The following is a 250,701-nucleotide window of genomic DNA, read 5'->3' on the forward strand; positions in this document are numbered from 1 at the left end:
GTGGGACTGCAGATGACTATTGATGATGCTTTTTTGTTGTTCCTTGGGGCGCTAGCCCCCTTCTGCATGTTGGGGGGGTGCTGTGTGGTGTAAATGGATTAGAGGATTCTCACATTCGAAGGGGTGGGGTTTAGTGACATGGGTAGGTGTGGTGCACTGACAGAGGGGTTTATAAAGGCGGAGGTAACCTGTCAGACCGGGCTTCCTGGGATGACAGCTGTCGCTGGCATGTATGAAGAATAAACTCCTCTTGCACCAAATCCTTCGTCTGTCTCCTCTTTCTGTGACCGCCACAATGTTGTTCAATTTTTATAGCCTAGTTTATATTATAGTAAACATCTTCAGCTAACAATATCAGAGGAGCCCTGAATCATGGAAACAATGTCAGCAACTGTGTAGACGTTTCTTCTTCTTGAATCAGCCATCATCTTGAAACATCTTAAAATTGCCTAAGTCACATTGTCTTTTGACTTAGGCAAAATAAAACTGCCTAAGTCACGCTCTTGACATAGGCAATTATACTAAAGGGGTAGAATGGCATGATCTGTTTAACTGAGGATGTAGGCATTTTTACCAGAGGTGGCCAGCATCATGAGGAGATGATTTAGGAAAAAAAAAAAAAAATCATTTTCGGAAAAAAATGACTTAGGCAATTATTTTAAGAGGGTAAAAAGTGAAACTGAAACTGACTCAAGCTTTTATTTTCAAACAATTTTCCAATTTCAGAATACAACTTTGGCATTTTTATGTAAATTTTGTCATGGAGGTTTCTTTGTGATCACTTGGTTCTAGAGAATAGAATAGAATAGAATAGAATAGAATAGAATAGAATAGAAATGCTTTATTAATCCTAGAGGGATATCATTTACAACACTGCTGCAGAGAAGAATACTCTTTTTTGTCATTATATGATTTGCAAAGAAACTACAAAGAGCTGCTCACAAGAGCAAATGAAAATGATGTAACCAAAAATACAGCAATATAAAAGAAATACTAGAAATATAAGACAGTGGGATGCCGTAATAAGTTCACAGTTGTTTCACAGTAGATGGGCTGCATTATTTGTGGTGTGCAGAATATGTGTGAATAAATGACTTTAGGGTTGATGCCAATGAAGTTTCAGGTTATGTTTATCTTTACTTTGATACGCTTAGAGCTTGGGGGGGCAACAGGTGTGAACCAGGGGGGTAAATGTCCACCAGGGAGTGGATAGGAGATAATAAAAATATTTGAAGATGAAAGTTTACAAATAGAGGCAAAAATTATTAAAATATAGTGTAATTCAATTAAAATAAATGACTAATTATGAATTTATTTTATATAGTCATCCATTTTGTCTTTAATTTCCATTTAATGTCAAGGTGTTTAAGATGCAAATTTATAACTAGACAGCTCCCTTTGCATTTCAAGAGCAGCACAAATTAAAAAATTGTGGATCCCGATTTTATTTTTGAGCACAAATTGGGCTTCTGCAGTGTTTTAAAGGAAAAGAAGCCAGCAGAGAGCCACACTGTCCCGTGACTGTCTGTCAGCTCGGTTTATTTCCTCTCTCCGGGAGGGTGGGGCGTCCACAGACGTCTCTTCACAACAGCAACTTCTCTCGGCTATAACGCTGCAGCCATCTTGCACAGCGGATCGAGCGTGAATAAACTCTAAAATTCGGCGTGTTCGCTTGTCGCAAACCACGATATCGTTCCACCAAAAGTCACAAAGTTGGACCGCGAAACGGAATCTGTATCGTGCGAGCGTGAGGACGCCGGCAGAGAAGTAGAATTTGATGAGAACATTCGGTCTCCCGGACAGTGTTGTTCCGTCTAGTGCATCCCGGGGAATGACAGCTGAAGCCATTGGTACCGCCTTTTAGGATGCCGATCAGCCAATCACAGCGCGCAGAAGCCCGGGCTCGCGGACGTTAGGCCGCTGTGCGCATGCGCACGTCAGTCGGTAAGTACAGAACTCCTCAGAAGCTCGCAGGAGTGTGAAGATGGCGGTTGTCTCCGGTCCGCTGGAAGAGCGCTTTTCACACACAAGGCTGAATAAAGCGGTAGATTGTCATCCTGCACGGTCTGTAGAGTCACAACTGTCGCTCTTGTGTCACAACAACCACTGGGGTAGGCGCCAGGCAGCCGGTAATTACATGCTTATAGTTCCGGGACAAGGGGGTAGCTCGAGCTAATGTCCAGCTGGGACTTGGTCAAGGCGATTGCTAAAGCAGGTACGCTGTAACTACTAATGTTGTTTTCCTCTTTGTCTCTCCGAGTTTACACGAAAAGCAGGCGTCGGAGGTGACAGAGAAAGGCAGTAGAGGTGCCACAGTGTTGCCCCCTTCACATTCAGGATTGTTTGTGCTCCTTGTTAAACAAGTTGAAGTGCAGGGGGTCTCTCCATAACGAGCTCCCTATGGTTCGGCTATGGACGCACCGACAGCCAGCACGGACTCCGCCGCGGGACACGACCCTGGCAAAACACTTGTTGTTAGCGGCGGTGTAACTTTTCTCCCCAACCACCAAGGGAAAGTAGGTTCACACTCAGCGCAGGCTTTCAATGGGAGCCAAACTATGAACTCTCAGAGTTCAGGAAGCGCTGCCCCTCACGGGGGGACGGCGGTGACGAGCGGGGCTGCTAACAGCGGCAGCCCGGCTGTCAGCAGCGGAGCGGGGCTGTCTAAAGGGACGAGCCCCTCGAACACTGTCATCCACACCAGTGTGGTGGCTTCGACTCAGCCTGCGAACCAAGCAACGGGACCCACGGTGACACTCGTCAGGCCGCCTATGCAAACTGCGGGGTCTCTTGCAACTTTGAATGGGAACAATGCTGCGAGCCCCGCGGTGGCCGGCACCCAGGCAGGTGTCGGGGTGAACAACGGCCAGTCGTCCGGCTCCACGGCTGTCAGCGCGGGCTCGCACATCATCAAGGCAGAGCCGCCACCAACAGCAACAACAATAATACAGTCGACACCGCAGCCTGTTGGCAACCCCGCAGCCGTGAGCTCTCCCCGGCCTCCTGCGGCGATCGCTGTCGGTGCCGGTGCCGGTGCGGTCCGATCCCTCACGCCCCAGATGCTCGCTCCGAGGCTCCCGCAGACCGCTCCGGGACAGCCCGGGGTGCATAACATCCAGCTACCGCCGGGTGAGTGGATTCACAACTTCTCAGTCTGGTTCATGTGATAGGCTATGTAATGTATTAATCCCCTGCTGATTCTGAGAACCGACAATGTAAACACCACTAAACTACTTATTTGTAATTGTTTGTGGTTTATGTATAAATCACAAATTGATAATCTTTACTCTCTGAATAGATATGCACAGAAATGTGATAATGCTGCTTTTTTTTATTGGATGATCAAATCAGCTCATCCATCAATCTTCTATGCTCATCCATCAATCTTCTATACTGCTTAATCCTTTGCAAGGTTGCAGGGCCTGCAGGCAATCCCAGGGGCAGGGTGCCCTGGACAGGTCACCAGTCCATCACAGGGCAAATACACAGAAACAGACAACCACACACACCTATGAGCAGTTTAGGAACACCAATTAACTTTACATGGATGGTTCTAGACTGTTGGAGGAAACAGGAGTCAATGTAGAAACCCCCCCACACACACAAAGGAAGAACATGCAAACTCCACACAGAAATGCTAACCAGATCATATAAATATATTGAAGTAGTTTTTATTATATTAATATTTTCTCACACTTCCTCACCCGTTTCAGGAATGGTGCTGGTGCGCAGTGAGAGCGGACAGCTCCTGATGATTCCTCAGCAGGCTCTGGTCCAGATGCAGGCACAGGCGCAGGCACAGGCACAGGGGAACCTCACACCTCGGACCCCTGCGCCAACTACTGTACCTCCAGGGCAGGTAAGTTGTTTTTTTTAAGTTAAGTTTACTCTGAGGTTTATTTGAAATTGCTCTCTTTTATATCAGCAATAGTTTGCTCAAATTTTCACACTGTATAAGGCTTTTTAAATTTCTAGAATGATTTTACTTTTGTGATTTGACGTGGAAAGGTCTGCATGTTGCTCACTCCTTAGATGTTTTGCTTTGTGCCATATATCAGGCTTCTGGAAATGCCATAATCAGCAGACAAGTGGCTCCCAGCACCATCATCAGACAGGGCTGTCCAACGCCGACAACCCTCACTGCAACCACCACTCTCCACAGACCTCCCATTCTTCAGGTGTGTTGGCGTCAAAGCATTGTTGTGGTTATTTGTAGGTTTATTGTTCATTATTTTACTGCGTTTTCACATAAGCTGCTACTTACTGAAGCTTATTCTTGCCAAAGACTTTGGCTCACAATTGTAATATCTTCAGTTTACTTTGTGACTCTAATAGCCTGTATGTCATATTTACTGCTTGATTTTGACATTGTTTTAATGAAATTCACCAAAAAAAAATGACTGGATTGTGTGTGTTCAAGATTCATTAGAAGTGATTAGAGTCCATTTTAGAGTCTCACTATTTGGCACATGGATTGTTAGCTGCATAATATGAACACACTGGATTTGTATATTTGTAATTCTGCAGTATTTCTTGGACTCACTGAATATGCATGGATTGAAAAGAATAATGCATGGTTAATGGCTTTAAGGGCAAAACCCCTGAGAATATTGTGGACCTTCAAGAAAATATTGAATGTTGTCTGTTAGGTGAAAATAGATTCTAATACAAACATTAAAAAATGTGGTTCCTGTGAGTCTCTTCCAATGGGAAGTGTTTCATTGTGAGTGAAAATCAGACCTACTTGATCACAGACAAATACTAAACTGAGCACAACACCCATTTCCAACAGTGAAGTAACACAGTATGATTATTTTTCATGGAATATTGATTCTCCTCAGTTTCTTCAAACCATGAATATGGCTGTGTTGGACTTGTGCCTGAATTGGATTATATGCAGCTAAGTGATGCTGTGGATGATAGCAGAGGGGCTGACGAGGATGAGTTTTGAAACAACTGCACATCATAAATACGGTGTGTTGATATTTCTTTTCCCCAGAGCTCAGTCGGGGCCACAGTACCAGGAATGACCTCTTGGCCAGTCAGCCAAACAGCTGGGAACACCGTTGCCTCAGTAACAGTGAGCAAAGTGGGTGGTGCTAATCCTCACTGATCAAATGGATCTTGGCATCTGCACTGCACTGTATTTTGGAGTGTTTGACACTCCCAGTAATAGATTTGAAAATGCTGTATCATGAAAGCTCGTTACTGTGTCTTATAGAAGAGGATAGAAACACTTTAGATGTTTCCAAACCAGATGATTTGTCTTTCTGGCAGGAAACGATGGAGAATGTGAAGAAATGTAAGAACTTCCTGTCTACACTGATTAAGCTGGCATCCAGTGAGAAGCAGTCCTCTGAGACTGCAGCCAGTGTGAGAGAGCTGATCAAGGACCTGCTGGTGAGTGGGGAGCCTTACAAACAGGAGGCACGCTGTTGATGACAGGAAATTAAAATGCCAAGTTTGTAACATCTTCCCGAAACACTGCAAACCCCTTTAGCCAGGAGAGCGTCTGTAAAACTGCGCCTGTGAGGCTGACGGCTTTCACCTCTCTTATTAGGAGGGCAAACTGGAAGCTGAAGAATTCACCAGCAGATTGTACAAAGAACTGAACTCCTCACCCCAACCATATCTCGTGCCTTTCCTCAAGGTAGGAACATACTTAGTCTGTTCTAATTTCACGGTTTTTTTTCCAAGAAAAGACCATTTAATTACCTGCCTCTGTGAGTACAAAGACTCGGCTTCCAGTTCATTAATGTAACGACCGTCTCTCGTTGTATTCTGTAGAGAAGCCTCCCAGCTTTAAGGCAGCAAACCCCAGATTCAGCAGCTTTCATCCAGCAGAGCCAGCTCCCGCAGCCCGCCTCAGGTCCAGCCTCTTCCAGCTCGCCCGCCTCCACCACTGTGGTCCTCGACGGCACTCGCCTCGCTGCCCCCGTCACCAGACCCCAGCTCCAGCCAGGCGTCAGCAGACCGGGACAGACGCCCTCGCTGGTAACCAACCTTTATTCACATGCCAACGCAGCCTGGACCTGAAAGCAGAAGAACGGAGAACTTCTATGTCATGAATGTTTTAATGAACTGTCCAGGGTGTATCCTGCCCTGAGTGAGCTGGATGCGAATTTGAATGAATTGATCACAGAGTGGGGAAAAAAAAAAAAAAGCACAACAGTTTTGTAATCTGCAAAAACTTTCTGAAATACATAACACCAGATTTAAATGACCGTAACAGTAACGGAGTAATGAGGTGATTTTAACGAGCAGATCTTCAGAAATGCAATCATCACGTCTCAGTCCATTGTCTGACTTCCTTTAGAATATGTTCATGTAAAGTGACTTAAGATTGATAACTTCCCGTTATTTTCAACACTTCTAGTCCTATCTTGCACACATGGTTCTGATCTTCGCTATGCTGAGTGTTTTCATTCCATTTAAGATGAAATCTGTCGTCTTTGCTCCGGAAGTGGCTCTTCGTTACTCTCCGCTGCTGCTCATCTTGTTTGTTATCTTCTGTCCTCCGCTCAGGTTCTGACTGTGGCTTCTGTTTTCTACCTTTTTTGAACACCTACACAGATGTAAAAGAAACAGATTGGAAAAGATTGGGTAATACAGATGTTACAGACACATCTGTGCTTATCAGATTTGTTATAAATTAACCAGATAACTGCTGTTATGATCATTTTACATTATGCCGTTTAAATAGTAACTTGGATAATCTCATGAATCCTCTGAAAATGATCTCATTTTTAGTATGCATGGAAATAGACTGTTAGTTCATCACACTGTTCATGGAGAACTTTTCAGAAAAGAGAGCTGTTTGAGGACATTAAACATTTTGAAGCATGATTGAGACAAAAAAACAAAACAAAAAAATCTTTTTTTTGTAAGATTTAAGAACACCTGGACCAGAAGATATTTAAAAAAAAAAGGAAAAAAAAAATCTAAAGTGCCTAAAAATACCTCAAAGAAAGTTCAAAATGTTTAATTAAACCAGACGTCAGTTCCTGAATGAAAGTTGACCTCTTGGAAGCAGATTTAAAAATAACCCACTCATGAATACAAAAGTCAGAAATTTGCTGAGAAAGAAGATAATCGCTGCAAGGTCACACTGAAATATCTGAGAAGTTTAACAATTTGATCGACCTCAAACTTCTAATAGGGAAACGCACACACACACACACACACACACACACACACACACACACACACACACACACACACACACACACACACACACACACACACACACACACACACACACACAATCTTCAACTTGATGTTCTGATATTTTTGTCGTAGCAATTTTCTTTTTAGGGGTCTGTTTAAAATACAGTGGTAAAAAAAGCTTCATAAGGATTGAATAGAAAATAGAACACGCCAAATGTATGAAGTGTGCTTCATGTTTTAAATATAAGTTATGTAACACTTTATTTAATGTTTGACTCGATTCAAGTCCGGTTTCATTAACTGAGATTTCCATTAAGACTTTGTTTTCATGCAATAATAATGGATTATGTAAATTAAGTCATTTTTTTAAAGAGAAACCCTGAGCTCCACGTCTCATCTTTACAGGTTTTCCAGACTCCGACACAAAGAGCAATCTTGAGACCTCAGGTAACGCTGCCGACGACCCCCATGGTGACGCTCAGGAATCAGGCCCCGGGTCGCATCATGCTGGGACAGCAGCAGGTCCAGCTGAAGGAGCTGCAGCCAGGTGAGGATGTGGATCCCACAGCCCAGCAGAACCTGTGTGTGTGTGTGTGTGTGTGTGTGTGTGTAGGTAATGAGATGAGCTGTTATGAGACTGTTTTTGTGAATTAAAAATGCGGTCTGTTTCCATCAGTCCCGCTGAGGCCGGAGGTGGGTTCAGTTTCTAAACAAGTGTCTGCCGCAGGCCTGACCCCAGCTCAGAGGAACAAGCTGAAGGAAGCAGGCGGCACTTTCAGGTAGGCTGCTGCCTCGGATCACGTTCATATAGAGTTGACATCCAGATAACAACACAGAACGGCTTACACTTCTTTCCTGTGTGGAACAGAGACGACGAGGACATCAACGACGTGGCGTCCATGGCAGGTGTGAACCTGTCTGAGGAGAGCGCCAACATCCTGGCCACCAACTCGGGGCTGGTGGGAGCAGTGACACATTCCTGTAAAGACGAGGTCTTCCTCTCCTGCGCCGTGCTGCAGAGGAGAATGCTGGAGATTGGTGAGAAGACCTCTCGAGTCCCTGCCTTCCTCTCATTTGTCGGCCTGCTCCAGCCCTGACGTGGTGTTTCTGCTGCAGGTAGGAAGTACGGCGTAACAGACCTGGGTGCCGAAGTGGTGAACTATGTCTCCCACGCCACCCAGCAGCGACTGCAGCACCTCCTTGAAAAAGTCTCCCAAGTAGCACAGCAGAAAAACATCAATTTCAAGGTTTGTTTATCAACACTGTGAACAGAGGCACCGCGGCGTTTTCCCCCAGAGGGTTCGATTCAGCTCCACCGGATCCTTGGAGACAAATAGAAATGTTCTGTCACTGCAAAACACATATTTTATTGTGCAATGACAGAATTATCCTACAACATTTAGACTCCCTCCACCCACTGCCGGCTCCGTTTTTCTGTCTCTCGATGTTTTGTTTTTTGTTTTTCTCTCGGGTAGTCTTGTAACGCTGCTGTTCTTCTGGCAGGAGGACGACAACTACGAGCACAGCGGCGACGTTCGCACTCAGCTGAAGTTCTTTGAGCAACTGGACCAGTTAGAGAAGCAGCGGAAGGAAGAGCAGGAGCGAGAAATCCTTCTGAAGGCAGCTAAGGTGATGCTTCCCTGTCAGACATCAGCAGCATTTGTCCGCAGGCTACGGAGGAAATTACCTGAAACTTTTAATTGCATTACTAATTTATGCAGTGTTTTATTCTTAGGTGAGTGAGGACCCGTTCTCAGCTTTCGGGTTGGCCCAGTTACGAGAAATTGTGTAATTTTTATTGATTTATTCCTGTTTATGTGGTTCGTTTGTGAAAGTGAAAGCACTGCCATTAGTGTGAGTCCACGTCCAAGCAAACTCTGCTGTGACGAAACAGAATCTCACAAGAAAGAAACTACCGTCTGGAGGATTCGGATGTTTTACTTGTGTGAGGATGAGTAACCTGCTGGTGAGGTCTCAGCTGCCACGTGCTTTCACCTGAAAGTTTATCGCTTTACAGAGCTTCTCGTTTGTCTTTGAATGCAGTGCAGAGAGCGTAGATCTTACAGATTCAATCTGAATTAGGAAGCTGCACCCAAGTGTGTGTGTGCAGTTTCATAGTTGTGGTCTGTCAGTCTGTATCGTCAACATTACTCATACATTTTGATATTATGATAAAAGCTGTATATTTGATATATGCGTTCAGCTGAACACCTTTATATTGTATGCCTTCAACTAACTCAACAGTGGATATTAATCCTGTCAAAATGAAATGAATATGGTCGTGCACTGCAGCTCCTGTGGCCATCAGACGGTGCAAACAGTTTCAAAGTACCTATTTTTGATCATGCATGGATTAGTTTTGTCTTTTAGATTACTTCAGTTATGACGATTGAAACAGCTGCAAAGTGTCATTTATTCATTGTTCTGCGACTTTTCTCTTTTAAAAGGTCAAAAGCAATTCATTTTTATCAGCCATCAGCAGACCTTGAGCTGAGGCAGATTCATCAAATTCCATCTTTAGCTGTTTGACACCAAGAGAAATGATTTTAAAATAAAACATAATGTATTCATGACATGAATTCAACAAATAATATCCAAAGATGAACCTTTTAGTTCTATTAGTATACAAGAGACTGTACAGAAGATGAACAAATTCCCATAGGAAGGCTTTTTTTGTGATCTTAAGACATTTATAGAAACTGGAGCCGTGGATCCGAGGCTCTGGTTTTGTATTTTCTTCTGCCAGCATTAATTAATTGTGTTTTGCTTTTGGCTCTGCAGTCTCGAGCTCGGCAAGAGGACCCAGAGCAGCTGCGTCTGAAGCAGAAGGCAAAAGAGGTACGATGGGAGGAGGAGGAGGAGGAGGAGGAGGAGGAGGAGGAGGAGGAGGAGGAGACTGAGCAGAGCCCACAGGTCTCTGTCTGTACATTCAAACACTGCGTGCTTCATTTCCAGATGCAACAGCAGGAGCTGGCTCAGATGAGACAGAGGGAGGCCAACCTGACGGCTCTGGCGGCCATCGGTCCCAGGAAGAAGAGGAAGAATCTGGACTCTCCGTCTTCCTCCGCTTCAGCCGAGGTAACGTTCAAGGCACTTTCTGTGGAAGGTGTACATATTGGGCTTTGAGTGAACAGAGAAAACAAATGTTGAAATAAAACAAACTATCAGACAGAAATCCCACTGTCCAGTGGTACCAACGTTGGACACGTCATAACTTAGCATAACTGGATCGGGAAGTCAGCTGGTGCTGAACCGGGGATGTGTTTCTGTGTGTTGGAGTGAATGTCACTGTCAGCGGTAATAGCATCAGGTGGGGAAAAAAAAAAAAACCCTCTTTTCTCTGCCACTGAAGATACGGTTAGCGGTAACAGGCAGGTCCCCGGTGGCCGTGTCAGCCGCACAAAGTTGATTTGGTGACGAGCTGTCACGGGCGGCCCACACTGTGGGTTATCTCTGCTGTCCTCGGGAAATAATGGGAGGAGGCCTCCAGTTCAGGCAGAGCCCGGCGCTGCCGAGCGCCGGCTGACTTCTGTAACCACAGGTTAAATAACAGACACGCTCATTTCATACAGTCTCGTCGGGTCTACGCCGTTTCCTCTCTGAAATACCGTCTGAAGCCTGAGCTTATGAAGGTGAGAATGATGATCTTTTATTAAAAAGCAGTAATCTACTCATCTCAAATCCAGCCTCTAATTTCACCTGCTTTTAATATGATTACCGTAAACGGGCCGTGAAGTTCGATACCAGTTCATAAATGTTAAATAGACATTACTTCCATAGATCAGTTCACATTCAGTTTACTGTTTTTTCTTTATGTGTTTCTTGAATCGTAACATTAAAAAGGGACTCTGTAGAAAATTTGCAATTACAAAAACCAATCTTCCATATGACGACAGCACAGTGTTAAAACACACTACGTCTTGAGAAGACAATACGACACCCAAGGTGTGTGTTCAGTCATCCACACGTTCACACGGATGGCTGCCGGGCACATCATCAACGCGCACACACACACACACACACACACACACACACACACACACCCTCAGGTGAAACTAGAGGATCTTCAGACACATGGATAGTGTCAGATGGGGGATCGAACTGCCAACCTCAGGAACTGAGTCACAGCTTATTTAAAATTAAATGAGACTCTCTGTCACTTGATATTAAGCGGGTCGCTCGTACGTGTCTTCTCCTGCCGCGGTGTCTCACGTCTGGCCGATCTCCTGCAGGGATCGGGATCAGGCTCGTCTCTGTCCGGCGGGCCTGGCTCGGCGGGATCCAGACCCACACGGCAGCGGATCACGCGCGTCAATCTCAGGGACCTGCTCTTCTGTCTGGAAAACGAGAGGTCGACCAGTCGCTCCCATTTCCTCTACAAGGGCTTTCTCAAATAGGCGTGATGGCCGAGGAGGAGGAGGAGGAGGAGGAGACGGAGGTGTGTGGAGAGACTGCTGCTCCCACCACAGAGGGAGCAGAAGAGACTCCTGTAGAGGAAGAGGAGGAGGAAGAGGACGGCGACTTGGCACATCCGACGGTTCATCAGACGTCCCTGATGATCTGGAATCCACTAGTGGCCATTCAAGATGGTCTCTCTACCTCCTTCCTCAAATAGCGCCTGAAATCTTTTAGAGCAGTTGTTAACAGACATTGGTTCAGTTCCCCTTGTTTGTTTTGTTTTGTTTTTTTCCAAGATGGTGCAAAAGTGGAGCGTGTGTCTTGTGAGGAAGATTTTTCTTTTCTTTTCTTTGAATGAACAAACATGTAAAAGATATGCACTGTAACATAGTACAGTTTATTTTATAAATATTTGTGTGCACATTAGGCTTCAGAGCAATGCAAATCATTTGTTTTACTAGACCCCCAGTTAATTTTTCTCAGTTTTAATTTGTCGTCAGCAGAATTAGTTCAAACTTCAAACTGCGTAACCTACTGAGTTGCCTTGGTAAATAAGCCATAAAGTCATCAGTAAGCAATTAATACTTCCATAGCTAACCAAGGTGTAGGTCACCTTCTATTCATCAACATTTTACTTGATTTTTTTTTCTCTTTACCATATTTATTCACTAAACTGAATCAGTGTGTAGTTATTTATTGAATTCCATGTGACACCTCAACTGTTTCATGTAGCTTCAATTCAAAACAACATCATGCATCAACGTGCATAGGACATGTTTGAGATTAGTGTGTAGATTTCAGTGTGTGAAGACAGGCGTGTCTGTTTTTTTAAAAATTTTTTTTGTTTTTCAATTTGTTGGGTTGCAACTTTTAAAACATATTTTGATTTATTTTTGAAGTTTTAACAAGTTTCAGACTGATCATAGCCTGAATTGCTACACCAAACTTGCATCTACCTGAGACTGTATTTTTGTAGTTGACTGCTAACCCACATTTTTACTCTTCTAATGACGAACTGACTCTGTCCTCCAGTCATTTCTGTACCTGCTTCTGTACTAGTGTGCTACTGGTCAGCCCTCGGTTTTGTAGTGTCCGACGTGAGAAACTGGAGTTTCTTCCTGTACATTTGTAAATGTTACACTTAAAATTTTACACGCTGTTTTGTATAGAATTAAGAATTTACGCATACAGAAAAGAAAAATCACATTTTCTCTATAAAAACTTTGAATAAATATTGATTTTGCAGTACCGGATTTTGCTTGATGTTGAAAGTTTTCATCTTTTGGGAAAAATGCTGAATGACAGTTAGAAGCTGTGCAAGCTGCAGATGTGTGTAAATCAGCTTTCTTGTGTTTTTTGTTTTTTTTGGGGGGGGGGGCTCGCCACCACATCCTGTACAATACTGAGAAAGTTGTTCATGCATGTATTTTTAGCAGGCTGGATTATTGGAGTGGAGTGTTTACAGGTGTCACACAGCTGCAGCTAAATCCAGAGGAAACGCAAAGAGGGCGAAACGGATCACACCTGAGCTTCAGGAAGAGGGTTATTTAGAGCCAGAAGAAACATGAAGCAGCTTTTAAAACTTTAATTGAATTGAAAAAATTGTATTCCATAGTCCTAATCGCTTAAGATTAACATTCTTAATTTTCTTGCTCTAATTTATTTTTTATTTCTTTGTAAAGCACAGTGAATAGTGCTCTGGGATGAAAAGACCTCTGGGAAACGCTCACCAATGGGACAATGGGTCATAAATCTTAGTTTGTGTGCTCCTGTCCTCCACCAGGGGGCAGCATTGCACCGTTCAAACATCTGGACGCGTGCCGCACGTGGGAGCGAGACTTTTTTTTTGTCCGTGAATGAGCTGAACGCCTTTTAAAACCATCTTATTCTACCTGTTCCCAGATAATTCGCTCTAATCCTTTAGCATCTGTAACGCTACATGTAGTACACAGTGTGTGTGTGCGCGTGTGTCCCACTGGGTCCATACACGCATCCATCCACTGAGCTCAGCTCCCTTGAGCACCTCCTCTGCTCTGAACCCAAAATGAAATCCGGCTCACAGTCTGTCCCCTGCTTTTGTCCGCCTGTCTTGTTGGAGTCCGTCTCCATTATCAGCCCACACACACACACACACACACACACGCGCGCGCGCACACACAGCACAGGCAACAGCTGCCACATCAGCTGCTAGCATTCACCAAAAGCACAGGCTGGAAATAATTAGGCCATTCTGCCAGTGGGACAGTAGCCTGATGTTGTAATGATTGGAAGCAGCTTTCCTCTCTGCACCGACCAAAGAGGAACAATAATATTTGGAGCTCATCAGTGAGGACGAGCCACATTCTCATCCTCTCAAATGAAAGTACACAGGGGAGCCACCAGGGGGCAATAGCTCATTTTCACCCAATGTGAGGATATTGGTTCAATCTGCATCAGGGTTCTTCTTCATGTCACCTGGCTGCTTTTAGCATTAATACTTTCTCCACAGCAGAGACTCCCGGGTCAGGCTGTTAACCGCTTCAACTTTTGTGATAAAACGGAGAAGCAGTCGGCGTCACCTGTGAGGTGAGAGCCGGGGTGAGGCCCGCAGCGTGGCCACGGCGACTCCGACTAGTGGTGGAGGTGGGGACTCAGGTAAGGCCTCACCCCTCGTGCCTCGGCCCAATCCAATATTTTCACTGGTAATCCCCCTTCCACTCCTCAACACTGCTGCTCTTTCAGAGTTAAGTCCACATAAGCTCCCACTTGAGTGCCAGAGGCAGAGCAACAACGGGGATGGTGCGGTTGCCTAGCGACGTCCCAGTCACTGCACCTGAGGGTGTTGGGTAAACACCCGGAGCCTGCCAGAGGGAAGAGCAGAGGAGTCGCGTCACTGTTTCCCTCCTTGACATTTATCAAAAGCGGCTGTTATTAATTTCATACATTCAGAGCTATTGTTTCTGCTCTCACCCCGGGATGAGATTATATAATAAATCTTAAGCGAGGTATATACGAGTGTGTGTGTGTGTGTGTGTGTGTGTGTGTGTGCACATGCCTGCGAGTATTGTTCAGAACTCAGCAGTGGGGGCTTTTGTCATATTCCAAGATGGGTTTTGACTGATGTGATAGTGCTGCACAGCGGGGGGTTCCTCTTGCACTTGTCTGGCTCTCCATCCTATAAAGTCTGCTTGTTTACGCTCACAGAGGGATCCAGTTATAATGATGGTTAGAGGCTGATGAAACGTCCCCCAGCTTCCTTCACTTACATGAACTGCAAGGTTATGAAATTCTTTATTAAAGCAAGACCCCTATAGCTGTATAAATAAAAGGGTTGTGATATTTCTTGTTTTGACATTACGCTGCAATCTGGTGAATTCAAAGCTCCTTTCGTAATCCTCCCCGTGCTTCATGCTGTGAGACAAATGCAACGGTAAAAAGTCAGTTAATCAATTTTATTCTTTTCAACGCCTCCTTGCGTAGCGTTGATTAATCTCTGAGCTTATGAATAAAAGTCCCTCCTCGGAGGGACACGAGAGTGAGATTCGGATGAACCGATGTGGCACGGTGTGATTCAGCCGCTGCTCTTCATCATCCATTAAAATGCGCAAATTCTGTAGCCCAGAACCACTTTTGCTCTTAAATGAAATAGAATGATGTTAGTCCCCCCCCCCTGCCACCCCACCCTGTGAGGAATGAAACGCCCTGACATGTAACAAGCAGCAACAGCTCATTAGTCTGCGCCGGGACGCGACACGCCGTCTCCTGCATGGCCGTGCCCCCCGCCTCACCCGGGGTTAATGCTGACTTCCGGACTCTTTTGTTATGGGGTCGAGCGGGGCGGTTTGCTTTGGCCCGCGGATCCTATAATAAGGCCAGTGTTTATGACCGCTGCTGAAATGGGTTTGTAAGCGCGGCTGAACCTGTGAGGTATTGACGCAGGGGTTAATAGCCTGTTGGCCTCTTTAATGGAGCCGAATCAGGCCGAGCAGCAGGCGGCGGCGGCGGCGGCGGCCCACAGGAGCAGAACATCTCCGCTCACAAAAGTCATCTCCTTGCATGGAAGGGGGGACACACGCCACAACGCGCTGGGGGGGTGTGACACAGACAGAGACCCAGTCTCGGTTCTAGACCGAGCCCGTTTGGTTGAGTGTGAGGAAGGAAGCTGTGGCTGACGGAACATTTTGAAAAGCAAACACCAAACTGAGAGTTTGTATTTACGCTCGCTGCTTCATCAGACACAGTAATGATTTGGACTGAATGTGAACACTGCGAGACGTCAAACTCATAACGGCGAAATGCGCTTCCTAATGTTCACGAATAAGTGCATTAGACAGGTCAACACAGTGAGAGGTATCATCCATTAATATCTACTAAAAATAAATAGGCGTGCCAGTAAAAATTAATGAAGAACCAGAACTACGGCTCATGTTTTTATATTTCAGCCAACTCATGTAAATACCGTAATTATTTCTATATTGTTATGATGGTTTTCTGTAAAAACATTTTTTTTTTCTCCTGTTACTGAAGAGAACAAAGGCCTGATGGAGAGATTCGTGAAATTAATTACAGTCATCGGGTTATTTTCACTTTACAGACGATCAGTGATGTGCTTGATGTGAATCTTTTGTTATCGACTATTGTGATAGTGACAGATTGTTTTTTATTTAAGTTCCGATAAATTATTTGTTTCAGCTGCAGTCATGTCAAAGTCACACTATCATTTGACACCCCACACTCAGCTGTTGTGAAGCTGTTGGATCGTGACTGTTCTCTTTCACGGTTCATCAATAACTTATAATCAAAGCACTTTGGCTGCGACACTGTGAGCAGTCGCCCCGACTGTTTTGGCATGTTTAGAAAAACAGGAACTCTGCGTAGTGACGGGTCTTGTGGCAGTCTAAACCATTATTTATGAAAATTACAACCATCTCAACATAAATCCATCTCTTTGATACCTTCTGGTGCAAAATACAGTGAAATGCCAACAAAAATTCTCCTATAGTTGTTGCTCTTTACTTGTTAGGATATTCATTCTCAGACGAGGTAGTGACGAGTCGCAGTTCTTTCAAATCCAGGCGCTGCTGTTGCTGATGAAGAAACTCATTTTATTTCCACGCAACAGGTGAAACCACAATTCCAGAAATGTCAAAAACCAAAATCTTCTGGTTCACAGGAGTCAGGCAGTGTGATCCGACAGAAGACTCTGACGTACAGGAGAACAGCCAAACTGAGGCGCATTCACACAGAAGGACCGACAAACTGATCAGATGAGAAAAGCCCAGTTTATACCGCAGGCACCAGGGGACGACGATCACACAATCAGGGACGGGCGAAAGACATCAGGACAGGGAAGAGCAATCAGACATGAGGAAGCGAAGCCAAGGAGCCTGGAACGAGAGACATGAATCCTGACACGTCGACTCCTGATGTAGATAGTTACTGTTTACAAGGCGAGTGGCAAACGTATGTCCAAGTAACATCAAATGAAAATAAAACTAATTTGATAAATTGCAACAGTTATTTTAATCACAAGGAAGAAGGCGCTGTCGCTCGTCTCTTTCTCTGTCCTGCCTGGTGACTGACTTTCAGCTTCAAATCTTAATCAAAGGTGCTGTTGCTCACATTGTCCCATTAGTGAGAAAACATCACTAAATCTCCTCAATGTAGAAGGCACTGTTGCTGTTTGATGAGAATACTGCTATTTACCACCTCGATCTAATCAGTCTGTTCTTGAGTCTGGGTAAACGTTTACAGGCAGTATTACTTTAAAAGTGCATGTGAAAACAAACCTAAAGCTTCCACTACAGTATGTACTCTAGACAGCAGAGGGAAGAGTGTGTTCATTAGTTCCACACTGTCAAGGATCTGCAAAATATCCACACAACTGTGAACCACAAATATTCTCAGAACGTTGTTCAAACGCCGACTTCAAGTTCAAAACGTTTTCGGTAAGAGAAGAAATGACTGTGCATAAGCTGTTTTATTTACCATGTATAATTCTTGCTCTTTATGGCACGGGGGATATATCAACATAAAATAAGCATAAGAGCATAAACATTCAGCTGTGACTAATCAGCTTACGCCGTGCGCACGTGGCCAGATCGGCTGCTCCTCCTGCTGCGAGGACTGTAATATCATCATCGCATTTACAAGACTAATTTTGTCACACACGTGTGGTGATCAATTATTTATTTATACTAATGACAGTGCTGTGCATCCATTATTCATGCTAAGCACCGGTCTTTCTGGAGTGATGCTGACAGGGGGAAATGGCCGAGCAGATCGGAATGGAAGCTTGATTGTATCCTAAAGGACACCAGAGACCAACTTGGCTGCAAAGGAATCCTCCTCTAGCATTTAGAGAGGCAGCGGGTGTCCCGGGGAAGGCACTTAACCTGTGGCTGAGGTGAAGAATTACATGTAGTTGATTAGAACAGCTGCTCTGCTTGAGGATGCAGCTCAGATTTCCCACTGCACTCCAGCATGTAATCACACGGAGAAGTCGGTCTCTGCAGAGCCGCTCGGCATCGACGGCAGCATAAAATCCTCGTACTTATATAGAGGATGGCAACATGTAACACAAAGGCAATCCCATGATGCATCATTCACCGTGATCATAGTGTCTGATAGGTGAAATGAGATCAGCATGTTGAGGTATTTCCAGTATTGGCTTTAGATCTTTTGACTTAATTATTCTATTGGTCTATATTATTTTCTTTTTTTTGTTTTGTTTAAAAAAAAAACAAAACATGTTTACACCATGGGAGGGTGAGAGAGACAGTATCTTAATTCTACTTAGAGTCTTGCATTTGCAGTAGAAATTGTCATTAATGCTCACACTGGGTTTGATAAAACATTTTGACACTCAGAAACCTAACACATTCTCCTCGGGGAAAACAGGAATTCCACAGGGAGAGGCCGAGATGAAATCAAACCTGGAATTTCCAGCAGCTAAGAGAGAAGGACGAGCGCTGCAGCTGATGGACGGCGCAACATTTTAGAAATGTTACGCCGCGTGAGATGACTTGTCGACATGCTGTCTAAACAAGTCAAGAGCCTGATTCACAATCCAACACCAGGCATCCCACAATGCAACTCACCTGTATGCCTTGTCAACAGCTGTATTTGACACATGTTTGGAGGCAGAGTGAAGCTGGCTCTTGAGCACAGTCTCACCTGGAGTGACCCACAAGTTGTCCACTCGCCACAGGTTTGATTGCCCTCCGAGCGTTGTGTTGCAAAACCGCATATTAAATAAAAAACCTAATTCTGGCTCTCCGAGTGACGTGAATTGTTGATACATTAACCGGTAAGCAGCTCAGTTGTTTGTGCAAATAAACAGAAATAAACCCACTCACCTGCGCAGTAATAGCAGCTCCTGACACCACGCCACTTCACGTTAGCGAAAACACGGTGAATTCATTGAATGAAATATATTCAGGAATATGCAACGCCAGAAAGTGCAGCCGAATCGGTGGCTGCATGTGAAGCACGGCCTCAGCACAATAAAGATGCTAATCTGCTGATGTTAAGCACACTCAGTGTTTGTCCTGTCCTTTATCTTAATTTAATGTGCTAGCGCCGAGCATAAAACGGAAATGAGGGTAAATGAATGAGACTTTTAGAGCTCATCATAGGTTTTTACAGTTCATCCTGAGGGGAACACACTGTTATGGCAAAATGCACGACAATCGCTTCCAGAAATGTCAAGAAACATTTAAATCAAAACTAAAACTGTCAACCGTTCGACAGTAATGTAATGAAAAATTGAGTGATCGCCAGAGTTTTAAGATACATCTAGTGGAAACTGTGAAAACCAGATCCTGCTGGTGCCCTGTTGTGCAGAACATTGTGATCAGTGTCACCCATTCGTTTCACGTCTTCAACTGAAGACGTGAAAATGATCTATTCTAAAAATGTTTTCTGGCCTTATGTGCTGCACATAGACAGGAAACTGATTGGTTTTGCAGGGCTGCTAAATATCTGCAAACCATGTTTCAGGTTAATGAGTGACCCTAAATTTCCCATTAGTCTCTGTGTGTTTGCCCAGTGAAGAACTGGAAAGCGTCCTCAGTTAGCTGGAATCACCTCCACATCGCCCTGAACGGAGTGAAGCAGTTCAGAAGATGGAGAGATGGCGGCAGCTGATGGCTAAATGAGGCATTGAGGCTGTCAGGATATTAAGTCTTCTCAGCAGAAATGCTTCACCTTTAAAGCATCATCAAGTCTTCACTGCAAACTGCTCAACCTAAAAGGTCCGACGTGTGCATTTATCAGTTTATAGCATTTTTTACGTTACAACAAGATGAAAGCCTTTTGCCTTTTTTCAAACTGAACAAAACGACCTTTACTTTTAATCCCAAACTCTTGTTCTCACCTCTCACATGGTGGTGTGGACTGACGTCTGGTTTCTTCTCACACATTTCAGATGAATATTGGTGACTGAATTATCTGAGGCTGTGAGTGTCAGAGTGTCTTTTTGTGTTTTCCCTGCGATGGACTGGTGACCGGTCCAGGGTGGACCCTGCCCTCGCCCACAGTCTCCTGGGATTCACTCGCGCACCCTGCAACCCTATTCGTTCATGCATCTACTTTACATACCGCCTGATCCGTTCTGGGTTCGTGGTTTGCTGGAGTGGATCCCAGCTAACTGAATCAGACCATCACAAGGCAAACACACACAGACTTCCATACCAAATGAATTTGTTTGCTAAAACGCACCTTTTGTTTCATGGTTCGGAGTGACCTGGAATAGCAATCAAACTACACTAATGCCCCATTACTCGTTGTTGCTTGTGTTTGTTCTCTACATGCATGTGTGTGTGGTTTTCTTTCATTACAGAAACGAACAGCACCCACTAGTGGCTCCACATGACACCCTCACAGTATTTATGCTGTTTCCGTGTAAATGAACCTTGTTTTCAAAACATTGCGGTGTAAATGTGAAATTTTCCTGAAACGAAAACGAAAAAACGATGAGTTGTCACTTGAAACATCCTTGAAATGGGGCGTTTAACAGTAAAATGTACTGAAGCAATAATGTCACCATCACAGGATTTGCTCCTTTCAATTTTGCTTTGCTCATACTTGAAGGTTTCGCAGTCGGGCTGCTTGGAAAATCCTATCTTTGCAGTAGTTAATTGTCTCCAGCAGATCAGTCATCCACATCATGAATGGCTGGTCGTTAAAACTCTGATATTTTTCTCCTCCACTTACGGCAGGAACATTAAATTCATTCTGCTGCTTTGATCTCATTTTAGACCGAGTCCTGAAATAGCAGGAGGCTGCGAGTGGTGTCAGCAGAACCGCAGCCAGCAGCGCCTGTGCTCCCGCTGCTGAATAACAACATCCACATTAAAGTGTGAACAGTTGATCGCACAGTCAGCATCAGAACCAACATCCGGTGGTGTTTTTCAGATTGGACTGTTCCCAGCCGCAGCCCCAGAGACTCACTAGCTATATAGAGAGGAAATGAAAAGAGCCAGGCTTGGACATGTTTGAAGAAGAGAACTTTATTTACAACACACAAGGCACTGGCTGCAAGCCAGCAGCAAAGCTCTCAGTCTATATACGCCATTTATCAAGGGGGCAACTCCAGTTTGCTTTCTTCTTCCACTCCGCCTATCTGCCACGGGGAAACCAAGTGAACTTCAAGCTAAGCCCATCAAAGAGCCCCTTCCTTGAAGTTAATCTGCTTATCTGCCGACTGGCTATGACCAAGAAGACTTTTTTTTTACCAATCTGATTATTATTTCAGGGCAAGCGAGCCCGCCACAGATGGCTCCCGCATTAAAACAGGTCCGCCGTTCTGCCGGGCCCGCCGAAAAATTCATTATTGTACCAGGGAAAGGTTAACTTGGGTTTATTACTGGATGTTCTCATTACTGGGATACTCAGGGAATCAAAGCACCTCTCATTACCTAGATCAGCCTGTTCCATCAGCCCTGCTCACCTCGGCCTGTCTTCTTTGCCTCTTCATTGCCCGCTCCTCTCATTTCTGCCCACACGGGGCATTAAAAGTACGACTCGGCTTCAGTCTCTCATATTCCCCCCCCCCCCCCCCCCCCCTCAAACCATTTTCTAAATGTTATGCATTGTTCACGCTGGGTTCCAATCTCGCTTTTTTGCAGCCCCCTCCCTCCGCTGACCCTCTCCTCCATCCTACTAATCACCTCTCCACACGGCCTACCTGCATTTTGCCACTGCCTCATTTTTCTCCCTCTTGCCTTCTGCCTGCCTCTCTGCCTTCTCTCCGGGTGTCTCATTAAAGGCGCTCTATCTAATGAGATTACGCCGTGGGGATTAATGGTGTGGTTAATTGATAGACACACAGCCGGAGAGGATTAAATCCCGTTAAGTCCCCAGCGGGATTTTTTTTTTTTTTTTTTTGGGGGGGGGGCGCTGCTTCAGCTGACTAATTGAAATCACAGGAACGGACACAAATATACTTCCTGACCCCACAAACTGCTCTAACAATTATTCGTCTGTTACGCAATGAAATAACCAGTACTGGTTGTTTCATTAGAAAATGAGGCCGCAGCTAAAAAATAGGGTCAAAGATTTAACTGCACGATTCCCCTGGGGAGGCTGTTCCACTTTACAACCATTTTCTAAAACACAAAAAAAAAATCCCAACATAATTCCACATTTGAAAACAAAAAAGAAAAAAGAAAAAGGAAATAAAGTGCAACCATTCAGTGTGCATATTACAAACCAGTCACTTCCTGAACAAGAAAGAAATATTTAATTTAAAGCCACTATGTAGAGGTCTTTTCTTTGTTTTTGTTTCTTTGAGCCTACTCAAAGTCAGTTTTCACTCTAAATGAATCTGATTGTTTTTTTGATCCTACTATTGAGGCTGTCAGTATCAGAAACATTCATATCCAACACATAGCGGCTTTAGTCCGATGGTATATTAGATGATAAAGCTCCGCCAATCAGGATTTTGAAAACAAGATTCCGGAGGCCCATTCTCGTGATTATTTAAAGCTTTGTAACAGTACATCTGAAATGACCAGCATTATTCAGGCCGTGACACATGACTCAGCAGACTGAGCGCACCTTGGCAAGAAAATGATGCAAAGAAAAAAAAAAAAAAAAAAAAGGAGGAAAAAAAAAGATGGCACATTTTCAAAACGTGTTGTTTTATTTTCTAAAGCACACATCCAGTATCGAGGTGATTGAATAAAAGAAATTCCAGTACACGGATTACTAGAACGACTATCAGCAGGCATGGCGAGTGAACCTTCAGCCAGCGAGGGGAGGGGGGGAGGAGGAGGGGAGGGGCGTTTAGAAAAGGAGTATAACAAAGCACTTCTTGAAATTAAAAAGAAATGTAAACAAACAAAAAAAATGTCTAAGCAGGCATCTTAAAAATGGAAATATACGTGTCAACGAAAGACAAACATAAATATCTACATATTAAAAATGAATGGGCCAAAAATCCCTCAAAGCCCGAAGTAGAGCCAAAGAGAGAGAGAGCAGCAACTTTTATCATCAATACTTCAAAAATATGTATCTTACAGTATTTTTATTTTCTCAGTGTCTTTATACAGAGTATATTCATATAGTTTCTTCTGACTATTTTCACATTCTCACCACATAGTAACAAGTGCTTCGAGTAAAACATTTGGAGGAGAAAAAAAAAAATCATGCACTTTTTAATACTTTTGTTGGCCTTATAAAAAACGGGAATGTTCAAGGCGACAAAAAAACAAACAAACAGAAAAACCTTCCCAGACGTCTTTTCAACGAAGTCATTTCAAGTTCCACTTTCTCGCCCCTCTCGCCTGACGGGTCAGATCACGCCTACATGAGCTTTACACGGTGGAGAGAGCAACACAAGACCGTACAGGGCAGGCAAGCGTCTCAACATAAAGGCTCTGAAACTCATGGGTCCACAGAGGAAAGGCAGGCATTCTCCACTAAATTAGAAAACCCCCACATATATAAAAATGCTCGCACGGTCGCGTTGACAGGTGATGCTCGCGAGAGTCAAACTGAGCAGGTCCTTTGAGAAGAAGCGCCGTCTTCTGACTCGCGTTGGCTTCGTTCGGGCCGTAATTTGCTTGTGGTTCGATGTCCAATAGTCCGCCCTGGTTTGTTTGTCCTTCCCTCCCGGGGCTGGCTGCTGGGGTTGTTCATGTGCACCAATGTGAACGGGGAGGAGGAGGAGGAGGAGGAGGAGAGCGACAGGCGGGGCGAGTTCCAGGACTGCAGGAGGGGGGGGGAAGGAGGAGGAGGAGGAGGAGGAGGAGGGCGACAAGAGGACGCGCCTCCGCTGTACTGCACGAATGGCAACCGATCCTGAGATAGCAGGAGTCTGATACAAAAACACACCACAAAAGGCACTTTATAAAATGACAGTGCTTCTGTTCTAAGGAAATTCAAGTTGACAGCGTTAAAGAGACAGAGTCAGAGAGCGTCTTCCCGGAAACATTCTCTTCAGTGTGAGACTAAAGCAAGAGATGGTTCTGTTGTAACAATCAATTAAAGCACAAATTCACTATTTGTGTCTCTCACCAGCGGCTTGACTCGTCCCCAGAGACATCCAGGTCCAGCACGGTGAGAGAGCGACAAAATTTAAAAAAATAAAATCAAAAAAAGAAAAACAGAAAAAGAAAAATAAACAAAACAAAAAACATCACACTACAAACTCGCCACTAAAAAATATAAAGCCAGAATACAGTTGCATTGCAGTGGACTTCATGATTGTGGGCTTGGTCGCAGTGAACAAGCGGCTGTGGCCCGTCTGAGGGTCCGTTCCTGACAGAGTCTGCCGAGGAGCCTGCGTCGTGTTGGTTGGCCCCCGCCTGCGGTTTAAAGGAGCGTCCGTCCAACCTGTCCAGCCTCTCCCGACCCCTGCCGAAGCCCCGCCCAGCCCCCCGCCCCGCTCTCAGTCGTCGTCCCCTCCGCCGTAGAGGTCGGCTAGCTTCTTGAAGCGGGGGCCCCAGTCGTTGAGGTAGTCATAGTCCTGGTCCCCCGAGCTGGTGGAGTTCAGCGAGCTGACGGAGCCGGCGGTCGAGCCGCTGCCTTCGTAGTCGAAGACCAGCAGGGAGTCGTACGGAGGGGCGGTGGGGTCGTTGTCTGCCGCCCTCAGACCCTGCAGCCAAGAAGACAAGGAGGGCAGACATTAAAAAAAAAAAAAGAAGCTTCCTAACCTCTCCGAGCGACCGAGGTCTCATTAGGAATCAGTACAATCATTATTCATGTCTAGAAATACAGAAGAATTTGGGAATTTCGGCTGAAAAAGATTCAGGTCATGAACATACATCATTGATGAAGTCTCCTATGTCTCCGGGGTGGGGCAGGCTGGGCCTCACTGGGTACTGTGACTCAGCAATCACTGGCCTCTCGTCCACCCGGCGCACCCCCGATGGCTTATTGATGATGTGGTCCAGAGACTCCGGCTGCTGCAGCTGGCTCAAGTCGTAGTCCTGGATGAAGGCCACGGAGGGAGAGTCCCGGGTTAAAATCATCCTCATCTAATCACTCACTGCTTCTAAGCTTTTTTTTTTTTTTTTTCCGTCGCTGCAGAAGAGTTTGTGTTTCAAAGCGGGCTCGGTTTACAACTCCATTCAGCCTTTGTTTCGGTCTCATTGTTCGCCGTCAAAGACTGTCAGCCTTTGAAGTGTGCTCGTGTTCAGTCTGAGAGCGCTGAGGGGTTTCCAAACCATGCCTGTTTTTTTTTTTGTTGTAATTCTCCAGACTTTATCTGTACCAGATCCAAACAGCGTCCTGTAATGTTTGTGCTGCTACTTATTGAATCATAGTACGCAGCATCAGCAGGTGGCAAACAAGAGTTAATTCTCTTGAAATCTGAAAAGTGGACCACGAGAGGACCATTTTGTGAGAAGCTTGCACTGAGCATGCAGGGGTCTTCTTCACTTCCTGTAACAGAACTGAAACACATGCAGGTAAACTGGCGATCCTGTACATGACTGTGATTTTTAGTGGCTCTGTTTCACACGGAGATGGCATCGCTTTGCCAAGTTTGCGCTCTTGTTTGTTAATAGAGTGAAGCCACACATACGTGAGCACTACAGAACAATACGCTATAAACATTAACAGCAGCGGATTGCTGCTCCGGGTGACGCTCGACTGTAAAACTACTAAAAGTTTAAAGTTCCAGGAGAATCCGGACTGGCAGTCACGACACTCTGGAGGCAAACTCTATTGTTACTGCCCATCTAGTCCTCATGCATGCAAAGAGAAACAGTAGCAATGTTTCAGAAAGGTTGATGCATCACATTTACAAGAGGAAAACTCCCCGTCGCCTTCAGCTCATCGGATAATATGAGCTAAACTCCAAGTTGTTTGCTTCGATAAAGGGTTCGATATCAGAAATCTGCAGGATGCTACTTGCCAGGAGCAATATAAGGAATGCTTTTTAAAATGTAATTTCAGCAGGGTGCCTGATTTCTAGACGTCTAGAGGAGGCCACGCATGGATTGTCTCATTGAGTATTTTTGGGAGTTTTATGGCAGATTTCAAAATGCCATTGTAACTTTTCAGTTTTTATGATCCATGGGTGAAGTGTCTGTTGACTTTTAAAGCTTACGGTCAATCTTTACATCGAGACCACCTCTGCTGCAGGCTTTTACATTTCTGATGAAATCAACTTCTACAACGTGGAAACAGTTAAATTTGGTGTTTGGGATTTTACCTTGGGCTTATTGTTTTTTCATCATGGTTGCCTATCAGAAAAAGAAGATCACAACTAATGAGGCAAACAATTCAAGTCCAGAGGACACGGAGGCAGAAAAACTAGCCAAGAATCAGAAATTTGAAATATTCAGCCATGATTCACACTGAACACCACAGAAAGCATTAAAGCAGAGAACAGAGCCACTCTGTCCTCACATCCCTGGTTTCAGTGTGAGAAAGTCTGTTATGTATCATGGAAAAATATATATATATGATTAAAACAAGAAACATTTCATGAAACTTCATGTGAACAGTTTGTCTGTGTTCTTATAAAACACGCAGATCTGTCACATTTGCGCCTCAGTGATTGAGGTAATATTAGAGATAAAATGCGGCACTTGCTACTGAAGTGGAAAAAAACCCCAACAAAACAGACAGCTTCAGTTTGTTGATATTTATGCACTAATTACTGTGATACGCTCATTGTTTGATTTATATTTATTGCCGATTTCTGTGAATCTAAAGGAATCGGGACAGCAGATGAATGGTAGTTTATGACTGCTGATTATGCTTTCTGGAAAAAAAAAAAAAGCTTGAGCTATAAATGTAAATGGAACAGGTTATTGGGTTTTCTTTACTGCGCTCGTGCAGACGATGAATAAATACTCCCACTAAATCTTCAGACAGGTGTTTCTGAGTGGAAAACATGTCCATATATAGCACAGCCATCTGACACCGGTGTGTTTGTGGTCTGGATGTCTGCTGAGTGTGTGGGGGTGTTGGAACAGAACAAATATAAAAAAACAGCATATTTACTTCTGAATTAATCAAAGCTCATTATTGTTGGAGAGTTTGGTTTCTTTAGAAAAATTTAAAAGGTGACTGACAAGAGGCGCTTGTCTGGGTGGAAAAGTAAAAAAACCAAAAAAAAAAAGTGTGAGTGATGGTGTGAGGAGAGCTGCACGGTGGAGTGTGAGGGGAATCCAAACCAAGCTGCATTTTCAGCAGCAGCTCCTATTTCACAGCAGTCTGAACTCAGGCAGTGGGTTTATAACGTCTCAGTTAGATTTAGTTAATTGTGCATATTTGTGGTTGATGAAATAATCCCTCACTTTCACTGATTTTTAGTTTAGACAAGATTAGCAGCTGATTTCTTCAACTTTGTGGAAAGAAATTAGGCTGGATCGCATTTTCTGACGCGAGGCTGAACGTGGTGAAATATATCACTGTGTTAAAAATGCACACGGAAGACTCATTCTCTTTTGTACGTCGAGCGTGAGCGGGACTGCAACGTTTCTGAAAGGAAGAGGCTACAGTTAGTTTGACATGTGACTTATGAGAAGCTCGAACTGCGCTTCAGCCTGAAGCAGGCGAGCCGGGAGTGGGCTGGGTGAGAGAGATCACTGCGTAATAATCAATGAATAGGCTGTGGCTCAGCTGATCAGGTGGGGTCGACTACTTCTTTGAAATGGTGAAGGTGACGCTGATGTAAAGCACTGCAGAGGAAGCAGAAAAATCCACCTACCATCATGAAAATGCTTCCTCTTTAGTCGTCTTAAGAAGCTTAAAGAATTTAAAATTGAACTTTTTTTTTTACAAAACCATTTACAATTTCAACTTAATAAGAAAAGCCTCAAAGCTGATTTTAGACTGTGGGGAAAAAAAGGGAGTTTTTGGAGAAAAGTCTGTCACACACAGGGAGAACATGGAGATCAAAATGGCCTCCAGGTTCAACCTGCATGCAAACTGGAGGATTTCCCACATCTCTGTTGCTTCAAAAGTGACACCCCCACTTAATCGACCGGAAATGGCAGCTAATGAGTGTTTTTTAAAAGTAATTTTCACACTTTACAAGGTCATCCTGCGAGCTGAACGGACCCTCCGGCTCTGTTTGGCGTCTCCGGTCCGGAGGTTTCAGTCATGTTGATTGATTTTGAGTGACGGAAGCAAAGATTATCCACAGAAACTGCTTAAAAAGTCTTTTGTGCTCACTGACCTATAAACTGACAGCGTGAAGAATAAAGTCTGAGAAGCATGTCAACTTGCCTAAAGAGGAAAAGGAAAGCTGTATTTCTATTTATTTCCCTGTGGGGACAGTAAAGTGCGTTGCAGTGTTCACAAGTGAACGCAATTTCAGAATCTGTCTCGCGCAGATGCTGCACCCACTTCACCTCAAAATAGTATTTTAAGTTTGAGTTGTCCCACTAACGGGGAATTATGTTTGTGGATGGATGATAATTATGTGATTTTACTTTAAAAGCAATAGGAGGTCACCGCGAGCGGCACACCTGTAACATCTTACTGTGTGAGTGGAAGTGGTGGGGGCCGGATGAGGAAATGCCCCTCAGCACAACAACAGCAGCAGCAGCAGCAGCAGCCTCCCGCGCTAAAGGCTGAGCTGATTAGTGCCTCCTTTTCAAACACTTTAAATACAGAGGCAATCAGAAGCAATGCAACTGCACTTAGGCATTGTAGGCACTTGTGTCAGTATTTGCATGTTCTGGTAAACACACCTGAAATTGCATATTTAATAAAGTAAACATGCAAAAGAGGTAGCGTGTGTTATTTTGCTCATTTGTTAAATGCAAGTAGCGAGTAGCTTCCGTGTTAAGTTTAAATGTGTTTTTACAAATGCAAAAAAATTCAGCGAATGAAGACATGCGTGCGTTTCCATTACCTGGTCCTCCTCTCCGCCTCCCTCCTCGTCATACTTGAGGATGTTGTCTCTGACATCGTCCTCGGGGTCGATCAATAACGGCTTCGCCTGCCGCTCCTTCTCCCTGCGCTTCATCCACACAACAAACAGCAGCACCATGCCTGCCAGAGCCGACAGCAGAAACAAGGCGGCAGAGGAAACGCGGTGAGCGGCGGTGAAGCCTCACACGGACGAAGGCGGCCGATAGCGTCGGCCTCCGATCCCCCGCGCTTTGTTGTACTCACTGAGCAGGATGATTATGCAGATGAGGATGGCGATGATGGCCCCCGTGCCGAGGCCCGCGGCGGCGACGGCCCCCGTGGCGCTGCAGTCCCCGTTATCATCACAGGGACACACTTTGACCCTGATGAGGGAGCGATTGGACAGGGGAGGGTTCCCCGAGTCCGACACGATGATGGGGATCTCGTATACGCCGGCCTCCAGATAAGGGATCCTGAGCCGCAGCTGAGCATAGTCACCTGCGGAGCGGGAGTTAAACGGTGTCAAAGACGTTTTGGGGGGTGAACGATCAGGAGAAGGAAGGTAGCGAGTGGGAGGGGAGAGGAGCGAGAGGGAAATGAGATTAGACAGCGCACTGTGGAGAAATTACATTTTATTTACTGCAGAATATCATGTCATCGTGCGCCTAGGTATGAGTGAAAGACGCCGCAAATCAAAGCTGCTACCAAACAAACCCGCACGGCAATCCGTCTGACATGAACGTATGCGAGGAGGCATTAAAGATATATATATATAAAAACACTGCGATGTATAACCTTCAGCATCTATCACTCAGTCAGGCTCAGACAAGAGGCTCAGCGGGAGAAGAATCCAGGTATGTGATCAGATTTGTCCTCAAGACAGCTGCCGAGAGACATCCATCTGGGTGGATTAGGTGACAGATCGGCGGCTTGGGGGACACGGAGATGAATGGCTCTCATTTGTCACAAACGATGGATCGTACGTCAATGCTGGATGGCACCGGCGCCTCTCACTGTGAGCTTTGTGAGACATTTTGTTAAACTTGGACTCCTCTCTTCCCCATCCACTTTACAGCCGAATTCGGTCGTGGACATTTTTCACCGCTGCACACATCCTAAATTTTACATCACGGTTCGTCCATTTGCCGCGAAGACACAATGCCGGGCGTTGAAAATTACCGCTCAGTCTGGAAATGGTCCAGTTTCGCCGGACGGTGACGGGAAAAGAAGGCAGCTCGAAGACGAACGGCCCGACGTTGGGGTCGGCGTCGGCGTCCGACGCCGTGATGTTGATCCTGGAGTTGGGGCGCGCGCGCTCGCACACCTGCGCCTCCCGGGGTATCAGCACCGGCGCGTTGTCGTTCACGTCGATCAGGTAGATCTGGAGGGTTCCCGTCCCGCTGGCTTGAGGCGAGCCTGAGGGCAAGGCGGGAGAGACGAGAGCAGATGAAGGGATCGAGAGGAGCCGACACACGGCGGCGAGGCAGGGGAGGAAAGATGAAATGAATGGAGATGTAGTTTAGAATCTGCGCGATAAAAAAGCCACAGAAGTTAACGGGATAAAAAAAAACCCCAAAAAACAATCCCTCCATTCCAGCTACATTGTTGGAGCTGATTCATGTGTGGAAGTGAGAAAATGAGAAGCAGAGGCAAAGAAACAATTGATAAGAAAAAGGTTTTGTTTACTGAAAGGCTGCGAGCGGAGGGACAATACTGTATACATTTGGAGCGGCGCGCCCACGCTACGGCAGACACAGCGAATGAAAGGACACATAAATTTTTCAGTTCTTGTGTTTAGAACGGCGAGCTTTCTGAAAAGGCTGAGCCCAGACTCGTATTGGAGGGGACAATGTTCCCATAAAGATTGCTGTTATCTGCACTCTGCAAAGCCCACTGGGAAATGACTCAAATGCTATCCCTTTACTACATCCCACAGCTAAAGCTCATCATAACTTATTCTCTTCTTCTTTTTTTTCTTCTTCTTCTTCTTCTTCCCGCCACTGATTGTAGGACCAGAACAAAACCCAATCAGGTTGGAAAAGAAACTTTTTGATGTTTCATCCTCCGTCCACAACACGAAAGCTGCCATGTGATTTGATTAAAGTTCACACAATGATTCAATTACACTTTAACTGACAGAGAAATATTGTTTTTCTGCCACAGTTTTTTTTTTTTTTTTTTGCTGAGTCTTTGAAACAGTGCGGTAAATCAGCAGCTCCCTGTTTTTCAAGAGCACTGCTTATTTTGAACTGATACTGTGCTTCTGCTCTTTCTTCAGCGGCACAAACTTCAAACCAAAGAGACCGTGTGCCACGAGGACGACCATCATTCTTTTCAGAATTAATTTGAGAGTTGAATTAATCAAAAAAAAAAAAAAAAGAAAAAAAAAAGAAATGAAAATGACAAGGAACATTCAGCAGGCGACGTTCTAAGCTGCTGACAGAACTGTGGGCACAGTGAGCATTGTACACAGCTGATAAGCAAAAAGCTCACAAATGATAATCTCGCTCATTTCGGAGTGTTTGTTTTCACTGGGATGTGGTTCAAACGACTGACAAAGACATATGGGCAGAGTTAAAATGATGAATCGAATCCAGCACCAAACAACAAACAGAGGAACTGATTGTATTTTCCCGGAAAAATCTGTAAAATTATTTTAATCCAGTCCCAGGATACGGACACGTGATCATCTCTTTGTTTGAAGCTAAGATAAAGAACTTATACTAAACTTCATCATCTCATTTTACGTTATGTCTCCACTGCAATATATGAGAAAGACATGATTGCACCGTGCACTTACAGCCATGCTCTTCATGGAGGCACATTACACACAGGGCATGTAGGAGAACTTCAGAAATCACAAACGTGTATTGATCTGGATCTGGATATTCTATTATTATTATGCTCTTATTACATCTTTTATATTTTCTTTAATGATAGTAAATACAGCAATAACTTCTATTGCTACAGAAAGTTGTATGCTCGCTGGATTATTTCTGTTGTCTATGCTCCTGCAACAAAAGGTCTCACAAAGAATCGATAAAAAGATGCAATTTCACCAGGAGGATCACAAGATTCTTTCTTTCTTGCATCAAATGTGTGTACATAGCAGAATCGACACTCATTTTCACCTGATGACTCCAGTGTTGCTTAACCTCATTAGGTCTATATTAAATGCCATTTTCATGCCTATAATCGTGATAATAATAATTGCATTAAGCTAATTATACCATTTACAGGTAAGCTTTTGTGACCCGACTCCGAATGATGGATGGATAATTTGCAGGTATTTTTTTTTTCTTTTTCTTCCAGATATGCTTTGGATTTGCTCGTTCTTGGTATTAAGCGGTATAACAATAACGCACTGCAGGGGGAGAATCACAGCCCTACACAGAGCTTAGGCCACAACGAGGAAAATAAACTAATACAACTTTTCCAAACTGCCACGGATATCATTCAGTGATCGTGACACCAGAGCGGTGTGTTACAGATGCTAAAAGTAAAGCATACACTCTGCTGTGTTGAACGCAGAGTGATTTATTGTGGCCTTCAGCAGACAACTCCCAGAACAAACACTGTCAGCAGGAGCAGCTAAATTACTGATGCGGTGCAGCAGAGAAAGATTTTCACCCCAGGAGCTCATCAGTGTTGTATTTTAACTTTTTTCCCCCCAGTAACTTGGTGCATCAACTATGTAAAGGTCCGTTGCCCCGGGCCTCGAGGCCCATCGACCGTCTTGTCGGTTATGATTGGCCGGGTGCTTTGTTGCTTCTCACGCCTCGGTTGAGTAGAATAAGTAAAGAGAATTTCAATCAAAGTGGGATATATCCCCTTGTTGACACTGGGCCGTGGAATCAATAGGCAGTCAACACTTTGAGCTTAAGTTGGTGTGCTTCAGGGCAACCGATCCCTCATTTCTCACCGGAGTAAAAACACCTGGGTCCCTCCTACTTAAACACACAGCGAGCGTCTCTATTTGTATTGCGTCGCTTCTTTATCGTTGAACATGGTTGTAGCGGCTCAGGTTGATACTCACAGCCTCCACTGTCCGATTGCCCCTCAGGGCCCGGAGGCTTTGACCAGTTTGATATAAATATAGGAAATAGACATTTCCAAGATGAATTTGAAGTCACTTTGTCTTTACAATAGTCTTTACTGAAGTATTTTTAAAAAAGAGGAGGAAAAAGATTGGCATCCAACACTGAGCTTGTTTCTTCAACACTGAGATTGATGTGGATTCTCATTAGAATCTGATCATATGTTCTGTAGACTGATGCAGCTTCAAAGTATTCGATAAATGACACTGAGGATGATTTTCCGAAAGATTGGTTGCAGTTTTTAGACATTTTTCTGCAGACAGGTGATCGTCCGGTCCTCGTTCCTCTGGAGAATTTGCCTCTTTATTAAATCAATGTCATGTTATTGACCAGTTGCTTAATTGCCTAAATGTTCGCAAAGTCCTTCTCCAGCTGTTTTCCATTAGTTCCACTTACTTTTTCAACCTTTTCTTGGCCCTCTTCCAACGTAGTGAAGCAGTGTAGCTGCCATAACGCCGAAAACAAGCCAATATTTTCCATTAAATGAAATTCTCTTCCCCTTTAGGTGATGGAGTAGGTCTTTGCACCACATTAATTCTGTGAGAGCATCAAAACACTCCTCACAGAAATGCAAAGAGCCCGTATTCAGCCACTGTGACTGGAAGCAAAGTGTTTCAGAATTTCTAACTTTGGGACGATCTTGTTATACGTCTGAAAAAAAAAAAAAATCTGCTCTCATGCTGGAGATGAGGGAATAACGTTCCTGCTCTGAGATGCAAACGTAAAGAAAATATCCCTATAAACAGCAGTGAACAATAAACAGAAGTACATCTGCTGAGCCAGTGTCTATTGTAGGTAAATCCTGCCGAAAGCTCCTAAAATATCTGGAATAATGTTTGTGGTTGACTCAGCTGACCTGATCTGAGTTGGTCAACTTTCCCCCCCTCCAGATAACAATGTGCAGATAACACGCCTGACCACATGTCTTTTTGAGACCAGCACGCCCACGGGCGCACAGATGGGCACACGCGGATGTGCGATTCGTGTGGGTGTCAGATGGGAAATTTACCAGAACTACAACCGAGTAAGTTTGTGTAGCTTAATGCATTGAGTAAAAATACTCAATTGTCCAAAGTCAGAATAACAAGTCGTCATTCTGTGGTCACTTCACTACGCGTTCCTCAAATAAACACATAACGTGTCCATTAAAATCTTTTTTGTGTGTGTGTGTGCGAAAACAACACCATATGGTGATACAGAAGAGATACAAGGTTTTTTTTTTTTATTAAATATACAGTGAGAATTTTAGCCTATTCAGAATTTTTTTTTTTTTGTAGCTGTAAATATGAATATTTCAAATTTTGCAATAGATTTTATATTACATATAAACTTTTCAAAGAAACATCTTTCAACAACATCTCCAAATATCCCAGCGACTGGCTGCCCTCCCTCCAAATTGTTTACACAGCATACATAATTCCTTAAAGGGACTCATGTTCATCAGGATAAATGTGGTTATTTTTCATCGGACGCGTCGGGCTGTTCAGAGACGTCGGTCTGCACTGACCCTGCTGTGAATCAGATCACCACGACACACACAGTCATCCAGACTTACCGGACTTACCGTTGTCGAATGCCAGGAAAGTGGCCTCATACATGTTGTTTTTCACATGCTCGGACTCTCGATCCAGCAGCGCCGTGGTGGTGATCTGACCGTTGGTTCTATTGATCCTGAGCCAGTTAGCTGGGTCAGATAACTTAGAGTACCTGCACACACACACACACACGGAGAGAGAAGAGACAAGAAGAAAGACAGACCATTAAATCCAAAGACAAATAATATATACGCACATACTCCACCTAATGATTTCCGTAGCCTGCAGTTACTCCGGATTCCAGCAACTCTGAATCTTTTGTTGATCCAAAACAGCCATTATCAGGTTGGATGTTCATTACCATAATAAGCAACACCAGCCAAGCACCTTTGAAATATTACAGCGACATGGAGAGCGGAACATATGTTCACCAAGCTTATCATAACAGCAGCTCATTAGCATGAAGACCGATGAAAACCTGAACCCATAAGCGGAGCAGCCAAGCAACGCTCTTAACTACTCCACCGCTCTTTGTACCCACACAGCCGCCACAGCAACTCTCACAGGTTGACGCGTTCGCAGAGTTTAAAGTGACAGCTGCAATTAAAGTCTATAAATTCCATTACTAACAATGGAAGTTTAACAGCCGACTGAGTGGAAGTTGTGCCGCGGGGTTTAATGAGGAACGCCTAATTGCGGACAAGAGGAGGAATCACGCGCAGGTAGATGGTCAGCGTGTTATTGTAATGACAGCAGATGTGGCGAGAGATGCTGGAGTGAAAAAAGAAAAAAAAAAAAAAAAAAAAAGAGGAGGGAGGGAGAAGAGAGCGAGAGTGAGGAAGATCAGAGACAAGCGTCTGTACGAGCAAGCTGGGTAAAAACGTGATGAGAGTGAAAGGGAGCTTAATTAGAGAAATGCGTTGGAGGCTGCCACCAGTTAGCCAGAGGCTTTCAGGCTCTCAGAAAAAAGAAAAAAGAAGAAGAAAAAAAAAAAAAAAAAAAAACCATTCCACCTCCAGCGAGAGACACAAAACCACCGGACTGGTGCACACAAGCAAACGGCTGAATTCCAAACACCCGTCATTATCATGTGTTTTAACAGTTTATTTCTTGGGAGAACAGAACAAGCGGGATTTCTCCTGAAAGAACCTGTCACGCTGTGTTAGTCACAGTCTCACGTTACCCTGCGAGTGCGAGTCTGCTACCCTCGTCTCCTTCCTATGCCAACAAGATGTCACCTCCTGCTGCATGCGTTCGCAGCTGGCAGATGGGAAATGTCTCTCTACACTTCTGCTAATCTATTTCTCCTGACAGGAATCGTATCATAAACTTTAGGACTGGCATTAAGTTTAGATTCCTCGTTAAGTAAGATAAATATGTTTACTTCTGTTTAAGAAGCTGCTGCAGAGGTTAAGGAAGCCTCTTCACCAGAACTTTGTTTGATCAGGTATTAACCGAAGCGAACAGGCATGTCTTTGGACTGTGGAAGATATCTGGAGCCAGAAGAAGAACCTTGTGTCAATAATGTAACTGCCAGAAATGTAGCAATTTAAATGCACTGAAGCCAATAATGTAATAAAATAGTGAAGACGTCTTTTACAACTATAATTGAGATAAAGTGAAGCACAGTGCGCATCATGAAATAATGAACAGACGACTGTGTCGAACGCAAACTGCAAACACCTGCAAAGTAACCTTTCTTTTCAAGATGTATTAAATAAAATGTGCACTCATTACATTTTGAAAGGATTCTTTTTAAACACGACTCCATGAATTAACCAATTAGATTATGGTCAAAAGGTTATTGCAGTTAATGAATCAAACATCCTACGGTATCGCTGCATTGAAAATGGGCAAAAATAATTACGCTATTTGTTGCTACAAGGGTTCACAAAGGGGACCAGAGAGATAACAGGCTGCTGCTTTGAGGTTGTTTTGGTAGTGTGTGTTGGCTTCACCAGAGTGTTGATTGGAGGAGGAATTCACAGATTTCCTCAGAGGTAATCTGAGGGGCCTCCAAGGGGAAAAAAAGGCTGTGAACTGTTCTAAAGCACCCAAACTCCCAAATGCAGCCTTCAGGATTTTTCCTCATTGAAGAATTTGTCCAAAAACAGCCCAACAAGAGCTGATGTTTAAGAGGCACAGAGTGTCTGGTGGAAGACATCACTAAGTTGCAGCTGGGAAATTGAAGGATTCGGGGCGTTTGGAGTTGTGCAAGAGACTGAAAATCAGCATATCTTTGCTTCCACTGCTTAAATTTTTGAACATTTTCTTTTAAATGTGTTTCTGGCGAGCCTCTGAACTTAAAAGAAGTGCAACTCTAACATGCTGGAGGACACCTTTAAATCCTCCACCCAAGCTCTATAACCTCAGACCTTCATAAATGAGGACCCACCACCAGTGTGTCCTCATATAAAAATGTCCTGGCCGTGCACGGCTGTTACTCAAACCTTTACTGCGACGACGAGAGCGCGCAAACACGCATTCATTCTGTCTTTGCTGCCACTTAAATCACATCAAACAGTACAATCTGCTGGCAAATAGGCTTGGCTTCACATCCTCTGCTCTGTCTTTTCCTCCAGAGAGAGAAAAAGAAAAAACAAAAAAAAAAAACAAAAAGAGAAGGAAACATAAAACACACATGCACACAGAAACTGGCTATTTTCCCATCCACTGCTCATGCACAGGCCTTTCAGTCATGCTCCGCGGGTACTCGTGCGCCTGTCCGCGTGCATCTGTGAGCCTGCGTTTGAGCATTTCTGTGTCTTTTGTGTGTATATTGTGCAGCAGTTCAAGCGAGGTCATTGAAAGGGAATCCAGCAGCAGCAGCAGCAAGAGGCAGAAACGAGCCTGACGTGAGCTCAGAGTCTGCTGGCAAGCTGCTTTGGGGAAGACGGCAGCTTTGAGCTCCCATCAATAACAGACATGCGGACTGACAGGGAAGAAAGTGACAGGGTCAGTGGGAGCGAGCGCGAGGCAGAGATGAAGGGAAGAGGGAGTAAAAGACGAGCCGCTTCTCTCAAAGGGCAGAGGAGCTCAGGCCCACTTGGTTTGCATGTCATGTCATTTTTTTTTTTTTGGAGACCTGAGTTGGGGCTGCGGCTCGTGCTTCTCTACAGTGTATATATACATATATGAGTACATCTCCCGCCAGGCCCCTGTTCTATCAATTCAGTAACATTTCCACTGGGTTTCTCAGTGGAAGTAGCCGTCTCACTGACATTAAGAAAAATCAATCTCTCTGGTTGGAGCCGGCGACGGAGCGGAACGGTGTCGCTGGACCTCGGTGGGCAAGTGGGAGTTTCTGTCACGCAGGGTCGATGCCTGGATGGCACAATGCCCGCTGTGTGTCATCCCAGTTAGGGAAGGATGGAGGGAGGGATCAATGAGGAGGAAGATAGGGATCTAAAGAGGGCAGACAAACAGTGTCCAACTCATTACGGAGCGACCTCTTCACACCAGTCGCCTGGCAACGGGGGAGGAAGCTGCGAGGTGGGCGGGCGGTCAGTGGAGAATGTCACCGAGGAGGAATAAACTGTGGAGGAAACGCCGGGCTCTGATCAAACACCGGTGACACTCAACACTCAGAGAGGTGGAGGACAAAATGTTTGAAATATCAAACTGTGCATGAGCATCGAGTACAGCCCAGTCTTCAAAGGAAGACATGTTTTCACTCTCACTGACATAAATTACAGATATTACAGTTACAATTCAAACTTTGTGGATAGAAAGTCTCCTGAACTGTTACTATCTGTTGGACACACTGTTGGAGCATCAAGGCACATTGAGACAGGTACGACTCTCTTATTATCCACCTAGGATAACTCTAAAGAACTTCTAGACTGTTCCAGATCAAGAAGCCTGACTTAAACGTTCACGTCCCGAACGTGACCCTGCAAAAAGAGGCCACAAGACAGCGCAACGTCCTGAGAGGGTCACTCCGATGTCTGAAGAGGCTAATCCCACTTGTACCCTGGATGAAGTCCTGTTGCAGTCAGTGATGGACTCTCTCAGGGATGACATTTTCAGTAAAACTGATGTCTTGTTCATGAGCGTACGTGCTGAGGTCTCTGAAAAACTCAACTGAACCTCTCCAGTGTGCAGCGGACGCTCACGACGTGTCCGTTCAGCGACATGTGGACGTGAAAGTAGTTTCCCACCGACAGTGGGATGGATAGTCGCTTTTCTTGTGATCCTGAATATGATATTCAGGGTAAAGTGTGGATGTGTGCGTTGCGTCTTAAAGTTCGCTACCTGACAATCTGATGGATGAAGTGGTCCGGGTCCTGGGCGGCGAACACGGTGAGAGTGGTCCCCGCCGGCACGCCCTCCTCAAATCGGATCATCTTGGGGTTGACGGGGAAGATGGGGGGCTCGTTCACGTCCTGAACCGAGATGGTGACTCCAGCTGTGGACTGAAGCGACGACTGGATTCCGCTGGCCAGGTGGGCCTGGTTGGAAACCACCACTGTGAGCATGAAGGCCCGATTCATCTCAAAATCCACCGGCTGGGAACCCCACCAGGACAGGGAGAGGGGGAGAGAGAGAGAGAGAGAGAGAGAGAGAGAGAGAGAGAGAGAGAGAGAGGGAGAGAGAGACACAGAGAAGAAAGTGATGAGAGACTGAAAGGAAAACGAGCAGAGCTGATTGCAAAATTAGCTCTAACTGTGTTCCAATTTGAGAAATGACATATAATTCACTAAAAACAATGTGAGACCAAAGTACTCAGTCATCAACATCTGGCACTTCACAGCAGGTGGAAATATACAAGACGCAGAGCGGAATATTAATGCAAGAACGACTGCATGCAGTCTTCCTCAAAGATATTCTGGGCACGTAATGGGCCGGCGGGAAGAGGAAAAGCTCCCCCTTTTTCTACCTTGACCACGGTCAGCATGCCCTCGTTGGTGATGGGGTTGGTGCGGATGGTGAAGTGTCCGGAGGGGTCTCCGCTGACGATGCGATAAACGGCGTTCCAGTTGGGGCTGTGGGGCTGATCCCTGTCCACCACCGTCAGGTTGGTCACCACCACGTTCACCTTGTTCTCTGGCACCTCGCCAGAAAACTGCAGCCGGCAGGAAGGAAGGAAGGAAGGAAGGAAGGAAGGGGACGGGAGGTGGAGGGGGGGGGGGGGACGATAACAGGCGGGGGAGGATGCGAGGAGATAACATTATGCTGATGTTGCTTGAGCAGCCTGCTAATGCATGTTAATAACGTGATTTATTGAGATTTTTAACATTTGCTCGTGCCGTCATCCATCTTTCAGCATTTTACGTAATTGTTATTATGAAAACAAAGTGCTTTCAGAGTCGCGCCAATAAGGCTCATTACATTAAAACATGAACCGAAAGTGGAAGCAAAAACAAACGGGGGGGGAAGAATTAGAAAAACAAGAGAGTAGGAGGAAGAAAAAAAAAGACAAGAGGACATGATTGTTTAAATGTGGATAATAGAGAATCATATCTTTCATTATGGTAATACACTCCCTTACTCCACGCCATGTCTGCTCCTATGAAACTCTTTATTTGAACTAATGGATTTCTTCAATTAAGTGTTTATGCATTTAATTTAGTTTCTGTGCATTCACCAAATCGAGGTCTTAATAAGCAATTAGATAAGTACTGTAATTAAGGCAGCGGTAGGAATAATCTTTGGCTAATGATCTTCATTATATTGCAATCTGAAATAACTCCCCCCTGAACTTCCTCTGGAGGCAAGTGTGTGGCAGCTGAAGAGCCCCGAGAAGAATTTACTGTGCAATAGGATACATGTCTCCCACTCTGTGGGGATTTATCTGGCTACTGAGGGATGGCCACTCAATAGTAGACACACACACACACACACACAAACACACACACGCACTACAAAGCTCTCATTGTCACATGATAATCTGCGTTTCCTCTGTTGAACCGTTGACTTGTTTATGGTGTGTGTCTGCCAGCTGCTGTTCACTTTAATGGCTTCATCATCGTGGGATTGAAGCGGCGTCCGCACCGTCACATTCCTCCCCTCCCTGCCCCCCCCCCCCCCCCCCACACTCTTCCTCCTCCTCTTCTTCTTCTTCTGTCCCCCTGCCGGGCTGATAAGCGCACAACAAATTAAATATGCACTCTCAGTCCCCGGCGTACGGGCTCCTCCATTTCATTTTCACCCCCAGCTTTTGCATAAACACCACCACAAACCTTCCAAGAAGCTTGTTTGGCCGCGCTGTCAGGCGGCCAAAGGGAGAGCGCTCGCTCCGAGGCCACACAATGGAGCCGACTGTAGAGGCGGGCCGCTCCAAAATGGCCACTCTCTCTAAAACGCAATGTGGACCCATTGATAAGCCGCTAGAGACACACGCTCCAGAGTTTATGGAGGATTTTATGCTTCTAAAGAAAGAAGTTAGGGTACTTTAATTTGAATCGTGTCAGAAAAAAGACTGTCCTATTGCTCCTGATTTTGGCCTCACAGGGATTTATATGAAAACTTGATATGTTTTTTTTTTTTTTCCATTTTTAAACATTAATGATCATTTAGAGGCAATTCTCAGAAACAGTGTGAGCTTGTTTAGCAGCACCTGATGGGAACAAGCTTAACAACCCGATAAATAAATTGTTTCATTAAAAAAATACCCGTATTTTAAAAAATAAATATCATATATTCAAAATTTATGTTCAAGAAGAAGAACATCTTGACTGAATGCAAAAAATCTCCACAATCATAATTACAAGGCATATTATTGATTTACACAGTTTTATTCAGTTTGGATAAATATTTCTAGAGGATTCAGTTCAGTCACTGTTTTATAAGCTAAATATTTGAATCCCTTTTTTTTTAAAATGGCTTAGATGACACACAAAGACAAGTTACACTTTCCACATTCAACACTTTATGACCGACTTCACTGAAGTTTCGAGCATCTCTGCTGTTTCTAATAAACAAGTTAACCTGATGGAGGTTGGGTGTGTTGGTCCTCTGGTGAAAGCATGTTAAGTTTTCTGAATTAACCAACCCAGGTGATCCTGGGAACAAATACTGTCAGCTTAAGGATGAACTGGGTTCATTAAGCCACCAGCAACATCAGCTGAGAAGATGTCACTTAAACACCATCAGCTGGCGTTTCTGATGAAGATGGAAACATGCCGTCCAAAAATGTCAAGAGATACTTAGAAATTTGAAAATACGAAAGTAAAATACAGATGTAGTTAATGAGGTCTATTTCTCCAACAGTGCAGACAACTGGCTCTTCATGTATCTGATGCTCAAAGTCCAAGAACTCTTAATGCTTGGTAAGGCCAGGTAGTTTCTCATGTTCTTGGTGCTAAATTTAGTCCAAATTTAATAAAACAAGGACAGATTTTTATCATATATGACAAATGTTACCATTCATAACTTGATACTTTTCTCTCTTTTCTCAAATATCACTGAATATGGATTTCTCAGCCTCTCAGTTTTGCACATCATGAAAGGAAAGCTTTTTTAAAAGTATTTATTTTATTTGTCTTTTAAAGTTTTTACTGTGTTATTTACTTTGTGTATAGCACTTTGGCTCCCTGTGGTGTTTTAAAGTGCATTATAAATAAAGATGGATTGGATAATAAAGTTTTAGGGCTAAACTGCATTCTCAACCCAAACTTAACTGATAGAACAGACTTTCTGCTGCATTTTGTGACAATAACTACAACATACTGAGTGAGGCCCTGCTACACCGTATCAGATCCACTTACAATTCACACGAGCTACCATTCAGAGAATAACTTCTGATCAAGAAGTTTAAAAAAGTTTTTTTTTTTTTTTTTTTTTTTGTTAAACTCAGCATTGTGATAAAAGTCAGTTGCAGCTCACAGTTCTCATTTTCCATGTTCAGGTTTGTCACCATTTAGAGACAAGTGAAGCCAAAGCCGGGCTGATCGGGGTAAAGTGAGAGCAGATAATCACTGGCACTTCACATCTTTGAAAAGATCACAAGGCAGCAGCTCCACAGCTGCAACACAAACGACGTTTTATTCAAATCCTTCATCTGGCGCGTCTCAAGTTCTCAATGAGTTCTCCTCAGCCAAGCAGCGCCTCTCCTCCTCATTCCTGTGTCGTCAGAGACAAAGCACGGTACACTTGGGAGGCCGAGATGCACTTGATTAAATGGTTTGATTAGACAGACTGTTGCAGTACCATTGTCTTTTCGTTTATCACATAATGGCCAACATAGCATAGCCCATTCAGGCCCATGTGGCATAATGAATAAAACATTTGGCTTATTTTTTTCAAATTAGATGCAATATATCAGCTTGGTTTACACCCCCGCAAGCAATTTCACTTAATTAACGTGCTTATGTTTTCTCTATGCCTCCTGCAAAGAGCAATGAATTCTTCTCGCGTCTGTCATACACAAATAATTACTGAGCTGCTCCAAGTCTCGTTGCTTGTGTGGGAGGAAAAACAAGTGGTAGAGATTGACAAAACAGAGGCAGCAGCATCTGGGCCGAAAACAAATTCTTTGCAGTGGATTATAATGTGGCTGTTTGAGTCTAAATGAAGGATAAACAACAAGAAACATATTTCAATTCATTTTCAGTCATCCCCACGCTGGAGCCATACACTAAAACAGGGTGAACCGCTCTCTCACTGATAAGCTTAGACATAATTTCATCAGTCATCCATGAAGAGGGGTGAGTGAAGGCTACAAAGAGAATTTGGGAGAATAAGAAGTTCAAATTCAAATTAACATCAACTCTGAGGAAACTTATCTTGCATAGCTGTCTATCATTTCTGGCCCCGCCTACACTTGAAATATTTTTCCTTCCTTCATTCCAGGCAGCTTAAGCAGATGACATTCCTGTGAAGTCCTGTCCAAACGTTAAAAACAAAACAAAACAAAGGAGACTTGCTGAGATTTGTTTATCACGCAATACATAAAACTGTATGAGATGGAAAAGTTTGTGTCCTCTGGAGTTTTGACATCTTAAAATCTTTTACATTAAAGGTAAAAGCTGGAGAGAGAGTGATGAAGTTTATCCATTTTTTCATCAAGCAGCCAAAATGTAAAGCTTGCCTTCGAATCCTGGAACAGATTTGAATCAGTCTCCCAGCAGAGGCACAGTGTGACCCCAATATGGCCCCCAATAGTCCATGTGTTGCTTCTTCAAGCTCTCTGTCTGCTGCTAACTTTCGCACATGACTGTATCTGCTTGCACATGTCTGTTTTTGCATGTCCACTGAAGCGAGACATGACAGTTCCTGCACATGAGGGGACTTTGATCCAGAACTGCCTCTGAGTGTAAAACCTGCCAGCAGCAGGGACGGGGACACGGAGGTCGGGGACCGGTTCTGAGCGGAGTGGCAGCTTCGCTGGATGAGCTCTACCTCTGACAGCTGGGGAGCTCTTTCCAGAGCAAGAGGCTCGAACTGTACTGGCACGGCCCACCGAGGAAAAGCCAATCACAGCGTGTGACACTGACACGCTGGGTCCCGGCTTCGTTGAGAGCAGCATCTGTCTCTCTTTGGAGTCCCAGGAATAAAAAAAACGCTCATGTCAAGAGCAGCCGTGACTCTGTAGGTCCATGAGACCACGGTCGACATTCACTCTATTCTACAACCGGGCTGCAAACAGCAAAATAGGTTTGCAAACATGTATATTCTCTGTCTGAGCGCTGTTTACCCAATTTAGATTTAGTCATCCTAACTTTTAAATCAGAGGAATCTCCCACCTTAGCTATGCACTCTTTCACACATGCGTGCACATCCACACAAACGCAGGCATACAGCTCTGGGAGAGTGGGCCAGCTGTAGCGTCGCTTCCTGACAGACCACTGCTGAAGAATCAGAGACTGAGGCCAGATGCCTGCAGACAAATGCTGGCCACCAGAGTCCCTGTGAGCAGGGGGAGCATCGGGAAGGGCGGAAGAGGAAAACTGATCCTGATCAGAAGCTTTTCTCTTTCTCCATATGGGGTGTTTCATACAGAGCCTTTAAATCTGTTACTAAGAAAGATTCTAATATGATTTTCCCTTCCACATCTATCATCATCCAACAGTGTTTTCATCCCTCTTTATATAGGAAGAACAACAGCGATAATACAGATCTTACTGCATGATTGACTCAGGACTGTATATCTGTCAGCATGGATTCAGAGTGAAGCAGTGATGTTCAGTTCTGGTTCCAGAGGGGAAGAATCCTGCAGGTTTTCAGCATCTCACTGCACATGTGACTGTAATGAGTGGCCCGTTCTCAGACTCTCTACAGAGATTGATAGTGTCACATTGAATTCCACATGAGATATTGAAAGCAGGCAGCACTGTGAACCTTCAGGATGAGGAATGTAAATCACTGACGTAGAGGTCTGTGTGATCTGAAGTGTGTAAGGTATGGAATAACTACCTCCACCCCGCTAGGTGAAGCCTGCTCTTTCACAGCTTGTTGTTGAAGAAGGGAAGAGAAGCTGATGAAAAATCTTTATCTTGATGACTCCATCATTTATTCATGTGCGTCCTCATTAGAACATATAGCACAGAAGCTTCAGAAAGCATTCCGTTTATTATGAACTGCGGTGCTAAATTTAAAATAGAACTTCATGAGCAGAAAACAAAGTTCATGCCTTCAGAAAAGTTAGGTGATATTTGCACTAATTTCACAACTGATGATATTTCAGGTGGTTCCATTATAAATGTTCCTGAGTTCTGGAATGATTCGGAAAGAAAAAAAAAAGGTTATACTCTCTGCCTTCACTGTGGAGTTAAAGAATCAATAAAAGAGATCTCAAAATTCACGGGTATCATTAGTAATCTGCTGAAGATGGAATGTTGCTGATTCTTGGCTTCTATTGTAATATTTTTCATGGAGATGCTTGTTTTGTGAGTTCTGCTTTGTTTGTTTGTTTGCATAGGCCACTACCTTTGCTTGGTCTCATTTGCAAAAGAAACATGAATACCAACTAAACTTCCTGGCAAAAGTAAGATGGAAAAAACAAAAAGTAAAATAAAATCAAAACATCTTCTTTTTTTACTTTGATAAAGCCACTAAACAAATAACTTTCCCATCATATTTTCAAATGAGAAATCTTCTAAAAAGGTTTGAGTTGAGGAATAATATCGATGTCAAAAACATGTCACTGTGATTTCTGATGACCATTATCTCACATTTCATATTGATCTGAGGGTGTATGTGTCACTCACCGTCCGGACTGTCAGTTCTGGGGGATTGTCATTGATGTCAGTGATGGAGATGAGGGCTGTGGCTGTGTTGGAGAGTCCAAAGTTCAGATTCCCCTCCATGTCGGTGGCCTGGACGATAATGGTGTACTGGGACACTTTCTGTAAAGAAGAGCAGAAAAAAAAAATCCTACAATAAATACTGGCTGATATTTGAAATCCTACAACAAATCAACACAGAACCTAACAACTGCCTGTGTTCCCATGTGGCAGGGATACAGTGCGATATACAAAGTGATAAATAAGTTAGTGCATGAGCATGACTGTCAATTTCACAAGCTCTCAGCATGCTTATTTCCTTTTTACATTGCTAAGCTCCCACTGGAGCAACCAAGGTGTGAGAGCACCTTATTCACTCAGTAACAGTCACACAAACGCAACAACATATGCACAAAATAGCAGGCATCTATACAAAAATACACCAAGTTGCAGTGAGGGAGCAATGCATCGGTAAAAGGCCCATCCATTATTACCTAGGAGTCTAGGCTTTCTGCTGTGGGCACAGATTTAGATCATCACTCATTTTAATGGAGGTGCTGCCACTTTAAGATGCGCCATGGTGCCTCAGATAATACCAGGAGGTGAACGGGCCTTATTTAGTCCGGTTACAGTGAGAGAGACTTACCTCGGAGAGTACTGCAGCACTGACTGCAGTATTACAGTGCTGCGACCAGGAAAAGAACATCAAACATGAAGCTTTGTGTGGACACAAGCGAATGAAAAAACAAAACACACACTCCACAAAAAAAAAAAAAAAAAAAAAAAAAACCCATGTGAAACAAAAAGGCAGACATGGTGCAGCCACGTTCCAGTGGCGCTGTCCATGGTGCTGAAAGTTCAATCTGTCCCCAGACCCTCTGCTGCTAATATAAGAGGGCTGTGCGTGTGAGTGTGTGTGTGTAAGCTGCTCTGCTTTCTGCTTTGTGGTTGCTTCCTCCTCCTAATAATCCATTTGGCTCGGGCCTCCATTGAGAAAAGAAATGAAACACGAGGAAATGGACATCAAGGACAGGCGACTGTTTGGAGGACTGGGCCTGCTGCTGTGTTGAACATCCACATTGCTTCCTGCTGATGGTCTAATGTTCATTGCTTGCTCTGCTACTTTTGTTATATTCACTTGAGGCCATATCTTCCAGAGACTTGATTACCGGTGCCTCTGAAGACAGGGACTGCTTGGAGGAACCAGAACAAACCCGGCGAGAGGCTCTGTAGCTGTACACGAGGTAGTTAATGGTTCCTCCTTTGATTTTTCTCCTCTTTGAGTCATGTACAAATATCGTCGGACAAAAAACACATAAGGGAAGCGGAAGACGGGGGTTAAATCCCCCGTCCAGTTCATGATGAGTCAGTTTATGAGGCATACGGAGCAACTTTTGATGTCTTGCTGCTTTTTTGCTTTGCATCTTGGTTGCTTTCTGTTCTCTGCTTGTCTATTCTATGTCTATCTCCATCCCAGCTCATAGAATCTCTTTGTCTCTTCCTCTCCCTCCCTCTTTTTGTTCAGTCTAGGAGGATGCAACTGATTGTTAGATCAGTCAAAGCTTTGAGGCCAGTTAAAATACCCAGCTGAAGTCATTTAGCATCTCTCCAAGTCATTATGAAGTGCACAGACATGTTAATCTGCACCAAACCAACCCTATTAATGAAAACTCAATACTGGCTGCCCTTTATTAGACTCATAATGAAATATCAATACCATCTCCCCTCATAGAGCTTCAGTAAATAGAGCCTCCGATGAATGTGTCTCTCTGCAGTCTCATTTAGATCCAGCCACATACATCAATCTGGAAACTGCACCAGATGGCCGTAGGAAGCTAATAGGCTCACAAGCTTTGATGGACGCCTCTTCCCCCGGTCAGGTGAAGGGAAGTGACTGGAGCCGGGCCAGCAGGTGGAGCTCTTGCACAGTGGGGGGGACATGGCTAATGCCTCCCATCCTGCAGGGTTATATCACTCACCCAACAGTAGCTGCGAGTTTATGGTGCTTCCAGCGTGCAAACACACACACGCACACACACACACACGCGCATGCACATGCACACACCCGCTAAGATTCCAGTGACTGGAAACAGGTTGGATACTCCGATGGTCACACACATTTGTATATACGTGCATGTGCACAGGAGCGCGCACACACACACACGACTGTCCAAGACTGGCTGCCCGAACAAGCCTGTAAAAGGCTCTCTAATGAGTCCTATGGAAGTGCTGAGCAGAAAATCTCTCTCTTAGATTAGAGTCCAGCACTGGCAGGAAACAAGGCTTCTTGTTGTTTCAGAAACAACACCGACAGTGCCACACACACACGGCCTGGAGTGTCGCAGAGTTAATCTGTAGAAGCTGAAAGTCATCGGAGGCCACGATAACACCTGTGCAAACAGCTCTGCCAACAATAAAAGCCAATCCCTTTGTCACGGGGACCAAATTAGGGAGTTTACCATGCTGGAGACAGAGGAAAGAAAATAGGGAAATGGCTTTAGGCTATCAATGTTCACTGCTTAGCATGTGAAGCCAAGCAGCCATCAGGACAGGTGGGAAAAGCCCCACGGAAAGCAAACGGCCCTGTGCACTGCCGAGACTCTGTTCGCAAGAGCAAGTAGAAGAAATAAAGCTTCAAACTGTTAAGGCAGCGCAGAACAACCGAACGGACAGGAGTGCTGTTCTGGTGTCTTAAATCCGGCGGGGATTTAATTGTTCCTGACTCGTGCATTTTGGCTCAACCGGCTGAAAAGGGCCACTCAGCGCGGGTAAAAGGGGGGAGAGCAGATGAGTGAAAGACGTGCTCTTTACTTGTGTCGTTTGTTGATTGTGTCCCGGCTTGCCGAGCTCCTGCAGACCGTGGTCATTAGCCTGTCACTTACAATGTGCGTCAAGTAGCCCAGTGCTGGCCGAAGACTGTTACAGGCTCCTTTCTTCCACTGTTGAGCTCATTGACAATCAGCAACCCCCCCCCCCCCCCCCCCCCCCCCACACACACACACACACACACACACATTGCTTTACAGTTTCAATTCAGTTAAGCTTTGATCCCTTAAATAAATCCACTCAATTCAATTTGCTGTTGTTTTATTCTATTGTTACAGGACTGCTTTAGCTCAGATTAAGTTTAGCTCTGTTACACATCCATGCTGTTAATCCTGTTCAGGTCCTCCTTATAAACACATCTTCTGAAGTTTTTTTTTCTCATTTTCTTTCTTCTTTTTCTATATATTATTTCTGATGTATAAATATTTCATCTCGTTTTTTCGGCTTTACTGTTTTTGCCAGTTGTTTTACAGTTGTGGTCACTGATGTTGTTTAATATTGTCCATAAAACAATCTTCACTTGACCACCAACGAAAATCACAGTAAGCTATCCTATATTTTCAAACCTGTGGAAACAATGCAGAAACATCCCTTTGGTTTCTTTCTTCATCAGGCTACCCTCCTCATCCCCTCACAGGAAGTCTCTCAGCTTGGGTTAAGGACAGAAAGAGCTCAGCGCTGTTCCGAAGCGACCTCAACCCAGCGGAGGCTCGTCAGCGGCACGCCGTGTGCTCCGAGGGCTCTCCGGTTCCCATCATAAACTGACTCAGATACGTCGGTAAATCTGAGATACAAAGTTGGAATCCACTTGATTAGATACGCCTCCACATTTACGCAGACAGCTCACAGTCACATGCAGGGTAAACAGGAGCCGTGAGTCACTGCTTGTAGAGTGGAAGCTGGAGTTTAGGCAAGAAGTTCCATTAATCATTAAGTCATTAAAACAAAAATAAAAACCCAGAGGAAACGATAAGCAAACAGGAGGATGATGAACATGGTGATAATAAAAGAGCGTGCTCCAAAATGTGAGAAACACGCGGAAACAGCTAAACCAGATCGTAGGCAGATGCTTGTTGCTCTGCAGCAGCGGATTGAATCAATGTTACTGAATGGTCCTGAAAATAATGTGACGATTGCTTGAATTTACATTGATATATATGAATGAGATTTTAAGGTTTAGGGAGGGAGCTTCATGACAAATAAAGTATAAATACTTCAAGAGAAACTGAAAAAAAAAGATGCAAGTGTATTAGATTATATCATCTGATCTGTCAAACTAATGCAGGCTATAGATATAATAATTATCTTTATAGTGTCACTGGGGAGCTTCACAACTTACACAATGAATACAACAATTAAAACAATAAATATACATAAATACGATTTCTAATAAAATTAAAATAGATAAAAAGGGGACACTAGTTGAAAGTCCTATTAAAAGAATAGTCTTGGTCTGTTTTTTAAACATGAATGTTCTCTGCAGCCTCAGGTTCTTCGACAGGTTGCGAAGTACTGGAAAGCAGCTTCACCACAGGTTTGTGTCGGCGGTGAGGATGATTAAAAGAGGCACCGGAGGACATGAGGGTCCGGGATGGTTCATAAGATAAAAATAAATGAGTAAGAGAAGAAGGTATAAAATCATTAAGACTTTTAAAAAATAATAAAAGAACCTTAAAACCAATCCTAAGAGACTTTAAAATGGGTGTAATCCCCTTTCTGGTCCTCGATGACACAAATTCCGAGTTCTGGAGAAGCTGAAGGTATAAGAAGTTTTTTTTTTTTTTTTTTAATGGTCGTCAATGTGGCTTGAGACAAAGGCATGAGAGAGCGTGTTGGCCTGAGACAGAAATGTTCAGATGATTATAGTCACCTTGCACTTAGTACTTAGAATATTTATTTCAATAACTTTATACTTTCACCTCACAGCAAAAATACACCTTCTCTTTGTGGAGTTTGCAGGCATTAGCTTCTCGCTTCCTTTAACTATCCAAACATGCATTTAAGGTGAAGTGGTGAAATTTTGTCTCTCACATCTGAATAACATCTTAATTTGCCCAAAACCTTGAGGTAAGCGGCAAATCTCTACGTCTAAACACCAAGCGATTCGACTGACACACACTGACTCTCCACACAGCTGCTTTCAGATGCTAGACAGGATTATGCTCCAAAGATTTTATAGAAAAAGATTTTATTACTTCGATAAAGAACAAAACACACAAATGAACCTGGAACTATGCAGGGCATGAATGAAACGACCCAGGCTGATCTAAAGAGAAGACAGAACACTCCAATAGTGAGCAGAAAATAAAGCAAAGTCTGAGTCAAGACTTTTTTGATTTAATGTTGGCTACAAGCAGTCGACACCCACCTACGTGCATCAATACTCTTCATTCAGCAACCAGCTCACAATCCTCAGATGGCTCTGCTGTCTGGCTGCAGGAGCTCCGGCGCAACAAGGTGAATTAACATAACTCAGCATCTCTGAGACAATAAAGCCCCGAGCCCATTTAGGATGCCGGCTCCCGGCCCGCATCCCCACTCGGGCTCCGCACATCCTAATGGAGCCAGGCCGTGGGCACTCATGTCCTTGAGGCGGTCCAGCCGATGTCCTAATCGACAGCGAGGCAGTCCAACCGAGAGCTGGCATCAGCCCTGGGGACGGGCTGGCACCGGGCAGCGCCGCGCCGCGCCGCACCGCACCGGCCTCTTCCAAGCAGGGGCTCAAGGGAGCCCGAGACAGCCTGGGGTAATGAAAGACAACAGCGCTGCCTGCCAGCGGAACGGCTGCCACGGAAAGAGGGCACAAAGGGAGAGCGGCCGTGCCAGCTGTGGCACTCCAACATGCGCCGCTCTGCTACCTGCTGCATCTGAGTTGTACTTTATTAGGAGTGTGTTTCTCACCTCAGCACCTCACAGCAGCAACAGGTAGGAATATCTATCAAACCTGCAATTAAAAAGGTAAAAAAAAAACCTCATCATTTATAAGTGAGGAAGGCATTATTGGGGTTCTTTAGAGCTTTCTGACATGTTGGCGTTGATTTTGTGCCTATTATTTTGATCACTGTCTCGCGTCTGCGTCAGGAACTAGACTTAACGCAGAGTCGAAGCCCACACATCACTGAGCTTTATTCAGTTTTAGCCAGCGATTACATTTTGAAAAGGAAGTCCTGGTTCGGGCTGAGGCATCACTGATACATTCAGAAAACCCGCATTCAAAAAACAAATATAGAAATCAGAGAGAATGAACAGTATATATATTTATGAAAAATGATATAAAAATCGATTAGAGTAAGTTGTTGAAACGTGTATTTCATTGTGTTTTCAGTCCTCCAGAATCACACAGAAAATAGCTGCAAATTCTAACTTTGTGTTTGATTTGAATCGGCGTCACACTTCATCTTTAGCACGTTTGTTGATCCGAAGGATGCACACGAGGTGTGTTTCCAAGATCACTCAAAATACAGGGAGGAGTTCATGAATAATGCAGAGTACATTTACTACATGTAAAACCACTTGCCCTGTTTATGATTTCACCTGTTTTTAATCTTCCATGATGCACTTAGCTTTCTTTCATTTTCTCCAAATTCAGATTTATTGAATTTACTACTCTGATATATTTGATCACTTCTCGCAGCAACGCTTCCCGCTCCAGCTTGTGCGGGCTCAGCGCTCCATCCAATCGATCTACGGCAAACACACACAAACAAACACGGCTGCAATATTGTTTTCAGTGTAAACAAGGGCTAATGCAAGAAAACCCTCATCTGAATACTCATGTTTGATGCCACTCGGGTTGTTATTCTGAGTTAATCAACTGCCAAATGCACACGATCTGAAAGCTCAAACTAATTGTGCAGGTGTGCAAGTCAACGTGCCAGACGTTTGGAAATGACGCCCATGCATGTAGTGGAGCAAAACAAGGTTCTGGCCCAGAGGTGAACCGGGGGTCTCCTCTCTGTGAGATGTCCAGGATGAACAATAACGGAGACAAGAAGACAGATGACGTGAAAAATGACTTCTGGTGTATTCAAACCTGAATATTTACTTTGAGGAAACACACCCATCATGCAATGATGCAAAAAAAAAAAAAAGAAAAAAAGGAAAACCATCTGGAACCAAGATACTGCTTTAATTTGACACACTGAAACCCTTTTAGCTGATTTTTCCCAAAGTGAACTGCTTTACCATTATGATCCTGAAAGTCCTGAAAGTGTTCCTGACCTTTTCCCATCTTGAAGAAACATACGCCCATTAACAGGTGAGTCAACCTTTGTTTTTGGTAGTTTCATACACCTTATTTGCAAATTAAAGAATTGTTTTGAAGAGCAACGGTTGCCTCGAGGCAACAATGTACCATTATGGAAAATTCTGTATGTTGCCTTGAGGCAACTGCAGAATCAGTGAGGCAACCTGGGATCCTGGAAGCATGTGTTTGTATATATATTTTAAACACAAAGGCAGATCTTTGGTTTCAGAGGAAAAATCAGCACAGATTGCTTGAATTCAAAGCAGGAAGAAAGGAAATCCTCACTGAAAAGAGGCAAAGGGCCCAGATGTAACCTTTTTTCAAAAAACTATTTCACTGAGTTCATGGTTAGAATCTCTGCTTTGGTTTCATAGTTTCTTTAACTAATTGTCTTAAATGCCTTGCTTTAATGAATTTCTGTTATTTCCTTGTAGAGTGCTGTGAATTTTCTTGAGTCTGAAAGGTTCTGAGAGTATATAAATAAATTTGCCTTGCCTGAAGTTCAAAGAATTACTCGTAGATTCTCCTGAATATTCCAGGCTGTTCCACAGTGGTACAATATATTCTCTTTATATACAATTTATTCATTTATTTTGTATCTGAAATGTCATGTTGAAGACACTAAATATCTAATATATGTTTAGAAATAATGTTCAAATTGGAAAAAAAAAACCCTCAACACAATTTTATCTTCACTCAAACTATAAAACCTTCCAGAAAATCAAACTGAACAAAGTGTGGGTCAGTTTATTTAGTACATTTTATCAACAAAAGACAATTTTTTTCTCATATTGGCATCATATAGCGTATATAAGGGTTAAATGATTCCAGTTCTAATATTCTTCTATCTTAAATCTTCTTTTGTAAAGATTTCTTAGTATAGAAGAGCTCAAGATCATATAGCTTGAACACTCAACTAATGAGGAGCACTGACTAAAGTAGTAGTATTCATTAAGATTCCAAACAAAAGCCATCCAGACAAAGACGTTCCTCTTCATTAAAACATGCTCGTTACCAAAACCAGAAAAATTAATTTAACTGTGATATCAATTGTAATTTTAATCTACCAACCTCTGGAACGCAGAAACACAAATCAAAAACCCGCCGCCACGCAGGAGTCGCCGGGTCGTGCTTTAAACTTTGAGATGTAAGGAACACGTGTTGGTAGGTTAGCCTGTTAGCCCGAGTGCCGGAACACGTGGAAGGTGAAGGGCTGGGCAGAGAGGGGGAATAACTGCTATTCAGCGGTGTCAGAGGTAAATGATACCAGGCTAACCTCCGTGTTCCCCCCGTCCCCCTCTACATGAGGAAACCCGCCTCACCCCTTAATTAGCACATGGATATTGTAATTAGACGCCAGCATGAGGGCAAGGATGGAGCGAGGAGAACCAGCATGGCTGCTCCGCTCTGCTCTTCGCCAGTACAGTGAGAGTGACGGTTCATGTTTTTGCATGGAGCTCTTATCCAGGTTGACACCTGGAATCTTCTTTATTTCTCCTCCTCCTCCTCCTCCTCCTCCCTCTCCGCCGAGCGTGCCGGCACACGTGCAGCTGGGTGCCTGTGCTTGTTTGTGTTGATGACCTTGACAGCAGGTGGGTGAACTCCCAGGTGTGTCCCAGTTTTAGTGGGAGGATCACAGGCAGGTGGGACCGCTCCTGGCTCGATGTGTCCAGATTAATGAGCTTTCCCTCACTCACATCAGCTGCTGCTGCCGCCGCACGCGGGCCAAGCCGGGAACAGGGACACAGACCTGGCCCGCATTCACCGCGCTCATTTATATTGTTCCACAAATGTGTCACGCCATCATGCTACGCCAGCACCATACAAAATTTGGATAAGGAAGGGCCATTGATGCATTGTCTCTTCCGGTTTTGTTCTTGAGATTTTACCCGTAATTATTCTCACCTTACTGTTGGTAAAACCCCATTTTAATTTCCACTGTGTTGCCTGGCCAGGTTTAGTGCTGATAGGGACCGCTGGGACTTCTCAGAATATAAACATTATGAGACACACTCAATGGTGCTTTTATGTGCGCAGTAAAACCAGCCAGCTAAGTTACGAGAGTGAGATTATCGTCATAATGACGGCGTGTGAATGTGAGCGTTTCTCTGATTTTCCCCAGCCGTATCAATACATGTAAGCTATTTTTTCCACTGTAACGCAATAAGGACGGGTTTCTCTGTGTGTGTTTGAGAGGAAGGCTGCAGCGGTCCGCCGTGAAAGCGCCGTTGTTCACAGTCACCTGCACAGGATAAACAAAAGTTGACCCTCTGTGACCTTCCTCATTAGGAGAATAAGATGTGGATTGGAGCTGTGGTGGTGTGTGTTGGTGGTGTGTGTGGGCTGGCAAACAGCAAATGCAAGCAGCAGTAGCGGCGGCGGCGGATGAGACAAAAGAAGAGGGGAAAAAAGCACACTCGTATGAACTCATAAGCCGAGCGGCGCTGCATTCACATGGCCATTATTTCACTGCTGCACTGAGGTAAAGCATCAATATTAGTCTGTTTGTCACAAGGATTTAACTCAATGAGGGAATTTCTGCTTGGTTTGATTAAAAAAGGGTAAATTCAGGTGAAAATGATCCAGATTTTTAAATTTCAGTAAACATTATTGTGTTTTTTTCAGACAGAGAAACTAGAACTGGATCTGTTAACTGTGACTTAGATGATCTCAAAACTCACTTAAACAAAACTGAGCAAAAAGCTAAAACGGATGACTGTAAATAGAAATCGATCAAATTGATTTAGACTCCAGTTAAACTTTATTTGGACTTATTTTCAGAGTGGATTCAGGATTCAACAGCCAAAGTTCTCTCGCTGGTCAGGGCATTATGCTTTTTCAGGGTTACTAAAATAAGTAAAACAAGCACACACTGGCACACACTGCAGTGCTATATTGTAATGAGTCTGCGGCTTTAGTCTTACTGGAGCCGGATCCAAAGGCTCAAACACAATTTGTCTCAGTTTGAAGAACCTTCAGCAGTCTGCACTGCTCTCCATGCCAGCAGGATGGAGTGTGTGTTGTCTGCGGCTCAGTGACACAAATCAATCTGCTCATATACGACTTGCAGCTCCGTGATTCCTGAATTCAGGACAGCAAGCGCCCAGACATGTTTTACCTGAAATCTGATCTTACCTTCTGTGAATGATCCAAACCACGCACTCTTCAGTTCTATTGACATGTCATGAGCGTTAAAAACCCTGCTCAATAACCTTCAGTCAGCTCCCTGGTGGCCGGCTGGATCAGATTCAGAGCTTGTGATTGTCGCTGCCTCGTCAGATACTTTTTTTTTTTTTTTTCTGTGGGATCAATTTCCTTCAGCTCAGTAATGTGTTCTATCGTCCTCTCATCCATCCATCTGATATTTATGCTTCCAACTCATGTGGTTGAGGCGTTTCCAGCAGACACAGGACAGGCCGCCACAGGTCAAACACAGAGACCAGGAACCACATACACACACACACACTCACGCTCAGAACCACAGGCAGCTGCGACACACCGATTAACCTCTAATGCATGTTTGCGTTTGGACTGCAGGAGAAATCCTGCAAACTGCACATAGAAAGAAAGCCACTGGCTTGAAACTGGTACCTTCTCTTTATGAGGTGAAAGTGCTAACTCACAACTGTGCAGCTTTTTGTTAATAGAAGATATTCAGAATTTAATGATCAAAGCTTAAGAACATTTTTTAGTTGAAGATCATAATAGCGCAACCTGCGGCTGCTTTTTCTTTTTGATAGTAAGTATGATTCATGTTGCCTCTAAAATGTCTTTAATGTCAATAAATGGCATGAAAGATTTGATTAACAAAGCCACCGAGGACAAACTGAATGTGACATGAAAATCTGTAAAAGGACCAAACTCAACATGATTATAACCTCACAGTTTCCTCACAGCAGCACTTCTTTATTCAGCTTCTGCTTTGACATTGTGGACTGAAATCTTTGCATTGGTAAGTGTTTTTGGTTTAAATTACAGCAGGACTTCCTGCATGTATCTGAGGATGTGAAGTTAAAACCTTTGCACCACTTTCATAACCGTCCACAGTTCTTCTCTTTCATATTTATTTTTCTGACCCCGGCCGGTCGAGTCAGATAAACCTGGTTCTCCTGCAGGTTTCTCTTGGTGCTTCTGTTCTAAACCGTCACCTCTGCTTCGCTGAGTGGGAGGGTCGGACGTGTTTCCTCCGCTGTGTGAGAACATTCAGTGGCGACTGTGTTCTAAATAAAGCGGTACTGTCCTCAGAGGCGTGCTGAGGGTCGACCCCTTCTTCTATGGATGATATATAAACCATCTCTCTACGCATTAAATGGGTGGAACAGGTTTGAAAACATCTGTGTCAGTTCAAGTTTGGATACGGAGATGTTTCATTACTCACACAGTGTGTGTGTGAAAGTTCTTCTATTATACTTGGAATAGACACACAATAAGTGGATAATTACAGAACACAAAGACTGTCGTAAATGACATGCTTCCAGTGGAGTAATGACATGTTATGTACCTCAGTTCAGCTCGCCTGTGCAACGCTGATGAACCATCCTCATGCTGGTTGTGCTGCTGCTCGTTTTTGTAACGAAATCACACACGACGGGATTTCTGCTGGGATCGCGAGACCACACTGACCTCTCTGTCCAGCCCGGCCGCCATGGTCACGATGTCCCCGGTCTCGCTGTTGATGGTGAACATGGTGGGGATGGGGCTGTGCGGCGACTGGGACAGGATGCGGTAGCGCACCATGCCGTTGGCCGTGGTGGAGTCGTCCGAGTCGGTGGCCGTCACCTTCATCACGGACGAGCCTGCGGAGAGAAAGACGGTGAGGCTGTGACGACATGTCAGGAAGAATAATACCGACGTGCACATGAGCGCATACAGCAAGAAGAAGAGGTCAGATCTGGAAAAAAAAAGGAGAAGTCGAAAAGAAAAGTCTTTGTAACACAAAGACCTGCTTCTCAAGGCCCTTCTGCACACACGTTCTGAAAGCACACACAGCAAAATGAAAGGTTCTGGTAATGAAATTGAGGGAAATATCAAAGAGAAGGAAGGGGCCTTTGAGAAGACTCGGAAGACAACAAACTCATTTATGAACTTGAAACAAGTCAATCATACTTTCTAAATTGCCGTGACATTTTTTTTTTCTCTGTTCTTCAGCAAAAGAACTTTTGGGAGAGCGAGAGCCATTACAGGCGCCCGGCGCAAAACACAAACAAAATCTGTTAAATAAGCCGCTATTTTAAGCTGCGCCGCTTTGTCCTCTGTACATTTGGTGCTCGTGGGGCAAAGTTTCCACCTCTGCAGAGTCCATTTAGTAATGAGCTGCACTGAGTCTTCTGCTATTTCCACCATCCATTATTTCAGCCTTCAGCGGCATCGTGGCTCCCCTTAATGCTCGGATACTCTCTCCCTATTTGTCTTGGAATCACAGATATATACTGCCATTTAAAGCAGGCAGCGGCATCGACGAGGTGAGACAAAGGGAGCCTTCGCAAGTGTGTGTATGTAGGGGGAGAAAGGATTCATGTCTGCATTTACTTCCAGCCACATATGAGCACATCTGTACGCATGCACGTGTGTGTGCGCGTGTGTGTGTGTGTGTGTGAGGCCCCGCGTCTTCCCCAAGCAGGAATATTGATTTGCACGAGTTTGTCAGCTGGGCTCACAAATGCGACCGGGCAATTAGGAGCACTTTGTGCTGGAAAGAGGAGGGATCACCTCGGCTCTCGCTCGGGCTTCTGTGAAAATGTCACTTCCCATCAGGCAGCCATTTACAGGCGACTGCTGTGGCCGCCGCCGCCGCCGCCGCCGAGAGACACGGGGACTGTCAGCTCGCAGGAGAAGTGACGACCGAGGCACAAACATGCACGAATGTAAAGCTTTCTGAGAAGATCTCAGGAGGAAGATGACAAGAACAAGGAAAGCCGGGGTGTGTGGTGAAGGAAAAATGGCGAGGCATAACAACACAGTGGCTTTATGCGTCATAAGTTTGATAATGTTTCCAAAGGTTAAAAACGCCACTATTTTCCTGTAAGTGGGAATCGAAAAGTAACTCAGCAGCTAATGCATAAGCACTCTGTTTACCTCAGTGGGAATGATGGTGGGTGGCAGATGCCATGCTGCGCAGGCACTAAATCAGTAGTGTTCAATTATCACATCAAAAGCCATCGGAATAATCCAACATTAAAAAAAAAAAAAAAAAAAGAAACATGTCGTGTTTGTTTTCGAAAAGAGCAGAAGGAGGAAAGTCAAGTTTTGCTTCACGTCCTCCCAAAATCATAAATGGGGGAGTCGTGACCGAAGCCACGGAGCTGTGGATTTATGTGGATTTGCCGGTCCCGCCCCCCTCCGGCTCGGAGCAGTTACAGGTGTCTCCATTCCTATAATTGCGTCTAGATGGCACCATCATTCCTGTGACAGCCTGCATGGACAGGATAATTGTAGCCTCAAATTCTATTTCAAACTTCATTAAGTTTCTAAGCAGGATTTGTCACTTTGACCAGAAAGGAAAAGAAGACACTCCAAGGAAAGACGGGGAAAAGAAAAACAATTACTGCTATTCCACTGGGGACAGCGTCAACACATAATCAGCCTTCCAGTTCCTGCAGGGAGGGAAGGGCAGTGATGAGTTGCAGGGTGATGCTGCGATCTTTCATTCCACTGCGGAAGATTGAGTAATGTGATGATGGTGTGATTTCAGATCCAACGAGTGAAAGCTAAGCCTAAAAGGGTTAAACCCTGAGCCCGCTTAATTCCTATTTAATTTGAACACTAATTCCAAATCCTAATTGCTTTTCCGCCCAAAGTCACTGGGCCTGAAAATTTGGTGGCAGGGGCATATACTGTTGGCTGTTTGGCTCACGTGACACCAGAGATCACCGGTGAGCTCTATCTGCTGCCTAAACATTAATCAGGCGGAGTCAACATCTGCCTCCCAATTAGAAAGAGATGGAGCAAAAATAGAGCAAGATGGATACGCACAGAACAAGCCAGAGGAGCCAGATAGGCACACACAGATTCACAGATAAGAGGCAGGGGAGGAAACTGCAGAGCGGAGGAATAAAGAGGAGACGGGAGCAGCGGTGAGAGTTCATAAAAACTACAGAAAGCGCACGAGGAAGTCAAAGAGCGCGAGGGCAAAGGATGGACGGTGTAAGAGGATAATAATTCTCATCAGTGGAGGGAAGATAGAGGTTAGCTTTGAGGAGGGAAGAGCGGTGGCGGCGCAGCAGATAGAGAAGGAGAAGCAGGGGGTGAGATGTGAGAAGGTTGAAATGTGGCGAGTCTGGGCGGAAGTCATGAGGAGGGGAAGAAGAGTTTCTGAGAGAGTCCACTAAACCGTGAGGACCACGAGGACACAGGCAGGCCGTCTGAACCCTTTTCATGACAGCTTCAACACTTTGATGTGAAGGACAAACCAAAGGTAGACTTTTAGAGTCTTACTTCATATGTTGGACCACGGAAGGCAGACCTCTGTGCTAATGTGAAGGACAGAAAACTGGGTTTATTATACAAAGAAGAAGGTACAGAGGAGCTGAGCTGTCTGGGATAGTTTTAGGTATCTATAGTTGCAGCTGGACGGAAAGTCTGAGGTGACTGGAGATGGACTACTTGGTGTTACATGGACGTATAAAGTCATCAGTACAAAAAAACCAAAATGAGATTATTTTGAGATAAAATTCAGATTTTTCTTTATTGATCACTGAGGCAGAGCTGGTAGATTACATTTTGCTCAAACAGATATTTAGTTGTTCCATTGGCATTAGGAAACACATGTACTTTACAGAGTCTACAGCACTCAAAAAGCTAATGTATCACTAAAGCAGGGGTAAAATAGTTTAAAATTTAAACTTTAAATGTATTATTTGTCATAACATAGAGTACGTGCTTTGAAAAAATCTTTTTTCCAAATCTGAAAAAGCAGCAATTACTGCAATCAGAACATATAGCAAAACTCTAATGATGCAAAATGCAGTGAAATGTCCAGAAAACTGTTGCATTTTCGGCCTTTTGCATACATGTTTTCACAATCTTTAACACTCCCTCAATCTTGTTTTACCTTTTTTTTTTAAAGGTTGATTTGTGTTGGTAGCTTATTTTAGAAATTTAACTGAAGGACAAATTTACATAAAACCCAACATTTGTGGTAACAGCAGTGACAAGAGGATGTTCAAATTCAAACCAAACAGTACCTCCATTAGTTAGCAGAAGCAATACTCAAGAAGAAAACAAAATAAAACTTGGTGGTTCCGTCTTCGATGGCCATGAAACTAACATGAGTCTATTTTTAATTACCACCTGATTTTGCTAAAGGTCAAAAGGTGCGATTGTCCAGTGCCTATAAAAAGCATTGCATAAAAACACACGCTATCGGAACCACAAATTGGGAAAATTACAACTGTGTGGGTCTAAAACCAGCAGAGATCCTTGCACTGCGTCGAACACTGGGCCTGAGAAATGACCCTGTGTGTCTAATAGTAAAACGGAGATATAACCACCAGCCTGGGACAGGTAGTCTGGAACATGTGGGTGTTTGAACTACTGGACGCTTGTAATGAAAGATCCGGCTGTGGGAATTGTAGGATTCAGCGCTCTGTGAACCCGATCCATAATGACTGAGAGTCAGGCGGGATTTGGCCGATCCTTATTGGATCTGTCACTCACAAGTCCGCAAACTTCACACCGCTCGGATTTGTTGGAATACCTTCTGTAAATGGTACGAATAGAGTAAAGGAAAATGAAGAGAGGTTATGTAATTTAGAAGAACAAAACACATTTCCAGACTTGACATGGTGGTACAATGGCATCCCAACAACACACACACACACACACACACACACACACATACGCCAAAGAAAAGGCTTGCAGATGTGTATACCTCCTGAATCTCAACAAAATGTTTTCAGACTGTTTGATCCAGCTCCTGTTGGGAGTCTGGCAGGGAAAAAAAAAGAGAGAAAGCAGTAAACATCATAGCTGGAATCTGTTGGAGGCTCAGGGGCAACACACTCCGTCTAACGACCCGCCGTCCCGGCTGCCAGCGGAACATGACAGCTGACATCCAGAAGACCTGCAATTTCTCCAATTATCCACAAGTATCAATCATACTGAAAGACGATATGGATTTCAAAAGAACATTTTTCTGAAGTGTGTGTGTGCGTGTGTGTGCAAGGAGTTTTAAAGAAGAAAGCTGAATATTTCAGAGGTTAAATAAGAGATTAAATTATCAGTTGTGTGAACAAACAACACATCCCTGATGAAACTAATAGAACACATGATTTGAGAAAAGTCCATGATTGTGCTGATGAATAAGTCGTCTCTTTAAGGCCCTGCACACAGGTGAAACTGACTTCGTCTAAGATGGCAGGTTAACCGTGGCCCCCGCTGAGACGATACACTGACTGCCAATGAGGACCGGAGTGTGAAACACCTCCGAAGCTTCCCCGAGCATCCACCTCCTCTGTTTGCTTCCATCGCTCCACGTCCCTGCTGCAGTGCCAATCTCTAATTACTCACCCGCACCCCCCCACCACCACCACCGCCCCCTCAGGCAAGTCAGGAACGGAAAGTCTCTTAAATCTCTCTGCAACTGTTAGGAGAGAGAGCGAGAGGGAGGAAAACGCAGTCCCCCCCTGTCCCCCCTTGGGAGGGTAAATCGACTGTGAGAGAAGGCACTCAGCTGCTGGTTTTGATCTTGCACTCTCATTTCAGAAGGCCTTTTTGAGAGAGACGGTCCATAAAAGGGAACAACTTGCTGTCAGGATGGGGGAGAAGGTGGGTGGGGGCGCAGCATCACTAGGCAGATGTTCTGAGTACACTTGCTGCCTCTGAAGAAGTCACGCCATCTCCACCAATCTTTATCTGGAGCCACTTAGAGACATGTAAGGACTGTTTGATGTCCCAATCTTGAGGCCTTTCTGGACTTTCGGATCATTTTTCTGACCTTATTGACACCAGTCTCACATGCGCGATGGTTTGTTTCGCACGAGTTCCACTCCAGGTGACTTCTGGCCACCTGATCCTCAGGTGGCCAAAACCTCCGAGCATCTTTTGACTCACATTTGACAGATCTAGCGTTATTACAGTAATACCTTTTATTTCCTGCCTGTGACATTCTGCTCCGCATTCTCTGCATAAAATCACATTATTAGTGACAGATTTAGTGTGCACGGAGCAGAGGCCTGGTGGCGGAGAGTGACAAATGCAGCAGTTTCCAACTGGTCCCGCTCGACGGTTTGATCACATCTTTCCCGACGTGGCATCTGCCGATGGCGATAAGGGCCGTTCCCGGCAGGTCCTCCTCTTTGAAGGCTTTCACACGGCGCTAGATGTGAAGATGAGTTGTAATGCTTCACAGAACCTTTGATATCAGGGTCTGTAGATACTGAAAGTGATGCCACTGTAGCTTATTGCAGACTGCTTCTATAGCGTCGGGGGGAAAAGGGATTCTACGGAGTTTTTTTTATTTTTTTTTTATTTTAGCGAGATATCAAAAAGAAAGCTTTTCTTTTGCTGCTACTTGTTTCTTTTGCAAATATACATACCAGAGTTCACAGAGACAGTACTTTGGACGCCTTGCCTTCTGGGCTTTGTCCCTAAAGATCCTTTCGTTTTAGTCAAACAGCGTTGTCAAAAGTACATTCCAACTACGTGTGACCAACAGTTTTATGTTTTTGAAGATGTAAACAGTGTATTAAAAATCTACTATGTTTTAAGTTGTGAAGCACATGATGAACTGAGACATAACATTGTTGAAATTTCAGGTTCACCATGTATCAAAATGATTCTCCTTGAGTAGAAGCTTATTTAGGAATTAATATTTTCCAGATTTAAAATATAAACCCTATTGGTGTACAAGAAAACTCACCTGCTGTATGTGAGAAAATTCATTTTTCGAGTTTTTAAGGGTTTTGATCTCAGTAGAAAACCTTTAATTTTTTACATTTCATGGAAAAAATTGTGAGGTGTTTGGTTTTTCTGTCTTTTGTAAAGAGCTACAATAGAGTTTTGGGAAACGCATGATTACAGTTATACATGTGTATGAAAACTCATGTACATCGCAGACTGTTTGAACCTGCCGAGGCAGCCGAGCAAGACAACTGAAACCTACTGGGAGGTCTGATCGCCCGGAGCAGCACCTGTCAGCTGGAGAGCCGAGGACGGTTTCAACAGCCCACCTGTTGCAGGGATGCAGAGAGTGGCGTCATCTGAGGTAACACCTGAGAGATTTCATGCTCTCCCCAGCCCGGAGAACACACACTAATCCAGTTTGGCTCTGCGCAGCCCAGCAGCTCAGCAGTGGGTCTTCTGTTAATCACTGAGAAGGTCAGTTTGTCACAGCGTTCATGTTGCACATATTCACAAAGCGGCTACACGGCGCACGGACTGTGAATAAGTGTCAAAAACAAAAACATAAAGCAGCTTTTGTGTTCACAAGGAATGAGGAATAAAAGAGAGAGAAGGTGAAAATGGGGATTTAAGGCACTCCCAAACACCCAATAATGTATAATTTGAGCTTCAAAGAACATCAATTTCCCTTTGTCTCATCACTGGTTGTTCTTTTATTGAACGTTTGTCTTTTTGGTTGTTGCCCTAGGTTTCTGAATTCAAAGTAGTAGAGATTTAGGCATGTTAGGGAAGGTGATGCAAAGAGGGTTTAATTGAAGTCAGAGTTTACATTAATAATGCACCTCATCCTCGCTGCATATCTCACGTTTGGCCGAGCTCTGTGGCTGCGGGGAGGAAGGCAGCGCTGGCGAGGAGGAAAAAAAAAACCCCATCATCAGCAAAGCCAGGCGGCTCTTTACTCCAGGTCTAAACACAAGTTCAATAACAGCAAGTAAAAGATTAAACTGGCAGAGGATGTATTAAAAGGCTTGAATACGCCAAAAACAGTATAAAGGTGCGTCTCCTTGAACCTCCATTGAAGATGAATGCTGTTCATTCCCTTATTCTTTGACTAAACAGGCAATTAAAGCCAACATGCTTTCTTCTAATTAGAATTCAACCATTCAGAGACCAATGATGGAGGACAGGAAGAAGAAAAGGGACGCCTCAGACAATATGCTTTTTTTGACACCTCACTCTCGACACCCAGCCACGTGCGCTCCACAAACAAATGCTCCACAGCAGCGACTGCTTAATGAAGAGCAGAGCAATTATGCTGTACACATTGTAATGTGTGTGTGTGTGTGTGTGTGTGTGTGTGCGCCTCCTCGACACGCCATCCCTTCATTCTGCTCCATACAAATTTGAATCCAAACACTCGTGTCGCTCCGTGCTCTCATTTTAACCTACGCAGAGAGAATCAGAGGGAAAAAACAAAGAAAGTAGCTTTTGGATCGTCTGGTTGCCCTCACTAATTAGGAGCTCTGTATACAGACCCACGCTCCACTGAGGAGTAACCAGTGCCCATGTACACACACACACACACACACACACACACACACACACACACACACACACACACACACACACACACACACACACACACACACACACACACACACACACACACACACACACACACACACACACACACACACACACACACACACACACACACACACACACACACACACACACACACACACAAAACATACTTTCCTATATTGTTTACAAATCCCCCAGTGATTAAACTTTGCAGCAGAACAATATCTGAACGCTGTGAAGACAAACACGGGTCCTCGGGGTCTGATTGTTAGAACAAGAGTTCTTCCAGTCGAGACATGAGAGCTGCTTGCACATTCTGCTCCCGTCTCCGGCTCGACGCTGACCACAACTCCTGTTTCTCCATTCCGAGGGAAGGTCTACAACGCTCCATGCTCTGCAGAGTCTGATAATGATGCATCCAGCCAAGACTCAACTAACACGGGCGTCTCAAGAACTGAACCCAAACCTAAAGCTCCACATGTTAATTCACACCTCAAAGCTCCGGCTGGCCAAAATGAGGCAAAGCAATCGAAAGGAAAAGTGACACGTCAAGGTTTTTAAGCGAGGCGAGTGTTTGATTCATGCAATTAAAACCAAACAGGATCCTTCAGTATTAAGATACTGAGCTTTGCAATCACGAGCAACACTTTTTTTCTTGCAAGTTTTAAAGTTAGTTAAATTATATAGAAAAAATCTATAAAAAGCAGTTAGACGTTTATAAAATGGACTAAAGTAATAAGAGGATATTTTCATCAGTAATCATCATCTGAGAAAAATATGAAGATAAAAAAGTGTTAATTTTACATGGTAAAACATGAGTGTGAGCTTGTTTTAACAGGCATCCTGAGACGAACTCCATCAAAAGACCTTTTATAGCAGAAGACTGAAGTCTCTCAGAGAACAAGAACGTACCAAAGTGTGACGAGCCAGAAAACGGGACGCGACATCCGCTGGTGAACCGCGGCACGGGCGGCGTGGCTTCAGATTCAGTGTCATTTCAATTAAAAATAAAAGAAACAAAAACACATTTTCTGCTTACATTGTGTTGCGTCATGTTCGCTTTGCCCATCGGCAGTGCAAATGCAGATGACAGAACTTCAATCCAACGTCTCGTATTTTAAACCAAATTTCCAAAAAGAGGCTGGAACGATGAGCAAAATGTAAATAAAACGGGCCGTGGTCTTCTGAAATTCAGACAAACGCATGTTTTACTTACAATAGAACTTAACAAATGGTGAATCTAATACATTTTCATGAGTTCATGTTTCCTTCCTTCTCAGCTTCTTGTGACGAGTCTAACCATCAGTGAGGAGACGACTTGCTGGAGTTACTGCAGGGAAGAAACTGTCTCATTCTGGTCTGATGCAGGATTCTAGCTGTTTCAGAGCCTTCTTTTCAGTTTTCTTTTCTTTTTATGATAAAGCGAGTGTTTTAGTGGATCAAAGATCTGGGGAGCAGACTAGCCGAGTCAGCACACGAACTGTGAACCGCTGCTGTTGTGGTGAAAGCAGAATGCGGTTTAACTTTGTTCTGAGTGAAAAAACAAGCTTTGCCTAAAGGTGACCTTCTCTGGATGGGAGCAGATGTTCCAAGAACCTGCATCTTTTTTTCAGCATGGATGGATTAATGCAACCCCAACCCATCATAGACTGTCTGAGCCGATAAGAAGCCCGTCCACTGTTTTAAAACCACGCCTGTCCTGAACGCAGGGCTGCTGCAGGGCTTGAAGATCAGGTCTGACCTGTGGGTCTGGAGTCCTGCACACAGCGATGCATCCAGAGTCCAGAATCATCAGCAACATGTTAGTAGTTGTCAGAATCAACAAACCTCTTCAGTGGTACTTTACTGGCATCACTTCATTTCTTTAGAGTGCCATCTTTCCCCGTGATCGTGAACATAAAAACTCTGGCAATGAGGATGAAATCTGCTGCAACCATTCAGTCGACAACAGAAAAAAAGCAAAAGAGAAACCTTCCAATACGTCATCTGAACCCTGAGTGAAATAAAGCAGTTTAACATAATGCAATAATAACTGCTGACAGCTTCTAGGTTTTGGGTTTAAAATAGATTTGGGAAGACCTCGTCTGAAGGAGGTTATTTAAAGTTCAGTCTGTCTCTTTCAGTGTGTCTCAGAAGCAGTTTTTTTTTTTTTCTCAGAGCGATACTGTCTGCTCAAACAGGTAAATATATCTCTATTTTGTTTATAGTGTAGGCGTCATGAATGTAATTGCAAGTCAGCCAGTAATTTGGCGTAAAAACCGACATTAATTAGCTTATTACAACTATTGTATACGTTCTATCAACCATTACTCACCGCAAAGGAAGAGGACTGAAACACAGCCGGTTCAAACCAAAGTCATCTTTCATGGATGAAGACTAAAAACCAAAACTTCTCGACAATACGAGGAACAAGAAACAAGTTGCTTTTTAATTAAAGCAAGGAATCAAACCGAGGAGCTCACAAAGAGAATCTGGCAGAGCAACACGCACAATCTCACTGGATTAGAAACAGACAAAGCCAGAATAAAGTCTCATTCAGGCTTTAAACCCGTCAACAGAGAGACGGAAATGTTCCGGTTTACAAAAAAAGAAAACACGTCAAGAAATGTGTCTGTCCAAACAAAGCCAGAGAAAACGCTGCAGTGTTTACACCAGGCCTGCAGTGGCGCTGTAACGCAGGCAAAGGAAGAGGTGGTGCCGAGATGAAGACGAAAAACAAAACAAAAAAGTGGTTTTGCTCTGTATGGCTGGCTTGATGTGGATGGGATATCAATCTGGTGAGAGGTTTTGGCAGACGGACTTAAACCCATTTCCGTGTGGATGGGACCTTATTTACGACACCGGTGTAACAATTGTTGTCGATCAATTGACGCAAGGCCACCGGCAACAAGAGCGGGACGGCCTGACACAAAAAGAGATGAGGAAGTAAAGTTTACAGAAGCATGGTCACACAGAATGAAACGGTAAACATGAAGGCACTGACAGTATATCAGACAACACCGGCGCCGCTAAAAATAGACGGTGGGGAGACGAAAGTCAAAGAAAAACATGAAAACAATTACAAAGACATGTACGCTATGGCTTCTTGTGAACTCATAATGAGCCTTTTCTTATTAAACTATGATCTCTCAGAAAAATCATGGAAACCAAACAGCCATGAAGACAACTATTACTATACTGTGCATGGAGCGTGACATCTAAATATAGACTTATTTATATCATAGCTGGGAGTTCAGAAATGACTGCGGCTGCAGCAGCGTCAACAAACTGACCATGTTGTCAAATACAGGTTCAATTTGACTTGTACTCACTTTACACGGTCTTTAAAACTGCACTGTTTTCAGAACATTGCTGTGCTAAAGTGATCTAAAGTCATGTTACCAGATCCTTCCATTTCCAGTGATCAGTAAATAGACGTCATTACTTATGTATGTTAACCAGGTACTAATAGTAACACACACAACAAAGGGGACTTTACCTGGTTTGGAGCCTTCGGCCACAGAACCGTTGTAGACTTGGTTCTGAAACTCCGGCCTGTTGTCGTTCATGTCGATCACGTAGATGTAGAGGTCGATGGGATTCTCCACCTGGTTGCCGTTCATGTCCACTGCGTGGGCCCGCAGCTGTTGGACGGGAAAAAAAAAAAAGAAGCATCATTCACAGTCGGCGCCACACACGAGTTTGAATAAATATTCTAAATGTAGCCGAGATAACGTTCGACACAGGCCGCTGGCTTGATTGATGGGAAGCCGCGCAGAGCGTCAGGACCGGAACAAACTCAGCACAACCTTGACTTTGTTAATTGGCAACTTCATTTATCTGGCAAATATTGTGTTTCTTGTCTGCCGACGGGGCACGAGCATCCTGTTGGTGTCTTGGCACGGACCAAAACCCCACAGAGAGGGGCAAAGTAGTGAAATGTTCCAGACACACAAACAACACCTATTTTGTTGTTAGCACAGCCAGAGGCCTAAAAAATATCTGAGAGGTGTTGCTGCTCAAGCTGTGGCTTCTTCTGCTGTTTTTATCATTTTTTTTCCAGGGTTCGGGGGAGAATGTTTGTCTCGGTTTGTTTTGACAAAGCCAACCATTTGGATGGATGTCTGGGGTCTGATGAGCCGTTCCTTGACAATGCGCAGTGTGAGAATAGAGCGAGCAAAGAGGACGGGAACGGAGCGAGAGGAGGGAAAAAAAAAAAGAAAAAGGCGGCTACGATAGAAAAGAGAGCGGGAGAGTGACTGAGTCTTGTGCAAGTAAATGAGAGATGAAAATACAAAGAGGCAGTGTGGGGGTGTGGGGGCTTGAACAGGGAGAGCTGACAAAAGCAATCATCATCTACACTGGGATGTCTTAATCTCCACCACTGCTGTTACACACCCTCCACTCCGCACCAATCCCTACTAATGATATCTAACACAACGCAAAGCTTTGTAATAGCCCTGGAACCAAACCGGCGCTGTTCACCAGGACTTACATTACTCTCATTCAATTGCCTAGAATTTCATATTCTCTGCAGGAATGTTATTCAATCACAGCTTGGCTTGGGAAGTGGAGAAGGCTCCCTCATTCTGGCTGAAACAGACACACTGGCAGCAAAATATTTTGTGTGCAGGCAGAAGAGGAGGGTCGGCCTGTCGGCTCGTTTACAGGAAGTCGTGATGTACTGCGGGGTGACGTGAAAGATTGAATGGCAACACCTGCCTTCACCGAAACGCAACTCATCATGTCGGCTTTTGTGGCCGCCTGTCAGGGATGTGTCACGCCGCACGCAAACACGCGGCCGCCGGAGCGTCCAAACCCCCAATTCAGACACGTGTTTGTGCACATTAACACGGACGGCGACAAGCGCGGCGACACACGCCGGGGGAGGCGCACTCAGCCAATCACGAGAGCCCTCTTTAGCCACTTAATGATCCTCAAGATGCTCGTTTTCCATTGGCTGGAGCACAGCAAACAAACATGGAGAGGAGGCCCAACAAACAAACAGGCCCAATCTGTTTTCTCAGCTGTGAACGCTGCGCACTGAGGTTGTGTGACTGCGATATGTGTAACCGCGTCAGCGCACGAGCGTGTGTGTGTGTGTGTGTGTGTGAACGTGTGATAATGAGTGTGCCTATTCGTCTCTTTGTAAAAGTGTGTGTTTTGCGCCTGTGTTTTCCCTCTCTGTTTATACAGGGATTTATATGAGTTTTTTCTTTGCTTGTAGCCAGAAGCATTTCCGTATATTCTTGGGAGTGTGTTTATATGTTTGTGGTCGTGATGGCATAATTGGAAATGTGATCTGAGGGCCTGCAGGAGGATGTGTGGTACAGGTTGTGAATATATGTGTGTGTGTGTGTGTGTGTGTGTGAAGCATCATTAGTATTCTGCATGGTAAGCTTTACTGTGACTTGCTCAACGACGGAGGAGAAATACAGCTTACACCTGCTCCACCCAACGCCGTCTCCGCTATCTAACATGAAGACGCTCGGTGTGCAGATGAGAGTTCTGGTTTTGAACACAATGCCTTTTTGAGTGGTTTCTTAATTTGTGACAGTGACCAAAAATATTACCTCCGGTGTTAACGTAACCGTCATAATGTTCAGTTTATAGCCTGCAGTGTCGTCCATATCAGTGGCTCAAAGCCCACACTGCATCAGTACGAAGCTCTGATTTAAACGAGGAGTCAGGTGGACACATCCAATCTCCCAATAAGTGATGAGCAGTTTCCCCGCAGTGCTAAAGATTAATTAAAGTATCTAACTTAACCAACCTAAGACAGGGAAAACACTGTGCAATCAGTCGAATTATAATTGGCGCTCCAGCAAACGCTTGTAATTATTTTTAATGGCTGTTTCGAGAGCGTATGCTTGAATATAAGAAAAATATTGGAACAGAGAGTGTCACTGTCAGCTTCACAGCTCCACAACTATGGCTCTGGGCCTGCTTGATACCAATATAAATAATTCACATCGTACTTTCCTGAGGTATTTATGGATTTTGTTCATCATACTCCTGCAGCTATCTTATACATACTGTATGTACACTGTATTTCAGATGACTGTCACCGGTGTGTTCAAGTACAACAGAAACTTCCCCGTCCACAACAGCAGATGCAGCCATGCAAACCAGAACGCCAGAGAGGGAGAGAAGAAAATCCCAGACATCCAGACTTGCTCGTATTTGCTCAGTTCTCCCCGTGCCCTGCTGCCTCACAGTCGCTCTGTCAGACAAAAGTGAAGCTCAGGCTAACACCCACTCTCCTCACCTCACAGATCACTTCCCCCTGGTGCTAGTCTGACAAAAACAGCAGCCTCATCTCTCTTTTCTCTTGAACCCAAAACTAACAAGCAAAGTTTGGCCTACGAGAACACAGCAGTGCTGGGAACTTCCTGTCAAGTTGAAAGAAAGTGAGCCATTGACTAAATTTCCCTTGGGTCAAACGCCAGCTCCATTCCCTGGCACTAAATCATACATCACATCACAAGCAGCGAGGGTCCACGGAGTCTAAATAGGAGGTGAAATCAACTTGAAGTGCCCTCAACCTAACATGCTGTTTTCACTCTGGCTGTGTCAAATAAGAACTGTTTACTGAGAGGCTGTCCTTTCCCAGGGACCAATAACCTGCCTGTTTTATTGATCCCAATTTGCCGGTTGAGTGTAAGAGTAGGTGTGGAGAGACAACAAACACGCACTTAAGACAGTGTCAAGAGTCTTAACACAGCCAGGAGTGGAACAAGAGGAAGGCTTGAAACCCAAGGATCTAGCCACACACTCACAGGCAGAAAAAAAAAATAATCAAGAGACAATAATGCAGACATTTGTGATTAAAGGAAGATGTGCCGGTGGTTGTAGGGTGTGCACGCCGGTGAGCGTGTGCACAGAGAGTCTCAGAGCCCGCCCCCCTCCCCGACCTTCCTCTTTCCTTCCTCCTAAGACAGGAGCAAGCTCTTAAATTAGCTCTATCAGCAGCACGGCCATCTATCATGATGACAGGCACGCGGGCGTGGAGAGCCTGACACCAGTGCTCACCTCAAGAGGAGGTGTTAGTCCACGCTGATATGAACCAAAACCAGCAGAGTGTGTGTGTGTGTGTGTGTGTGTGTGTGTGTGTGTGTGTGTGTGTGTGTGTGTGTGTGTGTGTGTGTGTGTGTGTGTGTGTGTGTGTGTGTGTGTGTGTGTGTGTATGAACCGGTGGCCCAGCTATAAGTCAGGTCTCATGCGGTTTGCATATTTAATTCACACATCCACAAAGCTGTTTAACCTGAGGTTCCTGAGAGAGCTGGGATGAGATCAACCCTCAGCTTAGTGTGTGTGTGTGTGTGTGTGAGTTTTTCTCTTTGCAGGGAGCACAGCCCGAAAGAATATGAAACACAGGTCGAATGTGAAACTTAAGATTATGATCGGGACGTGTAAAACGTATCATGATCTGACAATGAAAGATCCTTGGAACCTTGGAAAAGACACATTGTGATTTTTCTTTGGATATTCAATAACAGCACTGTGACGGTCGAGGTTTTCGGTGCAAAGGAGTTTATTATGTCCATGAGAACTTTTCAATTTAAACTTTATCTATATAGCACCAAACACAACTCAGGCATTTCAAGGTACTTTTACAGAAAAAAGTCCAACTATTACAAGTTTGCATGTGTTATTTTGTGCCACCTGTGTTTTACTCTTTTTGTGAGGTCTGAAAAATCAACATTCTACTCCCTGTTTCAGGCCTTGTACCAAGAAAAATGCTTTTCCTTCAATGTTTTCTATACATGCAAGACTGAGGTGTGGTTTTAGGTCAGAGGTCACACTGGGACCAGTGAAGGTCAGGGCGAAGGGGCGGGGAAAGCGTGCGAGTGCGTGTGTGTGTGTGTGTGTGTGTGTGTGTGTTAAGGGGAAACCTACGGGCCGCACGCAGGCTAACCGTACAGCTGTCAGCGCAGCTGCTCAGAGTGCACGAGGTGAGAGCAACAACGAGCACAAAGCAAAACAAGTAGATGCAAAGCAGAAAGTGTGAGATGGGAAAGAAAAAAAAAAAGATTCTTCTCAGGGAATGAACAAATCCATTACCTATCAGCATGCCGCACAGAAACACGTGAACACTTTAGCAGAAACCCGAGCTGCACCTGCTCATTAGCTCCGATGATGGAGACGGAAACAACGGCTTACCTTGGCTCTCCCTCCCTCCCTCTGTTCTGTCCATCCCGTGCCGCTCTGCGCCGCTAAACCTCGCTCTAAACTGCAGCTTAAGTGGCAGTGTGTTTTGTCAAGGCATTCTTCATTTCATTGCTGGCTTGAGCATCAATCAAGCCCCGGAGAGGCGGGCGTGAAGGCAGAGTAACATCAGAGCGCGGCTCTGAATGGGCTCCGACTTGTGTTTTTGTTTTGGCAGATGAACATTACACCCAAAGGTAGATGAGAAGGAGAAACGCCAAGGCACATTTCCACCAGGATGAATGCGAGATAATGAGACAGATGTAACTGGAGCTGCCGGAGACGCAGGGACAAACCAGGCAGACGGGAGCGATTTGGTCCTTACGTGGAAGGAGGCTCTCTCCTCTCTGTCCAGCGGCTGGGTGACGAACATGTTGCCGCTGATGGGATCTATGTTGTAGATTCCACTCGGGGGCTGGTCGGCGCCGGCTCCAGTGATGCTGTAGCGGATGCCGACATCCTTATCCTGATCAGAGCGGATCTGAGGACACAACCGGAGGAAAAAAAAAAGTTTAGCAGAGCAAGACAGAGAGAGAGAGAGAGAGAGAGAGAGAGAGAGAGAGAGAAATAGTATTTTTTTTCCCCCAGTCTGCTTTTCAGGCTTTGTGCGAACTTGCAATAAAAAGCACAAAATGTTCAGAGCACAGTATGTGGCATAAATTGTCAAAAGCACATTTTGACGCAAAACCAAAGGCACGAGTAAAAAACTGAGCACACCGGAGCTGTTTGATGGATAAATTGATGATAACGCTTCTGCAGAGAGTCTTCTTTTGTGTTCACACTTTGAACCTACAGCCTGAAGGTGGGAATGGAAAATTGAACTCTGTGCAGGGAGGGGAAAAGATCTAATGCCAGAGCATTCGACCTGTTGAGCTTTTGGTTTTCTGTGTCTTTAAAACTGGCATCCTAAGAGGCTTTTCTCTGTGTGTAAAACCCTTTAGTCCAGATAAAACATGCATGGCTGATGGCTATCTTCCTCCATTATGTAAAATTCTCTCTGTTCTCAGCTGCATGTGAATGGCTGTTATTTCAAACAACTCCAGCTGTGAGTGATATATTTTACTTTGGGCAGGTTTCAGCGTTAATGGATCCAGTGTCCTTGCAATGAAAATATCAATATTTTTGCTCAATGCCTTGCAGCCTTTAAAGAAGACAAGAGGAGATGAGACCGCAGCGTTTCTTCCTGTGCGATTGATTTTCTATAGGCTTCAACACTTATCCAGTTCCTCTTAAATTTTGCCGCAACATTATTGTTGCGCTGAATAATTTGGTAGGTCTGAATGTCTTACCATCACTTCCACCTTTTCACATTTAAAATCCTCCCCCTGAAATGCACGGCAAAAACATTTCATTTATTGGACTTTTATGGCTAAAAACAACATGTGGCACATAGTAATTCAAGCCGTATTACTGCTTTTGTAAATGACAGACAGGGTGAAAACAGATGTTTTGCTGCAGCGAAATGTGGGGAGAGAGAGCGTATTCTGACAGTTAGAGGGGTTAAAGGAGTAGTTTGACAGTTTAAGAAAAGCTTTCCTTGCTATTGATATCACTCTCGTGTCCATCAACACAAACATGAAGCTCAGGGCTGCCAACTGTCAGGCTTTTGACTCAAAACTCTCACTTTCTCACATTTTCTCACAATGAATATCGAGCCTCTACTGCTGGAAATCACAACAAAACAAACGATGAAAACGATGCTCGTTTTGTACGGAATACTATCTATTCCACAGTCAATTTGTTCTCATTTTGATTTTGGTTAAAGTTGAAACACAAGTATAGTTTATTAAAAACAAAAAACTTTATTCCACCACCCTGTCCCACCTCCACCAAAGGCAAATTCACATTAACCAAGTTCAGCGCAGCTCCAGAAGTTTTCTCCACATATCGATCGGCGTTTGTTTGAAATATTGACTCCAGATAATAAAACCAGTTGGTTTTTGGCAGAGGTGAAAGAATCCACTGCAAAGTACCGTTAAAACTAAAAATTAGACAGCATTCAACCCCACAATAAAACTGAAGTGATCACGCAGCAATCAAACAAACAAAATACAGTGTGTTATATTTAGTGAGCTGTGAATTTTTTTCATTGAACAAATCGTCGTTTCTCCCGGTTCTGATTTCACATACGTGGACAAAAATCAACATATAACCCACTGAGAAATGTTCAGCCATTTTCCCTTTCAGCCACATTGCGTGTTATTGTGTTTTCCACACTGTTTAAAGGAGACCGGCGCTCCACAAGGTTGTCAGTCTGAGGACAAACCGTAATTACAGAAATGCTTTTCATGTAATTACGACCCTCCGTGAACCTGAAGTGTGGAGATCAGTGAGATCTCATCCGTATCATCTGAAGGATGCTATTTTCATCATCGACGGCGTTACAAGAGCGCGGCACGCACGAGCCAAGTGCACGTGTGGTATCAAGGTGAATTAAAGCCCCATTAGAACCCACTTCTGCAAGTTCTCACCAATAAATTCAGCCAGTGATCACATGGAGCCCTCAGTCATTACAGCCTATTCTTAGAAACAGAGCACTCAATGTACAATAAACGTCGACCTGCAGCTGCTCTTCAAAATGTGCACAGTTTGAGTGGTTTTGTGCTTCATTTCAGGAGTGATTTTTCGTTTTGCTTTTGTTGTTTTGAGGTGAAAAACTAAGAGAAAGCTTTAATCTATAAAGTTTATACCTACAGGTATTCAGATAACATGAAGAACATGTAAACTCCACACATAAAGATACTCAATGAAAGCTCTTGCCATTCCTGGATGACTTCTCCTGCCTCAGAAACTGTATGTTTAGGGTTATCATTGCACCACAAAGTGTTTTTTTAATGATCAGAAAGCTCCTAAACTATTATGTGTAAAGAGTAATTAGGAAACTGAACTCGAGAAAGCATAAAACCACTCTGATTACACACCGATTACATTAGCAACACTTCTCATACTATTTTTACAGTAATAATTAGCACCAGTCTTGCATGCTGCATGACTGCAGCCGCAATTACATGCATTGTTAATTTATCTGCAAAATACATTCAAATTTTAACATTTCATGAATTAAACTAAAAATAAAGACTGCTAAAATTTACTGAAATGCTGCAGACTTGCACTTTCTTATCATATAGAAAAGTATGAACGTTAAGAAGCGTCAATCATCAAAACAGCTGCCAGTTATGTTGTTTGTCTTTTTCAGTCCGACTCGTCGCTACTTTTAAAAAAGAAATACCTTCCGCATATAATTATAACACAATTTTGTCTGACCTCAAGCTCTGCTTTTGAACACATCACTGAGGTTTTTTTTTTTCTTCTTCTTTCTTTTAGGGGGAGTGAACTATCACTATGGTTACAAGTCAGGGGGAATAATCACAGAGTCAAATGGAGGAAAAAGAAAGAAGAAAAAAAGAAAAGAAAGCTTGACTCTTTATTTTCTCTCTATCTTTCTCTTTCCCTCCTATGCAATTTTCCTGGTCTGTGGGGCTGCAGATCATGCATGAAAATGAAATTACTTCATCCGTTCAGCAGTGACGGCGGCTGCTGCATAAAACATTTCTCTGTTTGAACATGATACCCTCTCTCTTAATTCCGACGCGGCGCTCCCACACCCACAGTGCAACACTCCGCTGCATCTTTCAGCACCGCAATTTTCATTTCCTGTGCTCGCATCCGACGCGAGCCACTCGTGGACCCTGCAGGTTCTGTTTAGTGGAACTTCTATCAATCAGTGAAGAGGTCGCACTCGGTCTTCATGTAATCACTGTAGCATAATGAGGATGATAGTGTAAGAGTAATTACATTTCTTATTCACTACGCCCACCACCTGTCAATCAAAGCCGGACGAAAATATGGAATAAATAACATAATTCGATCATTCGCCCTCGTCGTCAGTGTCGACTGGTTGGATAACACGGAGATAATGTGGAGCAGAACGGACAGATTATGCATTTCAGTGATGGCAGCGCGCTGCGAAATTTCCCCCGTCTCATCCGTGAGGAGAAAAACATGTTCGGGACTCAATATTTGAAACCGGGAGGAAAGAACTGAGGCGAGCCACAAAGTATCCCATATGCTCAAGCTGCAGGGACAAGGGGGAAAGGGAATGAAGAATGAAGAAGACGAAGAAACAGGAGGGGAAACAGAATGTTTCACCGCCGCGCGGCAGCTATATTTTTGCATGAGCGTTTCCTGGGTGCATGAGAGGCGGCTTGTATCCATGTATGTGTGTTTAGTGGAGTGTTTGACAGGCGGGAGATTCTCTGTGTGCGCGCCGATGCCTGGATCAAAAGGACCTGCTCAATTCAATAATTCAGAAGGCCGTCATGTGGGAAACACACTTATGAAATTTTCACCTGCCACGGGCCTGTGATTCCGCGCGCGGGTGTGTGCGCGGCTGCTCGCCGAGTGCGTGTTTGGGCGCAATCTGTCTTTTCATTGGAACTTCAAAGCTGACCGTGTGCGGTCGGCACGTCGGCATAATAGGCCCAAGTGGAGACAAAGAAGCTCCCGCGCATCATGTGGCCTCTGCCTCCGTGTCTGCTCAAAATCAAGGCCACCTGAGACGACGTGTCACATTTGCTGGTGTGTCTTAATGAAGAGTCTTTATATCAATAAATTGAATAAATGAAGAAGCATGGCTTCTCCGAGTCCTGGGAATCCCATGAGTGACAACTGCTCAATTGAGCCATTTGAATAGAATACTAATGATGAAAGCCGGGCTTTCTGCTGTCCTCCCTCTCCCCAGTAATTCTCCTTACTTCAGCAGCTTCCTTGCAGAAATAACGGCTACTAATAACACTAAAAATAGCAGGGAGAAGCAGATGCAAGGGACCTAACCGGCTGTCTGTCTCCGTCAGATCAGACCAGACATCAGATAAGTGACCTATTTGTAGCTCTTTGAGAGTGATTTCCTTGATTACTGACAACTGCCGGGACCCTCTGGGACAAGCTATCAGCGTGAGGAGAGGAGACGGAGGGAGAGGGATGGAGGCTGGAAGACACAGGGAGGAAAGCAATGGGGAAAATTAGATGAGGAATTAGTGTTCTTTTGGAGCTCCTTGGGGTGACACGAGGCACACAAACAGATAGAGGGAACCAAATGGAAAACGAATACATTTCCATTTATTGAGCATAACGGCTGGTTGCCTAATTAGCGCACTGTGAAGTTTCGGTCTGTCCAAATCTCCTTTAATTGATCCAACCCTGTATGATCATCCTATCTGCATAAGTAGCTTGATGCCCACATAAACAGGCACTAATTTGGTGTTTATTTGATGATACTTTGCGTTTCATCCGCTCGCTCCATGTCCGACTCGTTTCGAACGATGCCGCAAATAGAACAAAGTGCTCCTCCGCTACTCGCGGGATACGTGTTCAGCTGCACTTCTCATTCCCCGGCAGTATTTTCCTTCCAGGAAACAACTCTCCTTCAAATAGGAAGTCATTAAAGGATTGTGTGCTGGAGGCACCCATGGGATCATTAAGGGGTTACTGTGTGCTGTGGGCTAATGTCACACAATAATGGGAATCTGTGGTTTACACTCTTTGATAGTCTTTTTATGTCTCATCTACACTTGGTGTTTGGAGCCTGTGTCGGAGGCTTCTGACTCCTCGCTCTCCCTTTATTTTATAGCACTTTATGGCCACGGTCACCTCACGTTGCCTCGAGGCCACGTCAGATGCCCCCCTGCAGGTTAGGCTGGACTGACAACACTCGCCCACACCGTGGCGAGGAGGACGACTCAAAGGTTGTGAAAATGCCTTAAAATGACTCTTCCGATGTTTCATCAGAGCAGCTCAGAAGCCGGTCCAACGTCACTCAACACTGCAGCGGTTTTAAGAAAATAAAAGCGTCGACGTTTCCCCATTTCCCTCGCCCCTCAGCGTTGCTCCAGTCATATTTCCGACGGCCACTCCAAGTCACTGTCGATCTAGCAGAGCTTGTTTTTCAGCTCCAGTTTGTGTGTCCTCTTAAATCATCCGTGGGAAGTTAAAAAAAAAAAAAAAAAAAGGCCGTTCATTTAGCTTGACAACATGTCATGCTTCATTTTCTGCCTCATTTTCTGCCACCTGGCGAGAATTAGTTTGAAATGGCTTCAGTGTGAAAATACCAATAATCCACTCATCACCATAAAAACTCAAGTTTTGGGAAAAAAAAAAAAAAAATCTGCAATCTATGAGTATTCATGCAGCTTCGGTCTACCTTTTCTGAGCTTCCCTAAAGAGAACAAATAAATCCAGACTGGAAGAAATATTTGTTTTGAACAAATATGAGCAGAAATCATTCACATTTATGGTTGGCGAGCAGCTAAAGCTTCCCTCCTAAAAGCACGACTCGTGGCTCAATCTGCCTTTGATTTTCACTACTTTGCCACATGTATATCTGCGGCGTGTATTTTAATGAATGTTTGAACAAAACCGGCAGAGCGCAGATAAAGTGGACACCTTGTTTGGTCAGCTGGAGAGCTGCCTGCGACTCTGTGTGCACAAAGCGACAACAGCACAGATAATCTGATGACTGGGTTTGTGTCGAATGTCCATCAGACTGGGAGACAAGCGACATAATTTATTTGCGGACCATAGTTTGAGCACGGAGACAGATATAGATATTAAAAAAAAAAAAAAAGTGTTTGGTAATGAGGCCTATAAGTCTGAAGCGTCGTTTATATGCAGAAGGTAAATGCACTGAAGCAAACGTAAAGCTTTTTCCACGCTGAGAAGCATTAAGGGAGGAAAAGATGCCAAGCAGTCAATGCACAGACATGCTATGACTGAGCTGTCAACCGTAATTAAGACAGCATCTGCCAAATCTCTGGATGCCTGCAATAGAGCCGACTTTCAGAGTGGATTGCTCTTCCACTGAGGAGCCCACAGTGCTGTTAGGGTTTATCTCCCCCTCCGAGGTACCAGTTCACAGAAGACATGTGGTTGTTTTAGTCCTGATGAAAGCCTGACTCGGAATTTTTACTGTCCAGGCTGAAATAATGAGACGCCGAGCATCCCATGGCCGATTCATCTTGTAGATTTAGTGTAAGTAGAAAACAATCACAAGATTTCTGATGTTCTTTATTTTTTTTTTTAAAAAAAAGGGAAGGCTCAAATCAAATTTGCTCTCTGATGCTTATAGTTTTGCAGCTTTGCAGAAATTTCCCTCAAGTCAAGCGAATTTCAAATGATTCCTGCAGCAAGCCCACACCTCTAATTTCTGTTTGCTTTATAGCTCATTTTATTCCGCTGCCTGTAGACTTAGGGGGAATTACTGGCCAGCCATATTTTAGAAGTCCTGCTTTCTCATTTTTTTTTTTCTCAGCACTGCACTGGATTCCTGGCAGGCCGGGCACTTTGGTGAGCAGTTTTAAGGAAAGCCAATGGCAATGTCACGCAGAACTAGAAGAATGAGTTTCTTATCCGGAGCTGTTTGACTTTGGTCACACCACTGGGGCGACAGTCTTGCGGGACGACAAAAAAAAAAAAAAAAAACCCTTTACACTCGCGGTATTGCCGGAACGGCTGCTAACATGAATTACTGCGAATGGGTGAAACTCTGTGTTAACAGCATTATCAAAAGCATCTGTGCATCTGCGAACTACACAGGCACTGTGAAAATCGCTGTTTGATAATGTCTCATCTTTCGCTGCTGTAATACAGTATCTGTTTTCTCTTTGTTGAACATGAGGGAAATGGCAAAACTACATGCTTTTTAACTTCCTCTTAAATTTCAGTTTTGCATCGCTTTGATCCCTCCTGCTGCGTGCTTGTCACTCTTCAAAGCTGATGTGCCCTGCTTTTGATGGAGGATGAGGAATTCAAATAGTCTGATAGGCCATCCGCACAAACATCCAACGAAATGACACTGGAGGAAATAAGAAAGCAGGAGGATGAAAGAAATGGAAAGATGGGCTGACAAAATGGAGACAAAATTTCCAATTAGGGAAAACGTGGGACCTCAAGTTTTCCTTTTTTTTTTCCCCTCTCCTTTGCCAGCCTTCAAAACTTCCTGCAAATAATACAATAACAAGCTCACACGCAAGAGTGTGGCAATAAATGGGGGTAAAACCTGTCAGTTTAGCGGAGTCATGCGAAGGGAAGGGAGCGGACGGTTTTAAAAATAGTCATATAGGAGGTGTGTGAGGCCGCCGCCACCGCACAGAGCTCAGGTTTAATATCTCTCAAGTGAAAGCCACTGACAGCCACCATCGCACACAGTTATCCTTGATACTCATAAAGAACGGCACGCAGGCAGGCGAGTCCATTATGGATCGGAAACCGAATGGGAAATGAAGCGAGCCTCGCTCAGCTCTGGAATATGTTTTTTTTTTTTTTTCTTTTTTAGTTTGTATGCCCTCCTTTTCATTTTGCCTGCTCTTCCACTCAGTCCCTATTTGCACTGCCACATCAGTGTGTCTGCCGCTCCCTGTCTTTCCCTCTCCTCCCGTTTCTCCCGGTGGGACGGAGGTGGCGAGGATCCCATCAATACCGAGGAGCAAAGTGTCGCCACCTGAGGACGGTTTGCTGCTCCGCCACTGACACCGTTACCCACCGACTCCTCTCCACTTTTCAACACGGTCAATTGAAAGCAATCCTCTGAGTTTCTAAGGTTTCCTGAGGTAATCTCTATGATGTGGATTTGGATTTAAAGATAATAGAGTGAGACTTTTCTTTTTTTTTTTTTTTTTTTCCACAGCAATACGAAGAAACAAAGCTGAAGCCTTTTGGAGACGATGTTTTTCCCAGTGGCGAACCTTTTTTTAATGTGATGTTTAAGAGGAAAAGACAATCCGTATATGTGAGTGTGAACAGAGGAGCGAGGCAGGATGAGAAACGCAGCGGCGTTGTCAAGTAATATGTATCCTAATGAAGAGCCCGAGTGTTGTGATTGTTCGCAGCATGCCCAATAAATAACTCTATAATGAAACAGTTTGGTGGTCTTTTGAAAGGACAGCTTGGGCGTCGCTGTAGGAGAGATTCTTTTAATATTCTTATCACGGATGTTCAAGCAGTGACTTAAAATGTGAGCGTGAACTTCTCTGATGCATCCCTCTGATATTAACCCTGCCGTCTCCATACAGAACGTCATGCATCGAGAAAGAAGTCCCACGACTTTAACATTTTGTGCCTGCAAAAAAAAAAAAAAAAGGGAAAAAAAGAGAAAGAAAAAGAAGATTAGAGGCTTTCTGGTGTGTGTGTGTGTGTGCGCACACACGTCACTACCTCCACGTCAGACCATTAGCCAGACGGAGGAATGAAATGTAGGGTTGGAAAAAGGGGGCAATTATAGGGAGAACAAATATTAATGGAAGTTAAGAAGTGACTCACAAACCCAATTACGGCATTAGCCAGGCAATTTAGATGAGCTCTGCAAGGGACGAGGATCCCGTTGAAATGTACCGGCGGTCTCTCTGCATTAACAATGGCATTAATTTCCTGATGCGCAGTGAGAGAGAAGAATAGGGCAAATGCAGCCATTCTGAGTCCCGGATAAAGACGGCCGCATTCCCCAATACTGCGGCGGGAATGGAGGGGGCGGAGGCAGACGTACTTGTCTTACCGGTGTGAATACACTGCAGACCCCTGGAGAGATTCAACTCATTAAATAGTTCCCCTTTCCCATTCCACGCAAGGCTTCCTAAAACGGCGCCGATCGCTAAACCGCAGAGAGGAATATTCCACCTGATAATTACCAGTGAAGACCTGGTTTACAGCTGGAAGGCTGACTGAAGGGGAAGAACAGAGCGTGAAGGGAAACAGGCGCGGGGTGAAGTCTCAGATAAATGAGAGGTGGAACAGTGAGACGGATTCTCCTGCTCTTGCACTTTTCTTATCTACTTGCCTCCATTGTGAGCGTCTCCTTCGACCCACACCGCTCCCGCGGGAGACGCGCGGCCATGACAGCCCGGCCAATCAGCACCGCCCTGAGGCCAGTTGAAAGCCCTTCTGGCACGCCTAAGGCTAGCGGAGTCCAACCAATCGGTTCGGGGGGCAGGCTTGAAAGAAGGGCCCCGCTTTGGCTCGGGGAGCTGCCGAGGCTGCCAGCGAGCGTCCGGAGTGGGGGGGGGGGGGCCGGAGTGGCTCAGGGGGAGGCTGCCAGCGGGGTCAGGGTGGACGGGGGCAGACTGACAGTTATTTAGTGAGAGGCTGAGCTCCGTGTCACTCACGGCAGCACTCAGCCTTTGTACCGGCGGCCCGGCTCTAATGGGACTGTCACCTTCTAATTGTCCGACTGGGGACGCCGCGAATGACGAACACGCTCCGGCCCAAACGCAGCGACAGACACACAATCCCAACAGACACGGGCAACAAAGCCCCCGTGCACACGCATGTTTACAATCTTTTTTTTTTTTTTAATGCTGGAGGAGATTTGTGAGGGTGAATTTCTCACATCAAAAAAAAAAAACAACTAAACACTACCCGAAGAGAAAACCTGGGGCTAATTTCGATATTTCACCTGGTGCTTTTCAGTTTGTTGAAAAGGATAAAAAAAAAAGCATGTCATGTTGCGCTCGTGAGATTATCCCATCTTGTAGTAATTGACTTTTTGGCAACAAGCTGTAAACACAGCACTGATATACTGACAGCGGACACGAAGCCCCATCAGCATCAATATGAAGTCCTTCCTCGCCTCTTAGAGCTTTGGTATAAACCAGTAAACCCGAGCCTGTCTGCAGCTCATACAGTTTGTTAAATGTGGATAACTTGCCAATACCGCACTGTATTATAAAGCTTCATTCATCAATGACTAATCACTGCAGTTATTTGACATAATAATGTAATACGACAAAGTCTATCTCATCCATCTTACCTAAAAACAGTATAAATATAAGACATGAATATTTTCCGTGTCCACATCACTTTGAGAACCGAATGATAAAAAGCTGCAGGAATCTTAAATCCACTTACAGGCTCCTGACGAAGCTGCAGTGACAGTAACCGTTTGTTCTCAACACATGTAAACCAGCTGTTCCCAGTGCAGGAGGAGGACCCGCGCTCTCCAAGAAGATGGAGACGACTGAAGTGTTTTGGCAGCTCCTCTCACAGACGGCGGGTTAAACAATGGAAATAGAGCATGTGGAACGAGATTAAAGGGAAGTTTGCAGGTGAAGACCTGTGTTGTTTCTTGAGGATGATTCAGCACTAAGAAGCCGGGCTATTCTGGGACGCTGGGGATGGTGTCAAGGGAAAAGGTAGTGGGGGGTGTCCTGATTTAAACCAAAGAGACATGTCAACAAACTCTATTTGCACCTTGAAGCTAAAAACAAAAGTGGCTTTCTTTCATAGACAGATGCTGCGCGCAGACCTGAGACGGAAACCCGCGACTTTAACTCTGCATTTTTAGTTTACTGCTGTTAGAAGCCAGACAACAGTTACTGACTCGATAAAAACAGCAGCACCTGAATATTTTACTTTCTTAATCAACATTACTGAGAATTAACTGGGACTGATCTCACTTCTCTTTATTCATTATTCACATGGATTTCAACAGCATTTTCCTAATTTGAATAAGTCCCTGTTTGTATCATTATAAAATAGTTGTTTTAGTGAAGCGATCCAAACCAGTGTTTTACTTTTCCAACACTCTTTGATGCTGCTGAACGCAGGTTTTTTTTCACATTCGAGTTACTTATGTCATTTTCAAATTCTAAATCATACAAACTGCACACGGCCCCTGAACGGACCAAAGGTTTCACAGGTTTCCCGCTCGGGGTGAGAAGTGTTTCTCCCTGCTTGTCGCAGTGGGAGGTGAGCGTCTGTGTGGGTAAAAAGCTTCGGTGCAGCACTCTGACATGATTTAATGCTGTCAGCCCTGATTAAAATTTTCTCCAGAAAGGGGAGAAGGTAAACTCTTAGACTATAATTTTGTTCTCATTTGAAAACTTGTCGAAGTCAACAAGCACTGCAGGACCGCACTCACGAAACCAAATTAAAGGGAGAAAAACGCAGCTCAATTGCTGTTGGACTAATTTAAACTATATATTTTTCAGTAAGTTTGATTAATGTGAATGTAGTCATTACATTTGTGCTCTGGTAGGTGAATGAACTTTTTCTACAGAACAGAATAAAAATACTTTATTAATCTCGGGAAAAAATTCCTTCCAACTAACCGATGTATTTGTAAAAAAAAAAAGCGGTTTGAAAACTCTCATTTTCCTGGCAAACTATGTTTTTCTTTTTGGTTAAGATTCATACTTTGTCCCACTGACCTATTTACTTGAGGCTCGACGTATTCACAGAAATTTCCAATCGCAAACACTCAAGCTCGACAAATTGCTCCCCAGTGCACACGGAATGCAATAAAACTGCAGACAAAAGAAGCAAATACAAAATATATCACATTACCGACTCATTATGAGTTGTAATGAAATGCATTGTGCGATATGAGGTTGTGAATAAGTTAACTTCCTCCCTGAGCAAACAGCAGCACCGGCCTGGCACCGTCGTTAAAGCCGAGTTAACTATTTAACTGCTCAGCCTGTGACGATCTTCACCAAAAAGCAACGAGTTCGTCTTATTTAGCAAAAGCAGAGGTCAAGTTTTACTCTGTCAGAAAGTTAACTTGTTGTTGTTGGCACAATTAAAACATTTGTTTCTTTCTGTGTTTCTGTTTATTTTGGACAAGAAACCAGTGAAAGAGGAGCCAGCGGACTCTGACTGCGACACATTCAACATCACATCCTCTTTTAGCCACTGGCGATATCATAATGGGCTTCAATCGTCTGGTTCACCAAAGACTTTCCTTTTCCTGGACGCACGGTACGGGCAGGACGTGCCACAGCTTCATGAGGAGGGCACCGGATCACACACAACGAGGGGGACGAAGAACAGTGAATACAAATGCGTCTTTCTGGCCTTTCTCCTGGCTTGTACCATCACAAAATATTAAAATAGCCATCCACAATGTTCTCAATTAATTCCGGTTCATTGTTCATCTTTCCTGCTCTAACCGTGGGTCAGTGAAGAAGCCGGCGTTTGTGGCCTGGTTAAATGAAAGGAGGATCTATTCTCTCCTACATTCAGACTGCTTTCCATCAGTTGTGCCTCATTGGCCCCAGTGTAGGTGCTGCAGGAGACGGTTGAGATGAGAATGCCACAAATGGCCTGAAACTAATGTTGGCCTCTTTCACCCTGCAGATTTACAGCACTCTCCAAAGACGCTCTATTTTATTTTTTATTTTTTTGCACTTTTCTTTCCCGTTTCTTGCCGTCTCAGCCCGTCCCCTCCCTCCCTCCTCCTCCAGCCGCCACCGGGATTGCCGCTCAGTTCCTCAGAGTAAGGAGTTCTCCTTGTCGTCTGCCTTCGCACCCATTTAACTCTTGCTGTTTTTCAACCTCTCCATTTCCACTGCACTTACATCTGTCATGTCAAATAATTTCACAGGGGGAGCCGGGGAGCGCATTCCATTTGAGCACAATGGTAAATCAATGCCATCAAAGACGCTCCATTTGTGGTTCTTCATGGCTGAACCGCACATGTCAAGGTAAATACGGCCCGCAGTGGATGGAGCTGCGGCACGCCATTGGCGGGTGGGAGCGAGAGAGGGCGGGAGCAGCTCGCTCTTTGTTTCTCTGAAGACGAGGCGGCTTCACAGGGAAGTGAAATCGAAGCTTGAAGACGGCGATGGTGATGATAACAGAAGCCAGCGTGAAAACAAAAAGAACCAAGAAGACAATAGAAATGCAGGAACTGAATGACGCCGCTGTAAAGGGGGGGAGCGGGGATGACGAGCTTATTGAAGCAAGAGCTTTTTCCTTATAGGTGTAATTGGATCCATCAGTGTTACTCAGAATAATTCAGTATCCTGCTGCAGCAGAGCTACATTAGTATGTCACTGCAGTCCATGTCGTGCTGCCAATTCTTTCTCTCTCTGAATCAAAGTGGAAGCCACCCCGCACCTCTTCGGGCATGTTACTTGTATCATTTGATGGCTACAAAGAGGTAATTACACTCTAAGGGTTAATTGGTCTTTTTAAACTCGCTCATGAGAACCCCCGACTGTAGAAACACAACAAAAAGAAACTCAAAAGAGTTTTCAGCACAGGAGGGCTCGGAGTGTGTCCTGAAAATCAAGTGTGTAAGCTTTAAAGGTTGTTCTTGGCCACTTCTGAGACCGGCGAGATAAAGCATGGAATCCCCACTGCTCCTTTCCTCGGCTGCCTGTCAGAATCGAGAGCCGTGTTGCAGAGAGGAGAGCGGCGGACAGACAAACACACAGAGCAGAGCAGTCACATCCTCCATGGTGCATCGCTTTCTGCTTTCAACAGTGCCGTGGCTGAGGGCCAGCACACAGCACATTTCTTCCCTTTGTTTTTCCAGGGTGCAGGGCGTACAGCACCGCTCTGGTCTCCGTCTGGCCCCTTACTCCTGCTGCAGGGGAGATAAAATGCATCACCCCTGCATAGTGATTAAAGTCACTTCTCCACGAGACAAAAACGCACGAGATTAATGAATTTTTAAAGCGAACAGAGAGTGATACCACTAAGCTGCCTCACACCGAGTTGTAATTGTGGATGAATTTGAGATTTCTCGTATTTTCAAAGCAGAACATGTTGTCAGCAGCAGGTCTGTAGTGAACACATACATTTGATGAAGAGTGCTTAAAGGCTTCCATTTCAACGTCAAAGCCGCGGCAAGTCTTTGTAACTGACGCGTCTGAGACGGTTCAGTTAAGAGTAAAAGTTACAGTTTGCCATGGAAAATATATATTTTTGTCTGTCTGTGTGTTTCTGTGCATGTAATCTGGACACGCACTCACACCCCCGTGCATTCAAATAACCCCACCTCAACAGTGACAGGGCCACACACACACAAAGCAAGGCTCTCACGGTTTAATCAAACCATCCAAAACTCCACATGGAAAAGGATAAAAGAGGCTGCGTCTCTCCAGCCGGGCAGCACAATCTGGTGCCTCCCATGACACTAAATGGACCTTGCGTGTGTGTGTGTGTGTGTATGTGCGTGTGTGTGTGTGTGTGTGTGTCGTTGGGAGGATGAGTGTTTCCATGCTTTGGTGGAAAATCTGCCGTCTTGCCGACACATTGGTGAAAGGCGATTTCCGTAATCCGGGAGTGTAAGCCGTGCTGTACAAATGGGCGTATGGGACTTTCTCTGTGTATGTTCGAGTGTGTCAGAGTGTGTATGCACGTGTGTGTGAGTGTGTGTGCGTGTGCGAGTGAAATGCCAGCAAAAAGCTGCATGACTGTGCGAGTGACTGATAAGGGAGGCAGTGAGTGAGGAGAGATTATAGTAGCAACAAACAGTGAGGAGAGGGTGACACCTCCATGAGAAACTCACTTTGGATTTTACTCATTTATGACTGGCGGTAATGAGGAAATGGTTCAATACATGTTGAGCTGAACTACCAGTTTAGCAGCGCTTTCAGGATCACTGGATGAGAATGACACCACTTCAAATAAATATGGCCATCTAATAGAAAAAAAACATCTCAATGAACCAAGCTGGTGCGGATAGAACAAATACACAAATCGTTATTTTTCTACAAAAAAAAAAATACACCTTCTACATACATTGTATATCATTTTTTCCTGGTATCTTTGAGTTTTGTTGAGCCACAAATTCTGCAGAGGTAGTCTGAAGCACAAAACATGAGACTTTCTTCTCCACTAAGCCGCCCCACCACTGCTTGGATTCAATTTTTAGAGCTACCGGAGTAATTTATGAATTGCTCAACAATTCGACTGAAGGACCCCGGGCCTCCTTAAACATAACAGAGAACAGACGAAGAAAGAACAAAATTCAGAACAAATCTTGGAGGAAAATAATGAAGGAAATTTCCTCCTCTGCATGTTGCAGGAACATTGTTCCTCTGAAGTCCTGTTGGCTGGAGCTGTGTGGAGTTTGCATGGTGTCCCAAGGAGTGAGTGTGTGTATCTGTGTGTCTTTTTGGATCCATAAAACATAGTACTGACTGAGAGAATGCAATTAAAAAAGTAGGACTAGTTTAACAATTTCCAAAAATGTTGGGACACTAAGTTAAATGTAAATAAAAACAGATTGCAATGATTGGTAAACACGGCTTCAAATGTTTTCCAATGATCAAGGGGCCTTCATCACCAACTAAAGCACTGGTGCATATGATTCAAAGCATCCATCTGGGCAATATGACATTCTGGGAAGACCTTTCTATGCGCCTGCAAGGAACAATACATGTGCTTGTCTCCAGTCCAGGTCTTTCACTAACAGAAAACATTTAGCGCAACATAAAAATAGAAATCCAGCAACAACAATCCAGGACAGCTGAGCAGCCGTCTGATGGTGCATCGGAGTGATCTCGCCTCCAAAACTTTCACAAACTGTTGTCAAAAGAATAAATAATACATAACAGTAGCTGTGGCACTGTCCCAACATTTTTTTTTTTTAGATCTATCGAACCTTCAGATTCTGAATGAGCAAATATCATCCATGAATGAACTAATAAAATGCCTAATTTTCAATATCCAATATGTTTATGGTTTATTATAAAACTATGGGCAATGTGAGTGCATGAGACTGCCAGTAATTCAGCACAGAAGGCCAACTTTTGGGGGAATTAGGGTTGCACATATGCGGTGCAATAAATAAAAATGGAAGCACTTGAAAATTTAAGGCATATTTTTATTTGCCACTGTTCACAGACAGGCTGTTAATTGCAGCTAAATGTGGGAGGAAATCCTTTATTTTGTCTTTATTCAAATTTTACAATCAGTCATATTTAATGAAACCCAGGTTTAATTAGCCTGAGTCATGAATCTGCAGACCTGATGTGGCTTAGTGCTTAAAAAAAAAAAAATAAAACCATGCAGTTTCAGCATTATTGGTTTGCTCCGTCCGACTCCATTCTCCATGTGCTTTTATCCCTGTTTCTATAAATTTAAAAGTACAAGAAAGAAGCAAACAGGTCATCTATACCTTTCTAACAAGCGACTGCAGGTACGTGTCTGTGAGGTTTGTTTTCCCAACAGAACAACAGAAAAGTGCAAATTACTTTTGAATAATTAAAGTGGTTCTCTGCTTTGTTTTGCTGCAAACTTAACTGAAGCCCACACTTTTAAAAAGCATTTCTTTTATTGAACGCTCATCAGAAGTGTTCTTGGATTCCACAGCTCTGAACAATACGGACGTCAAGACCGTCGATTTAAGTAAACTGTAATCTACAAAGCGATTTACCATGATGTGAAAACGAGACCCCCCCGGCTACATTAACAGGTGCAGAAATCCCAGAGGGCCCGGCTGCTCCTGAGTAATCCTTACAGCTATTCTTCTGAGACGGAGCATGAAGTGCATATTTGTGCGCTTTCCAAGCACGGATTATTTTTCGTCTGTCTGTCTGCTGCACCCACAGGCATGGCAGACAAATCACCTGGCATCATGACTTAAATCAGAAACAAGAGCAGCGCTTTTCGCCTGCTGGGCGCGCTTGATAGAAAATACCAGAACGTGGAGACTCCTGGTCTCACAGTGATTGTAGGAGATATTACAGTATATTCCCCTCTCCTCTGTCTTCCTCCACCTGGATCAGTACTTTGAAACTATACATGGGTTCTACCTTCTGGATCTTAGCATTTCTCCGCAAAGAGAAGTTATATAAAAGTTTTTGCTTGTGACGTTCCACATCAGGAAAAAAAAAGGGTAGCATTTGTCGAAATAATACGGGCTGTCACTCACTCTGACAAGCATGTGAGGAAAGGGTCCTCGGGAGTTTTCAGGCACATTGATAGGCGGGATGACCCAGTCTCTCTTCTGACGCCTGAGCCCGTTGGAAGAAGAGCCTCTCTGATGTCTTCGCGAAAACTTGATCACTCTGGGCTGGGAGTCCCACACTCTTGACAGCATTTCTTCAATGCCAATCTGGAAAGGAAAAAAAAAAAAAAGGCAAACATATCATCATTTCACATCTCGCCTTGATGGTTTGGATGCCATCATTTCGGGAGTGGTATTTTTTTTGCCCCAACAGGTATTGAGATGAATCTATAAGTTGCAGCAAAATGACAAGTTTTGCCCCTTGCTGGAATTGAAAGTGAAAATCTGTTTTTCAGGCTAACAATAAAGCCAATAAACAATTTGGAGAGAGTGACACGGGTAAACACGAGCGAACATAAACAGAGGTTTATGAATGCGGCCGCATCAAACTGCAATAGGCAGGACCTGCAGAGCCTGCTGAAGGATACCGACACACCCAACACATGGCTGCAGTTCATGTGACAGAAGTCTATCACCTGTAAAATATCAGCATAATGAGAGAAGTGCACGACTTGTTCTGGTTTGTACACAGCAAGACGAAATGTTTCTCTTTGTGCTCGCTGAAAATCGTGGAGACATGATTCATTTATATCCTGTTATCAGTCATACTTAAAGAGAATTGGACTAATGCAGGACTTTACAAATCTGAATCTGTAGCTTCTTTTTAGATAAACCGGTTAAAGAACATGCCTTGCAGTGAGGCAACAGCAATAATATTTTATTTCTCAGTTTTGAAGACACGGTACTTCTCAGCGCTGTATATGACCACGGTGTTTTGAGCGAGCTTCATTTTGGAAAAGGTTGTTTTGTACAGTGTATATATAGCCCTTCCCATCCCGCGCTCCGCTCCAACCCCCCAAAGCTACAGCTGCAGAAATAAGATTGTGTTTTCACTCATCTTGCCTGGTGAAATAGGGGTGAGAGGGGTGTGTAAGAGACTGAGTGTTTCCCCCCAATCCTCCACGGTGTCCTCCTGTGTAAGATGGTTGTATTGCTGTAATCCACCTAATCCTATTGTTGTCACTGCGCCCCTCGTACACACACACACACTAACACAGTAACACACACACACACACACACACACTGGCAGCACGCCGTTGTCACCTGAAGCGCGGTGGAAATCCTTCCCCTCTTCCCACCTGGAACACACACGGCGCGGCCATACAGGCACGCGCCCGCGCACGAGCGAGCGCAGACCCGCTACCTTTTGCCAAACGCAGGCCGCCGTTTCAGCCTATCAACACACACCTGCTCCGCTCGCGAGAGGGGCCGACTGTAAGCTACACCTGAGCAAACGCTCTGAATATTTTTCATCTTTTGTTTTCAACCTGCCTCGCTCGTTCGCAGGCGCACGGAGTTGGCCCGCGGTCCCGGCGCACGTCTCTGGACAGACGCGGCCCGGGGTTTAGCCGGGCAGGAGCCCGGCGTGAAGGGACCGGGGGGGGGGGGGGGGGGGGGGGGGGGGCGGCCGTGTGGACGGGCGGAGGACAGAGGGAGGAACGGAGGGGACCAGATGTGCTTCTCAGATAAGACAGCTCCACTCATCCAAAACACTCACAGGTACCAACTGGCGCCGGGGAGGCGGGGCGTGCCAGCGGCCTCCATGGGCGGCGGGTGGAATTAGTCTCTGTCTGTGAATTTGTGTTTGCTTCCGCGGCGATGCATGCAACGCATCCACCGCTGCTCATTTGAGACAAACACAGGAAAAACCAACAAAAGCCTCTGAAGCTCACAAACAAGCAATTGAGGAAGAGCGGCCGATCTGGCCAGCGACGATGAATCATCACGACAGTTTATGTGCACATGGACGGTTTTGACATATATGATGTCAAAGCGCTGTTTCCCTTCATTCGTGTTGAGTCCGGCGCACTGCTCCAATGATAAACGTCCTTATCTGAATTCGCAGCAGGAAAACACGGTGAATGAACGGATGCTCCACACACCGATCTGAATGCTGACGAAGGTCACACGATAACGAGCGTGAAGTATCCCATTGGTCAGGCCGCAACATTCCTCTGGAAGAACTGAAGACGGTCAAGCGGCATGAGGAAGTGGACAACGGAACGGAGATGCCCTTTATTGTGAGTCTGCAAGCGGATGAATACGAGCGCGGCGGCTGGATGTCACTTTCAAACAGCATGGCAGATGACAGGCTGATGGCGCTGTGACAGGAGCAGCATCACAAAGAAAAGAAAGGGAAACTGGAACAAGCTCTCAGTGGGCTCCCAGGAAACTAGGTGCTTATTAGGGTTTGAGAGGATTTTTTTTTTTTTTTTTTTTTTTGTCTGTTTGAAAGCGTGCGTGCACAGTGTGTGCACGCACGCTGAGTTCAGTCATGCCTGCGCTCACATATGGGAAATCATGTGTGCTGGCCTTGATGCAAGCGTGTATGCACATGTACAAGTGTGTAAAAAAATAATGCGGGAACATATGTGCAGGCACATTCGTCTGTGGGTGTGTGTGCTTGTGTGTGCGTGTGTGTGTGTGTGTGTTCGACTACATGACAAGGAGTGAGTTGGTGTGTCCCTGATGTGCCGGGGGCTCCTGGACCCCAAAGGCAGGAAGGGCCAGCTGGCAGCTCTCTGCTTCCAGCCATCCCGCGCATTTCCGGAGCATTCTTCGGGCCTGAGGTCCCCAAGCCCTGAAGCTGACATCTGGAGGTTATCAGGCCGACAAACAGGCAGAATAATACAATAAGCATGTGTGCTCATTGCCCAATCTCTGTTCAGTGAGGGTCTGAAAACGTCTGATACAGGTTCTTTGATTTTTATTTTCATGTCTTTACTGATGCAGTTTCCTTTGGAACAATTAAAAAAGATCAGAGTACTACATTTCACAAAGAAAAAAATCTTATCCCATGAGATACGGGCCCAAAAAGTGCAAAAAAATTGAATAATAATAAAAAAAAAAGCTCTTAATCACATAAATCAACATTCTCTGGAAATCACTGCTTCCTTTATTTGCCTGTTGAGACTTTCCAGCTTCACCGTGCGGTCTGTCAACACAATCAGGCTATAATCACAAAGTTAAAGCCCACAGCTAAAAGGCAACCATCTAACCTTGCCTGTAGTGCTTTACAATGACCGGCGGACCCTGGGGTACTCCGTTCCGACCCGGTGCCGGCCTTTGCTCTAATCTACCTTGAACAGGTGAGGCTGTCTGGGGAGAGCGGCGGTAAAAATGCAAATGAAATAAGCACTAAAACCCGTTCCGGCAACCAGTCGACTACAGATCCAGCGGTGCATAACTGATGGGCTGTAAGCTGGTGGAGAAGGCAAACCAACGTGCCACGAAATCAGTACGAGTTGGAGAGCACTCATCGAGGGGCTCTACCTGTGTGAGCCGCGATAGCCTGAGTACATAAACACAGCCGAAAGGGCTTTCGGGCCAAAGATGCTCTACTCTTCAACCGCTGTGATGTTGTACGACGGAAAATTTAATACTGAAATAAGCTAGTGGGGCACATTCCAAGTATGCTAATGTCTGCTTCTGAAACAGAGCATTGAGATAGTGAGCCAGTTATTAAAAGCAAATCAGTTCACTCTCACTGGTGCTGTACAACAAAGCAAAGCATAGCATGAGAAGAAAGCCGCAGAATGTTCTGCGCTGGAGCCAGTGCAGCCAGCGCAGACGAACCCACGGCACAATTTGCTACAGTGCAGCACCTCCCTCTCCCCGTTATTCATGTCTTCACAGAGCACTAGTGAACAAATGGAGCCGCTATTTGAGGTGTCTGTCTTTTAATCACCACTGGGAAAAGGGAGATACCCTCAGCTGTTTATGTTCTCTGCCATGTTTGTTAGACGGAGACGCGTTGCGGTTAGGCGGCGACCATTATGATATCCTCTTTTTCTAAAATAACTATTGACTTTGAGAACAAAGCGATGGACTCGGATAACAGCTACTTGCCTCGCTGTGTGTTTAGTGAGCTGGAAACGGGAAAATGGGCCACGCAGTTCAAAAACACTGCAGTGATAACTCAGATAAGTTTTGACTTGGAGCCCTTTGAAGTCATGGCACTAAACTGTATGCAACTGTAGTGTTTGTGTTTCCACTGGTTTGTGGTCCTATTCACCAAAGGGGGGAAACCAATCCATGAAAATAAGAATGGGAATTATTTTATTAGGAAAAAAAAAAAACAAAAACTGACAGAAGCATTGCAAAAGGAAGAGAAGTAAAGATGTTTCAGCAAAAGCTCTTTTAATGGTGGCACACAGCAGGGCCGACACTGCATTTAGTGGTCAGAGTAAATACTTATTCTGCACATGATCGACAGTAACAACGACGGCGGCCTCCAGAGTGCCGTGACTCTCAGTCCATATCCTCCTGGGACTTTGTGGGTTTATAGTTGAGAGTCATTCGGAATAGTAAGTAACCATCGTCTGTCCATATACAGTAAAAGTGTGTGTGTTCGCCATCATTAATGTTGATTGCTTAAGTGTGCCAACAACAGCACCCACTAGTGGCCTTTCCTGTTAACCACATCCATTTCAGCATTTCTGTCATTTCAGTGAAAACTGGAAACTTTTCTGTGATGAAAACACAAAAAAAATATTTGTTTCCCTTGAAATAGAACCTAAGATATGGAGGTCACCTAGGCTATGCATAAAACATTTTTTTTTTTTTCTAATTGATGCTTTTCTGTCTTGTTGCTGGGAAGCAATAAAAAAAAGCATTTCAGCCAAAACTGCCTGGAACCTTAAGTTCAATAGTTCACAAACTTTTACCAACAAGCCCTTTTGAGCACTGACGTTCCAAATATGTTTCGAAGAAATAAATCTCAGAATCCTGAAGCGCTACATGAAGGTGCTTCTGGTAGTAATTATGCTGTAATTATGATTCCATGTTAAACATCCGAGTGTTTCTCCATTTGTTCAGTAGAGCAGACTTTCTGCCTGGAGGAGTTTCGGTGCTGGGCTGGTCATCCCGACCTCGCCCACGGGGCTCGCTGCAGTGCCGTTTAACACTGCAACGGGTCCCTCTCTCACCAAACCCTGGCTCTGCCGACTCACTCTCTGCCAGCCAAACGGCGATTGTTGCACTTTTAAATGAGCGCTCACGTCAGGCGAGGACACAATGCTAAAAGTCAAGAGGACTGAGGAATCCAACACTTCAACGGGTGTCACCAAGGACAGGCTAATAGTCAGGGTGATTTTTCAGCTGAGCAGTTTGTCACTCAATAGTTCGACTGAGTTTACACAGTTCCAATGAATATGAGTCCATAGTATCACAAAAGTCACAAAAATTAATTTAAAACTACCAAAATCTAAAAAGCACCAGTGAAAATGTTCTATTACACATAACAGTATTTAAAAATGATGTTTCTGTCCGTTGTTGAGGCAGTCGTCAACTTTAATTTCTCTTCAGGGAACACCAGCTATTTCCCACCGGAGAGACTGGAAATAAATCCTACTGTAGCTGCACGTGCATTTATTCAGACTGATGGCAACACATGTAAACACTGCAATGCAAACTGTACTGCGACGCTGATTTTCACAACTCAATGTCATTAAAGGAAACACATTTATCTTTTGTTCAATTATTGAATCTTTCTTCAGTTCGACGGTGTGGGGAACATGATTATACACCGAAACTACATCACCTGGTCTTTTGCAGACTCCACCAGAGTGGAACATTAGCTCAATCAATGTCAATTATTTCCCAGTCTCCATTATTGCACTGCCAGGAGTGGGCAGAATTTTAATCCCCACTCTGCAATTGCTTTTGCTACATGAATCTTGGGCTTTTTGTCATGATTAGAAACATGACTGAACATTAAGTCCAACAAGGTTCAACAAGTAGCGTAGGAAAAAGAAGAAGAAGGGGAAAAAAAAAAAAAAAAAAAAAAAAAGATAATGGCCCGGCAGTGGAAAGCTGTAATAGTGGTTATACATTCTGCCTGTGTAGCTTTATAGCATTAGTCTGTGTGGCAAATAGAGGGCCATGTTTCCACTGGAGAAAGATTTTTTACTACAATGTGTGAAATCGTAGCATGGAGAAGGCAGGGAGCGCCGTGCACATGGAGAGAAGGACATTAAAGTTCTGTTTTGATCATCAACACAAGGACTTCTCAGCATTTCGTCTGGCTCGTCGTTTGTTTTTGTGAAAGTGACTGATGCCTTGTGACTGAACCGACTGAAACGGAGAACATTTATCAGAGACATGTTTTGACAGTCGCTGCACCCAAGTAAATGAAGCCCGTCTCACCCCCCCCCCCCACCCCAAAAAAGAAAAAGAGAGAAAAAAAATCTCATTCCGAGGTTTGATAGCATTTCACAGGACCCAAATCCACACTGTAATCGGCTTATCAAATGTAAATCCTTGCAGAATATGTTTCATCAAATATAATTAGGTGCAGCTTTCAACACATGCAAGTCACTAAAGTTGAAAACTAAAACGAGCATCTGTTATCGCCATTTGTCGGCTGATTAGACAGAAGGAGCTTTGAGTGGCAGCTGCCTTCATTTTCACAACCTGTTGCTGCAGTTGAAGGGAGGGATAGACGGAAAATGCAGAAGACACTGCACGAGATTCAGAATGAAACAATGAAGACTGGAGTTATATAACTCGTAAAATTTTCCTTTTTTTTCTCACATCCCATTACAGAGGTAATAAAGTGATGAGGATAAAAATAAGGATATGACAGACATTAACCTGAATGACTTTGTGTAATTAGCTGCTAAAACTGAGCCACTATTACCGAAGTCAAAAGAAATGTGTACATTTCAAATACATCCCCCTAGATACCAGGTCCCCACATCAAAGTGTCTTTTATCATGTATTTATTTTTTTGTGTTTTTTTTTTTTCTTCTTTTGATTAAATCTGAATTCCATTAGTACCTCCTTATAGTGATCTTGTGCTTTTATTCAAATCATGTTGTAGACATCCTGCATGTCTTTCTGGACATTTTGTGCCCCTTCAATCTATTTCCACTTCTTGACCTCCGCAGCAGGCCTGGTAATCATTTTATGCCTCAAAAAGCAAAGGTTATTTTCTGGCATCACAGCTCAGTATGTAATTAAAATCAGCAGTGTAATCCATAGACCAACTGTAGTGAAAAGTTAAACTGGGGTTAGATGTGAAAATGATCCAGCAGTGTCTCACAGGCAGGAAGCTCATGCATTGACTGACAGCTGGAGAGAACATAATAGAAAAACTGCTTTTTTTCACCTTGTAACATCAATTTCTTCACTATTTGACACTTCGATTACTTGAATTTGCTTCTTCTTTTTTTTTTGTATCTTTATTATTCAGTGTCGTCTGTGTGTGGACCAGGTGCCAAACACATTTCACCGCATGTCACACTCTTGAACAGGCAGCTTATTGACATGGAAGTGATAGTAGTTTAATGGTACCTTGGTGAGCAGCAGAGGGTGAGGATGTCCGGCGAGGGCCAGCTTGACGGTGGTCTCCCAGATGTGGGGGTCGTGGAGCCCTCGGGCTGTCACCATGAACTGAACGGGCTCGGACAGGTTAGCCACCTCCTGCTCTGCGTACACCGACCCGTCGGGCCTCACGCTGAAGTTGGGGTCGCTGCTGATGAAGCCCACCTCCCTGCTGCGCTGGCAGTCCTCGAACTTCACTGCAGAAACAGAGCAGGAGACGGGAAGGGGGGGGGGGGGGACAGAATTAAAGACTGGCACAGTGAGATTTACTCCATAAGGTGTTTGGAAATCCCTGACACATCTGGCAGGCTTAAGATTAACCTGCATCCATCAAGACATATCTTGAAATATCTCATCCCTTCTGCTGTCACTTCTGATTCTTTGCTTTGACGTCTTTGGCAAAACAAACTGCTTATCTGTTCCTGAACCGGGATACACGGGAGAGCGCGGGACCTAATTCTTTTTCGTATCATCCTTTCCTCAAACTAGATGGATAGCAATGTCAAAACAGTATTTCCCCTCAGCTTCTACAGGGGGAGCATGAAGGGAAAGTCCAAAGCATACTAAGCTGACAGAACTGACTGAACACAATGCTCATTGGGGACGAGAGTCTTGAGTGACATTTAGAGGGTTTAAGGCACAGACAGACAGACAGAGAGGTGTGAGGAGTTGCATGTTCACTCACACAGACTGTCATGATGCCAGAGGAACGCACCATATGTGTCTGTATGAGCAGAATAAGAGCCTGGTGTGGAGGCAGAGGTGTTTATAGACATTTCCCTCAACATGTGAGTAAACAAGTGAAACGGATCACACTGGGCCAGACACACTGAGATGGCGTCGGCTGTTGGATGCATGTGCACACTTCCTTGGGGCAGCTGGTGAGAATATGTCGTTATAGCGCACAAGACAGAAGAGAAACCGGCAGTCTCACACACAACTGTTTGGAAAAGCCTTTCATTCCTCTGCCAAATTTAATCAACACTCGGTGCGTCATTAACGCATGATGCAATGGCACGAATGCTGAGAATGACTGACTGTTATTTTCAGTATGTCTGTTACGTGTACACACACACACACACACACACACACACACACACACATGGGCACATGCACGCATCACCCCTTGTCTCCGTCTACCCCCAAGTTGAAATGCGCGCGCTGCGATGTTATCTCGCAAAGTCTGGCTGCTGATAACAAGACAAATTGATTTCATAAATCACCCAGGGAACAGATCATCTGTTATGACTTATGGCAGCGTGATTTCTCAAAAATCCAGCGTGAAGAATTCTGCGCAGCAAGCTTTTTATCAAACCATCTATTTAATTTATCGCCCAGCTTCCTGTCAAAAGCAGCTTCCAAACAACAGGCTAATAAAGCATGAGATCTCCTCAGCCTCTGCAGCTTAGCGTCACACAAATGAGGCTGCTTGTTTCCAGCCTCTGAGTAATTGCATGCGTAATGGGACGGATGGTAAACACAGTTTTGACAATGTGTGCATCTGTCTATGTTGGCAAATGTGATCCTGATTTTCATTAAACACACACGCACACGTACACAGACACACACACACCCCAGTGGAGCACGTCTCGGTGTGAGTGATAAGCTTTGTTTGAAATCACTGCCTTGCTCTGGGGTTCATTTATCAAGGTGGCGGTTGTGGTTGTGGTTGGGGAGGCTGGATGGGTGCGCTTTAACATCGCGTTGTGGCAACATGACAAAGACCTGCTTGAATTGTCCACAGATGAATTGTGATGGCACACATGTATTATGTAAATGACTTCAATTAGCTTGAACTGAGCAGGCTAATTGTTGTCACTTAGACAGGTCTCTCGAGGTGCAGCTGGAGGAGCGCGGCTTAAGGCTTGCGCTGTGAGCACAGGCACGCGTGTGTGCGTGCGTGTGTGTGTGTGCGGGCATGTGTACAAAACGTGTGGGAGTGAGTTCAGGCCACAGCCAGTGTAAAAATGTATGTTCCCCATTTGTGCATGCATTAATTTTGATGTTAATTCTACAATAAAAGCGGCGGGGTCTCTGAGGGTTTGCATGAACCTGCTGCTTTGTGTGCAGCCGCGGTGCCAGTTGGCATGGGAACACAAACGCAGTCTGTGAGGCATTGCCATTGTGCAACACTGTTCGAGCTGTACCTTTGATTCTTTATGAGGCCATCGGGCCAGCTCCCAGTTTGCCACTCACCGCCTGCTGGTGCGCGCCCGCTTGGGGCCGAGACCGTGACCCTGATTCCTGACACATCTGCTTAGTGTGGAGATATTCATGAACGCCGTTCTATTCATTAAAAATCCTGTTCACAAAGCACATTCAAATCAGGTGGTGGGATCTGATCTGCCATGCTGTTAAATAGAGATGAAAGCGGCAGAAAAGAGCCAATGGTGAGAGAGAGAGAGAGAGAGAGAGAGAGAGAGAGAGAGAGAGAGAGAGAGAGAGAGAGAGAGAGAGAGAGAGAGAGAGAGAGAGAGAGAGAGAGAGAGATGATCGTAAGATTGTAGGATAAAAGCAAAATGGGCCAGAGGCACATACTGTAGCAGTAAGAGGAAAAAAAAATAAATAAAAAGGAGCAATATTTAATTAAGTATATAAAATAAACCCACAATTTAATCTTTTTCACAGCTTTCAAACAAAATATTGCATTTTTAAAACAGGAAATGTTAATGTTAAAAATAGCAGGGTGGTTAAATCACTGATGTCAAATCATAACAGGAAATAAAAAAAGCTGTGTTGATACCCAATTCATACTTATTAACTGTTAGTGTTCTTCAGTGCATGTAATTTATTTTTTCATCTTCCGCTTGACAGACTTCAGCCTTTCTTTGCGTGAAAAAAAAAAAAAAAACAAGTTTGAAATGAATAAATGAAGAGGAAGCTGCAGGCTGTTCTCTCAGCTGACGACCCTGAAGGTCAGTAAACCCACGCATACATATTTACAGTGGCTTCAGTCAGAGCCGACTGCGGGCTTCATCACCTGGTCACCTTATTATCCGGTGCACCAAGAATCAATTAAAGTGACAAAGCACTGTGCCGGCAGCAGATTGTGTTTTCTGTCCTTGTCTATAACTGCTCAAATCAGATGATAAAACTTACACAAGGACATTGTGCTTTACTGCCAGACATCTATAGTCCAATGAGCTCCCACCACCAGCTGCCTCAAACGTTAGAGCTCCGTGACGGTTTGTCACTGCAGTCTTCAAATTTTCAAGTATTTTCGCAGTTAGAACAATTTTGGTGCTTCTCCCAGCATGAAACCCAAATAATGACAGATCGACTTCACCTATATTTTAGCAGTCTTAACATGATCAGTGGGATTCGCCCTCTCAATCCCACAATCAGACGCCACTGTGTGACGGCTGCTATGCAGCATGCTCGCACACCATTGGAAGCTAATTGGGGTTCAATGTCTTGCCAAAGAGCACTTTGACACATGGGCAGAGTGAAATGGGGCATCAACACGGCAACCTTGGGGTTAGAATTCAATCCCCTCTCTCCACTGTGGTCCATGACAATATGCGAGATCGAAATGATTTAACAACAGAATAAGTGCAAGACCATAAGTAAAAAAAATAAGGAAATCCTTCAATGCATATCTGCATCATCAATAAATGAATCTGTGTATATTGTTTGTTTTGATGAGAAATGGGGCAGAGCACAGGAGCTGACTTTGCACCCTTAACTTCAACTATGAAGAGTCATAAAACTCTGAAACCACCACAAAACTGCAGGATATCAACATTATTTCAATACACTGAATACTGGGGGTCTCTAGTTCAGCTAACCAAACTAGCTCACTCTGGTTTAATGGACTAACCCTAACCTTAACCCTAACAGCCGTTACCAGCGAACACCAAGCCGAATGCTTACTCTTTATTAAAGTAAACGTCTTCGGGTGATTTTCATGTGATGTGAAAATTCACTGTGTCTCACCAGGTTTCCCTGAATCTCTACAAAGGATGTCTTTACAGACCTGATCCGATCAGAGAAATCTGTCCTCTCTCCAGAGAAACCACTGATGTTCTGCTCTCTGAACCCTGGTTTGTCATTGGTCAGAAATACAAAAGCACCACTGATGTTCAGTCTGTTTTTCCGACTCTTCCTGAGGCCTTTACTGCGAAACGTGCTTGGCAGAACTGACTTTGGTCTTGTTATTGTCACCTCAAGAAAAACTTATTTCATACACTTTACATTGAACCTCAGGAAAAAAAAACAAACAATAAAAAGAATCTACAGCAGCTTGATGTAAAACATAGATTCCCTTTAAATGTTCAACACAGATGGGAAAATCGGAAACTGGATGCAGTGAAATTACACGTCAGGAAAAAAGTTGGCTGAGACGGCTTCAAACCAAACAGCTCAGAATCACCAAGTGGAGGAAACTATGGAAAATGGACCATTTTTGTCCCTTGTTGCTTGACGGTAACAGCTCTGTGATTCTCAGGGTGATTGTATCAAACGCTTTCCTTCTCTGCATTGTGTTTGTATTACAGGGCCGTGCTTTGGTCGAAGTGGAAAACATGAATGGTGTGTGTGTGTGTGTGTTGGGGGGTTGTTAAGCCAGCAGCTCAAGTGTGTGCTGCGGGTCGTCTGTATTTGTTTTAACAGTGTGAAACTGTGTGCAGTCATATTCGCCTCTCTTGCGCTCCTCTCGCACGCCTCTTTGGGCTCCTGTGAGTGTGCATACATTGAGCCAGTGTGTGTCCTGTATATTTTATTTTAGTGCATCCTTCGCTCCACTCGGGTGTTTGGCAGGCTGCTGAGGCCGGTGTCATTCTGCCCGGCTGCTCCTCTCTGGACTCGGTACACGCTGTCCAACAGAGCGGCTGGTGCAGCACAGACACGGCTAAAACAGAGCGGCCAAGCAGCCGTGACCGCCGACCACTAAGTCCTCCGTGCACACACTCAAACACACACACTCACGCACACTCACACACAGGCACTTATGTTCTCTGCCTCTCCCTGCTTGTAGATCCGAGACAATACCCCAGAGGGGGGTCAAAACAGCTCTTGTGCGGAAACATTACATGTGCATAAAGCAGCTGGTAGGTAACTCATTCATCCACACAGAGCGCGCAGCACCCGCCTACACCGTGTTCACCTGTCGGCCCTGAGAGCCTCCCATCTCCCCCTGTTCGCACCCCTCCTCCTCCCCACCGGCGCCGACTCGCAGCTCTCCGTCCTCCTTTTCTACCTTCCTATTTCTTTCCCGTTCAGCCTCCTGTCATCCTCTTCCGTCCCCCACCCCCCCTCTCTCTCCATTCCCCGCTGACTGAATTACTCTCACCTCGTCGACATAAACCGGGGCAGTCAGTTTGAGCCTCGTATAAAAAAACGGGCACCCCGGTGGGTCAGTTATTACCATTGTTAAAGCGAGCTGAGTGAATGGCACGAAAGAGCTAAAAGAGGTGGAAAAAGACATCACAAAAAAAAGGTCATGTCACTCTGACTTTTGCATTTACACACTTGTAAGCTGGTTTTAGAAGTGATAATGTGGCTTTATAGGTCTTTTTAAGACTCTGATGATCCATTTTATAGGCATGCTTTGAAAGAGCAAACTTTAATATTCTTCATAGCCTCACTGTTATGATTCTTGCTTTAATCTGCATGCTTCATCTCACATTCATTGCGCCTGATTTGTTCGGTGTTTGTAATGAGCTACAAAGTACTCTTTTGTAATCTGAAAGGAGTATAAATAAAGCACAGTTTTGAAATCCAAAAATAGATGACCCGCTCACAAGCGCTGCATACATTAACGGGCTGATCGGCTGCGTGAAATAACACACTGTGCAAAGTTGTCACAGTTGAGAAGGAGAAGTTTGAAGTGTGATCGTGGTGCTCTTGTCAGGGATGCTGCGGGTTTAGCAGTTAAATAGGTCCAGACGGAGCATATGGAGCTGCTTTTGTTAAGGTGCTGATCATCACAGTTGTGGCACAGTGCTAAGTAAACATTCCCTCTGGTACCCCGCTGCTTTCCTCAAGCCAACGGGAAAATCAAAGCCACCCACTCAATTTGCAAATAACAGTATTTCTGCCAGGCTGAGGCTGTGATAGACAGGAGCAGGGAGCCCACTGATGAGCAAACGAACGCTGCTCAAACACAGAGCATACTGTATGCACGGAGCTCCGAAGAGCGCCAGAAAACTCTGCTTCACTTTCCCCCGAGTTCGAACTTTGGTGCATCGTTGTGAATCACAGCTCTCATTTTTATCAGCGCTATTAAAGATGAAGCTGAGGTACGGTCGGACGCTTAAGTGTTTGTTTTTTGGTGCACTGATAAGCAGTGTCGCTCTAAATTAAGAGAATTGAATTTTAATGAAATGCAGCAGAGTGGAAAATATAAAACAAAAAGCTTATTTACCAAAGAGATGACATCCCTGAAATCTATATGAGATTCTGATCGCTGAATTTTGTGGAAAAATCCCTCTGACCCACATCTAAAACACTTCTTCACAAAGGAACCTTTAATCTTTAAATTTGGATTGAAGCATGAAGAAATAAAATATGTTCATAGTTAACTGCAGCAAGAAAAAAAAAAACACTTGAGCTGTTCTATTTTTTCAAACCAAAAAGATGCAAAAAAAAGTTCACGTCTTTCAGTCGGTGGTGATAGAGCTGTATTGGAACAGGCGTGATTGGCAAGTAAAGATGTAAAAATCTATTTCCAGACGTTGCGTTTTATCCCTAAACTAAAGAGCGGCATCTTGAGAATCTGTAGTCAAAACCTGAGGCGCCCCATGCAGCACATCCACCAGCCTCCAAAACTCTTTTGAAATCCGGCCCACTGTGCCCCCACAGGAATGCTTATAACTAATTCAATTTACATGCTGCTGTTTTTAAAACACTGCAGGTACAATGTGACTTTCCTGAAAAGGCTCGTTTTTTTTTTGCCGCAGTTGGAAATGCATTTCTCTGCCTCTGCAGTTCTCTGTTTTAACAAAAGCCCACACAGTTCCCTCTGACAGCTCGCTCTCACAAAAGGAAAACCACTGCGACTCAAGTGTGTGTGTGTGTGTGTGTATGTGTGTGTGTGTCGCTGTATGTGTGCATTTGAGGGGAGCCAGAGCGAGACAGATAAAGAGAAAGTAAGGGAGAGAGAGAGAGAGAAGAGGGACAGTGGAGTGGGAGTGTGTGACATGAGCTCTTTGCATATACGATTATTACCGGTGATGCACAAATGGGTATGGGTGTCATGGACCATGTTCCCATAGGGGTGTGTGAGCGCGTGTGTGTGTGTGTGTGTGTGCGGGTGGGGGTTTGCTGTCAGCTTGCATTCGTGTCTGCGCTCATGTTTCACTTTTTAAACGCTGCACGCTTGTTAACGGGCGCCGCGGCTCGCGCGGGGCTGAACTGGATCTTGTCACATTGCGCGTGCAGCGCCGCATCTGTGTGGCCAGCATCCGCCCACAGCCTCTACGCCTCCGCCCGGTAACACCTTTGTTTTACTCCCGTCGCCTCCTTTCCTCCCGCAGGTACGGGCTGAAGCAGCTGTTAAAGAAAGGCCTTCCTGCGCTGAAACCTTACATCAGGCTGTCAGGATACAGAAGGTCTTTATAGTGCAGATCTGTCAGTCATACCGGCGCACAATCAGCCTGCTGTGTGGGCCATAAGCTCCAGGGATTTTTTTTTTCCCTTTTCTAAAGGTTGTCAGGGTATTTCAATAGATTATGAGAATATCCTCACCGATATTTGTTTATCTCTGAGCGCCACCACACTTGTACAGCATCACATTACACAGAAAGAGTCGATCTACATTTCGGTTTCAATCGCTGCGGCGTTTGTTGTCCATGGACAAATTATGTCAAGGAGGCGGAGGAGGGAGGGGGCTTTGTATTGAGCGTTTGGGTTTTTTTTTGTACATCCACAGCCCTTCCTCTTATCTTGGCATTAGTCTCCTCTCGTGGGCATGGGCGTGAGGAGGCTTGAGGAATGAGAGAGGGGAAAAAGGCAAGATAAAGAGGGAGAGCGGGAGCAAAGCGGAGCGGATGCAATTAAAAGACTGGGTCACAGATCGCAGTGCCAGGCGTCAGTGTGATTAATACACCACCATTCAGCCCAGGAGCCTTTCTTTCTCTACTGCTGTGAAGGTGTTTGTGTGTGTGTGTGTGTGTATGCATGTGTGAGGCTCAGTCGGTGGAATAATGTGTGACTGACACTGCAGGTAGGGGGCACCAGTGTGTCTCCGTCTAGGATTTCCTCACATCCACCTGGTTATACCTGCTTTCAGGTTATGTTAGGATTCTTGTGAGGAGTTGGTCTCTGGTGTATTTGAAGACAGTAAACAACTGCAAGTGTTTGTAAAATGCATTGAGACGGGAGACACAAGGGGGCAGATACTTGCAACTGATGGAGGAAAAAAAAAAAAAGCTCAATATTGGAATAATCTCAAAGAAACAGCATGTGAAATGTTCAACTTCACGCTGAGCGCTATCCTTGACAGTTTTTTTGCATGCCTCTTGGCTGACCATCTTGTCAGCGGCTACCCACTAATTTGAGATCAGACCGAGTCAGTACAGTCGGGTTCCGAGTCAATCCGCCCTCTGCAAGGAAAGTGACATCAAGGCAGAAAACAACGCCTTGCAAATTCCCCAGATTAAGCTATTGGCCCTTCCCAGAGTGTTATGGTAATGAGAAACGTTTCTTTTTGAACCACAGCGAGCTGCGCAAACATATCAACCGAGTCTTTCTTTTATTTCTTTCATCTGGCTCCCACTCACCAGACCTTGCCTTCAAGGCTTCCCCTTCGATTTAGCATGAGCAGAGAAAGAGCCACGCTTTATCACAGCAATATCGCTTTTAAGGAGGTGAAGCGAAGAAAGTGCCTCAAGGCTACATAGTGTCTGTTATCTCCCGGTACAATATAATAATTTCACATAGCCTAAAGTGAGGCAGTGGGACCTCAGCTGGGCCGAGTGACAAAGAGGGAAACGCGAGCAAAGTCCAGGAGACAGAGGGGGCTTCTGGGAAAGATCCATGACTCCCACTCAAGCGTATAATGACGATAATGAGAATCTATTATTCAGATGTACGTGTGTTTTTTTTTTCTTTTAGTGCAGTGTAAAGAGTAAAGAGTAATTTGGAGATAATAATGATATTTTCAACAAACATAAATATGCAATGCATTAAAGAACAGCGTTCAGGAGCAGAGGAGACGTCATGGCCGAGACAGTGTTCAGTCTGTGGCCAGAGTTTATGGCTGCAGCACCTCTTGGCTGGGTATTTTTAGTCGGCCCTGATTACCCAGGAGGCTGCCTTTAATAAATACTCCAAGACTAAAAACAGGATTTCTCTCCCTCCAGTCCACAGAGAAACCAAAGACTCACTCACAAGGTAATCAGCTTTTAATTTTCTCCCGCCTTTCTCCTTTTTTTTTTAATCTTCTCTCATTTTATCTCTCTCCCTTTTAGCTCTCGCTCTCCATCGCTGTCAACCAACGTCTGAGCCAATCAGCAGCTTTTTCTTGTCTTGGCTCCCTTTTATTTTCCTCGCCATCTTTTTTTTTCCCCCCTTCCCCCCCATGTGCTATTAGCATAAAAGTGTTTGCATCCTTCCCTGGTGATTGTTTTGCTGCTGTGTTCAGCATCTTGATTTGATTTTCTACAATTGCTCTAATTAGCATTACAAATATACACTTAGAGTGAAATAGAAATATCTGTTCGGCCTGACAGTCTAATTTAAGAGACTTGGAGGCCAGAGGGAAAAGCAGCAGTACATCTGTGTGATAAAAAAGGGCGGATCGCCGCGTCTCAGTAACAGGGTGTCTCGTGAAGGTGTTCAAGGAAACTCCGCCTTAACGTTTATGCAGATCGATGAAAGAGCGAACGCTTGAACTGAATGTAGCAGAACGGCGAACATCTGACAAAGGAAATGTATCGGATGTTCACTTGTGATAAAAAGGTGTAATCACAACAAGAAAGAGACCTCTTATCTCCCCTCCTGCTCCCTCTCTCCAGCCCAGACAATGTCTTCTAAAGCCAATGATTAGACTTAAGACGGATCTCCTTCATTACCCGTTGCTCTCATCCATTTCTCTCTAATCCTGTCTCCACTCCGAAGCCCCCGGGGGCAAGCGAGGGGCCGCGGCCGGCGATTAGTCACCAGGTCGCACGGCCACGGACAAAACCCAACTGCGTTTTCCCGATGAGGAGGTCGAGGAAATCGGATAAATCAGCGGACGTCACAGGACCGTAACTGTCACACAACCCGGTTTAAGTATTTTCTGTTAAATAAGAAAAAAGTGTTTTCCTGTAAACACGTCAGTCTCTCCTCAGGAAGCTCCGCTTGACGGGAAAATAAGACGCCAACATCAAGTAATTGTTCAGCTGGCTCTCATCGCCATTCCCACCAACTCATTGATGAAGCTGTCAATGAAAAACAAAGTAATTGATCTTTTGGTGGACGAGGACGTAACTGTGAATCTGGGTTTGCTCCTCCAGGGAGCCGAGCCCGGCAGGCAGACGAGGCTGATCTGAAGCGCCCAGACACATCGGGACAAATTGTTGTGAGCCAGGTGCTAATGTTGTCATTATGAAGGTAATTGCTTCTCCAGCTAGTACCATTGTATCATAAGCCACTGTGTTCGAGTCAAAACAGGAATCGATGCCGAGTGCTTCAGGCTTGGAGAGAAGCTATTTAATGTCAAAGCTGCTAAAAAAAATATGCTTCGGCGCTTGTGAGAGACGAGACGAGGATTTGGAGAAGTCACTATTGTGGGAGCCACACCCCAGGAGAAGCCAACTCCATAAAATAAACCATGATCAGTAATTCTCTTATTAATTACGAGTTTATCACGTGAGGCTGATTGATTGACTTGTATTGTAGCCTGGGGACAGGCGGCCATTATGCTTAGATTATGTTAGCAAACAGTCACCAGCTTACTGAGTGATGGAAACAAAGAAAAACAGCGAAGTAGAGCTGCGAAGACAGTGAAGCAGAACAAAGCTGATACTGTGACTTTTAGGCTGCTTTGATGCTAATTCCAATACTTTCTTCATTCCCCCATAGTTCAGAGGAATTCTAACAAGTGTAACCTGGTAATAATCTAATTAGTTAATATTATGTTAAGGCGTTCCACCAAAGTCCTGATTACTTCTTGAAAATAGTTACTTTCTTCATTAGTTTATGCTTTTTTGTTGTTGCTGCACAGTTTTCACTCCGACCAGTTCTGGCTTAAGGTCCGTGTTATTTTGCTGTGACATTTGAACTTTTCATGTGTATTTAATGTCATGCAGATATGCCTGAATGGAGTTGCGAACGACTTTCTTTACATTGTGAATGGAAATGCAACGGGGGACTTTGAACCCGCTGTGCGTCTGCCGCATGCTGCACCGGAGTTATTTCACTTCATTTTCCAAACAGATGTGTCGTAATAAATGAGAACCAGTGACGGTGGCGTGTCTGAATCTCCTCTCTGATCGGTGGAACTGCCGCCATGTGCAGCCATTAGGTTATAGGCCAGCCGTGACACATGCGCTCTCCATTTGCCATATGGAATCAACACTGAGACGCCTCTAAACTCAGCTTAGATTTACATCTGTATGTTAACAAAAAAACAAAAAAACAAAAAAACAACAACAACAAAAACAACATAAAACAGCTCCAGTCGATCAAAGTGCAGCCCTCCTTTAAAAGCAACAAATTCCGGCATTCTTGTACGAGCTATTTGCTTTGAAGTCACCCTGGCCTGTTCCAGAAAATCAATTAAAAACATGACTAATACATTTGCACCTAACATTTCCACACTTCCTCTTCACAACGTTTGATGTCCCCCTCTGCCTAACACTGTGTAAATGCTGAGATCACAGAGATAGCGATGGGAGGATTTCAACAAGGCCTCCTTCGCACTCATTCACAGCTCCGAGTGAAGCTTCGACCTGAAGTGAAATTAAATAATGAAGGATATCAGTGGTCTCCCACTGTGCTCCTTTTGCACAACATTCAACAGAGAAATTCGTCATGCTTCAAAAGCCCATCAGACAATTGGTATATGAGTTTGCCTTATGAAAGCCTTCTTTGTTGCTCACTCCAATGAAGATATTTTCTCGCTGTAGCATTTATAAATCATGAAATGCGAGTGTCTCTTTCCTATACTGCTCTAGCCCGTCTTACATTTCGAATACCAGCCCCGCTTGTGCTGTTTATCAAAGGGATCTGCAGTGGTCCTTCATACCAACATATGGCTGTCCCTTAAGTGGGGAGGAAGGAACCTCATTGTCTGCCTCAGACTTAGGAGGCACAATAGGAGAGGCTGAGCCTCTCAACAGAACTATCTACGAGGAGGGAATGGGAGGTCGGTCTCCACGGGCCATGGCGCCAAAACCATTATTCTTATCACTGCAGGACAACTCACCGCAGGCCAGGAGGAAAAAAAAAACTCCTCTGAAAGGTCAAATGAGAGTGTCTCAGTGCGTGTGTTTACCTCCTCCCCGCCTCTCACACACACCAGACATTTCTGTATTTCTCATTAACTGATAATGCATCACTCATGACCTTGTGATAAAAATACATTAGCTCCAGACATGTCATTAATCTATAAAGAATCAGGCTGTTTAGGTTATCAGGTGAGAATGGGTATACGTGTTATCGCACAAGTAATAGGAAGAGGCTTAATTGCTCTTTTTAAGCGAGTCACTACATATATAGAGGAGGAGGTTTATGAGTTGTTCTTTGGGTGGCAAAGTCAACTCCATCTAATATTGGCTTTAATCTCAGTGTCTGGGTCAGGACAGACCAATACGCAATCGCAACGGTGAAAGGATGCAGTATCCGAAGAATACAGAGAAAATGCTGGTGTAGCTGGAGTCGCTTTAGAACTACTAAAACACCAACAGACATCAGTGACATAGATTTGGATTAACAGGTTACTGATGACTTGCATGTTTACAGATACGTTCAGGTGACCAAAAGCATATTCAATTAACATTTGCATCGGTATGTGGTCTGCAAAAGAGAGGACTATTTATTATATTGACGATTAATTTGGCATTTTTATTGCTTTACCCTATAAGCTGACCTTTCCAGCACAGCACCGCTGCCATATCTTCATAAATGCTATAGGGCCAAAGCGTGGTGACTAGGTAAAACATAGAATTGAATCGATGTTATTTGAATCGAGCAGAACAGAAGAAAACGATGTGTTTTGCTGTTGTCCAGTGACATACAGTGACAGGGTCACAGGCGTCTGTTGCCATGGTTCCAACATAAGATTGATAGAAGATCTTCTGAGTTTCACTGCATCTCGCAGCGTGACTCCTTCACCACCTGCAGCTATTTACCAGTTCACTGGAATTCAGTGGAAAATGTCGTGAAATGGCAGTTACAGTTTGCAGGCTACCCTGAAGGTGAACCACTGGACTGTTTGCTCAAATTCCCCTTAAAGCCCATCTTGTTCCAAATATTGGTAGTCATGCAAAAACCTCTGAATTAGGGGAGGTTGATATTCTGCAGTAAATCTTGTTGTTGTTGGTGTTGAGCGCAAGCTTCTGATAGTCCTGAAGCAGAGGATAGTATTTCAGCCATCATTCCACATGTTATCAGTGTCCAGTATCTCCGGTATACCCGCAGTTAATCCTGTAACGTCTGTTTCTATACAAATGGCTATACGACTTCAAATGCATTTTTCCCATTTGCTTGGATGTGAACCTCCACTAAAACATTTCAGAGCTCTTTGTTCAAGTTTTCTGACAGCCCTCTTTTTCTTTGTTGAAAGAATATCTTGTGCATGTGCCTAATCTTCTGCCTGGACGAATATGAGAGCCACTATTACACAGATTACCACTCTTCCCAACAACAAAAGACAAATTAATTGTTGGAGCATCATTCAAACCTGCAGGCATGAGAGGGGTTGATAAACTGCCCATGAAGAGCTGCGGCTTTCCCTTTGTGTTTTTAACACTATAATGTCCAAAAGTCAGAGCCTCTTTTGCTGTGTACAATATTATTTTGCACAACTGAAGATAAAATGAATAGACAGTGTGTGTATGTGTGTGTGTGTGTGTGTGGCCTTGAAACTGAGATCGCACTACGTTTGTGAGGTCCCACACACGTTTATAGGATATGTATTTCAGGGATGGAGTGTAGTTTTTAGGAATAACGTTGGCGTTAAAGTCAGGGTTAGGGTCATGTATTTAGCCGTGATAGTTGGCGCCGGGTCACCGGACCTGGGAATGCATTACGAGATTGACTCTGAACGTCCTCCAAGGACGGCTGCTTGAGATCAAAGGTGCCCACACGTCTCCGGCTGCACGATTAGATCCGAGCGCGTCGAAGACAATCATAATAACACAATAAAACCCATTTTCGAGACTAGAAAAAAAAGAACACTGAGGGGTTTCTGGAGAAATGGTTGAAAGCAACAATATTGCCTTGAATCAATGGCGTGTGAGACAGAATGTCACCGGACTAAAGATGCAAAATGGGGATTTTCTATTAAGTAAAATATGTTAATCATTTTGGTATCGTTCCTCATTAATTAATATGGGCTATAATTACACAAACCCATTATAAACAATTAAAATACACCATCCATTCTGTGGATCTGGCAGCTAAAAAGCGAATGGCTGGTTGCCAGCCTGGCAAACCACTTCTAAAAATTTACTCCGGGGCCCCAGAGAGGTTGGATAATTTTTGTTTTCACACAAGCTAAAGCTTGAGGATCTAAGACCAACTAGATTTAACAGCGGCTGAAAACACAACACAAAAGCCCACCAAGGACCCGTCTCTCAAAGCAGGATTATTAAATTAGCAGTTTAACAGCACTGAAAGGAAGACGGAAGAGCTCTTTTCATTTCAGTCCATGGTCAGTGTTCTGGGTTTACTTTATTCAGCTAGCATGATTATCCATTTTCTTGAGACCGGCCCCCGGAGAGTGAAAAGAAACAGCCTTAAAATACAGATTCAGAGGAAAGCACTTTTTGAAAGCAACATTTCTGACAATAAAAACAAACAGAGCTACATAGATTTGGAACCTCATGGTGGCAGTTTGTAGCTCTTTATGAGGACCAACAAAGTCCACCTCTGTTCATGAAGGGTAGAAGATAAGAAAGTGAAGGGGCACTGAGCTGTGCTAAAAAAAAACAGAGCAGAAGCAAAGAAATAGGAAACGAACGCTGTCTGCTTCGCGGCATCCGCAAAATTAACGTTAAATTAATTTTTTCCACACTTACGTTCACAAGATCGTTGATCGATGTCATTGAAAGGGATTTCATTTGTCCTTGATAACAAATAAACACAATGATGTGGCTTGGTGGGTAAATAAAACCAGAACGTGCCGGTCAGAGAGTGAATTTGGATTTTCATGTGATAAAACATTTCTCTCTGAAGGCACGGCCATGCCCTCACTGCACTCACAATAATATATCATACCACACGTGAGAGAGTGAAACGTATATTTAAACTTGCACATCACGATGTAAACGAAGCCCGTGGTCGTGTCGAATACAGACTGCCGTCGCAGCTCCGGGCTTCGAAATATCTCATTAATTGCAATGAGCTTTATTTTCATGCCAAATTCAAACCGAGTCTGACTTCCTTGCCAGCATCGATTCGTCAGCGTAGGTGTGAAAACTAGTGAAACGGCCGAGCCTATCCAAGCTAGCCAACAGCGCTACGTGCCGTAGCTCGCTAACCTATAGCGTATGCTTGCTCTTGAGCCGTCTGCCGAGCGTAAATCTCCCCGCGGTGCCGCAGGCAGAGAGGTGACAGAGAGGCAGATGAGGACATCCAGTGCAGTATGAAGGATGGTGGCAGCCGCTCCCCCGGGCCACGGTGATGGCACCGCATCGATCCAGCCACTCCGGAGCCCCAAGTGCACGAGCCTTTCGGCTTTGTCAGCACTGTTCAGCTCAGCATCGCTACAACTCCCCCGATCACTGTCAGAAACCCAAGAGGAAAAGCCCAGGGAACAGGAAAGAGGGGGGGAAAAAGAAAACGCTGATCTATGTGAAGCTGGACACACAGGTTTGGTTAAATAACTTCTAACTATTCCCTTGAATCGTTTTACAATTCAAGCTGATGAATATTTACTGTTGAGCAGGAAAAACTGCAAGACGGAGAAGGGCTTTCTTTTTTTTTTTTTTTTGGGAGCAGTTCCTTTTTCATCTACCACTAAACAGAAGCACCTGTTTGTCCTATTCAGCCTGCCAACTGCTCCTCCAGGAAACTTAATTCTACTAATCCCTCCATATATTTACTCATGTGGAGGTGTGCCTGCCCGCACCGCTGAAAGCATGCGCGCTGCTGTCCTCACTGTTTGCTTTCCGAGGTGATTCACTATGTACACGAGTTTATATCTTGTGTCATTAATCTCTTCAGATGTACCCTGAGACTTCATGCTCTGTCTGGTCTTTTTCTTCGCTCAGTAAATGCAATCAATACAGGCCAGACCCTGAACTTTGAGATATCTGGTCCATTCTTACCTCGTCTCCCATCTAGATTTGAGTCAGACACACAGGGAGGAAAAAAAATAAAATAAAAGCCTCTGCAAATTCTAAACGCAGAGGCCTTGATGAGGCCTTGAAGAGCACAGGCAGAGAGATGCAACAAAGACACATAGAGAGATTAAATTAGGTAAAAACTCACGTCCCAGGGTTAGTCTGGGGCTTCTTAAGTGCAGCAGCCAAGGTTGGGCTCAGACTCACTCAAGTAGTGTTGCCCTGAGGATGGTATTTTAAAGTGGCCGCATACTTAACTCGATGAGAAGACAATAAGAAGACATTTAAAACAAATGGAAACAGTTGAAGCAGCTCAGATTCTGAACGCTTAGTTGTTTTTGAAAACTGAACATGAAGATCAGTAACACTCCTTTGCTTTGCCAAAATTAGCATAAATTAGAAACTGAAAACCACGGGAAACATTAAAACTTGCTTTATTCAAATGTGATAAAATATACCTACCAGCAAGTGTGAAACTTGCTAATTATCATTTTATGCTGCATTTCTCTAATAAGTATAGAAGTGGATTAACCAGAGGGTATAGTTACACCTTATTCTTTCTTTTTGCACATTTTAGTATGCCTTACTGTGCTTAGTTTTTTCTTTCAATCAGGCTGAAAGAAACTAAGAAAAAAAAAACATCTTGATGAAAATGTTTTTTTTGGTACTGGTGTATATTCCTGTTTGCTGCAGTGAAGCCAGGCTACGTGGCGAATCGAGTTTGATTCAGAAACAGAAGTGGTGTGACATTTCTACTGAACTCTCTCAGAAAGAAAAGAAGTGTTTAAGTGTTTCCTACAGCCGAGTCAGGCATCATGTGGGCGTCTGTGGCTAAGCTATAAGGTAGGCTGGTTAATCACCCATCCACTGGGAAAGACAATGAGCCCTGAATCAAACTATTATGGGTAATTGTAAACTGTCGACAACCAAGTGTCCAGGAGAACATGGACAAGGAGTCGTGACACTGTGGAGGAAAATGTTGTTATTCTCAAACAGATTGCACATGTGCAGACGCAGTATTGGCCTTGGTGTAGCCTATATGCGCAGTAGAAGCGGTTTAGAAAAAGTTATGTACCCCCCCATGTCCGTGGACACCGAGTCGAAACGTTCTCGAAAAGTTCAACCCTGAGAGCCATTTTCAAAAAGCTGCTTTTTCAGTGGTTCTGAGCAACGTTGCCATTAGTATGTGTGTGCGTGCGTGTGTGTTTGCGCCTCAAGTTCGTTTAATCATCCTCAAGTCAATTCATATGTGGAGAAGGATATTATATATATATTTTTTTTACATCAGGCTCATCAGTTAAACTTTTAGCCAAGTAGATTAACTTTAAATAAGACTAATTTTAACCAAGCCATAACCTTTTTGGATTATGCTGGTGCATCCCTTCGGTATGTTTATTCTTAGTTTCAGCCTATCTCACTCGTATCTCCACTGCAGCCTGAGGATTTTGTCTCTGGATTTTGGGGCTGTGCCTTAGGCGGCCCATCATTTTTTTGGCACATCCTCCCCGACGTCCAATCATGCACTGCAGCAATAAGCTTCCCTAAAAATCATTTATCTGCAAAAAGAAAATACAGTCAAATCATTCTGCCAGGACGTGTAAAAACTGAACTTGGTGTTTCTGCTGTGCACGGGGAAAAAGCTTTCATTCACCCATAACTATTTGTGTGTTCAGCAATAATGGTGCAGTGAAATCCATTAGGCACAATTGCTATGTTGGCATGGTTACTGTTTAGGTGGGATAAGCAAATTCTTGCGCACACAGGCAAATTTGCAGGGTTGTCAAATGTGAGGAGACGACAAATATTCATCTCTTCCATTATGTGCCAACATAATCAAGCTAGCTTGTTTCTTAGAATTGGGGTGGGGGTGGGGGGCAATCTAAGAAACAAGCATGATTCATGATGACACAACATAGAATTAAAATATTCTCTCCGTTTCTCATGTGCATTCATTCATTCTATGTAACCGATTGACATCAAGTGAGTGATTTTGGACTGGGGGAAGAAATCCTACTGTCCAGGAAAACCCCTCAGAAACAAGAAGAACATGCAAACTCAACAGAGTTTGTAGTACAAAATATATTCATATGTGAATGCACCAATGCTTCATTTTCCTTTTCTGAGCATGTAACTCAAAAGAAAATGAGGACGCCCTTCCTATGTTCCTCAGATAATAAATGGATGCGCAGCGGATGATACGAGCAGTGTTCATAAAAGTTTGTGGTCGTCCCAGAATGTAGTAATGGAATGACATGACATTTTCCTCCGCTGCCTTGGGAAAATAAAATTCTGAGTGGGCATTTCCTATGAAAAGTTTGCTGGAAAATGTCAAGCTGACTGTCATTAAAGACGCTGTGACATTTTTATTCCTTCTTTTAACGCTGCGATTCCATCTCCGCCAACGGAGGCAGTAATCTGCTGCTGCGGCGACAGACAGACACCAGATAGATTAACTCAATTACTCTTCGACTTGAGCGAACCAAGGAAACAATACATTTCTCATATACACCTAATCCTGCGTGGGATCAGCGGAGGAGGAGCACCGGAGGTGGCGCGATGGCAGAGGTGGGCAGGAGGCGGGAGCGCGGCGCTGCTCGGAAATTAATTCCAGAGCAGCCGGCTTGTTTGCTCGTCTTTTTTTCATGCAATCACTTAACTACCTCTGGCGTGCGGCGGAGTGGAGGGGGAGGAGGCAGCAGGCGCCAAGACGGAGAGGAGGAGAGACGGCGGGAGACAGAGAGGAGGACGTGACGGAGTGACAGACCGGGAGACAGTCAGGTAGAAGGACGAGAAATGAGAGAGACAGAATGAGGTTTACAGCTTCAATATGTCAGAGTTATTTGGTGGTATGAGAGAGAGAGAGAGAGAGAGAGAGAGAGAGAGAGAGAGAGAGAGAGAGAGAGAGAGAGAGAGAGAGAGAGAGAGAGAGAGAGAGAGAGAGAGAGAGAGAGAGAGAGAGAGAGAGAGAGAGAGAGAGAGAGAGAGAGAGAGAGAGAGAGAGAGAGAGAAAAAAAAAATCAACCAATTTCCTCTGTGCTGACACACCCAAACTGATACTCTCCACACGGGGCATTACAGCCAGCCTTGTGTATGAAACACGGTGTGACACATGTGGCCTCTGTATTGTCTCCAGCATCTGTTGCAGGGGCACAGATGGCGATGGCTGCGCTCGCCACCGCCCCGCCAAGCCCGCGCCTCGCGGGAGAAGTGGCCTGTGATGACGTTTCCCTGACAGCACGGGCCATCTGTCAACGCATGACGGCCTGTTCTCAACTTCCCTTTTCTTTCCCGTAGATGTGGATCCAGGCACAGGGTGGGGGGGGCGGGGGGGCGTGAGGTGCGCGTGTGCACGGGAGGGGGGGGGGGGGGGGGGGGTAACAGAAAAGTGCTCTCCGTGTGAAGGATGGATATTTGTACGGTGCGTATGAAAAGGTCAGGGCTGGGCGCTTACTGCGGCAGCAACATCAGTGAAACCCTGAAGCGGCAGCGGTGGTGAAACCCGGGATCCTCGACAAAGCTCTGTCAGGCTGCAGGAGAAAGCTGTCAGTGCCGGCGCCTAAACCTTTACCGCCCTTCCCTCTCCCTCGCACTCGCTCTCGCCTCGCTCTGACTCATTGTGTCAGCTCTTCAAACTCTCTCCACTCGCTCCCGCCTCAAGCTAGACGCAGAGAGCAAAGGGAAGAATGAGTCCATCTCTGGCTGCTGTAAACAAAAAGGAACAGTCTTTGTGCTGTTTGAGTTTCCGCTCCCTCCTGTCTCTGTGCCACATCAAACCCTCTGCTTCACATGCAAGAGAGAAGGACAACCCCCCCCTCGCTCTTTCCTCATTTAGTGGCCCCTCGGTTATTCACAGATAAAAATAAATTGGAGGAGGTGGAGATAATGGAGATATGATGAGGACATGGCAGAGACAGTGATCCAGGAATATTGAAAATTGACTTGAGCGGCTCCACCACTTTCTCTGCTCCCCCATTCTGAACGGTGATAAAAGCCCATTAAAAATTCATCGCTCTACTATCAAAAGAGCGAGCGTCGGCATTTTGACCGGACAGAGACACCGCCAGCAGCCGCTGGACTGTCTGTCAGCTCCAATGCCCACAATCAAGGCCGGCTCTTTCGAGATTGACTTTTGGGATTCAAAACATACTGTCTAGACAACAGCTTATGGATTACTTTATTATGCAAACCATCAGAGACCAAAGATTTTACAGGATTTGGCCTCCGGCACTTTTAAACTCGCACCTGATGTTGCAAAGCAAAAGCAAAAAAAAAAAAAAAAAAAAGGAGATTACTGCAGTTAGGATATCTCTAAAAATGGAAAATTAATATTGCTGTTCAGAGGATTAAGAAAGTTCTCCTTCATTCTCCAGTGACCACAACTATCTCAGCCAAAATATTAACGCAACCTAATCGATAAACGTTTCAGAAATAGGCAATCGACAAGGGCATTATCCCATCGTAAGGCTTAATAGTTGATCACAGCAAATCATTCAAAGATACCAGTTAATGAAACATCCATTGCTTTGGACTGTTGTATGGAGTTCCGTCAGAAAACCCACAGAAAGGTCATGAACCCGGTGAAGAGTGAAAACTGACTCAAACCGCATGAGAAGAACAAAGCGTCTCTGCAAAGTTTGATCATGACGACTCCACTAGTTGGGAGTTTGCAATATTTTTTTGTCTTTTAATGAGTTAATACAAACAGTACATTTGAGAAACAAAAACACAGATGCACCTTTTAAAGAACTGATGGAATGGACATCAGATAAATCTCACAGCGATATTCAGTAACTTTATGATTAATTCTTATAAATCTGGTGTAATTTCTATTATTGGGAATAAACAGCTTTTCTATGAGAAAATGTAGAGAATTTAGAAGAAAGTTAAACAAAGAAAAAATGGTTTGTGAAATAAATAGAAAATATTTTTGTGGTTTTATTTGCGCGAAGGTGAAATATGCAGATCAAGACAGGTTTTCCCTGGCTTCGCATGTCAAAGCAGCAAGACTGTAACGTTTCTTATGAGACAATTTACATTTATCAACTAAATTAAAGACCACAGGTCAAAGATATAATGTGTGCAATAGCAAAGAGGACATTCCATGTTGCTTTAATTTCTCTCTTTATGTGTGATATAAATTCCAAGGACTGAGGTCAACCTGTAGGCAAGAGAAATGCTTTAAATAGATACGGCGGAGTTATTCCGTATTTCATTACCCGCTTTTTATTCGGTCTATCTTATGACTCAAGCCTCATTACAATGAGCACAGTTAGTTCTCTCGACAAAAAAAAAGAAGAAGAAAAAAAAAAAAAAGATATTAGTGGTTTTCTTGATGTGTCGTTGCAGCCTTTTCACTACAAATGGATTTGATGGGTTTATAATCATTCAACCATTTAACTGTTTCGCCTGGTTCAGTTCAGAAGAGGCGCTGATGCACATCCATGGAATTACTCAAGTTAAAAAACAACAGAAAAAACAAACCCACGGAAACTCATCAAAGAGGACATTCCTTCAGAACCTTTCTCTCCTTACGTGACAAAAAGCAGCGAATGACTCGGCGCGCACATGAATACACAAGGACGTCTCCGTCAGCCCACACAAAAGTATGGTCAAACGAGACTTTTTCTGCACTTAACATCTGACATCTGCGTGGTTATCGACAGTCTGCTGGCGTAAAGCTGTGGAGGCAGAGAAAGAAGTGAACGAGCGGCGCGCGTGACGACTGATCAGTACTTAAAGGAAACTTGCATTCAGACATCAGTCATCCATGTGTAAGAATTGAATCATTCACCCACAGTTTTCCAAAGTGATATTTCATATCTGCAATTCGCAACATCCACCTGTGAAGCAGATGAGCCAACACCAATAACTTTTGCAGCCTACGGTGCTATAAATACTCGACATTTATACATCTAATGTGTGCTTTGTAAATCCCGCTGATTGAAACCACACAGGTGAGTAACTTCAGGCTGCTTACTTCAGTTTTATGATACGATGAGGCATTTTAGTTTTCACTTTACAGTTCTGCCACCGCAAACAAAGTTAAAAAAGAACAGGAACAGTTAAGTGATTCAGAGGCTTGCTGAAGCTCCTTTTGACACAAAAATAATTTGAATTTATTGTCTCACCTCTTTTACATCTGAAGCTGAAGTGATGCTGTGAGGTTACAGAGCAAATGACTCAGCAGGAGTCCAGCTGTGAGAAGAAGAGCTGCTAATTTGAGAGTTAAGAGTTTTTTCAGTTTAGGAATCATCCTCAACCTGTGATCTGATAAACGACCTGTTTCAATAGTTTATGTATTTCTTTTTGTTACTTCCGAGCTAGTAACAGGACATTGACGACAATCATAAAGTACAAGAATAACAGGTTGTGCTGAGCAGCTCGATGGGTGTCAGTGATTGTATGTTTGCATCTTTATCGTAAAGAAAGCTCAACTAATCGATGTATTGAAAATACAATAAACAGAAATGCCAATAAAAATGACTGAGCCAAGCATTGTGGACATGAAACAGAAGCCATATTTAGGGTACATATTTGCAAATCAAACATTTACAGCATGACTTCTACATAATTAAGCTTTCTACATACTGTATTGTATAATACCCCTTACAGAAATCCACCTAGAAATGCATCTCATCTGGAGCCGAACTGTGTGTAAAATGCCTTTGATCATGTGTAATTTATGCTTGCAGATAATTTAACATATAACATACTGAAATACTCAAACACATCACTCCCTGTCTTCTACATCAAGACAGACATCGATATAATCTATATTTTATGCTATTGAACATTTATTGTTATATTTGAAATACTTTTGTGCCATTTTGTTAAATTGCACAATTCTGTTGTTTCAAATCACAATGAGCCTCTTTAAAAAGTTGTGTGTGTCTGTGTGTGCGAGTGTGTGTGTCTATATGTCTGTTGACTGTGAATAATCAAGACAGGCATGATCTAATGTCCCACTGTGGAGCGGCTCCATTTCTTCTAGCTGGGTGGCTGCGTGGTCATGCAGTAGCTGGAGCTGTCGCCTCACGTTCAGTTCTGGTTTTCGGGTCCTTTCAGTGCAGCGTTTCCATTTCTCCTCCAGTTTCCTCCCACAACGCAAAGACACGCCTGTTAGACTGATGATCGTCCAAAGCCATGGCTGATTGTGTTCCGGCACCGTGTCTGTGTGGTGAACAGGTGATCTCTCCAGGTTTGGGAGCTGATTTAGATCAGAAATGTCTGCTGTAACCCTGAGGTGGACGAAGCTCCAGTAACACAATAGAGGGATGTTTTTCGAGGGACTCCTGGTTTTCGTTACAATGCCTTGACATGGACATGACCTCCAGCTCCTCCCGGGGGGAAGCAAAGGAGTTCCCAGGCCAGATGGGATGCACAATCCCTGCAGCATGTTGTAGGTCTGCCCTGGGGTCTCCCGCCAGTGGCATGTGCCCAGAATATCTCCACAAACAGGAGGCATATGGAAGATGTCCTGGTTGGAAGTGAAAAATCACCTCAACTCATGGAGGGAGTGTTCACAGCCGGGATGTACATCCAGCTCTGTAGGGGAGAAGACGCTCGCTGATGACTCCTCCTGCTTTCTCAGCAACAAAGACTTGAGAAGACACACCATTATTCCACTTCATAATTTGAACTTATGCATGCACGCACAACACACACTGCTCTCCTCTCTATAATACAGGAGAAAACCAATAAAGTAGCCAAGAATAGCATCAACGCTGGGTGGGTGGAAGCTACACTATGCAAAGCAGCTGAGGGCTAAAAATTGATTTGGGTGAACCATAGTGAATTACCTTACACATCAAACACATTTTATCCACCTTTTTTTTTCTAATTACCCTCCAGTGCTTGTGTCTAATTGAGGATCATCCCTCACACGAATCTATATGAAAGAAAAGTGAGCGATTTTTTTTTTTTTTTTAACTAAAGAAAAATATCAGAGGAGCCGATACTGCAGGTGCTGCTGCTGCGCCGTCTTCATTCTGAACACAGACACGCCCACACCGAGTACAACATGAAAGATCATGACTCCATGTCAATGCAATCTGCTGGAATTGTAATCGATTCACTTGGAAGGGGTTCTTGCGTGCGCTCCGAGCTATCGTGTTATGTGTGCCGTAAAGACGTTCGCAAATGCAGGGAAGCACCTCATTTACATAAAATCTTTGAGAATCATCTTCATTGGATTGGAAATTATTGAATATGTATGGAAATTCAGCTCTGAGGTGTAATAAACTGCTGGTGGGGTAACAATTTAAACACGTCCGTGTCCAATATATGGAGCCGAGATCCAATATGTGATGACAGTAAAAGCAACTGCAGGAAATTGCAGAAACTGGAGTGTGAGGAATGTGCTTCCTGCTGGAGCACCTCTCGAGTCCAGGAGGTGCTGCGATCAGGTGGCGGTGTGCTGACCTTCAAAGGTGTTTTGTCAAATTTTCCACATTCGGTATTTCCAATTTTTCCAAGGTAGCCTTGTTTCTATTTCTAATGAGGCTTTTCCCTGCAGTGCTGGTTTGTGCATTGCCACTACTGCCTCCTTAATAATAATATGAAAATAGCTGAGTGACTTTGGAGGGAAAGAGTTAAAAGCTACACCTTTTAAAAATTTACAGTTTAAAAGATAATGTGTAAAGAATGGAAATAGATCGTATAGGCTTTTCTAATATATCTAGACACACATGCACATTTGATTCTTTGGACCCTGTCAAATACTGTTGAATTTTATGTAAACAGATTCATCTCTTCACTCTGAATTTTAAGTCTTTTCAAGGTCGTCCACATATTAGTATGTCTGGGGCATTTCCTCCGATTGAACACACGCCTTAAGTTCCCCAAACATTTTTGAATGTTGCTGAGAAGTAAAATGTTGCATTTTAGAGTAGCTGAGTCAAGTTTCTTCCTGGGGCTGGACATTTCTGTGTGGAATTTGTATGTATTTGTATCTTCCTGTGTGAACTTTGCTTTCTTTTTCCTTTAGGTGCTTTAATTTGCTCCAAAATGTCCAATGAAATGTAACTGTGAAATACACCTACGGTCACCTGGGTCCTGCTCGAATCCACAGCAACCCAAACAAGACTGAAATGGTACATGGGTGAACAGAGAGTTTTAAGTCATCTTAAATTCCACCTACTGCTTCAGATATTAGCATTCCTGTGTTCATTAAATACACCGTCACTCACACAGCCCGTTTGCAGTGTGCAACTTGCTTTTAACTCCTTAAACCTGATCTCAGAGATGGGTAGAATGTGTACAGCTGCTTGAGATCGAGAATGTTGACCGTTTTTGTTGACTGTTTGATGCACTCACTGATTAACGCTGCGTTACGGGACCCAAGGGTAACTGTCCGTATTCAAAAAGAAGCATGTTTGTGAATTAGACTAATCTTCCAAATTACAAGCAGAAGATGCATCAGCAAAATAGCTGAGACAAACTACAAACATGCAGGCGGCAGCTAGAATTTATGCAAAGTAAAGATGATGTTAATCTAATGCAACACGAGTCCTGCGGATCTGGCTGGACGTGAGTTTTTACATACAGTCAGATATCTTTTATGCTGCTGTCAGGAGGAATGAGTAAGTTTCGAGGTTAATGACGGCGCTTTGGCTCAGTGACCATCCAGAAAACAGGATTCTATTAAAGAAGCTCTTCAGCGGACAGATCGGCTCTGCTGATACTGGTTTGCTCACAAGTACACTGACAAAAGGAAACAGGACTTATTTGTAAAAACATAAACACACAACACCAAAAAGGTCTGATGTGATTTCACATCAAAACATGAAGTTAAATCCAAGAGAAAAATATTCGGTCGGCGAGTACAATGGAAACCCACCACCTATAATAATACTGCTTTGAGCCTAGAACCGACACACACGGACAACATGCAAAATCCACACAGAACGACTGAGGAAACGAAAGGGACTGTAATGAAATGAAGCCTCAGCGAACTGTCGCCATCAGCAGGCGACGAGGAGCAGATCCGGTCCGTGGAAATGACTGATGCTGTGGTTTGGTGTGTGTCTGCGGTAACACTGCTCATTAGCAGGTCAAGTAAAGGCAAAGCAAAACGTGGGCCTGTTTCCCGTCTTCAAGAGACAAACATTTTGATCCTGCGTGCTCTGGAGTTTAATTGAATCTGTGTCAATGTGATTAGGGATGCTGGTTTGAGGTTTGTCTGTATGATCTCACTCAGCCTGTATGGATTCTATTCCAGTACTCAGACAGCACAAAAACATTCATTTGGGGTTAATTGGTGAGTTTAATTTGCCTCGCAGGTGAGTGAAAATGTATGTGGTTCTATGGATGGATGGTTACAACAACCTCCTTCACACAAGAAAAACAAAAAAACAAACTTTTTTGAGGTCCACACAATGAAATAGTTCAAAGTGCTTCATCGTCTGACCTTTCCGGTGTTGCTGCTGTGAAGCCGAAGCATCGCTTCAATTCTACATGACAAGAAATACACTTCCTGGACATAATAGATGTAATGTGGACAAATGTGTTAGATCCTCTTTTTGCCCGCCCGCCATTGTTTCATCCGTACTATAACCTTTTGAAAAAGTGATATTGGTGACCTTATGCAGGAGTGTGAGTGGGAGAAATAAAGAGGAAAAACACGGTGAGACAAGCGAGAGAGAGAGAGAGAGAGAGAGAGAGAGAGAGAGAGAGAGAGAGGAGGAAACTGAGAAAGTGATCATGTATAATTTAAGGACAAGAGGTTTTTCCCCTGAGACACCGCTGTCAGTTAATAGGTCACAGTTATTAACGCAGGAAAAGTGCGTCAGCCCTGTGCGGAACATCGCACCACTTCTGAGGCAACAATAAAGAGAAGAGCGAAAAGCAAAGCGGACGTATGAAGACGGGGTGGATTAGGTAAAGCAGATATGAGGCGAAGATGAAAAGAGCGGGGAGAAAAAGCACGGATAAAGAGGAAAGCATGGAAATTAGTCGCAGACACTGGGGAGGCTGTGATCAGATAAAAATAGGCAGAAAGAGGGATGGGGAGGCGAGTCGTGTTGGTGCACTCGGAGCGGCTGCTAATGCACCAGTTTACAAGTGAGCAAAATGCAGCAGGCACTGTAAAACACATCCAGAAGTGAGTTTCAAACAAGCCCCCACTGGAAGTTTACTCGTCCGTGTTTCAGCGCTCCAGCTTTTAAAAGTGGGTAAACACTACTTCACAATTTAGCAGCCACGTTAAACACGATTAGCAGACTCTCATTGCGCTCTCTGCTGCCTGACTGGAAGTGAGCAGCCGCACAGCCCCCACTGCCAGTGCTTCAGGCCCGGCAGGACTGGAGATTCTGCCGCACATTAAGTGAATGAAACATTGTGGAAGATCGTCGCAGACAGTGGAGAGCTTGAAAGAGTACTTGGCACCAAAAAAAAAAAGAAAAGAAAAAAAAAGAAATTGTTAACATTCCAAGCTGGGTTTGACTGTGCCATCCAGACTGAGGAGCTTTGTTGCCGTCCACTGAAAGCATTACATTGTGAAGCGTTGTGAATAGTGGTAACTGGGTGATTGAGAGAAACGTCAGTGCAGCAATCGATATTTTCCATTTTCCTCTGTCTACCCTGCTGATAGAGGTTTTATTCATGCAAGGTATGTCCATATAAACATGTATTTTGGTGGTAACCGACAAGCAGCGCAGACATACGACTGTAAACATCTTTAAAAAAAATACTAATGTGCAACTAAAAGCCTCCCGATTGGCTGATTTCAGGAAGCTTATTAACTGACTGGATGCCACAGTGTGCGACATGGAATTAACAATTTCAACCTGCGTTCAATCAGAGGTAACAACTATGGTGATAGTCTGAGCATCAAATAAAAGAGGACGGCGGCATCGTGAGCATCACCAATGAACACAGCCAGCATTGTCAAGATGAGCAAATGACTCCAACAGAAAAGGAGCATTTATTTGTGTGAATAAAAGAAGAGGTGACGGAGATCATGGATGTTTTTATGAGTTGCCTTGAGTTCTTTAATACAGAATTTCTATTAGTTAGCAAACAGCTGCAGGTGGCAGCAGCAGGAACACCGAGAGGCAGGAGGAAGGATATCCTCCTATTTTTGACACTGAGGAGTTTCTCTTCTGTCACAAGAGAATCACAGCCGTTCAGAGAATCTACAGTTACAGCCTCTTTGTCCAAAGCTCCGCCCTTAACTGAATAAATACATAATTATTTCAAGCATTGTTGCCATTTTTTTCACTGCTGTTCTCCAAACTTATTATTCTGACAGAGTCTGCCAAGCTCGGAATCAGCCAGCAATAACACCGTCCTCTTCAGGCTTGGCACGGGCTGAGGAGAAATTCAGCTTTTTTTCCCGTCGAATTTCTTTCCTCAGACAGGTTTAACATTGCACAGGGGATGTGGGGATTGAAACATTCACTCTGTTGCTCTGTAATTTAACTCATCCTTCTGGATGGCATTTTAACCATTGGGAAATTACAGGATGTGTCTGCGATGGATTTGAATGGTGGCATCGAGGCGCCCGAGAAGGGAAAGTCAAAAGCGTCCATGACGGGGGACACGGGAGGGCTGGAGGTGAGGCCGACGCACCGGATGAGCCCAATGTGAGACACAAATTACACCCGCTTCTTGCAACTCAGGATTCAGGTAATTGTAAACACACATAAAAGGTATACTGACATGGTTTTACACTTGTCAGGGTTACTGTGAAAAATTGCAATTACGCTGTGAAGGAATCGGAGAGGAGACGCTCCAGAAGTTACCGGAGCATAACTGTTTATTTTTCTATGCCACAATTAATCATTAATAACTATTTCGACATCCAAGCGTGCGTGAAAACAGCAATTACTACGTCTGCAAAGTTGGAAATGGCTGGAAGTGTGTCTGAACATGCATGTTGCATGTTCTCCTCATGCAGTAGTTCCAGTTATTTTTAGATACTCAGGTTTTCTCGAACATTCAAGGGCATCCTGGTCAGACGGAGTGATTTTCTAATGAAACCACACACATAAAACAATACGCTGCAAACATTAAACTTGTGCAGAACAAGTGTTTAAGACAGCTGTGATGTGCCAGTACAATAGCATGGTTTTAAAAAGTTGCACTTCGCCGCATTCCTACGGCTTCGAAGCGTTTTTGAAAAGTTCCACTGTAGGAGCAGTTTTCAAAAAAGCAGCATTTTCAGAGTTTCTGAGCACCCTTGTTGGGTAAACGTACCCCCAGAATGCAACTTAAGTTTGCACATGAAAATATTGTCATATAAATGGGGCTTAAAGGTGCTGTAGACAGGATTTGGCATCTCCGCCATCTTGCTTAGATTTACCTAAGCAAGATGGCGATTTGACCCATCTAAGATGGCGATTTGAAACCCAGCACAGCCAATCCTGTCCTGTTTTCTCTGACATCACGCCCTTACGCAAGTTAAGCCCCTCCCACAAGAACGTGTGACGAACGCCCCTCGACCAATCACGGTTAGAGCCTCAGGGGCTCTTCTGATTGGTCAAAGTAACCTGGAGCTGTCGAGATTCCTTTTCAGCTCAGAACAGAGACAGATGGAAACGCTGCGCCCTCGCGGTAGTGCAATTATGCTACACTCCTAAAGGATTATCAATGGATACTCTAACATTTAATCCAAAGAAAACACAGAAAAATTAGCATTGACTAGCAAAATCTTGCCTACAGCCCCTTTAACTGGTTGGTGTAATTTTATTTATGTATTTATTTATTTATTTTGGGTATTAGTGTGTTCACCTATGACTGACAGGTCCCCTTGACTTTTGACCTAATTTGGATTTAATATAATATAAATAGAAAGAAGAAAGTATTTTTTCTCCAATATATATGAACATTTTACATAGAAATCTTCGCATCATTCTGTATATTTCTGGGTTTTTTTAAGGAGAATATTTTCTTGTCATTCATGCATCACCAGTGTTTTCCTCTCTTCGACCTGGACAGGCTGTACTCTGCTTTCTGCCCAGTGTCAGCTGAGACTAGTCCCAGCAGTGAAGGGAAAATAAATGAAGTGAGCTGGAAACTTGGACGAGGCAATGGCTTTTCACTGAAATGAATGGGCTCCAGCTTTACTGTACGGCGTCCACTTTACCTCAGCAGATCAATGGCCGAACATTATGACTGTTCAGTCTTTCAAAAGTTGATAAATGGGCTCACCGGAAAATGGATTGATGATGGAAGATTCTCCTTTGTGAGTGTCACAATTAAAATGAAATACAAAAAGAAAAATATAATAGATTATGAAAAAAAAAAACCCTTTAAAAATGATCTATTTAATTAATGTATAATTTTCAGATGATAAAGAAGCGTGAACTTTCAGCGGAGCTGTGAAATCTCTGCTCTATTCTTTGGTCAAATCACCGGGTGTGACAAATTACCGCTATTCATTTAATAGCCTTAAACGCACAGTGACAATGTGCGCCGTCTTAACGGTCGTTTATTTCACCGGTTTCGGTGCGAAACCATCCCCAGCCTTCATAAAATCCCAGACTCTGAAGAGATCACTGGGGCTAATAGCTAATTAAGCACTCTGAATTATACAGGCAGGTTTCCCTCTTTGGATAATGAACGTTCTCCACTCATTACTCCCGTGGGTTCGGGTTAGTCAACTCACTCTCACTCGGAACAACAATTGTTCTTGCTGCTCTCTTCAGTCCTTGCAGGTTATTTTTCTATCTTGGTGGACTTGCGGATAATATCACCTTTTACAAGGTATTCATCCACTTCCATTCATCACATTAGAATCTCAGCGTACTCTGCTTGAGGAGGAGAATGAGGACATGAAAGGTATGGGAAAATGTTTAAATAATGACAATTTCAGATGCTTAGCTTTGCTTAAGCACAAAAAATGGTTATTTTTAAAATGTTGTTGTGCATCCAAAATTAAAATACACAACCACAGCAAAACTTTCTCCTCTGTTGGTGAAGGACTAAAAACAGTTTTAATTTGCAGCCTGACAGCGCGGATGTGGTGCTAATGCTTCGCTGCTTGCAGCAAAATGTCACTGGTCTCTCTGTTTTGGTCTCGGCGTAATGAAACAGATTTGATCCCAGTGACTGGATCAGCAGCAGCAGTTTCTTTAATTGGATGATTTTAAAACATTGAAACTTTCAAACATTGCACTGAACATGACTCTGGCCCTCGGGCCTTATGTTTGACAGCCCTTCTCCAAGTTAATAACAATCGGATGTCTCAACTGCAGTAAATATTTGTGGAATCGGCTCAGTGACCAGTAGAACCGTGTCTTTTTTATTCAGACTTCAATCATTCAACAAACTATCGAGGAGTCAACCGGAAAATGTGTTCATTTGCGGAGAAATTTTAACAACTGAGTCTGGAGTTCATACCACAAATGCTTGTTTGCTTTTAATGGGAACAGAATTTACAATGAAATGCAAATAAGTACTTTTATGAAGGAAAAACAAAAATCTAGTGAACACAAATTGTAGTTGTCTCAGTTCTGTGTCAGTTATCTACAACAGAATGCACTATATGAGGAGGAAAAACTCAATGATTCTTTTTTTCCTACGGTTATTTCCAACTTGGAACAACTTGGTTTAAGTGCCGAAGCTTGTGTGTTTACACTGAGGGGAGTAATGGACGTCAAGTTGATGCACAATCATGCAATTTCTCCTGACATGTTATAATCATAAATTCAGCTCATAATCTCCAGAGATGCCCAGTCAAACACGTTCAGTCACTCAGATGCTTCGGCATCCACAAGCTGTCAGACCTCAGAAAACACTGGGTGACCTGAAAATACCTCATTTTAACTTCTGACTGCTGACGACAGCTCGCTGCTGCACGGGGCCATAAGTTGTGCCTCTTGAACGCATCAGCCGCTGCATGCTGGTGTGTGCAGTGTTGCGCTAATCATTAAACAGGAAGCAGGCTCGAAAGGAGCCTGTGCGTGAGTGTGTGTGTGTGTGTGTGTGTGTGTCTGTGTGTGTGTGTGTGTGTGCGTGTGTGTGTGTGTGTGCGTAAACACCAAGAATGACTGAAGGGTTTTGGCAGAACGAGGTCACTCTGTTCTACCAGGTGATTTTGTGTGGGGGTGGACAGGATCTGGAGGTACATTTGCGTGTGTGTGTGTGTGTGTGTGTGTGTGTGTGTGTGTGTGTGTCTCACACGAGATCGCACAGTACAAATTAAAAACTGAACATGTTTTCATAATTCTAATGTCAGACTTCATTTCTCACGAACTGAGAACCAATCTGAGTGATCAATCAGTTACGTTTGAATTAATGATCACAGACTCCAGATCAGGGGTGTCAAACATAAGGCCCATGAGACTCCAATCCGGACCAAACCACTCAATGAATGGAAAAAAAAATACATAGAATACTAATTTCTAAAAGAGTAGAGGACTCGTTACCTCGTTGCTGTCGGGGTAAGTTTGTAAAAACATGCATCATGCAACAGATACAGGACTTTTTTTTTTTTTTTGTTGATTTTCTGTATTTTGCACCTGAATGTTTCATTAAAACTGAGTTCATGCTGAGATTGTTCTTTCTCTAATACATCAATATTATGCGAAAACCAGCTGATGACCACCGGTATTATGAAACGATCATACTTCTTTTCAACTTTCGGAAACATTTCTATTAGTTGTATCCAGTGACAAAAAATAAGCAGCTAACGCAGCCCTTTGCGGATCCACGTAATGACACGATGAGATGCCAACGCTGTGCAGCTTAATGAGCGTCTCAGGAGAAGGCAGGTACATGTCTTCCATCCCCGCAGCCACCTCAGAGCACTGCCCTTCTCCCTCAGCATCATTAACTCCCGCAGTAATGATGGCAAAAATACACAGACGCGTAATGAGGTTAAGTAACATTTTAGCGTGTTAAAGCTCTAATAGATGTGAAGCTGCAGAACGTGTCAACACACACACACACAGTCATCACAATGGAGTGTGTTCCTTGAGAAAGCCACGTAGCGGAGTTTGCTCATTAAAATATAGAAGTTTAAACAAACCGGCGTCTGGATTTGCAAAGCCCAAGTGTTAATAAAGTGCGCAGAAACAAAAAGGCAAAATGCATCAAGAAGATTATGCGGTGGCACTTTATCAAGCTGTTAATGAGTGGCTGCAATAGGGCGGCGTTTCCATGAGTGGCCGCAGAGACCGAGACTCAGGAGAGCTGCTTTTTACTCTCGCCATGGAGCTCCGATGAATCCAGTTCAAGACGTCTGAGAGCCCTGTTTTTATTTGTTGCCCTACAGGGTGCATTTTATTTTCTGCTTCAGACAAACAGCCTTTCATTTATCACATCTCGCGCTGAAAAGACACCTGTCGCATATCTGGCACGGCGGAGAGAGAGGAAAGCAGAGCCTGGGGGGAAACTAATGCTCGGCGTGTTTCGTCCTAAATATTAACCAGCCGCTTCCTGCTGCAAACCTGCTGACGGCGGCGGCTTTTGGACAGACTGAGAGGGAGGATGCGGTCCAATCCTCCACGGACGGCGCTGCCCTACTTGTTCGGAGGTGACCCCCACGTGTTCTACACGGCCCCCGACATTCACCATTGTTATTTATGAGCAGGCGGAGGTGTCCTTCGGCAGGGTAGAGCGTGCGCCACCTGTTTCGGCGGCGGGTTAAAGTATGGCGTTATGTGTTCTGCAGAAGGTGGAACTGGAGGCGTCTGGGTCAGAATCAAATGCACCTGCTGCACCGGGCAGGGAGCTCTCATTCACAGCACTTTTACCAGTCTTTTCAAAGTGTACCATCTCCGTGTTGTTGCAGGATTACATAACTGGTGATAATTGATGTGATAACTTCAACAAAGTTGGCAGAAATTACCATTTGTCTTATTTCTGTGTTCTTCGTCACGGAAAAGAAAGTTTATTCATAAAGCATTGTTAGGGTGCTTTACAGGACTTGGAGGAACATTGCAGAAAAAAAAGACAATTTGAGATATTCAAAGCTAAATGTGATAAATACTTTAGTTAAGAACCTCATCAGTGATTTGTAATGTAGTGAAGTCATGTTTTGATTTGTTTTGTTTTTATTTAAAAATTAACAGTTCAGCATTTCTTATGGGAGTGAGAGCGGAGACTAAAATCGCCATCATGCTCATTTTATTCGGCAAGATTTTCAAGTGAAAACACTAAACTTTTGTTGCATTTTGGCTCCTATTTCAAGCAACAACAGCAGCGTTAAGAATCACTGAAAATCGATCTTGCACAGGGCCACTGGAATGCAACGGTCCGGAAAGGCTCTGAGTCTAAATAGGGAAAACTGAATACTGAAATGGTGTTACGGCACATGACTACTGTGGCCAATCAGTTTCTTCACATGTAGGTAGATTGACGGTAACAATGAATGAATCCAGAGTATTGGCACAAAACACTCTTTTCTAATATATCGTGCATTTACTTCATCTTCACTTGAACCACAAGAGGAGACAAATTTCTTTCACCAAGTAGTGTTAAAGTTTAAAGCATATTGCTCTCTGTCTGTACAAGGGTACTTACTTAACATGCAAACTCGCTTTCAGCCTAAATGGGGTCTCCATGTATACGGTGATTGTTTGGAAAATGTTGCAGTCTAAATGCAAAACTTTTCTCAAGCAATCGTGTTTCCAGTCGATCGCTGTTGTCTAATCGGGGTCTAAAGGTGGTGAGAAGAAGACAACAGCTTCCAACGAGTGAAAGATGGAGCACCATCACCGAGACAGTTTCACACATACACTGCAGTATTAGGTCAGAAAATAATCCAGCATCAGCGTGTTTGGATTGTAGGAGGAATTACCCAGAATCTAAGCAGCAGTGTCTCATCACTCTGAGTGCTTCTCACACTAACAACATGCAACCCTCACCATCCTGATTCTGCTGTATTGTGTGAACCTATATGTCAAATAAACTGACTCTAGTGGTTTCATAAGAGAGGCTTGTTTTTTTTTTTTTATATATACATAATTCACATGTTAAACACTTCCAGTTTCATAGGAATGCAAATCAAGCCATAATCTTCTCATTTAACTCTTGCTAAGAAAGCAGATAACCGTTTTACAGCAGAGGAAGCCCATAATAGAAACTCGTCATGTAAGCAGTACAGTTCATTGCCTACAAACCTGAATCCAGCCTCTTAAAATGTGTTGACAAAACCAGAGGCTGCCAAGCACGGCCGTCTCTGACTGTAACTGTAGCATTACCTCCACGTTTAATGTGGGTGTGCCACATTAAGTTCAAGACATTACTGCAGCGTGCGAGTGCGCACGAGCGTTACAATAAGCCGAGGTTAATTTCTGCATATGCCTTCACGATTTCACACATTAGCAGAGCAAAAACTCAGAGGAATAAACTCTTTTTCACTCCGCTCTGTTTTTCTCTCCTAAAGTGCTCACGTATAAAACATGCTGCTATAACATTTTATGGCCCTCTGGCTTTACGAATAAGAAAAAAAGAGAAAAGCAGGTGGGGTGTAGAAAGAGTTCAGGTTCAGGAATTGAACGGAGACCTTTGGAAAGACACCTTGAGCAATCTCTTACTGCTGATCCTCTTATTTTCTCTCTCTGAACATGGATTTCCATTTTAGCTTGCACTCAAGCAGAGAATTAGGGATATAATCAGACACGAAGATAGTCATCTGGACTGTATTTGTGATTAAATGCAAAGGGCATAGGATGGCAATTTCCTTATTATAAGTGCTGTTGTGCTGAATAAGGGCTCTCAGTTTATCGTCAGTTCTTTAAAATGCTTGACATTGATAGAGGCCATTGTGGGAGCCGTCCTCAGTCGGCCGCCCCAGTTCATGCAGCTTTATCTGATTTAATATTAACCTTTCTTCTCTATCGTTTAAGGACAATAAAGTGCATTTAGTTAACAGTTATTGGGTGTCCAGTGTCCAGGGCCATGTGTGTTGTAGGAGCACAGTCACACGAAGAGACAATAAAAGGAGACATGGCCAATGGACTCCGAATGAACTTTCACTGCACTTCAAAGCATCAAGGTTGAGCAGAGGACTCTGTTTCCTATAATGAAGGGGAGATAGTTAATCTAGCATTAAAGCCTGGCTTCCCTCGAGGAAACACCACGATTCAGGAAGGTGCGAATCAGTCTTCAGCGTGCGTCCACACTCACTCTTTCCCCCTCCTCGTATGTCTCTTGCCTTATTTTTTTTCCTTCCTCTCTCTGTGGCGATGCAGACAACACAAAGAGCACCTAAATGAAAGGGGCGTCAGACCGGCATCGATTTCTAATAGGGAATTCTCTGGATCAGCATGGGGGCTCGGCCCAAGTCACATCTGCACTCCGGTCAAGGACGCCATGTGTGGGAGCATCAACCGGACCTGTCTCTCTCCACCAGGCACCAAATGAGCCGCCGCAGCAGGACACAGGGATCAGAGAGCAGTGGGAGGCTCCTTTCATCTCTTGGGGATTAGCACTCCCATCGGAGAGGAGTATACATGTGTGTGTGTGTGTGCACTGCGCAACACTCTAGGAGAAGTATCTACCTTTTAGCCACAGGCTACACACTTCCTGTTTCTACTGCACGCTGAGAAATCCCCCAAGGCCAAAAATACACGAGGTTTCACAGGCGAGAGGGGGATGAAGGGGAAGACATCTTCCTCGGGCAAATTTTCTTTAAATAAATCTGAAACTCTATTTGTGAGCGCTTTCCTCATGTGAGGTGGTGACGGTTGTAGGCTGGGTTTCACCTCAGCTGGGTGATTATATGTGAAATATTCAGCATGTAAAAACACTTCAAAGCTGCCTGTTGTGTTAAAGCGGGAAGCCATTTGTATGACGTTGAGTACGGGGTAACGGCAGTAGAAAAAAAAAAATCGCTGACATGTAGCAGAGAGTAGTAATTCTGGTAAAGGCATTAAACATGTATGGAAACAGCAAAGGGCTTCTGGACCACATCCACTCAGTTCTATGACGGCTGTAGCGCCATGGGATTAAAAAAGGTGAGTCGAGGAGCGAAGCCGTGTGGGAATCCAGATTGCGTGACAATCTGTGGGATTCTGGATCACTGGGCACTTTACACAAAGCAACACCTTCAGTGTTTCTGCTGCACACAGCGGCGGGAACGAGAAACCCTGTCACACAAAATAATTCTGTCACGGCGAGCACAAAAAAAAAAAGATACGCACAAAACGAAACCGGCAGTTTTGTCGAGTGCAATTGTGGTCTGACGAGCCGCGACATCGCTCCTGTTAGGCTGCAGACGGAACAGATGCCTGCTGCCAGCAGAAAGAGTCAGCGGATCAAAGAAAAGGCCTCCAGGCCGGATCATCTGCGAGCCATCGTGGCTTAATCTATATTCGGTCTGGTTGACCTTTGTAACTTAATTGGAACAATAGATTAGTGGCTGATTGATGAAATGAGCAGACGAAAGACGAGCCAAACGTTTGAGAGGGTCTTCGCAATATTCAGTGAGATAAATGCCCGGCTTCATGCAGCTGACCTGCTCCAACAAGGCAAAAACAACATGCTCACTTTGAGAATCAATGTATGATGTAGTTTTAATATTTTGTCTCCTTTTTTTGCTGTTGAAGGCAAAGCATACCAGCCAGCCTGTCTTCAGGGTGGAGAGCAAAGAAAGGGAGGATCAGAACTAGCGTGGTGTAGCGCAGCAGCCACTTCCAATACATCGCTGTATTAAATAGTTTTAATCTAATACAGGTGACTCTCACAGAACTACCAGGTCCCAGGAGAATACGGACTGGGGGTCGTGACACTCTGGAGGCCGCCACGGTTGTTGCTGTTCATCTCCTCACACATGTGCAGAAGAACTTTTTACTACGGCCGTGGTGCACGTGTAACCTGGCAAAAGCCATGTTGACATGTGCAGCAACGAATTGCTTCACATGTCAATCTGGGATTTCACTCGGCAAATCCGTTCGGGGAAGGAGGGACTTGCTGTAGAACTCTATGCGTTCATTGGACGGACGGACACAGTGCGCCCGCCTAACCATGTTTGGTTTCAGCCAATCACTGCAAAGAAAAAAAACTGTTGCTGATCGTTTTTCAAACACGCAATAGAGGATTCATCCAAAACAGATTTAATCGCTGTCGGGATATCCATTGTTTTCGCTAGCCATGCTAATATTATTAGCAGTCCGTCGCTTCCTGCTTCCGTCAAAGCTTCATGTCCCGCCCTAAACGACGCGTGATTGGTCCGACCGAAAAAGTCCGATCCCGAGCACATAGGCGCGAGCGGTACAAGATGGATTCTCGTGGTGTGTGAGAACAAATACCACGAGAATTCAGCTTGCCGGCAAGGTTAGTGCACGTGGGCATCAGTAGCAATCTAAAAAAGTCACATTTTCTAGATTTCCACTGAGTCAGAGTGTTTTCAAGAAGTTCCACCTTGGGAGCTGTTTTCAGTGGCTCTGAGCATCGTTGTCGTGTAAACGGATCCCCAAAACGCAACTAAAGTCTTCTGTTTTCACTTGAACACAACATGCTTTGATGAGAGAGGAAAAAATGTTTAAAGGTAACGAACTGCAGTCATACATCACACCTACTGAAGCTCTTCACACTGTTCAACACAATTACCCATTCGCATGCACATTAAAACACACACTCAAAAACTATGTGTTCAAACACACTTCAACACATATACATGCCTGGAGCCACACATGGAGGAGGAGGAAAAGCTGCTCTATCCGGACTCACAGCAGCCCACAGGTTGTCAGAGCTGCTGCCAGATATAATCACTGGCTGCGTAAAGGGCTGCAGTGCATTACTGGGATTGTTTCCTTTTTCCAACTGTGTCATCTCCATATGCTTCAGTTCATGATGAATCATAACACCTGACACATCAGTGTCGGGTTGAATTGGAAGGAAATCCCGGTTTGCTCGAGCAACACTGTGACTTTCACACATTAAAATGCGTCTCAGGTGATCTGAGCAAACGTGGCGAGGCCAGATGCATTACTGCGTCCATTTTGTCCTTATCATGCATATTGGGCCGCTTCAGATCGGGGTCCAGTAACCCCTTCACATCACTTCCTGGAGCACAACAGAGCGGAAGGCAATGATGATGTTTGGCTCCGCCCCCACGACTCAGAATCAGAGAATAAATACAAACTAAACTAAATGAATGACCTGCAATTAAACCAACCAGCGACATTTGATGGTTTTTATACCGTCCGTCGTTATCTGGTTTATAAACACACTCTAAGTTAACAGTCAGAATATTGGCTGAAGTTGAAGAATGACTAACTGCCCCACCTCAGAAATCGAGATGCATTTTAACGCCAGGTGGAGACGGAGCCTGAGCGGCACCAGACCTCCGCTCGCACACAGCCCGAGCGTCCCACCGTCATTAATTTCTGCCTCTTGAAGCCACTCTTCACACATTGTCAGGAGTCTCACTTTGCTCCGGCTCCTTCCCTTATTGATGTCACTGTACTGAGAGTAAGGATGGCTCCTGCTGTGCTCTCTGTCCTGGATACCACGAACAACCACTCAACTCTGACTGTTCAAAGCTGCCTGTCTGCACATATCGAGGTACTTAGTCTCACCACGGAGGCAATTTAGCGAGATTTATATCCAATTACAACAGTCAAAATGTGAATACATCATATCATATTGCCCATTTGCTGAATAAAAATTGGACAGCTTGCATTTGGCGGTGTGTGAGTGAGCGATCCCCTCAGTTTTGATGACAGTGTTGTTTTTCTAATTGTGTTTTCTTATTCAGTATATTACCCACTGTAAATCTGACACCACATTCACAACTGCTTACCTCTCAGGCAGTAAAAAACAGCACGGCCCATCTAAAACCTCTCCACTCCTCACTGTTATTCCTTTCTTTTTCTTTTTTTTTTTTTTTGTATAACAGAATGGGCTTTGCCAGTGCTGAATGCCCTGGCACAGCCTTCCACCTGCAGCGGGCCCACCATGCCAGCCTGGGCTCGGACGCCAGGCTGTGGGCAGCGAGCGGCTCATAAATGAGTAATGGCAGTCGCATTAACATTCGCTGCTAGGGCAGGCTGAGGGCAAGAAGGAGGGGGACCTGGGGAGTGCAAGCGCTCCCTCTGTCTTATAAAACAGCGGCTGATTAATGTTTGATTCTGGCCGGCCTCATTCTTCCGCGAGCACCGTGGCGAGCTAATCTACAGTGTGGGTGAGAGCGAGAGTGATGGAGCTGTGGGAGCGGGGTGAAGAAAAACAGTTTGTATAGGTGCTGTTTGGAAAGGTTGCGGCAGAGACGCGCCGCCTTTCCTCAGGCGCTCGCATGAAAAATATCAGGAGAGCAGCACGGTTCAATCAATTCAAAATGCATCTGGGAATTGCTCTGACATGTCATGGAAATGATGATAGAAGACCGGCAAAGGTCAAAATGTGGTCATTTGGAGTGAGTCATGAAAAAAAAGGAAGATATTTATGAGAGAAACCACCACGGACAATTTTCACGCTCGAAAATATTTACCAACGACGATAAAATCCACTTCTAAATGAGTTCAAATGCCACCATTACACCCAGATCAGTCTTTTTTGTCTTTCTTTTTGAGCAGATCTTTTAAATCAAGTAAGAGATCTGTAATAATTAATGCAAATACTTTGAAATGAGCAAGGCAGCCATCGAGCGTCTCCGCTCTCTAACTGTTTTATCAGCGTTCAAGTTAAAAAACAGATTCAAATTCTCTGAACTTTAAACTGTTAACACACTGAAATGATGGTTTTCTGTGAGTAAAAGTCAGAATTGTAATGATCACAGGCGTGATGGAGCGGAGCACAGTGAAACCCCATGTTAACAGTGTTTTGGCAGTTTCTCTTTCTCTCACTCGCAGAAACAGACTTGGAGTTGTGCAGAAACATTGCTGTTAGGCATGAACTACTCCAGACTTGAATAATAAAACTGGACTCGCATGTACCACGAGATGCAGGAAAATCTGAGCTAGTTACTACCAAAATCATTTTCTTTAGAGTGAATAACAAGAACAAGTTTCTTTTTTTTGTCTTCGGTTTCATTTAAGATCTGTCTACACAACGGTTTCAAGTGAAAACGGAAAACTTCCCCTGAGTTCCGGGCGTCCTGATACACCACAAATGTCCTCAGAGACACTCAAAATGTAACTTTTTGAGAAAAGGCTCCCAAGGTCAAACTTTTTGACAACAATATTGCTGTGGAAATGGAGAAAAAGGCATTTTTTCTAAAACACAGCACTTGCACTTGTGCACTGCGGCTGCAGTTTGTAGCTTTAGAGTTGAGTCTCTCCATATGAACGTCCGTGTCCTCGCCATGGTGATGTTTATAGCGTATCGTTTTCTGCAAACGTGTGTGGCTTCATCACAAAAACAACCAACAGCACCAACTTGTGGCCCGGCAGGCTAGCTACATGTTTTTCAACGTTTCTGCCATTTCTGTGCAAAAATGTTTCTGAAAGGAAAACACAAAAACAGAGCGTTTTCACTTGAATAATTGTAGTTTAAATGCTCCTTATTGACAACAACACACTGACCAGAGCAGCTACCAACAGCTATTTTTAGTCCAGAGAAAAATTCTCATACCTTGGCAAGAAAATAAACTTTACAGATGCTTTCTTTTTCATTGTTATTAAACCAATATCTTTAAAAACAAAAAAAAGCTTAAAAAAATGAATAAGCCTCTAATCCTCTGCGCACAGCCCGAGGCTGTGCAACTCTTGGTTTTGTGAGCCCATGCTGACACTTGAAATGTTCACCAATTTTGGTGAATGAGCTACATTTCAACTCATCCTTGCTCGGTAACAAAGTGTGTTTCACTGGTGTGACCTTCTGCACTGAATCCCCCGTTCCCCCATTTGGCCCGTCGGTTTGCAACTGGAAACAAAACGAGTAAAACACATTTGAGGACAGATGGTTTCTCCTCTTATTAACCCTCATACTGTAAACAACACTGAGAATCCACTTGCTTTTGAAACCACACATCATTTAATCGTTTCGATTTGTGCATTTACAAAGTCATAGTCTTCTCTAACGCATAATTATATATTCTTTTCTGAAAAGCTAAAAGTTTACGACGAGAAAGGAAACACGCTGGAAGAAATCCCTGATTACTGGAGTGTGATAACAATCAGGCTTGTGCTTCGGCAGCATTATGCTTCAATAAACTGCCTTATTATCATTGAAACATAAAAATAACAGGTGACAAAATATTCTGACAGATTTATTAAGATCGTTTTAGTAAAAATGACAAACAACAAGACAGTAAAACAGACTTTGATCCATAAATCAACATCGTTAGCAGAATTATGTTGTCAGATTAACAGCTCCAGGCTTAATTAAGTTGAGACAAAAAAAAAAAAAAGCTAAATTAAAAAAACGCTGACCTTGCCATTTGGCTATGTGATTGATTCAATTTAGCAGAAAGAGCTATTTACTGTGTGGAGTACATTAAAAACTCTTGAACACAAACCTCATTTGGTGTAATTGAGCAAACATTACAAGTGGAATCTGAGGATTAAACCTTACAGAACTTTATGATTAATTATCCTCTGCATGAATAGTCAATGACCAGACGCTGCTTCACAGACGGGTACTTTAGGACTTGTTTGGATGATGGAAGAGAAATCTGGAAAAGCAAAGTGAATGTGGCAGTCGTGCGAGCGCGGAGCAGAGGAAATTAGTGTTTGTCACAGGTGAGAAATATGCACCTCTTCAGACTTCACAAGAGAACACTAGCTTCGCTTCTGTGTTTTCCAGGGAGAATACTTAAGTGTTTCACAGTTCTCTGTGAAAAAGTGGTAACACTTTGCATTGTATTACAACCCGGAGCTATTTAAGTGTCTCCACCCTGAAGATTAAAGCAGGAATATGTTGTGCGTGGCGGCCGAGCTGCTGGAACAAATGAAACTTTAGGTACTTTAACTCAAATATTTGCTCTAATGTAGCATCCCAGAACGATATATTCAGATTGCCGAAGCCTCCACACGTGCACGTTAACAAAATACCACCGACGTATTCTGCAGCTTTTAATGGTATCTACTTTCAAGTGCAGCTGAGCAATAATTACACAGCAGCGTTGGGTCATTAATGGAAAAAGGCCCAGAGAGACTGGATGCTTCCTCCATACTAAGTCTGTCACAAAATGAAGGGGGGAGAAAAAAATCAAGGTAGAGCAGTGCAGAATTGAGTCAGACAGAGTTTAAATGATATTAATGTGTCAAGTTAGGGTCGATTAAAGTAATTTGGTAACATGGAGGGAAGTGCAGTTGGAACAAGTGACAAGGAAACGGGAACTCAGCAGGTTCTGTCAGCCGGGGTGTTGACGTGCGCCGCACGCCGTCGGCTTCTGCGGTAATCTTATAGAAGTGACAGATTAATGCTTATAACATGAAATGGTCTGGGATACGTGCACGCACGTGCACGCATACACACACACGCACGGGAGACATCCACCTTAAGAGACGCACAGAGAGACGCGCGAACACAAATGCGGCATGCATACAGAATCAGAACATCCTCGGCTGCAGAGTAACCTGCACATGTAAGGCACGCAGACAGAGCTGTGATTGACGGGAATATCGTTCCCGCTGAAATAACCGTTTGACAGAGAAAAGCGCCAAATGCAAGAGTTAAAAGCCATCCACAGAAATCGCCTACTTAACATGAAAACCAACTTTTCCGGGCTTTTGAGAATCTGAGCGTCTGAGGTGAAATGTGCAGGAAAATATCAGGCCTTATATTTTTCCCCCCCAAAAAAACTTAAGAAAGCGAATGTTCCCTCCGCAGGCCCAGGGTGCCAATCATCGGCACACCTCTTTGAGGTCCGGGCGTCATGTGAATGTCAGCCCTGTGGTACATTATAATTCCACCCCAGATCTTGAAAAATGACACCGATCCAAAGCTGCACTCGCTCCACCGCACAGCTCTGCCAGTGCCGGGAGAAACGTGGGGGGGGGGGACTAAAAACTGCACGCCTTTTTGTTCAAGAGACATTGTAATTTAACTGTTGGTAGCAGACAGTGGCAATTGGCTTTAATAATGGTCTCTACACTCTAATTTGTGCAGGGATTTGCCCGGTCCAGCCTTGTCTCACAGGCTCTTAATACTGCCGTGCCAGAGAGAAGGGGAGGATGTGCCTGGAAAGTACCGTGATGAAGAAGAACGAGGGGATGAGGGATGGAGGGAAGAGCTGGAGAGCGAGCGTCTCCCACAGCCGGAGGTGATATTGAAAGGGAGGGATCCTAAAGTGCACTTTGCCATTTCCTGTTCTGCATAATACCACATGATGTTGGTGATTGACTCCAGGAAAAGTGGCTTCGTCAGCGCGTTAATATGAAGTGGCGACTAATCGGTGATCAACTTGATGGCTGACATAAATAAAGGCACGATTTAAAGATACAAGCACGCGCAGAGAGGGAAATTGGCGTGAGTACGTTTATTTATAGAATGCATGCGCAAGAACATGGCACAGACCGTTGGCAGCATGTGTTCTTGCAACAGAGACAGTCAAGAGTTGAAATGTGAAGCGCACAGTGCAGTGAAGTGGTTTGACCCTGGAGAAAAATATTCTCTATTATTTCTGTTTCCTTGTTTGTCTGCTCTGAACCTCAGCGAGTCGCCTCAGACCTCATTGGTTCCAGCAGGTTTCCTGTCGGCTCTCATCTGCATCACCAACACAGGCTGCTCCTCCAGAAGAAAAAAAAAAAAAAAAAAAATACTGATCAAGCCTTATCTCTGTGAAACACGGAGTCCACTGGGGGAGAGCTGGACTTGCAGCCATTAGGCATCGTCTTCTGTGGCCCGACCGTCTCGACCGTCGCAGCCTTTGTAGCAAACGGCAGAAAGCAAAGCTTGCTTCCATTCAGCGGGGAGAGCTGGTCAAAGCCAGAAGATCAAGCAGATCTCAGCAGCTTTTTCTTATTTTTATTTCACTATATATTTATTTCTTAAAACTGAAAAATACTTGACTTGTCTGGATGGTTTTTGGAAGACGGTGTGCAAAATATATCCCCAGAACAAGATCTTATGTTTTTCCCGATCTCTTGCAGGTCTGACAGCATTTGTGAGGAAAAGTTTGAAAATTTGGAAATGGTATGTCTTAAATTGGGTAGAAAATAGGAGCTTCTCACTGGAGACAGGCTGCCATTTTTATGCTTGTTTGTTTCCTTCTTTGCTGCTTTCTCTCTTCGCACATACTCTTGCACAAACCATCTGCCATACAGGCCCTGTGTGACTTTACTTCAAGAGCTCTTAGTGGCTGTCTTCATCAGCTCAAGGTCTGCTGCAGAAAAACAGCTTTAATTGGTACTGAGGGGGGAAGAGAAGCAGAAGGGGCTGCACGCTTCGCTACGTTTCAGAGAAAATACTCGCGAATGATCACGAATCGCATTCAGTCCTGCTTCCTGCTGGCTCCTGCGCTTAAAGCGGCCGATATTAAAGACAGATTTTCCTGTCATTAACCTTTTTGTCCCATGAAAAGCTTGCGAATGTCGAGTGCGCGGCGTTGCAAATAAACGCGTTTTCCATTTAACGCCCGTGAGGAGAGCGGTGAAACGGCGTGACAAGTTGCATCCAGGCAGATCAGCTGAAATCGCCAAATGCAATATTTCACACTGGCCTGTCAACGCCGCAGAGCCCGGAATCCGCCCTACCGAGCACAGTCCTCTGCAGCTGGAAGGCTGAAACAGCACCAAAGAGCGACGTCCGCTAAGTTCTGACACGCAGGGGTGAAAAAAAAACACACACACACACACACAACTCTACAGAGTGCAGCCGACGGTGCAGTCCGATCTATTCCAGCAAGCAATTACACAGTTTCACTAAAGCTACAAGAAAAGCTTCACTGCAATTAGGCTGACAAAAATGGCCTTTCTGACACATGAGAGGAAACCAGGGATGTTTCGCTCCCCCGTCTTCCTCTGTTCACACTGTCAGGGTTCTCCACTGTTTGTGTTGTTTAAAGAGAGCTTTGAGACATTAGCTTCTGTTGTTACTTGAGCTCTGGAGACATTTCACATTCCATTAAGTGCTCCTTCAGCCCAAACCACAACTCCAAACCAGCAAAAACAGAGAGAAAAAAAAAAGATCAGAGCTGAATAAAGGCATGTCTAATACAGATGTAGTGAATGTGGACCTTCTGGGACTCGGTCTGTAATGAAAACTGATGTTCAACATTTGGAGGATATTTCTTTTATTCATTTCCCAAGATGGAGTCAAACTAATGAATCAGAAGCGTTTTACGTTGTAAGACTGCTTTTATGGTTCGTTATTCTTAAAAATGAATTTGCAGCTGTGCAAATACAAGCAGAACTTTCCAAAACTACCAGCAAATGCAAAAGTTAGGCTTTGGATTATTGTGGACCACCTGGCTCCAGGGTCCCTCGTGTTCCTGTCGAGTATGCTTCACCTGGCTGGGCTTGTTTTATCATTCCACTGCTTCCTTCGGCTTTCTGAAACCTGCGACTCTTTCCATTCTCTTTCAGTTCAGCCGCCTGTTCTCCACTGTCCCTCGTCTTGTGCTTGTGGATGTGTGTGTCTGCAGGTGTTTACTCACACCTGTATACTGCACACTCCGCTCTCCTGCTTCACGCCTCCGTGTCATCCATCCGTCTGTTTTTGCACGATGCCACTCGCTGAAGAAATGCGTCGGTGACGATCACTAAGTGCTCTCGTCTCAATTTGAGAGGATGTGAAGCAGAGGTGTCGGGAGGAGCTGATTAAACGAAACTTGAGGGGAAGTCGCTGGTCTGTCTGCCGAACAGTTGACTACTGGCACCTCCAGCATCCATTAATCAACATCTTCTGCTACACAGACCTAAAGTGTGAAAACAGGAAAACTGGCTGTTATGTAAAAGGAAATGCGTGGCTCTCATTGCTAACAACTTAACACCAACACATCTGCATTTTCTTACAATGTCCTGGGAAGGATTGTTTTCTTTACTGTCACCACTTTTTTTCCCTTCATTTTATCCAAACTTTTATAAACCTGCTATTCAACATCGGAGATATTTGCATTTGTTGCTATTTACACACTGCTTTACATGGTGTTTAAAAAAAGCTAAACTGTATCCTTTAGCTTTTAAGCAAAGAAGAAAGAAAATCCTTCAGTGAGAAGCTGGAAACTGGTGGTCAGTGTATATCCTGATACATGTGCACTGTACTTCAGCCAAGACAGAGTTAAGACGGTTTCCAGTGCAGCTGATGGGCTTGAGCAATTTGCACGGCTGGCAGAAAAACCATAATCAATCTGGAGATTATAGATAAGGGCACTAAAACCAGCCAAGCGCAGCGCTTTCTCTTATCGCAATTACACCTTGCCCTCCTGCCTCAGGTACAGCCAATTAAGCCGGGAGAGGATGCACCGGCAGCCACTTCACGTGGAGGAGGCATATCAGAAAAACTCCAAACACAGCCCGTCACCGCTGTGAGAGCACGGAGAGCTTGTTAAGCGCAGGATGGAGCAAGGAGAAGAGTTTCTGTACTGTACGGCTTTGTACTGCAGGTATTCCGTGTTGATTTCATTCCAAAAACATGCAAACACCGAACATGAACTGTGTGAGATCCGTGTGCTAAAGACAAGGAGCCTGCTGGAGTCGCATTAAAGGGACCAAGGACACAGAGGCTTTGCCCTTACCGTGCCCCTCACTCTCTCATCCCCTTTTTAATCCATCCATCACGCCCCTCTTCCTTTTTTGCCTTTTACTGTGGACCATCATTCATATCATGGGACTGCTCAGCAGCACAGAAAAGAAAAGTAGGTGTGTGAGAAGAGGAGAAGTCGTGCGTCTGGTTTAATGTGAGAGCGGCGGGGCGTTCGAGAACGGCAGATATGAGGTCAAAATCAAGGATAACACTCTAAATGAATACAAATCTTTGCCTATTGTGCAGCCTCAGACTGTGCCTCTTTTGTTCGGATCCTAACTGGATTGGAAGAAGCGTCACACTGTCGCAGACGGCAGCTTGGCAATGAAAAATTGATCACACAAGTGTCTTTGTGCTGCACCATCACCGTCTCTTCCACCAGCAAATGGAGGTTAACCAGGCACACGCAAATAAACCTCGAGTGCTTGATCCCAACCACAACTTTACACTCCTCTATCCCTCCTGCCACTTTCAGGCTTCAAAGCCCAGACACACAGCATGTGGCGTTTTGTCTACACCCTGTGATGCCGCCGCGCCGACGTGGCTCGACAGTTTCACCCCAAAGCGCCATCCTTCATCGGGCGGAGAGCAAGTTCAGGAGAGATCACTTCTTCTGCCCTGACACTAAACGCCCAACATCTCAACATCTATATAAAGCAATTTCATAAAAGAAAAGGGAGGAAAGAGAGGAACTGACACAGAGGTGCACGCTCGCTGCCAGTAACTAGATATCTGGACAAAGCACTCAAATAAACGCGCACACACACACACAGACACACACTCACACAAAATGAAGACACAAACAAAGCCAGTGCTGCAGATGGACTCTCTCTGTCAACATGTTTGATGAGGGGATTAAAGTGTTCCTCCCAGCACAGGAAATCATTAATAACAGTACAACAGACGAGTCAAGTTCTAAATAAAATGAGATACTGCCACAGCGGGGGGAATCCATCTACTCTCTATTTATACGACATGGGGATGTGTTCCACTAAACCAGGAAAGCGGCAGAGTAGGAAAACGCACTCCTTATTGAATTCTACTGGAGTCAAAAGGGGGTAAATTGACTAAGTAGGTCGAGGCGAAGTGCGTGCCGAGAAAATGCGCTAAATTCAGTTTGTGATTGGCCACATGGGTCCGCGGTTGCTGCTCTCATAATTGCCTTCGCTTGATGTTTCTCTCCTCATTTCGACGTTTGCGGTGACATGGAATGTGATGGAGAGGAAAATAGTTTCCTGGTGATGCAAATGATGTTTGTGGACACGACACTCCCCGACAGAGACGAACATCTGAGAGCCGCAGCGAGGCGGCCGCCGCACCGACGCAGGAAGAACCGCTGTGTGTGTGTGTGTGTGTGTGTGTGTGTGTGTGTGTTTAGAGAGCTGTGGTACTTACCCCGCTGGCTGGACAGGGTGGTATCTGTCACCAAAAGAGAAAAAGGGAGGGAGGGGGAGGGGAGGGGGAGAAAAGGGCAAGGTGAGACGACAGGAAAGACGATGATTAGAACATAATAGGTTTCAGCAAAAAAGTGCGAATGCAGTGTTGCAGTCGGCGTTAAACAAAGGAACAAAACATATCAATTCCTGAGGATTAATGGAAAGTCACATGCAATAGCCAGACAGTGACACACACAGAACGCGGGGCTGCTATTGGAGAAAATTTGCTGTCACAACTGCATAGTCGCTCACATTTGTCTCTGTCCATTATCCAGGCAGCACCATTTAACCAGAATACAGTTTGTTTTCTCCCTTATACTTTTTGTCATTGCCTCAAGCAGAGGGATTCATCATTATCTTCAAAACCTTGTTGTGATGTCTATATTGCTTTGGTGCTCCCTCAATGAAACAGAGGAGGATCGCATGGCGGTAGCGTACAGGGAACTCCTGTGTGCATTACTGAGGGTGGTTACAGCGAGGGGGGGAAGTGGAGGATCTCGGCATCTTTCTCCTGGTTGCCTGCCCTTCTCACGTCCTCTAGCAGAGCTGCTAAGTAAGATTTGATCAGAAGCAATTTTCGTGGCTCGATTTTGCATTTATTGCTTCCTTTCTCCCTTTTTTTTTTTTTTTTTTTTCTTAAATCTAGAGAGCCTTAAAGCTGACTAAATCATAAAAAAACCTCCCATTGAGCCACTCTTGGTTGCTACACTCAGGGATGCATTACAATCTACTTAATGATAAACTCCGTGATTAAAAATATGAAATGAAAGGGGCTCGGGGGCCCCTCCTCCTCTCTCTCAGGAATAGTTTGCTTTAAAGAATGTAACGGTAATGTTGCATATTAGTCACTTAAACAAGAAGTGCTGAGAGGAATCTAATCGTCCCAGTTTTGGGCCACACTGCTGCCTTTGTTCAGACTAAAATAGATGAATCCCACTGACTTCAGTGAACCCAGACTTTCCCGCCGCCAGCTCCAGCAGGTTGACATTTGCAGCTTTCATTTAAATGTCTCAGCAACTATTGGGCGTATTACCATGAAACTTGGCACGTATAACAAAGACCCCCTAAGAGTGATGCAGAATAGCTTCTTTAACCTGTAAAATAAATATCACTCTTACATTTCTGCGCTTAATTGTGGCATTTAGGAAAATGGAACACATGTAAATCGCACGCTGAAGCATTATGGTTGAGACAGCTGGTAAAGACATCTGCCCTTCCTGCAGCAAGACGACCTTTAAAGACAGTTGCACAGCGTATTGTTACTGGCAGCATATCGAGCCGAAAAAATAAGAAGAAACTTGGGTTAAAAGGTGGAAGAGCCAAGTTTTGGTCTCCTGTTGTACTTACTAGAGGCAGATCTGGGCTGCAATGTCTGCTGCTAAATTATTCAAATGTGAGGAAAAAATCCAAACCCCGATTGAATAGATGTCTCCACTAAACTGATTAAGTTACACAGATTTCTCATTTTCCCGGATGTATTTTTATATTCTCACTTTGCTGTGTTGCTGCCATGCAGACTCGCACGATCAATGGCGGTTCTCGGCCTGTTTGCTCGCAGCCGCTCTGATCAAAACCGGTGTATGCCGATGAGAAATGCCTTCCTCCCAGCTCTTGTCTCGCCATAAATCCATCTAAGCTCATCTTAAAGCCTCTGCAACTTTTTGAGTTGTTTACAAAAAACAAAACATCACTATCTAAATGAGGGTTTTGCTTATAGACAGGCCGACTGTCTCCATTCCTCTTCTCCGTGTATACGGGCACCCCACTCCATCCCAACACAACTTCGCTTCGCACATGTTCAATTATTCATCTCCCTCTGTCAAGAATTCAGCCTTGCTAGCACTTGCCAGTATCCCCCACAAATTGGCAGGGAGGCTCATATTTGGCATATGGTGCAGAGCAGTGCTGCTTTTCCTTCCCTCCTCACTCGGCCTGCCGACGCTCCCAAGTAGCACAGCAACACACACACACACACACACGGAGTGACAAATACACACGGACACCTCGGAGATCCCACGTGTCTGTCGGCTTTGTGGAAACCCCCCCCCCCCCGCCCACAGAGCACCGACTTGCTGTGCGTTTGCCCTCAAACCCTTTGCAACAGGTTTACCTCAACGGCGGTGAACAAACTGTAACAGCAGCTCCGGCACACACACACACACACAAACACACACACACAGATCGTGGGGAGTTTTAGTCAACGTGTGTCTTTTTCAGGCTGGAGAGTTAAAAGTACAGCCGATCAACTGATATTTGCTTGCCAGTGTTTTGTTAACTTGTAAAATTCTGGAGAATTCAGAAGTTTTACAGAAAATACCAGCAACAAACGGCGCCGTAGAACCACTGGTCTGGTTCGCCATGAGCACAGCACCGCAGCAATAGCAGCAGACATCTCACTCACACTGCTGGGTTTGAGCTTGTGCATGTTTAGCTAATTATCAGAGCAGAACCCAACCTCTAGAAACCAACGTACACATGCAGTAACAGCGTTTTTTTTTTTTTTTTTCATTATCACAACAAATGTGTCATTCTGCTAATTGAATTCCACCCGCCACAGGGAACAGGTAAAGGTGTGAGCCAATCAGCATCACGCCTGGAAGCAGTTTCCTGAAACTCAGCGACACTTATGTCAACAGTCTAATTAGAAGGTTTAAACCGGGTTCTCCAGAAGCTGGAATTGTTTTTAACAGACTCACAGAAACATCTTTAGGAATCTCATTTGTCCCATATAATGATACGCAACGGTGGAAACATCGATTTTACTACAGACCTCTGTGCTCAACTGAACATGACACTTGGGAGTCATTTCCACAGCCTGAAATGTTTTATTTTTATTTTACACTTTGGAAACAGAGGTTGTCTACTCACTGAAGATGGGGGGAAAGAAAAGCAGAAGCAACACCTCACAACTGTACACTTACCCAGCCAGTGACGGCCTGACAGTTAATTTCTGTTAATATAAGGTTAATATCTGTCGAGAGCGATAGAGGTCAAATCAAAGCTGCCGTCTCCTGATTATTCAGCAATGTCTTAATTCAGCTCATGCACCCACGTTACCTAAAGCCAGCTGACGACGGGCAGACGGCGGGGCAGACAGGTCAAATCCCTGTTCAACACCGAAACACAGACCATCTCAACCACATACGATCACATCTGAGGGCAGATTTGTGTCACATCAGCTGCACTGTTCCTGTGTCTGAAATGGGCCGGTTTAGTCTACACAAGCATTGGAATCAAAGCTGAAGAATGTCCCTTAGACCATTTTTTGAGGTATTGATTTTGAGGCATAATGAAGAACTGTGATGACACCTTGACCTTTTGTCATGATACAAGTTGAGAGAGTGAACATGTGTTGCAAGTTTGATGGAAATCGCTCAAAGTGTCTGGAGATACTGCACAAGCACGAAGGGGACAGATGGACAAAACTCTGAAACATAATGTGTGGAGGCAAAAAGGAAAATGAAAACCTTCCACTGTGGATGGTTTAACTGGAGAGCGTTCGATGTATAATGTTTTACACCACAGCGCTCCTCTAGCGACATTCTAATTTAAGGTAATATCAAAGACTATCTCCTAAACACAGAGTCAGGTTCTTACCAACACTTCATGCCCCTGTGTCTGGCATTCGCTCCTTCGTTTCTCTTTTAAATTCATCCAACAGGGTCGACGTGCTTTTCTGGGAAACCGTATGCTGCTGTGAGAAAAGTATTTAAAGCCAGTGCTGATGCAGACTCCCACATATTACAAACTCAAGCAAAAGGTCACACTCTTTCATTTCCTTCATCAACGATATGAAGAAAACATATCGGGACCTCACACACAATAAAAAAAAAAAAAAAAAATGTATACGTGCACAGCAAACAGGATTCAACAAAGGCTGAACATAAATAAACGTGTGTATAGACATATAAAGAATTCAAAGACATAATAGTGTCTAGACACCAAGTCTGGGTGGTCGCCCCGTGAATTTATTGCAAAGATGCATGTCTGAATAAACACATTTCAAAAAGTTAAACATAATCCAATAATAATAATGAATTTGTCTTTAGGCTCATCTTGAAAATGAAGATGATATACCATTTAATATCATTTATATCACGCAACATATGATCGTGTGTGTACACACACACAGACACACACACAGTAGATTGATGAGAGCGTGTCTACATGCAGATATGTCCTCATGCCAAATCTTCTTGTTGCCCTTGCGAGGACTAATAACCGGAGAGCATTTTCAGCTAATAAATAATACATTTAAGAGTCTAATCAAATTGAACAAATGAGTATGTCTAGAAAACTATTAATCAGAGAGCAAACGTGTATTTACAAATATAACACTGGCGCAAACAATCAATTATTCATAAAGTGAATGCCGGGTAAGTGGGCTTCTTCCCGGGTGAGATGCTGCCGTAATTGGAGTGGGACTACAGGAGTGCTGCCTGGCGCGTGTGTGTGTGTGTGCGCGCGCCTGTGTGGCACACGCGCACCAGCCCGTCTCCCCATGCACCAAAGTTCCCCTAAACACGACAAGAGCAGGCAGAGTCGGCTCATTACTGCCTAATGAGTTGTCTGATTAGTGCTGAATATAAAAGCCTTATTGTCAAGCGCTGTATGTTTATTTTGATTAATTATTGTACTGAAGTGACTGAATGGGAAGCAGTGCGACATGGAGCATTAACATTTCGTGGTAATAGGGCCCTTGTGGAGAGTGCAATCGTATATTCTGCCCTCAGTGCAACACATCGCATGGCCACTGGTTAAAGAGGCTCCACTGTGGACTAACACGAACTGGAAGAAGGTTTTTTTTTTTTTTTTTTTTAACGTTTACTGCCTCAAGCACACAATTCAGCCATCAACCCCTGAAATTGGGGTTGAATTGAATTGAAAAACACAGATGACAGTTCAATGAATGCACTGCAGATACTGACCAGATCCTTCATTTGGTAGACATGTACAAGGCAGTAAAGCTCTGCCATAAATTCTGCCTTTACAAAAGTGTCAGGTTCACTTATGTTACAAGGTATTTATGTCTATCTTAGTGGTTGTGGTGTTGAGCTGGATTATTTCACTGCAGTTTTGAGAGGAGAAACCAAAAAAACCCTCAAAACAATAGAGAGTAAAAGTAATATAAAGCAAAAGGGTGGCATAACTAACAAAATCAGGCTGTACATAGGGACTTTAAATAAGCCCAAATGGTAATGCTAATTGTCTGAGAAACCAAAAGTGACTAAGAACATCTGTAGATTCATTCATCCAAAACTTACAGCCAGAAAACATGTGTGGTGTGAGAAGCTCAGCATTATTTCTGTAGGTTTTATTCTTGATGCATAACACTTGGCAGCCCTGATTTACTTAAACAAGACTAAAATACATTTATTCCATGTATTTTGTCTCGCACGATGCTAAAATAGTGTTGGTTAGACAGAGTATGTATTGTACTGAATGGGGGCCACATGCTGATCAGAGCGAAATAAAATCCTGAATCCTTCTCATATTTTTTCATATCAGGAACCATTGAATTAGAAATTAAACCTGGAACAACAAAAGAGCAATGTCAGACAACGGCACCAGATAAAGTAACCATGGCGTGTAAAGTGTGAAAAATGCCCCACCCAGTGCTGAAAACCTGAAAAAAGACCCACTGTGCCACAGATCTTTGCATGCCATCTGAAAATTAAACTCAATCCGCAACGCCACCGTTTTCTGAGACGCTTCAAACAACCAGACAACGGCTGAGAGGTTCTCAGTTTGTGTGCATTGAGTGAATCATTACATGTGGACATAATGAATGCTAAGCAATCTGAAAAATGACAGGAAGTTTATCTTTGAAGGTTTAAGATGCACAAACAAACCTGTTGAGCCATGAGTGCGGGAGGAGCTCCCGCTGGGCCAGCCAGAAGCCGCACGGCGAGTTTAGACCGGATCCACACATTAACAGACTGCTAGAGAGCTTTTGTTTGGGATTCAAACAGGGAAATGCTTTTGGAGCTTTGGAGACCGTGTGTATTTTACTCTTACGGTATTTGGCAGGCTGGCAATAAAGTGAGTGTGTTCTGCTGTAGAATACGGGATGATTATTAACAACAGCGAAGCACTCTGGGAGATATACAACTCTCACTCTCTCTTTCTCTCTGTGCTTATGTAAAATGAAATAAAAGTACCTCTGGCACACTTCCAGATCATAGGCTATGTCTGATTGGTGAAATTTCAAGCGCAAAGAGCATTGTTTCAAAAAAAAAGAAAAAAAAAAAGAAAAGAGATTTTGCTGCCAGGAACAGACTGTGCATGAAAAAAATAAAAAAAAATAAAATCATGCATGTAGCTTAAGCAGAAAGCTTTTCAGTGTACCCTCGCTAATGCACATCTCCTAACATGAAGATTTTTATGAAACCACTGTCCAAATGCAGGTAGAAAAAAGGATAAATACCTAAATGTTATTAATGGTAGAAAATGCGATTCTGCTTGTGAATAAGTCCCATTTTCTCTCCCATAATCTGCCTCTCTCGTTCCCTCTCTCTCTCTCTCTGCAGACCTCTTATCCGTGAGCAGAATACTATTGGTATCGTCAGAGGAGGGACTGTATTGCTTGGCCTGTTGCTCTGTACACACTTTAAATCAGAGGTAATGGGGCACTTCAGGAGACTGCTGTTTCACACACCCAACTGCCAATGCACTGTAATCACTAAAGGCCCCCTTTTCTTCGGAGATAAGCACTGGTTACGTGCGTTGCACTCGAAGCTGCAAAACTCCACCGGGGATGCTTTGACGATAACGTGAACAGAACTTTGTGATTTTTATGTGCTTTGACCTCTCCGCCTCGGTTACAGACAACTGCCGAGTCTGAGCGCGATTACAAGACTGGAATCACATTTAGCGGCGTGGTTCGGAAAACGCTCACAATTAATGTCCGCACAAATCAGATCTGCCATCTTGTCTACAAGAAAAAGCTCCAGAGAGAGACAGAGAGAGAGTCTTTGATCTCTTCTAAACGAGTGTCTGTCTGAAGCCAATCAATCAGTTTTTCAGTTCATGAGCTGAATGTGAGAGTAAAACTGGGTTACCTATTCAGACTGAGAGCAACGTGTGGCCCGATGATCCTGTCTTTAGGTTCAGACGACTGGAAAATATAGAAAATCTAAAGCCAAATATAACCAGTGCAAAAGTTACAGCCTGAATGTAAGCACTGTATAAATGTTAATGTCTTGTGATTTGAGCAGCTGAATTAGTATTAAATAAAGTAAAATCACATGCTACAAATGTTCAAAAACGTTGCCATGCAAACATGAATCTTTTCTGAAAGGAAAATGCAAAAAAATGACACATTTTCACTTCAAACTGTGTGTAGAGGGAGCCTAAAGTTTTTCATGGTTTGCCTTTGAGATCTCAACTACGCTGTCATAAATTTACTGGTGAAATTATTGGGACTAGAATATTTTCAACTTGTGAGCATAAGGCATACCTTCCCTTTAACATTAGTAGCAGAGAGAGAAAACAGATGAAACTGGGCCATGAAGAGGAATGGCATGCTGTATATATGTATCCATCCAGGAGCAAAACCCAGGAAGATTGTTTCAATCATATGTTCCCATGAGGCTCTCGGCCGTGAACGATCGCTGTAGTCAATCCCAGAGTGGAACAGCTAAGGGATTACTCAAAGTGATTGGTGCTGGGTGTTGTTTGTTTTCTGTTTTCTCTCAAAAATTGTCAATTATATCAGCTTTTGTGTTGACAAACAGAAAAAATAGTAACTCAAACACTAAATGAAGCCAACAGTTGGAATTTTAACAAGCTGAAAAAGAGTTCTCATTTCAATTGTTCTTCAAATATCAAACAATGTAAGGAGGACAAAAATGCTTTTCGTCCAATTCTTTTGAAACACTGTGTGTTTTTGTCAATTGGCTTCGAGGTCGGGTCACGATGCAACAGTCGCCCTGACCGACCCCGGGAGTCATCTCAGTCACGCTGTGCAGTACGCTTACATTAATGCATGCTCCATGCTGTTAAACCCTTAATATCAAATGGATCTGCTTTGTAACAGAGCTGTTTGTTCGTTCTCTCGTCTCTCAATAAACCACTTTCCCCCCGGAGGATAAACGCATTTAATGGGGTGACTCAACCTTAATGTTAATGCACTGTAGGTAGCGGCCGATTAATTGTTGTAGCCCGGTGGGTGGTTTCATTTCAGCATGTAAACATCTTATGTGTGGGGGACATTTGGAGTCTGTGCTGGCGTTATTTCTGACCCCAAACTGCATGAGATCAGCCAATCGAAGAGATTCACCTTCTACCCCAATGATTTCATCCATGAGTGTGGGCGTGCAATACTCACTCATAAATACAAAACCAACACAAATCACAATGTCTAACAGAAGGGTTTTCGTTTTGTTTGTTTTAAATGCAGCTCTCTCACAAGCTGAGGCAAAAAGCAGAAAAAAAAAAAAGGAGGTAGATGAGGGAGAGTTCCTGCTGTGATGGAGCTGTGCTGACACAGCCAGATGTTTAGTTAAAATGTAAAAACCCCTAAAGTGGGATGCAGGGAGGAGTTGACATGTGCTTCGGGGACTTTCTGCAGCCAAGTGCTCTTTGGCAAACGCCTTCCATTCCCACAGAGAAAACGTATGTGTGCTTTACCTCATGCAATTTGCATTTGACTGATGGTACACATTCGCTAGCCTGTGTGCATTCAAGCTGGCAGTTTGGAGTAAACGCAAGAACAGTCAGTTGTGTGAATGTGCGCACGCCTCTGTAGTGGTACATCAAGCATATGTCTGAACCAAGGTCTGCTGTCGCAGTTCGCTCTCTGTGCACTGTGTCAGAGCTGGAGGGCAAGAGACTGCACAAGACACACACACACTACACACTAACACATGCATTGCTGACTCAATGCTTCCGCTGGCGTGCCGAGTCTGAAGCTGCTCTTTGGTGGAGTTCACGAGCCCCACTGGCTGAGCTTCAGCAAATATAATAAAGTAAGAGGCGGCGTTGAAGAAGCAATCAGCCACACTTTGTGGATGCTATCACATTACAAAACCGATGGCATCAACAGCCTGTCGACGTCGTCATCATCACCATCACCATTACTATCATCATCTTCATCAGCATCATCTCTGTCATCGCCTTCCTGCTGGCTCATTTGGCCCTGCTGCAGTAAGCCATAATGGAGCCAGTGACAGAATGACAGGCAATTGACTGTAATGGCTCCAAACATCTTCTAAAATAACTTGCGCTCGGAGCCGGAGAAGCAGGCAGGTGGGAAGCGACGGGTTAAGACACACACGCTCCTCCATTCTCTGCCCCCTCATTTCTTCCAGCTCCACTCTGTATCCCCCACGTCCTCCTCTATCGAAACTAATCTCGTTTCCGAGCAGCCTGAATTAAATAAATGTCTGTCATTAGGACTGGTGAAGGATGGCGAAGGGCCTGGGGAGATCAAGAGAGGGGTAGACTGTGGGGAGGACAGAAGGTGCTTAGTTACACCCTGTAGCTCCGCAGTCTGGGAGCGAGAGGATGAGGGCGAGAGGCAGATGAACACCGGAGAAAGGCTTTCAAAACTTCCCTCTGCTTCAGTTTATTATTTTTGTTTATCTTCTTTCACTCAGCTCGACTCGTCCCTTGCATATTGGAGCTACGCTTGAGACAAAGAGGAACGAGGGAAAATGGGTGTTAGCTGCTGATGAGGGACATGGTGAGAAAATAGGAGAAATTACACCTCTGCCGCAGCCGAGCGGTCGTTTTCCATTTCCTGTCTGCTCCCCACCACCACCCCTCATCTCCCTGCAACCCCATTTAACCATCAGGCTGACAAAGAGCACTGCAGTCTGCTCACCAAGCAACAAGCGCAGCTCTCGTAATCCCCCTGGCATCTATTGACAACCACCAGCTAACCGGGTACTCTGAAGCGTTTCACATCCACCTGGGACTCATCCTCGCAGTCATATCTGTCCAACATGTGACTATTAGGAGACGGTTAAAGGCTGCCATCAATCCCTTAGGTGTCTGTTTGATGATCTCCTCGCGGGAATACTTCACCGCTAGTCTTACCTAACCTGCCGAGCTATTTTAACAATGTCTCCTGGGTCTGTTAAAGCTTTATTATGCGTCTGCTAGCAGGGGCGTGCAATACATTATGAGACGCGCGTCGACATGCAGACGCCGCTTCCTCAGATTCCGTGATACCGTCACGTGCAAGTCGCGGTTTAACGTGAAGCGCCGCCATGAGCAGTGGGAGCAGGTGAGTGTGTGCGGACGGCCGGACAAACACACTTCATAATCTTGATACCAGCTGTAATAGCGTCCTGACGCGAGGACAGTCTGCCGTCAAGTGGACCGATCGCATTGGGAGCTGTACAAAGGCGCTCAAAGGCTTTATATTGAGATCTGATGTCTTTTCTTTCTCTTTCTAAAGGGTTTAAATTGGAGACTGCCTTCGGCTAACAGAGACCACAGACGCCTCTAACTGACCCCGGGTGCTGACTTGCTTCCTGGAGACATCAAAGGAATATAACACACTGGGAGACAAACTACAGCTGGTAGCTAAACTGGTCTATTGAGACGTCCTTTGAAAAGACTGATGAGAGCATTTTGACAGGTGGAAGCTGAAAAAACAGCTATTGCTGAGTGCTTTTTTTCGACGGGAACGAGGAGTCCGGCTTTGAAATGTATTGTCACACCAACCACGCTCCATCGCGGTGACCTCTCGATGCTTCTGAAATAAAAATGGTCTGTAAATGCCATGGGTCCCTGAATGCAACAGCAGTGTCATTGAAGGAGATCCAACAATTGTCGGTGTTAAATTACCCACTCTTGTCATATAGAAATCCCTTTTCTCCCAAATATAAAATATATTGTCCATTGGAAGTGATATTTGAGTTTGTGTGTGCACGACTGTTTTGGGTTGATGCTCAGAGAAAGCGGCAGCAAGGCCACAGGCTTTGCAAGACCAGGTCACGTAAAAGATGATGAATTCTGGACACTGAGACAGCTGGAAGGTCAACCCGAGCACTTAGATATGTGTGGATACAAAGTGGACAGAGAACACATTTCAAGCCCCCCTTGTGAAGGATAAGGGTAGCACTTAGGGACATTTTTAGCACTTCACATGGTCAGCACACATGCATCCAAACATTAACTCCACCTGGAACAAAACAAGACATCTGAGAGTTTTCTGTGGTCAGAAATCAAGATTTTTGAAGCCACTTGGAGACTAATTCAACAAGTTTGACTTTAGTTGTTCTCTTGAAATCATGACGAGACAAATTCTCCAGTGTGGCAGGGAATATTACAAGAACAAATCACAGCAGATCAAGACAGGCATTCCTCGGCACCTGCATATCCTTCTCCGTTACTGAGACAGTAAATCTTTTTTCACCATTTGCATTACAGGACACGATCCTGTTCAGACGGTCATTTGAACCCTGACCAGTCTGCAGTGACGCGGTGTGGAATGCAGCAAGCTGCGATGCACCGTTTTCTGAAATCTCTCTACTAAAACAAGCATCAGGGAGTTATTGTAATAGCATTGAGTGTGCTCTAGTAACTTCTTGTTGAGGTCAAACCACACAAACCAACCATCACTCTCTATATGAACCAGTTGATTTCCTGTTGAGCACCACTAGTAGAGAGGACCAACTGTTTCTAATCGCTTACAGTATGTAGCGATCACAATTCAGTTGGTGGCAAATACTTCCTGCCTCCGACATGTGAAGTGTTTTTTTTTTTTTTTTTTGGCATCTGATACATACCGACAGGTAATAGATTCCACTGAAACAAGATGGTTATCTCTTCACCTGGGGTATGCAACATTAAACTACCAGTTTTTTTCCCATCAAATATACCTGATTTTTGTGAAAATGGTGGATTCTGTTAGAACAATGTATTAATAACAAGTGGAATTTATCAACACTGACTACTTTGATTACTCAGTGATGTGCATACGACCCACATACACATCTTTGATAAATGGAGCCAAAAAAAGCAAAAGACAAAAACAAGAACCTATACTCAACTCAAACTTCTCTACTCTCAATGTGAGGGGACGGTGCCAACCACCATACCAGTACTGATATATTTAAATTGTGAAATCAGAATGTATCATAACAGTCATTATGTGCAACACGAGAAAAACACCAAACAATTTTCTTCTTTCTCAGCCTTCATTTTAATGCACATTTTAATCTTTCTTTCTTCCATTGCTCCCTTAAGAATCATGTTAAACTGTGCATCATTGTCATTTTGGATGAGCTGACAATTCACCTCAACAACAAACAAAATCAAATCAAATCTTGCCATCTACTTTTTTCCTCTAAAGACTCCACAGGGACCATGGTAACATTCACTGTCATACTTTTTATTTTTTTCAGAATACCAAGAGGTTGATCCCACCAATCATAACTTTGCTGTGTTCTTTTTCTTTTTTTCAAGTTGATCTCGTTTTACCAATAAATAACGATCTTATTTATTACAGCAAAAGTGAAAAAAAGAACTGGTTCAGTACTTTTGCCATTAGGAGAAGCACAGTTGTTCTCCCACGGCGTTCGAGTGGTGCTCAGATACACATCTGAAAGTCCTACTTTTCATTTGATGCACATGATGCGCACCATGCAACGCTGGTGCACCAAGTGTTCTGGCCCTCTGAGGATTTGTTGGAAAAATCCAAGTTTTGCTTTCTTTTGTGTGTTCAGAAGGGACAACAAAGATAGAAAGCACCCAAGCGGGTAAGAACAGAAGTTTGTGTGCTCCCATGTCTATTTACTTCTGCTGTTCTACATTTCAGACAACAGTGAGCAGACTGCAGTAGTAGAGGCACTGCTGAATCCTGCTCTGCTTCTTTAGCAGTGCCAAGTACCAAAGATCCTATTTGTGTTTGAAAGTTTGAGTCGACCAAACTTTCATCATATTATTTACATGTCAAGGAACGAATTGTTTGTCGTGCATTTCCTTTACATTGCTGGATTCTTTCTGCACAAGCATTTATGTGTCAAAGCAGGACAGACTAAGGCAGACAAACAACAGCGCCAGCCCATCTAATAACAGAGGGGCTTATCAGCTGCCTCTGCCTCCTCTAATTTTCATCAGTTTTGACAAGCCTATTAAATGAATCTGGGACCAAAAATAAACATGTTTGTGTTGAATTGAAGTGACAGCCAGTGATCACACCTCCCAATGTTGGAGAGCGAGATACGACAACTTTTAATTAAAAGCAAGGCCTCCATGCACAACAGCCTGGACATGATAAACAGGACTTTTTGCTTCCAGCACCGATATTCGTGCGACGATCTGAAGCTACTGCGTGATTTAAGATGGTGCGCTCTACTGGCGGCGATGATCATTAACACAGAAGCCAGGAGATTCAGGAAGCTGATTCTGCAATGCATGCTGGTAGATGGCATACAAAGCAATCAATCAATCCGGAATTTCATTATCCTATCTGTTTAGTAGTGATAACAACTGAAGCCACAATTAGATAAGTTTTCCATCTTTTGCGTTCACATCCAGACATTCAACGTCTACACATGGCAACAAAAACAAAACACTGGACTGGTTTTTTCCTCCAGTGTTTGTAACATGTCACACCCAAAGCCTTGAGGTGTGCTATCTTAAACAGGCCCTGTGGGAAGAACCCTTCAAATTCAAATAAAATGATGCGAGCAGCCTCTCAGAATCCTCGGCGGACTGCCCAGGACGATACAGCTCCAGCAGAAGCAATGTCAGCACTCAGGTCCTCTGACAGCCAACACCTATTTTTCTCAAGATGACATCTTTATCGGAGGGCATTGTCATCCACTGGAAAAACACTGAGAGACCACCCGCCTGTCAGCGCTGCAAAAATCAGTTACCATGACAACGCCCATCTCTAAACTTCATTTTTGTCACACAGGCTGACATAAGGTGAGCTATCATTACTTTTTCCCCTTCTCCGTCTTGCCTTCACTATCTTCAGTTTGCCTTATTTGCCTCCTGTTGAGCTGCCTTGCACTATTACTGCCCCTATCACTCTTCAGGCTGGATCACCGACTCTCGCTCATTTTCTTGTCTTTGATACCTATTTATTTCCCAAAGCTGCACCCCTGGGTGAGGATGGAAAGCATGAGCGAAACGGCATAAAAGTCGAAATCCAGCAGACTCCGAGCCGAGTTTCCATTTTCTCAAAGGTGTGAAGCAGGTTCAGGACCTGAGAGTTTACCCTACATTACTGAACGGATAATGAATACTGTGGTTGTCATGCAAACATTTCTTTCCCTGCACATCTCTGGACATGCTCCGGACTCTGCATCTCCGAGATGTTTTGGAGAGGTCTGTAAGATTGTTTCTTTTTATCTGTTTGCCCTGGGGTGCCTCCTACTCACTGAGGATATGCAGAAGAAACATAATACCTGAGAAGTTAAAAGTGTGAAAAGATATGAGAAGAAGAAGATGGGGTTATTGGGTTTGGGCTGGGGTAAGAAGGGAGTTAAGATCCTTAGGCAAATATTCAGTTTTTTTTTTTTTTCCTCTATCTTTATATGCCATGTTCTGAGTAAATGTCAGGTTATGCTTGGAGCTGGCACGAAAAGCTTATTACAAAAACCTGAACCTGAAGCATCCTGCCCCCTCTATGCCAAAATGTTCCATAAGAAAAACACGTGGATTAAGGTGGCATTTGATATGTATCATATGTTGTAAGGGCCACAGCCGCACTTAAGTTACAGCTTTTCTTTTCTTTTTTTTCCCAAACCATGACACTCCACATGACTATAAATAGGGCAGAAGCTAGTGCCCAGTACCAAACCTGCAATTACAGTCACTTGTGTTTTGTACAATGAAATGAATCATTATCACTGCAGCATGAAAGAACATAATCTGGCATGCTCCCAGCTTTTCCACCCTATGGGGACTGATTTGTGATCGCATCTGAAGATAGACGGTGCATTCAATCAACAACGCGGCTTTCAGCTTTCAGGCCACCCCGCTGAAAGCTTGAGGGATACAAGAGATCAATGGAGATAAATTAATTACCACACAGCCTAATGGGAATTCTGCATGGCCAGAGTTACAATTGAAACGCAAAACTGCATGGCAGGACACATGAATGATACCGAGGCGGATATCTGCACTGCTACACTCCAGGTCCAAGGGAGGCCGTGGAGTTGCCCGTGGCATGCCATGATCATTTGCTGGACCACTGACATTAAGAAATACCCACTGGTTTGATGCAGAGGAGCAGCGACTTCCACGACAGCCTGCATACTGGGGCCAATCGAGCAAAAAAACTCCGCCAGGTTGCCAGTGAGGTTTGGGTCTTTTTAATGTGAGAGCGACTCATAGAAATACATGATACGAAAGCAATTAAGACGAGAAGTAAGGGAGATAAAAACAAGGGAAGAAAGGGCAGATTCAATGAGCTCACTTAAAGGCTTATCATCACCATCCACTCCCCCTTTGGTTTGTTTCTCAGCAGGGCTGGGCTGCAAACATACTTCCTCCTGGCACGCTCATCTATAAAGAGCAACAGCGTGGCGGCTGCCCTGCCTGCCTAGGGGCTACATTTGCTACAACACCAATATCAAAGAGGCAACCAATGAATTTCTAAAGAGTACAATCAAGGGAGAAACAGCCCCTGCCACTGACGTCACCCTGGCGCTGGCCTCCCTTCCTGCTCCTCGCACAAGCAATATTCCAAGTTGTTGTTTAGCTTCCATCAAATTTTTCCATTAGAAGTGACATTTCATCTAAATCAAGCCCTTGAGGTACAAACCCCAGACAACAAGTGAAGGAGGTGAGGGATGGGGGAATTCTCCTGTACAGTGACTTGCGTTGGTTTGTGCATGGGGGGGTTTTTGTGTGCTCGTCAGGCACGCCCAGCTGACGCCATACACATGGAGAACGGGATTATTTCCAAACATCAGAGCAATATCAAAGCAATTCCATGTGTTTCTGCAGTTACTGCGGTTATTAAAGCTCGCATCACTGTTATTCATCTGAAATGTGTAAATATCACGGCGTTCTTTGCCTCTCTGAGTGATCCTGCGGCACCGTCTTCACGCCACTGAAAGGAGATTTACATTTTTACTATGTCGAAAGTAAGGTGGTAATGATGATGATGATTTATTGAAGACATGATCCCGATAATTTACACACCGACATGCATAATTATATATACAGGTTGTAGAACTGTACCTATATCTCTACAGCTACAGCATAAACACCCACTCATCCCACACACTCATATGAACAGTAATTCGGTCTGAAGAGGAGTAGGATGAATCAAAGTTCATTTGAACCCGCCACCTGTCATTGTCTGCAACTAGTTCGTCTGAAGCAGATGCTAGCGAGCTGAATGCAGGAGTTGTAACCGTAGATCTGAGGTTGTTGAAAATACTGCACTCCTGAGCCTTGAGAAATATCTATTGCTTAACCAGGTACTGAACCACGCTCTTGAGCGTGCAATGCTGTATTCATGTCCAGCGTGGAAAATCGCCTCTTCCACTCCCTCATATTCACAAGGATGCGTTTAGGTACCGAAACATGGTACTGTTTGTTTTTATGCGAATCAATACTCTGTAGTACCGACGGAATTCGGTCACTACCCATAAAAGTAGCGAAATCGGTACTCACCCCTACAACCAGCATCCCAGTCACCTCGCTTTGGTCCCCATGACGCAAGATCATGCAAGGTAAACCAGCGGCACCCACACCAGACCTCAAGCAACCCGCCCAGAGTAAAACCCCACCAGCACCAGCACCACCACCACCACCACCACCACCATGTCAACAGACCCGCAATGATCCCCAGATTACTGCCGCCACTCCCTCCTTTGAGGCACCAAGTGCAGGAGAAAAATGGACTCAGACAAGCCCAGCATAAAGGAGATGCCCCTGAACGCACTGCACAGAAGTGGGGGATTGGGGGGGCTGGACTACTTCAATAGAGCTGACCTAACATGTGAAATAGGCTCCAGCCTGCACTCGCTGCATATGAATCATTGTTCACTTGTCATATTGCCAGAGGAGTGAGAGACTGAGAGATACACCAAAGGAAGGGAGGAAATGAGTGCAGGCAAGAAGGTGTGGGAATTGAATGAGCAACAGCTCTTGACCAAACACTCCTATTTTAGGAGGATTGTGTCTGGGAAATGTTTGTTCCCTCAGGCTTCCATTCGCGCAGTTCGGTGGGACTTATCAAGGTCCAGGGTCTTTTAGCAGTCGAGAACACCCTGAACTCTCCTGGAGACTTTGCTACATTTTCCACCAGAAATGAAAAACTAAGACATAATATCAATACTGTGCGGTCATCCGCACACTTCAAAAAAAAAAAAAAAAAAGTGAAAAGCAGCCTTGCCTTGAAGCTCTGCAGCTGCATTTAAGTGCCAGCTCGTGCGAGTTCCTCACATTTGCAGAGTCCCTGCAGTGTCTGAGCAACTGATGAAACAGTTAGGAAAAGTGGCCACCGCACTCTCCAGGGAAAGCAAATATTACAGCCTGACAAACCCGGCTTTGTGGCAATCAGTTTGACGCGCTTTTGTCCACCCATTTTCTATAACCACTTATTTCGTCTCAACAGCCCTTGGTCGAGAATGTGCTCCAATGTGCAGCGAGCAGCGAAGCTGAAAGGCTCGTCAGTCACACACATGGATGGCGTGTGGTCTGAATTTCACCAAATAACATATTTTTGACTGATGAAGCACATGAGTGAAATCCATTCTCAATATTTACGCTCGGTAGACAAATACGACATTCCAGGTCAAAATGGTATTCGTCTAGGTTTCTCCTTTGCAGAACAAGCTTTAGAATAATAAAAAAAAGTAGCATAAAACAGATGTTCAACTTTATCAATTTATTTTAATCAACATAATTTAATTGCTGCATGTCTTAAGCCATTTAATACGCTTAATGAATGAAAGATTAAAATGAGATATCATTCAAAACACTTCAAGATGGCTGCAACCTTTACATGCAGCAAATTCATCACTTGCACATGTTAAAAGTAAAAGTTTTTTTTTTTTTTTTTTTTTACAGACGCATCAGTAAATACAACTTATTGACCTCAAAAGTCATTAAAGCATCTTTACAATGTGGAAAACACTGAATACTGGATTTATTTCTTAGTGGAACAAAGCATTTGAGGCATAAAATGGTGTGACTGTGGAGGCAATTGCATGATTTTTAGTTTTCATGCATGAAAGTTGGGAAAATCGCCTTGATCACTGTGAAGAAAGAATAGATTTTACCTCCTCTCCCCCAAGTAATGCAAATATTTCAGTGGATAATGGGATATATGAGCCACCAAATGGCACCCGCATTAGGAGTTATTAGGAGTCATTAGCTTTAGTAATTTAGGATAACTTTCTTTGCTATTTGATTAATATCAAACTGTTACTGATGGCCCATTTCCACGACAAAGTTTTCAGGTGAAATTGAGAAACTTTTATGATGTTTTACGCCTCCATTCACACAACAACGGTGCTCTGTGCCATGGAAAAGTTTTTTTAAAACAGCTCCGAAGGTGGGATTTTTTTTTCAGAAGTTATAAAACGCTACTATTGTGCAAGTCACTCAGAAAAGCAATCAAACGTTGTCGTCTGTCTATCGGAATGTACGTGTACTCGCCAATGTCATTTTTTTTGGCATACTGTTCTCTGCATGTGTGTGTGGTTTCACTACAACAACAAGCAACAGCATCCACTAGTGGCCCAACGTGACAACTACATCGTTTTGGGGTTTTTTTTCTCCATTTCTGCCATTTCCACATAGATGGAAATAATTTTCAAAATGTTCTGTAAATGTAAAATTTTCCTGAGATGAAAATGCAGAAATGATTCATTTTCATTTGACATATTGTCATGTAAACGGGGCTTCAGTCTTATTCAGCTCTGTTCTGGTCAATCCAAACGCTGTCAGCTCTGTAAGCCTCTCTAATATCTGCTGCTGGATAGACAAGAGTGCCTTAAATGTAAAAGTGTCTTTATGGCTTTTATCAGTGTGATTATAACAGAGACCGAGGCTCGACCAAGAGTGAAACTGTGGCCGGTAAAACCCAAACAATAAAGCGAAAACCAGTAAAACGCACCCGAGAGCTGAGCTTGTTCTGTGAAAATCAATACCATGAAAGAGACCTTTCAAATATATGGGGCGACTTTTACATTGATCATATTAAAAAATAGAAGGAAAAAAATATGCAGGTTTAAAGCTCTGCTTTTGAGGTTGCCAGTAATAGTTGAAGTTATCAAGTTGCCCGGCTGATTGTTTTTGAACGATCAAATTAAAATCAATTTTGATAAAATAAATAGCTCCCAATTTTCACATCAATAAATGAAGTGGATAATATACTTTCTGAGAGAATCAGCTTGTCGAGCAATCACTGCCAAGACATTACAGGAGATGACAGCATTTTTATTACTCCTGGTTAACTCCGTGCACGTAGGCCCGCCGCGTGCCGTAAAGGGAAACATAGTTTGATTTGCATGGCTGCACAGTCTGCTGTTTGTCTTTCAAACTATACATAGACTGCGTTAAGAAGCACTGGAGCGTTCATTTACACATCTGACGTGACCTTTACCTTCCACCTAATGAGATTTTCATCGATTCACTTTGCCTGAGAAGATAAATCAATCGGAAACTCTATCAAAAATTGACAAGACACGGCCAAAATGCATCAGCCGTCTTGCGCCCGACGAGCCAACGGTAGTTGTAATGGGAGATCTTATTAAAATTCTAGCTGTTACGCTTTCTTTGTACTGTATGAGATTCTGTGTATCTGTTTCTCTGCGCTCGCTGAGGGAAGACAAAGGCTGATCTCTTCACCTGTCACCTACAATTAGCCTAATCGTCACACGGTTCATTACAGTTTGGGTGCGTTACAGGTGCAGCATGTGGAGGATCAATAGGAGTGAAGGTCCAAGTCGATTCCGTTTATTTATTTAGGCATTCATCACAGGTAATGCTTAAAGAGAAGACCGCGGAGCAAAGCAGAAGGAGAGAAAAAAGCTAACCAGATCTCTCAAATTAAACACTGAAAGATTCCTGTTATCTCTTCAGAGCCACCGGCAGAACGGGCCAACTCAGAGACAGTCAAGGTTGTGAGTGAGGAGGCTCGCTAATGCCCCTTATTAATTAAAAGCTGTGTCAGCATATTCAGCAGTGACAGCAGCCATAAAACAAAACGCTCCTCATCAATTACCAGGCCTCCTGCCAGCGTGGACGTATACTTTTCTTCTACTATGGTTTGTGTTAAATTCCAGGAGGATGTGAGGGTGGAAGCTCTGACGCGTCGCAGTATCCCGCGCTGTGTGTGTGTGTGTGTGTGTGCTGACTGTGTGTGAGCGCCTGATTAGGCAAACAAAGGAATGTTTTGGAAGGCAAACGAGTGGGAGCTCGGCAATTAGACGTTTCAATTCCGCTGATTGGGGATGACAGGGGCGACACACTGTGTTGAGCCTCACGCAGCAAGGCGCACACACACTCCTGTCCGCACACACGCTGTCGCACCAGTGCCAACACGCACGCACACACAAACACACACAGCAGAGAATACTTTGCTTCATTTACTGCGATCCTAAATTGGATCTGATAAGCAATTAATGGCGTAATTGGCCGTTGGAGAGGTTGTCTTCTCCCTGGAGTGGAGCTGGTTCCACTGGGCGGTCGAGTGGAGAGAGACGGATGTGTTACTGATAGCGCCGGGTCAATAAAAAAAAGAACTTTCTCAACTTGTTTGTAGAGCGGAGAAAGAAACTGGCTCAAGTCCAGTTCGGGGGAGCTGAACGAGCAAGGATTTACATCTTAAGTGACGAGAAGTAAAACTCTTCAGAATGAAAGTAAATTTTGGATTGTTTCTTGATTCAATGCAATGACTTTGTTTGCAGCAAATTGACAATATCCCTGGAGCAGAACTGTGAAATGTGACTGAGGCATGACCTTGTGGTTATTTTCAAAGGCACTGCAGCAATATATTCTCCATTGTTACAATGGAAAGCGCCAGTGTTCTTTATTGTTCTATGTATCTTATTGAGATACTCAGCCTTTTATATTTCAGATGTATGAAAGGTTTCAAAGCCACTATTGGAACAAAAACTTTTCAAAACCTAGTTTGTCTCATTTCTGATTCATTCATGAAAGTGAATTTCTTTATTCATACAGAAGAAAGTTCATAATCAAATTTCAGAGAACATTTCTGTGCAGGTTGGATATTTTTAAGCCTCTCAAAATTGTGCAAAGATGTTTGCACCGCATCATGTAATGCTCACATTAGAGCTTGCATGTTACTGCCAGACACGAGTGCAAGCACAGAAGATGACCTGCTGTCTGGTGTTCATCATAAACATGGTACAAATGCCACTGTGTCTCAGTTCTGAAGGTGTTGTCCAATAACAACCAACAAAAATACGACCAAATCATAAAGTGAAGAACAAGGTTGAGGAAAAACTAAAGTCCATATTTCCACAATGGCCTTTTGTGGGATAGTGGTTTCCACTCAGGTGGGAGTTGAGCTTCATTCGCTCTTTATATACAATCGATGACATAAAAGTCAGAGGAAATGCAACATGGCCATCCAGAATATGGCTGCTTTCGAGAAAGAAAAACCTAGTTTGGGATCAATAAAGTACTACTCTTTTAACTAGTGACGTAGCCTCAGCGATGCCATGACACAACAGTTGTGGGTCAGCACTGCCGTGTTGGTCCCAGGTTATAACTAAAAACAGCGAGACACCATGTGCTAATCCTGAAGGTTTGGATGTTTTAGCTGTAGGCCAGTCGAGAAATGTTAATGTAGACAGAATCATTATAACGCGACTGTGTGTATGAAATGTGTTATATATATATATATATATATATATATATATATATATATATATATATGTTATATATATATATATATATATATATATATATATATATATATATATATATATATATTGTGATATGGCCTAAAATATCAAGCTGGTCAAAAATATCAGAAAACCTGACAAAATCCTGATTTTCTTTTTCAACCGCCGTCTTTATTCTCTTTGAACAGAATCCTAAACCTTTTGTAATACTTGTATGTTTTGTTTTTTTTTTAAATTCTTATTATTCGTTGAGCTGCCAGTCACTTCTTTCAGAAATATAGCAATAATCAAATCAACTCCCCGGAGCGTCCTGTGTCATGGCCAGAGCATGAGAGCAGGTGATTGATGTGACGGGAGCCCCGACGAGCCCGGCAGCTCGGGGGCCGTACATCCATCCACAGGCATTCTTAATGGAATTGACCTTGTAGTAACCCCACCCCCTCCCATTTATTTTCCCCCCTTTTATTACTTCTGTCCCCACCCTTTCCTCTGCCCGACTGTTTTCAAAGGAAGAAAATAAATAAATTAGAAAAACCACAGATGTTGCACCCCCACCCCTCGTCGCAGCAGTATTGCTTTTCAATGAGTCAGCAGAATTATAAATGCAGAGTTCATTATTAATCTGCCCACAGTGTCAGGCACGGCTCCAGCTGGTACAAATCTTTCTTCGCTGTGCATAGTGGAGCCATCAGGTTATCACATGCTACTTTTCTCTCCTTGTTATTAGATGCTCATTCCTTTTTTTTTTGTCTACTTAATTTTATTGCTGCTTTTTTACAGTTCCGGGGACCAAATTCGGGTTCCACACAGCATTCCTCGCACATGTCAACATCATGTTTCATGGTCAGTTGCATTGTGGCGTTTTCTTTGGATTCCTCGGGGAAATTCTGGAAAGCGCTTTGACTCCATCCCTGTGGAAATGCATGATAAGATCGACAGTAACAACATGTGTGTGGTTTAATTGCAAAAACAGCACCTACTAGTGTCCGGGCGGGCAAACTACCCCATTTTCAGCATTTCTGTCATTTCAATGTAAAACAGACATCGTTATTGAAGTGTTTCCGTGTAAATGCAAAATCAGCTCTCTGATCAACATCACAAAAATTACTTCAAGTGTACCAGCCGCACTAATGTGTATGAATCCTGAGAGTCCAATTTGTGATGTGTTTATCATCTTTCCAGTCCTCCAACAGCAAGAATGGCTGCACTATAACAATAGAGTGAATGTGTGTGTGTGTGTGTGTGTGTGTGTGTCTGTGTGTCTGTGAGTGTGTGTGTGCGTGTGCGTATGCTTTTCTGTCTGCTTCACATAGTCTCGTGCTGTCTACAGAAACAGCAACATGATGCATACTTGATGCAGCGAACAAATTCCCTTTAGCCCGCGGCATGTCAACCGTGTCTCCCAGGAGAAACGAGTCGAAGTCTGGACTCCCAGACAGAGAGGGAGGAAATAAAAAGTGGAGCCAGGAGGAGAGCAGCAGAGCTGTGTTTCCCTGCACAGACATTTGACCACTCCACTTTGATGTCCTCTATAGAGGATTTCTCTTTCTATAGAATTCCCCGCAACATGCTTTCTGGAGACTGAAAGACCCACAGGTGTGCCGCCTGCTTGTAAACCTTATACAACAGGACATTTTCAAAGCCTGGCTGAATTTGCCTCTCAGATTTACAAAAATGTAACAAGATCTGGATCACCAGCAGCTTCTACACTATAAGCTGCAGCAGGGAGGCTCCTGGGTGGAGAAATTCTCCAAAATGTAATTTTTATAAGCTGAATATTCAACTTTGTTTCTAAAAATCCATTCATGAGCCAGGCCAGGGGAATTGCTGCTGCTGGAAACGGGCCAGAACACACACCCAACAACGTTAGACATTTACAATCTGACAGCCTTCGGCTTCAGCGGGCAGACCCGAGACGTCGATCATGGTGTTGACGGTTCAGTTTACTACCTGCGAGACTTAACCCAGGGCAACGAGTGCCCTCGCCCAGAATCCTTACTGTTTCTAACAGTGTTAGCAGAAAAGCTGGACGACCTCAGGTCTTGTTATTTTCTGCTGGTTTTCAGTTTATGCTACAGAAAAAGTTCTGGAACTGGTTTTAAATTGAAGGCTCATATCTCAAAGTTGGAGGTTTTCAGCAAAGTTCCACCGCAGACGGGAATTTACTGAATTCCTTGAGTGACCGGAGGACAACGGGTCATGAAGGGCTGGAAATGCTACAGCGAACCGAGCAAGTCTGTCTCCTGATGAGGAAGTGAAACATTCATAAGAAACAATTAGTCCTTATTTAATAACAAACTGTGTGCAGAGCAAACTGTATTCAAGGCAAGGCAAGCTCATTACACACCAATCAGGCCAGTTAATCATACAAACCAAATAATGCACCAGCAAACAGGTCAGATGTGAGTTCTATTCTACTCTTGTTTGAAGAAACATCCTTAAGCTGAATTGCGTGACACTACAGGGAGGAAAGAAAGCACTTGAGTGTGTTTGTAACAGAGCACTGTGTACATTTAACGCTGATCAACAATCTGTCGGTGCATGATAAACACGCCATGTTCAAACCACTGATGCCATGAGTGCACAACAACCTCTTAAATGGCTGGAAGAAAGCGGCTCCGCTCTGATAATCGCTAAATTTGAGCTGCGGATGATAATGAAGCATCCTACTGAGGAGGATCTGAGGACGGGCCTGCCACAGACGCCACCTGCTCAAACGACACCGACGCCCGGCCTCTCTTTTCATTCTACACTTTCCTCTCTCCCTGTCTGTTCTCCCACCTTTCAAGTCCCATCACAGCTTTGAAAAACTCCTCGCACTCCTGCAGCATTTTTCTCTGTTCGCTCCTGCCTATCTTGTTTTTCCTGATATCTGTCTGCCTGTCTCGTTCTCCATCCATCTGCCTCATCTCTCTCTCTCTCTCCCCTTCTCCCTCGCTCCTTTGCCATGTTTGCCGGCCCCTCCCGCCCGCTCAACATCTGAGCCAACAATCAATGCCATTTCATTCCGGTGAGGGAACAAATGGAATTCCAGCTGAGAGAGTGGCAGCGGGCAGCGAACAAAGGCTTTTTTTTTTTTTTTTTTTTTCCAGTGACGCAGGCTTCTCCTGCCCTTCCCTCTCCACGGCGAGGACCCCAACCTGCAGCAGGTCCCTATCACCCCTCTCACACACACACACACACACACACACACACACACACGCACACACAGGGTTAGTCATACACGAGTGGGAGCAAAATGACCCCGTTGGCATTTACAGAAGGTGGAGCTGTAAATAGTTAGCAGGAACACAACTGACGGAGCACAAAGAGAAATTTCAAGTGTTCCCAATAATTGTGTTTTCCCCCACATCTCGCTGTGTAATTCCGATTTCAGTTTTTGTTTTTTTTTTTTTTTTTTTTTAAATCGTACCTACATAACTGCTGCTACGTAACCTGACAAAGGTCATTTTAACAAATTCAAGCTGAAAAAATAACTCTTTTTAAAACAAAACCTTCAAAACTAGCTGGCAAAGAGTCATCGGGTCACTATATAAACAATCTGGTGATTAAAGTTGCTTTAAGATATGTATTCACTCTGAATTAAAAAAAAGAAATAGAAATTTGCAGCATTTCTTTTCAGTACCATCAGGTCTCACCCAACCAAGGTCAGTCAGGATTTCAGCATTGTGGGCCGTTCTATGCTTATGTAAAACAGCGTTGAAGTGGTTTGCGTTTAAAATGCTCTCAGTCAATAAATCAGCCTTGTCTTAGCATTTCCTCGGTGTTCTCAGAACTCGCAGTTCTTGATGAGAACTCTTAATACAAGGCTGTTGGACTCAGTGACTGACGTACTGAGTGCACAAAGTGGGAAAGAAAACAAACAGGAAGTTGCAAATTGGCACTTTCTTGAAGCGCTAAGCTTTAAATGCAGAATCACAGCTCGTCTGAAGCTGAAGCCACATAAAGTTTATTGTGCGTCCATCGACTCCCCAAGAAAAGAAAAAGAGATGTTTGAATAGGCTTCAGGTTTGGGGTGAATTAACATCTCAACACGACAAAAATAAGGTTTTAAAACCGACAGCTGATGTCGAGCTCGAGTTCTTCCTGATTCACAGCTCAAAGATGTGTTTCATTAAAAACCCACCAGATATAAAAAAAAAAAAAAAACCAGAAACAACGTGAAGTGGAAGCAGGAGAGGAGACAACAGGTCTGACAGGGAAAGTAGTGTTCCAGGTCTCACCGTGAGGATGTGAAGTTAGAAGAGCAATTATTCTTAAAAGCAATCATCGTGCTTATAAATCCTGACAAATCAGCTGAGTAAGTGTTTTTTTAATGCTGCTTTTTTTGGTCAAAAAAACAAACCTGTCACCGGAGAGGGCCGGAGATATTTCCAACATGGCCCAACTTCCTGTGAACCCAGTGAGGCTGCCATCAGCAATCGGTCACGTCAGTAATAAAAACACCACAAACTGGTCACTGCTAATCTGAGTTTATGTATGAAACCTTTGCTAAAGTTTAGAAAAAGATAAGACTTTGCTTATAGCACAACACCTGAATTGGCTGACATAAATCGTGTTTGCATAAATATATTCCTTCATTGTTTTATTGTTTCAGAGGGTGTCGAGTAGGAATGCACAACATCACTTATTTGAAGGATGACTACAAGTACTAAGAGTTTTATCCTTTACCTTCTTAATTTAATTTGATTTAAAAGCTGTATTTCAAACATCACATTACATAAACAATAAGAAAAAGTCTTCGCTATATGTGGAGGAAGAATTTACTTAATTTAGCGACCTGATTCATACTCGACACTGCGTCTAAGCACCGTTCCATGCAGACTGTCAACTACAGACCAAGCTTGCTGTGTGCCGCCACATGCTGCGCCTCACTAGTAATGATTCTATCAGTACAAGTGTTCACTCTTGACCACAGAAAGTCTGTAGCTGGGGTGTGAGTACCCAAATTCTGGTATTGGTACTGTTGCACGTTTCACTCCATCATCTTGTAAATAGTCTGACAATAGTCAGACCATAAGAGTATACACAATAACAAAAAAAACTATTGCAAATTATTAGTTATGATTTATTTTCAAGTCAATTTCGAGTCAATACTGTGAAATTGCTTCAATGAACTGTGTGAACTGATTGTCCAAAAAAACAGCCGACTAATGAGCTTGTTAACTATCCGCTGAGCCTGGAACGTTACTCCTTCTGGAGAATCTCCTGATTAAATTAAGTGCTGCGTGATGCAGACAACCAATTCTCAGAGAAGCTCGTGAAAAACAAGCTTATTAAGAAAAAAAGAAAAAAAAGCTTGCCGTGTTTTACTTTAAAGCATGCAGTTTTTCCACTCGCCCTAGCAGGAGCCACTCCGTGCCATCAAAAAGAAGATGTATTTCCCCTGGGGGGGGGATTTCAGTTGTGATGAAGCCTTAAGCTGTTTTGTGAAATATTACAAACTGTGCAAATGTGAAATTGTTCCATAACTCCTGCATGTAGTCAATAAAACCGTGAAAACCCTTCACCTCAGCGCGACTCCCACCGCTGCACCGCAGTGTGAGCCAGCTGCTCGAGGCTCCCTCAGGCGTGGCGCTCTCTAGATGTCTGGCCAGATGTGGCAGGTCTCCCGAGCAAAACACCGAGAGGAAAGAAACACCGGCACAGCGGAAGAGAGGGAGACCGTGAGGACCCGTTTCCTCTGGATCCGTGAGCGTGAACACAAGGAGGAAGCGGCAGTGAGCGTGCACACCTGTGTTCGGCATGCACTCACACACACACACACACACACAGTGAGTGTAATAGGATACAACAATTGAACAAATCCAAGATGCCCGATATGGCCTAATAAGCAGAGTGAGCACAGCAGTACTGGGTAAAATTATTAATGGATGCGCTGACATTTCTTTTAATCATCATGCCCTGCTAGATGTCCACCACTGTGGGAGGTGTGTGTGTGAGAGAGTGAGAGAAAGAGAGAGAGAGAGAAAGAGAGAGAGTGACAGAGAGAGAGAGAGAGAGAGACAAAAAAAGAAGAGAGAGAGGTAACAGATAATGAAAAACATAATGCATCAGCATACGGCGGATCGTGCAAAGGATGGCAGAAATAAGTAGGTGATCCCCGCGGGAAAATTCAGAGCCATGCTCGAGCCGCCCAGGAGGTCCCGCTAACATTAACACACATTATACGCTAGGCCAGATCTACAGCAGGACACCCATCACACGCTGTTAGCATCTCTGCTCCTTCTACTGATTTGAATTTATAATCAGCCGGACGTTGAGGTTTGGCGATAGCCCCGTGTTAACGCGGAGCCGGCGATCTGCCACACTCCTATAGCTCATCCATATGTAGGGGAGAGTTTGTGATACAGAGGCATGTGATTCACACAACAATATGTACGAGTGTCTGCTGAATGCATTAGGCTCCGATGAAAGACATGTAAATAACCCCCGGCGATGTTCCTGCATGTTAAGAGCATATTTTCGTATACGACAGTGGCTTCCTGGACTCATCAGAGAAGAAGAGAAAAAAAAGAAAAACTTTTTGAAGGCATAGGCTTATTATAAATATTTGCATAACATATTACAATGACCATGGATTAATCTGCTCCTTGATTTGAATTAGTCGCATTCGGAGATTCAATTAAATCACCATTGCTTTGCAAGTTGCATTAAGTGCAATCAACAAGGGGAATGGAAAATTACATTTCCCTTTAACAAAAAAATTTGCATATCACATTGGCACTGGTAATGTATTCAGCTCCTTGGCAGAGAAAGTGCTTATTTGGTTCCAACTGTTAAAGACAGCTGAGAAAACTGTGTTCCACACTCCTCTGTGTCCCTGGTCGGTCTGTTTTCCTTTCATCGTGCATTCATCCAAACACGTAGTCACTTCTTGGACGGCAGAGTGAGGACAGAGCGATTTTGTTTTTAAATGGCAACGCGCCTGATATTTAAGGCATATATTAGCGTTTGTTGCCAAACCACGTCTGACACATTGGAGGTGTGAATATGAGAACCTTCCACCTTTTTTTCACAAGAGCTTCAGGCAGGTTGATAAACAATTAATTGCACACTTAAAAACACATTTGTGACTCAGGTAGATGGTATATAGCAGGTGTCATGCCTTCAATAACGCTGCCACCTTCCCCTTGAGCTTTAAAACACACCGACCTGATGACGAGCAAGCATAAAAATCTGGCCGTGCCTCTACTGTCGCTACAAATTAAAGCCTGCAGAATCTGGAGGCTCTCATCCTTAAATCAGCCAGCCACACCTGGGCCTCCGACTCCCCACTTAAACGGCTCCTATCACCATTAAAGAACTCAACTCCGGCACTCCGGCACTCCTCTCACCTCTCGCCGTCGAGCGCCAGTCCACTCGTCACTAACATCAGCAGCCACAAAGCCCGCCGCTCGCCACACTCCACAGACAGTTGAGCTGACATTAAGGCAGATGGATTTTCTCTCAATCCGCTTAAGACATCAGACGCTGAGTGACTTTGTTCCATTTTTTTTTAAAGAAGCATTTTAATATTGCTTTCATGTCTGAGTGCCTCCCCACTGTTTCAGATATTGAGTCTGCAGACTGCTGCATGACAGGTAGTCAAGACACTGTCGAATGAGAGCGATGAAGTGCTTCTAAATTTGGTCTCCCTGCTTCGGTTTGATGCTCCGAACATAAACGGCGACTGGTGAAGGATCGCAATAGGAGCCTGTATGTTAATTATTTGAAATGAGGAGACAAATCTGACAGTTTATTCATTTAAAGATGTTTGGCGACAGCATGTGTGCTGGTGAGCTGAAACCACATCCAGGTGTAATCACTCCCATCCCCAAATATTAAACGTGTGGCAGCTTGGATGGCGGAGCGGTTTGCATTTACAGTGAGAGCAGGGATTGGACCTTTATGCATGGAGTTTGCATGTTCTCCAGGTACCGTTGTATCCTCAGACGGGCCAAAGAGGTGAGGAGAAGGTGACCTGGTGACTTTAACCGTGCTAAGAAACTAATTGGAAAGAAACTCTCAGGCATTTTTTCACAGAAAGTGACTCTCTTATACAGAACTTGAATTTCCTCCAATCTCATTCCAACACAGACACAGGAAACTCCAGACTCGACTCTTTCTGACTTTTTACATTTTTTTTTGTTAAACAAGTGATGGAGAAGAGGGGAGGAGATAGTGGGAGGCCGGGGACAAGGCGGTGTGTGTCTGATGCGAATGTGTTTTCCGTGATATCTCAGTCAGTGGCAGAGTTCCTCCGCTGGCCTGATAACACACTGCCTCTCTTCTGCCTTTCTGACTCACTGCGAACGGCGAAATGACTAAGTCATTTTGTGTCAACACAGCTGAAGTCCCGGGCGAGCTGATGCCGGCCGGCTGTCCGCGCGGCGCAGTCGGAAGTCGGGGCTCTTCCCGCGATGCGGCGGGCACGTGCAGCAGATTTATGTTGGCATAAGAGGAGAGAGATCTACTGCGTCAATGTAGAAGTAAGATGTGATTGATATCTGTCTCGCTGCCTCCAGCGCTGTAATCTACATTTCGTCAGAGGCCTCCCCCTCCAGGCTCCCACGGCGCAGTCGCCGGCTCCACTGATAGATCTGAAAGTCCCTCGAGGGAAGGAGCAGAGCGCGTTTCATGTGAGGACAGCTCCATTACTTCACTGCATGTAACATGGGCTTGAATGGCAGCGAGATTGATGTATAACCCTCAGCTGTGGCATTCATCATTGCATGACGGCTGCAAATCACACGCACGCCTTACTCAAATCTGACCTTTACAGGTAATCATAATTTCCTGGTATATAATCAAATGTGGGGCATGAATAAAGGAAATGAAACATCAGTTACACAGGAAATAGTTAACCATGACTCCTGCCTTTTAAAGCCCGCTCGTAGCTAACGCTCGGGACAAACTGTAAGGAATAATGTGGGGATTAGGCTCATAATCAATCAAATAGATTAGAACCAGTGACAACAGCACAAGCAGCGGTCCGATGCAGGGTCTGCAGTCAGCTCTGGCAGGAAGCATTGAGTGTTTTGGCTGTGATTGGCTACCGAGGGGGGTCTGCAGGAGAGAAGTGGCGCTGCAGTCAGTCCAACATCGTAAATCATGCTCCCTTCTCCTTTAGATTGGTTTAAATCGAGCCTCGCTTTTGGGCCTTGACTGGGTCCCTGGGCTTATTAGAGCCTCACGCTGAGAGAATAACCAAGCTTGCTATTCATCAGAGAGACGCCTTAGAAACGAGAGCCGGGGCCGAGCCGTTCATTTGTATCATCCATTTACATTCCCTTACATCTCCCCTCACACAATGCAATAGGGGAGGCGCACATCTGCAGCAGCGCAGCCCACTGGGCCGATTCTGCCAGGACGTCTAGTCCTGATTTAAGTTTAGATTCACAAGTAAACATCATTCAGACTTACTGTTTTGTCAAAGCACGAGGTCAACGCGGTGCCATCTCAAACATTCGGTATTTCACACGCGGAAGCAGCGACAGCTTTAAACAACTACCACTCAGGTGTTTATTTTTGTTCCAAGAGGAGAAAGACGCATAATCAATGAAGACAGGAACAGCAGCTCAAAAATCACAGCGAACAATTTCCAAGCTACCAATATTTTTTTTTTTTTAAAGGCATGAATAGCAGACAGAAAACAGTTGCGAGCAATTACCACATAACTATAAACCAACATATCTGTTCTCTATCAAGTGCGTTTGACAACAAATAATCAACAAAACAGACAAGTTTGAAGGAAAACAATTGTAACTATTTGCAGAGTGAAAAGACACGGACTCTCCGACTCTAAACCTCCCCACGAGCAACGGGAGTTTAACAAAGTCATTATATTTAAAACCGGTCTTGTTTCAACAGCGGGGCTTTCATCTAATCAATAGCTATAGTGGCTTGAAGGAATCCAACGGTCACCACACAACACAATACCAGAGGAGGCCGATCACAGTCCACTTTTTTAAAGGCTATTTCAGGGTGACGGTAATTTGTCCAGACAGTTTATGATCTTCCCACTCTTCTCTGTGTGTCAGTAACAGCTTCATGTTGACTTTCTCAAATCAAAAACCTCCATCAAGCCACGGAGCAGTTTCACATGCGATTACCAGCAAAACGATGCCGTCTTACTTTGTTTCTGTAATTTATTGTGATATTCAGGCTCCGCAGTTTGGAAGCCAGCGAGAGGATTTGATTGTAATTTAGCACCGCTTATCGCAGAAATCCGATAGTCTGGAAAATGTGACAGCTGACCATGTAAATGTAGCGGCTCAGCTTGTCCATGGCCGTGCATAAACAGTGTCAGCTTTACGTCGCTCAGTGGTTCACCGTAATTCTGCCCTGTCGGCAAACAGGAGGGGAGGAGCTCTCCCAAGGACATGAGGGAGGAACAGAGATAAAAGACCAAATACGTCTGTGTACGTGCTTCCTCACCCATACATTTGATTAGCTACTCAAATGAATGCTTCATGTGCAATTCAAAATTATGGGGCCCTGGTTATTGTGTACCTTTTTGATCCACACATCTTTTTATCTTATTTTAGTAGATAACTCGTCTTGAGTCTCACAATCGCACGAGATCCGGTGAGACCGTCGCTCCAAAATAAAACCTGTTTCTCAAAGTGTGAGGGCCCATTGATGCAGCTCATATTGATTTTTCCTCTCTATTTATTTCTGCCGTATGCAGAGCCTAACCTGTGCTGGCTGATAAACACGGCCTGTCGATGCAGAGTAAGGTGTCCGGATTAGGCAGGGACATCCTTCCAAAGGTCTCTGTCTTGTTCACACGGTTAGGGTCAACGGGGTCACCGAGGACGGCTGAGCACGGCCCGGATCTGAGGCGAGGTGACAGGCGAGGAGTGGCAGGTGATAAGCCCAGCCGGGGAAGGGCAGGCATGTCGCGACGGTGTCACAGATAATGGGTTCAGAGGTGGATCAACAGTCAAACAACAGAGTTGCATGTGTGCGGCTGCAGTGCAGATAACAAGCAAACATGCACAAGGAGACCTGGAAGTGATGCTGATATGTGCAGACAAACATATTAACTCATATTTGATGATAAGGGAATGAAACCATTTCAGTCCTTCATAATCACGCATGGCGAATGCATCCCAGACTACCATCTAGAACCTTCCCGACAGGGCAGCACCTGACTGCCACATGTTAAAGAAACCGGAAGAACGACAGAATCAAAAGATGGCACTATTTTCTAAGAAGTATCACCAAACCAGCCAGGCCAACAGTAAAAGTGTAACCGTCATACAGCTGAAGCCACTGTCATTTACTTTAGAACCTCTGTTATTCTGACCAAGCTCAAAAATTGATCACATGATGCAAAAACATCTTCAACAGAGTTGTGCCGTATCACTTTCAAAGAGAATCCAACCCCGAGCCACAGAACGCAGAGGGGAGGCTGCAGTGGCCATTCGGCCCATTAAACTGTCAGACATGTGAAGTGCTGATGTTACTGGCCATCGTTAAAAACTACTTGACAGTGGCCTTAAATAACACTGCTGACACTGAGTTTTTCCTTCCCATAATGCATTCATCCTGCTCCAGCCTCTCCATAACTCCACAAAGAACCAATTTGCAAAAATTACTCGGTCACACAGAATTGCCTTCCTGGCCTGAGCTTGCAACCTTTCATTTCTTGTTTTTAGTTTTCTAAAACTTGAAAATCGTCCGTTTACTCGGTGATCCCGTTGCTGACACTGTGGTCCGCTTAGTTTTATTTTTTATTTTTTCCCAACAGAGACATTTACAGACATCAATGCAGAGGCTGAACGCCTCATGTCAATCCAGTTGGTGTTTTTCAATTAAAGGACTTGAAGATGGGAGAGGCAGTGGTGCTGCCTGGCTGACAGGCCAGTAATTACAGATGCTCCACTTGAGCTATCACTCTCAGGTAATGACAGACCTGTCTCGTGCACGGCTCTGATGATACATACATTCATCACCACAACTGTCTGGATGCTCCAGCTGCACAGGGGCACACTCAACTTTGCACCTGCTGCTGCACTGTGAGGCGAAAATGGGGTAAACTAATGCAAGAGGGCTGTCAGAAAGTCGACGAGCTCCTCCTTAACTTGCAGCGATATGAGGGTATGACTTATCCATTTGTGCGGTCCAATTACCATTGCACATCTGGAGATTATGGTTTTCGGTTTGTGACATATGTCGGTTTCTCTGCAATTCATCACTCCGAACTTGTTTCTGACAGATGCATCACACTTCATCTCCATGTTGGAAGTTCACTGCGGAGACCATTAACACGCAATAATCAAAGTGTCAAAAAAACCACTGGAAACCAGATGTTCCGACAAGCACCCTTCAGTGGAGTTATGATAATGAACAACGTCACATTACAGGGTCTGATTTCTTGTTTGCTGAGAGGATTAGGAACATGGAGATCCTGTGGCTCACTTTATTAAGAATTTACTTAAGTCTAAAGTTTCATTTTGTTTAAACTTCTGGTGGCTAATTATGATTTTGTTGCAAAAACTTGTCATTACTTTCAAATAAATAAGGCTTCCATATCTGGGCAACTGAAAAACCCCACTCAGTGTTCATCTGGGCCTTTCTGTTTGGAGCTTGCATGTTCTCCCTGTGCGCAATGAGAGGCTTTGCTCCAGTTTCCCCCAGCTTGTCAAAAAAAATAATTATATACGGTATTGCCTGCAGGTTTAAATGTGAGTGTGTGTGTGTGCGATTGTATAGGGTGTATATAACCTTCACACACTTCAGCTGAAATCCGTTCCAGTGTCCAACAACCCGAAGTGAGACAAAGCAATATGGAAGAGTAATTGGGCTGCATTGAATTGACTGTGGCAAAGCAGAATATTACGTTCCTCACTGTAGAACAGCGGATCAAGCTCTAAGATGAGAGACAGCAAACTATTTCCTTTTTTTTCCCCTCACCAGCACAATGACTGGAGGAGAGTGTGATGAATTCAGCCCAAGATGGATGACATTTCAGGAGGAGGCTCCTGTGCACTGCTCCTTTGTGCTCGGCTTTGTTTTCCTTGATTCTCGCAGCCAATATTTTAACAGCTACACTACACACATTCTCACCTTGGAAAAAAAAGAAAAAAAAAAAAGAAAAAGAAATCACAGATGGGAGGGGATGAGGGATGGAAAATGATAAATCTGTGGAAGCCGGAGATACCTGTCCCGGCGGAATCAGAGGCACTTAAAAGCATCAAGCAGAAGAGGTGATTCTCCCAGCCGGGCAATTTAAGAACTATCAGTGTGAATTGTTGAGGCGCTTCTTCCAGCAAGACTGAGGCGGCGGTACGAGTGTTCATGTCAGCATCGCTAAACGCGGTACAAAATGTCTTCTATGGAAGCAGTGGATGCGTAAGCAGAGACTGAACGACAGGCCAGGTAATCTACTGCTCTTCAAAAAAAAAAAAAACAAAAAACTTTGTGAGGTTTCTTTCATTGACCACAGAGCTTTCTGGTCGATTGGCTCAATGATCTGCCCCATCGTGCGTGTTCTCAGCTCCCTTCTGAACACTTAAATTTCCACAGACTGCTTCTCAAGAAATCTATCTTGATCAATCAAGTCACAAAAAGCCATCTGACTTCACACCGCGGCCAATAAGCACTTTGACACATTTAGCCACTGTACTGTATGCATAATACAGAAATCCCATTCATTCTACAAGAGGAATTATTGACATTCTACAGCACCAAATACGCCGGTTACAACCACCAAAGAGCTCATTTCCTCCATGAACGATCCTGAACTCGTCACATAACAGAAAAGGGAGGCCAAGGCCACGGGGAGCAGCAGCAGAGGTAGCTTTCACTATCGCCCAATACCTCATTTAGAGCACTGACCAGGGCATTAGAAGCTGTCAGACTGAGTTTGACTTGGGCAGGTATCCATCCACGCAGCGCCGGATACTTCATTTCATCCATGAGTGAATGGGCAACGGCAGAGGGAAAAAAAAAAAACTACAGGCGAGGGGAGAGAGGCGCCGGCGGTGTGTAGGAGTACTGAGGCAATATTTCCTCGTCAAAAGAAAACCTTCAGGTTAAGGTTGGCGTCTGAGCTTTGATTTGAATTCACCTGTGGACCATCGAACTAAATGACCGTGTAAAGCCTCGGGCAGGCCCACAGACAAAATTGCATGCATGCATAAAATCACAGTCTGAACTCCTCACGGCTGTGATCCCTGATTATTTCTCTGAATCAGCCTCCTTCCGAACACTCAGAAGGGTGCAAAGGCATCGGTAAGTGGAATTATATGAGGAGTCATTCAACTACTTGAAGAAAAAGCTCTCGTCTCTAAATGTAAATGGTTCCTTGTGAGAAAGGGCCTCACTTAGAAATGTTATGCGACCATTTAGCTACTCAAGACGATGGGAGGTATAGAGAAAGAGATTTCTGCTGCGGCAGAATGTGTATCATCAATCCCCAAACACCCAGTTATTTGTGAAATAAGAAGCAAACAGGACAAAATGGATAAAAGCAGACCACGCTCAACTGTGCACAAACTCCACCGACTCTGGGTTTGTGACTCATCCAGTCACCACTAGATAATGTCTTATTAAAAGTTTTCCTTTAACATGAACCTATAGCTGTGCCATGTTTCTTTTAAAAGATGTAAAGGTCATGATAGTGATTTTTAATCAGAAGTAATTTAAAGAGATATTTATATTTAGTTATTTAATTCTGACATGAAGTTCAAGCAATGTGTTAAAATGTTCCTCAGTACACTTTTTTTTTTTTTAATCAGTCTTGAAAACAGTTCAATCTCAGCCACTCAGTTAAAGTGTGATCCACATCATGTCCAAGTTGTCTTCCAACTATAACTCATATGCATCTGTTCTGGGAACATGTATGCAGATTCACTCCGCCAAAGTACAGACGGCAGGAGTCACTTACCGCTCTGAATCACTTTTAAATTAAATTATATCCCCAGAACAGTAGTATAAATGCACAAACACATAAGGTGCGTCACCGTGGAGTGTGATTTGTCGCAGCTGCTCTCACGTCTATATTTAAAGTTTCTCACCTCCGTGTTTCCAGCCAGATGACACCAGCCGCATTCAACCAGAGGCCTGTCACTTATCAGCCTGAAGAGCCTTCAGCATTTCTCACCTGATTCATCATTTAGGCTCAATCATAAATACATAGAGTAGGTTCATAACGGAAGCATCATAGTTATCAATTTGCATTTGATTGCTGTTGATCCGTATTTGACCAGTCTTGGCTGAGAAGTGTGATTGTTGATTGTGTGTGAAAAGTGTGAAAACATCTTCAATCAAAGACAAATGTGCTTCTAGACACTGGGCTCCAGCTCCCCACAGCTCGATCACACAGGTGTAGAAGATGAACACATGAATGTCCAAAGGAATCAGGAATCAAGCAGATTAAGCACTGATTTATCAATTTCTTACTTTCTCAGCACGGATAACCACTGTGATTTTCCTTTGCACACACGCTGTAATAAAGTATAAATCATCTCGTGTGTGGTATAGGTATGTGTGGACACTCAGAACCTGTGTAAACTGTTTCTATCTTAACTTCCCACCTACAGCTAATGACTTCTTTCTTTCCTCCTTTTGCATCTGACACATCGGCCACATCTCCCTTAGTTACAGTTGCTCTGCCTTCCAGGCTACACAGCATATAAGCAACCAACAGTGGCGCTGCGGCAAATTTACAACTAAAACGTGTTAATGACCTTGCTATTAGCACATCAGGATAACGGTGCGGCCATCAGTTGGTTGAACACGCCATCTCCCATCTGGCACGTAAAGGGGTCCTAATTATGCAGTTAATGGGATTACGATGACTAAATGCCTGTTTGAATGTGCATCTTTTGGCAGAAAGCCTCATTTATGTGCCATTGTTCATGTTGCAATCTTTGCGAGGAGAAAAGCTTTGATTATGAGAGTTAATAAAAGGCTTTTGGCAAACATGGGCAAAAGTTCAACATGGAATAAAGCATTTGTTGCAGCTGCTGTAACAGCAAATGTTAAACTCAACTTAAAAGCTGCTTTTCGAGGCATTATCGGCACATTTTGTTTTAATTTCACAATTCATAAGTAGCTAGTAACATGCATCTCGGCAAGAAATAATAAAGCAATACTGCTCTGATACGCTGTGTGAGATGCCCAAGTTACATGACAGCCTTGGACTTTAAAGACCATAATCGTACTACCAAAAGAGAGTACAATAAGTGGCTATTGCACATAAGCTGTCTACATGTTTTATGTTTTGCTGAAGTGAATATTGATTATTGATATGTGTGCATGTGAGTATCTCAGGCTGCTCTACTCTGTGCACCATAATTGGAGAATCAGCAGGAAATTAACTGGTTTTAGATTGCCTCTTAGCCTGTAACACTACGGGATTAATATCAAACCAAAACAATAAAAGACCCGTTTATGGCTTCATTACTGCTGCTTCAACATCCATTGCAGGGAAGCTTTTATTAATCCAAATGAAACAAGTTGACGCATCTAAATGTAAAGCTCGCGGACTTGGATACATTTCTCTCATCTGAACATCTTTCACTCAAACACACACACACATCCACGCAGTGTTTTACTTCATCAAACTGATCAGAGTACCACATGATTCACTTGGTGTGCAAAGCAACGAAGAAGCTGTGCACATGTCCGTGCAGCCCTGACCTCCAGCCTCTATGCAGAGGTCACCACTGCAGCTCCTTCATATGTCTGACTCATGAGCTTTGAACAATAGCCAGGGTACTCCGTCTCCACATCAACTTCAGAGACGGGCTGCGGCAATGCCAGCAGGCGCATGAAAAATCCCCCAGCACTGCTCTTTCATCAATATGTCATTAAAAAAACAAAAACAAAAATATGGTGCGTGGTACGAAATAGCAGCTGTTTGTCAAACTGTCTGAAAAACGGAGCTCTATTCATTGTTTATTTCACTTGAGCGTAGCAGCCTTAATGTTCAACTCATGTCCAGTTAAAACAACGAAAGATTAAAAACGACAAGGTCACCATAGTAAATAATACCTTCTGGAAAATCTCTTTTCCTAAACTCTTCCTGTCACAAAGGCAGCGTCTGACAATCCAGCAAAGCAGCAGCATCATCAAATATTTGTAGTACATCCTGTTCCAGCTTATACTTTATAATTGCATCAAGATTTTTATTATTATTTTTCCATTTGTGAACTCTCATCTGCAACATGGTCAGTCGTGATGGAGTGCAGCATGAACGCTGAATGCCCAATGCAACTTTAAGCAACAGCTTTAAACGACAAGTTTCCGTTCACCTGACAACAATGCCTGGAGCCACTGAAAACACAGCTTTTCCAAAATGTTCCAACTCCATGGAAACCGGCGAAAACCAAACTTTTTGAGAACCCTGCTGGTGCACATTCACACGACGACTGAAGTAAGCAGTTCTTCTGCACATTCAGACACATAACCAAGCTCTCAGGTCGAAAATACTTACTGACCAAAAAGCAATCTTTAAATAAAGTTGTATGTGTATTTATACTTCAAAAATGTGGTGCGTGATCACAAAAGCAAAGCACACCAATAACAGATCATTTGGCTTCAGAGAAGTGTTTCATATTCCATCAGAGGAGGGATGTTTGTCAGCTTTTCTCTGTACAATTCAAAGCAAGATGTGCAAAATAACAGAAAATAATTAGTGCATAAAAGTAACAAACACACAACTGGAACAAATGCCTGTCATTTTTGCTTCCAGGATTTGTTTTCCTGGAGCTTTGCTTCAAAGGATGAGCTGGATTGGTTCAATCAGCCTCAGTGGTTATCTGGACTGTCATCAGAAAGCATAAGGAGTATTAACCATTCACTATGCATTTATTGCATCGTTCAGTGTCATTTTAGGAGGGTTTTCAGTCTGTGTTTCACAGACTAAATATCTGGCAACGCCACAGACCATTTCTTTTCACTTCAACTAAATGTCTGTATCTCTCCCCATCAGCCTTTTGGATCCCTCTCTGCCCGTTCACTAAACTCATGGGCTCTTTTGCATGACCAGGCATCCTCTGCCACAGCATTTCAGCGAGATTTAGGTCAGGACTTCCTACTTTGCTAATCCAAAACAATAAATGTCTCATTCCTACGCATGTCTTTGCGGAGCTGCTACCATTCTCAGGATCATTGTCATATTAGAACAAAATCAACCCAGCTTCAATACAAAGAGGCTATTTTCTATTTTCTCGTCTTCATCGGCTCCTAAAGCAAGATTCCTGCGGCTGCTGGCTGAACGTTCATGTAGGATTCAGGATCACCTCCAGGGTCAAGCTTTCTAACATCGCCTTCTGTCTTTTCAGAATTACAAATTAAAACTGATGCTCACTTCATGCAGATATTGTCCAGGTGTGTGGCAGAAAGAGAGAACACAGAGTGTTCTTTCATCGAACGATATTTCAAACACTTTATCTACACTGTCGACGCTGTAGCCACATAATGCATCTAAACATCAGCATTTTTAAATGAAAAACTGTCATAAGAAACACCTATTGTTCCGATTTACTATAGTTCTAAACAAAAGGTGCGGAACTCCATTAACTTCCTGTTTTTGTCTGTGTGCATTTTGCAGGTGATTTAGAAACTCGGCACAAACAGTAATTTAAAATTTGATTTGTTGGTGGAGAAATTTTGACAAAAATCTGATTTTAGTCAGTAAGAATCCTTCTGCTAAATTACTTGTATTGCTGGCAGGGATAAAATAATTCCCCAATTTACACTGATTAAAATAGGCTGGGGAGAAAAAAAAAAAAACACATCAAATACGTATATTTAAAGGCAGTACAGCAGAACTGTCACATCTTATGAATACAGTGTGAAACTGACACGTACAAAGTGAAACTTGCACGTAGAAAGTTAAAGTCACACCAGAAAAGTTAAGAGTCACATAATTAACTCTGAGCTCACGCTGCATACCATTTGACTCACAACAAGCCATACATTTTATCTTAATACTGCATTCCCTGCTCCCTCACATTATTAGATATTGCTGTCAACAGCTGTTAACTTCAGAGAGAAAGCGGCGGTAAATCTTTAGACCAGAAACATTTGCATTACGTCTCCATCCTCTGTCTGGTGATGGGATACAGAGGCTCATGGGTAAAAGCAGGATGAATTCATGTTTTTGTTTTTGGACTGAGAAAGCATAAACCGCATCATGTGTCCATATCATGACATGAAGATACAATACCTCCTGGACCTTTGTGTGACAATCGGTGTGAATTTAACCCTCTGTGTACGGCTTCGTCATCCCATCGACCTTCACTTTCTACTGCTCTCTATTATGCCCACCTACTCACACAGCAACACACTATTAAACAACGAGCTACTAAAGCAGCGCCTTTCTGCTGTCATGACGGTTTGCACCTTGAATAAAGCAGGTGATTAATCACAGAGTCATCACTGCGGGATACACAACGCCAGAAAGACAATAAGAGCTGGCCTTAGAAGAACAGAAGCAAAGAATGGCAGATTTTAGAAATGCCTCTTGCCGCTATGAAAGTAGCCAGTATCCAGTGAGTCAAAAACTAACGAAATCCTGAAAGCAACACAACTGCTGTTGGCCACTATTGGCAAATACTTCTCCCAGTCTGTGTGACAGACTTCTCCTGTTCATATGGAAAACATGCTAAATGTGGAAAGTGTGTTATTGTTGCGAGATTCTCCTTGATCAGGTTCTAGGTGAATGTTGCTTGTGATCTCCAGACTGCGCTGGTACCTCACCCGTGTCTTTCTGCTGATTTACACACACGCAGCGTGTGTACAGTGCGCAGTTTGAGTTCCAGATGTCATTTTTTGACAGTGATTGGAGCGTTTGTCCAGGTGCTGTGAGGCAGAGGACCTTGTCCCTCTACGTTCCCTGGCTGCTCTTGCATGGATGCCCTTTCTATTCAGCATTCTGTTTATTACTGATGGATGCACACTGACGTCCCGTTCAGCAGTAATGGCTGAAGGATTTTGCAAACTTATTCTATCTTTTATGCTTCTCTTACTTCTAATGTTTTGCTTTAGGCCCCTTGTGATATTCTATTTCCATTTGTTGGTATTTATCTGAGGGGATGCTTAGAGGCCCCAAACTTGTGGTTTTGACTTTATAATCATTCTCAAACTGATGGGTACCTACCTGCAGTCATCTTAAGTCAAGTTAGATCAGATTTGTTAGTGCTTTAAAAACATTTTTTTTAACTGGATTAAAAAAAAAAAACAAATAAAAAAAATTCCCCTGAAATTTTAAACTCATGATCACAGACACTGCTCATTAGAAGTGATTGCTTGAAGCCTGAATTGGATTCAGGAGTGAGAATAAATTAGGATAAGTCCTTTACTCTCACAAACACGACAACCAATCAAGGTTAAATAAGAGAAATGAAGTAAATTCTTAATTCCAGCTGAATTAAAACTGTGATCACAGTGAGATCAAGTGACTCATCACTGTAACTACTTGTGTTGTTCAGTCGTATCTCACTGCTGGTGAATTTCACCTGGCACATTTCTGCCTCAACGACAGAATTCCACCCAATACTAAGAAAGACAATAATGCCAATTACAACTCTGATTGACCTTTTATTCCCGTCGGATTCAATTTTTTTTCCTTTTTCTCAGCTCATCTTTATGCATCTCCCCCTCCGTCCCCCCAACCGACCACGGACATCGACACGACAGCCACTTAAACCATAACTTATTCTGCCTCCTGCAGGGAAGGCTGCACTCGGGTCACACGCAGGTGATAAGTCTCACTGGTCAACCTGAATCTCTTTTCATTTTTCTGCCTGTGTGCACTTCACATTTACTGACCTTCCCAGTCAATCCCCTCTCGCCTCGGCGTCCCCTTTACAAATGCAACGAGCGGGAACCATAGTGTCTGGCCAAGGTCAGGAGATGCTGCAGCGCACAAGCTGGAAAGGACTGTCTGGCATTTATAACAATTAATCAGGAAGCAATGAATGCTGGTTAAATGGCAGCAATTAAAAAAAAAAAAAGACATCCCTCAAGAAAATCTAAATACCAATACTGGTGTAAGTTATGTAAAATTGTGTCAGCAAAGCAGGTTTAAAGCTCACTGCTTCAAAAGTCTGATCATTTTAGCATATTTAAGAACCAACATTGAGAGAGAGTGCAGCTGGTGAGGCTACAGTATCTATCAAGGCAGCCTGCTCTGTGGGCTGCCAGACCCGGGATCAAGGTGAACACGAGCGTTTGTGCAGGGTCACAGCCAGACCCTGACAACCACAGCCTGAACATGAGCACCTGCAGCAGTCTGAGCTGGATGTCTATTGGCTCAAAGTCTGGAAGGCATAACAGTAATATTACAATAATACTTCAACTCAACTGTCAGAGACAAAGTTCTGAGAAGCATGATTTGAATTACATCAGTTGCTTTAAATCAAGAATCTCAAGAACTAACTAGAGCACTGGTTTTAAACTCACCACAGCCATTGAGCACGATTGATGAAGAATGGCGATGATTTTCAACCCATTCTAAAGACTTCATGTTACAGACTTCCTCTTAGCATGGATGTAGATACACTCTGTCTCCTGCATTAGGGAACATACAGCATGTCTCTGAATTTCTCATTTAATAAGATAGGTAAAGATAGCTTTATTTATGGCACCAGAAGTGTGTGTGTGTGTCATAGTTGGCAAGTTGTTCAAGAAATTGTTCTATTAAAAGGAACATTTCCACTCTGTCCCATTATTTTGTCCTCCATCACACCGGGGTCTGATGGGAACTGGTGGCTATTAATGGGAGAGGCACACAGGCACTCACTAAATTGCTGCATGTAGGTGGAGGGAACGGAGGAGACCGAAATGCAGAACTAACAGGTTAAGTGAGGGAGAAACAACCGGGTCAGATGTGCGAGTACGAGTCCGCTCCGCGGCCAGCAGACTAACGTGATCTGCATCTTAACCACTTGTCCTCTGGCATGCTGGCATGCTCACTGCCTCCTTCAGACCAGGCTGCCAGGAGAAAGAAGGAGCCACGGGAGCTTCAAGGTCACATATAAGATCTGGACGGGGAATAATAAACATGTTTAAATTGACGGCCTTCTGTCCGGCTTGGACAATCATTCAATTACACATTGACAGTGCGCTAATTCAACGCTAGATCCGAGCGGCTGATTGAGTCTGAATTGTTTCTGCCTGTGGGATTATGAAACATGACAGGCTTTTTATAAGGTGTAATTAACACTCTGATTTTAATGGGGACATGACAGACATTAAATTGGTTTCAGATCTCGGTGTCAGAGGCTGACTGTTTCCGATGCTCCGTACTGCATGCGTGTGTGCGTGTGTGTGTGTGTGTGTGTGTGTGTGTGGAATGTTGCCGTTTTTGAAAACACATCAACAGTCACGTTAAAGTCTATTTACAAACCTGCTGGGATGTTGAACAAACTCGGTGCTGAATTTCCCTTTCTTTAAAAAATAAATAAATAAATAAATAAATACTGTAAACGAAGAGAAAGCAGATCAATTCCTGAAGATTACAGCATCAATGCACAGCAACACATACAGATACAGGTCGCCCATTTATGAAGTTCTGAATGTGTCAGGGAAAAAAAAGAAATCAACAAGTATGTTCTATTCAAAGCTGTTGAAACTTTAAAACACCCCTCCTCAGCCTTAATGATGTCTCTAGGTACCAAACTTTTGTATTCATGCTCAGCTGAACAGCTTGCAACAGGGCCCAGCCATATGGCTCAAATGAAAAAGCAACTTCAACAAAAAAAAAAAAAAAAAAAAAATTCAACGAAATGCAAAAAAGAGAGTCTGTTTTCTTGGCATCGAAGCATAGAGAATAAATACTAATGAGCGCCGAGTCGCTGACTACACAATTTGCTAGCATTCCTATCAGCATTGTAATTGGAATGGAATCCATCTGTGACACCCAGTGGAAGACCGAGACGGGACGCGGCGCAGCCTCTGATCCAGAGGCCACGCTAGATCAAGGATTTTCTGTGAGGGATCGTCATTTCGCACAACAAGATTATCCAAATCTGTCGCCGCCTCCCCCCCCCCCCACCCCCCCTCCCCACCCCCCCTCCTCCCACTGTAATTCTACAGCAACACCTGAAACAGCAGTAATGTGCAACCGTCCGAGACACACACCCCTCCTGTCCCGTCCCTGTGAGCACAGGCTGCAGCCGTCTCCCTGTCTTCCTGTGTGATAAATACTGGCAAACGGAGTGTACAATAGCCGGTGAAAACAAACAATTAGCAAAGCCATTCCCCCGAGGGACCGACTGTCAGAGGTATTCATGCCTATCAACCAGATCTTTCCCAACGCTTTGATTGTGCCGTTAGATCCAGGAGGGAATACTGATGGAGAGTCTGTAATTTTCTGTTCGCTCGGCGCATGTATCATCATTACATAATATGATCTGGTTAAGCAGGGAGGTTTGAAGCTACATTTTTCTTGTTTCTATCCTCCACCATATCACGAGATGACCCTATTTCTTATCCATTTTAAAAATGACAAGCTCATTTTTCACTTTTCTCGCTTTCCTCCCGTTTTACCATTACAGGGAAGAAAAAAAAAAACCTGAACCAGCAGCTTGCATACGCCTCCGTTAAATTGGTGGATTGTAATACTAAAGATACCTCCTGTGGGTCAACTAGGCGGGCATAGATGTTTCATTGTCTTGTTATTCGTGCTCACTGGTAGAAATTCTTATATTATGAACACCTGCTGAATTTAAAGAGTGTTCTGGCCGCGGTGCCATTCGTTTCAATGTTGAAAGTGTCTCCCTGAAATTGGATTTTATTCATATGTGGACTGGGTTAACTGGTGCTGAGCTTACAGGTTTTTGCGTGATGTGGATTATAAACTGTGTCATTGTTATGTCTCAGCATGAAAGAGCTTTTCATGCTGTTCGACCAACAGTACGGTTTTCTGCACTCAGATTTCCACAACACTATCTTGGTATCGTGCATATCTGTAAATCTATAAAGCAAAAAAAATTAGCTCCGAGTTGGTTTTGAATGCAGAAACAATCCCATGTTAACTGTAACAGTGTTAGATTACAACAGGTGTGTTTGTTCTTTTATTAATTTAACTTAAACCGTAAAGATGTCTGTAGCTCAGGAGATCCTTAATGCACGGTTGTATTAATTTACTTCATGTAGACTTTTCTGGACTAATTTCCAGGTCAAAGAACTAAAGTTTTAAAAAGATTACATGCAGTATCTTAATGGTGGTGTCGAGCAGCTGGATGCTGAACAATGTTGAATTTTATGACTCAATGCATCATCAGCTTGCTGTCGACACATTATTATCAAATAAATGAAACCAGTAGTTTGTTTCGAGATCACACATGCTTTCATCCCAAAACTACTGTGCATCTTTTCAGTTGATAATTATGAGATGGAGTGATCACTGATATAGCTCAGTGTAAATCTATTTACATGCTCCAGTGCTGACTTCAATGGAAATATAGCCATGTATCTCCTGTCACTTTAAATTTAAATGTAACCCTGAGAAAACACAGTATCTTAATATGTGCAATAGAAAGGACAAAGGAAAAAAAATCCCTTTTTACCATCAAGTTTTGGTGGTCAGAAACCTGAAGCATGTTTGTGGCAGCTGAGCACAATCACGAGCACAATCACTGGAACAAGCCGTGTCAGGACACACACTGCTTTAAACCAGTCTCCATCACGGCAAACCCGTGAAAAATCCGTGAGCGCCAATGCAAATCTGTGTGCACACATCCCATTTGCACGGATTCAGCACAAACCGGATCAATTAATGTATTATAAAGTCAGTTGATTATAATTATTTTAAACAACACGCCTACTCAAGCATGTCGATGTTGGTTCGACGCATCTGGTGTGTTGCATGAATGGTACGCATATAAATCTTAAAAAGTAACAGGGATGTGCGTTCACTAATGTAATCTGTTACATGCCTATGCTTTAACTCAATTGAACTGACGGTGAAGTGTTTTGGTTAGAAAACAGGCGAGTTTAAACACGCTCTCTGATATGGAGATGTATTCCCACCAACAGTCCTGACGATTTTGTTGCTCCACCGCATCTGTCTAATGCATAAACATGCCGGTAAAATTACGGGTAATTTCCCATTTTGTTCCTCATGGATTGTTCAGTCAGACATCTCAACTCCAAAGCTCCACATCTAAAGCCACTTCAGTGAAGCAGCAAGCGGAGCGAACAACACGATCAGGCAGGCAAGCTACAGTAACAGTGCAGCTTTAAAACTTGGTGGCCTGAGGACACATTCTGAGGCACTTTCATTTTCATATCCGAGCCATATCTACCTTCACTTACCACTTTAGAAATAAGCTGAACATCCATCAAACTCTTTGAAAACTCAAATGTCAGATAAATCACCGCTGTGTCATGTCAACGGAACTAATCTGACGTGATCAAAGATGAAAACGATCTCATCTTCATCGGTGTGATATGGACTCATAGATGGATTAGATTAACCTTAATAGCGACCCAGCGTAATGTGAGGAGGTGGCTATCTCACAAGAGGGCCCGCCGCTGCCTCCACCGCCACCCGTGTGGGGAGCTGCATCCATTTCCTCACTGGAGGGTTCATGGCTGCTGGGCTGCGGCTTGTCAAAAACAATTACATCCCCGGGTCTCTGGGAGGGCCTCCTCTTAATTTGAACTGATAAGCATCTCCTTGCATATTAGCAGTGAAGCCCAGCGGTCATCCTGCTCCCACAGATAATGGACTGGGTTGGCAAACAGCATTTGTCAGGGACAGCCACTTACCTGGGTCGTGCGCGACATGTCGAGCAATGCTAATAATAGCCACTCAGCCAGACTAGCAGTTAGCCGACTGCGAACCCCAACCCCGTGGCTGACCAATCGATAGTCATTTACTCCCGCTTTCCTTGCGACTCAACAGAGAAAAAGATGTATTACTGAACCCCCTCTTTCTGTTTGCTTTAAGGCTGGAAGGGGGAGAGAACGCTTTGTCTTCCCTGCTTGATCAAGTTGAAAATTGCTTGGACCCAAAACAGCTTCTACTGAGCGTTAAGGTTGATCTGATGTGTGCATGTCTGCATTTTAAATGCCATGGAATGTAATATGAGATGGTATGAGGGTGACACTGCAATATAAAGTTTGAGGGAAATCTGACAAGCGAGAGCACTGCTTCTCCTCTCATCTGCATGTCAGTTGGCTCATGGATGGTGGTGTGAGAAAAAAATACCTTAACCTATCAATTTCTGTTTTCAGTCTAACATGTCCAATGTCAAAACATGCAAACTCCCAACAGAAAGGCCTGAACCTACAAATGACCTGGGGTCTTCTCATCGCGAGTCAACAGTAATAATGGTGGCATGGGAAGCATGGCATTGCTCCACTGAAATAAAACGGCAGTAGGCATGCCAGCGTCAGCTGGGACTGGGTCCAGCTCTCACGATCCGAAGCTGGATGAAGCAGATGGAGAACATGCATGCAATGAAGGTAATTTTAATGGATGGGCAGAAGCTACATCTAAAAAAACAAAACAAAACAAAACAAAAAAAAAAAAAAAAACGGGGACCATATATGAGCTGGAGATCCAGAGATATCCCAGCAGGATCAAAAACGCTCAAGATGCAGCTTACACACAGAGTGAAAAGCTGAGAAAACAAACACAGCAGTCTCATGGAAAAGACAGCGTGATTAATTTCTGTTCATCACAGTCACTCATGCAGCACACAAGCAATAACGATGTTGGTTTGGCTGGCAAGTCTGCCGGAGTGGGATGTTGTTTCCTTATGGCCGCAGGTTGGCATTATCCCAGCGCGCTTATATCATTAAATCACTCATTAGAGGCGAAATAAATGACATAATTTGATTTACAGTGCCAGTATCACTCCTCCAGCTAACAGGTGAGTTGCACAAATACAATTACACAGCAACAATGACTTCAGGGTGGCGGAAATTATCACTGGGACCCACAGGCTCGCTTCATGCATAAACGCACATTGACATTTACAGGGAGATTCAAAGCTATGCGTCTCATACATGTCTGCATTCAAATTTTCCCTCTCATTTGTATGTAGCGGCGACAGCGGTGAGTAAAAGGATGGAGCTGTCCGCACGGATTCCACTCGCTTCCTCACAGCCGTCATTCGTGTCGACTTTCGAGCTGAGTAAAGTTAGAATATTCATGTCGTGTATGAGAGAAAAGACAAATCAAGATTAGAAAGGTCAGCTGCTCGTCATCAATGCTGTGCAGACGAAATAAATACAGTACAACAAGGTGTGTGTGTGTCTGTGTGTGTATCTGTGCATGGACCCGATAGTCCTAGTTTAGAAATAAATGTCTTAAAGCGATACTTCAACATTTTGGCAAATTGGCCCATTTAGCGCAATTCCTTAGTCATTTCGAACAGCATACTTACTTTTTTTGTGAGGGCGAGCTGTTGTTTATTCAGAGGCGAGTCAGGGAAGGTTTTCGGGACGGACACAATGGAAGTGGATGGTATTTTTGTTCCCCCTCGTCAAACTCATCAAATACACAATCCAACAACCCCAAAACACTTTGGTGGACACGTTATAATCCGCACATTCACTATGCTGTGGAACACCAACAAATAATATTGTAGCGTTACGACACTGAAGCAAATACTGGGAACTACTTTTTCTTTTGAAATCACTACGCCCAGACGCCATGTTTAGTAAGTAGTTCCGTCTTAGCAATCTTCGCATAAACAACTCAATCTCGCAATTTTGCATTAATATTTCACAGCGTAGTGAATGTGCGGATTATAACGTGTCCACCAAAGTGTTTTGGGGTTGTTGGATTTTGTATTTGATGAGTTTGACGAGGGGGAACAAAAATACCATCCTCTTCCATTGTGTCCGTCCCGAAAACCTTCCCCGACTCACCTCTGAATAAACAACAGCTCGCCCTCACAAAAAAAGTAAGTATGCTGTTTGAAATGACTAAGGAATTGCGCTAAATGGGTCAATTTGCCAAAATGTTAAAGTATCGCTTTAAATGTTGATATTGTCCCTGAAACAAAAGGGAAAGAAATGCTGGTTAGATTAAAGCAGACTGTGTCGGTGTCACATGCAGTTAGAGACACGATGCAGCAGACAGTTCATCTGAAGAAATACAGAAACAACAATAGAGGGAGAAAAAAAACTGAAGGACAGAAGGACACTGAAGCTTGATTTTATGTTGCGCACCGTTCAGTATCTGTAATGGAATATGTGTTGTCATTTTGCTTGTCTTCGGCTAAATACATGCGTATCTAAATATGTCACTGAGAACAGATGATTATCATACACTGGTGCCTTTGTGCAGCTGAATATTATCCCAGCAAAGTATAATGCTCAGGTTACAATACATATTCAGAATGGGGGGGGGGCTGGACGCATTCCAAACAGCCTTTACTCATTAGCATCTGAATAGGCGTCGCTATTAGTATGGTAAATACGTTGTAACACACGATAAGCCCATTTAAGAGGGAACACACACCAAATTAGGATCAAGAATAGTCGTTCAAAGTGCCTCACAATGCAAAGTTGCTCTTTCCCACACAAGCAAGCCGACACACGAACCAGCTAAAGCCTGGAGAAGCCTTTTGTACCTGTATTTCATCCTGGTCCTGAGGGGCGTTTGCCTCCCCTCTGTGTAAGCAAAACTGACATCCTTTATAAAAGATTTATGAGCCAAAGATGCAAACGATAGAGCGTGAACTCCCCTGGGTGCAGCCTCTTCCATCTGTGAAGGATCACCTGTTCTTAGGTGGGCTAAAGCGCTTGTTCCCTGGCAGTGTACTAACAGGAGTTCATGCCGGGGGGAGGCGGGGCCGGGGGGAGGGGGGGCTGCCGGGCCGCCGTGCGGGTGGACGGTCTCCGGGCTGAGTGATGCCGCCCCGGCAGCTCACATTATGGAGTTCTCAAACAGCTGACAGAACTTTCCACTGGCTGCGGCAATGCTTAAACACATGGCCAGAGGCGACCGAGGAGAAACTGATAAAAATCCGCCTTTGATGTAAGAAAACTAGACGAGAATAATTCAGCAGTCTTCACCTGGCTTTTTAACTACGCACCGACCTGGGAATTACAGCTGCTTTAAAGATTCCTAGTGAGACATTTTCAAAGAAATGGTGCAATTCAGCAAACCGGGATCTTTGAATGGAAACGAGACCACAAGGGACTACGACACATGTTGTGTGAAGACGGCGTGTCTTTAATATTTCACTGCATGAGGAGCTACGTGTTAAAAAGTCAGAACAAAAAAGCTCCAGAGCCACAGAGTCAAGATGTACAAACAGCTGTAAGTAGGACAGCCCCCTCCTGCGCCGGTGCCAGCTTAATGTAGAGAGCGAGGAAGGCCAGGGACACACAAGCCAAGCCAAGAGGCTAAAACAATTTGCAACATCAACAGGATCTACAGTGAAGGATGAGTGCTGAGGAAAGCTCTTACATCCAATCCTCAGGAGCCCCAACAGGATTACAGCTCTACGCCTCTTTATAGCCCCACAACTGGTCCGAGTAAGACCGACGCTGCCGGTTAGACCGATGGCTCAGCGGTGGCATATGCTCAATAAGGCCCATGGTGTCATTTGTTACATTTTTTTTTTCTTTGCCGGAGTCTTAATCCAAGCTTGTGAACAGTCACCATTTCCTCACCTGCGCCGACGCCGCTGCGTTCTCTGCCTCATTCCACTTGTTATTCAGATGAATGAATAGCTGAGCGCCGTTGCCTTGACTGAGTTGTGCTCCTGGAGAGGCGCATTCAGCCCAGTCTCCCGCAGGAGAAGCGACGGCGGCGAGAGGGAGGGCACTAAAATAATGCTAGGCTTTGTGAGGGGATTCTGCTACATCCCCCTCCCTGCCTATTCGCCATCTCTCTCTCCCTCTCTCGCCGTGGCCTCTCAGGGCGCCTCTCCACACCCTCCTCCTCCAGCCTGATAGATAAATGCACCCCGGTTGAAAGTGGGGTCGCACTTGTTGCTTTTATCACATTTTGTATTCATCTCCTGTATAAAGTTGTCGGTCCCCCGCCGCCCTCCGCCCCCCCCTCCCCCCCCCCCCCGCCGCCAAAGTCTGTGACGAGCCTAAACAATGAGAGGGGCACTCTCCCGGAGCTACTTGGTAATATGAAGGGAACACATTTAGTCTCTTCAGGCACATTTAATTGCCGACCTTGTTTGCTCGCCACGCCCCTGGTGCTTTGTCCCTGGTTTATCTCGTTTGCTCTCGGAGTAGTAAACAAGCGGTCGTACAAAACGCTGGCCTGAAATTCGAGATGCCTCATCAAGCGTTGCTCGGGATTCCGCTCACAGAAATACAGATTACTCGTTAGACTTTGTTTACATGCTAAACCCGCTGGCACTACCTTGACCAGCTCAGGTCGTCTCAGAGAAACTGAAATCCAATCAGAAAGCGGCGCTTTTCTCCTCTCTCTACAGCAGCCACTAATGAGGGCTCAGCAGTGTGACAACCAGCCCGGTAACTCCACCAGCTTTTGCCAAGTTCGATCTCCTACCCTATCACCTCCTGCGCGCTCCGGTCTCAGATTGTGACAAAACCGGCGAGGCTGCGGCGCCGCCGTTCAGAATGTGCAGAATCATACTCAAGGTGTCAGAGAAGTTCACGTCTCAGCACCGCCGCCTCGCACCGCCGCCGACTGTGTCTGTGAAGGCTCACATCGCCGCGCTGGAAAGTAAGCTCCGCTGTCACCATCTACGCTCTGAGGTAGAAAGTGTTAAGAAAAAGCTGATTTGAGGTGTTAAAATCTTCCAGACGAGACAGAGAGAGAGGCAGAAAAAGTCACCTTAGTGCAAACACAGACTTAAATTATGCTTCAAAAAGAGACATTTTAACTTGAGGAGACATTTTAAGTCTCTTGCAGGAAAAAAAAGAGAAAAACTTCTGCTTGATAAGAGAGAGAAAATTGGCCAAATGGTCATTATCATGCCAGGCGGCTGAAAGAAATTCCCACTGTGGTCTGAATGAAACTAGTGTCATTACCGGGCTTTGCTTTGCAAAGCCATCAGATCAGGGGGGAGGTGGGAGGTGGGAGCTATTATCCATTTGTAATTGTGCGGGCGAGTCATTACTAATCCACCTTTGACCTTTTAGGTTGCTAGAAGAATTCAATGATAGGGCGGGACAGGTTTGAACAGAGAAATAAAAGACTCAATATACTCAACTCTATCGCTTGTTCCACCGTGTTCCTCTCATTTGTTTGTTTTGCTTCCAATCACACGTATTCACCTCTCATTTTTCCCCGACAATGATTTATCCAAACCCAGATCACCTATGATGAGGAGATGTAATTTGCTTGTGATAAAACCATCATCAGGCCTTTTTGAACAATACCAGTGCAACACAGACTGTCTGAATAACAAGCTGCATTGTGGCTGAGAGTTAGTGTGATATCTGTACTTCTGCTATTAATTATTAAATAAGTTTAGCCTTCGTCGTCTCTAAGTAACAGTTGTTAATAATTATTGAAAAAAAAAAAAAGAAAGAGCTTAACAATTTAAAACCTCCATCTGCAGCTGGGACAGTTTGTTGTCAAATAAAATAACAGAATTGTTATTTTTTTGAGACACAGAATTAACATAATTAAGGCAGATTAACACATTTTCAAAACCTGTGGCTGCAGATTGAAAGGCGCCAAATTATTTCAGCTGCTCGAGCTCAGAGCAACAACTGCTCTGTAATATACTGATCCAGATAATCAGGGTCCTGACTGATGATTGCGGATGGGTGACAAATGAAAGAGAGAAAGCTTCATGAATGAGTGGAGGAAAATGCAGATGCTTCCACACAGGTGCACTGCACGACACAATTAGGCAATTAACATCCAACCAAGTGCTGCGGCATGAAGGGAACCGCTGCACTGGCCGACGCTTGTTTATTTTTGGGACATGGATCCAAAAAGAATACAGGTAGAAGACGTACATGGTTCATCTGGGTATGATGATTCTGCCCACTATTATTTAGGTGTCGTATTAGCAAACACCGAGTCAGGTGCACAGTACCTCTGCACGTGATCAGGTGAGCTCGGCTCTGCCCACCTGCAGCTCTGAGCTGGAAAAGAAGGTTTAGGGGATGAATCGAGATGTCGGCGACTGGAAAGCGAAGTCAGCGAGTCTCTCGCTGATCATTGGACGATCACTGCGTCCAGCAGCTTGTTGAAAGCACGTTCAACAGCAGACGCGACTCCAAGTGTAGCTGTTACAGAATAAACAGCCACTGGCTAAAGGATGACCTTTAGAATCCATTAGTGACCACTGATCGTAAAAGAGTACTGGCTCCGCCCCCTTTACACACCAATCTTAGCCAATTGGTAAAGAGTAAATAAATATAGCTGAAAAAAGGGGGGAATATGGCTGTGATGAAATATGTGTGATGGTTGAGAATGAAACGTGATTGCTGGAATACATCATGAAACAGAATTTTAACAGTGTGTTACATGTTTATGATTTAAGAGTTCAAAACGATCCATGAGACAAGAAATGCAGCCAAATCCAGGGACTGTTTTTCAGGAGCAGTATAAACAAATAGTCCGTATCCATTTCAACTTGTAATTTGTTCCTAAGCTGATTCAGAAATCGGAACGTTAGAATAAATTAATTTTAATGGGACTGGATCTTTGAACTTGAATTCTTCAACCGATGAAGTTGAAAGTGAAGCTGTGTCTGGATCTCTCTCCGTAACGGCCGTACCTGGGATTTATGGTGCATGGTTTATAGAGTTTTACAATATCTGACTTTGAAATAGTAATAGTTTTTACATGTGAAAAAAAAGAAGATAGCTGTGAGCTAAAATATTCCTCACATAGTTTAAAATGAGGGTTTTATTCCCGCAGGATTAATGTTCAATTATTTTATTGCTGCAGAAACTTTCGCGTTGTGCTGGCCTTTCTTTTTCAAGTATCTGATTTGTGTTGTTTTTTTTTAATACCGTTACTCCCACTCCTTGAATGTGTACAGTAGCTCTATTAGTGTATTGATCTTTACAAGTGCTTCACAGAGGTCCTAATGAAAGGTGCTATTAACTTGCATAAGGGGGGAAAAACTGAATCCGAATTTGGTTTATAGTAGATACTAAAAATCAGCATGTCTCAGCATCTACTCAGGGTCCCCTCCCCCCCTGAAGAGGACTCCCGGGAGTCTGTTAGAGCTTCAGACTAAATCAGCAGAGAACATCGTTTACGACTGTGCTGATTCAGTGCTTTCACCTTCACCTCTCCTGCTGCCTCCGAAACGTCCCCACCGCTCTTTTTCCAAACGGTTCTTTCCTCCAGAACGAGGCAAAGCAAAAGGTTTACGACGGGGAGTCACAGCCGCTCGGCGCTAATGGAGCGCCGGTTTCATAATCTCCAATCGCTTAATTCTGATATTCATATTATTCTGTTGCTTCTACTGCCGGGCGTTCTGAGTCAACAGACCCGAGCGCCAAACAGCGCCTGGAGGAATCCTGGGGGCAGTCTGCAGTCTTTGGTGCAACATATCCTTAAAAATACCAAAAGAACGTGTCACACTGTGTTAGATTTCCTCTTGAGCAACAAGCCTCCGCATTGCCTTAGCAAGTATTTACAAAAACACCACTACGGTCGGACTGGCTCCATTTTATCATCTCTAAATTTGACCTAAATTCAGCCACGAGTGCTATTTTGTCCGAGGCACATCCTAAAACCGTAATGCGGCCGTGAAGAGACGTCACCGCCAGAAACCTGAATGATGAGGACTGGCGTCTTGCCAACAAATAGATGGCATATACTCAAAAGATGAGTGTGTAAACAGATTTTGTTCCCCACCAACAGTTATAAATACACATCAACAGGCCCGCGCACGCACACGGTCACGTGATGCCTCACAGCTTATCAAAGAAGCAGAGCCCTTTAAAGGGCAGCTAACAGTCCTGTTATCTCCTGTCTTCAAAGAATCTCACTTCCGTGTGTGTGTGTGTGTGTGTGTGTGTGTGTGTGTGTGTGTGTGTGTGTGTGTCACATTTTTGCAAGCAGGTGTATGCAGGTTTCAGAGAACGTATGGTGGTGGCACAGCATTGTCATTAAACTGCTCACTTCAGCATGCAACGCTGGAATAAATATTATGCCAGCCACATTTAAATATTTGTGTCCAACATCTGTGGTATTAGCATTTCCATAGCTTTTGGGTTTGCCCCAGCATTCCCATTTATTCCTTTTCTGATCTCGTTTAATGACTCTTCTGATTTAATGAGTCAAATCCCAACTTTATGAATCTCATCTAACTTTAAAGAATAAATGGTGCCCCTGAGCCTGTACGTCACCTGTGAGAGGAAGCGATAGCGAGCATTGCACTGTGGGCAGACAGGCAGTGGGGGAACAGGTGCTACAGGGTAATTACAAACACAGCAAGCTTTTAATTATGCTCCCTTGTATGAACTGTTAATGGATGTGAACTGCACGCAAATCGCACTGTGATCCTACTGTGTCTGAACACACACACACACACACACACACACACACACACACACACACACAAAAAGTGCTAAGGAGGGGGCACTCACTGGCAGCTCGGAGCAAACCCGACTCACCTCTACTCAGACTCCTATAAACCGCACAAACGGCGACACCTGGAAAGTCGCTGCATTGTTTCAGCCGGTGTAATCAAAAGCGCTGCCGCAGTGGAACATGTTGGGATGAAAACGGCTTTTTAAGGCGTGGCAGGGTTTTGTGTGTGTGTGTGTGTGTGTGTGTGTGCGTCAGCTCCTACAAATCAGGCCTGCATGATGTTTATGATCCAAAAGCTCTGTGTTCACAGACTCCAAAAGAGCATGGCCGTCCTCCTGTTGTGAGGATCCTGCCACAGCTGTAATCCCTGTAACCTTCCGCCTTCGCAGCTCACCTAGAGGCGTGATCTCACCTGACACGGATAGAAGCGCTGATAATTGATTCACCGTGAAATCCTCTCATATGTTTTGTCTGTAATCTTTCCTGCATCTATTCTACTGTGTGTACGCATCTGAAATGTACCCTAAGCGCTATTATCTGTTGGCATGTTGCATTTTTTTCCTTTTCCATATGAATGCTAGATAAATGATTGCTTAAGCTACTCAGCTGAGGCTCCGCTGTCTGTGAGGAGAACGGCAGCGGTGAGGAGACCGTGGAGACGATGCAGTGGCTGCGTCTCCGTCAGCATGCTGGTCGCTCAGCCGAGCTGCTTCCACCTCTCCCCCTCCATGTCTTCATCGCACTTCTTCTTCATCTCTCTGTTCTACTTTCTGTCCCTGTCCTCATGTCATCTCTGTCTCGCAGATCTATGATGTGAAGAAAAAAAAAAAGCTACCCAAGCCAAGCGGTAGACTTAAAGGCTTTGATAAGGCATACAAACAGGCTGTAAATCGGATTAGGACGAAGGGGAGGGAGCGTTTTCTATTGAAAATCCATTTTGTGATAGGATGGACATTGTATGTACAATGACAGGCAGGACATACACTTGTTTCAAACAGTGAGAGGGTGACAAGCAAAGAGAATGCCCCAATCTCCATGAAAGAGAAAGCTTTCATATTGAATGCCACAGTGGATGCTGCTGCATTTGATGTTTGCACCGAGGAATTTCTCACAGTCTTTGCGACTTGCTGTTATTATCCAAATAAAAGAGCCGGGGAGTGGGAGAGAGTGCGTCAGTGTGTTACAGACAATGCATTTAAATGTAGCAATACTCCGATTTCCAGTGGCTGCCACAACACTGATGATCTATATTATTGTCAACAAATCCAATGAAAAGCTCAGAGCCAACGTTCCATCTAACCATCGGAGCGGTTTTGAACATCTGTCTGTGGCACTCAGCTCCCGGTCTCTTCACTTCAAAGATGAAGATGAAGTGAAAAGGTGTTTTTATAAATGGGATACAAATAAATACTTTTCTTTTCGAAGGCACTCAAGGAGAGTTCAGAACGCACATTCTGGACAGTTTTTTTTGTTTTTTTTTTCCTGGTTTTGGAAAATGAGCAGCAACACCCAAGTATTGATTTCAATGTAACTACAACGTTTCTATTGCTTTTAAGGTTGGCGAAGACGCTCACTGGTTGCTCAACTATGCAGCACAGAAGGAATTGAGTATTAGGCACTCTACTGGCTCGGGATGCTGCACTGCAACCAATGTGACCTTTCGTGGCCACAAGCTGCTATGAAGTTGACCTGAACCAGAATGTAAAGTCAGTGGTGGTGAGGAGGAAGTGGAGGACCGTTCCAGACAGACAGCCATGTTTACACCCTCCTCCAGAGGCTGATAGAACCAAAGTTACTAACAACCACTGCAAAGCTGAAGCTTCGGAGTACTCCCAGTCTTCGCTTACCGCAGTCTGTTTGTGCGACTGATGCTTAGTTATTTCCAGCAGCAGATGTCAGGAGTCTTCAAACGTTCCGTTAAGGCCACGACTGCACGTGACGTGCTGTTCACGACTGTAATAAAGTCCCATTAACACAAACGGACCCATTTAACATGTGCGCAGCAGTCTTAGGCTTCCTACTAATGAAAGCAACTTCAGTTCAACTTAATCATTTGTCAGCTTGAATCACAGCAACTTAACACACAACAGCTGTGTGCTCATTACGGACTGGACACAGAGGGAAGAGTGTTAGGAAGGAAAGGGTTACTGTACCGAGTAACTAGGAGTCAAGGCAGTGTCATAATTCCTCGTTCATTTAAGGCAGCGGTGGAGAAGACTGTATCTCGAGGGCCGCATTCCTGCACGGATCCTCATTTCAACACAGACGATAGTAATGAGTGGCTCGTTATCAGGCTTTCTGCAGAGCTTCATCGTGATACATTCATTAAATTCAGGTGTGTTTTGAGCAGAGGAGCATTGAAAACATGCAGGAATGAAGCCCTCCAGGACCAGGACTTCCCTCCTCTGACTGAGGGACTCCGCTGGCCAGGGGTCCTGGTGGATGCCAACAAATCCAGCAACGCAAACAGCACAGCTAACAAATGCTATACAAAGGTGAAAGACTTTAAACCACACAGCAGGTCATACTGTGGACTTTAGTAAATCTGAACACTTGTTGAAGGAGACGAACACAGTGTCCACAGCTGCAATGGGGGATCGTTACCCGGCTTTTTAGAAGCTTGCCGTCAACATCAGATTGAGGTGTGCCGAAGCAGGGAGAGACCTGAAGCCTGCAGGACACCAGCCCTTGAAGACAGGACCTGGAGACCCCTGTGCTACAGATTAAGACTGCTGGGAGACCTTCACTGAATGAGCTTCTCCTTTCTCACTCGCCAGGCTTCATCACCATGTCACTAATCTCACTGTGCTCTCTCTCTCTCTCCTGTCTGTACCTTCCTGCAGGATCTGACAGAGGAGCAGGATGTTCATGATCTGAGCCTCCGTTCCCCATGAAGTCTGCAGCGAGAGGATTAACTTGTCTTTTTATGACAATCTGTTGATGTTGATGTTGCTCTCTTCCACTGTTCTCTCCTTTTTTCTCTCTTTCCATCATCTAACCCCCAACCAGAACAGCAGAGAGTCTCCACCTCTGAACCAGACTCAGAGGTGGAGACTTTCTGTAGAATAAAAATGAACACTACTTTCCAATTCATGACTGGATTTCACTGCAGCACTCGGGATAACTGCATAAAAACTGTTAATCTCAACACAGCACTAATTGTTCTTGGTAATAAAAAGAAAGCATTATAAAGAGCAAAAGACTTCCTGTGATCAGTGTGAGAGTATAAACAGTTTTACCCCTACTGCAAGAGTGATTCCAATCGTACTAAAGCTAGTTAAAATGACCTTTCTATCACCTGCGTGACAAATAGTGTATGTGATATTTTTTAAAAGACGGCTACGCAACTGTTTTCTGCAAAACATCTAAAATGTGTTGTGAAGTAGTTCCTCGGGTTCTAGTTTGATAAACAATGACTTATACCTCAGAAAGTGTAAAAATATACCACACACATTTTATATATAATATAAAGTATATCATTTTGACATGAAGACTTATTGGAAATGGAATTTTTTAAGCCATTTGATATGTTAAGCAATAGATACAGTGCTCCTTTTGAGGGTAAAGTGATAGTACAGTCACAGTATTTATGCTCTCACAGTCCTCATTAGTGAGTTTTTTTTTTTTTTTTATTTAGCCAGATCTAGACTTTTAATTGAACCCATTCGCAACGAGGAAAGTGGAAAATGTCACCGGACTTATCCCTTAACCTCGGCGGTAAAGCTTTTCCAGAAATGTTTTCGAGGCTGCACATATAATCACAGCTGAGGGTGTGTTCGTGTGCATCTCTCTTGGTTGCGCGCCACATGTGACGCAGTGGCCTGCTGAGATACATACTCTCCACAAAGAAGAGCGCAGCAGGGTTTGAATGGACCCCCATGGTCTCCATTCCTAATGTTCTGTATTGTCTCTGGCGATCCTTTGGCTGTGAATGTGTGTCTGTGCTCGCAGGCGGAAAAAAAAAAAAAAAAAAAAGTCTTGGCCTTCAAAGCACATACTGTTACTATGTGCAATGAATCCCATTATCGCTCTGGTATTTCTGCTAATAATATGGAAAAAACAGAAGCTTGCATTCACACTGGGACATAAAAGATGTAATTATGCATGGTTTTTCACAATGTATTGTATGGAATGAAATGCCAGCGCGTCGCATGCACAGAGAACAAGCCTATTTCAGAGAATTCACCCGCAAAAACAGGAAGCCTGCGACTTGTCAAAAGTTTTCCACGTTCAGACGGTTGATGTTTTGGTCGCTGGCTGAGATGCTCCAGCGCTCCGCCGAAGCCGCGCAGCCTCCAGTTGATAATCATCTGCTTTGTGGCGGGAAGCAAGGGGAGATGGAGCAGATGGCACCAGTTTTATTTTGCCGTGGATGCTTTCTCTGAATAAGGAACGCTCTACTGAATGCCAAGCTCTGTGGGAGAGCAGAGGCAAATTGAAGCCCTCCTGCACCACGCTCCCCGTCAGGCGGAGGGGGCCATTGTTGTGTGCGTGCTTCAGTTCCAGATTGACGGGTGAGCTCTGCTCATTCATTACGGCGCCGAGTTCCAGGATGGACAAGCCACGTGGGAATTTCATTATCTTACTCACTCCTCCTTTCCGACTCCCTCGGTAACCCCCCGCCCTCAACTTCTCACCCCCCCATTCCTTCACTCATTCGTCGACATGCCTCCGCTGATGAGAAGTGATTCTGTTTCTCAAGCAAATAACCAGGAAAAACAGTACAACTCCAATTCAATTAAAGAGTAATGATTTAGTGTTTCGGTTAACTCAAAAGAAATTGGCTTTCCCTCCCCAGCACGTCTCTGACTGAGCACTTCCACGAGACCGAAGGAGCCCGTAGGAACGCACGGAACGACAACCACAGCTTAATCCTGCAAAAAGCAGCTTCTTTTAGAGAAATGAAACTCTACTGTGGTTCATCTAAATGTCACATTTGCTGGCATTTCAGTGGGCAACTATAATGAGAAACCAAAGGGGACTTCATTTCATATGGCAGTAAGAGCCTCTTTCCCAGTCGCACATTTGCATGAAATCTGAAAAAAATAACAACAACAAAAAAAAAACAAAATTGAACAAGCAGAATCCAAGTTCAACACAGTTGACCTTAACGGGTTTCCTGCGAATTATCTGCATGAAGTAACTTACAGCTATTAGCATGTGTTTATGCAGGAAACAGGCCAAAGGTCAAAGAGCATCAGCAAACAGAAAACAGAGAGGAGTGAGGCTGGAGAGGAAAACAAAAATGGAAATAATGTGCAGGGGGGAATCGCCTGGACTGTTCCAATTCTTTCCTCAAGTGTCTCATGAGTAAGAACAGTTTCTGTCAGTTGTATGTGGCACACACGTTAACCTTTTAAGAGAAGTATGGACTCCGATACACCTCTTCAACTACCTGATGTAAATAGTCAATCACACGCCAGCAACTGGAGACACGATCAAAATGAGCTGCTACAAGTCAAACCAAGCATGAGGAAGGGGGGTGAAAGATCAATCCCTACGGTTTGCAGTGAATGGCGAGAAAAAGAGAAAGCACTCAGAGAGTGGCAGTGCTCCGGGTGGAAAGGCTTTGTTGATACCAAAGTTCAGAAGAGAATGAGCAGACTGGTTCAAGCTGACACAAAGGCAGCAGTAACTCAAACAAACGTCTGAGATAACCGAGGTATGCATGAGAGCGTCGCTGACCGCAGTGACACCAGTTCATCCTGCAAAGCGGCAGAGCTGCAGACCACACAGGAGGACCACACACTCCTGAATGCTGAGAACGGGAGGAGAAACAAGCTGCCTGGTCTGATGAGCGTCAATTCCCGCTTCCACTTTTAGGGTCAGAATTTGACTGCACCCTCATGAAACAACATGAAAATGCGGCTCCATTTGTCTTGTATCAAGAGTTAAGTCTGCCGCGGCTGCTGCTGGTGGGATGGTGTCTGGAATATTTTCTTGGCACACTTTGGATGCCTGAGGCCTCGTCTGCAAGCCAACATGAAAACACAAAACTTTCATTGTGTCCATTTGTGAGACGACAGTTCTCAGAACACTCTTTGAAAACGCTCCGACCCTGCCTCCGAGTACATGGATGAAAACAACTTTTCTGAAACACTTGTACTGCACACACATGAAAACTACATTACTTTCTGCCGTTTCTATGTAAAACAGATGCTGTTGTCGTGTGAACGTGGAACTTTTCTGAATGAAAAATGTGAAAATTATGTTTTCACTTGATAAGTTGTCGTGTAAACAGGATTTTAATGTCAGTTGGATACATGTTTAAACAGCACAGCCTACTTTATTATTGCCGACCATGTCCATGTCTTTATGACAGTATCTTTTACAGTTTTTATAGTTTTATTAAGAGAAAAAACTTGTATTTCTTCACAACAGCTGAAACTATCGCTTTTTTATCCTCTCTCTGTGTTGCCAAGACGGTGACGATTTAGTTCAGGAAAAGTCCAGAAATTCTCACATTCTGCACACTGTCGGAGTACTACGTGTTGGCTCACGTAGGAGTGTGAATAAAGTGTGCAGGTACACAATCTGAGACGCGGCATATCATTGCTCAACCAAATTCCAACAAATTCATTTTGCCGTCTCATCCGTTTGATGTCTCACCACTTTATCCGATTCCCGGGGTTGAGGGGGGGAACGCCGCTGAGCCAATAACGGATTACATCCTAGACAGGTTGTCAGTCCTCACAGGGCAAACAAACAATCCCACACTTCAATCTATGGTGAATTCAGAGCAGTAGTTAAACACACACCAACCTGATCCAAACTAAAGAGATTCTGGCCATTTAAAGAAAGAAAACAATTCTATCAACACAAGGCCACGACTCAATCCATGACTTTTGTTTTCCCTCACACCCCTCGCACACACTCATCAATACCGCAGCGCCAGTGAAGGCTTTGTCACCGCAGTCCTGTTGAATGAGCCAACCATTTACTTGAGCGTCCTTCTGAGATCTCACTGTTATCATTTGTTATCAATGTAGCCCTCTGTGTAAATGGAGGCAGACCGCGGTGCAGTTTGGATCCCATTTCACACATAGAGCAATCAAACAGAGGCAGCAGAGGCAGTTTCCTCGTCGGTAATGATGCTGCGAGGGTCTGAGGAATCAATACTATCTGATTTGTGGAGCTCCAAAAGTGTATAGACAAAAAACTGAATTGTAAAGAAACACTGTCCAACACAATACATGGGATTTATTCAAGACTGATTTACACAAATATTACAAGGACATGTGAGGATCGGGGCGCTGCCCCTTGCCCATGTGCCATCTTTTTGTGCTGGACATGGAACCTGGCACCAGCCAGCATAAATGATTGAGTTGGATGTCAGAAGCAGAGCCGCTGCCAAGGGGCGACAGCCTCCATGCTAATGGGCTGATGGAGCCTAATCTAAATAAGTGTGAATAAAAGGGCTTTTACTGTGAGTGCTCACATCTAAAAACACAGACGTGCTGGAAACTGCTGTATCTTAATCAAACAGTAGGCAGGACAGAAATCGTATTATTTTGTGTTGACCGTCCGGCTCCTGTGCCGACGTCGGCCTTCCACGTCAGTTTACAGGCGCCAAACGCGTTTGACACGCTTCTTGTGCTGTTTGTTTGTTTGCTTCTGTCAGTCCTCAGTCTTCTGAAGCCCATCTGAGATCAATCACCAGGCCGAGCGTGATGGAGAGGCCTGTCACAGCTCGCTGTTGCGGCCTTGATTCAGGAAAACAAATAAAATAGGGAGAGGTATTACAGCAAGGTTCAACACGAGCCAGACAACAGACCACACCGAAGAGCATCCGGAGAGAGGCGTGAGTAATGAGAGGGGAGATAAATGTCAAAGAGCAGAGCAGAGAGAAAAATGACGGCGCTGAAGAGATAGAGAGAGGCAAATGTATACAAAGGAAGGCTGAGAAAGAGATGGGAACGAGGGAAAACATGCAGACAGGAGCAGGCGCAGCGCTGTAGTCTGGGTAAGTTAGCCAGGTTCGTACTCGACAGCGTCTCATCAGCGCCGCCCTCCCCTCTTTAAGCCCTGCTGTGGATGATGCTGCGTGATGAAAGGGAGGAGCCCTGAGAGGTTTTCATGCAACCTCTCCCGTACAGCCTTATGTCAGAGCACATCAGCGCGGCGCCCGGCTGAATTATGCCTGTTCTCTGATGATTATGTCGGCCACGTAACCTCAGCGCCGCCGCACTCGGCACAGCTGGACTTGATTCAGCCGAATTTACAAGACTGCACATGACAAGGCGGCGCAGCTCTCTCCATCCGCATAGCATAACCCGAGGACGCCATTATGCACCCCTGTCAGCACTTAACCTTCCCCCAGCACTTCAAAGAGACATTCACAAGCGAGTATCTCGGAGGTGGAGCCCCGCAGGGGAGCTCCCCACCGCCAGACTTCAGACCCCGGACCCGACGCTCTGCACCGTCAGATACAGCGCAGCATCACACTTCAAACCGCCGCACGAGGCTCCCCTCCCCTCCGCCTCACCCGGCGTGCGTGGGAAAGATGACGGCCTGAACTCAGATGGTTCCACTGGTCAGACAGAGGTAGAGGTCAGAGGTCGCTCAGTCCTGCCGAGTGAAACTCCACTCGCTCCCTGGGTTCAGTGCAAGGCCAGAGGAGAGTTCAAGAAGCTGCGATCAAACGGCTGCACCGGCGTATAATGAGGAAGACTCGGTCTGTCGTACCGGCGGAATCGGGTTTTCTCAGCTTCTCAACAATTATTTCATTAGAAACAGATCATTTCAAGGCCACGAGCGTCAGCAGCAAGGTTCGGCCGTTACTCAAAACACTGAAAATCTGAATTCTGCCACCAGGCAAATACCGAAGCAAGAATCCCTCGGCACACAAATAATTTAGATTCTACACTGTAGTCTCAAATGGTGGAGTTGCAGTCAAGGTCCTCCTCAACACTCCGGGGATCCAGCTGCGAGCCGAGCAGCTCGCCGCCAGTTTCATTCCATTTCTCTCATTTTAACTTGGTGATTAGAGCCAAACCGGTCAGAAGCTTCAGCAACAATCAAAATGATAAGAAGCACATTAAGGAGCAGAACAGAAATGATTAATGTGAGGTTTACTCTGCGATCAGGAGTGACCGAGACATTTTGACCCGGTGTTTGTGTGAACAGTCGAGCTTCATGAAATCAATTCCATGATCAAACAGCAGCACTGAGGTTTTCACTCGTTTTCAGAGAACAAACTGACCACTGATGCTCTATATGGACATAGTTAGCCTTCATTTCAATGCAAACAGGTTTTTGTTCTATTTAGTTCAGACTAAATGACAAAAAATTTCACCAAAAAAATTAGACATAACAGGAGAAATGTTTCAGTAAGTATTTGACTATTTTAACATTTTGCAATTACTGTACAATTCCAGAACAAAGTGACTTTATTATGAGCAAAAATATGTTGCTTTGAACGAAAAGAGAAAGGTATGGTAGCCAAAAGTAATCACAATCCTTCCAAAATAAGAATTCTATTTCTAAATAAATGTTCATATGTACACGTAAAAATGAATTCTTGACTTTCCAGACATAACAACGTGCGTGTATACAGACTGCTGATGTGATTTTCTGTGTTTGTCAGCATGGAAAAAACCAGCTGAAGCATTTTTGAGGCCACGGATCATGATTGAAGAGTACCGTCATAAACGAAATCATTTTCTAGGCACACGGGAAAAAACCCCCCCCACCAAAATAGGCTTTCATTTCAAAAACAAATTAATTTTCAATTTTTATTTTAGGAATGGAGAGTCTTGCCATTTAATCATTATTCATCAACTTGATCAAACTCAAATTTGTCAACTGTTGGAGCCTCATTTCAGGCGACTTACTGCCAGCTACTGTAATGCTTTGATTAGAGCTGGAGACTCTGAGGAATGAAAAGCAGAGGTATGTGTATAAATACAGACTATTTAAACAGTAATTAAAACCACATACTGAAGAGAAGCACAGACACCTAAAAAATCCTACTAATGTACAGTAATGGTGTAAAAAATATGTTGCTGCTTGCCAACTCTGCTGCAGAGTTTGAAAGTGGGTCTGGAAGTTTGCTCGCTCTTCCTGAGCAGGTTTTCTGCTTGAGCTGCATCTCAGAAGACAGAATGTAAATGTAAAAGTGTGTGTGTTTTGCAATTGACTGGAGCTTGCAGGACACACTGAAAAGATTGCCAAATACCAGCTTTCATCCGGTTATCCATGACCTTCGACTGGACAAAGTGGACAAACAAATACTAGAGTATTGTCCAGCCACAAATTACTGTGCAACTGCATACAAGTTTTCTCCTTCCTTTAGGTGAACCGGTGCTTTCCTGCCTTTTACTCCCACTGAACTGCCATTTTAGGGTTTCTATTCACGACGACGCAATTTGTGTTTGGTTTTATGCTTTTCTCCTAATTCATAATTTCACATATCTTTTTTTTTGTAACCACAAAAAACTCATTTGAAAATGTGATTTCAAGAAAAACTGAAATGTTTTTTTGTCTTGTTTGCTGTGAGCCTGTTCAGACTGCACACATCTGCATTCCCGAGGAAATCACGCACCCACGTACTCTTCATAAATACATGCACAGATCAATGGGCGTCCAGCTGACTACGAAGATTCACTGAGGCGTAAGATTGTTTTCCTGATGCATTTAAAATAATGCATGTGTGTGTGCATGTGTATGTAAGTGTATGAGCAGTTTCAATAGCACTTCTGCAGTAAACCTGACAGCAGCTTCTCAATGATCATAAATCCTACTGGTGGACAAGATGCCTGAGCAGGATTCTGAGTGAAAGAAGCTTGTATGAAACACCGGAGTTCATGAGCATTTATTATTCCCGAGGGATCAATTCGTTCAATCCAGACACAAAACACTCATATTTCTATCAGAACCATCAGCAACACTGGGAGGATCCCTTCTTGCATTTTGCACCGTCTCAGTTTCAGACTTCTTGTTGCACACATTGCTGGAAATTTGTGGGGAAATGTAGATAAAGCGGTGTACGCTGCTGCCATCTCATTCGCCTTGATGTACATTTTATTTGTGAGCTATTCACGCAGGTCACACACCTTCTGATTCACTCATACGTATGTGGGCTGCTAGCTTTTCATTAAAGTGCCACGTTTGATGCTTGCTGCGCCGTTAATGACCCAATGCAGGGTTTTATAAATACATATGGTTGATGATTGCGGGCTCAGTAAGATATTCTCATTAAAATTTCATAATGAAACCAAGGCTGTCGGCGCGCAAGGTTCCGTTTGGTATTTAATCGTGCTTTTAAAAAACAGGAAATTATCTGCTAAAGTGCAGTTCTTTTCTCCATGTATCGGCGCGACGAGGCACAGAAACCCTGACTGGCGCGGCGACGGTGGGAGCATGTCGTCACCCCGCCATCAAGAGCGCCATGTGAATGGATGGAGCTCTGGCTCATCTGCAGTGCGTCGGAGTCTCACGGGCTGGCAGGGCTCCAGTCCTCTGCTCGCTTATTCATCTCTTTTTTCCCACAGCCAGTCTGACGCACACACACAGACACACACGCACACACGCACACACACACAGACGGCACAACCTCACAATGCCACTCGATTCCCACAATGACAATAATCTAAAACAAACCGAAAACTCACAGGCACCGCATGACGGCCACAAAACAAATTAGGCCAACGGACGTTTCAGCATCAATCTCCTCATGACGATAAGTGCCGAGCAGCCGTTCCATCAAAGGCCATTAGATTTTCAGAGCCGCGCGATTCAAAGTTACCGGGCTGAATCCCAAAGGTCCGAATACACAAAAAAAAAAACATTCTAAACTCCACATCCTAAAGAAAATATTCAGCCATGTCAGTGAATTATGCATACAAATGTGCCACAGGTTCGATGAAATGCTATGTAGATTTGCCAGTTAGGTGGTTCAGGGTGCGGAGGAAGTAAATAAATAATCCTGTTTAATAATTCATTTAAATTCATGTTGCTTTGCCTCCAGCCTTGAGAGTATTTAGAATGCAGCCTGCAAGGGCCCCGCTCCTGACTGGTGGTGGTGTGTGGTAAGATTATTGAAAACAGGGGTGGATGGGGGGGGGGGAGATCAAGCATCTCTGTGGCTCACACATATCATCACACACACACGTGGCCGCATACGCTCCATGCAGTATGTATGCCGCACATCATATGTTCAATAAAATCCTGACGGGCGGGATATCCCCTGTCGGCATCTTATCCCCTTTTTGCTCCGTTTCTCCCTGGAACCGCAGATACAATCTCAGGAGTGTGAAGACAAGTTCACACACAGCTTCAGGCTGGTGAAAAGACTGGAGCTGAGAGGGATGGCGGCGCAGGCACGGGCAGGACTGCAAATTGGGTCTAAAAGTCTTCCATGGGGAAGAAGGGTGAGAAAATAAAATTCTGTGAGGAGGCAGCATGGAGAGGAGAGAGGGAGAGAGAGAGAGAGAGAGAGAGAGAGGAGAGGAAGGGAGGCTTAAGGCTACTGATCCATGGGTGACCTATTCCCGATGATGTCTCTGCTTGATAGAATTACACCAGCAAATAAAATGATCCTCTCTCTCTCTCTCTCTCTCTCTCTGTAGCTCTGTGCAGACCTGATGTGGTCACTCTGTCCAGTTCAGCCCCGAATTCATCGCGTTAAAAAAAATAAAGTATGTATCTGTAAGTGTCTCGTTCCATTTGAATGCCGTTAAAAAAAAAATAAAATAGCAAAGCGTGGATGAGCCGTCTGTATATTTAAAGATGCGAATGGCTGGAGGGGGGTTAATGATTAAAAGAATATGGTGAAAACAGCTTCCTCCGTCATGTGGCTTTGGTTTTAGCGCCGCTGCTCGTGTCGTCGTTAACGAGACAAAGTTAGCTCCTCTTTTCCACTCTATTGGCAGCTTAGAGATGAACGGTGCGATTTTCCAAAGACGTACTGCAAATTGCCGCTGACAGGACTTAGAATATATTTTAATTAATTCACTGGCAAACCATGGAGCCGTGTGCTTCTCCACAAATATCCAGACAGAGGCTGCCTCATCCAAACGGGTCCTAATGATTCACACTGCGAGGCCTTAAAATACCCAGAGGGAGAGCCGACTCTTTTGATTTACACAATTCAGGTGGAAAATATGCATCAGGATAGAAGAAAATTTCTACAGGTTGCAGAATTGAGATAAGTCAAAGAAATCGGATATAATTTCCATGGAAAAGTGGGACAACTGATATTAAACTACTCCAGTCGTAACCTTTTTGATGAAGACTTGTCACAGAAAGTTTTGGATTCAACTGCACATTCTTTTGGTACTATGGACAAATGTATACATACAGCTGCAGCTACTTGTGTGTGAGCTTCCTGTTGGCCGCTGATGGTGTGTATCTTGTGTGTCTCTGCAGTTTGTGCGCTCGCTGATCAGTGAATCTAACAGCGACTGCCAATTATTTGTTGGGCAGTTTGTAGGCCTTCATCTCCCACACACAATTGTTGCAGTGGAGCTGTGGGGCTCTCTATTTGGAGTCGGCTCTGTTGCTCGCCTTGTCGCTGCCCAAGCCCTACCAAAAACCTAATTTGTTCGGCGTGGCGCTCCAGGCCCTCCTGCAGAGGAGCGCTGGGTTAGGATTGGTTGAGGTTGGAATAAAACCGACATCAGGACGAGTCTGGAGCACGGATGGGTACTATTGAATTTTAAAAGTGAACTTAATGTAGATTCTGAGGTTATCAAAACAGGAAATTTTAAAATTTGAAAAAAAAAAAATGAAGACAGTGTTGGATGCAGAGTTATTTATGATCGCAAAACGGTTTGGAGAAAATACTCTGCAGAAGGGAACATGCTGTGATCCGGGGCGGCGTGAATAGCTGTGCAGCGACAGTGATTAGGTCATTAGCCCATTTCCAAAAGAGACACTTGGGTACAGAGGTGCGTTCAGGTCACTCTCATTTTTGAAAGTGCACCGAGACAAAAACGAAGCACGAGTTCAACAATGTGGAGAAAAATAAACAATGTTAAAAACAAAAAATAGCACCAACGTTCAGACTCCATACGTACAGACCCAGAGACTTTTTGTTGTTGTTGCTTAGCTCCCGGGAAATATAACTTCTAGAGTTATTTGATAAATGAAGGTGGTTTAATGTCTTAGCCTGCAGCTGTTTCTCTTAATTATGATCTTGCTAATAACAAAACAGCCAGTTCACCAATGTGACAAACATGTTGGGAGGATAAAAGTAAATGAGGTAGAGCGTTAACACCTTAAATCTGCAATCTGGCTTCATCAGACATGCAGAATCCAAACTCCCCCGACCCCCAGAGCACAGGATGTGTTCAACTGCTCAACAGGTTGAACAGCGAGGGCAGAAAACGAGTTTCCAAACACATTACGACAACATTTCTGTCTGGATAATTACCTCAAATTAGCAGAAAAACAGAAAAGCCATCAGCGATAGCAGCCACTTTCTGATTCGTGTTTTTTTTTTTTTTTTTTTTTGGGGGGGGGGGGCAAGACTGCAGTACTGAGCAAACTGTGGATGAAAAGGCCTTCTTACCTCGTTCCGTCAGTGTGCAAACTGTTGCACAATGAGTTGTTGATCACACACACATGGCTGCAGTGATGAAGGCTTTTTTTTTTTTTTCCCAACTCCTCCTCGTATTTCATCTAACATGCTGCAGGCCTGAAGTGGGTTCTGTTGCCAACATCCACCCCGGCTCTACGATAATGAGCTCTACAGGCCCTGAACCCGACCCGAGCATGAAAAGCCATCAGTTAAAAATAACAGAGAGGACCAGCGCCGTGGTCAAAGCATCGCATGGTACTTCAGCGGTTTAATGTAATCTTGAAAAGGCCCAACAGAAATGCAAATGCGGCAGTGAATCACCAGATGAAATCAGCAGACCTGCCAGAAACCTATCGATGGCGGATGTTTATTCATGACAGGTGAGTTATGCGCAGTAGGTCTGTGGACCTGAAGGGCAGCGGAGCTTACTCAACCCAGCTTCAACTTCAACTCAGAGCTTCGGGATGATACTTTGAGAGAGCCGTTCGGAGCACTGCCCGTGTCCTCTGGTTAGAATTCAAACCGCTAGACGAGGAAGGTAACCTGCAGGATGCAAACCAGAAAGGCCACATTTTGGACCGGAGGAATGAGCAACTGTATGCAAATTGAAACGGCACAGTAATCTCTCCGCATTAAACAAACGGGCGCAGCAACAGAAACGAGCGGCGGAGTCTGTGCTGCCGGAGCGGAGGAGAGGAGGGAGAAGCATCTTTCACTTATCCGTGGCAGCTCTGACGTGTCATCATTGGGATTAGCCTTGATGTTGGACTGGTTCACACAGCCGTAAATTTGACACTGCATTTAAATAGATGCCTGGATGGAGCGGCCATCAGTCACTCCGCCACAGCCCTGTGGTGGCTGTAATCATGATGACACAGTGATACGGCTGCATCCGTTTTGCTTTTACCCGGGCTAAATTGCCGTTTATGGCTATAAGAAAGCTTCTATTCCCAGAGGCCACAGTTAGTCAGACTGCCTCTTATTGTCTTACTGCTGGGTTTGTGGTGCAGAGTACAAACACTGTCACCAACACCATCAACCCTACCTCCTCCTCCTCCCCTCCCCCCATCCCTCTTTTCCCCGTTGGTTCTCGGAGCTATTATTTTTTTTTATCTGAAATCCTAAACGAGGCTACAGAGAGAGCAGAGACAAGAGAAGGAGAACGAGAGGGGGAAAGAAGCAAGCGGAGAGACGGAGCGAAGCGGGAGAGGAAAACTGTGATTCTTCTGAAGCTGTGATCGATGCTACCAGCGTGTGTCTGCATCGCACGTTGCCAGCGAAAAGGAGGGCTCTATTGATTTGCTCCCATATTTCAATCAAAAAAAAGTAGGTTCTCAACCCCCAGACTTTCCTCTGTACTGCTACAAATTACCAGCCTCTCGCTACATAAAGAATAAAATTCCAAATGTCAAGCTTAAGAATGGTGGGAAAAAAAAAAAAAAAAAAAAACTCATCTTGTTATGCCAATGCAACAAAAGACATGTTTGTGAGTGAGAGTGGGACATCTTTGGAATGGTAATGATGTTTCATGTGGATTTCTGACTGCTGAAAGCCGGTGGCTATATAACCTTCTCATGGGTATTTGCAGTGAGCGTCTATACACATAACTTGAGAATATGTCAAAAAGGTACACCAGCAGTCAGAAAGAGTAAAAAAAAAAAAAAAAACTATCCGATTATGAAATTATTGAGTATTTTCCCTCCAGAAGTTTGACTCGTTCTCTGGAGGAGAATGAACGGGATGACAGACCTGCTGAAGGATTATTATAACATGGAGGGAAAGCATCTGGAGGTCAGAGCTAATAGGGTAATGGCACACTTAACATTTCTACAGCTACCTACAGGGGCCTCTGCTGTTATGAATTAACCTCTTTCGAGGGTGTGTGTGTGTGTGTGTGTGTGTGTGTGTGTGTGTGTGTGCGCTGCTGCTGCTCCAGCACGAGTGCATCTCTAAATATAAATCAGACATGTAAGTTGTGCTTTATTTGGTACCTTTGTTTTTTTTTTTTTTTTGCTGAAGTGACACAAGAAGCTGCGATGAGACACGATTAGCTCCGTCACATTGTGAGACAAATCAAAACAGACAGAGAGACGGCCGAGATAATGTGTTCATGGGAGGAAAGTGAAGAAAGCAGGGGAAACAAAGAAATATTTAATTCTTCCCTGACATTAAAAGCTGGCAATGAGAGCGCACAGGAAACAGACTGGATTAAGTTGCATTATGATTCCACGGCAGAACATCTCTGGTTTATTACGGTCAGCAAAGCATATTTGCAGATTTGTCGGCCTCCCACAAACAAATCTGCATCACAACAGGACTGAGCACGGTTCCATGTTGCGATTTCCGAATCAGCCATATGAATCCCGGCCAGAATGAGCTCTTTCAAACAGCCTGTCGGAGGAAAGTACAACCGAGTTCCCGGTGCCATAATAACAATGGCAACTTTTTATTCCTGTAAAGGCGAGCCAGTTATTACTCAAAAGGTAGCAGGAGCTGCAAATTTAGCAGGAGCATAAGTCGAAGCTCCCTCTGTGGAACAACAAGATTAAAAGCAAGCGGAAAGCTTAATGTTGGAAAATAAATTCCAGCTTAAACTGAGACATCTAAAGTGGGTGAAATGCAATTTATTAAAAACAAGAGAAAAAAAAAAATAAAACACTAAAACAGAGCAGGTTGAGTTTTAAACTAAACGAGAAATAGTTCCAAGCAGTGGACATCCACAAGTCGGGTGCAAATAAGCCTGCACACACAGCCTGCTTTTCCAGATCAAAATAGAGCGCAAATTGATACAATCAAATCCAAAAAGCGTCACCGCCATAGGAGATGCAATTTCACCCCTTCTCTCCATGATGGTGTCAGGATTTGTGTTTCTATTTTCTTTTATGGTGCCATCGCTTCTCAAGCAGTTTCTTTTATGTGCCTCGGAGCCTGGTGAAAAATGGTAAAGATTCTTTCAACACAGAGAGTAATCGACAGGACTCATTCACACCAACACACACACACACACACACGCACCTCTGGGAGGCCGTGAATTGATTTTGTTTTTTTGCTGCAGATTTACTCTTAACATAATTATAATGACCCTGATCATCCTCTGGCCCCAAAACATGTCTCCTCGCCTCAAAATATATTGATGCTTCAATCTCAGTCTCCACGATGACAGAGTCCGCATCGATTAGAATAGTGAGAGAGAAAAAAATGGTGGTGTGTCAGGATGAAGAGAAAGACAAAAAAGAATGTACCAAACGAGTTACAAAATACGGCTTCAATGATGCAACGGACAAAATAAGAGAAGACAATATGGCCGACGTCCAGACCAGTAGAGGGAAACATAAATGCACACAAGTGTTGGCTTCCATAGTCTGAGGGGACATTTCAGGGTTTTCATTCAAGGGTTCCAGGGTTTTCAAAAGACATACGCTGCTTTGACTGCACCGAGTTTGATTATGCTGCTTTGCAGTTGATTCAAGCCTCACAGATTACAAACTGTTGTAGAAACAACTTCTGCACACGCTCTGCACATCCCTCTCTGCAGCGTTATTTCTCCATCCCGCTGCTTGTCTTTATCCGAACATCGATTCTCAACCTAATCCTCACCTTGGCCTGATCTGAATGTTCTCTACTGTGAATTGCACTAAAAATGTACCGACTGAAACCTCAACTGATATGAAATGTTCAAATGTTGTGAGTTTTTGAATAGTGTTTCATTCTCTATACTAGTCATAAATGCATTTAAAGTAAAAAGAAAGACAAACTGGATGGCGGCAGGAGTGCCAGGATAGGGACATCGACAGGTACGATGGCGACATGAATCCTGAAGACGGACCGGACCGAGAGACGTCACGCTCCGCTGCATACCCTAATGCTGAACTGATACTTAACCCAGACAGTGGAGTGGTGTAACATCTCTTCTACCTTGTGAGCACAGAGTCGATTTGCAATGAACGAGGAGAGCACATAATATAATTTTAAACAGAAATGATGAGAAATGTCAAACCTCCACATTGCTCTCATTCCGTACATAAATGTGCAATTTAATAAATGTCACTTTTTTTTTTTTCCTATCAAACAGTATGTGGCAAATTGGATGTTGCAGTTAAACTGCACTGAAAATCATTTTTTAACCAGGAGGCATTTCAGGTGTGTCAGAGAAAATCAATGGCTCATTTTAAGTAATGAAAGGTGTTAAATATTGTGGGGAAAATGCAAAACTATCCCTTTTAATAGGATTGACGGGTCTGCATCTCCTCCACTATAAGCAGGTATCCCACTCTCCGTCTCCTCCCCTCCGGCGAGCTGCACGGCGCTCGCTCCTCCGTCATCCCTCTCCTCTGCTTACTAATGAGCCATGAGATTGACAGCTGGATTACTGGGATGGTTTGTAATCCTTTAATTTCTCCATTTAAGATAATCACCCTCTGGATGGAGCATGAACTACAAATGCATGTACACGCAAACATGCAAATACACACAAGGCACAGAAACATACCATGGCTGCATAGGAATAAATAAACATCGGACAATAAACCGAACGGGAAAATAAAGCAGAAACAAGAGCATGCCGGCACCCTGATCAAATATAGATTCAGAGCTGAATTAATCCCAAGGACAAAGTAGAGCAAAAGCCTCTCTCAGGCGAGGGACCTTCTTGATATTAGAGTTTGTAGAACAAAGGCATTTGACAGTGCAGTCTTTTAATTAAGGCGATAGAATAGCAAAAGCCCTGTGGCTTCAGAAATGGCTATACAGTACAATACAGAGTGGCTCTCTGGAGATGCATTTAGCAGCAGCTTAGAAGGATCTATGTGTTGAGTCAAGCTGAACGTAAATCATTTTGATTGGGCCGTGTTTTCATCTGCGCCTGTGCCGCAGACTGAGGATATGAGTGTTGGAGAACATGCGAGGTCAAGTGGCAGCACAAGGTCAAACCGCTCGGCCATAATTCATCAATAAAGTGAGAAGCTCTATGTCACTTTGAGGCTTCCACTGTGGGGGTGGGGACGAGAAATAAGCGCCGCGGCGGAGCAGGGGGGCAGCCCGGCGTAGGTACAGGCCTCTCGCCGCTCGTCAATCAGCAAACATGGTGACAGATGAATATTTTAACGAAAAAAAAAAAAAAAAACATGAGAAGCTTGTTGGAAATGCGGGAGTGTAATGTACAAATATGCAAAACTCAGGAACATCAGGTTCATGTGTGTTCATCCGTGGTCACACGACCTGAACTCCCCACAATCGCTTTCTCGCCGTCAGGACAAATAAGTGAATAATTGTGAGGATGAGTAATTGCTCTCCTCTGATCAAAATTCACTCCAGAGGAATTACAGACATGCACGACCACTGAAGTTCCACCAAAGACTGAAAACATTTGTGATGGAGCTCAACTTACAAATATGTGTGTTCTGGACTGTAAGTGAATTCCGGCCTTTTTAGTCATTTCTTTGGAAAAAGAAAGCTTTAAATAACTGAAAACTTTTTTTTTTTTTTTTTTGGCAAAAACCACAATTTCAGACGGATATGGGAAATAGAAAATTGGCTCAAACTGGAAATAACACGCAGACAGCTCAGAGCATCAATGTTTTTTGCTCTTTCCTTCTCGGATTCTTCAGCTGGATTAGTTAAACCGCTTCCTCTCTGGAATACAAATCGCAACATGTTTTATCTACCTAAATATACACCTAAATGACAATGAAATGTGCTCTGTCATGACAAGAAGAACAACTGTAACACCATGCCCGTGCACAATTTGAGCAAAAGACACTTTAGAACGGAGGAGCTGATTTGTATTCAGATGCATGTAAATCCTACAAGCCAAGAGGAGGAGGGGAGGGAACCCTTGTAATGAACTGGTGTGCTCTGAGTTACACTTGCAGCTGAAAGGTGAAACGGAGGTCTCCTAGTGGGAAAATGGTCCATTTCTGCACTGCAACAAAAAACAGCCAATGGAGTCTTAATCAGGGCCGCCGATCGTTAATGCGCACCAAGATGCAAAGTGCTAATACGCATCGATTGGCAGAGAGAGTGGTCAATTAAAAAGGTTTTCAATAACAAATGCAAATAGTATTCACAGAATGCAAGGTCATCTGTGGTGGAGGTGGTGTTTTTCCGTCAAAAGGCTGCTTTCAGAAAGTGGCTTCCTTTGATAGCGCGTGTAAAAGAAAGACATCATTCAGGAGGGTTAAACTGCAAATTGGAGACAGTTTCTGGAAAGCAAGAAAGAAAAACAACTACATTAAACTTTGTCCATGAATATTTTTCTCTCAATTCGTCCTTGTCTGAAATCCTAACGTACTGTAGTCTCCAGTTCCTCGTCCAACACAGTCCTGTTTCTTATCCGTTAATCCCCTGCCAAAGACCTCTTTCTGGCTAACACCATCAGAAGAGGCTAGTTCTCCTTTCTTCTCTTATAATCACTCTATGATTTAACCCAAAGCCGCCCGTTCCCGCAGATACCATCTGAGGACAGATGATATCGTGGCGAGCAGCGTCTGAAGGTCAGCGGAAGGCGCCCAATTAGCTGGCTCCCGTTTTGACGAGAAAATGCAGATTTCGCTGCAAAATCTCACCTGGAAGAGTGTGAGAACCGGCTGGAGCCTCAGACATCACGTCTATCTCTGACAGCTTATCGCCGTCTAAACACAAGAAGCCCGAGATGAGTCGGGCGTGTCTCTCGGAGGACACCGAAAAAGGAAAAGCAATGAAACTGCCTGTGTTGTAATGAAACTCCCGGTAAGAAGTGCGAGGCGTGACCCAGCGACCAACCATCAGACAAAAACTAATACCAGTACACTGGGAGGGGAGCACAGTGCACTACAGCTAATAAAATTCAGATAGATGTCTCCGTAATAACATTTTCATTGACAGATATTTCCCTTTTTTTTTTGCTTACTATCCGTGAAAGGAAGCAACTATACAAACCAGGATGAAAAGCGCTGTACAGTGGCGTGTACTCGCTATATCTTGGGTGGCTTGCTTGATGACATTGGCTCAGCATGTTATGTCATGTTGCGGGGAGTTTGAGGGATACGGGAGCGCGGCTCGGCTTGGTAAGAAGGCAGGCGGAGATAAAGGGAAACGATGTGGCTCATCTTCGGTACCTGTATTCTATCAGCTCGCCACAGACTGCGGGTCCTGGCTGCAGAGATGAAAGACTCTCTGGAGGACAAGAGAGACGTTCGTGAGTCAGAAGGAAAATGGCAACCCGCTTATCAAATGCCTGGAAACATAATCCCCCTCCTCCTCCTCCTCCCCCCTCCTCCTCCCCCCTCCTCCTCTCGCCCCCAGTTCTCCGGTCTGGACGTACTTATGAAAGCCCTGTCACTTTGGATAGTGGGTTAGAAGTCAGAAGTTCTCCACGGCGCAGTAAATGCCGAGCTGACTGTTTCAAAGCAGATATGGCTCTCTGCCAGGTTTCCCCGCTGCAGTCTAATTGGGGTCATGTTACAAGTCATTTCGTGTGTGTGTAACTTTTAGCGATGGAGCCGAACAATAGGAAATCCACCTTGAAAGCATATAGCTGATGAAGCCGGGATTCTCCTTAAATTAATCTTTAAGATTAAAGTACAGCGTGCTTAATTTTTCAGCCCCCTCAAGATCCAGTTTTAAATTAGGATTCCGGGGATTGGGGGAAGCAATGAAAGACACAATTGTACGAGTTCATCTGCTGCGATTGGAGTGACAGCATGAGGAAAACCAGCAGACAAGGGCAGCGTAGGATCATGGGAGCACAACACATTCCGCTCAGTTAGCATTTAGGCAGTGTTTTTAAGCCAGAAAGCATCTGGTCTTCACTTTCTGTTTCTCACAGCAAAGTAACTCACCATTGCATTTCGAAACCATGAGTTAAAATACCCCAACCCAAAAAAACAAGGTGTCTTAAATCCACTAAAATCTCTTTGTGGAAAGAAGAAAAATATGCAGCAGTCAGACTCGCGTCTAAACCACAGTGAGTGGGTTGGTCGGCCTCCTTTTAGGACTGGCGAGGGGCAAAGGGTGAAACTCATCATTGCCATCTCTTCAAACACGCTTTGACGGCGACTTAAAGAGACACCGTCCCGACTGAACCGCATTTCAAATCAATTTCTTTTGTACCGAGGCCACATCCCCTTGTCCGTGTTCCGAGGTGTCTGTTCCGGCTCTTGGAGCGAGGTGATGGTTTACACAGCGATGTGCGATCACTGGAATATTTCTTTTCATGGCTTATCTGCCCACAGTGGGAATCTGCACGGACTGCGAATGGAGCTTCGGCTGTCTGCTCGCCCGTGCGCCGCAGCCGCTCCTGCCAATCCCGACGCAGCTCTCGAACAAACATTTCCACAGGAGCGCCGGGTGATTTATTCAGAGGAACTCTGCGGCAGGGCAGAGATTTTTGACTTAGTTAAACAAAGGTCTTCTATGGTCAACTGTAAAGCCGTAACAGCCTTTTTAACCTATAAAGCCAAAGGGGGCCACTGAATGATGCATTACAATTCTGAAATGACCTTTCAGCACTTTCATTTCACTTTATCTACAGGGAAAACAGAGGATGAAAAATCATGAGTGTAACTGTGATGTACTTATTTAAAAATCATATCCATTTTCAGTCTGAGTTGGTCATCTTCAAAAGTATTCTGGATTTTCTATACTAGGTTTAATTTAGTTCTCATTTTTGTCACATGTATCTGACAAGATGAAACCAGGAAGTAATCTGATCAAGACAGGCATGAAAAACATCACTGGACTATAAATTGGATCATAAAACATTATATCATTGAAAACATGTAAATAATGCCTTCTATTGGCTGTGATACAACACTGACATGACAATACTGGAGGTAAATGATTCTGTAACCGTCAGAACTGCATTCAGTGCCTGGGAGGCAACAACCACAACAAGTGAGTGTGTGTGTGTGTGTGTGTGTGTGTCTGTATAAGACAGGGTCCAACATGATCCTTTACACTAGACTGTATAAAGTGTGATTTCAGCTCTGTCTGTTGTCAGGACTGAAGGGTGTGCTGATGTTTCACTGGGGTTTATTGGTATTGAAAGGTGTTCCTGTGATTCCTGTTGAGTAATATTATTAAACCTCTTGATGACCAGCTTCCCAACACAAAGTAAGAATCGAGATCTACCAATTATTATCAAATTCACTATTAAAGAAAAAAATAGAACATTTAACCTTAAAAGAGTAATCTCATCAGGAAAACTGCAATGGATTATAGTGGATTGTGTGACTGGATGCAAACACTGCAACATTCAGGTAGCAACAGCACCAGGAAAGATATTTTTAACCTTTCCAATGATCTCAAACTGTTTTAACACATTTGGTGAGAAAAAGAAACTTGTATCACCGCTACTGAAATAGACACGGGCTGTCAATACGTCAATAGGCAGATACCGACTCGATGTCCCACCTCAGCATGAAGCACGCGCTGTTCAGCAGCTGGAAACCGAAGCCTGCTTCAACACGGCACCTGCTGGGTCTCAGCGTTCCTGTCCTGTCCCCATCGCTCACTGTCCGTCTCTCCAGGGAGACAACAGCCGCGGCCCACAGCAGTCCGGCGGCCCCCTCGCCAGCTCCGGAGCGTCCCACACACTCCCCTCTTCCATCCGCGGCCCATTCATTTTCTTAGGAAATGACAGTTTCAGGTTATACATAGCTTGGTGTTTGTATTAAAGACTTCCACCCACTTTGCGTTCCACCATAGAGAACGCAAACCCTCAGCAAGGCCAGCCACCGCGCATTAATCATAGCATGAGGACTTATGCTGCTGCAGCCTACATCCCTCTGAGTGGCCAGTTGGGACAACAGCATGGCTCAGGGATTGATTTTCACAAAGGACAAACACAGGCGCAGACAATGAAATCAGAGAGACTGGAAGCAGACGTAATATGGAATCAAAGCCAAAGCTCGTGTCGCACATAAGGTAAATCAAATTGATGCAGCTGAGCTTAGCGGTGATGGGTTTTTTTTTTCTTTTTTCCCCCTAAGTGTTAGCAGCTAACAGACTGGACACACCAGCACAGGCCGAATGTGTGTGCAATATCCCCCCTGGGACGTGTGTGCATGTGACACACAGGAACCCATCGCAGGAAGCAGCATACCTTATCTGTCCACATGCATCACCCTGGGTTAACATTGTTTGGGTCGGTAAGGACACCTCAGCCCATTTCCAAACAGGCTCAACCCTCCAGGCTAACTGGCTCCCCGCTGGCCGCCTGGACTGTCCTTGTCAGCTGCCTAAATAACAAAATAACCTCCAGAATAATTCAATTGTTTATCTGGCAGTCGGAAAAAGCTCAAACAGCTGTTACGACGAGAACGCCATCTTCTCCTGGCAAGTAGCATTTTCACGTAACAATAGACAAATATTTGGCTATAAAAGCAAAGTATCAAGGGAGCGCTGAGCTTACTGTGCGCTGGCACTGAGCCGTTACTCAGAAGTAAGAGTAAGAGCCGAGCATGTTGCGGGAGGGAAACTAAAGGAAATGTAAAACGGCCCAAATGTTGAGTTCGTTTACCAAAACCAAAGCAGTCCCTCGACTCCCACAGCACAATCCTTCAGAGTAGATCTGTTCAAGATGCTGAAGTAATGTTGAAGCAAGCTTTTCTTTTTCCTTACCTGGAGGGTAATTTCATCATCTCAAACTTTAAAGCTCTCAACATAATGCACTCTGTGTTGTAGAAGTACATCCAGTGAATGTCAAAGGTGTTGTTTATCTGTCAATTATGTAAATTGGCAAGCTGAAATGTGGCTGGGGGGGATTCATTTCCATTATGGAGGAGATTCGCCAGAAAACAGAGGAGAGGCAAGCCGAAGAAGCTCCGGCGTAATTTCAACGTGGCAGGAGATGAACCTCACAGCAGATTCAGTAGACTGCCAGCACTGAAGAGAAATGGAGCGAATAAAAACAGAATTGAATTCCTCTAAAAAACTGAAAGAATAAAAGGGCCGGAAAATGTCCTACAATGAGCGGTGGAAATAAAATAAAAGTTTTGGGCTTCCAGCTGCAACACGCAGAGTCGGGAACAGGCAATTTAAATTAGTCTGCTTTGTGAGCTCGCTGCTTAGTCAATCAAAAAAGAAGAAATATATTGTTTTTACAGCAATCCGAGTAATTTAGGTGTTCATTCATCGATGAAACCTCATATCTGATGACAACTCTCGAACAAAAAGCTTCACACACCTGCTGCCACATCGTGTTGACTCACAACCAAAGCCTTTTATTTTTTTTCCCTTTACCCCACATCTCATTCACATGCCGCTTCACTCTACCAAACTGCACAAAACGAGCTGCTTATATTGCACATTCACAGCCACAATGCATTCTGATCTTCCTCAGGAGTGATGGAGAGCCCCCACCCCCCCCACCCACCCCACACACACCACAATAAACATCCCTGCACACGTACACACACTCACTCAGTCTGACGCTGGGGACACATCTGGACACAGAAGAGAAAATACACTCAGTCTATCAATGCGATCCAGCCGCCACCAGCTTACCTTTGAGGATGCTCTGGCCGTGCAGAACATCTCTGGAGACAATCACTGTGTAGAAGTTCTGGGAGAAGCCCGGTCTGCACGGGGGTTTGAGGGGCTGGGCTGCCTTACTCCCCTGGGGGACAAAACAAGACGGCCCGTTAGGCATCAGCAAATTGACTTGTGGTTACAGGGTCGCAGGCTGATCTCGCAGCCTTTCCTGGCTGATATTGAACCTCACGGTCTGCTTTTTGTCTCAGTGAGTGATTTACTTCACAATGGACTATGTTGTGTTTCAAGCGTCGCGGTGTGGGAATCCACATCTGGGGCTCAAGGCACCTGCTCGGAATCTGTGTAGTGAAACATCAGGTCTCCTGAGAGGCACTCCTGAGCCCAGCAGAGAGGATCAGCTCATTTTAAGGACACATTCCTGCGTGATTATCATTACTGGATTACAATAACACTGAAAATCCAAGCAGGCAGCATTGTATGGAGACGATGACAATAAACACTGAAACATACAATATCCTGAATGGTGCTGGGAGCTTTTCATGTGCGAGAGAGAGCAAAGAAGATGCCAATGCACACAAATTAACTGTGGTGTTAATGGAAGTTTGCAGTCTCAGCGTCTCAAAGGAAGAACTTGTAGTCATCTACCTGATTCATTGCACCAATTTATGTTTTTAAAAAGAAATACATTCTGGAGTTTATCGTGCATTTCCCAGACTGCTCATATGAGGAAGCCTCGACCAAATACTACAGCAATACGGCGGATCATGATGCCTTTTTCAAGAAATTCGGAAATAAAAAAAAGATTCGCACTCATAAAACACAATTTCCTCCTTTGAATGACGCTTCTTTATGAACCTCCGAGTGAATGACTGGGATGTGATCTTTAGAAAAGCAGAAATGTCAGTGCGTAAACGTGCGTAAACGAAGTTGATCGCAGCCAACAGAACGGAAGCCCCTCCAGAAAACACTGTCCTCTGCAATAATGCACCGCAGTTTATTTGGGCGAGGAGACGAGCAGGCGAGCAAAGAGTTCTCACTGACTTTTTCCCCTCCTCCTCCTCCTCCTCACCACAGTTAGATGAGAATATTCTCCAGTAAAATGCGCCGTTATGAGGCTCGATTACACGCATCGTGTTGCCTTTAGCGCAGCGCTGCGAGCGGAAAGTGAAGCGTTCACGGCCACTTTGAGAGCTCCGGCAGCTCCCTGCACGGCTCAAGTGAGCACTACAGCAGTGCAGCACTCCTCCCGACGCCGCTGAGCACCAGAGACATGCAGAAATTAACTCATCTTACCGAGGATGCGCCCGCAAGTAAGGTGCACGCCAAGATGACGCAGCCAACGCTCATCTTTGCAAAAGAAAAGGGGGAAAAAAACGCACAAAAAAAATTTAGAGAATAAAGAAGAGATGGTGGTTCTTCTTTCGGCTGATAGACCTCAGTAATTCCCGGAGCCCTGCTTTTTTTCCTCCTCGACTGCTGAGTGAGAGACCGTCCTTACTTGTCTGGCGCAAAAGTGCCGCTGAGACGGAGACGCTGCGCTCCGTCCAGACGAGGCCGGAGCTCATTGGACGGCCGCGTCACTCAGACCCCTCCCACCGCACGAGGCGAGGCGAGGCGAGGCGAGGCGGTGCGCACCGGCTCAGTCCCTCTGTCATGATGCCCCGTGCCACTTCTGGGAGCTATTGGTGAAAAAAAAAAAAAGAAAGAAAGAAAAAGAAAAGAAAGAAAAACATTTTCCAGGCTATTTAGATTCATATTTTGACTTGAGATTGAGCAAAAAGCGTTTGTGGCTGTGTGAGTGACAACCAGCCATCCGAGTCAGTCTTTCATATGTCCATCAGCTAACTGGAGTCTATTTCACACCCCAGTTACCCCCTCTGCCCCTGACCCAGGGTATAAGCATATAGCTCTAACGGCTGAGTTATTAGCTTTTCCTTAAAGCTGCTGCTACAGACCGCTGCATGATAAGACCAGGTGAAAGAGAAGCCTGTGGGATTATCTACAGCACTCCGTTTGGTTGGTGGGGAAAGTCAAATACAGCCCAGTTTGATCTTGAGTGGGATGGACCGTGAACATTATGCAATTTTTAATATGCCTGCTGCTGCAAAATACAGGGAAAGTCCTAAAACCGTGTTTTCCATGACCAGTGCCCAACTTTTGTTTCCCAGCGGCGGTGCTTATTTAAAGGGCTTTTGGGTGGTTTGCATGATTAACCCATTGTGCTGCACAGATAATTGATCCATTATTTGTGCAAGGATCTGTTGATCAGCACATTTTACTACTACAAATCAACATGCAGTGGTCGCCATCTGTTGATCTTGCGTTTTCTTAATTCTACATAGATGGAAGGTCCATGCAAGTTAAACATTCAAAGATTGGAAATGCCACCCACTTCTGACATGCTGTGCAAACACTGGAGTTGGTCTTGTGGGGATTGCCATGTTGAAAATGAACCTCGATCAGTAGATCATGACTGAGAACCAAAAGCGTTGGACACCTAAATTCTCTTCAGAATTCATTGGAAATAAAAATATAAAAACATTATAGGCTACTCGTCAGTCAAATTTGAAGCAAAATTTTCTTTTCAGGCCAATGTTTTCTAAAGTCTGATGCATCTCAAAATGTGTGATCTCTGCAGGCTTCAGTGTGCAGGTTTTTACAAATACTAATGCTAATCTGCAGCATTAAGACCGGATTATGTGAGATACACTTCTTAAAATAGTTCCATCTCCTTTAAAAAAATTGAACTAGTCCAGCTAGTACTGTAAATAAACTAGCAGCAGCAGTTACTTTAATTAAAATAATTAACCACTGTTTTCGTTGTAGGTTTCCCACTTCACATGGTCGTATTGAGGTAATGAGTAAACCCGAATTGAGCACATACGCAATATGTTTGATATCCTTGAACCACAGGTGATGTAGTCTGCTTTCCTTAACCATTAATCCAGTATTAAGTCTCCGTATAAGTTTATTAAAGAAAATGAATAGTATATAGCTCCATTTATTGATGACTATATCAATCTGTTAGAGCAAAGGATGTGTGACCAGGATAAAATACAGTGACACGACAGACTGCAGAAATACTAGTTGAGACTTTGTGCCAAACTGTACTTAAGGAAAAATTACAATGGGTCTATAAATATCTGGGGTTTTTACAGTGTGGTCTGAAATAACGCTTTGGGGAGATGGAGCGAGCGCTGCTGTGGCTTTAAGTGCTTTTAGGTAGTGGTCCCACAGTTTAATAATGTTGACATTTCCGAGAGCCTCAGATCACTGCCTCAATTTCCATATCTGAGAGGTCATGACAATTTAATCCCATCAAAAGGAATAGGACAGTATTGCAGCGTCAATCAAGGCGGCCTGGCGTCTGCCCCTGCCACTGCCATTCACTCTGCTGCTTTATTTTCTCCACTAACCCCAATATTGGAAGCGAAAAAAAATGCCTTTGAATGTTTTTTTTTCCCCCTCCTCAGTTTCTTTTCCTTTAAAACGGTATCTTCAAAACAAACTGCTCCAGGCTGATAATTAGGAAGTGCGAGGACTCTAGTTGACTATAGCTCAGTGGGTGTTTCTGTCCAGAGGGCAGGATTTTTTTTAAGGTCAGAGATATGAGAAGCACACTCCACTCATCTCTCTTCAGGGCATTGTGCTAATGCTTTTTTCATACCCTGCAAAAACTTGGCAGAGAAACTGCAAGACACAGACTTAAACTTGTGCCCCGCACACTAAACAATGAGTCTTAATAAATAATGTGGCATCTTTGTATCAGTCACTATCATTTCCTCGCTTGGGAGCAGCTGTTGACAGGAAGAAGGGGTTAAGAAAAGGAACAGAGCTTCCAGGAAGAAAATGTCTGAGTGCGCTGAAAATGGCACGTCCTCCAGGGAGGAAGACTTGTTCCTGCAGTCTGAGTGAAAATCTTCCCGCTCGGAGGAGGATGGAGACGCCTGCAACGCGAATCTAATCGGGAAAACACAAGACGGTCAGAGGAGTGACCGCAGCCCCGCTGAACAGGCGGACCGACTCCCACTTTAAACGTATTCAAGCCTATGGACGTGTTTAAAAAATAAAGACGGCCCAACCTCCCCATCTGCCTCCACGGCGCAAAAAAAAGCGATGACATTCATGAAAATATTGCTTTGCTGAATTTGCACCCCGAAGAAGTGCACGACTGGTTCTCGACACAGCAAAAATCCCCGCAATGACTGGGAGGTACCCTCGCAGTTCAGGCAGGAGAGTAAATTATTTCTTTCAAGAACGAAGCATTTGCCTTGTAAAAGTACCATCTGGGCACTCAGAGCTAATTTAGTTTTAAGGTCTGAATTATTAAAGTTGCACAAAATTAGTCCCAGTTATACTTTACTGTATAAGAATCCCTCACAATGGAGAGTCCAGGCCGGGTCGCTTCACTTTTCATTTGCCGTTTGAGGGCAGCTTCGTCTCCCTTTGCGCCGCTTTTGGAGTTTAAATGTAGAAGTTTGCGTGCGTTGGAGGAAATAACATGTCTTTCCTGGTGTAAATGCAACAAGATTGACGGAGCGTCTCCAAAACCGCAGCGTCTGTGGGGTCTTCCTGGTCCGCAGTGGTCAGTCACCATCAAGAGTGGCCCAAGGAGGGAGGAGCGGTGGAGCGGAAACGTGGTCATGTGCAGCTGAAGCTCGCTGATGCATGTGGTCCTATGGAGGCCCCGCCTGACAGCTGAAGGTGGCTGGACGCCACCGCGGCGGGACCACCGACAGTCCGACATCATCTCCAGGCTGAGTAAAAGATTTTACAACTGTTGTGTCACTGCACAGGCTGGCGGCTGCTGAAAGTCACAGCTTTAATAGCCAGCGCTGCAGAAATACGGCCAAAATGATCAGAGCAACACCAGAACTCAAAATGCTGGACCTCTTCATTTAAAACAGCTTTGTGTAATCTGACAGTTGTAAATTGATGAGCTGCTTTTGCAGGATTTCTAAGAAAATAACAAAATAATGGACGACAAACAAATGTGTGACATTAAGTTTAACAAACTGACTGAAAAATGTAACCTATTTAAATAAAATTTGAGTCCCTTATTGTGGAGAAATGTCACAAAAATTAAAAAAATTAAAGGAAGTTCTTCAGAAGTCTAATGGAGCGCCTCGTTTTGTTCGTCGGGGCTTTATCAGCAGCAGAAGAGGCACCAAACACCACATAAAGCCCAGTGGTCATAATGTTGTGGCTGACCGGAGCACATTCTGACTCTGGAGTTTGGAAACACTTGGCAGCCAGAGGCTCGACCGAGCAACCGGCTGACCTGAGAACGAAGCCAAACAGATACCTACAAAACTGAGAGGAGCTGCAGAGTATCAAAGCCGTTCCACCCACTGTCCGAAGTGTTATCAAGAAATGGCAGCTCAGTGAGAACTGCCCAAGGCCGAGGGTTACAAAATGCTGTTTTCTCTGTTTTATAAGTTGGTGAAATAAAAACTGCCAGCGTATTAACATTTGAAGAAAGGCTCATTTTGAAGTGCACTTGCTGCAGGGGTTGTATCTACTTTTTTTGTACTTAGAAAATCAACAACACATGTAATTCACCGAAACCTTTGCATACACTTCTCTGAGGCATTTCACTGTCTTTTTTTTTCTTCCTATAATTTTTTTTTTAAGTTCCTTTCTTTTACACCAAGAGCCGATTCTTTAAGCAGATAAATTGTGTTTTAAGAAGTTTTTGTCTTGTTTTATCTGCAAGGAACAGAATCTATAAGGCTCACTGGGAATATCCCTCCACTTAAATTGGGTCAAACAAATAAGTGATGAATTCTGTTATCAAAATAATAATCAGGGATATATTTAGTTTTCTATATTCATTTCTACAATACATTTTCAGCTGTATTATTCCAAGTATTGCAAGCCACTCCGGATGCCACAATATCAATTTTTTGTACTATTATTCATTATTATCAACATGATGGAAAGAAACATCTTGGATTTTGTTGTTTTTGCCTGCTATGTTCTTGGGAAATGACAAGATCCACAATGACACCAAGTTTCACTGCGATCTTGTGAAGCATCTCAGTCACCACCACCATTCTGAATGACGAGCTGTGGCATAAAATCCTTTTGATCATTATCGGGGTTTTTTTTTTTGTTCTCCTACCGTGATTTAATTCAAGCCGAAGAGCTGCGGTTTTGACACAATGGAGGAAATCCAACAAGCTGCGGATGATGGTTGACACGCAAATAAAGGACAGGACCTCCAGGAAGCGTTCCAAGCGTGGCAGGTGCTGCGGGAACAGCGTGTTCCTGCACAGCATGATCCCCTCAAAGTGGACGGTGGCCAAAATTAAATCGTCTGAGAGGTTTTTTTTTTTTGTAATATTCTTGGTATCTGGATTTTTGTTGTAGTCGGTGGATAATTCACTGGACTCTGCCTCCGATTCGCATCCTTCAATCAAATTACCTGCAGAAGTTAATCTATCTCCTGATAGAAAGTTTTATCTTTGAACACAATGATTGATCCACAAAAAAAAAATTGAGTTCAGAAGAATAAGCAGTTAAACCTCTGCGGTTTGCATTCAGGCTTTTCTTCTTTCTACAGATAACTCTGCTGGAGGAGTCTCTCTCAAGATTTATACAAAAATAAAGCAGGCATCTTCAGTAAGAGCAAAGCGGTTGTAGCTTATTTCATGGGTCGTATACACTTTGTTTTTTTTGATTTATTGATTTATAATTGACCTTGCGATGACCACATTTGTCTCAGAGGCCACGCTGTGCCCGTGTCTGTTCAAGGTGCTTGATCTCTGGTTTTTGCTGAAGTGTCCTCAGGCGAGTCACTGGTGCTGCGATTCGCTCCTGACTAAACACTTCGCATGGCTACATTAAGTTTGAGAAAATGCTAAAAGCGTGTGGAAAACATAAAGCGTATTTCTAAACAGCCAATGAATTGCATCTGTATGCCACACATGCAGTATTGGCGATGTGTTTGGAGTTTTTTTTGTTGCTGTTGTTCTTCAAAAGGGCTCACATGCAAAAGTCCTGTCTGAGAAGGTTAATGATTGCCGATAAAGACCATGTCCTTTTGAACAAATCAATAGAACCGCACGCTGGTACAGGACAGGATAAACAGAACTATTTGGACAGCTGAAGCCAGGCCGCTGGAGACTCGGTGACAGAAGATGTGCAGCCATATGCACGGAGGAAAGGCGACTCCCGCCTCTCCTGGCATCTGTGCTGAAACGTCTGAATGTATGCCTCTCACTCTGATGAGAGGGCCACACTGCATCCAGCTGGGCAGAACTCTTCATGTTGTTTACATCTGGTTCAATACGCTGCCGTTGGCTTGATTGTTCTCTTGATTCTCTGTAATGAATTGTATAAATCTCAAATTTGAATACTGACTTAATGTGTTTATTTTCTCGTTGGTTGAAGTTCAGCACCCCAGCAACTGTGAAATAATCTTAAATGCAAAATTATAACAGTAAAGAAGGTAAACAGAGGTACAGAAATACAAATAAAGTCTTTACTTTACAAAATCATATTATTTCAATTTTCTTTACAGAGCGTCAACTAGAGAAGAAAAACTTGGTATTCCACTGGCAGCCTGTGAAAACCCCTTTGCAGGACCAGGTTCAGGGGTGGCGACTTTCTGCTGCTCTGGTTTGGGTGAGGGGATAGAAAGGGAGAAAAGGATAGGAGAGAGAGAGAGAGAGAGGGAGAGAGAGAGAGAGAGAGAGAGAGAGAGAGAGAGAGAGAGAGAGAGAGAGAGAGAGAGAGAGAGAGAGAGAGCGAGCAGTCAGAAACCAGAACAGACACAGAATATTGACATGCAAAATTGAAATATCATGATATGGACAGTAAAAAAGCAGGTTCCAGACATTTTAACCTACGGCAGTTTGACTAGTAATTGTCCGAGGGTGGTCTGAACCAGCCCAGACTTTAAGATTTAATAAATATAAATGTCTTAAACCTTCAAACCTTAAAACCTTTTTGAAGTCCACACCCAGTGCAGCCATCTTCCAGGAAAATCCCAGAGCTCCTCATGCTTCCCTCTGCTGAACGAACTTCAGCCTCCATTACTACCTGGTTTCATGACCACGGCATCATTGCGCCCTTTTGACCCATAAACTCAACTGATCTAAACTCCATGGGAGAAACTCTGAAGATTCATCAAGAGGAAGATGAGACACAGCAAACCCAGTAATACAGAAGAGCTGAAGGCAGCGATCAAAGCAACCTGGGCTTTAATCAACCCTCAGCCCGGTCGCCCCCATACCGCACTGATGCAGTAATACATGCAAAAAGAGCCCTGATTAAGTTTGACCTTTCAATAGAGCAACATCTTATTAATAAAATATTTTTTAATCGGTCTAATTTTCTGAGATACTGGATTTTGAGTGTTAATTTCCTGTAAGCCACAGATTTAAAACAAAGGGCTGAACTACATCACCCTGCGCGGAATGAAACTAGATAATATATCAAATTTCCTTTTTTGAGTTGAATCACTGAAACACATTTCTTGGTGATGATTCGGCTGCATGTGCTGCTGCCTCTGAGTGTGATGCAGTTCAGGAAGTTCCTGAACAAGGAGCCATTTCACTGCTGCATACGGCTGTATTATCAAAGTTAAAGTGAAGCCCTTCAGGTTTACATCGATGGGGTTTGATACTTTACTAAACATAGGCAGACCTCCATTTTTTTATCAAGCCAGTGAATATTTCCACATGCTGAAAAGTTTTTGCTTCATTCTATTACTTGATGAGATAAAACAAGACTCCTGCCAGACAGGGATGCAGTGCGACGCGACGCCAATTAAAATCCCAACAGTGTGGACAGTTTTTTACAGAGCCACCGTGTCTGGAGACACTTTTTCTCACGGGCCTGCTAGCTTTCATTAGGGCTGTCATGTTGATGAAAAGCGATCAATCTTAGAGAATGTACATCACGCCTGAAGGGATAATTATTAGGTCCACTGTTACGCGTCGCACCGTCACCCTCCTGGCTGCACGCTGAGCCGGATCCTGTACGTGTGAACCCTGCTTTAAGGCAACACATTCTCAAGGTGCAAAAGCCACACAGAGTTCAGCGCCGCCGCCGCCTTCGCTGAAGAAAGTCATTGATGATGCAAGCATTGCAGGGTTGTCATCCGAGCGGGAAGACGCGGCGCGACTTGCTGTTGATGTGAAGCTTCCCTCGCCGGTGACCGCGGAGGGGAGCTTCACAGAGGTTTGCGGAGCCGCGTGACAGCACAGTAAAGATAAACAAATCCTCCCAATTAATTAACTCTCTCAGAGAGGGAAGAGGAAAGAGGTTCATAAAGTGTTTTCGCGTGTGAAGTCTTCGAAAAAAATGTTTGGGGGGGTTTTCAGAAAGAAAAAAAATTAAACAAAAACAATGTTGCATCTGCTGACTCTGAATAAGTAATAAATATTCTTAAATAATTATAGAGGCCCTGTAGAATATAGTTTAATTTTTTTGGGAATGCGGTTGTTCTATGCACAGTTCACACACTGCTTTAAGCGGTGAAATAGTTAGTTCCAACTCAGTCTGGTGTTTTCCAGACATCAATCATATAGTGAACAACAGCATCCTCTAACAATAATTCATGAGTGTTTCGTCCCTGAGGACTCAGGTTGACGTCTGTGTTGGTGTAGAGATCTCGAAATTCATGCACAGCAAGAAGCTGAAAAGCACGTAGCGGAAGCTCCATTAAAATGTAACACAAATTCTTCACAAACCTCCTTCCTGGCTCGTCTCAGACCTTCAGGATCTCAGGTTTTGTTTTTACCTGAATGAATGAAATATTGATATGCGTACAAAAAGATCACAGGAAGTAAATGATCTGTAAATAATAAAAAAAAAAAATCAAAGTGTACATCGATGATACCTGTGAGGGAAGAAACAGACAGGGAATAAAAATGGTTTTAAGTTGTTATCAGGCTTTTTTTCCCCCCAGCTGCAACATCAGTATATTTTTCTACACTCTGTTTTAATGGCTTTCGCAAATATTCCTGCAGTACAGCAGAGTGGATCATTTTGTCTCGACGGAGACCAGACGGTAGAAATGTAGGAGGAATCAATAGGCAGTGGCTCAGTTTTTACTACACAACTGTGGGACAAAAATAATGACAGGAATCTATGGCTGCGCTCCATATTTAACATGAATGTGGGGCCTCCTGCAGATCCCTGTATCCATAACCTCCTGACTGCCGTTTCATTATATACCATGATCGCCTAATAGGTGCGCAGCGAGAGGCTGGATGGTGATGGATGACGCTGGCTGTCATTTGATTTTCATTTGAACCAGAACATCAGAATCTACTCTGCCTAATTAACCTCTCTGTCTGTTTCCACTTGGCAGACTTCCTCTGCCGTGTGGAGGGGGGGGGGGGGGGGGGGGGGGGGGGGGAGCTCTGAAGTGACTTATCCACAGTGCGATTTACACATAGTCTGCATAAGCATCAATTCCATTTAATTACCACTGGCTGAAAAATGTTCACATTGATTCAGTAAATGGTGTGTTACCTTTAGTCTGCTCCATAAGAACATTTATTCACCAGTAATAATCATTTTAGCTCTGCAGAGAAATACAACCATTGTCTGTAGATTATCTCATTGATTTTTAGGAACAATATCATAATGTTGTAAGTGTCAGAGTAAAAAAAAAAAGTCATTTCTTCCTTATGAATGCAGATTATCAAACGCAATGAAATTAAACAGCTCAAGGCAAAGAATGAAAGATCTGAGATGAAGAGCAGCACTTCTATAGCCTCGTTTACTCAACAATGAGCACAGCCGAAGCAAGAAATGCTGTGCAGTTTGCATGTCAGGCCACTAGTGGGTGCCGTTCTGTTTGTGTGTGTGTTTTTTAAATACAACCACCCATGCAAAAAAGCAGTGAGTTGGAAACGGTTCATCAGTCTTTGGTGATGGTTTTGGCACCTCGGTGCTCACTGCTGCACAGGCGCTATGATTCTAAAGAGTTTTTCCCATGTGCTCAGATGGATCCATTCATAACGGTGAATACGGGGGGTGGGCTGTTTACTCATGAACTGTGATCAAGTGAGCACCTCCACCATCTGACACATTCCATTCATCTAACCATCCAAGACATTCATCCATCCATTTGTCCATCATTCATCCATCCATTGCTTTCATCCAGTAATCCATCTGTCAATCCATCATTCCATTCATTCAATCACCGATCTATTCATTTTCCATCCATCATATATCCATCGTTGTTTCTCTACATGTTACGGGGCACGGATCTGAGGCTCAAGTGCGGGAAAGCAAGCAGAGGCAGGTTGCAGGTTAGGATGACGTTTTATTGACAGAGATCTTGAGAGTAGCAGTTCCACTCCAACCGGAGTAATCCAACTGAAGAGCTTCAGAGTTTGCAGTGGAGCAGCAGAGGGGAGGAAGGTCCCCACAAGGCGTCGAGCAGAGCGGTGGGCGGTCAGGGTGGGTCTTGGAAGCGGTCTGGAGAGGCTGGCTGAGACTGGAGAAGGGGAGAGTGGAGTTAGCGAAGCGCAAAAAGGCATCAAAAACCCAGGAGCTGAATGTGTTCTCTGGACAGCGACTAACTGTGGCGAAAAGACAGTCCGGCATCGAGTGGCACCACCCGCCAGGTTAAATAGGGGGAAGACCAGGTGTAGGTGATCAGGCCACTCTGCCACAGGTGAGGCTCATCAGCTGATTGCACTGGCCCAGCCGCTCCTGCCACACGCACCAAGACACGCCCACCTGAGGAACAGAAAGGGAGGGGGAAGGAGGAGAAACAGAGCAATCCTGCTCCTATGTGATGGCTGAGGCGGAGGACATGACACTACACCATGCTTAATCCAGAGTAATCTCTGTTTTCGTGCCTTTAAGGTCACATCTTGAAACAGGGCTTCCACTGACATTAGTGACTTAATTAATATTTACATGTTATTTTAAGCAAAAGCACCATTGCAGGGTGGCACGGTTTATTGTTATTATTTCTCTTAAAAGTGCCCCCCATTGATCGTCAGGGTTGATGGTGCATTATTTCAACCCTCAGAAGCAGCCAAAACCTTCAGGAAAGTAAAATCCGTTAGATGAAACTATTGATTCATCATTGATTTGCAAAAGGACCAACTGTAGCAGAGTAAAGAGGGAGAGAGATATTAATAAAGGCATTTCTTTTAGAGATTCAAGTATTTGGTATATTTCACAAGGTGTAAGTGTATTTCAAGTGTCTACAAGGCCACTTTTACTGGTTTAATGGCAGATAATTTGAGCACAAAGTGTGATGCACGCATCAATAGGGTTGCACTTAGTGTCATCATCATGAGAGTAATTTGGGCCTAATGTCAGAGAGAGTAGTCGGAGTGCCGTCTCCCATTCACTTTAAGAGCAGGTGTGCTTGCACCTTGATGCATTGCTATTACGATGGTAGATTTTGTGAAAGGAGAAAGAGGAGGCCTTTGTCTTGCCAGGACACAGAGCTGCACGGAGACGACCGCTGTGATGGAGCCGGAGACTCTTTAAAAGTGTTAGAAACTGTGACGAAGTGACAACTCACCAGGGTGAAACTGAAGAGAAGCAGAGATACCGTCAGCTTCCAGAGTCTGACCCATCTGACGCTTTGTGTTGGGATTATTTGTAGAAATCAGCATTAAACTTAATGCTCTGCCTAAATTATTATAAAACCATCTTTATAAAGATAATTTTGAAAACAGAAAGTCTATAAAAAGCTCAGATTTAAACTGCATTTTGGGTGAGGACACGATGCAGATCTGAGACTAGTATAGTTTGACCAGTGGTTGAATAAAAAAACTTAAAATGTAACTTGACTCCAAATCTTTACTGGTAATCCTACCTGGGAATAAAGTCATATCCTTGGAAAAAAAATGGGTTGTTATGTTCCAATAGATCACTTCTGTCTCGTAAAACCGTTCTTGTGAGACCTTTTTTCTACACGTAATTGAAAACATAAATCATATTTTATTAAAAAGAGCATTGCGATGTCGAACCTACACGCCATACTCTGGCATATTTATATGTGCAGGTCAGCAAAATGGTCCAATGGAAACAGTGCACGTCAAGTCATTCTACACATTTTCACACTGAAACTGGGTGTTTTATAAGTCAATCTCTGCAACTTGGAATTCCTAGTTTGGAGAAAAACTGGAATCCTTTGAAAGTTGTAGTATATAATGCAGGGATTGGATGCCTTTGTCCTTTAAAAAAAAAAAAAACCAACACATCTATTCTACCATTGATGATCTCAGTGTAAAAGAAAACCAATCAATGACCGCACCGTGTTTCAGTGTTTTGTTTGGGTGTGTACTCATAATATTTTGATGTTAAAACACATTCTTGGAAAGCAGACGAACTCTCTGGAGGCTCTATTTACTTGTATTACACACTGTATCGTTGCATTAGGCAAATTTGTACTTGCTTCAGCAAAAAAATGCAAGCACAGCTTGTACATGACTGCATTGTGTATTGCTGCTCGGGAGGGAGTGAGGAGGGGAGGAGGGCTTAATTAATAAAAGAAGCAATCTTGGGGGAAGTTCTATTCAATAACGCCAGCCGCACAAGTTCAAACCGTCTCGGAAAAAAAAAAAATGCAATAACACATAAAACTGTTGTGTGAATAATTCAGGAGCAGAATGCATAAATAGTGGATTAGGCTTGATTTAATTATATCTGTGTGAAAGCAGAGCCTCGCGTTAAACAAACAAACACGGGCAACCGGATTGAAGCAGTTCAGCACCCAAGTGGCAAGGCCTTGCAAAGGAGCCAAAAGCTGGTTATTGTTGAGATCAAACGCAACCAGTAGCATTTAACTGGGGCCAGGCAGGAAGACAGGTACAATAGGCGCCGCGCCTCTCCTCACTGCTGCACAGACAATTGAATGTGATTCTCTCTCAGGAGTGTATCCAACATTATTTCACGGCAACATTGCTGTATTGTTTACCTCCCAGTACTACCCGGTTTTCTCAATTCATTCATTTTTTTTTTTTTTTTTTGCTTTGAAAATGAGCAAACAACGCAGCGTCGGTCTCGTGACGCAGTGCCGTCTTCCTGAGAACTTTTATAATGTCAAACTTGAGCGCGCTTTGCGGCTGGGCGGAAGCAGGCGTGAGGCTCTCGTTTCTTTATCTGGAGAATCTGCAGAATACAGCGAGCATATTGCCCTTTATTGATTTGCTGTAAGCAAATATTAGAAATGGCACCAATAACTGCATTACCATAGAAATAAGTCTGCACGGGGCAATATGGTCACAATATGAACGTCTTCGTGAGCTCTCGTGATTCTCTGCCTAGAGCTGATCACAACGTGTTACTCAGAGTCGCTTTTTGGATCCTGATAAGACTGTAGTTGATTTGAGAGTGGCAGAGGCCTGAATGAGAGCCGATGTAGGCAACCTGAGAGGGATACGGGGAGGAATGTGAACTGATTGCAGAGTTATTCTCTGGGCAATGGGAGCCAATATGAGGAGCCAACAGTAAGCCCTGTCTACATGGGCTGAATGGCTGATTGAGTTCAGGTGGAAGAATGAGACTTGGCAGTGGGGAAGGAAACACCCCTTTCATCCACTGCCATCCACTTTCATTACAACACACCTTTGAAAGCAGCGGTGCATAATCACGGCTGAAGCCTGATCAGAGGGGGGAAATTTGCCGCGATTCACGAGTGGCATAATTCAAAACTTCCAGCTGTGCCTGCGATGTGCACACAATGCATCCCGAGATGTAAAAGTTTGACAATTTGATATATGCTAATGCCGCCTTGCTTTCATTGTTGTCCTTGCTCTCAGTTTTTTTTTTTTTTTTTTTCTTCCGGCCTCCGTCGCCCGAGTGTCGCCGTCTTTCTGCTGAACCGTGTTCTATTTGCAAATGTTGGAATTAATGGAGTCCTCATGTGGAGGAAAAGCCGTCGGCCGCGCGCCGCATCTCCCGATGGCAGGACGGTGAAAACTGCACGTGGGTGTCGTACGTCTTACCCCATTTGAATTTGCGCTGCCCTCTGTGTCTCCTTCCAGGTAGAGATATGAAATATTGACTGCTCTCATCTGGGCCTCAAGAACCCACCAACGCCGCCCCCCCCTCCCCACCCCACACCGGCTTCTCTGCTATCAAAGTGCTGGCGCAGCAGAGTGGGAAGAGAGGCTGGAGGAGCAGGAGGCAAGGGGGGGGAGCACAGAGGCGAGCCAAACACAAGTCAGTGAAGGAGGGACACTCAGACAATACCACCGCAACGTCACTGTTTCTTATGAAATTAACAGGTGAAACTGAGAGAATGTGGGGGGGGGGGGGGTACAAACCCAGGAAAGCATCAAAACTGAGGAAAATAAAACCTCTGTGCAGGATTGTGAAAGCGATTGTGAGGTGTGCCGGGGGAGGCTGGGACAAGACAGCTGATTGTGCAGTAAGTGGTAATTATACACCCCAGTCTGCGGCGGCTGCTGAGTGACAAATAGGCTTCTTGCTGTACGTTTGCCTGTCGTTCCATTTCTAAAGCACAGGAGGAGAACAGCAGTGGCGAGGCTCTTCGGCCATTCTGAGGAAGGAAAGGAAGACATGCTTGGTTCTGTCGCAACGGCGTTCTCAGTGCTGTAAATGCTACGCCCGTGACGGGGGCAGCTGTTCGCTGCTCGGCCAATTTTCTGAGCCTCAGCTTTGTTTCTGGGAGAAAACTGAAGGGGAACAAAGGTAAAGGCTGTTATTGATTAATACCCTAAAGGTAAAACATCTCACTGAACGACATAAAGATGTTGGACATTCAAAATATACGTATGAATAATTGCATCATGGTAATCAATAAGAAGTTCATTTTCTTAATTTGCTGGTATTGATCAGGAAGCAGCCTGAAGCCGACCAGTAAGTTTCAGATGTTACTGAATGCTTGTAGTCTGTGCCGAGACACAACACTGGATTTCATATTAGTAATAAGAACATACCATGTCATTTGAGAAACATACTTATTTACAAAAGAATTTATGGCCTGAAACTTTTTTTTCTTTGTTTTCTGGAGGTTTTCCAGAAACAACTCAACGAAAAGTTATTTTATAAAACAGGCTTGTCTGGAACACTTAATTTTAGCTGCTGCCAGTTAATGCAAGAGTCCAGATTTTGAGTGATATTATTAAATTAGAACTTTGGCCTTGTTACCAACCAGGTGGTCCAGTATTAAAATTAGAAGTTAGTATTGTTTTTCTTCACAGCAAGAAAGTCTGGATTTGACTCCTCTTTGCTCACATCAATAGTCTTTAAGCTTTCCCAACAATTCCCCTCCGTTATCATCCATTTCAATAAGTTAAAACAGAAAAGGCCGTTGACTTATGCCCGCTGTCTCTAAATCACATTCAGGAGATGGATGAGTTCATGGAGGAGACACAGCTTTTCAGCAGCAGTGCCACGATGTGAAGCATCAGCGTGAATTCACTGGAAAGTTTTAGTCAGCGCAACACCTGCTGACGAGCAAATGCATTTTGACAATAATTAGTAAGAGTTCACACTTTGGATTTTCTGCTCGGTGAAGAATAAATGATTGTGGTTTTTCTTTCTTCGTTTTAAGCGACTTCTGAATCATCCTCTTGTCATATTAACTATAGGATTATTGTCATTAACAGACTTTTCTTCCCCAACACATTAGGAGTTATTGAAGCAGTCAGGCGTCACTAATTATCCTGTTGACCCGGTATCTTTTGCACAGAGTTCTGTGGTGAACTGACAGCAGCTTTTACAACTGAAACACAATCATTCAGATCCACATATTATCTTCTGCTAACAAAGTCACAATAATAGAACATCAAAAAATGAGGTTTCGATGCTCATTTTGATTGATAATGCAAAAACAACCGATTGTGTTCCCGCATCTCTGCTCATTTATGAATTTCAGCGGTTTGTTGACGCTGGGTGGGGGCTGCAGGTGCAGCAGCGGGCACAGCGGCCCTGGTTTGGGAAGGACGGTTCATGTGTTGGCACAATAATATGGACACAATAAGGAACTGGGAGTGTTTCCCTGCTTCCAATCGCAGCCAGTCTGACCCACTGTCAGGTGTTTATAGAGACATCACTTCATTAGCCGCGGATGATGCCGGACACACATAAGGGCCCACCATCTGCTCCCTGAGCCGCGCCAAGGTTAAACGTTCTCCTGGTGATATCGAGAGGAAGGCAGCCGTTAGATACGTGTAAGCAACAACGGATGGAAAAAGACTGAGTTGGAGAGAAGGAAGCGAGGGAATAAATGTAGTGTTTTATGGAGCTTTTAATAGCCTGAGAATCTCTGAATAATAAAGGCAGTTCTGTGAAGGAAGGGAAAGCATTACCGCTGCTAGAAGAGAAGTCAGAAAGTTAGAAAACACTGATGTGAAGCCTGGTTTTGTTTTCTATACAAATGTGACAAGAAGAGAAAAATGTGCATAATTAAAATGTTGGAACAGGACGATCATATGTCTGAGCTGTTGGATGAATGTGTGTGTGTGCGTGTGTGTGTGTGGAGACTGGTTGTTGCTAAGACAACTGCTGTATTTTTTTTTTTTTTTTCTTTTGAGGCTCATTACTTAGTCAAGAAACAGCAATGCATTAATAAAGTGACATTCACGTTCCTGTCAAAGCACTGATGCTGTTTAATGCATGGAAATGTCACGACACCAGGCCTGATCTGAAAGGCCGGCCGGACTCGCTTCACGCCAACGGGTTGGAATAAACAAAGCCAACGGGGCCGACAGGTATCGCCCCGCCGGACGCCCATAATTACTGCGGAGATTCTCTGCACGTCAAACGGTCACCCCAAACACCGGGGTCACCTCCGAGATGAGAGGATTGGCAAATTTGGCTAATTACTCCGACTCATACTGATGAATTCCTCCATTAGCAGGGTCACGCCCCATTCCCCAGCAGCCCCGGTGCACGGCACGCACGCCAAGAAAAGCCTCCAACAAACTAAGTACATCTTGGTGTAAAGTGTTGCTTTTTATGGGAGGGTAAAATAATGTGACAGAGTGAATGAATATGGGAGGGGTTATAGTTTTCCTTTAAAGACCGTTTCTGCATATGTCTGAATTAACGGCGTGATGAGAAGAGGCTCTCACCAGAGGAAATTGTTCTGGAGAGAGAGAAAAGACCGCTTTGCAGCACCACATCCATCTTGTTCATCGCCATGTGAATGTTCCTGCTTAACAGCGCACCTTTGTGCAGACGGAGCGGCCAAGACGCTTTCATCCCGCTCCGAACGGACAGGATCACCGATTCATGGCCATTATGCTGCAGGGGTGAGGAAGGTCCAACATCAAATTAAAGCTGCTTTAAGGCCATTTAACTGTCTCTGACAGATACAAAGGAGCCAAGCAGATTTTTTTTTTTTCCTTTCTTGAGATTGAACAATTTCCTGGGACCTCAACTGTGATGCATTATAATGTCTGAATTTCGACGGTCATCTCAGACCTCATTAGGAAGACTTCCATGGCAACCGTCTAATCGTGATAGGTAAATGTGCGTGTATGCCAAAGACACAGTTTGCGTGCTTGTCTTTGTGTGTGTGTGTGTGTGTGTGTGTGTGTGTGTTTGCATGCATTTATAGTTGTGTGCCTGTGAGAATGGAAACAGCATGCAGAGGTAATCTGCTGATCTCCTGACCAATTTCAATTTACATGAAAACCAATTACAGCCGAGGCTGAAAGAAGCGTCTCGTTCCACAGGAGAAGACAAAAGAGATGCAGGGGAACGCGTGGCGGTGAAAAGGCGGCTCTGAATGAATGAGCACGGAGAGACAGAGCAGTGGATCATCTCAGGGCGTGCGCGCTCTGATAGGACTAACATTTTCTTTTCGGATAAACTCTCAGCTTCGGCATATGAAGACCTTCTCCTGCAGGATGAGAACAGGCTTGAAATAGGAACTCAGAGAGCTCAGTTTGTACCGTATCATTGTTTTGTTCATTATGATTCAGCTGTAGGTGCTTAATGCATAAAAACTGGACAGACGACCAAGTCGGGTGACTCTCATTTATAAAAGTGCCAACTTACAGGAGAATGCGGACCAGGATGTTATCGTCCATCTAGCTGTGCATGTGCAGAAGAACTGTTTACTACAGTTAAGAAAAAGTTCCTTCATTTACATGGGAACAGCGTATGAGCATTTACTACTGTGCATTAATCTGAACTTACAAGGCCAAAATACTTGTGTATTGAGTTTTAGTTATTATAAAGCAAGTGCATCCAATTGGAGATGGACCTAATAATCTGAGGGAATAAAAAGGAATATATTTGAGGAAATTATATGTCCTGATTGAGGCAATAGAAGTTTTAATTGACAGAACTTGGACAGTGACTGAGAGATGAGCATCTGATAAAAGGGACCAATCTCACTGTTTGAATGAAGCCAGAAACTGTCTCTGTATACGGAATCTGAATCTTAATCCTTGTGGACTAACGAAGGTAGAAGAGATTAGATTGAAAACCAAGTTGAAGTCAGCCGAATTCACCAATTTAAATTATAACCCGACTCCCCAAAGCTTGGCAAAAGACAGGAAGGTAACTTTAAAACTAAAATCATTAGAGTGAAGAAAAATATTGAGCAGCCAGCCCATTAAAAGTGTTCCCAGCATGTAAAGATGTGTCACACTCAAAAAAACTAACAAACAAAAAAAGGCTGATGTTCTGTTGAGGCTCTGTTATATTGCAGGAAGCATTTTGGCACCATTGGTTTGGGTCAACTTGTCCCTTTGGAGCGAAGCGTCACTGCCGATCAATACAAAGTTGTTCTGAGCGATCACCTTTATCCTGTGATGAAAGATTTCTGTCCTGATGGGAGTTGTCGCTTCTGGGATCAAACAGCCTTTGTTTATAGGGCACTGGAGGTCAGCGAATACCAATCAGAATGGAAATGATGTGAATCCAGTGACGTGCTGGTCCAGGTTTAATCTAGTTTTTGTATTAAACTGTTGCACCTAAAAGCGATAAAAGTGAACATAGCAAAAAAGGAAGGACTACTTCTTTATCCAACAAATGGTATCTTTTCTGATTCAGCACCCATAAGCCACACATTGACACTCTTTCCTCCACTGTTTGTTATTCCATAACTCAATTCTCAATAAAAAAACCCAATACGTAAAAAAAAAGAAAAAAAGAAAGAAAGTCAGACTGCCAACAGAAAACCAGCAGTCCAAAAAGCGTGTCTGTAAAAACTAAGCCTCCGTGCACAAGGTTCCCCCAGCTGGAAGGTGAGTGGAGTGGGCTGAGCTATATGGAGCGGAGGGGTTCAGGGCAGGGGAGCAGAAAGGAGGAAATGAGTGGAGACAGGCGCTGCTCTCTGCGGCGAGCCGGTGACTCTGCCTGGCCACCTGTCAGGGCCGGTTTGCTGCCTGTCAGGATGCAGCCTGCGTCGGGACGGACGGGCAGGGGGGCAGGGGGGCTCCGACACACAGGCGAGGGCTCGGGGAGGCACGGGCGGTGTGTGAGAGACAGATGAACTGGTGTGTGCTGATCTGTGTCAGACTTTGAGGAAGCTATTACAGGGACTTCAGAGGACAGTGCCCCCCCCCCCCCCCCCCCCCTTTTTTTTTTTTTTTTTTTGCACAAAGCGCAGCAGCTGGTGTTGGGGGCTGTTAGTGACAGGTGAGTGCAGGAGCATGCATAATGACGCTGACAATATTTCACTGGATCAACAGTGATAATGTGGCAAATAAAGAACGACAACCATTAGAGCT

At 44.1% G+C, this 250,701-nt stretch overlaps 2 protein-coding genes across 5 annotated transcripts; one reads left to right on the forward strand and one right to left on the reverse strand.

Moving 5' to 3' along the window:
* Positions 1 to 1,596: 1,596 nt before the first annotated feature.
* On the forward strand, positions 1,597 to 12,812 carry taf4a (TAF4A RNA polymerase II, TATA box binding protein (TBP)-associated factor). Of its 3 annotated transcripts, none has more exons than XM_030092230.1 (16): positions 1,597 to 3,129; positions 3,714 to 3,859; positions 4,059 to 4,178; positions 5,000 to 5,089; positions 5,278 to 5,400; positions 5,561 to 5,650; positions 5,788 to 5,994; positions 7,573 to 7,714; positions 7,844 to 7,946; positions 8,036 to 8,205; positions 8,284 to 8,414; positions 8,671 to 8,796; positions 9,949 to 10,005; positions 10,123 to 10,245; positions 10,740 to 10,799; positions 11,400 to 12,812. In XM_030092230.1, the coding sequence occupies exons 1-16, from the start codon at positions 2,412 to 2,414 to the stop codon at positions 11,562 to 11,564; spliced, it is 2,571 nt and encodes an 856-aa protein (XP_029948090.1). In that variant the 5' UTR covers positions 1,597 to 2,411; the 3' UTR covers positions 11,565 to 12,812. The 3 variants fall into 3 exon arrangements, with proteins under 3 accessions (XP_029948090.1, XP_029948091.1, XP_029948093.1); XM_030092231.1 differs by having other exon boundaries at positions 7,895 to 7,946; XM_030092233.1 differs by lacking the exon at positions 10,740 to 10,799 and having other exon boundaries at positions 1,598 to 3,129.
* Positions 12,813 to 23,788: 10,976 nt separating this feature from the next.
* On the reverse strand, positions 23,789 to 231,409 carry cdh4 (cadherin 4, type 1, R-cadherin (retinal)). Of its 2 annotated transcripts, none has more exons than XM_030092691.1 (17): positions 231,347 to 231,409; positions 230,066 to 230,177; positions 147,809 to 147,832; positions 98,430 to 98,656; positions 90,999 to 91,181; positions 73,671 to 73,826; positions 68,637 to 68,781; positions 57,359 to 57,531; positions 45,649 to 45,786; positions 39,378 to 39,563; positions 38,753 to 39,006; positions 34,528 to 34,670; positions 30,046 to 30,282; positions 29,131 to 29,364; positions 28,868 to 29,007; positions 24,816 to 24,980; positions 23,789 to 24,646 (listed from the first exon to the last, which is right to left on the reverse strand). In XM_030092691.1, exons 1-17 carry the CDS (start codon positions 231,398 to 231,400, stop codon positions 24,440 to 24,442), a joined length of 2,778 nt encoding a protein of 925 aa, XP_029948551.1. In that variant the 5' UTR covers positions 231,401 to 231,409; the 3' UTR covers positions 23,789 to 24,439. The 2 variants fall into 2 exon arrangements, with proteins under 2 accessions (XP_029948551.1, XP_029948550.1); XM_030092690.1 differs by having other exon boundaries at positions 34,519 to 34,670.
* Positions 231,410 to 250,701: the final 19,292 nt, after the last annotated feature.

Source organism: Salarias fasciatus, chromosome 5 (assembly GCF_902148845.1).
Source record: "Salarias fasciatus chromosome 5, fSalaFa1.1, whole genome shotgun sequence".
NCBI lineage: Eukaryota > Metazoa > Chordata > Actinopteri > Blenniiformes > Blenniidae > Salarias > Salarias fasciatus.

Bases quoted from the DNA above. Each gene is read 5' to 3' on its own strand.
- cdh4 (XM_030092690.1), bottom strand. From the start codon at position 231,400: ATGAGCGTTGGCTGCGTCATCTTGGCGTGCACCTTACTTGCGGGCGCA. The intron at 45,787-57,358 runs GTCAGTGTGGTC...TCTTCTTTACAG, and splicing joins CGGCCGGGCTGGACAGAGAG to AAAGTGTCCCAGTACACCAT. The intron at 29,365-30,045 runs GTAATTTTCAAC...CCCGCTCCGCAG, and splicing joins GACCATTTCCAGACTGAGCG to GTGACTATGCTCAGCTGCGG.
- taf4a (XM_030092230.1), top strand. From the start codon at position 2,412: ATGGACGCACCGACAGCCAGCACGGACTCCGCCGCGGGACACGACCCT. The intron at 5,995-7,572 runs GTAACCAACCTT...TCATCTTTACAG, and splicing joins CGGGACAGACGCCCTCGCTG to GTTTTCCAGACTCCGACACA. The intron at 8,797-9,948 runs GTGATGCTTCCC...TTGGCTCTGCAG, and splicing joins TCCTTCTGAAGGCAGCTAAG to TCTCGAGCTCGGCAAGAGGA.